The sequence below is a fragment of the Tenrec ecaudatus genome, chromosome 12 (assembly GCF_050624435.1).
Source record: "Tenrec ecaudatus isolate mTenEca1 chromosome 12, mTenEca1.hap1, whole genome shotgun sequence".
NCBI classification, from domain to species: domain Eukaryota; kingdom Metazoa; phylum Chordata; class Mammalia; order Afrosoricida; family Tenrecidae; genus Tenrec; species Tenrec ecaudatus.
This window is the reverse complement of record NC_134541.1, coordinates 79,962,216-80,250,573: the sequence shown is the minus strand read 5'-3', so window position 1 is coordinate 80,250,573 and position 288,358 is coordinate 79,962,216. Positions and strand designations below refer to the sequence as shown.

The 288,358-nt window shown below is 41.6% G+C and overlaps 2 protein-coding genes, 1 long non-coding RNA gene, 1 other non-coding gene and 2 pseudogenes across 9 annotated transcripts; 3 read left to right on the top strand and 3 right to left on the bottom strand.

The window, feature by feature from the left end:
* Nucleotides 1-5,915: 5,915 nt before the first annotated feature.
* LOC142462383 (cystatin-C-like) lies at nucleotides 5,916-10,678 on the top strand. Its single transcript, XM_075564194.1, has 3 exons — nucleotides 5,916-6,258; nucleotides 9,365-9,478; nucleotides 10,325-10,678. Exons 1-3 carry the CDS (start codon nucleotides 6,016-6,018, stop codon nucleotides 10,406-10,408), a joined length of 441 nt encoding a protein of 146 aa, XP_075420309.1. The 5' UTR covers nucleotides 5,916-6,015; the 3' UTR covers nucleotides 10,409-10,678.
* Nucleotides 10,679-53,370: 42,692 nt separating this feature from the next.
* Nucleotides 53,371-240,843, top strand: NINL (ninein like). Of its 5 annotated transcripts, none has more exons than XM_075564189.1 (21): nucleotides 53,375-53,497; nucleotides 76,903-77,093; nucleotides 91,659-91,758; nucleotides 111,841-112,001; nucleotides 113,742-113,808; nucleotides 129,917-130,089; nucleotides 130,874-131,026; nucleotides 140,204-140,371; nucleotides 142,211-142,347; nucleotides 143,446-143,586; nucleotides 145,398-145,572; nucleotides 150,181-150,291; nucleotides 150,875-150,952; nucleotides 177,363-177,492; nucleotides 181,550-181,659; nucleotides 182,392-182,675; nucleotides 190,402-190,506; nucleotides 192,519-192,588; nucleotides 200,349-200,507; nucleotides 204,252-204,365; nucleotides 240,587-240,843. In XM_075564189.1, exons 2-21 carry the CDS (start codon nucleotides 76,914-76,916, stop codon nucleotides 240,761-240,763), a joined length of 2,793 nt encoding a protein of 930 aa, XP_075420304.1. In that variant the 5' UTR covers nucleotides 53,375-53,497; nucleotides 76,903-76,913; the 3' UTR covers nucleotides 240,764-240,843. The 5 variants fall into 5 exon arrangements, with proteins under 5 accessions (XP_075420308.1, XP_075420304.1, XP_075420303.1 ...); XM_075564188.1 differs by lacking the exon at nucleotides 240,587-240,843 and adding an exon at nucleotides 212,992-214,860; XM_075564193.1 differs by lacking the exons at nucleotides 76,903-77,093; nucleotides 111,841-112,001; nucleotides 240,587-240,843 and adding an exon at nucleotides 212,992-214,860 and having other exon boundaries at nucleotides 53,371-53,497.
* Nucleotides 56,728-57,293, bottom strand: LOC142422727 (cell division cycle-associated protein 3 pseudogene; annotated as a pseudogene).
* LOC142422554 (RNA-binding protein PNO1 pseudogene) lies at nucleotides 97,872-98,875 on the bottom strand (annotated as a pseudogene).
* Nucleotides 138,033-138,164, top strand: LOC142423717 (small nucleolar RNA SNORA84). The gene has a single exon (XR_012779318.1). It is a non-coding gene; the product is annotated as a small nucleolar RNA SNORA84 (small nucleolar RNA).
* Nucleotides 240,844-257,820: 16,977 nt separating the features above from the next.
* On the bottom strand, nucleotides 257,821-288,133 carry LOC142422553 (uncharacterized). 2 transcript variants are annotated; one of them, XR_012779091.1, is made up of 6 exons: nucleotides 287,925-288,133; nucleotides 285,663-285,727; nucleotides 276,299-276,397; nucleotides 275,202-275,292; nucleotides 266,509-266,625; nucleotides 257,821-258,163 (listed from the first exon to the last, which is right to left on the bottom strand). It is a non-coding gene; the product is annotated as an uncharacterized LOC142422553 (long non-coding RNA). The 2 variants fall into 2 exon arrangements; XR_012779092.1 differs by lacking the exon at nucleotides 266,509-266,625 and having other exon boundaries at nucleotides 257,823-258,163.
* Between the last annotated feature and the right edge of the window lie 225 nt (nucleotides 288,134-288,358).

Below are 288,358 nucleotides of genomic sequence, written 5' to 3'. Positions count from 1 at the left end.
ACAATTTTTCCTGCTGCTTCTAGCATTCTAGCCACAAAATCTGAAAATGGCTCCGTAGGGCCTTGTATTATTTTTGTAAGGTTCCCTCTTACTTCTCCCCTATTGGGCAGCGCTTTCCAGCGGCTAAATTAATTTGTTGGTATACATCTATAGGGTAACCTGTCTGATTGTTTACCCATTGACCATTTCCTGTTAGCATCTCATATGTCCAAGCCTGCTGAGGCATGCCCCTGGCTGCATTTTGTCTTGCTTGGGTCATGCTGTTTTCTATCCACATAGACTTCCACTCTAGGTACTGTCCTGTGGTTAGGACCGCCTTGGTGACTGAACACCAGTCAGTAGGAGTCATACAATGCGCACAGACACGATCTATTAAAGATTGTGTGTAATTAGCATTGACTCCGTAAGATCTTACTGCCTCGGCCAATTCCTTGACAATTTTATAATCTAAAGGTGCATGATATTGCTGTTGGTTGGCATTTTCAAAAACCGGGAACATCTGACTAAGCATCCGTTGGCTCTTCGGCGTCAAAAGAGAATAATTTTGTCCCCCTGAGCTATAGGGGGGAGGTATCTGAGGTGCCAGAGGTATAGACTTAATAGCAGCAAACTCATCGTACCTCCCTCTGTCATATGCAGTCGCCGCCTCCTCCAATTCCTCCTCATCACTTTCGGTAAGGCCTAAAGCCCCTAATTCCTTCCAGGGATAAATACTTCCTGGCACTTTGGATTTGTCTTTAAGCTTAATCTCAGTAGGGGCTTCCTGCCGTGCCCGCGCGGCAGCCCCCCTCTCTCTTGTGGTCCCTCCTGTTTTTGGCTGTTTTGTCTCCGTTTCCTCTCCGGTCTCTGATTCCGAGCTGGTCACGGAGGTTTCCTCTGACTCCGTATTTGTCTCCAATTTTGAGCTCCTGTGTTTTTTCCTTTTAGATCGATCTATTCCCGGATCGTCCTTTTCGGACGTCCCGTTTCCTCGGGTGTGTTCCTGTCCTGCTTCTGACATGCTGTCTTGAAAGTCAATCCACTCACGCTGCCCCTGACGTATCACTTCTGCACAAGCTTCTTCCACTAAGCAACTTCTAACTAGTTTCCAGACCGGTCTCGTGCCCGGTCTTATCTGTCCCTCTTCTTTTGCTCGATCAATGTCTCTTCCCAACTTGTCCCAACATGGGACAGTCAGAGAGCCCGTTGTTAGAAACCATGGTGCAATCTGGTCTATTTCCCTCACAAATTTGCTAAGCGTGCCTTCTGATATCTTCAGTTTACGAGCTAGCAAGATTTGCTGCAAAGTTTTAACCATCTGTTTTATTGGAACATTTCCCATGTCGCCCGTTTATCTACACGGGACTTAAGCACAGGATTTTCTTCTCGGTCTAAACCGAAAGCAGAAGCAGCACTCTCTCTCACACTCAGCCAAGGCCGCCGCAGCCGTAGCGGATAAACATTCACACAGCAGTGGCCTTGCAGAACTCACCCTCTCCGCAGCGCTGATCAGTTCTGAATCCTCCCTTTCGGGGGTCTCCACTCAACCGTCTCGTCGCCTTGTTAAGGACTCGAAATCCCGGGTTTTCGGCACCAGCTGTTACGCGCGACCCTCCCACGGCGGAAGATAAGAGGATGAACGCGACACACGACAAGACAAATTGACCAGGATCCTTCTGATAGCGTGATAAGCGGAGTTTATTGAGAGCTGCCTCTAGATCCGAGGTCAGCTATGGAAGACCCCGGGCAGGCTAAAAACCCTGGCTTATATATGCTTCGGGGTGACGGGGCTCTCTCAGATAGGCGCAAAGCTCTCCTGCGTCAAAGTCCAGACTGAGCGCATGCGTGGCATAACTTGTTATCACTAACCCTGAAGATAAGGGCGCGGTCCAGCGCCATCTTGTAATGGCGTCCACATACAGGCAACTGATCTTAGATAAAGGCCCCAAAATTGTGAAATTGGCACCAGATGCCCTCGTCAATAAATGGTGCTGAAAAAATGGATATCTACCTGCAGAAAAAAGGAAGCATGATCGTTATCTCACTCAATGCACAAGAATAAACTCAAGGTGGATCACAGACCTTGAGGTAACCCCACCCCCCCCAAACAATTAGGGCCATCATTGAGGGAATTGGGACAAACCTGAGAACCTATGAACAGGGAATACATAGGCTATCGGAAATAGGGAAGGATACAAATACGGAGGAGTCACAAATAGACAAATGGGATATACTGAAGAGAAGTCATCTGTACATTGAAAGAATTCATCAAGAGAGTAATAAGAGAGTGCACTGATTGGGAAGACATCTTTAGCAATAATACATCAGACAAAGGCCTTATTGCTAAAATCTACAATATTTTGCAAGCTTACAATAAGAGGAAAACTAACTGCCCATTGAGGAGGTGGGCAAAGGACCTGAACAGAGGTTTCACAAAGGCCGAAATCTGAATGGTCAATAAACATGAGAAAATGTTCCCAATCTTTAGCCATGAGAAATGCAAATTAAAACAACTGTGAGATACTACTTAATACCCTAAAAGACAGCCCAATTCAAAAAATCAGAAAGCAACAATATTTGGAGGGGCTGTGGTGACATAGGAACTCTCATCCACTGCTGGTGGACCTGTAGATATGTAGACTGCTGGTGGATTTGTAGATATGGAAATTGATTTGGCGATTTCTGAAACAGATGAAAATCGAGGTACCATTATGACTCAGCAATCCCCCTACTGGGTATATACCCAGAAAAGACAAGAAACTAACCACAACCAAACATCTGTGCCCCAGTGTTCATCGTGGCACAGTTCACAATTGTAAGGAGATGGAAACAACCCAAATTTCTATCACAAGATGAATGGATTAACTGTGGTACATACAATGGAGTACTAAGCATCGTTAAAAGCATGAAGCATATTGCCTCCTGCGAAGAACTGAGGGAAATTATGCTAAGTGAAGTAGGCCAAGTTCAAAAGGGCAAGCACAAAATGAGTCCGCTGAGGTAAGTTAAAAAAAAAATACAAAAGGGGAACAGGGGAAAAGCTACTGTATAAAAACATTCCAGGACTAAGGTCCAGGAGTATGGCAGGGGCCAGACCAAATCCCGGGGTACATATGGCAGCCAATTAAAAAGGGACTGAGGAAGGAAAGGGGGAAAAATGATACAAATGTGTAGGGGGGAATAGGGCACTAACCCACCCAAGGGGAGAATAGTGTTTGGGTCTCCACAGTGAAAGAGGAACCAGACTTAAATCCCGAGTTCCGGGATGTGAATGCAGCGTGAGGGCTCGGCCTAAATCCCAGCTACATGGACAACCACCCCTCTCCCTAAGAAGAATTCACTTCAGGGACAGCACTGAAGCTGCAGCTCAGGGAGAAGGACATGTCTGATCAGAGCACATGGGAGCAAATGAAGGGGAGGAAGAGAGAGTGGAGCACATCCTGGCTCACCAAGCAAAGAGAAGGATATCCCTGCTCTGAACAGCCAATCCACAGAATAGACCATATAGCTGATCCCACTGTGAGACATGGCCCTACGGGACACAACACTGGAGACTCGGGGTCAGGATTGGCCCAGTCTGACCCCACCACACTGGGGCAAAACACTAACTGTGTGTGGCAGATCAATGGGGAGAGCAGAGCAGGGAGGTCCCGAGGGAGTACGAAGGAGCATGGCACCCTATCAGACTCAACTGGAGGACACTCCTAGAGGTCAACAAACAGACCTTAAATGATTTACAGGTTTTTCCTTTCTACATTTTTCTTTTTATTTATTTATTTGTCATTGGTTCTCTTTGTTGTCTCTTTTTTCTTGTTATGCCTTGTTTGTTTATGCATAGTATTATCTCTGCAGGTCAACCTAGATAAAATAGGCTGGGTGAATGGTCTGGAGGAGAAAACAATAGGACCGATTGTTCTGGGGGGACATGGGATAAGGGGAGGTGGGGGAAAGGAGGTGGTGTTGACCAATCCAGGGACAAGGGAGCAATAAGTGATCCAAAATTAGTGGCAAGGAGGGTGTGAGATGCCTGGTAGGGATTCAGCAAGGAATTTCACCGAGAGAAATTACTGAAACCCAAATGAAGGCTGAGCATGATAGTGGGACAAGAGGAAAGTAAAAGGAAATATAGGAAAGAACTAGGAGGCAAAGGGCATTCATAGAGGTCTAAATACAGGCATGTACATATGTAAACATATTTATGCAGGATGATGGGGAAACAGATCTATGGGCATATATTTATAAGTTTAGTATTAAGGCAGCAGATGGACACTGGACCTCCACTCAAGTGTTTCCTCAATGTCAGAACACTTTGTTCTATTAAAGTGGCACTCGGTGATGCACACCTTCCTGACGCAATCACTGAAGACAAATGGATTCATAAGCAAATGTGGTGAAGAAAGCTGATGGTGCCTGGCTATCAAAAGATATAGTGTCTAGGTTCTTAAAGGCTTGCAGGTAAACAAGCAGCCATCTAGCTCAGAAGCAACCAAGACCACATAGAAGAAGCACACTAGCCTGTGTGACCATGAGGTGTAGACGGGATCAGGCATCAAAGAACAAAAAATCTTATCATTGTGAATGAGTGGGGGTGGAGAGTCGAGCCCAAAAGCCCATCTGTAGGCAACTGTACACCCCCTTACAGAAGGGTTGCAGGGAGATGAGCCAGTCAGCATGCAGGGTAGCAACGACGAAACATACAACTTTCCGCTAGTTCTTAAATGCTTCCCCCCCACACACATACTATTATGGTCCCAATTCTACCTTACAAATATGGCTAGACTAGAGGATGTGCACTGGTACAGATAGGAACTGGAAACACAGGGAATCAGGGCAGATGATTCCTTCAGGACCAGTGGTGAGTGTGGTGATACCAGAGGGTGGAGGGAAGGTGGGTTCGAAAGGGGAAACCACTTATAAGGACCTACATATAACCTCCTATCTGGGGGGCAGATAACAGAAAAGAGGGCAAAGGGAGACGTCGGACAGTGTAACACAAGACAAAATAATTATAATTTATAAATTATCAAGGCTTCATGAGGGGGGGAGGGGAGAAATGAGGAGTTGATACCAATGGCTTAAGTGGAGAGCAAATGCTTTGACAATGATGAGGGTAATGAATGTACAAATGTGCTTGATACAATTGATGTATGTATGGATTGTGATGAGTTGTATGAACCCCCAATAAAATGATTTTAAAAGTTATTATCACTTTTTGTTTGTTTTGTGTTTATAACATGGCTACTGGAAAATTTTTCATTACAAATGAGGTATGTTTTACACTCCTATTTGGGCACGGCTACTGTACAGCTCCATAACATCAAATCTGCATCTCACTCACACACCTCTCTCCCCAAAGACATCATCTATCCCAGAAAAGCCCGAGCAATGTCACTAGAACTCGGTGACCTTTCCCAAACAAAGGTTAATTCAAAGCAGGGCATGGGGCCTTCCCTAGATTCTAAAACCACACTCCTGCTTCCGGGCATCACCAGACAGTGACCAAGTGCTTACTCCACACTGGGGGACATGGACACTGACCTCCAAAAACCTCTGAACAGCGGGGCCAAGAGAGCTGTGTTTCCCTTTTCAGCGAAGGCAAAAGTTCCGAAGTCACTCCGCTTTGGCAAACACATGGGAGGTGTAACCCCGGGTGAGTCCGGCCTGGGCGAGAGGCCGAGAAAGAGGAGCCGGGAGGAAGGAGGCGACGAGAAATGGAGACAAGGCGGACGGAGGCGTGAGAGGAGGCGAAGGGGAGACAAGGAGCGGGAGAAAGGGGGTCCGGAGCAGAGGAGGGGGCAGAGCGGCCGCGCAGGAGAGAGGATGGGGCGGAGAGGGACGAGCAGCACGCGGGAGGAGGAGCTCCGAAAGGCGCCGGCGGGGCGGGGCGGGGCGGGGGCTGCGCAGAAAGAGGCGGGCCGAGGGCGGGCCGCCCGGCGACCGGATAAAGGCCGCGTCGGGGGGCGAAGTCTTCAGTCTCTGCTGCCGGTGTTCTCAGCAAGTTCGCAGCCTCCGAGCGTGTCCCCGACCGAACGCGCCATGGCCGCGCTTCTGCGGGCTTCGCTGTTTGTGCTGGCGGCTCTGGCCCTGGCCGGGCTGCTGGGCTCGGCGGGCGCCGTGAGCCCGGACCGGCCCCCGCGCCTGCTGGGCGGCCTCATGGAGGCCAACGCGAACGAGGATGGCGTCCAGCAGGCGCTGGATTTCGCCGTTAGCGAGTACAACAAGGCGAGCAACGACAAGTTTCACCACCGCGTGGTGCGCCTGAAGGGCGCTCAGAAACAGGTGAGCGCTTGCTGGGCTGGCCTGGCAGGACGACTGGGCCCCGGGCCACTGACTGGGTCCGGTCCGGGTCCGGTCCGGCCAGCTTCTCCCGAGGCCCGCCCTGGGCCGCTTCCCCTAATCCCCTATCGTCCCCTACTTCCCCCTTCCCAAGGCCCGGGGCCACAGCCCCTCCTGAGTTCCACCCCACTCCCAGCCTGCCTGCTCCCCGGCCCTCCCCCTGGAAAGACCTCTTCACGGCCAGCAGATTTCCGGCCTCTGGATTTCCGAGACTGGAACTCGCTACCCGAAAAGAAAGCCCAACCTTGCTCCCGAGAAGCTGGTTTCGAGTGACCTTGCGTTTAGTCGCGCAACATGTAACTAACTACAGCACCAGGGCTTTGTATCCTGCATTATTGCCCTCGCCGGCCTTTGCATCTCCCTGCGCCCTCTGGGGCCTGAGCCCCTCCACCTCCTTAGCACTCAGGCCCTCTCAATGCCTTGCTCTAGGACTCTGGGGCTGCCTCCGTGCTGAACAAACCTCCAAACGGCAACCTGCACCCGTGGGTTGGTGCGATAGGTCCTGACCATTCCATTCGGGGGCATGCCCACAGCTTCTAATCCACTTTTGTTTTCCCTGCGGACCCACAATTGATAGCCGAGAATCACCAGGCCTGGTGGCCTGACTAGCGCCCTTCCTGGAAACTGTGGAGCACCTTAATTTCTATTTTAGATATTAGCTCTGATGAGCCAAGCCAGGCCTCTTGTGAAATGGGAGAGAAGCAAAGCCAGACCTAGACACTTGGCTACTCAGTGTAGTTCTGCCACTAAATGTTTTCTTAAAACAACTTTTTAAAAACTTAGTTTTTTTTTTTATCATTTGGGCCTTTCATTACCATTGCAAAAATAGTGCAAAGAATTTCTCTAATTCTTTCATCTGAGTTCCTCAACTCTTGATATATTATCATACTTATTTCACTCAACATACATGTGTGCAGGGGTGTGTATTTCTGTAAAAATCTATTTTTTCAGAAAGACTTGAAAGGAAACTGTTCAGTGTATGCGTCCTAAACACAAGTGCCTTCTCTCACATAACCTCAATACAATTTTGAAAACCAGTATTTCAAACTCATATATAAGATTACCCAATGTGGAGACCTTATTCATAGATTCTTAATTTCCCTAAAGTCACCTTTATAGTTAAAGGCATTCTTCATCATTAATGCACTGAGCCATTTGCTTGTATTTTCTGCCTCTTTTAATGGAAACAATCCCCTCAGTCTTTGCCTTGTGATCTTGGTGCTTGTGAGAAATCATTGCCAGTTGTTTTGAGAACGATTGCTCAATTTAGGCTAGTCTGACCTTTTCTCAAAATGAGATTCAGGCCATCATGTACGCAGAAGAGGTGTCTGTCCACTTGGGTGTGTCCTTTCAACTGTGCCACCAAGACAAACCTCCATTTTCTCATGTGTGCAGTGGGGAATGGTTTAAGCTGAGCTCTCAGGGCACCTGACCGCCTTTAACAATCATGTCGCTTGAGGTTCAGCCTCCTCGCTCTGGAGTTCCTAGCAAACGCCATTGAATTGACTTCAGAACCTTAGGACTTACATAAGAATCCAAATTTGCTCTGTAGATTTCAGAAGAAAAGCCTCTGAAAGGCGCTTCCGTTTGCCAGCAGCCTTTGGAGTTCAGGGCCACAGGGTCAAATAGCATTGACTCCTGCTTGGTTTATAGTAAAGCCTGTGACCAGATCAAGGGAGTTGATGAAAGGATCAGAGAGGAAGGACTGGGATTAGAGCTTGCCCTTAAAGGAAGGCTAGAATCCAGGCTCAAAGGCCGGTACCCCATTTGTAGAACGGGACACAGCAGCCCAGGAGCAAATATATGAAGGTCAAAATCGGACTCTGCAACAATGGGCTGGCACTAGATTAAATGGTCTCTCTGACCTCCGTGCATATGGCAGTAACTTGAAGGAAGCTAGAGCTCTATCGCTCATCAGTGCTCTATTTGTGCTTCTTTTAAAGATGGGAAAGTTGACACGGGTGTCAGGGGGGGCAGTATATCAAAGTAACCAGTATTTAGAATCCTGAGCCCACTGGATTCCTCAGCCCCTGTTTTTCTACAGTTTTGACCTTGCTTGCCTGGCTGTAGGGAAACTCTTTATGAGGAGAGAGTTCAGTTGTATACTGGAATCTAATATAAAGGCAGGTATGTAAATACTTTAGAAAGACTTCCAGGAAGGACAGTGTTTACCAACCTAAAAACTTCATGTATCAGAAGCATCTCATTTCATGTTAGGTGAGGGAGTAAGTAAATCTGTGTTAAACAGTCGGAAGAATGAGACTGGGCTAAGTGCCAATATTGGATGTTAGCTACAAAGTTCATCTTTCTCCCTGAAAGCAGCTGATGATTTTGAACTCCTGACTGTATGCTTAGCAGCCCAACACATAACTACTACACCACAAGGGCTCCTTCCCTAAATGACAGTCTTCCTAAAATAGACCCCAGTGATTCTGCCTTCTTTTGCTGTGTTAGCAGAACTTAACTATACCTTTGCTGGTGACACAAAGTTACTTTGTACGTTCTCCCTTGCCCTACAGGCTCCTCAGACACAAAAACCCACTGCCATCCAGTTGATTCTAACTCCTAGTGACTGGGTAGAGCCGAGTAGAACTGCCTCTGTGGCTTTCCAAGACTGACTTTTTACAGGAGTAGAAACCCGCATCTTTTCCCCTTGGAGGAGCTCCTAGTTTTCAGTTGCTGGCATCGTGGTTAGCATTCAACATAGACCCCACTAGACCACCAGGCCTACTAGGGCAGTGTGTTTACCTGCCTTCTGCTGGGCTCTGAGGGCAGTGCCTTCCATTATTGAATCCAGTTAATGAGCTCTTAGTCCCTGGCTTCTGCCTCTCCCATGCTTCAGTTTGACTGCATGAGACAGCTTGGTGAAGCCTTCTTTGTTGTTCTATAAATTACCTGGAGGACAGAGGTGGCAGTAGGAGCATTAGGAGGATAACGAATGTACTTTGTGGTTTCAATGCTGGCAGACTCTGAATGCTGGCCCAAAGGCCTTAAGGAATAAGAGTGACATGCAGTGTTAGAAACAGACCCTTCTCTCCCATGTGCACAGATCGTGTCTGGAGTGAAATACTACTTAGATGTGGAGCTTGGACGAACCACATGTACCAAATCCCAGGCAAATTTGGATAACTGCCCCTTCCATGACGAGCCACACCTGAAGAAGGTATGTGCCTAATATACAAGGGACAAGTAATGCACAGAAGAGGGGTGGGGTTGTGGAATAGCAATGCAGGTGTATACACATGTGGGTACATACAGGGGAGTATGTGTCTATTAGGTTTTCACATGTAGGTTGCATGTGCAGGTGAGGAGAGGCATGCATATATGGAGGGGGAACAGTACTTGTGAGCATCTGATTAGCTTGGGAGGAACCAATGTGAGACCATTTGTGGTAATGTCTACTTGAAAGGACATAGCAGCTGCTGAGCAGCTTCTGTAGGAGAAAGAGCAGTCCTTAATTCAACTCTTGGCTCATAGTGCCTACAGCCACACTGAGCAGATCTGTGGATATTGAATTCCTGCGAGCCGCCTAAGCCATGTGACTCGGCCTTGGCTCCCTGGATAAATGGTCTTCTCTTTCCTGAATTGTGGGTGGTGTATGTGGGGTCACCGCTATGCTTCCTTCTTGTCAGCCTTTCTCGTGTCCTTCCTTTTGCAGAGGCCTTTTTCTAGACGCAAATCCCCATCCCTTGGGTTCTTCCAACTAGACCTGTATAGAACTGATCCAAGTGTTGGAAGTGCCTTGCACCCCCGGGTTGTGGAAACATTCCACCTGTGGACTCCCTGACTGAAAGGGCTGTGCTGGGGCAAGACAGACGGAAGTCTTCAAACACATAGGAGTGGCTCCTGCCCTTAGAGCGGTGGGGATATTCCAGAGTGTTACGAGACCAGAAGGGAAGAGGACCAAGTGTCCCCATTATTCCTTATCCTGAACTTCTAGATCTATTGGTTGAGACTTTTTACATTTAATCAGAATGTTACTGACTGCCCCTTTCTATTCTCTTTGCAGAGAGTCCTCTGCTCTTTTCAGGTGTATACTGTTCCTTGGATAAATTCAACCTCCTTGACAAAATCCAGCTGCCGGGATGCCTAGCTGACTCCGGTGCTGACTGCCTCTCGCCATGCCCCTCGGGAGTGCGGTGACCTCCGTGCACCTTAGCCTGTAGAGTAGTGATGCTGCCGTTGCGAGGCTTGAAGTCTCTTTAGTGTTCTAGCACTAGAAGAAAAGTGAAGGTTTCCTGGGTGTTCTAAGAAGAGCTAAGAGTTCAAACCCAACTCCTTCTTTTTCGTTGCTTTTTAAATGCGCCAGCCTCATGCTATACCTGTTCTGCTCACTTTATTCAATAAAAAATAACATCAGCTACTTTCTAGTTGTTTACTGTCTTTGGGAAGGAGACTTAAGAAGGAATGGAGACTTACAAGGCACTTCCTGCCCCACTGATGTCTAGAATGCAATGAGGAGGCAAAACAACTGCTGTGACCAGGTGTGCATCAAGGATGCTTTGCTGGCATCGTCCTAGAGATCAGAGCCTAGAAAAGTTAGATAACTGAGCAGTCACACTAGCAGGGCACACTGGTCCCAGGGAGAGCAGCTGCAGTGACGCTGGGCAAAAAGATGAAGTGCAGAGGATATAGAGCTGATCGTGAAAACTTTAGGAAAAGTTGTTATCAGGGTGGAGGGGCCTGGAGGATGCCCCTCAGTTGTTGGCCAAGTGTTAGATTTTATCCATGAATTTAAATTGTTCAGACTCAAGATTGACTAATCAAGTCTCCCAAACACCAAATAGTCTTTTACTTGTACTGTGCTACTTTCCACAAAAGACTAGGTATCTGGGGTCAAAAACAAAGACTAAAATTAACATTTATATATATGTATTATGCACCTGCTTGAGGAAGATAGCAATTGGAATCCGGGTCTGGAATCTACAACTAAAAGCATGTTTTTTGAGATGTCCACTACCACCAGCCCTGTCTCTGCCTGGAGTGCCAATATCAAATGCATTATGTGATACATAGAATTTTAAAACATTAGATCTGACATGCAGTGTGGTTTTTTTCTGAGAATTTTCCTAATAAAGAATATTACATCTGAGTGTCAACATCATGCCATAGAATAGTGGATTTTCTAATAACCCAGATATAGCAAAAACATTCTAAATCAGACACACATCCATGACCTTTTATGTAATACCCCTATATTTATGATTTTACTCCCAAATCAGAAACTTCTGGACAGTTATACAGGTGCGGTTCCTTCCCCTCAGCACCAATGGCAAAGCGTTCAGTGTAGCTACAATAAGCATTGTAGGCAGAAGACCAAAAGAGGATCCAAATTGCTGCTGGGAACCAGGCACCAAGATGCACTGAGTGTGCTGCTGTTTGACTCCAGCATCCTGGGTGGGAGAGCAAAGAGGGATGCCTGGGCATGTGTCTCCTCCAGGAACCTGGGATCTGGGTTTTTTCCTCTGTTAATCTCACAACCAACCTTTAGGTGGAGCTCTCTTAGCCGAGACTATTTAACCAAAGGATTTAGGGATGAGAGAACAGTACTCATAAGGTGCCTTGGTGTTCATCTTGAGGTGTGACCCTGAATACACACCCTCTGTCGGCTCCTTCAACTACTCCACTACCTGTATCTTGCTTTGGGTTTGTTGCTGTTTTGCTTTTTGTTTTTAATGGTTTGAGGTTAAAAGTTCCACCAAGGGTCTCATATGGGACATTTTGTATTATCTCAATCAGTTTCATATGCCAAAGGTGGTAGGCCTGCTGGAAAATGATTAAAGTAAAATTCTCACTTATGTGGAAAGTCATCTCAACCATCAAGAACTACTAGGGGGAAAAGATAATATTGGGAAAGTCCTGGACAGAATGGAGGGAAAATAAGGGATGAAAGTCAAAATCATAAAGATAAAAATCAGTCCCTGGTAGGATTAAAACAGATGGAATCAATACTTGTAGTGACCCTTCAGTTCACCCCCATGGCTCAATTTTTAACCAAACGGGTTTATAAAGAAGACATTATCACTGGTGAGGTATACACACCTTACAGTAATCAACCATTGGAGATTAAAAAAAAAAAAGCATTTACCTGAAGACAAATTTCAGGAGGATTATTCCCTTGCAGGGGATTACAATAAGTGAACTTAAAATGTGTATGGGATATTGAATGGAAAATGTGGTGCTTTGAAAACCCAAATTATAGGTAAAGGAAGAAGGAAAATAAGGTAATTCAGAAATTTGGTGACCCAGCCTGGGCTCCTCTTAAGAAAAGAAGTCCTGGTGGCGTGGCAGGTGACATGTCGGATTGCCAACCACAAGGTCTGCAATTCAGAACCAACAGCCGCCTTGCGATAAACATGAGGGTTTCCAGTCCTTTAAAGAGTTAAGTCTCAGAAACTAAGAGTCACTAATAGACTTAGCATTCAACGGCAGTTGGTTTTCCAGTTTTTCTTAAGGAAGACCCTGGATTCTGGTCTAGGCTAGATAAGAGCCTAGTGTTCTCGCTCAAGGGCTCATAGATACGATTGCTGTATCCTCGGAAGTTATTCCACGAAGCCATTGTCACTTCACCTTCTGCATCCGTAAGTTTTAAGATGATGCCACTTTTCACGCCCATGAACCTTCTGATCCTGAAAGAAAGTGAAAAGGGGAAGGACAGTGTTAGACTTCCCGTTAGAAAAGGTCTAGAATCATTTTTTATTTTTGTTTTTCCAATCCTGTGGCACAAATGAAAGAGGAAACTGCAGGCCCGCCCTCTACCTATGGTGCTAGACATGAGGAACTGAAGAAACCCCTTGTGGCGTGGTCCCCTCAGTGGAAGCCGCGGCCTCGTGACTGCTTCTCTGAGTCCAATCAGCCCTGGCGGTGACTTCCATGAGCGGGGCAGCATGACCATTTGTTGCATATTTGTATTGATGAGTATTTATAGACTGAAGCAGAGAAGAAATGAAAGACTGTGTCTTGACACCGTGTTAGGAAAGGGCTCTGTGCTTAGCCAATTCCAAGCAGATTCCTGAGCCATGCTCTGTGTTTCAGTTCCTATCACCATGCCAGGAAGGTTTTTTCATGGCTTCTTCAGCATGGGCTCAAGTGAAGCAGCAATGCTGATCATGCCTCTGAGTCTTACGAATAGGAGAATTGACTGACAGTATAGTCTTCGTTCTATTCCCTCTGCTCTTGCATGGAAAATTTGAGATTCTGGTTTTATTCAGGTCAGTTAAAAAGTAATATTAAAATTCAGACTCCTTAAGAAATCTGTTTTAGAACAGCCAGTGGTAGAGGCAAATGCTAACAATACTGTAAAAGAACTGGAACAAGAGAAAAATAACTAGCTTGAACAACTTGGTCACATTCTTGCAGATTAACTTAACACACTTTCATTCTAAGGTTTACATCTGGAAGTATTTCAGATAGACATTTTACTTTGGTTGCAGGAAGTTTCTCTTACAATAAAGCCTAAAAAACAGATCCAGAATGGCAGCCTTGTTAATTTATCACCTAAAACTACTTATCTCCTTTACAGCATGGCCAACTTGTTGGGGTTAGCTTGTTTGTTTTTTCCAGTTAAAGCAATAACAAATCTGTTACCTCATGAATGAATGAAAGATTATGTGCTTCCTTAAACATAACTTCAAGGGATTGCATAGCTAGAAAAAGGTAAATATCCAGATATTATGGGTTGAATTATGTCCTCCCAAAATTGTGGGTTGTAAATCCTCACTCATATACTTATTGATAGAATTACATATTGGAACAGGATCATGTTGGTATAGGGACTCTCTTAGACAAATCCCTTAAAAATATGAGTAGTTGAGAGAGGCTGTGTATTGGCTGTGAAATTTATCTTGTCAGTTTCTTAGGACTACCATAACAAAGTACCTTTTGTCATCTATAGTATATATATTGTTGTTTGGTGACATCCAAACAACTCCAATTCATAAGGGACTTTACATAAGACAGAATGAAAACACTTCCTCTCCTGCTCTATCTTCATAATCATTGGTTTTGTTGGGTTTTTTTGCTTTTTAAAAATCATTTTATTGGGGGGCTTGTAAAATTCCTATCAAAATCCATACATACATCCATTGTGTCAAGCACATATGTACATTTGTTGCCATCATCATTCTCAAAATATTTGCCTTCTACTTGAGCCCTTAATATCGTCTGCTCATTTTCCCCCTCCCTTCCCTCCCCTCCCTCATGAACACTTCATAAATTATTATTTTGTCATATGTTACACTGTCCAATGTCCACCACCCCCCGCCCTCTTCTCTGCTGTCCATCCACCAGGGAGGAGGCTATATGGAGACTCTTGTAATAGGTTCCCCCTTTCTACCCCACATTCCCTCCACCCTCCAGGCATCGCCACTCTCACCACTGGTCCTGAAGGGTTCATTTGTCCTGGATTCCCTGTGTTTCCAGTTGCTATCTGTACCAATGTACATCCTCTGGTCTAGCCAGATTTGTAAGGTAGACTTGGGATCATGATAGTGGGCAGAGGAAGCATTTAGGAACTAGAGGAAAGTTATATGTTTCACCACTGCTACCCTGCACCCTGACTGGCTCATCTCCTCCCCATAACCTTCAGTAAGGGGGTGTCCAGTTGCCTACCAATGGGCTTTGAGTCTCCATTCTGCACTCACCTTCATTTACAATTATGATTTTTTTGTTCTTTGATGCTTGATACCTGATCCCTTCGACAGCTCGTGGTCACACAGGCTGGTGTGCGTCTTCCATATGGACTTCGTTGCTCTTGAGCTAGATGGCCACTGTTTATCTTCAAGCTGTTAAGACCCAATATGCTATATCTTTTGATAGCTGGGCACCATCAGCCTTCTTCACCACATTTGCTTATGCACACATTTGTCTTCAGTGATCGTGTCAGGGAGGTGGGCATCCACTGATATGATTTTTAGTTCTTTGATGTCTGATAAGTGGTCCCTTCTACACCTCGTGGTCAGACAGGCAGTTGTGCTTCTTCCATGTGGGCTTCGATGCTTCTCAGATAGATGGTTACTTGTTTATCTTCAAGCCTTTAAAGCCCCAGACGCTATATCTTTTGATAGCAGGGCACCACCTGCTTTCTTCACCACCTTTGCTTATGCACACATTTTTCTTCAGCAATCGTGTCGGGAAGGTATGTATCCTGGAATACCAATTTAATAGAACAATGTGTTCTTGCATTGAGTAAATGCTAGAGTGGAGGCCCAATGTCCATCTACTGCCTTAATACTAAACCTATAAATATATGCACATAGATCCGTTTCCCCACACTCATGTAAATATATTTACATATATACATACCAGTCTTTAGACCTCTCTAAATACCCCTTGTCACCTAGTTCTTTCCTCTATTTCCTTTTACTTACCTCTTGTCCCACTATCATGCTCAGCCTTCATTTGGGTTTCAGTAAGTTCTCTCAGTTACATTACCCTTGCTGAATCCCTACCAGGTCTCTCACACCCTCCTTGCCACTGATTTTGCATCACTTGTTGCTCTGCTGTCCCTGGGTTGGTCAGCACCACCTCCTTACCCCTGCCTCCCCCTCTCCCATTTCCTCCCGGAACTATAAGGACATGTCAGGTCAGAGCAAATGGGAGCAAATTAAGGGGGAGGAAGAGCGAGTGGAGCATATTCTGGCCCACCAGGCTAGAGGATGATATCCCCACTCTAAACAGCCAATGCAGAGTGGACAATATGGCGGAACCCACTACGAGACACGCCGTCCCTTGCTGGCCCAGGGCCCTATGGGGGACAACATGGGAGACTCGGTGTCGGGACTGACCCAGACTGACCCTGTGACACCAAGTCAAACCACTAAAAGCATGTGGCAGATCAACCGTGGGAGCAGAGCAGGGAGCCTCTGAGGGAGTACAAAGGACAGACTCTGAGGCCAGAGCATGGTACCCCATCGGACCTGACTGAAGGACACGCATAGAGATCAAAAATCAGATCTTCATCTATTTACAGGTTTTTCTTTCTTTTAAAATTTTTTTCTTTTAATTAATTTATTCTACTATGGGTAATTGGTTTTCTTTTTTGTTATCATAGCTCTGTTCTCATTAATTGCCTATCTTGCTATGGCTTTATTTTTGGTGCATATTATTATCTCAACAGATCTATCTAGATAAGATAGACTGGATGAATAGTCTGGAAGAGAAAACAACGGGACCAATGGTTTCGGGGGGACACGGGAGAGGGGGAGATGGGGTAAGGAAGTGGTGCTGACCAACCTAGGGACAGGGGAGCAACAAGTGATTCACATTCATTGTATGTTTGAACCCATTGTTGCAATCACCATATCAATCTAGCTCCACCAAGTTTGATGTCCTTTTCAGGAACTAGTCTCTGTTAATAATATATCCAAAGTATGCAGGTGTGTTAGTCCAGGTAGACTAGAGAAACAAATCCACGGAGACGCATATATGTATAAGAAAGAACTTGATATAGAAGAGCAATTGAATATTGAGAAAACATCCCAGCCCGGTCCAGATCAAGTCCATAAGTCTAATATTAGCCCTTATGTCCAATAGCAGTCTATAAATTCCTCTTCAGACTCACACAACACATGCAATGATACTGAATGCAGGAAGATCACAGGCCAGTGGGTGGAAAGTCTTGTGGCTCCAGTGGCAGTGGAAGCATCTCATTTCAGGGTTGGTGTGGGTCTCCACATGGCGCCTCCAGCTCCAGGGCTCTGGCTCCATCAGGTTAGCTCGATGTGTCTTGTCAACAGGAATGTCTCGCAGACAGTGTGTCTATCTGGCCTCCAGGGAGCTTTTTATCTCCATCCCATGTCCAAATGAGGTCATCAAACTGTGGTTGACAGGCTAGACTCCACCCCTTATTCAAGTTCACAGAAGATGGTGTAACTGCCACAGAGGGAGTACCCCCACCCCCAAAAATTTTAAAAAGCTCCAGTGGGCAGAGCTTTCATAGTACACATTTTTCCTGCTAGGCAAGTGTCAATCAAGTCTCTCTGAGTAACGCACGCATTGGCATCACCTGGGAAGGTTTTCTCTTGTCACAGTGAATATTTTGTAAAAGCAGTTTCATTGAACCTCATTTTTGTGTGATGGCCAATTTAAGAGAACAAAATTCAGTGGTGAAATTTTGTTTCCTGCTCAGGAAAAATGCCACAGAAACTTGTGATGTTGAACACAGTTTAAAAGGGCAGCACTATGGGAAAATCTCAAGTGTACAAGTGGTTTTCTCATTTCAAAAGAAGAAGAAATGTCAGTTGATGACAAACATCATTCTGGACATCTGTCAACTTCCCAAACAGATGAAAACATCAACTTTTAGTGCATTTGGAGATTTTTTTCCACCGGGTCAGACTGTTAAATAAGCTTTCTATTTAGAGGTTCTAAAAATATTGCGTAACAATGTGCAACAACAAAAGGCCCGATTTTATATGAGGATGGGGAAATAGATCTATGTGTCTATATTTATAGGTTAAGTATTAAGGTGGCGGAAGGACCTTGGGCCTCTACTCAAACACTCCCTCAATGCATGAATACTTTCTTTTATTAAATTGGAACACTATGATGCTCACTCTCCCGACACAACTGCTGAAGTCAAAGTGGGTGAACAAGTAAATGTGGTGAAGAAAGCTGATGGTGCCCGGCTATCAAAAGTGATGGTGACTGGGGTCTTAAAGGCTTGAAGATAAACAAGCGGCCATCTAGCTCAGAAGCGACAAAGTCCACATGGAAGAACAGACCAGCCTGTGTGATCGAGTGGTCCTGAAGGGATCAGTTATCAGGCATCAAAGAACAAAAAATCATATCATTGGCTACACACCTCCATGATAGGATCGCTGAAGACAAATGGGTGCATAAGCAAATGTGGTGAAGAAAGCTGATGGTGCCCGGCTATCAAAAGAGATAGTGTCTGGGGTCTTAAAGGCTTGAAGGTGAACAAGCGGCCATCTAGCTCAGAAGCAAAAAAGCCCACATGGAAGAAGCACACCAGCCAGTGCGATCATGAGGTGCCAAAGGGACAAGGTATAAGGCATCATGCAAAAAAATAGATATATATGTATATATATGTGTGTGTATGTATATATGTGTGTGTGTATATATATATATACCATATTGAATTAAGAGGGAAGTGCAGAGTGGAGACCCAAGGCCCAAGTGTCGGCTACTGGAGATCCCCTCATAGAGGGGTTTAGGAGAGGAGACGGGTCAGTCAGGGTGCGAGGTAGTACAGATGAAGAACACAGCTTTCCCCCAGATCCTGGATGCTTCTTCCCCCCAACTACCACGATCCGAATTCTACCTTGCAGGGCTGGATAGGGCAGAGGTTGTACACTGGTACATATGGGGGCTGGAGGCACAGGGAATCCAGGGTGGATGATACCTTCAGGACCAAGGGTGTGAGAGGCGATGCTGGGAGAGTGTAGGGTGAGTGGGTTGGAAAGGGGGAACTGATTACAAGGATCCACATGTGACCTCCTCCCTGGGAGAGGGACGGCAGAGAAGGGGGGGAAGGGAGACTCTGGATAGGGCAAGATATGACAAAATAATGATGTATAAATTACGAAGGGCACATGAGGGAGGGGGGATCTGGTAGGGAGGGGAAAAAAAGAGGACCTGATGCAAAGGGCTTAAGTGAAGAGCAAATGCTTTGAGAATGATTGGGGCAGGGAATGTATGGATGTGCTTTATACAATTGATGTATGTATATGTATGGATTGTGATAAGAGTTGTATGAGCCCCTAATAAAATGTTTTTTAAAAAGGCCTGATTTGTAGCAGACATGAGATTGGTTTTGTCACCACAACAATGTACCTGCTCACACAGCTATTGCAGTGTGTCAGTTTTGGGCAAAATCAACATATCTCTCTTGCTCCATACACCTTATTCACCTGACCGCTCTCTGTGCAACTTCTTTTTGCTTCTGCGAATGAAGAGGGATGTGTTAGTCCAAGTTTACCAGAGAAGCATTCATAGACACTCATATGTTTATAAGTGAGAGCATTATATAAAACAGCACTTGAATATTGAGGAAACATCCCAACCCAGTCCAGGTCAAGTCTCTAAGTTTGATATTAGCCCATATGTCCAATAGTAGTCCATAAATTCCTCTTTAGACTCATGCAGCACAAAGCCCACATGGAAGAAGTACACCAGCCTGTGTGATCATGAGGTGTCAATAGGAACAGGCATCAGAAGGTAAAAAATAAACAACCCCATCGAGATGAAGGAGAGGGATCAAAGTAGAGACCCAGAACCCATCTTTGAATAATTGCACATTCCTACACAGAGGGGCCATAAGTGAGAGAAGATATATCCATGATCTCAGTCCTACCTCACAAATCCTGCTAGACTGGTGTATGTACATCAGTACAAATGAAAGATTTTGATATGTGGAATTCAGGATAGACAAACCTCTCAGAAACAGTATTGGGAGCATTGATTCCAGGAGGGTAGAGGAAGGAAACTGGAGAAGGAGGAGTGGATAGCAATGGTGGAATATCCCCCCTCGAAGGGAACAAGCATAGTAGGTGTAGGGATTGCCTAGGCAGTATGAGAGATGTATAAATAATAATAACTGTATATAGTATATTAATGGTTCACAAAGATGACAGGGTGGGCAAGGGAGGGAATAAAGAGAACCTAATAGCAAAGGGTTCAAGAAGAAAGATAATGTTTTGAAGTTGTTGATGGCAACACTTGTACATGTCTGCTTGATATAATAGATTGTTATATGTAGGAGCCCAATAAAGTTATTTAATTATATGTGTATTTACATATATATGAGATATTTCCTCACCTCAACTCACTTCCATCAGTCTATGCTGACTCATAGTGACCCCGCAGGGCAGGGTTATACTGCCCTTAAGAGTTTCTGAAACTGTGACTCTTAATGCAAGTAGAAAGCCCCATCTTTCTCCTGAGGAGCAGATGGTGATTTTGAACTGCTGACTTTGCAGATCATAGTCTACACTACACCACCAGGGCTCCAGATAATTACTGTGCATATAAAATTAGTACCTTACCCTAGCGCAAGCCCTTGTCATTTCTCCTTAATTATATCTTTCTCTTACACCCATCATTCATTTCTTCATCCTCTTACAAAAGCTCCCCTTTTCCCAATCTCCTCCTCCAAGGTCTTATTTGGTTCTAATAAATCAATGAATAAGCCCTTTTCACATCTCTTGATCAAACACCACTCCCATTCTTTTATTGGGAAGTCTACCGTGCGCTTTCGGTGGGAAAATTCCGATTTTTAACTATTTTTCCCATGTCCCGTAGCCTTTTTAAAAAGTCCCGATTTTTGGAAAGAATGCAAAACAAGCTAGAGTATACAGTTTTGGGCTGCCATGTGGCTATTTCTCCAGGATATGAGTTTTATCAATGGTGTCCCGCTTTACAATGTTAAAATCTGATCACCTTAGTATAGTAAGAAGAATCAGATGATGACTAACATCCCAATTCCACTAGCACACCTAGGCACTTTGAGGGAGGTGACGCAAATACATATTCTAGGTTTAAGGCTCCACAACAAGAATGAGGTAATAATGTACTATCGATCACATTAGCTGTGTTGGCCCATCCAGTGTGACTGTACAATGAGGAACCTGTGTTGTGGGTGCGCTTGCTAATGTGACAGCCACCAGCCACACATAGTAACTGGGCACAGGACCTGTGACTAGTGCTGCAGAGACAGAGCTTATAATTTACTTAATTTTAATTAAAATTAAAAACTGAATCATTGTAATTTTGTTGTTGTTGTTGTTAAGCCACCAAACCTTTTTTGCTTTGGTAAGAGTATATTTCACTTTAAACACTGTAAATTTAGTGTCTGGACTAAGACATGCTATGAGTGTTAATTACATAATAGATTTCAGAGACTTGATGAACAAAAACTGTGTCTTATTAATAATTTTGCAGTGTATACATAGGGAATAATATTTTGATTGAGTAGGTTAAATTAAAATATTAAATTATTTTAATTGTTTACATTTAATACTTTAGCTCCTAGAAAATTCAAAATCATGAGTGTGGTTTTTGTTATACTTCTAGTGGATAGCATTGGACAACATAGTAACACACTTGAAATACTTCATCATTAACAACATGTATATACACACAAACTCTCCAAATTTAAGGGTAGATGTGAGAGCTCAGAGCTTCTGTATCACGAATCTGCACATAAGGGGATTTCATTGGTATAAAAAGTCCCTCATTAGGACGTGTCAGATGAACTGTTTTATACCTGCCATTATAGAAATCCACCTCTCGTATGTCAGTTTGTCAGACTGTGGTGGCTTGTGTTGCTGGAATGCTGGAAGCTTTGACACTGGTAAAGTCAAAAATACGTGAAGTCCTTCAACTCCCGTGAGCTGCTGTGTCCAAGGTCTAGGAAGCAGAAGCAGAGTCCTCCCTCATGCAAGGACTCTGCAAGGCAGAGTCTGCCCAAAGGGAGCAAACGGTAAGGTGGGTCACCAACACTCAGTAGCTTGGGAGCTTAGCAAAGCAGACCAGGATGAGATATCAAATGCAAGCAATGTAAGGCAACAAGATCCACCAGCCTCAAGTTCAAGTGATGTACGCACAAGCAGTGTGCTAAAGCAGGTCCAAAGGAGCCTCAAGCTCTAGTGACACGAACCATGGGTTGGCTTGGCCCAGGGGTGGTGTTGCTCACAGGCTGAAGCAGAGAACTAACTAAAGCAGCAGCATGCTCCAATCACCTGAGAGCAAGACAGAGAAGGTCGGGCCTTCCAGAGCCATTTATCTCTTTGTCCCCCACCCCCTTCAAACTGCTACCTGATTAATCCCACATGTTCCTATTGTCCAGGTTGCCTCAATAAACCTAACTATCACAGTTCACCACTTGACAACTCGGCACCTATACACAATTGTTTAGCCACATATAATTTCCAGATATTAATGAACTCACACTTAGACCTAACATCATACATCTGTCATACATTTAAATGAAAACACACTGAATTTAATTTTATCTGGTACATCATACATGAACAAAGAAAAGACATTCAATAAGCACATATAAAGAAGAAATACTGACGATTACAAACCTTGCTTTTGCAATTGAGCACGTAGTTATAACTGATAGATAGAGCTACCTTCTTCTACTACCCATTCTGCATTACCTTTACCCTCACCTAGCACCTCAGTTGGCCATAGTTCTTTGCCTGGTGGGTTGACCCAGACCTTCATTCCTGAGGGGTCTGGGTCATTAAACCTTCTGTCGAGATTGGGTTGCTGTAGTTTACCATTTATTTTTAATCATGGGGCAAGTTTCAGAACTGAATCAACAGAGACAGGGTGGGCATGTTTATCGTACTAGACAGCAAGGTTAATCAGAACCTTGTGGTAATCAGAACAACCTGTCTCGTGTGGACTTATGGTATTGGCTACTTAGCCACAGTGTCCCTAGGAGTGAAATTCATGGGAAACCTACTAAATATTTATGAGATCTATACAGGCAGAATGCTAGATCAGGTGAACAGCAGAATAGAGTGTCACAAACCCTCAATCAATTCCCAAGCCTGAGCTAGTTTTACAGACCCACAACCCCTTGAATGAGGGGAAAGCCAGGTCCCTTTGAAGAAGGACCCTGTTACATCACTGAAGGTTTATACTGTTAGTCTTTCTTCTAGCCTTCCCCAAAGAGGCCTGCAGCCTTTCACAAGTATGACTGTTCATTGGGGGAAATGAAATAATCAAACTTTTCGGGAATTACTAGACACTGGCTCTGAACTGACACTAATTCCAGGAGACCCAAAATGTTCAAAGGTCCACCAGTCAGAGTGGGGTATATGGAGGTCAAGTTTTCAATGGAGTTTTAGCACAGGTACACCTCACTGTGGGTCCAGTGGGCCCCCAAACCCATCCTGTCTTTACTTCCCCAGTTCCAAAATGTATCGTTGGAGTAGACATACTTAGTAAATGGCAGAACCCCCATATTGGATACCTTAAATGTGGTATAAGGGCCATTATGGTAGGAAAGGTCAAGTAGACACCATTAGAAGTGCCATAGTCTAGGAAAATAGTAAACCAAAAGCAATACTGCATTCCTGGAAGGATTGCAGATATTAGTGCCACCATGAAAGACTTGAAGGATGCAGGGGTGGTGATTCCTACCACATCCCCATTTACCTCACTTATTTGACCTGTTCAACAACAACAAAAAGATGGATTTTGGAGAATGACCATGGATTATTGTAAATTTAACCAGGTGGTGACTCCAATTGCAACTGCCATTCCAGCTGTGAATTCATTGCTTGAGAAAATTAATACTTCTCCTGGTACTTGGTATACAACTATTAATCTTGCCAAAGCCTTCTCAATGCCAGTCTCGAAGGACCACCAGAGAAGTTTGCCTTCAGCAGGCAGGGGCAACTATACACTTTTCACAACTCTCCCCCAGGGGTGCATCAACTCTTCTTCCCTGTGCCATAATTTAGCCTGAAGGGAACCTGATTACCTGTCTCTTCTGCAAAATGTCACACTAGTCCATTATATTGATGACATTATGCAGATTTGACCCATTCAGGAGGATGTATCAAAGATCCTAGATTCATTGGTACAACATCTGCATGCAAGAGGTTGAGAAATCAATCCAATAAAAATTCAGGCACCCTCCATTTCAGTTATATTTCTAGGGGTCCAGTGTGTGGGACATGTAGAGACATTCCTGTGGAGTCACATGGAGCTACACTGATGGATCCAGAGCCCTGGAGCTAGAGGAGCCAAATGAGACCCACCGCAGTGCTGAAATGCTTCCACCGCCACTGACTCCACAAGATTTTCCACCCACTGGCCTGTGATCTTCCTGCATTCAGCATCATTGTATGTGTGGTGTGAGTCTAAAAAGGAATGTATAGACTGGTATCAGACATATGGGCTAGTATCGGACTTATGGACTTTATCTGGACTGGGCTGGGATGTTTTCTTAATATACAATTACTCTTTAATATAAAGTTCTTTCCTTTATATATATGTGAATCTCCTTGGATGTGTTTCTCTAGTCTACCCAGACTAACACAAACACCAAGGAATTTTTCATTTCAAATACCTTTTTCCAACAATACAAAAGGTGCTTGTAGACATCTCCAGATCAAATATACAGCAATCAAATTAACTTCAATGGTACATCAGTGGGAAGAGATGATGGAGAAGCTAAATATCAGCAGCTAAAACCAGATCAAGGGTTAATTGTGGAAAAGATCATCAATTGCTCATATGTAGATTCAGGTTAAAGCTGAAGAAAATTAAAGCAAGCTCATGAGAGCCAAAAATTCAATCTACAGTATATCCCACCTCAAGAACATCTCAAAATAAATTTGACATGTTAAACACTGTGGTAGTTACATAATGTCAATTTGAGACTTATGAGTGAAGGGGTGGAGGTTAGTCTGTCAATCAGGTCACGGCTTGATGGCATCATTTGGAGATGCTAATGAGATGAATAGCTCATTGGAGGTGGGACACACACTCAAACCCTGAGAGACATTCTTGTTGACAAGCCACATGGAGCCTCAGAGCTGGAGAAGCCACATGGAGACCCCAGCCAGTGCTGAGATGCTTACACCACCACTGTATCCACAAGGCTTTCCACTCAGTGGTCTGTGATCGTCCTGCATTCAGTATCATTGTATGTGTTGCATGAGTCTGAAGAGGAATTTATAGATTGGTATGAGACATATGGGCTAATACCGGACTCATGGACTTGATCTGGACTGGGCTAGGATATTTTCTCAATATTCAATTGCTCTTGTACATAAACCTCTTTCTAATACACATATGAGTCTCCCTGGATTTGTTTCTCAAGTCTACCTGGACTAACACAAACACTAATGAGAAAAGACCTGAAAGCTGTGGATGATATCAGGAACATCCTCCATGAAGAAAGCAAAGGGACATTTAAAAGACAGGAAGAAAATAAAAGACCAAAGTGAATGCCAGAAGAGACTCTGAAACTTGCTGTTAATAGGAGAAAAGTTAACGTGCATGGGAGAAGTGATGAAATCAAAGATCTGAACAGATAATTTCAAAGGACAGCTCGAGAAGACAAAGTATAATATTATAATGCAGTGTGCAAAGACCTAGGAGAAAGCACATCCCATGAGTTATAAGATTAAAAGAGTCCAGTCACAAAATATTGAATGATGCAGGAAGCATGAAAAGAAGATGGAAAGAAAACACAGAGCCACAGTACCAAAAATAACTTGTCAGCATCCCCCATTTCAGAAGACAGCATATGAGCAATAGCCAAGGGTTTGGAAAGAAGAAGTCATAGACTTTGTCTTGCCTGGATCCACAAACAATGTTTATGGAAGTAGCAGGCAAGAAATCAAACAACACATTGCATTGGTTAAGCCTCCTGCACTGGACCTCTTTAAAGTATGGAAAAGCAGGGCTGCTACTTTGAGGACTAATGTGTGCCTGACCCTAGCCATGTTAATTTCAATTGCCTCATATGCATGTGAAAGTTGAGCATTGAATAAGGAGAACTGAAGAAGAATACATGCATTTAAATTATTGTACTGGTGAAGAATATTGAAAGTACTTAGACAGCCAAGAAAACAAACAAATCTCTCTTGGAAGAAGTACATCCAGAATTCTCTTTAGAAGCAGGGATGCCGAGACCTTGTCTCATGTACTTTGGACATAACGTCATGAGAAATTGGTCCCTGGAGAAGGACATAGCACTTGGTAAAATACAGGGGTGGCTAAAAGGAGACCTTCAACCAGATGGATTGACGCAGTGGCTGCATCGATGATCTCAAACATAAGAGCAACTATGAAGATAGCACAAGACTGGACATTTAGGTTAATTATGTTGTATATAGAGTCACTATGGCTCAAAATTGACTGACAGCACCTAACAATATTATGAGTATCTATACCTGAAAGTATAATCAGTATAATAGATAATGTAATCAATTTAGGGGTTTGAAATTGAGTTGGCAAAATGCTGCATTGATTTATCACCCTTGAATGCATGATGTTTCATATCTGGCAAGTCCAAAGTTTGGGACACATGGAACCCCATCTACCTGGACACTCAGGGTAGCCAGGGAGTAGTGGTCCTATAACATTCTCCTTAGAGGCCCCCATTCCTGATCTAGTCTCATGGTCGGAATGTCTTGTCCACAGAACATCTTTGCTCTCACTCTGGAGGAAGCCTTTTCTTCAAATCATGAGTTGAAAACAGATATCAAGTGACAAGGAAGGCTGCAAGATGGGTTTTCACTTGCTTACCAGGACATAAGTGCATATGCAGAAGAACATCTGCTGACACTAGGGTTTGATGGAGAGGTTGGAGAGCAGGGATCACATAGCCCTTAGAGGTTTACATGTCAGAGATTACTAATTCTGCCCCAAAGAACTTCACTTTTGAAGAACTGATGTACTGATGAATGAATCTTGAAACACTCAGGTGGGGGAAGTCAGTCACAAACAACAAAAACAGTGTGTTTTCGCTTATATGAACCATATGTATGATGTTCTTTTTGTTACTTACTGTTGAGTTCATTCCAATTCATGACAACCCCACATGGACAGTGCAGAACTGCTCCATAGGGTTATTCAGGAGTGTGACTTTCCAGATCGCCAGATCTGTCTTCCAGCAGACTCTGGGTGTGTTCAAACTGCCAGTCTTTTGGCTGGTAGTGACACACTTAGCCATTTGCATCACATGGTGAGTCCTAAGCAAATATATAGAAGCTAAAAATTATAAGCTACCCAGCACTTGACTGCTAACCAAAAGCTTGGTGGTTTGATCTCACCCAGTGTCTGTGTGGGAGAAAAACCTGGAGATCTTGAGTAGGAAAACACATGATGGCACCTAGCAACAATCAGATGTTGCAGGAAGAGGGAAAGATGTTAATGCTGAGGAGGGATTGTGTTTATGTCAATGGAGATGGAATAATCTTGAGTAGGATAGCAAGAATAACTATGCAACTTGAAGAATATCACTGAATTATGCATGTACAAATTGTTGAATTGGTATCTGCTTCATTGTGTATATTTTAACACAATAAAGATGGAAGGAAGAAAAGAAGGAAGGAAGGAAGGAAGGAAGGAAGGAAGGAAGGAAGGAAGGAAGGAAGGAAGGAAGATGTGCTTTACTTTTCTTAGTGACCCAATTAGTTTAGATTAAATTATTGTTAGATTAAATTGGGTTAGATTTTATTATATTAAGTTTGGGTAGGTTAGAGTAAATTATATTCTTTTATCAGACTGAGTTACTCTTAATTATTTTTTATTTCTTACAGGGACATGTTATACCCCATCATCTCTCACTCCCTCTCTCCTAGTTTACTTTCTTTTCTATAACAAACCTCCGTCTTCCCATAACTTTCCTATATTTGTTAATGAAACACCACCTTTATTTATTACCCAAAGTTAAGATTATTTTCACGTCTCTGTCTCTTTTCCGTTTTCATTTTCTCATATAAAACAGTCTTCAATTTCAATTGAATTCTTGCCCCACTCCCAGTATTCTAGGCACTGAATTCTCATGTTTGTGCCAGAAACTATTGTGTAAAGGAGTCATGTCATTCCAGTCACCAGGGTGGAAACTGTGAACGCATTTATTTAGAAACCAGCAGGATGAAGGCATGCATTTCAAAGAGCTGTTTTTTATTGCCACAAAGTCTCTTGGCCAGGGCCCAAAGGGATCACAGTAAGAGGCAGAGTTCTTTCCTTTTCTCTCCCCTTGAGTGCATCTTTCACCTCTCAAGTACAATCACAGTTTTGAAAGGGGGTCCAGATGAAATGTCCATTGAAAATGGGTGTGTGGAAATTGTGGTGAAGAAAACTGATGGTGCCCGGCTATCAAAAGATATAGCGTCTGGGGTCTTAAAGGCTTGAAGTTAAACAAGTGACGATCTAGCTCAGAAGCACATCAGCCTGTGTGATCATGAGGTGTCAAAGGGATGAGGTTTCAAGCATCAAAGAACAAAAAATCATATCATTGTGAATGAGGAGAAGTGCAGAATGGAGACCCAAAGCCCATCTCTAGGCAATTGGACATCCCCTTATGGAAGGGTGGAGGGGAGGAGATGAGCCAGTCAGGGTGCAGTGTAGCAATGATGAAACATACAACTTTCCTCTAGTTCCTAAAAGCTTCCTTCCTCCCCACCCCCCACCCACTATCATGATCCCAATTCTACTTTAAATCTAGCTAGACCAGAGGATGTACACTGGTACAGATATGAACTGGAAACACAGGGAGTCCAGGACAGATGAACCACTCAGGACCAGTGGTGAGAGTGATGATACCAAGAGGGTGGAGGGAGGGTGAGGTGGAAAACGGGAACTGATTACAAGGATCTACATATAACCTCCTCCCTGAGGGACAGACAACATAAATGTGGGTGGAGGGAGACGTTGGACAGTGTTAGATATGACAAAATAATAATTTATAAATTATCAAGGGTTCATGAGGGTGGGGGAGCAGGGAGGGAGGGAAAAATGAGGAGCTGATGCCAGGGGCTTAAGTGGTGAGCAAATGTTTTGAGAATGATGAGGGCAATGAATGTACAAATGTGCTCAACACAATTGATATATGTATGGATTGTGATAAGAGTTGTATGAGCTCCTAATAAAATGATTTAAAAAAAAAAGAAAATGGGGGTGTGTGCAGTAAGCTGCTGAGTAGATGCTGAGAGCTTTAGTGAAGCCCCCTTAAGACCTAATTCCCACTGATTCATTGTCCTGTGCTCATTATGCATACGTTAAACCCAATTATCACAGGCCAAAGAGCTCAAAGGGCCCTTGACATGATTTAACCTCATGATTTCTAAAGGCTTACCGGAAGTCTTTACCTCGCTGGCTTCGCCAGAATCACCTGGAGGTTCCTAGGCTCTAAGACCAGAGGTTACAAGTCTATCAGATCAATTCCAGAAGCCTTGTGATTTTGATAAGACAAAACGTGCTAAGAGTGTCAAAGAAAGATGAGTAAAGTCACTGAAAATGATGGAAATTTTGAAGTAGGAAGATCTGAGTTTGAATCCTGGGTCTCAAAGTTTTCCTATTTCAAAGGAGAATTGAACTTTGTGGTCCTTCCTAGAGCCCAAGCAGATGATTGTTGAGTCTCACGCCAAGATTCAGATATCCTTCAAAGGCAGCAGTTCTCAACCTGTGGGTCACGACCCCTTTGGGGGGTACAAATGAGCCTTTCACAGGGGTCACCCAATTCATAATAGTAGCATAATTACAATTATGAAGTAGCAACGAAAATAATTTTACGGTTGGGGTAGTCACCACAACATGAGGAACTGTGTTAAAGGGTCACAGCATTAGGAAGGTTGAGAACCACTGTTCTAAGGATATATCAAAAGGAGGTCCTGCATTTCATTTTAGTGTCTGAGCTTGCACTAAGGAATTATTTTACTTACGTATTAGCTTGTTTGTTTTAAGATTAGGATGGGTGAACACTTGTGTGTTAGACAGGGTTCTCTAGAGAAACAAAACCATAATACTAATAATTATATATATATATATTTATACAGCTAGATAAATAGATGTATAACAAGAAATAAACAGTTAATGAAATTATAAAGCAGTACAAATGGCTCAGTGCAACTCACTCCCGTGAGACCGTTGTGAAACACTGGCAGTCCTTCAAGTCTTGAGGGCCGCCAGGCAGTCCTCTGTAGAGAGATTCAGGTTATCTGGGCACAGGCCAGCAAACAGCAAGGGAGGTTACCAACAGTCAGCCAGATGACAGGGTCTGACAGTCCCCACCTCAAGAGATGTAAATTCCAATGATTTGATGAAGTAGGTCTTGAAGGAACCTCAAATTACAGTGACACAGTCCACAGATTAGGTGTCCCACAGGTAGTGTAGCTTGCAAATTGAAGCACAGAACAAGCAAGGCAGCCGCGTACTGGTCCAATGACCAAAGAGCGAAAGACAAGAAAGGCAAGGCTAACCGAGCCATTTATCTCTTTGCCCTTCAATTAATTCCACATGTGTTTATCGGCCAGTTTGGCACAATAAACTAAATACCTCAATCCACCCCTTGTCAACTTGACACCTGTACACAATTCTTTAGCCATACATAATTATATAATTTCCAGACATTGATGAAATCACACTTATACTTGTCATCAAACATCTATAATACATATAAATGAAAACACACTGAGTCCAATTTTATATGATATATCATACATGAACAAAGGAAAGATATCCAATAAGCACATTAAAAGAAAATACACTGACAATTACAAACCTCACTTTTGCGATTGATCACGTGGTCATAATTGATAGGTAGAACTACCTTCTACTATTACCCGTTCTGTATTACCTTTGCCCTCAACAAGCACCTCAGCTGGCTGTGGTTTTTAGCCTGGCGGGGTGACCCAGACCTTCATTCCTGAGGGGTCTGGGTTATTATAAGTCCTGTCAGGATTGGGATGCTGTAATTTACCATTTATTTTAATCACAGGGCATGGTAGCACTAAGAGTCCGCCCATGGGATCTCCTGGATTCCAGACATGTTCTTCTTTACCTCCATTAAGTAGTACCAGTCCAATTTCTCCTTGGTAATCAGAATCAATCACACCACTCAGTACAGTGATACCCTTCCTGACCTGTTGATCCAAAGACATGAGAAGCCCAAAGTGACCAGCGGGCATTCTCAGATGTCAGTTCAGTGGAATCCGTGCTGTGTTTCCAGGTGGGAGAGTTCCTTCCTTCGGGACCAGGACCTCCAGGCCTGAGGAACTCAGGATTGCTGGGACAGGAAGCAAAAATGATGCAAGTGGATCACTAGGAGTAATAGTGAGTGGTGCCCCTCCAGCTTCCACCCTTTGGCTCCTGGACCCATGAATTCTGGCTATTGGAGACACAGCACCATATATTGGCCGCTGGTTTAGAGCGTATACAACTTCCTGGAGCCCCAGCCCCATAAGTTTTTGCCACCTAGTTGACAGCGTAATTTTGTCTTTAGAAGCCCATTCCATCGTTCTATCAAGCCAGTAGCTTCAAAATGATGAGGAACATGATATGACCAGTGGATTCCATGGGAATGGGCCCATAGCCACACAGCATTTTCTGTGAAGTGAGTTCCTTGATCTGAAGCAATGCTATGTGGGATGTCATGCCGGTGGATGAGGCATTCTGTAAGTCCACGAACAGTAGTTTTGGCAGAAGCATTGCGTGCAGGGAAGGCAAACCCATATCCAGAGTAGGTGTCTATTCCAGTAAGAACAAAATGCTGCTCCCTCCATGATGGAAGTGGTCCTATGTAATCAACCTGCCACCAAGTTGCTGGTTAATCTCCCTGAGGAATGGTTCCATGTCTTGGACTTAATGTTGGTTTCTGCTGCTGGCAAATGGGGCACTCCGCAGTGGCCAAGTCAGCCTTGGTGAGTGGAAGTCCATGTTGCTGTGCCCATGCATAACCTCCATCCTTGCCGCCATGTCCACTTTGTTCATGTGCCCATTGGGCGATAACAGAAGTGGCAGAGGAAAGAGAAGGATCAGTCTACACAGTGCGCGTGTCATCTTATCCACTTGATTATTAAAGTCCTCCTCTTCAGAGGTAACCCTTTGGTGAGTGTTCACGTGAGATACAATTACCTTTACCTTCTTGGTCTATTCAGAGAGGTCTATCCACATACCTCTTCCCCACACCTCTTTTTCACTAATTTTCCAATCATGGTCCTTCCAATTCCCTGACCATCCAGCCAAGCCATTAGCCACAGCCCATGAATCAGTACACAGTCTCACATCTGACCATTTTTCATTATATGCAAATTGAATGGCCAGGTGCACTGCTCGAAGTTCTGCCCATTGGGAAGATTTCCCTTCACCACTGTCCTTTAGGGAGATCCCAGAAAGGGGCCGTAGTGCTGCTGCTGTCCACTCACGAGTGGCACCTGCATATCATGCAGAGCCATCCGTAATTGTTTCCCAAAGTAATCTGCACTCTCATGAGATAGGAGGATTTGCAAACTATGTGAAAGGACATACTGCAAGAGAAGGATCAGTGGGCCTTCAGCTGGGGAAGTCTACAGACAAACTCTATAATACTCCAGCTTTACAATGATGATTTTAGATTGTGGTAGGTTATGACACATTCCCCAGGATTATTTTAGACCAGAAAAGGTAACATGCCACAAAGTTTCTCCCGGCATGACTCAGTCGGTTTTCCAGAACCTTTCCTGTCCTCTATTTGGTCTTCTTATGGGTGCTTAGGGTGGAACAACCCTGCCTACTCCTTCCCCAGGTCTTCAACTGCATCTTCCTCTTAGCTCTGACAGCTTCCCTTTGTATTCAGGATGTGAAAATACTGAGAATCGTCGTTGTACTTTTGTCAAATAAAGAGGATTAAAAGTACAAGTAATCTTAACAACAGTCTTCACCTGCTTCAGTTCTCTGTTCTAGTCAATTCCCAAGAACAGACCGGTGGTGCTCAGTTCTCTCTTTCCTTACAATAGACCTAAGTCGCCAAAACTCATTTATCAATTTTGGATAATATTAGTGTGACCCCTGATATGAAAGATGATTGGTTGACTTACTCAAGCATATCCCTACTTCTAATATTTAATAATTGCATTTTAGTATTTCTGTGAGTTGTCATTTAATATGAACTACAGTGAATTGATATTATTGAAATATATTTCAATCTAATCCTTTAGCCTTAATTCACACATATTGTGGCCACACTTTAAAAACTCTTAGCTTAGTAAAGAGTGACTGATATTCCCAGAAAATTAAATAGATTTAATAAGATTTTGTTCTGGAAAAAAAGAGTTTTATCTCAGCAAAGGGCTAATTGGTATTTCCAAAAATAAGTACCAACGTTGGACATTTGAGATTGATCTCTAAATAACACTGAGTAGATGGAAATTTGCCTGAGTCAATGAAAACTACTATAGGAGATTCTAAAATGGGGACATTTCTAGGAGAAAGCTCCAATTGTCCATGACTCAACAGCCATTGAGTCTGTGGGTGATTCGTATTCATAGTTGCCACTTGAGGAAGGGACAAAGGACACATTTGTCAAGTAAGCCAAGTCTAAAAAGTTCATTTTGAAAGAAACAGCTAGAAGCATTGCCAGAGCTGTCTAACTAAGGATTATCGCAATACTGCACATTGTGTATGACATAGTCTAAGGCAGGACATGCCCAAATGTTCTGCACAGAAGGGGTTTGTTCTGGTAAATAGCCTCTGTGGAATACATGGAGTTGATGGAATGAAAGACTCTAAGCATCTTAGCTGATTTTATGGCTTAAATGAAACTTGCTGCCAATAGGGAGCATGAAGAAACCAGAAAGTATTATACATTAGAATTAGGATAGCATGTATTAAGTATCAGCTAACATTTAAAAATCCCTGTGACCGCTCCTATACCTTTTTGCATATAACCTCACATTTAAACTTGACACATCACCCTATGACAGGAGAGATAGAAGGGGCCTAGGAAGACTGAATATTAAATAGAAGTTTTACTACTATAAAGTCATAATGCATGATCTGAGTCCAAACATCTCAATATTTTGAATTGAAATCCAGGAGGGTGAGGCCTTACAAGAGAAAACCATAATATTCAATTCTCAAGAATGAATTTTCTCAGTCTGAATCACACCAAATATCTAAAGTCAAAACCAAATAATTTGTTAACCAATTCTTGCACTTATGTCACCTCTTCCCTGGGAGTCTGGTGAATAGCTACCGAACTATGAAGACCTCTGCTCCCTGCTCTCCGTAACACGCATCAAATCTGCAGCAGAGCGCTGAGTGCTGCCTGCACTCACTGAGCGCTCCCTTAGCTCAGACTGCCTGACCGGTGATGAGGACCAGTATAACCATGCCTGGCTCACAAGGGATACTTTGCTAGTAACCAGTAGGCAACACAAATACCATTTTAATGAGCACTTAGTTTTATCAGGCATCAGACCAATACATACAGTATTTCATGAATTTTCATAACAAATCCATGAGGAAGATGCCAAATAATTCCAATTCCATGGTTGTATAAACAGAAGACAACATAAAGTAATCTAACAAGAAGTAAACTAAAGTATCATAAAGTAAACTAACAAGAAGTACAGACTCAGATGAGTCCAACTCAAAAGAGATACCCAAACCAGTGGTTTTTATAAACTACTGTATATGGCTCACAATTATTTTTAAAACACGTCTTTATAAATGACTATTATGATGATATAGTTCTTCACAATTGGCCAAGATCTCCTTCTGCTCATCACAAACAAATGATGCCAGGCCATGATCCCAATTCTTTACCCCTTGGCTCACTCTGTGATAATCAACACCCCACCCTACCCCTCACCCAACCAGTTTCTCCTTCCCTATACACATCAGGACAAGTGCTTGCCTATATCAAGAAAGTATTTCTGAGAGATGGGCAAAGATAACTGTCAGAAAACAAGCACAGAATGATGGCCTTAGAAAGTACTGGAGATGTTCCCCTCGCAGGGATTCCTCTCAATTCCTTACAGTGAAAAACAAAACCCAAAAGCTAAGTGAATCCAAGTTTCTTAAAGTGGGAGAGCAGCAACACCTGCTGACAGACGTCCACTTATCATCAAGTAGCAGCATGCATCACTTCTGTGAATCCTGCTCCTCCCAGCACAGCCCTGAGGCAATCCAGTCAGCCAAATCTCTTACCTTGCTGGCATCTGGAGGATCTGTGGGTATAGCAGACCACAGAGGCAACTTGCTTCAGACATTGTCAGTTTATCATTTTCCCCGACCTCTTTTTTTGTGCTTTGTTCTCCAGTCCCTAACCCCATATGCTCTACACCCCCACACAACACGTGAGTACATACAATAACACTACCAAGTGAACAGGAATCCCCACTGGCAAGTTATGTTTGTTTGTTTTTACTTTATTTTCTTCAGCTTTCCTACTTTTGTTCTATTAAAAATTTTAAAATAGATCTCTTTCACTTTTTCTTCTAGTATCTTTTTCTGGTGGGACCCCATCTTTTTCAGAATACACATTTCCCAACAGGCTAAAACAAGCAGCCTGAGATTCTGGCACACTTACCCAAACAAGGGATTCCCCAACCCATTTTTTCCTCTGAATGCACAGACCTGCCTGCATTCATGCTACCATAGCAACAGAATTACAGGCCCCATACCTAAACCACACTTGAGTATTTGTCCCTCCTTTAACCTGCATATCCACACATTATCCCTTTTTGCTCCCTTTTTTTACCGTGGTAAATACTTTTCCATGAAATTTTTAATTCTGATTACCTCTCTAAAGATACATTTTCCATTAGCTTTACAAATGCGTTGACTTATCCAGACAGCTGCTTATTATTACTATCATTACTTTTAATTTATTCTCTCTCTCCTTTCTTCAACTTTCCCCACTAATCCATATCTCTTCCCTTTTCTCCATTTTAGTACATATGTTTCCTGACTCTTAAAAGACCTCTCCCACATCACTAGACCAACTACCTCTACACAGCACAGAAATTCACGTACAACAAATAGTTGTACCACAACTCTAAGCTAACAAGAGTCAACTACTGTAAACCCCCAAAATAAAGAAAAAAAACAATACCAAAAAACCTCCCAATGAACACCCAAACCCAATGGAGTACTGAGAAGAAGAGGCACTGGAACTTCCAAAAACAAAATTCAGAAGAATAGCATTTAGTTCCTTTTGAGAGATGTGGGTTATTAGTGACAAAGTTCCTGGGCAGAGCTTAGAGTCCAAACAAACACTAAGATCTCTGCCATTTCTTTTAAAATGTGTTTCTCTTTACTTTTTCTTCTCTTCTTTCTACTTCATAACAAAAGCTTGTCCTGGTCTTTTTCAATAAGTATTATCCTTCCTTTTGTATTTACAAAATAAGGACATTCCCTCCCTCCCTGTTTTTCTTAAAAATATAATTCCCCAATGAGCACTACCTGAGCCCTAATTTTCCTTATTCCTCTTAATATTTTCACTTCAATTATTTGAAAATCTCCCTATCCACTTACTCTGCTGCTCTCTCCACGATACATGTTCTGAAGTGCCTACTATTCCTCAACTACACCTGCCAAAATAACCCAACCTTGTGCATCCACCTGCCTGCCACCACTAACAGCTACACCAAGATGTCAAGGAAACAGCAGAAAATATTAGTACATGTAAAAGAGAAAGAGAAATGAACACAAACAGAAAATGGCTGAAATTTAACAGGTCATGGAACTAACAGAAAAATAATCCAGAAGAATAATAATTGCATAGGTACAGTAAATGAAGAGTCTAAGAGAAAAATGGGAAGCATAGGAAAGTTAGAAACCTAACTACGAGCTTTACAAGAGAAACTAAGAAGTTGAAGAGTATGATAACAGAATTGCACAACACTATTTTTAAAAAGAGAGAAAATTATAATTGAAGAGATGGAAAATCAAATTAGTGAACTTGAAGACAAATCTTAAGACTCCAAACTAAGAGAACAAACAACAAAAAAATGCAAAGGGGATTGAAGAAAGCCTAAAAAATATGTGAGGTACAATCGACACGGAGGAAGAAACAATGGACTAAATGTACCAATAAAGAGACAGCGTAGACGCGAAGGCCCGCGGTGGGTGTTGACGCGGTGTGATTTCTGCCCAGTGCTCTGAATGTCAAAGTGAAGAAATTCAATGAAGCACGGGTAAACGTTGGGAGTAACTATGACCCTCTTAAGGTAGCCAAATGCCTCGTCATCTAATTAGTGACACGCATGAATGGATGAACGAGATTCCCACTGTCCCTACCTACTATCCAGCGAAACCACAGCCAAGGGAACAGGCTTGGTGGAATCAGCGGGGAAAGAAGACCCTGTTGAGCATGACTCTAGTCTGGCACGGTGAAGAAAAAAAAAAAGAGAGACAGAGTAGAATGGATAAAAAAACAAAACCGGAGAGAACTGGGACCATGGAGGCTAGTTAAGACTCACCTGCCTGGAGCTGTTAGGTAGCTTAGCCTAGGGAATTGGGAAGTCCATTTACGCATGCCCAGGAGAGCCAGCAAAGGACAAAAGCTGGTTTTTCCAGCCGGTGGGCCCAGATGGGCGTTACACCTGGAGCAGCCCACCTGGGCCAGGTGACTGCAATTCAGCCAATGGGATCGACCTGGGGTCGTTCACCACGCCTCCCCTGGGAACCCTTGAAAAGGCAGGGACCAGAAGGGAGAGGGGCTTTTTGGTCTGGTCTTTGTGAGAGGAGAGTGATCCTTGCGTGGCTGCATGGTCAAAGGAATCCTAATGGGTGCCGCGTAAAACTTGATGCTTCTTTGAACTTTCATTTAATTCACTTGGATCAGGAGCCCGGCTTCGGCGTGAAATCTTTCTCACGCGGAGCCAAGGACTGAGGTTGGAATTTAGGCCGGAGAGAGAAACCTAACAGAGCGCCGGTTGCCGGACTAGAAAATGGGAAGTAAGGTGACGCAGACTAGGAGGCAGAGTCCTGAAATTAAAACTAGGGTACTAACTAGGGTCTGTCCTGAGCCCTGCTTTTTTGTGATTCCCACTCACAAAGCGAACCAAGCATGCACTAAATTGCTCTAGTTGCTGCGGGCTGGGCTCCTGGGCTCCAGCTGAAGCCCTTTCGCAATGAATAGCGATTTCCCCAGGCTGATGCCCTAAAGCTGGGTCATAATCCCAGACAGGAGGAGAACCTTTGAGACCTACTCACAGAACCCCACACCAGAGCTCCCTGCCCAGTTAGCTGCCTTGAGCTCATAGCTTGGGGAGTGGGGTCAGCAGATAGCCATAAATTTGGGGGAAAGGGATGCAGGAATATACCTGAGCCAGGTGGCGTGTGGCAGAAAATAAGCGGATAGTCACAGTCCAGGGGGCGAATTCAGTTCCAGTTGGCCGAGAAGAAAACAACCTCCCTGCTAAGCTGCATCTTCCCCTCTGGGGGTCAGTGTGACAACCCCCAAATCAGGGCACCTCATAACCCCAATATAAAAAAGAGAAAATATATACTTTCTTGATAAAAACTACAACTCCCAGGCCCATTGTTCAACTCCAAGGAAACTCATAGAAGTCTATTAACATACATTAACATAAGAAGGGAACCCATGCTAAAGATTGCCAGAATTTAGCTACAATGTCTGGAGGCTTTCAACATAACAAAGACCCTCTGGAACAAGTCTAACTTTCTAACTGAGCACAGAGCCTGAGCACAGAGCAAGGGAGTCAATTTAATTTAATTCTATTCTAGCTGGCTAAGGGGAAAGAAGAAAGAAAAAAAACAACCCGCTGAGCTATTAGGCATCAGCAGTCTAGATAGGACAATAAGCCCAGCTCCGTCTCAGAGATTCTACACACAGCGGGGGAGGTCCTGCCTGTCCTGGGGCCCTGCGCAGGGCTGAGGGAACACCCCGCCTCCCCCACTGCTGCAGTGCTGCACACAGCACAAGGCAGGTAAACCAGTGAACTCCAGCGCTCAATACCACTGTGGGAACGGATGCCTGCCCGCTGCTGTGATCTTGCCTTCAAGGGTAATCCCACCCTGCATCTGTGGAACCCTACATCAAGCGGGCACACCATCCTGCTACCTTGAAGCAGAGTTGGAACTCCTCCAGGCCCACGGTCAGGCAATCAAACCTCAGTTATCTCCTTGCTTTCCACTCTATTTCGTCTTTATTCTCTTGCCCTTCGATCTTTCCCACTGCATCAGTTTCAAGGGGCTCAGGCTTGTTTTGGTTTTTGCTCTTTTTCTTTCTTCTTTTTTCCTCTTTTCCCTCTTCCCTCCCTCTCTTTCCTATCACCCTCTGCCTAGGGCACCTCTGCCCACCCAGTAGGGAGAGCTCCAGCCTGCCCCCTAAGACAGTGCTGCACATGCCATGAGACAGTACTACACGTGACACATCACAGGGCTCAGCTCTTTTCATCTTTTCTTCTTCACGTTTTTTCTCTATCTTTTGTACTACTTTCACATTTTCTTCTTTTCTCCTCTTATTCTATCTGTTCTCTCGTTCCTGCCACAGTCTCAGCAGATTCAGTTTCCGTTTTTTGTTTTCTTTTTTTACTGTTTTCACTTTTGTTTTTAGTCTTTGCATTTTTGTGTGTGCGTGGGTTTTAGTTTGCTTGGTATTTTTCCTCCTGTCTTTGTTTTCTTCTTTCTCTTTTTCTTCTCTTCTCCCTCTTTCCTTTCACAAACCACTATGACCCTCCAAGCCACTCCCTTCATCCTAGGACAACTCTGAAGACCCATGTGGGAGAGCTACCACCTGCATATTTTGACTTTCCACGCAGCTAGGGAAATCACAGCAGTCCAATGAGAATGAAAATGCGACGTACCAACACCTTGGGGATACAGCAAAGGCATTTATCAGAGGAAGGGTGATAGCAATAAATGCACACATGAAAAAACAAGAGAGAATTATGGTGAATATGCTAGCACAAAACTTACACCAATTAGAGCAGAGTCAACAGAACAATCCTACTGATAACTAAAGAATAGAAATAATAAAACTCAGAGTTGACATACAAGAGAGAGAGAAAAAAGAAAACTATGGGAAAAATTAATGCAGCTAAAAGTTGGTTCTTTTAAAGGAGTAGCAAAAAATGATAGGCTGCTGGCAAACCTAACCAAAGAAAGGAAGGAACAAATGTCAATTGCAAGTATAAGAGTTGAAACAGGGGACATTACAACGGACCCTAATGAAATAAAAAAGATAACTACAAAGTATTATGAAGGCCTGTACTCTACCAAACTCAACAACTTGGAAGACATTGAAAAATACTTGGAAACACAATCCCTCCCTAGACTATCCCAGATGGATGTCAAGAAGCTGAACAGACACATAGCAATGGAAGAAATAGACAAGGTAATTAAGGGATTACCAACAAAATATTCCCCAAGCCAGATGGTTTAACAGGAGAATTCTACCAAGCATTCAGGGAATAACTGACACCAATCCTATACAAACTCTTCCAGAACATAGGAAAAGATGGAAACCTCCCAAACCTTTCCTATGAAGCTAGTATAACTCTGATACCTAAATCATGCAAGGATCCCACAAGAAATGAGAACTACAGACCAATATCCCTAATGAACATCAATGTAAAAATCCTTAACAAAATACTGGCCAATAGAACACAAAAGCATATAAAAAATTATTCACCATGACCAAGTGGGATTCATATCAGGGATGAAGGGATGGTTCAACATATGAAAGACGATTAGTATTATTTGCAACATTGGCAGGAAAAATGATAAAGAACACATGATATATATTGATAGATGAGGAAAATGCACCCATTCCTGTATAAGACACTCAAGAAGATAGGAATAGAAGGAAAATTCTTCAATATTATACAAGCTATATATGAAAAAACAACAGCCAAAGTGGGGGTTAATGGGGAAAGATGAAGACAATTCCACTGAAAAAGGAGACAAGACAAGGATGCCCTTTTTCCCCACTCTTATTTAACATCGTACTGGAGGTCCTAGCTAACAACATAAGACAAAGAAAAGACATCAGAGGTATTCATCTGGAAAAAGGAAAAGACAAAATTATCATTATTCGCAGACAATATGACTCTATACATGGAAAATCCCCTAAAGTCCACAAGTGGAATGTTGGAAGCAATAGAGGAATATGGCAGAGTGGCAGGATACAAGATCAACAAACACATCAGACAAGATCTGCTATACACATCAGACAAGATCACAGAAGAGACGATTAAAATTTACAATAGCCAAGCACAAATTGAAATATCTAGGGATATACCTGACAAAAATGAAAGATTTGTATGAGGAAAATTATAAAACACTACTATAAGAAACCAAGAGGACCTCAACAAACAGAAGAACTTGCTCGTGGCTTGCAAGTCTTAATATAGAAAAGATGTCGGTTCTGCCCAAGGAACTATAAAACTTCAATACAACATATACATTGTATATTATATTCAAAACAATAATACATTGTTTAATGGTATTTTTAAACATTATATGCCATCTATGTAAGAAAAAAAGAAAGAAAATGTTTTGAAACCAACTGGGTAGTAATTGTACAATGCTGTTTTATGTGATCGATGGAATGTTATGACATATGTAAGAGCTCCCAATTTAAAAAAAATCCAAAAAAAAAGATACTGAAAAAGTAATTTATAGCTTAATAAATGCACACATAGGAAAAGAAGAAACCAAATGTAACACCTTAACTCAACATCTTCAACAATTATATAAGGGCAGTAAAATTAGCCTTCAGCCATCATTAGGAAAGAAATAATAAAGATTAGAGCAGAAATAAATGAATCAAAAAACAGGAAAAGTAATTAGGAGAAAACAAAGCAAGCAGTTTGTTCTTTGAAGAGGGAAGAAGCAAATATCATGAATAAGACATGAAAGCTGCAATATCACAATAGAATCAACTGAAATAAAAAGGATAACACAATACTATAAAGGACTGTACTCCCACAAATTTGAAAATCTAGATGCAATGGTAATCTGCTGCACAAACCTCTTAAGAGTATCACAAAGCAAGGGTGTTACTTTGAGGATTATGATGTGCCTGACTCAAAGCATGGTATTTTCTATTGCTCCATATGCATGTGAAAGTTGGACATTGAACAAAGAAGACCAAGAAGAATCTGTGCATTTGAATTATGGTTCTAGGGAAGAATTTTGGCAATACCAAGGACTGCTAAAAGGACAAAGTGATCTGTCTTGGTCAGAGTGCTCCTTAGAGGGAAGGATGGCAAGACTTCATCTTACATAGTACTTTGGACATAACGCCTGGTAAAGTAGTGGGGACATTTTACTTGGTAAAACAATAAAAAGAGGAAGACCCTCAAGAAAATGGATTGACATAATGGCTGCAACAATGGGATAGAGCATCGGAACAATTGTGAGAATGGCCCAGGAGCTGGCAATATTTAGTTCTGTTGTGTATAGGGTGGCTATGGGTTGGAGCTGACCTGATAACATTTAAAAACAGATGGAATGGGCAGATTTATAGAAACACACGACCTATGTAATTGACATGGACTAAAGTAGAAAAACTCAACAGACCTAAAGCTAAAGAAAAATAGATCAGCTCATTAGAAATTTCAACCAGAACAATGAAAATCCAGGAGTAGATTGCTTCACTGGGGGAGTCTACCAAGCATTCAGAGAAGAGTTGACACCAATTATAAAAATTATTCCAGAATACAGAAAAAGATAACAAATTATTTAATACATTGTATGAAGGTAGATTACTATCATACAAAAACCAGGCAAAAACATGCTCACATAGAAAGCTGCAAGACAAAAGCCTTTAGATGCAAAAATTCTCAGCAAAATCCTAACTAACTGAATTCAACAAACAAAATATATCATGATCAAGTGGGATTCATACTAGGTATGTAAGAAAGTTCAACATTAGAAAAACCATCAGTGTATCCACCATAAAAAAATACAGGGAAAGAACTACCTGATCATTTCAGTTGCTGCAGAAGACACATGTGACAATATATGACACCCATTCCTGATAATAAAAAAACTCTCAGTAAAATAGGAATGGAGGGTAGACAGGTGAAAGGCATGCAATATTCTACAAAAAGGAAAAAGGGAAAGCTATCGGGAGGTTTGATAAGTGGAAATATGAAATGTAAATATAAAATCCCACTTAACACACAATAAAAAGTTTTTAAGAAACAAAAATAAATATTGCAGTAGTTCAATTGAATTCCTTAGTTATGCAATCATTACTGCAATCAACTCCAGTACATTTCTTCTACCTTGTACTCATTGTTAGCTCCCCATTTCCTGATGGCATTCATTGTGAAGTCCCTTTGAATCTATGGATTTAGTTGTTGTCCCTATAGGTTTGCCTAATCTGGATTTCATGCACAGAAAATCATACAATATCAAGCAGAATACAAACATCCCAACAATGACACAATGAAACACAGAAAACTTCAGTAGATAACAAAGTATAAAATATTACAAACTGGAGCAATTATGCATTGGATCAAGAAGGAGATGACTGACAAGTGTTACATTTTGACTTAACAACAGCTGCAGTAATCCACCATGCAATGTGCTCTGTCTGGTAACAAGACCTTTCCCATTTCTGGTCCATAGTTAGAGGGGATTCAACAGTGATTACTCCACTTGGGGACCCTGCTTTCACTCTCACACAGAGCCTTCCGCAAATCAACTGTTCAGAATTTAAGCTCTAATACCATTCTCTCCTCCAGGTTTTGATATTCTTGTTTAAAATTCCTGAACCACACATGCTTGTGTACTTCTTCTATGTGAATTTATCTGATGCCTCATTTAGATCTCTGCCTGTTTTGAAGCAAGTCTTTAAGATCTCAGATGAAATTATTTTAATAGTCTGGCACCAACTGCTTTCTTCACCACATCTTGCTACAGCACCCATTTCTTCAGTAATCACTTTATGGGAGGCTGGTATTGTGCAGGACCCTGTCATAAGATCTAAGTGTCCTTAAATTGGGGCTACAATTAAGGGTAAGCTCAAAATCCATTCAAATATCTATCGTTTATATATGTTCCTAGTTCACATTAATGACATCATATTATTTTATTGAAGAACATTATTAATTATCTTCATGGGGCATATGGCAGTTCTATTAATATCACCACAAATTTATCCACTGTTATAGAATTTAAACCCCTGTCAAGAGTAAGAGAGTATACATGTATAGGACAGGCTTTTAGACCATAATACATGAATTGTTGATTTGTACAGATTAAGAATTTAGGTGACTAGATACCATTTACATTTACATTGAGGGTTTGGAGATAGGGGAAACTTTCATGATTGCTCTTTCACAAAGGCAAAAAGAACCATTTCAAGATTAGGCACATGGGAGTATTGCAATCTCTTAAATTTGCTACCAATATGTTTAAGATAAAGTCCAGTTCACTTAGTGGGAGTTCCAAATTGAATTCTGTTGTAGTGTTCAAGGGATGCTGTGTTCCTCTAAAGGACAGAGTATAAAGTCTTGGTGGTCTATAGTATATTGTCTGGGTCAACGAAGGGGTGAATATGAACTGATCACAAGTGTCCAATTAGCAACATGATACTGAGCTTGTTCTCACATGTGCTCCATATAGTTAATGTTAAGCATTTTTCCCAATGACATGTTGCCCCACCAGTTTATCCATCAACTGGAGTACTGTATATACTCGAACATAAGCCGACCCGAGTATAAGCCGAGGTACCTAATTATTACCTGGGAAACCAGAAAAACTGATTGACTTGAGTATAAGCCAAGGGTGGAAAATGCAGAAGCTATTGGTGAGTTTCAATAATCAAAACAAATGAAAATAAAGTTATTAAAAATTGAGACATCAGTGGGGTAATGTATTTAAATATTTATTTAAAATAAAAACATCATTAAAGGACAAGTCATTTAACATTAGTATACCAGCACAGTAAGTGGAAAATAGGTTCAACAAAAACAATAAGGTATCAACAATGATACCTTAAGAGTACTATTCCCTGAGCTCAATCCACAACCAAGCTAAAATGTAAAGAGTTAAAAATCCTTCAAAACTGGATTCCTCATCATCATCAGTATCCCAATGCAGAGCTTCAGCTGGTGTGAGGTCATCATAGACACTGTCCTCACTGAGATCGCCGTCGTCACCATCACTGCTGTCATTTTCATACAAAGCGCAGTCTTCACTGCCATCCATAGCATTACTAATACTACATTTCTGGAAGGTATGTCGCACCATGTCTTCTGGAATGTCTTCCCATGCATCTCAAACCCACTTTGCTATTAACTCTACGTCAGGCTTCATGAGATTTCCTCCTTTGGTTAGTTGGGCTTGACCAGATGACATCCATTCATGCCACATCCTTCGCACATGGTCTTTAAAAGGCTTAGTCAAAGGTACATCCAGAGGCTGCAGTACAGATGTAAGCCCACCTGGAATAACGGTGAAAGTAACTTTACTAGATTTTGCCAATTTTTTTATGTCATCCGATAGGTGGACCCTGAACATATCTCAAACAAGTAACGATGACTTTTTCTTTAAGGCTGCTCCTAGTCGTCGGTTCCAAATTCTTCCATCCATTTTTTTGTTCCGTCTTCATCCATCCAGCCTTTAACATGTGCACACACAGTAATTCTTGGTGGGAAATTGATCTTTTTAGGCAAGATCTTCCTTTTACAAATAATGACAGGACGCAGGTTAGTTCCATTAGCCAAACATGATGGAACAACTGTAAAGAGTTGTTTTTTTTTTTCATTTCCTGTGGTTTTGAGAAAAATGTTTTTTTCTCCTAAACTTGCCACAGTTCTGTTGCTTGGAAGATGAAAAGTCATAGCAGTTTCATCCATATTCCCAATATCTGCCAGGTCATAATTTTAAATCCTTCTTTGTTTTATAATAAATGACTGGAATAACATAATTTTTTTTCAAGGTTTTGTGGCAATTTCTGGGAAATCTTTGTTCTTTGTCTCAAACATAGTAGGCCAAACCTATTCATGAAGCGAGTACACCATCCTGCTGACACAGCAAATTTTTCAATGCCTGGTGCTTTATATTTGTCATCCTTAGCCATTTGTAGAGCACATATGCAGATTCCCATGCATGTTACGCAGTAACCATTTTGAGGACACTCCCTAACCCATTTATGCAACTCACTCTCTAGAGCCCCATAAAAAGACGATAAACCATGACGAGCTTTTTTAGTTTTTGGAATCTTTTCCAAGTCAGCCTTCAACTCGGCTCATACACTAGTAGTCACCTTCTCAAGGACTGACATGCTCTCTTGACCTGCGTTTCCAGTAAGGTCCACCAATCACTGTTGTAGGAGTGTCCACTAATTTGGGGTAACCATAGAGTAATGTTATATGGCAGAGGCGGATTGGTCTTTTCTCTCTCTCCACATCATGGGAAACTAAACCGGTTTAGTTGAGATCTCCCCTGACAGAGTGGTTTTTAAGAAGGGCAAGTAAGAGGGTGTTATATGATACGTCACTGTAGGCAAGCATACCTACAATTGCTAAGGAGGCTGGAACCAAAGATTAGATGACTTGAGAGCAGGGGTTTGCCTTTCTCTTGTTGCTCACTTTCGTTTTGCAGTGATCTCATGCAATATTTGTCCTTTTGTGATGGACTCACTTCGCTCAGCATAATGGTTCCCAGGTCTACCCATGTCATGAGATGTTGCAGCTTCATCACTGTTGTTTTAGCAACGCATAATATTTTATTGTGTAAAAAACTGCTTTACTCGTACTTCTACTAAGGGTATTTGGGCTGTTCTCAGCTTCTTGCTATTGTGAACTATGTTGCAATAAGCACTTACACCTGTTCATGCTTTGTCTCTTACATCTTGGGGTTATGTGTGCAGTTGTGTTACTACGGGATTGTATAGGACTTCCCTTTACAGTTGCTTTAGAGCACACCATATCACATTCCGTAGAGTTTATTTATACATACTCACAAGTTTACAAGTCCACAAGCAGTGTATAAGAGTTCCACTTTCTCCACATCCTCTCCAGTATTTGTTATTTTATGTTTTTTTAAAAATTGGCCAATCATTGTGAGTGTAAGGCGGTATTGCAACATTGTTTTGATTTGAATCTCCTAGATAGCTAATGGTCATGAGAAATTTTTATGTGTTTGTTAGCCAACTGAGTGTGAACTGTCTGATCGTGTCTTTTCCCCACTTTTTAGTTGGATCATTTGTTAATCTCTTATTAAAGTGTTGTAGAATTCTGTTGATTTGGGTAATTAGACTTTTGTCCATTGGGTCATTTCTAAAAAACCTTTCCCAATCTCTGGACTCTCATTTTACTCTTCTGGTGAAGTCCTTTAATGTGCAAACCTGTTTTCTTTTTAGCAGATCTCAGTCACCTAGTTTGCCTTCCACGGTGTGTGCTTCCTTTATTATACGTGGAGGTCTGTGTGTGGCTTGAGTATTGCCCTTAAGTTTGTCCCAATTTTTTTCACTGATGATCCTTAGACATATGGGGTTTCTGCTTGGCTCTTTAATCCATGTTGAGTTTGTTTTTGGGCACGGGGAGAGAGGTGAGTTCTGTTTAATTCTTCTCAAGATGGAGACTCAATTTTTCAAACACCATTTTTGGAGGAGAGTCTGGTCCTTTGTAAAAGATCCATTGCCTGCTGATTGATACATTTACTTCTGGGTTTTCTATTCTGTTCCATTGATTTATATATCAATTATTGGACCAGGACAAGGCTATTTTGAATACTGTGGCTACTTAGTAGGTTCTGAAGTGAGGTAATGATAGGCCTCCTACTTTGTTTTTTCTTTTAAGAAGTTCTTTGCTTATCCTGGTCTTTTCCCTCTGAAGTTGGTAATTAGTTTTTCCATTTCTTTAAAGAATTAAATTGGAATTTGGATTGGAATTGCATTATATCTATATATTGCTTTACTTTGCTTTGTTAGGTACCAATGAGTTTGTGCCAACCCATTGCAACTTTGTGAATAACAGACACACACAAAAAAACACTGCACAGTCCTGGGCCATCTTTACAATTGTTCCTATGCCTGAGCCCATTGTTGGAGCCACTGTGTAAATCCATATTCTTGATGACTTTCTTTTTCACTGCCCCTCCATTTTATCAAGTATACTGTCCTCCTGGCAATATGTTCAAAGCATGTGATGCAAAATCTTGCCATCCTTCCTTATAAGGAGCACTCTGGCCAGACTTCTTCCAAGACAGATTGGTTTTTCCAATTAGCAGCCCATGGTTCTTTCAGTGTTCTCCTTGAGCACCACAGTTCAAATGCGTCAATTCTCCTTCAATATCCAACTTTCACAAGCATATGAGACAAATGAAAATACCACGGTTTGGATCAGACCGACTTTAGTCCTCAAAGTAACATTCTTGCTTTTCAGTACTCTAGAGAGATGGTGTGCAGCAGATTTACCCAATACAACACATCTTTTGATCTCTTGACTGTTCCTTTTATGGGCATTGATTATAGGTCCAAACAAGACAAAATCCTTGACAACTTCAACCTTTTCTCCATTTATCGTGATGTTACCTATTTGTCCACTTGTGAAGAATTTGGTCTTCCTTACATTGACTTGCAATTCATACTGAAGGCTACAATGTTTGATCTACATCGGCAAGAACTTCAATTCCTCCTCATTTTCAGCAAATAGGGTTGTGTCATTTGCATATCACAGGTTGTTAATAAGCCTTCCTCCAGTCCTGAAGCCACACTCTTCTTCATATAATCCAGCTTCTCTGATGATTTTCACAGAATATAAATTGAACAAATATAGTGATAGGATACAACCCTGACGCACACCTCTCCTGATTTTAAACCGTGTGATAGTCCCTCATTCTCTTTACACAACTGCCACTTGATCCATACACAAGTTCCAAATGAGTACAGTGAAGTGTTCTGGAACTCCCATCCTTCTCAAGGTTATCCACAGTCTATTATGGTCCACACAGTCAAATGCATTTGCACAGTCAATGAAACACAAGGAAACCTCTTTCCAGTATACTCTGCTTTGGGCCAAGATCCATCTGACATCAGCAATGATATCCTTTGTTCCATGTCTTCTTCTGAATCCAGCCTGAATTTCTGGCAGTTCCCTATCAATATACTGCTGCAATGATTATTGGATGATTTTAAGCAAAATTTTACTTGGATCCATGTCAATGATATCATTCTATAGTCTGAACCTTCTGTTTGGGTCATCTTTCTTTGGAATGAGCACAAATATGGATCTCTTCCAGTCAGTTGGCCAGGTAACTACCTTCCAAATTTCCTGGCATAGATGAATGAGTACTTCCAGTGCTTCTATAGCTTTCTGAAACATTTCATTGGGTATTTGTCAATTTTGGACCCTTGTTTTTGGGTAATGCATTCAGTACCATTTTAACTTTTCCCTTCAGTATCATTGCTTCTTGATCCTATGCTACCTCTTGAAATGGTGGCATGCCGACTAGTTCTTTGAGGTGCAGTAACTACATTCTTTGCATTGTCTCTTGATGCTTCCTGAAACATTCAACATTTTTCCTATAGAATCTTTCAAAATTTCATTTTGAGGGTTGAATTTTTTCTTAATTCTTTCAGATTTGGATAGGCTAATTCTAGAACCTTGTACATTTCATTATACTATTTGACTTTGTCTTCTTGAGCTGCTCTTTGAATTTTTCTATTCAAACTCCTTCACTTCATCCTTTTTTCAATTTGCTTTAGCAAATGATTAATACCAAGTTTCAAAATCTCTTCTGACATTGACTTTAATCTTTTCTTTTTTTCCTATCTTTTTAATGATATTTTCTTCATGAATGATAGTCTTGATGTCCTCCCATGGCTCATCATTTCCCCTGTCATTAGTGTTCAATGTGTCAAATCTGTTCTTGAGATGTTCTCAAAATCCAGGTGGGATAGACTCAAGGTCATATTTTGCTCTTGTGGACTTATTTTCATTTTCTTCACCTTTATCCTGAACTTACATATGATCAACTTATAGTCTGTTCCACAGTCGGCACCTGATCTAGTTTTAGCTGCTGATATTGAGCTTCTCCAGTCTCTTCCCACAGATATTGTCAATTCCATTTCTGTGTATTCTATATGAGGAAGTTATGTGTATAGTCACTTTTGTATTATTGAAAAAGATATTTGTTATGAACGAGTTATTAGTCTTGCAAAATTCTATCAGCTTCCTTTCTATCACGAAGTCCATATTTTCCCACTATTGTTCCTTCCTGTTTGTTTCCAGCTTTAGCATTCCACTCACCAATAACAATTAATGCATCTGGGTTACATGTTTGATCAATTTTCAACTGAAGTTGTTGGTAGATTCTTCAATGTCTTCATCGTTAGTTTTATGGTTGGTGCATAAAGTTAAATAATAGTTGTATTGATTGGATTTCCTTGAAACTTGATAGATATAATCCAATCACAGACAACATTGCATTTCGTGATGGACTTAACAAGATCCTTTCTGACAATGAATGCCAAGCCATTTCTCCAGATTGTGTTATTCCCAGCTTAGTAAATCATAATGTTTTTCTGATTCAAAATGGCCAGTATCAGTCCATTTCAACTCAAATGCCTAGGATATTGATTTCATGCTTTCATTTCATTTCTGACCACTTCCAACTTTCCTAAATTCATCCTTTGAATATTCCAAGTTCCAATTATTAGAAGATTTTCGCAGCTGTTTCTCTTTATCCTGAGTCATGCCCTATCAGCAATTGAACATCCCTAAGTCTCCTCTCCCACAGACTATTGGACTCTCATCACCATGGTTGACTCCCTCCAAAAACTCAGCTCCTCTTCAGTCACATTTCAGATGGACTAAGGAGGTCCATCTGCTGGCAGTATTTCCAATAATGTATTGCTTTCTTGACTTAGGCTTTCAGTATTTGAAAATGCTTTGAAGCTCTGCATAAGGTTTTCAGCGGCTTTCCCCTCAGGAGTGGAGAATCAAGTCCTTCTACCATGTCTGGTCTTAGTCTGGAAGCTCTACTGAAACCAGTCGCTTTGGTGATTCTGCTGGCATTTGAAATACCAGTGACATAGCTTCCAGCATCACAGCAACACACAAGTCAGCACGGTATGACAAACTGACAAACAAGTGGTGGAAATGGAAATGTAGCACGTAGCTGTTAATACATTTTATCCTATGTTGGCAGAGGACATTTGAAGATGTGTTTGTTTTTAAGTGTTTTCAAGTTGGCTCCACCACATAACTTCACGAGCAACGGAATGAAACCCTGTGGGTCTTCCACCATCCTCAACCTTTCTTTATGCTTGAGTCCATATTACAGGAATGGTGTCAAAGCATTGCCTTGAGAGTTTTCTTCTTTTGCAGATCCTCTACTCTACCAAGCAGGATGCCCTTTTTAAAGGACTGATCTTTCCATATAACATGTTCAAAGTACCAGAGATGAAGTCTTAACATCCCAATTTTAAGAAGCATTCTGAGAATACTACTTCCAAAACAGATTTGTTTGTTCTTCTGGAAGCCAATGGTACTTTAAATATTCTTTGCCAACGCCATATTTGAAACACATCCATGTCCTATGGTTTTCCTCACTCATTGTCCAGCTTTCCTATGCATGTGAGGTCATTGAAAATATCATGACTTGGATCAGGTGTGTCTTACAGACATCTATACTCTTGGGTAGCCAATTTGCCCAATGAAATACATCCTTTGATTTCTTAACTACTGTTTATATGAGCATTGATTGTGGATCCAAGACAAATTAAATCCTCAACAGTTTCAATCTTTTCTTTGTTTATCATGATTTTGTCTCTTGGTTCAGTTGTGATGATTTTTGTTTTATTAACATTGAGTTGTAATCTGCAGTTTTTATTTCATCATAAGGGCTTCAATTCCTCTTCACACTTCAAAAAAAAAAGAACTGGTTGATGCGCACTCATTATAGGAAGTTTCAGATGATGAAGACTAATTGTACTGAAGGAAGAATTCTAAGTTGCTGCATTGGCAGCATTTTTGAAAAATGAGACTCACAACTTTATGGAATATCAATTGATTTCAACAGATTGACGCAACAATGAATGCGCTCACTCATTTATGCCAAGAAATTTGGAAGACAACCTCCTGAGCTACTGGATAACTCAATAGAAGAGATCTTTATTCTCATTCTAAAGGAAGATGAACCAATAGATTATGAAAATTATAGAACATTATCATTATCACTAACATCACAGGCAAGTACATTTTTGCTGAAGGTAATTTAAAAAATGGTTCCAACAGTACATCTAGACAGGGAGCTGGCAGAGTTTCTAGGCAAATTTAACCCTATAATTCCAAGTGCAATGTTTTCGCGACATTTAATTAAATGTTTATATTAATATATATTGAAAACTATGAAAGTAAAGAATAAAAACAAAAAAATTCCTGAAATAAAAATATCAGGCGTTATAGGGTTAAAAGAGGATGAGAAGCAAGCAAAATCATGACTATGTCAGAGGAGTCTAGACTCAAAGCAGAGAATACCAGTAAGATGTTTACCAATTTTTTAACCATGCAAAGGATTTCAACTTTAGATTATAACAAATGAGTGATATTCTTTGGAATGAGAAATCTAGCACAATTGCTTGTGTGCATTTTTGGAATGAGAAATCTAGAACAATTGCTTGTGTGCATCTTTTTTCCCAACTGTTTATGTTAATTAAGTGAAGGTTTACAGAGCAGATCATAGTTTTATATTCGACATTCTGATTCAGCTTGTCCATTGCAGTCCCCTCAATGGGCCATCCACTTACCCACGTCCTCCTTATGTTTCTGGTGCCCAGTCCTCCTTCTCTCTTAACTCTCTGAACTGTGCCCTTGGGTAAATGCTGCCCTTTTGGTTTTAAATGCTTGATTGTCCTAATGCAGAGGTGAATTCAGTTCCAAACCTGAAGGGTAAGGATTGAAGTCTTGAGGGTCCCAGCAAGCCTAGTCTATTTCATGATGTTCACTTCTGTGCCCCATTTCCCCTCCACTCTCTCCAAGGAATGTGACCCTTTTCAAAGCAGTTGGTAGCCGTAGTTGGGTATCATTTAGTTTCTCTGGTATCTGTTTTGTGGAAACTGATATTGGCATGGTTCATGAGTTCATTGGACAATTATGTTTCCCAGTGTCTTTTGATTTCCTCACTCTTCTTCCCTCAGAAAGGGGAGAGACCAGTAGGTGTACCTTCGATGACTGACTGCCCAGGAGCATTTAAGACTTCAGTTTCCACTCACCAAATTCTGATGTAGAACATTGTCTTTGTAAACTATGTTATGCCAATTGACATGGGTGTCCCCAAGACTAGGTCCTCATGCCACAGCACTGGTGCTTGGTGGATCTGAACAGCCACCCTTGCAGGTAGCGGGCCAGTGTCTGTCTCACAGCACCATCAGGGCTCCTTTCACCAGGTAACTTGGGAACAAAATACACTTCAAAGAACCAAAAGACCAAACTCACAACCATCAGGAGCACCGTAAATAAGCCGGCTTTCTTGCTCAGTGGCAAGTTGGGTACACGCGCCTACAAGCAGGCGCGTCTAGCCAAGCCTGACTTTGCCATTGGGAGACCTGGCTCGCTCCACCCAACCCCGCCCCCAGGTCCACCCCGCCCCGCGTGCCAGTCCCTCCCGACGCGCACCGCGGCGTGCTGCGCGGGGCGGTTTCAGGAAGCCAGTGGCCAAGCACAAAGGACCGCCGCCGGCGCTGGGGTGGAGCGCGGGGCGCACCCTGACGCCCACACCTGCGCCCTGGTGGGCGCGCGACGAGCGGGAGAGGTCGCCTCCACAGGTACCCTGGGGCGGGGCTGGGATGCCAGGGGCGCGGGGCTGGGATCCCAGGGGCGCGGGCAGCCCTCCTGTGGCCGCTAGTGTAGGCCCGCGGCGTGCGCATCTCCTTGGGGGGGCGCCCAGGGCGTGGGCGCCCCGGAGGGAAGCGCGCGCCCCGGGTCCGCGGAGTGGGCAGGTAGGCTGCGAAGGGTTGAGCGCCCAGGCCTCTTCACCGAGCCGCCCGGGGCCCGGACGCCGCCTGGCATCTTCGCCCGCCTTCGCGCACAGCTAGCGTGACTTGCCCCGGGAGGGGGGCCAAGTAAGTTAGGCTTACTTTGTGCGGTAAGCCTACCACGGTGCCCTGTGCCACCCCCCTCCCCCGACATTCTGGAGGCCAGAAGGCTAGGGTGTCATTGAAAAATAACCTTGCTGAGGCTACTTTGTGGCTTGCCGTGGGTAGTGTTTAAAACTTACCTGATCCCCAGGATTCTCTGCTGCTTGATCAGATCGTGAAGAAAATAGGCCTTAAAAGACCGTCCGAGTTAGAAGTGGCTGTGCTGTTGGATATAAGAGTTCGTAATTCCAAGACAGTGTTGGGAAGCTGACTTCTCCATAAAAGCACTGCCAGGGCCCCTAGATAAATTGGCTAGCGGGATCTTTTATCCTTCATGGAGGCGGCTGGAGTGCTTTTCTAGGTGTCCTGCTGTACGGCTGCCAGTTCTTTAGTTTTTGTCCCCACGCGTCCAGTCTCTTCACTCTCCCCCGTCACCTGGAAAAGGTAACTGAGCCTCTGAGAATGAGCGTTCAATTCCACAGACTGAACGCCCTATAAATAACGATTGCACTACACATGGGAAACGTTTTCAGACTAACTGGATGTGTTGTATTAAGATTCTGCACTTCAGGATATTATTTGAAATAAGGGAGGAGAGTATCTTTGTTGTTCGTTTTCTCCGCTCTGCTCCTTATTTACAGAGGTTCTCTGCCCTTTAAATGTGCTCGGTCGCAAATCCCAAGTAGGGAAACCAGTGTTGACATCTTCCAGAGTCAAATAATGACAAAGAGCACAGAATTCTTCTGGGAAGGGCTAGCGAGATGGAAACACTGCCCTCAGAAGTAGATGGAAGATGTGTCAAGAAAGAATAGCTTCACATTTTGATGCTTGTGTTTACTTACCCTCATAAACCCATGCATATGTGAGCTAGAAGCCTCTAACAATACTTTTTGCTTAACCCACTGTCGTGAAGTCAGTTGTGATTCCTAGTGACCCTATATATAGGACTTCCGAGACTGCACACCTTTATGGAAACTTGAAGGTGCAGCAGTGGATTTGAACCACTGGCCTGTGTGTTACCAGCCCTATTCCTAACTCACAGCGAAATTAGAGCGCTTTTACCCACTGATGCACTAGCATCAGTAAATTCCAACTCACAGTAATACTATAGGGGAGAGTAAATTCTTGGAGGTTTAGGAAGCCATAAATCTTCATGGGAACAAAGGGCCTCTTCCTTCACAGAACAGCTCATGGATTACTGGGAATCACTGAGATTTTTGTTAGCAATCCCAAGAATTATACCCTCAGGGCTGCGTTTACTCACATGTGCTTCTTCTAGAGTTTTCTCCCAGTCTCTTGCTTATCTTTTTATTTTGGTGACAGATTCCTTCTGTTAACTCACTACTGTCGAGGTAATTCTGACTCATAGCGCCCCTTTAATTTTGAGGTGATTCCATTTACCTGTTTTCCTTTTTGTTGCCTTTCAAGAATTTTTTACTGAGCACTAAATCTTGAAGCAGCACCCCACAGTTCATGGTTTTAAGTCATACACTGAGGGCTTTGACCCATTTTGAGATTTTGTACATGGTGTGAGGTAAGAATCTATCTTTATTCTTTACATGTGTAAATACAATTGTTCCAGTTCTATTTATTAAAGAGACTGAGACTGAGCAACACCCCCCCCCCCACTGGATTTAGCAATGTTGTTAATTAGTTGATGGTAGATGTGTACATTTAACTGGGCTTTCCCTTGTATTCCACTAGTCTTTATGTCTGTCTGATATTGGTGACAAGCTGCTTTCAACACTGTAGCGTTCTTGTATGTTTTTGTATCAGGAAACAAGAGCCCTCTGCACTATTCTTCTTTTGCAAGTTTGCTTTTGCTATTTGCATTCTGTCAGTCCTTTACAGTTCCATATACATTTGAGGATTGATTTTTTTTTTTGAAAAGGCCATTGGAATTTTATGGTGGTTATATTGACTATCTAAATTGCTTTAGGTAATATTGACATTATTAAGTCTACTGAATCCATGGGCATGAAATGGTCTTTCATCTATTTAGGTCATCTGTAGTACCTCCTGGTAATCTCTTACTGTGTTCATGTCCTGCACCATTATCTGCATGTATTGGAAAAGCAGGCTCATAATAAACCTCTTTCACAATCTCCAGTAGTGTTTCATGTGTGCACTGTAACGGAGTAGCCTCTAGGTTTAAGAATTTTTATTTTGTCAAACTAGTACACTCAATCATTTAAAAATCAAATGTTCAAGAGGTACAGGTAATCTCCAACTTTAAAATATTCAAATTATGGTGAACTACACTTAATGGATGTCTGGTGTTGGTTTTGTTTGTGGTACCTGTTATTGTTAGGATTGTGTACCACATAAAATGCTGCAGGATATTTAGCTGATGTTTTTCTTTGCAGATATTCCTTCACAGATGCTCAGTATATTGGTTTACTGTTCAAAACACTGATGTATAGCAGGCTATGGCAATGATCATGAAAGCTACAAAAAACTGAGGTATTTGACTTGTATCAGAAGCCACTTATGTTAGATTTTGGGGAGAGAAACCCGTTATAAGTTAGGGATTACCTGCATATTGAAAATAGCAAGCCTCTGTTTCTGTTGCTTTTAGTTGCATCCCACCTTGATTCTGATGAACTTTTCCTCTTAATCCCTTTATAGAAAAGAGACACTAAGCAATCAATATTTTAAAAACACTTAAAAACAATTAAAAATAATTTCCTTGTGTATATACAGAATATACACAACACAAAAAAAGTCCAATCAAGTTCTCACTTTCAGAGACAACGAAGGCGCATTCAAGGTTTAGGGGAGAGTAAACAAACAAACAAACAAACAAACCAATAAACCAACCAGTTGTTTCTTAGTACTTAGGGAAAGGTGTGAGGTTACAAAAGGACACAGAGCATTATTAGGCCCTGGTTGATTTTAGTACTGGGATCAAGCAGGGCCTAGTTCTTCCCCAAGGGAAAGTGCTGGTTTTCCCTGTCATGCTCCTGACTTTGCTCCCACGCTCACCCTCCATTTTTCAGAGGTCATCCAGTTCTGAGGAGGGGCCCCTCTTGTCCTAGCTGTGGCTGCCATGTCAGGGTCCCAGAGGAGTTGTCATTCTGCAGGATAGTTAGTGTGGGTCTTCCTAGGACCTTGCCATTTGGTTTCTACGTGTTATATTTGAAACCTGAAGATTGGGGAGTCTCGGGGCCTCTCCAGGGCTTGTCTGAGCCCTGTGGGCTGTTCTGCTTCCACTGTGGAAAACACCTGTTTGGAGGGGAGCACAGTGGCTCAGAGATGGTATCCAATCTCCAGGAGATAATTGGGTGCCCAGAGGCAAGTCTAATTTAGGAGCTGAAGTTGTGTCCAGGGCCAGAGCAGACTCTGTGGAAAGATTTTATTTGGGGACTGGCATCACTCAGCTGCTTCACATGTGGGCCTGGAAGTTCACTGGTGCTGGTCTTACATAGGTGTCTGTCTGCACAAGGCCAAGTGCAGGAGAGCTGGCAGTGGAGGCCTGCCTCATGAGGCCCTCCAGCTGTATTCATAATGGAAGGCCTGGCGGTGGAGAGCTCTCTGCTGTTAGGGCCAGCAGCTAGGACATCTTTGGGCTCTAACTCTGTCCTGTCTCCAGGCCCCTGGCCTCAGGCATACATTCCTGGGAGGAAGTTACAAAGTCCTTAGACCTTCAGCCTACCCTACAAAAACAGAATGTGGAAAATCAAGTCTCAAAGTAGGGATGGTAGAGAGCATGAGCGCTCACTCTGGGCCAAGTGAGGCTGAGGCCCAGCAATTCATTACTCTACTCCTCCACCCCTGACCCAGAGTACACAGGATAACGGCACAAGGGTCCACTACTTGAGCCTGATGTTTTTTGTGCAGTGGAGGCCATACAAGTGACTGGGATGTCCTTGGCTAAGGTCATCTCCACCAGGAAAAGAGGGCTGGGATTGGGCCTAACTCATAGTGAGGTTGCCTGCAAGAAGCGACTCAGGTCCTATCCCCTGCAGTGACCATGTCTGAATTTAACCCCAGATCACCCAACTTTCCTGGTTTCCAGTTCAGGAATCTCCCAGCCTTTGTACTAGAGGCCTCTGCAGACATAATGACTAGTGGAGCTGACAAGGAGAAACCTCCTGGAACTTCTAATTATTGAAATCACTTTTAAGAAAGTGACCATATCAAAATATGTACTTCTATATCTTATTTAAATATGATTTCATTTTTCCTTGTAGTAACTTTATTACAGTTAAAGATGTTACTGTTAGGTGCCATCAAATCAATTCTGACCTATAGAAAACCTGTGAATAACAGAACAAAACACTGCCTGGTCTTGTGTTATTCTTATGCTTCAGTCCATTGTTGCAACCACTATGTCAATCTATCTCCTTCCTCTTTTTCTCTGCCCTCCACTTTACCAAGCATAATGTCCTTCTCCAGGGACAGGTCTCTTCTGAAAAGATGTCCAAAGTATGTGAGACAAAGGCTTGCCATCTTTGCCTCTAAAGAGCACTTTGGCCATATTTCTTCCCAGACAAATCAGTTTGTCCTTTTGGTAGCCCATAGTATTTTCAATATTTATCTCTAGCCCCAGAATTCCAATGCATCATTTTTCAATTAAAAAGATAGTTATAATTTTACATCTGACCTGAGGTTAAGAAATGAGTTTATAAGATATCTTGCTATAAATCAGAAGAGCACAAAAGATTTGGAAATTATTTATAAATATTGTATCATTATTATTTTTAAGAATAGTTTCCTGGTGTAAATGGCTAGCAGAAAAGGCTGAAATCGACTTATCAAATAAATATTACCATGTGCTATGTTAAAACCAAACACCAGTGACTGAGACAATTCCAACTCATGGTGATCCCATATGTTTCTGAGTAGAACTGTGCTCCATCAACTTCTTAAGGCTTTTAATTTTGGAAGTAAATTACAAGGCCTTAGAAGATGTCTCTGGGTGGATCCACCTTCCAAACTTTTGGTGAGCAACCAAGCATATTAGCTATCTGCACCATCCATGTACTTGTAGAAGTTTAAAGACGAGTAAGTCAAACTCCCAGCCATCGGGTGTGGAGGGGAGGGCGGAACAGTCAAAATAATTATGGCAAACTATGGTAAGAACAATACGAAAGGCACATAATCAGGACTCCAGGAAAGAAGGATCAGAGCAGGCTTTTAATTTGATAGGTGAAGGTTAAGCAAACTCAGAAGGGAATTCCAGATTGGGAATCAACTTGGATATAAGAAACACATTGGAGAGAGCAAAGTGTCTTAGGTCTTATACATACTACTTTATGATTGGGTTGGGGAGAAAGGAGTGGGCCACGATGAGACTGAAAGGTTGAGAGGAGCTAGATTTCCAAAGGCCTTACAAGTCATACTAAGAAGTTAGCCATTGTCATCTAGATCAGAACCCCAAACCCATTGTCATAAAGTTGATTCTAACTCATATTGGCCTTATAGGGCAGAGTAGAGCTCCTCTACAGGGTACCTTTCATTGCTCCCGTTTTCGTTATAAATTAGGTAGGGGTTTACATTTCAGATCATCAGCTTTGTATTCAACACTTTAAGCTACTCACCAAATCCTCCAATAGTTTATGCCTCCCCCAGTCCTTGCTTTCTTGAGGACAGCTGTCTTCCATTTCACACAAGTTAACACGTACCAATAGTCTAGCCCATTGCTTTTTCTTCCAAATTCCTTGTCCTCCCTCTACTTGGCAAATTCCTCTGATATGAAAGTTTTCAACTTTTATTCCCTCTTTAACAGTGGTCTAATAATATTTTTCTTTTTGTGAGTCCCTCCAGGCCCATCTATACCATGAAGTGCTTCATAGCTTTGTCATTGTTTTTTAGCCATATGTAATATTCCACTGTGTGTCTGTACTAAAGTTTCTTTATTCATTGCTCTACTGGTGGGAATTTAAGTTGTTTCCATTTTCTTTCTATTGAGAACAGTGCAGGATTCTTTCCTTGTCCCTGGTATTGGAGAGTATAAGTACAGTGTGTCATGGCGTTTTTCTTTTGGTGTCTACCTTGTGAGCCTCTCTCGGCTTTCTGGATAGTTGTTTTCTTTTATGTTTTGGGGGAAGTTTTCTTCTAGAATTTCTTGTATTATTTTCCTTGTGGATGTTTTTTGCTTTCTCCTCTTCTGGCACAGTCTACCACATAAATCTTAGGCTTTCTTCAGACTCCTCTGCTCTTTCGTTGATTGTTCCTTTCATATATTGAAGCTGAGAGATTTGTCTTCATACTCAGTGTTTCAGCTTTCTGTTTCCACAATTAAATTACTCTGGTCTTTTATATTTTTTTCTAATTCATGTATCTTATTTTTCATCTTATGAATATCTGTTTGGAGTATGGTTTCTTATTATTCTGTTGTTCTTTTGAACTCGTTCTCCATCCATTGGAAATATCTGAACTTCATTCTTTTGAATTCTTTTTTATGGTAGTTCCAGGACGTTTTGATCATCAAAAAATCTTTTGGGGTATGGGTGTTGTTCACTTGTTTATGCCTAATTTTTGTGTTTGTCATTGCTTGGGGTTTTGTTTTTTTCTTATGGACCAGGATTGACTGCTGTCTCCATAGCATCTTGATACAGCTTATAGATTTGGTCTGGTTACAGGGCTGGGTAAGGGTAGTTGATGCTGTCAAATGGTGCTCAAAAGGAATAATAGAAACCAAAACAGAAGGAGAAATAAAGGAGCCTAATGAGGAAAGGAGAGAGAGAGAGAGAGAATATAGGAAAAGGTAGAAATAGAAAGGACAAGGCAAGACAAAAAGAAAGAGAAAATGGAGAGTGGTAAGTGGGAGAGTTTTCTTGAATAAAAAATGAAGAAAGGAGATAGGAACGCATTGACAGTCTTTCTGAGTCACAAGGATGCCCAGAGCCTTTATTTCTGGGATGTATAGTTAGCCAGGGCCTTTCCTGCGGGGCACAAGGACAGCTGGGATGGCTGGGGTCTTCCTTGCTGGGTCTCTGGGGTGGCTAGGGTTTTCCTTGCTGGGGCACAACTCATTGTAGACTTTTAATTCTACTGATTTTTATGTCCATATTTCTAAGTAGTGATATTTATGTTCTTTTACCTTGTAATCTTTGGGCATCATGTTGCAAGTGTTCAGCCCTCTTTGAACTCTTTCCTTGTTCTCCCATTATATTTTGTTTTACATTTAAAAGTCAGTGTGTAAGACTTACTGGTCTGATAGGCACTAGTGGAACCTCCAAAACTGTGGGCCTCCCACATCCTCCAAACCTGAAACTGAACCTGCCCCTGAGATCACCTTTCAGGCAGATAACAGACAGGTTTATAAAGTGAACAAAAACCCTCATGAGCGCCATGCTCTTCAGGACCATTAGTCATGTATGTTAGAAAGAGCAGAATGCTCAGAAACAAAGCTCAGAAGGCAGGAAAAAAATAAAACGATAAATGTAAACAGGGGGTCAAGGAAGAAAATGAGGAGAGTGGTATTACATTGAGGCTAATGTTACGCAACAAAATCTACATGAATTATTTGTGGGAAAAGGAATTTGCGCTGTAAACTTTCACTCAAACCACAAACCACAAACCTCCCAATATCAGGAGGGTGGAGGGAGGTGGCGTAGAAAGGGGGAACCAATTACAAGGATCTACATATGCCCTCCTCCCTGGGGGACAGACAGCAGAAAAATGGGTGAAGGGAGATGTCGGACAGTGTAAGATATGACAAAATAATAATTTATAAATTATCAAGGGCTCATGAGGGAGGGGTGAGCGGGAAGGGAGGGGGAAAATGAGGAGCTGATATCAAGGGCTTAAGTAGAAAGCAAATGTTTGGAGAATGGTGATGGCAACAAATGTACAAATGTGCTTGACACAATGGATGGATGTATGGATTGTGATAAGAATTGTATGAGCCCCCAATAAAATGATTTTTTAAGAAAATAAAGGGAAAATGGGGGAAAATCAGTGTATATAGTGTGTATTTTTACTATTATAGTTGTGTAAAAGTGGGCTTCAAAAATTCATGGAAAAATTCTATCATCTTCCAGTTCCATTTTCCACAAGCGTTTTGAAGCCCCTTGTAAGATATTACCCATTGAAAAGGTGTGCGATCATATTTGTATTGAAGTTAATGTTTTCTTTTTTTTTAATGATTTACTTACTAATATTCATATCCTTATTTTTTCTCAGATGCTCTGTCAGCTATGTAAAATATGCATGGTTGTTTTCTAAATGGTCAAATGTATACAGTGATCTATTGGTTCTAACTTCCTCTACTTTGGGCAATTACTCATAAGCCCTGCCCCAAGGTTGCCCTTGTACAGAAAATTCTCCAATTCTTAAATGTGATCTCCACATCCTAGATTCTGTGTCTTTCGGGTCTTTCTTGGTCAATTACTCATTTTGCTGAAGTGTGTTACAGAATCTTCTCCTTTACTTTGACAGGTACTGTTTCTCAGCATTTTGAAGGTCTTGTTTCAGTTTTCCTCTTCCTATTAAGAATATGATACCATTCTGTTACTTAATTCTTGGAGTTTGTGACCTCTCTTTTTTTCTCTGGAAGGTTTTGGATGAGTTTGTTTTAATTGCTGGTGTTGTGAAATTTCTTTCTTTTGGAGGGGTGGAAGAAATAGCTTATATACAAGACCAGTTGCATATTGAGAAAACATCCCAACCCAGTCCAGATCAAGTCCATAAGTCCGATGTTAGCCCATGTGTCTGATGCCAATCTATAAAGTCCTCTTCAGACTCACGCAGCACATGCAGTTACCAAATGCAGGACGATCACAGGCCAGTGGGTGGAAGGTCTTGTGGATCTCGTGGTGGTAGAGGCACCTCGGCTCTGGCAGGGTCTCCATGTGGCTCTTCTGGCTCCAGAACTCTAGTGCAGTTCCATGTGTCTTATCAACGGAGATGTCTCCAAGGAAGTGAGCCTGTGTCCCACCTCCAACAAGCTTTTCATCTATTTAGTGCCTCCCAATTAGGTCATCAAGCTGCGATCTGATTGACAGACTCACCTCCACCCTTTCACTCTTTTTTTTTTCTCTTTTAATCGTTTTATTAGGGGCGCATACAACTCTTTATCACCATACATCAGTTGCATAAAGCACATTTGTACATTCATTGCCCTCATCATTCTTAAAACATTTTCTCTTTACTTAAGCCCCTGGCATCAGCTCCTCCTTTTTTTCTCTTCCCTCCCCTCTCCCTCACGAACCCTTGATAATTTATAAATTATTATTTTGTCATATCTTGCCCTGCCCGATGTCTCCCTTCACCCACTTTTCTGTTGTCCGTCCCCCAGGGAGGAGGTCACATGTAGATCCTTGTAATCGGTTCCCCCTTTCCAGCCCACTCTCCCTCTACCCTCCCAGCATCGCCACTCACACCACTGGCCCTGAAGGGATCATTCACCCTGGATTCCCTGTGTTTCCAGTTCTTATCTGTACCAGTGTACATCATCTGGTCTAGCCAGACCTGCAAGGTATAATTGGGGGTGTTGTGAAATTTCATGTACTTCTGATGAATGTTTTTTATCTGTTGTCCTCCTTGAAGGAAAGGAGAATACAAGTAAACCTTTTTCTGGGCTTCTCTGCTTTCAGCTGAGATCCATCTGAAATCAGCAAGAACACCTCTTATTCCATACCCTTTTCTGAATCCATCCTGAATCTATGGCAGCTCGCTGTCAATGTACTGCTGCATCCACTGTTGGATGATCTTAAGCAAAAATTTACTTGTATGGGACATCAGTGATATTGCCCTATAATTTTAGAATTCTATTGGGTCACTTGGTAGTTACATAATCTGATGTCAGGTTGGGACTTGAAAAGAAAAGGAGGGGAAGGGAGGAAAGACAAAAAAAAAGATAGAAATGTGTAGCGGGGGGAATAGGGCACTAACCCAACTAAGGGGAGGGTATTGTTTATATCTCCACAAGAAAAGAGGGATCAGACTTAAATCCAGTGTTCCAGGATGTGAATGCAGCATGCTGTCGTGAAGAGAGGAGCCAGTGGAGGGGCCTGAGGGCTTGGTCACAATCCCAGATATGTGGACAATTGCCCCTCCTGCCAGAAGAACTTACTTTAGATGATGACACTGAAGCTGCAGCTCAGGGAGAGGGACATGTCTGATCAGAGCACATGGGAGCAAATAAATGCAGAGGAAAAGAGAGTGGAGCGCATCCTGGCCCACCAAGCCTGAAGGACGATATCCCCACTCAGAACAGCCAATGCACAGAGTGGACCATATGGCTGATCCCACTATAAGACACGACATCCCTCGCTTACCCATGGCTCTATGGAGGACAACACTGGAGACACAGTGTTGGGGTTGACCCAGTCTGAACCCACCAAACCCAGGCAAAACACTAAGGGCATATTGCAGAGCAGGGAGCTCCTGAGGGGAGTGCAAAGGATAGACTTTGTGGTAGAGTGTGGCACCCCACCAGACTCTACTGGAGGATACTCCTAGAGGTCAACAAACAGATCTTGATCTGTTTACAGGTTTTTCTTTTAAATTTTTATTTATTTAAATTTTTAGATCATTGGTTTTCTTTGTTGCTGTCATCATTGTATTCTCTTTTGTCGCTTTGTCTTGTGATGACTTTTTTTGTGTGCATATTATTGTCTCTGCAGGTCTATTTAGATAAGATAAACTGGATGAACAGTCTGGAGGAGAAAACAACAGGACTGATGGTTCCAGGGGGGCATGGGAGAGGGGAAGGTGGGGTAAAGGAGGTGGTGTTGACCAACCCAGGGACAAGGGAACAACAAGTGATACAAAATTAGTGACAAGGAGTGTGTGAGAGGTCTGGTAGGGATTCAGCAAGGGCAGTGTAACCGAGAGAAATTACTGAAATCTAAATAAGCATGATAGTGGGACAAGAGGAAAGAAAGGAAAGAACTAGGAGGCAAAAGGCATTTATAGGGGTCTAAATACAAGCATCTACATATGTAAAATATAAGGAGAAATATATCTACGTGCATAAATGTATAGGTTTAGTGTTAAGGCAGCAGACAGGCATTGGACCTCTACTCAAGTACTTCCTCAATGCAAGAATGCTTTGTTCTATTAAATTGGCATTCCATGATGCACACCTTCCCAACACGATCACTGAAGACAAATGAGTGCATAAGCAAATGTGGTGAAGAAAGCTGATGGTGCCCAGCTATCCAAAGATTTAATGTCTGGGGTCCTAAAGGCATGCAGGTTAACAAGCAGCCATCTAGCTCAGAAGCAACAAAGCCCACATGGAAGAAGCACACCAGCCTGTGTGACTACGAGGTATCGAAGGGAGCAGGTATCAGACATCAAATAACAAAATATCCTATCATGTTGTGCCCACCTTCCCAAAATGATCGCTGAAGACAAATGTGTGCATAAGCAAATGTGGTGAGGAAAGCTGATGGTGCCCGGCTATCAAAAGATGTAGCCTTTGGGGTCTTAAAGACTTAAAGATAAACAAGCAGCCAGCTAGCTCAGAAGCAACAAAGCTTACATGGAAGATGTACACCAGCCTGTGTGACCACAGGTGTCGAAGGGATCAGGTATCAGGTATCAAGGAACAAAAAAATCATATCATTGTAAATGAGGGGGAGTGCAGAGTGGAAACCCAAAGCCCATCTGTAGGTTGTGGGACACCCCTTTACAGAAAGGTCATAGGGAGGAGACGAGCCAGTCAGCGTGAAGTGTAGCAACAATGAAACATACAACTTTCCTGTAATTCTAACATGCTTCCTCCCCCCACCCCCCACCATCATGATCCAAATTTTACCTTACAAATCCGGCTAAACCAGAGGATGTACACTGATACAGATAGGTACCAGAAACACAAGGAATCCAGGACAGATGATCCCTTCAGGACCAGTCATGAGAGTGGCGATACCAGAGGGTGGAGGGAGGCTGGGGTAGAAAGGTGGAACCGACTATAAGGACCTACATATTACCTCCTCTCTGGGGGATGGACAACAAAAGTGGGTAAAGGAAGATGTCAGACAGGGCAATTTATGACAAAATAATAATTTATAAGTTATCAAGGGTTCATGAGGGAGGGGTGTGGGGAGGGAGGGGAGGAAATGAGCTGATATCAAGGGCTTAAGTGGAATGTATAGTGGAGTGTTCTATGTATATATATATCTGAAGTTAAGTTTTTTATTGTGTCACTACAATGTTTAGACTGTGTAGTAGGCTTTGAAGTGAGAGGTCTCCCACTATTCTTTTGTAATTGTGCTTTTCTTATCCATGTGAGTATCCTTTCCCTATAGACTTAGTAAATACTTTTTCCATCTCTTTAAAAAATGATGTTGGAATCTGAATTGGGATAGAATGTAATTGTAGATGGCTGTTGGTACTATTTACATTTCCACAATGTGACATTTTGCTATCCATGAGCATGGTATATTTTTCCCATTTATATAGTCCTCATTGGTTTCATGTAATAGTAGTGTTTTATAGTTTTCTTAGTATATGTATTCTGTTTCTCTGGTTACATTTATTCCTAAGCATTTAATCTTTAGATTCACTATTGCAGTTGGCCTCCATTTGTGTGTCTGTTTCTTTGACTGTAGTAGCTTGCATGTTATTTTCATGCTGGAAGCTATGTCACTGGTGTTTCAAATACCAGTAGGATCACTATAGAAAAAAACATGTTTCACTGGAGCTTACAGACTATGAATGAAAAAGGAATAGACTGTTCACTTCTGAAGGGTTTGCCACTGATAGTCACATCAGCAACACTGGAATATGGACAGATATAGGGTCAAAAGATGAACCTGTGGCTTGGAATTCACTCAACATACTACTGAGGAGGAACTGCCTTCTCAAAGTAGTGCCAACACAATGATGTGGGTGGAGTCTAGCTTTGGAGCTCTTCGTTTACTAATGGATATGACTCAAAATAAGAAACAGCTGCACGCATTATTAGTAAACTTAATGTAGAGTGTATGAGGTATTAATCAATGAAATTGGAACTCATCAAAAATTAAATGAATTGCCTAAAATAAATATCCTAAGCAATTAATGAGCTGAAATGGACTGGTACTGGTCATTTTTGCATCAGGAAATCAGGAGTTAGTGTGCCGGGAAAGGCAAATTTAAGAATGGCGTCACCTTTATTATGCACTCACTGTAGGCGTTAGCCAAAAACTGGCTCCGGGAATTGATAGAGTAACACTAGAACTGTTTTGACAAATTCATCAGGCCCTGGAGGCACTCACTGATCTATACCAAGTGTTTTTTTTAATTGGGGGCTCTTATAGCTCTTATAACAATGCACACATCAGTTGTATCAAGCGTATTTGTACATATATTGCTATCATTATTTTCTAAACATTTTATTTGAGACCTTGGTATTACTGCCTTTTTACACTCCTTTTTCCCCTTTCCCACCCTTGTGACTTCTTGATAAATTATAAATTATTATTAATTTCATATCTTACACCAGCCGCTATCTCCCTGCCCCCACGGTTTCTCCTTTCCCTTCTATCCCCACCTTTCCCCTACCTTCTGGTATTGCTATTCCCATTTCTGTTCCTTAGGGGTTTATCTGACCTGGATTTTTATCTGTACCTATGTAGATGCTCTAGCCTCGCAGTGAAAGGCAGGATTAGGGTCATGATAGTGGGGGGTGTGTGTGTGTGTGTGTGTGTGAGGAAGCCGCAAGGAAACAAAGGAAAATTCTGTGTTTCATCTGTGCTATATTTCACCCTGGTTGACTCATGGGTTTGGGGTCTCTGCTCCAACTACCTTGTTCTCAACATTGTGTTTTTTGTTTGTTTGTGGTCTTTTGATGCCTGTTACCTCATCCCATCAGCACTTCATGATCACACTTCTCTGCTAGATGGCTGCTTGTTTATCTTCAAGTCTTTAAGACCCCAAATGCTATATCTTTTGATAGCCAAACACCATCAGTTTTTTTCACTACATTTGCTTATACACCCATTTTGTCTTCAGGATCATGCCAAGAATTTTGAATGCAGCTACTTTGCCAAGTAACAAGAAGAGATGCATATTTTTACCCATTCCAAGAAAAGTGACCCAGAAGAATGTGGAAGTGATTGAACAGTATTATTAGTATCACATGCAAGTAAACTTTTGCTGAAGATTATTTTAAAATAGTTGCAGCAGAACATGACTGCTAGTATCAGATAGAGTTTGGCTGCATACAGAGTTCCAGAAAGACATTTTGTTGTGATTTTTTTGACTATGCATAGGCATTGGACTGTGTGGGTCATAACAAACTATGGGTAACATTGAGAAGAATACTAATTCCAGAACACATTATTGTGCTCATGTGGAGCCTGTATAGACCAAGAGGCAGTCACCCAACAGAACAAGGAAATACTTTGTGGTTTAAAATCTGGAACGATGTGCATGAGAGTTGCATCCTTGCACCATATTGACTGGATCCGTATATTGGGTAAATAAATCAAGAAGCTGGAGTGTATGGAGAATCATACATGAAGAAAGTGAAGCATCACTAAAAAGACAAGAAAGAAAGAAAAGATTTAAAGTGGATGTCAGAATAGATTCAGAAACGTGCTCTTAAATTCACAGCATCATGATTGGAGGAAGTCTTATGCCTGCAGTATGCAGGGGACACAATCTTCCTTGCTGGAAGTGAGGAAGATTTGAAGCATTTTCTGATGAAGATTGAGGCCTGCACCCTTCAATATGAATTATAAGTCAGTGGAAAGAAAACACAAATCCTTACCAGAGAAAAAGTTGATAAGGATTTTGTCTTGCTTGGATGCATAATCAATGCTTATGGAAGCTCAGTGCAGAAATGAAATGATAACTTTCATTGGACAAATCTGCTATACAAGACCTCTTTAACATATCAAGAGCAAGGATGTTACTTTTGAGGACTATGGTGCACCTGACCTAAGCCGTAGTATTTTCATTGTATTTGTGAAAATTGAACAATGAATAAGGAACATTAAAGACTGTTTTATGCATTTGGTGTTCCTGAAGAATATTGAAAGTACTATGGACTTCCAGAAGAACAAACAAATCTCTTTTTAAAGAAGTGGAGCCCAAATGCTCCTTAGAATTAAGGATGGTTAAGACCTGTGTCATTTCCTTAGGACACGTTACCAGCGACACCAGACCCTAGGAAAGGACCCATGTGTGGGAAAAGTAGGACAACAACAACAAAAGGAACCTCTTCAATGAAATGGCTTGACACAGTGACTGCAACAGGGGGCTCACGCATGACAGCAATTGTGAAGGTGGTTTAGGACTGAGCACTGCACATATTGTCCACTTGTATGTAGGGTCACTGTGTTTTCCTTGTTTCATGAGGATAGAGGATTTGTTTTCACTGCTATGTGGTTTAAATACCTTGAGGTTTGCATTGTGGCTTAAGTTGGTCTGTTCTGGAGAGTGTTCCAGTGTGCTGAAACCGACTGTATTCTGTTGTTGTAGTGGAGTGTTCTCTATGTCTATGATTTCAAATTAGTTGTGTTCACTTATCTTTTTGTCTTTGTTGAATTTGTTTCTACTTCAGTCCTTCATCAAATATGGTGTTTTTAAGTGTTTTTCTATTACTGTAAAGCTATTTCTCAGAGCTTTATATGTGTATTAGATAATTATGATTATGTCTTTCTTGTTGATTTATAAAACTTCCTTGTCTGTTAATCTGGATATTGTCCTTAATGTCTATTTCATTATGAATTAGTATGGCCACTCTTGCCCTGTTCTTGATAGCCATGATTAGATTGAACTCTGCCCCTGCCCCCAGCCCCAATCCTGTTAATTTTGCTGTAGTGGTAGAGTGGGCTGCAATCTCATGGTCATCTGCTTTCTGTCTATTAGAGGTGGTGTATTTAATCCATTTAAATCTATTGTAATTATTGATTGATATGAATGTATTGCTCTCATTCGAGATTTTCCCCCCAATTTTTTTAGGACCTAATCCAGACATGAAACCATTCTATGGCTCAGTTATATCAAGCAGTGCTGTACATTTGCTACCACAATTAGTTTCCAAACATTTTCTTCCTTGTAATCTTTGATATCAGCTTCCCATTACTCACCTACACCCCACCCCCCTGCACCCCCCTGGAGCCTTATTCTACTTATTGTCTCTACAGATTTATTTTCCTGGGTTTCATACGTTGAAAAACATAGACAAATATATAATAGTTAAGAAAGGTACCAACGATGACAAAATACAAGAGATAAACCCCTATGTGGAAAAAAATACAGCAAATAATAAATACTAGATCAAGCACAAAGTATCAAAAGGCACATTGGATGATAAGGTTTTAACCATTCCAGTTAGAGTTATCATTTTCATCTATTATAGTTGCCCCAACAATTCTCTCTCTCTGAAAACCAGGTTATTCCCATCCCTCAATTCTGGTTAGAGGGAAATCACTAGAGGCTTATTATTCCTTGTGTAGATCCTTCAAATGTATTCGGGCTATTCGTTCTGATAAACAGGCAGCATCTAATTTCTTCACCACACTTTGCTAAAGCACCATAGCTTCCATATCTCCATGAGGACAGGTATTGAGCAGGACTGTGTCATAAGAACTAATTGTTCTTAGACCGGAGTTAGGATTAAGTTCTAGCCCCAGATCGATTCCTGAATCTGTTTTTTGTCTGCCTCTGGTTCACCTTAGAGACATGGAGTATAAGGACCTTTTGTTGATAGTGTCATGGAGTAGTCCATGGTAATAATTTTAAACACTATTGGTAATTTTGACAGCTTTGGGTTTTACATTTAGGTCTCTGATCAACCTGAGTTCATTTTTGTGTATGGGATGAGGTATGGGTTCTGTTTCATTCTTCTGTAGATGAATATCAGTTTTGCCAGCACCATTTGTTGAAGAAGGCATCTTCTTCCGATTTAGTGTTTATTGGGTTTCTGCCCTGTTCCATTGGTTTGTGTATCTACCGTTATATCAGTATCAGGCTGTTTTGACAACACTGGCTGTACAGTGGGTTTTGAGGTCAGGGAGTGCAAAATCCCCCTTCATTTTGAGAAGGTCTATTTTGTCTTCCACTGTGGGTGCTTCCTTTGTTAGATTTACTAGTCCTGCATGTATGCCCTGTACTAGGGTCCTTAGATTTGTCCCCGCTTTCTCTGCTAATCTTGGGTATCTTCCCCTCTCCATGTGATTTGGTCATTAATTTTTCCATTTCTTTAATGAATGATGTTGGGATTTTGTAGAATTCTCCTGTGAAGCCATCTAGTCCTGGATTTTTTTTTAGTTGGGAATTTCTTGATGACTGTTTTTTTTCCCTTCTTCTCAGCTTTTACCCATGGAATTGTTGGTTGTTTTTTTTCGGGGGGGGGGGATAGGTTTGCATTTTAACACCTACTCAAGTTTTTTTCCACAGAGTTTTCTGTGCTTAGTTCATCTACTTGTAGGATTTCGCATAGTGTTCTGCATTGTTGTTGATTTTGTGTTCATTAGATCTTTATGATTTTTCTTTTTTGTTTTGATGAGGTTCATTCATTTTCTTTGAAGTGAGCATATGTTTTCTAAATTTCCTCCCTACTTTAAAACAGTTGGTACTATCTTAAAATCTCCTTTAATTGTCTTTCTTTCAAGTTGATATCTCAAATTTCCTGTCTTTAGTTTCATGTGTTAATTTCTGGATATGTTGACATCTGTGTGGTGTTGTCATGTATGTTAGTCTCATATTGTTTTCTATTGTTGCTTCCCTGTCTATACCACCAACCTTAGTATTTCTTGTAATGTTAGTATGATTTTTTTAAATTCTAGTTCCTTTATGTTTATCTGGAAAAGTCCTAATTTCACTGTTGTATTAAAAAATACACTTCGGCAAGGTATATTATTCTTTCAGAGTTTATATATGTCACCCCATTGCTTTCTTGTGTGTATGTGTTTGCTGAGAAATCAGAACTGGGTCTTACTGACTCTAGGCAACTTTTTGCTTTTCCTAAGTTACACTCAGCCTGGTTTTCCTTGTCTTTGGTTGTAGAAAGTTTATTGTTTATTTATGGAATCTTTATAGTATTTTTTCTCTATTAACTATTGTACATATTTTAGTTTTTTTATTTTGTCATTTTGTTATAGTGTTTTCGATATTTCTATGGGTTTTCCGTGCTCTCATCTACAACTTTCTTAATCTTTCTCTCGTTCCAATGAAGGAATCTAAATATGCTTCTTTAGAATTCTTTCCCAGATATTTCCAATTCCAGTTTTTTTGTCTCAAGCTCTGTATTTTGGTCATTTTTTTTGAGCCACTCTATCTTGTTTCTGTATGCAAACTAAATTTTTCTATTTTCCTAGAAACATTGTAATATAATTGTATTTATATTTCATTGATGGTTGTATATGATTTGCTCTTAGGCCCTCATAATGTGCCTCCTGGTGGGTGAGATGGAGAATGTGTGCAGTTCCTTGTGCACAGTTCTCTTACTTTGGTAGCACAATGGAGGAGTTGACTACTGCCTTTCAATCACTGTAGGTACAGGAGTGGAAAGTATCCCTCTCCCAGTAAATAGGGCTTCAAGAGTATGGATATGATGGTACTGCATGGGCACTGTTGCTATTTCACATTGGGAAAGACAAGAAAAAACCCAAAACAATAAAGGGGAAAATGAAAAATAAGCAGGGAAAGGAAGCACACAACAAGAAAAAAAGAAATAATACATGGAAATACTCCCAAAGAGGCAGGACCGGAGAGGTGGTGGGGGGAGGGCGGACAGGCGGCGAGGGAGAAAGAAAACATATATAAAAATAATGAGGGTAGAAAAGGCCAAAAATTATAGTAAAGCTAAAAACTAAGATGATGAATGGAAATAGAGAGAAGCAGAAGAAACAAAAAGAAGAAAGCAGAGAAAGGATAAAAAAGAAAGGAAAGAATCTTTTAAAGAAAAGGATAATGGGCAGGACCATGAGAGGAGAAGAGAATGAAGGGCAGGCTACCAAGTACATGTCTGCACCTTGTCCCAGCCAAGAAGCTCACGGGGTAGTGGAAGGGGGCACGGTGGGGGTGGGAACATCTATCATCAATGGAGTTCCTGCTGGCCTAATAAAGAGCAACTCAGTATCAGGTCTGATATTGAAACCTGATTCCAAAGTAGTTTGCGTAGTCTCAGGTGATAATCTAAGTTGCTTCTTCTTGGAAAGAACTATCTTGGGCCAGAAAGATAGCTGTGGGCAAGACAGATGGCTAGGAAAGGAGCTGTTACCCGCACACGGTGGCTGATAATGCGCCATTTCTTTGAGACTGTGCTTTCTGTTCTTCTGATGACGTGGAGTCATGTGCCTCCAGACTTCGGGTGGTGCACCAGGAGCCTGAACTAACGAGGCCAAACTCTTCTGTCAGTCTGATCTGGGGTTGTGCATGGGGTGTAAGACCTGCTGGGAGGGTGAAGGCTCTCCCCCCTCTCATGACCAGGTTGGCGTAGAGCAGTAGATCTAAACTTTTTTGTCACCAGTGACACCTGTCCTCTATTATAGAATGGCAATGGTGTCTCCAAGGTGAACCAGAGACATAGAGATAGGGCAGGGGAAGATGAGGGGAAATGGGGGAGCAAGCAACAATGAGTATAAGAAAGGAGAAAGTGTTCTGAAATTCATTGTGGTAGTGATTGCATATTTTTTCAATATGATTGAACTATGAAATTGTAATATGTGAATTATATGCCAATAAAACTATTTTTTAAAAACCCTGTCAAGAACTACTTTGAAAAACATGTGTCACCACAGTAGCTTTTGTCTTCAAAGAGCCAGAGGTAGAAAGTGAAGCTTACTTCAAATGAGAAGATTAATACATATATACTTAGGAAGATAATTTTCCTACTTATCATATCCAATTTTTTGTTGTTAATTTGTCATTCTTGATGCTTTTTCAGATTTTGACCAAACAGTATAAAGAGGTATAGATATTTGTAGCACCCAAATGAATAAATAATTTGATTACCAAGTGAGTATCAAAAATAGACTTTGGGGCTAGGGTATGGCACTCCATCAGACTCGACTGGAAAACACTCCTAAAGGTCAACAAACAGACCTTCAACTATTTACAGGTTTTTCTTTTTTGTCATTGTTTTTTGAGGATGTTGTTTTCATTTGTTGCTTTGTTTTGTTCGGTCTTCTTTTTGTGCATATTATTATCTATGCAGGTCTATCTAGGTAAGACAGACTGGATAAACAATCCAGAGGAGAAAACAACAGGACTGAAAGTTCTAGGGGCGGGGGACATGAGAGAAGGGGAGGTGGGGGAAAGGAAGTGGTGTTAACAAACCCAGGGACAAGGGAAAATCAAGTGATCCGAAATAAGTGGTAAGGAGGGTTTAAGAGGCCTGATCAAGGACAATGTAACTGAGAGGAATTACTGAAACTCAAATGAAGACTGAGCATGATAGTGGGACAAGAGAATAGTAAAAGGAAATAGAGAAAAGAACTAGGAGGCAAAGGGCATTTATAGAGGTCTGATTACAGGTATGTATATATGTAAATATATTTATATATGATGAGGGGGAAATAGATCTATGTGTATATATTTATAGGTTTAGTATTAAGGTTGCAAATGGACATTGGGCCTCCACTCAAATACTCCCTCAATGCAAGAACACTTTGTTCTCTTAAACTGGTATTCCATGATGCTCACCTTCCAGAGACAATTGCTGAAGGCAAATGGGTGCATAAGCAAATGTGATGAAGAAAGGCGATAGAGCCTGGCTGTCAAAAGATATAGCGTCTGGGGTCTTCAAGGCTTGGAGGTAAAGAAGCAGCCAAAGCTGAGAAGCAACAAAGCCCACATGGAAGAAGCACACCAGCCTGTGTGATCATGAAGTGTTGTCAGGATTAGGTGTTAGGCATCAAAGAACAAAAAATCAAATCATTGTGAATGAGGGAGGAGTACAGACTGGGGACCCAAGACCGATCTGTAGGCAAGTGGATATCCCCTTATAGAAGGGTCATGGAGAGGAGATGAGCCAGTCAGGTATAGTGTAGCAACGATGAAACATACAACTTTCCTCTGTTTTTTAAATGCTTCCTTCCCCACACTACCACCCTCCACTATCATGATCCCAATCCTACCTTACAAATCCGGCTAGACCAGAGAATGTACACGGGTACAGATAGGAACTGGGTAAACAGAGAATCCAGGACAGATGATCCCTTCAGGACCACTGGTGAGGGTAGCAATACTGGGAGGGTGAGATAGAAAGGGGGAACCAACTACAAGGATCTACGCACAACCTCCTCCGTAGGGGATGGACAACAGAAAAGCGGGTGAAGGGAGACTTTGGACAGTGTAAGAAATAACAAAATAATAATAATTTATAAATTATCAAGGGTTCATGAGGGAGGGGGAGCAGGGAAGGAGGGGAAAAATGAGCGATGCCAAGGACTCAAGTAAAAAGCAAATGTTTTGAGAATGATGAAGGCAACAAATGTACAAATGTGCTTTATACAGTGGATGGATATATGGATTGTGATGAATTGTATGAGCCCCCAATAAAATGATTTTAATGATAATTTATTAATAAATAGAGGAACCCTACATAAATTGTTTAGCAAGATTATTTTACACCGACATGAAATCTGAGACCATGAATCATTTGTTCAATTTCAGTTGTAGGCACTGTTTTAGAGGTGACACCTTCTTTGATTGCAGTGAAAGATTACTATTAAGAGTCTACCAAATGTCAACATTTTTTAAATGGCATTGAATTCCTCTAGTATAAGCTGGTAAGCATTTTGATTTTCCACTAGGGGTTGATCTAAAAATATTTTCTGGTACAGTCATTATTCTGATGCACTCTACCTGTGTGATCATCCGTTCAGTGAACACGGTCACAGTGCAAGGCTTTTCATCATTTCATGGTAATGATTTGATTTGTGTGAGTTCGACCAACTACCTATGACTGATTACTTATAAGATTTCCTGTTTTTTTCCCAATTGTATCACATAATAATCTGAACCATATGGAAATACCATTTTTGTATGTCAGCCTGACCACATATTAGTAGTTTCATTCAGTTATCCTGCTTCCTTTAGGATTCTAATGCTTTCTAAGTTGAATAACCCTTTTTCCTAGATACAAAAATACCCTAATAGTTGTAAAATTTTGAAAATTGAAAAAATTATAGAACAGGGGATATAAATGCTTAACACCAAGCAAGCGTCTTACCATTTTTGATGCATTTAAAAAGCAAAATACATAGAAAGTTGTAGAATCATATTGATAAAATTGTTGAAAGCCTAAATGAATGGTAATTGCTAAGTACTCACTCTTATTAGTGTAATGTGTTTATCCTCTCAGTATTTTGTCAACTATACTTGCCACTCTATTAAATGTTTTCAGAAATGTGATAGAAAGGTTTTGACATTTTGTTATAGAAATATACCATAATTTAGTGAATCAATCTTTTGTTAACTATTTTAGGTTATTTTCTTTTCTGCCTTTATATCAGAAATACTCTGATGAATTCCCATCTTTGTCTATGGCTCTGTTTCCTTAAATATACTTCTGAAGTTGAAGTAACTAAGTAAAATAATAAAAATACTGTTAAGTATCTGGATATGTGGACAAAGTGCCCTCCAGAAATGTTTGCTGACATACCCTCCAGCCAAGTATAAGATACCACTTCTTACAATAAATAGGTCAGTTGTCATCAGAAGGTGAACTTGATAATTTAGCGGTCATAAATAGTATGCTAGTTTTCATTTGAACATTTTAGATAGTTGTTAATTAACTAGATATGTCTTTGTCCTTTTGTATTTTGTTTTGATATTCTCTATATATTTTTATTGGTGATTTAATTTTTTATTATAAGATCTTTTCTCCTTAGTAGAACTTTTAATATTTACTTAAAATATAGAGGAAAAGTACTTGCTGGAAATTTTAAGAAAGAAAATGTACAGACATAGCCAGAGAGAAAAGTAAATACATTCACCAACTTTTTTACATGCGGAATATAGGATAATTTTAATTTTCCTTATATTTATGTTTTCATTCCAAGTATTCTACAAAAGAAAAAATAAAACAAGTAAAATTCTGCCTCCTATTAAGGATGAATGAAGAACCAAACTTTCTAACCTAGCGTTCTAGTAATGTATTTCCTGCCTTGTCTGGCCCAGCATCTTGGCCAGTGGTGAAGAGGTGTGGCTGTAAAAGTGAACTCCTATTCTTCTCTTACCCTCGGTGTGTCTAGCCTGCGATGGGATGGGAGAAGAAGAGAGCCCGTATGTGTTGCAACTGAAGGATGTCTACAACAGCTGTGACACCACTGGAACTGGCTACCTGGACCGACTGGAACTCACTCAGCTCTGCCATAAGCTTCACCTGGAAAAGCAGCTGCCTTCCCTTCTGCAAACACTTCTTGGAGGTGACCACTTTGCCAGGGTGGGTATTCGATTCATTATAAAAAAGGAAAGCACTCAGGGCTATAATGGACTAATAGTGAGCATTTGATACATGAAACACACTTGTAAAAGAAAAAATATAAAGAAAAAGAATAGCATTTTTTTATTGGGCATCTTATGTTGTAGAAAGTCCTTAAAGATTTCTTTATTTAGTATAGTCACTTGCAGAGATTTTTGTTTTGCTTTTGCAGGGGAAAAAAAGGTTCTAATGATTTTTCTGGAGGTAAGGGTGATTGTTATAAGATAAGATTTGTATGACCATAAGGAAGCCCAGCTACTAAAATTATTAAACTATTATACAAATTTACACACTAACCACTAAAACCCCCCCAAATTACACTCACTGCCATCAAGTCAATTCCAACTCATAGATATCCTATAGGATAAAGTAATCTCATGTGGATTTCCAAGGCTGTAAATCTTTATGAGAGTAGAAAGCCTCATCTTCTTCCCAAGGAGTGGCTAATGATTTCAAACTGTTAACCCTACAGTTAATAGCTCAATAGGTAACTCACTACACCATCAGGGTTCCACCACTAAAATTAGTAATAAATTAAATTGAATAATTCTAGCAACTTCTTTAGTCTGAAATGGATCACAAATGCAGTTGAGGTGCATGTATAATTACTGGTGATTAGAATGTGAAAGGTGGAAACAATGAGAAGGAGCAGTTGGTGAAAGAAATGAAGCTGGCTATTGCATGATAGAATTTTGTAAGATTTCTTCCTTGCAAATACCATTTTTCAGCAACACGAGTGGTGAGTATACACACGGACTTTACCACATGGAAGACACAGGAATCAAAGAATACCTGAAGGAATCAGAACACCTGAAGAATAGATTTGACACATTGAACACTAATGACAAAAAATTGATGAGCTTTGGTATGACATCAACAATAGCATATATGAAAAGCAAAAAGTCACCAAAAAGACCTCAAAAAAAGAAAAGATCAAAGTGGATGTCCTTAGGTCTCAGCAGTCCTTGAGCCCCAGCAAGGAAGGTCTCAGGCGACCATGCACTTCTGGACCAATGGACGAACCCTTCCAAACAGCTTTCTGCTTTGTAAAGAATATCCCATCCTCCCCTTTTTTTGAGAATGCTGTTCTCCCCCCACTTCTATCATCTTTTTTCAAACTACATTTTTCTTTTTTCTCTTCATTTCTCTTTATCTTCTTTTTTTTCTTTCCTTATCATTCTACCTAAGTCTTTTTTATGTTTGTGGTCTCCATAACTTAATTTTGGCACCCCTTGATAGAATCAACTACCTACATCCAGCAGCTCAACCTAAAAGCTGAACCAAGATGCCATGGAAACAGCAGCAAATCTTGGTCCACACAATAAAACAAGAAAATCAGTCATAGACAAGTGAATAACACCCATACCTACAGGAGGTTTGTTGTTGTTTTTCCTGAAGAAAAGCTCCTGAACTACCAGCAAAAGAATTCAGATATTTTCAATAAAGAATTTAAGAGAACAATGGGAAAAACTAGAAATCGTACACCAAATTGAATCTATTAGATGAATAATGTGATAACAGAATTACACAACACTGTAAAAGACTAAAGCTATTGAGGAAGTAACAGAATTAGTGAGCTTGAAGACAAATCTCTCAATTAAATATATGAGAGGAACAATCAACAAAAAGAGCAAAGGAGTCAGAAAAGGCTTTAAAATAATGTAGGATACTCTCAAGGTGAGGAGGGACGGGAATCTACAAAGAAAAGAGTATAACAGATTCTGGGGGAAATCTTTCTCAGCAGCATACAAGAAGAGAAAGTAACTGTCCAGGGACTGAGAGAAGCCCACAGGAGAGACCCTGAAAGAAAATCATCATGACATATCCAGTTAATTGTGCCAATATCAAGGACAAGGAAAGTGTTGTAAGAGCAGCTAGGGGAAAACAGAAAAGTCACTTACAAAGGAAAACTAAAATGTATAAGCTGTTTTCCAGCAGAAATCATGCAGGCAAGAAAACAATTGAATGGCATGTATAAAAACACTGAAAGAAAAACCTGCCAAGCAAGAATCTAATATCTAGCAAAATTATCCCTTAGATATAAGGGACAAATAGGGTATTTCTAGACAAGAAAAAATTAAAGCAATGTATTAAAACAAGACCAGCATTATAAAAAATACTAAAGGTAGTGTTTTGGAGAAATGATCTACAATCACAGGCAAACATAGAGATAACATCATCTAAAAATCAATACACTTAAAACAGTTCTCAAAACATCACATAAATAAAAGAACAAAGCACAAAGAAAATACCACACACACAAGAAGAAAAACACTTGTCAAAATTATAGCAACAAACACATATATCAATAACATTATTGAATGTTAAGGGACTATCAGTTAAGAGACAGACTGTCAGACTGGATAACCAAAGACCCATCAATGTACTGCTTACAAGAAACAGCTTAAACATAAAGACAAAAAATTAAGTACATCCACCTACAAAAAATATATTTGACAAAGGGTCAAAAAGCATTAAATGAAATAGATGTAGTCTCTTAACAAATTATACTGGCAAAATTGGATTTCCATGTATAGAAGAATGAAGCAGAGCTCATACCTCATCCCTGTGTACAAAAACAAACACAATGAATCAGTGATCTAAATATGAACCACAGAACTATAAAGATTTTCAAGGAGGAAATAGAGACTAACTTAAGGGCTCTATTCCAGGTTATAGACACGCTATCAAATATAACTAAGAAACCTAATACAGTAGATGACAAAATAGATGATTGGGAAAGACATTTATGTGCATCAAAACACTTTATCAAGAGTAAAACAGGCACCCATGGAAGTGTTGAAATTTTTTGATAATGACACAACCAACAAGGGACTAATCTCTCAAATTTGTAGAAAACTAACATCTCAATAAGAAAAAGACAAATAACCCAGTTTAAAAGTGGACAAAGGACATGAACAAGCTGTTCACCAAAGATTACATCCTAATAGCTACAAACACGTGAAGAAGTAATCGTGATCACTAGCCATCTGAGAAATGAAAAAGCAATTATGAGATACTGCTTTACACTGAAACTGACTGCCATGTTAAAATCAGAGCAAAATAAAATTTAACATATGCTGTAGAGGCTGTAGAGAGATTAAACTCTTTGCACACTGCTGGTAGGACTGTAAAATTTTAAAACCACTGTGGAAAGTGATATCGCTGTCCCTAAAACTAGGAATAGAAATTTCATACAATTCAGCAGTTCCTCTGCTGAGTATATACCCTAGTAAGAGCCATAGTATGAACAAATACATGTACCCCCATGTCCATCACAGCACATTCACAACAGCAAGAAGGTGGAAAGAAACCAAAAGCCCATCCTCCAAGACTGGGAAAAGATACTGTAGTACAAACACACAATGGAATAGAATGTATAGCCAAAAAAAGAAAAAGAAAACACTTGAATCAGGAAGCATTGCACGACATGGGTGAACCTAGAGAACATTATGCTGAATAAAAGTCGCCAGTCACAAATAGACAAATAATAGACTACTGCTATAAGGGGGAAAAAACAAGATGAAATCATTCCTAACAAAGGGAAGAGACTTTGGAGATGGCCAGGGGGCATGGGGAGGGCAAGCAAAGAAAGACAAAGCAATTGGCTAGGTTTTGGACAAACCTTAACTTTGATGAAAGGGGAAATAGTAGTTGACAAGAGGGAGCAGAACAATCAAGGAGCAGGTAAAGAGTAAAGTACAAGCAAGAGTGGCCTGTGATCTTCCTGCGTTCTGCATCATTGCATGTGCTTGCCTGAGTCTGAAGATGTACTTATGGACCAGTATTGGACTAATGGATTTGAGTTGGACTGAACTGGGATGCTTTCTTGATATATAATCACTTCTTGATATAAAGCTCTTTCTTATACATATATGAGTGTTAACTGGAGTTGTTTTTCTGCTTATCTAGGCCTAACACAGACAGTTGATTAGTAATTTAAACAGTTGAATACAAAGCCAATTATCTGAAAGGTAAACCTAATTTACAATCTAAAAATTTTTTTCAGTTTTTAAAATCATTTTACTAGGGACTCATACAACTCTTATCACAATCCATATATACATCCATTGTGTCAAGCACATTTATACATTTGTTGTCATCATCATTCTCAAAACATTTGCTTTCTGCTTCAGCCCTTGGTATCAGCTCCTCATTTTTCCCCTCCCTCCCCACACCCCCTCCTTCATGAGCCCATGATACATTATACATTATTATTATTTTGTCATGTCTTACACTTTCCAACGTCTCCCTTCACCCGTTTTTTTGTTGTCCATCCCCCAGGAAAGGGATTATATGTAGATCCTTTTAATCGGTTCCCCCTTTCTATCCCACCCTCTCTCTACCCTCCCGGTATTGCCCCTCTCACTACTGATCCTGAAGGGATCATCTGTCCTGGATTCCCTGTGTTTCCAGCTCCTATCTGTACCAGTGTGCATCCTCTAATCTAGCCGGATTTGTAAGGTAGAATTGGGATCATGACAGTGGTGGGGAGGAAGCATTTTAGAACTAGAGTGAAGTTGTATGTTTCATTGTTGCTACACTGCACCTTAACTGGCTCATCGCCTCCCCGTGATGCCTCCATTCCCTATGATGGGCTTTGTGTCCCCACTCCACATTTCTCCTCATTCACAATGGTATCATTTTTGTTCTTTGATATCTGCTACCTGATCCCTTCTACACCTCGTGGTCACACAGACTGGTATGCTTCTTCCATGTGGGCTTTGTTGCTTCTGAGCTAGATGGCTGCTTGTTTGTCTTCAAGCCTTTAAGACCCCAGATGCTATATCTTTTGATAGCCGGGCACCATCAGCTTTCTTCACCACATTTGCTTACACACCCATTTGTCTTCAGCGATTGTGTTGGGATGGTGAGCATCATGGAATGTCAATTTAATAGAACAAAGTGTTCTTGCACTAAGAGAGTACTTGAGTGGAGGCCCACCCAATGTCCATCTGCTACCTTAATACTAAACCAAAAATATATATGCACATAGATCTATTTCCCCATCCTCATATATAAATATATTTACATATGTACATGCCTGCATTTAAACCTCAATAAATGCCCTTTGCCTCCTAGTTCTTTCCTCTATCTTCTTTTACTTTTCTTTTGTCCCACTATCATGCTCAGCCTTCATTTGGGTTTCAGGAATTCCTCTCAGTTACATTGCCCTTGATCAAGCCCTACCAGGCCTCTTACACCCTCCTCACCACTGATTTTGGATCACTTGTTCCCTTATCTTTGGGTTTGTTAACACCACTTCCTTTCTCCAACATCCCCCTCTCCCATGTTTCCACAAAACTGTTGGTTCCATTCTTCTCCTTGAGATTGTTTATCCATCCTATCCTATCTAGATAGACCTGCAGTGATATTATGCACAAAAACAAGACAGAGCAAAACAAAGGAACAAAAGAAAACAAAGCAACAACAAAACAATAACCAAAAAAGCCTGTAAATAGTTCAAGGTCTATTTGTTGACCTTTAGGAATGTGTTCCAGTCCAGTCTGATGGAATGGGACACCCTGGACCCAATGTCTATTTTTGCTACTCCCTCCAGACTTCTTGTTCTGCTGCCCTTGCGGTTCTGTTGTACCCCTTTAGTGTTTTGCCTCGGTGTAGTGGAGTCATATCGGACACAATTCCCACACTGTGTCTCTAGTGTTGCCCCCTGTAGGGCTATGGGTTAGTGAGGGATGTTGTGTTTCATAGTGGGGTTGGCCACATAGTCCTCTTGGTGCATTGGCTGCTCTGAGTGGGGATATTGTCCTCTAAGCTTGGTGGGCCAGGGTGTGCGCCATTCTCTCTTCCTCCCCCTTCATTTGCTCCCATGTGCTCTGATCAGACATGTCCCTCTCCCTGAGCTGTAGCTTCAGTGTTGTCCTATGAAGGGAATTTTTCTGCGGGGAGAGATGGCTGTCCACAGAGTTGGGATTGGGGCCAACCTCTCAGCCCTCTCTACTAGTTCCCTGTTTCATGCCAGTATGTTGCATTCACATCTTGGAGCACCAGGTTAAAGTCTGGTCCCTCCTTCCCTGTGGAGATATAAACAATACACTCCCCTTGGGTGGGTTAGTGAAACTTGTTCTTGAGCACTGAGTAGCCAAAGCATATGGAAGGAATGATGAAGAAAAATGGCTGACTAAGGAAACTTCAAAATGTTGCCAGAAAGACAAAGTCTTGAAATGTGTGATGACCTGGAATTAGAAGGACAAAAACAGAGAACATACTTAGCATCTCAAGCTGAAAGAACTAAAGGAAAAAGGCAAGCCTTCAGTTTCAATGTGGTACTTTCATAATCTCCTGTGGACTTGCAAAGGGGTGGTGTGTTGCCTGTCAATCAGGTCACAGCTCGATGGCCTCATTTGGAGACTCAAAGGAGATAAATGGCTCACTGGAGGGCAGACACACTCTCTCTGCTTGTCTTCCTGCTAACAAGCCACATGGAGCTACACTGATAGACCCCAAGCCCTTGAGGTGGAGTAACCACATGGAGACCCACGCCAGTGCCGAAATGCTTCCACCACCACTGGATCCACAAGACTTTCCACTCACTGGCCTGTGGTATTCCTGCATTCAGCATCATTGCTTGGCTGTGTGAGTCTAAAAAGGAATTTATGGACTAGTATTGACATACGGGGTAATATTGGATATATGGACTTGGCACGGATGTTTTCTTAATGTACAATTGCTATTTTATATAAAAATCTTTCTTATACACATGAGTCTCCCTGGATTTATTTCTCCTGTTTACCTGGACTAACACCTTCAGTATTAAAGAATTCCATGAGAAAGAAGATAGAGAAAGACAGTCATTTTGTAACAGAAACACCTGGTAGGCCATACAATCATTTCAAGAGCTAGCATCTGATCAAGAACCAATGATACTGAAGGAAAAGTCCAAGATGTACTGAATGTTTTAACAAAAAACAAGATTCCAGGAACCAACAGAATAATAATGGAAATTTCCCACAAGCTCATCACAAGCTTCACTCACTTCTATGACAAGAAATTTGGAAGATGGCTGCTTTGCCAACTGACTAGAAGAGATCCTTATTTGGATCCATTCCAAAGAAAAGTGACCCAGCAGAATGTGGAAATTACTGAATGGTATTATTAGTATCACATGCAAGCAAATCTTATGGTTGTAGCAGAATACCAGGGAGCTTCCAGAAATTCAAGCTACATTCAAAGAGGAAGCGAAACAAGGGCTGTCCTTGCTGGCATTGGATGGAGCATGGCTGGAAGCAGAACGTCAGAAAGATGATTTGTTGTGTTTTATTGACTGTGCAAAGGCATCAGACTGAGTGGATAAGAACAAACTATGGATCACACTGATAAGAGTGGGAATCCAGGACACTTAATTGTGCTCAGGTGGAGCCTGTATATGGGCCAAGAGAGAGTCGTTGGGACAGGACAAGGAGCTATTTCATGGTTTAAAATCTGGAAAGGTGTGCATCAGGGCGGATCATTTCGCCATACTTATGAATCAGTTTGCTGAGCACGTAATCTAAGAAGCTGGGCTATGTGAAGAAGAAGGTGGCATCAGGATTGGAAGAAGACTTTAATAAACACCTGTACTTGCAGGTGAAACAACTTTGCTTGCACCAAGTGAGGATTATTTGAAGCACTTGATGTAGATCAAGGATTATAGTCTTCTGCATGGATTACAACTCACTGTAAAGGAAACAAACAAACAAAATATCTTCACAACTGGACCAATAGACAACACCTTGATAAACAGAGAAGATATTGAAGTTGTCTAGTATTTTATCCCTACTCCTAATCCCAAGCCTAAATGTATCCATATCTACACAGGCACCCTGAGTTTCTTTTCTCTAGAGAACCCGGCTTACGAAAACATATCTTTTAAAGTTGAAATTGAGTAATCCTGGCTTTGGACAGGAGAGAAAAGAATTGTAATGTAAGATGAAAGAAAAGCTGCTGACAGATTAATTTAAGTGTGTAATGTGGTTTGGGGTCAATGAAATCCAAAAATGAAACCAATATACAAGGTGCCCCCCAAAAAAATGTGATGTGAGGGGGATAGTGCATTTGGAATTCGTTCTACCAGGTCAGACTGTTAATCAAGCTTTCTATTTAGAGGTTCTGAAAAGATTGCGTAATGTGTGCAGCCAAAATGGCCTGAATTATGGCAGGCAGAGGACTGGTTTTGCCACCATGACAATGCACCTGCTCACACAGCCATCTCAGTGCACCAATTTTTGGCCAAGAAAGCATGCCTCTTTTATCCACGCACTTCACTCACCTGACTTCACTCTGGGTGACTTTTTTTGTTTCTGTACAGCAGAGGGACATGTAAGGGCAGTGAAGAGGGGTAGGGGGTCGGGGAACAAGGGTGGTGCTGTCAGCCATCCAAACAGCGGAGTTTGAAAAGTGTTTCCAAGAAAGGAATTGCAGATTTGGCAAATGTATTAAGTGTAATGTGATATGGTGGTTTAGTTAAAAAATTTAAGTACATATGTTGGCAGGGGGGAATCCATTTTTTTGAGGGTGCCCCCTCATAGGTATCAATTTATGTTTTTGACATCAACATACATTCAGTGAGAAGGAGACACAAACAGAACAGCTGAGATACCTTTAATAGAGGCAGACCCACAAAGATGTGAGATGTTGAAATTATTTGGCATAAAATATAAGACTGTATTAGGGAGATAGAAGATAAACTTGAAAATACCGACCAGAAAGAGGGAGCTCTAAATTAAAATGATATAACAAATGAGCAAATAATCAAAACTTAAGAGAACTAAAAAATATGGAAGCCAAAATTAAACATCAAATGAAAAAGCTTAGCAGTGAATTATTTAAAAGTAAAGATAGTATTCATATGCTGGATTTATCCAGGTTGCAACATGATGATAAAAAAATAAGCAAAAGTAAAGAGCAAGAAGGTTCAACATTCCTTTAGTCACAGTGCCTGTAAGCAAAGACTGCATGAGACCCAGACATTGGCATACAGATAATCACTGATTTTTCCCCCTGAACTGTGTAAACATTATTTATTCTTGGAATTCCACATATCTTTGGAAGTCCAAGCAGGATAGATGAAGAAAATCCATTCGTGGCTACTTTTCTTGATGCTGCAGAAAAACAAAGACTTAGAGAACATATTAAAAGTAGCCAGAAATGGACGTACATGGTTTCTGTATTTTTTAAACAAAATCATTAAAAGTAAATCTGTAGTTAACTCATAATAAAATGTCCAATATTTAAAAAGGCAAAATATAGCCAGTATAAATATTTATCGCACAAATGAATCATAGTTTGACAGCTGGCTTCTGAAATATAGCAATCTAAACCAGAAAACAATGGATTATCTTCAATTGGACTAGAAGAAAATAAGTGCCACCCTGAATTGCATACTAACAGAAAACAAAACTCAAACCATTGAGCTGATTCCAACTCACAGCTGCTCTACAGGACTGCACTGTAGATGTCTCAGGCTGTAAATCTTTACATGTGCAGAAAACCTCATCTTTCTCCAATATAACAACAGATAGGGGTTTTGAGTTGCTGACTGTGTGCTAAGCAGCCAAATTCATAGCCCACAGTGCTACTATAAATTCCATACCAAGAAAAATTATCTGTAAAAAATAAATTAAATCAAAACATGTAATATAAGCTAAAATAGTGTACTATCAGAATATTCAAGAGGTAAGGAAATTCTAAAGCATATACTTTAAATAGGAGGGATGGGGAATCCAGAATGAAATCAGAAATAGAAGAAAGTGGATAATTCTCAATGAACACTGACTAAGATATAATATAGTAGTTAAAAATATATAACTCTATGTCAATAGTAACATCACTATAGTCAGTGGTAAGGCACTGTTAAGCAAAGGATTTTATAAATGCGTGGTATGTCTTATTAGACTCCAATACATGTATTGTTAACTTATATATCTCCAAAATGATGTTCTTGATGTCCGCCAACAGCCCATCGGGTGTTTTGTCTTTTTTTTAGTGACCAATCTGCCAAATTGGTTCTTAATATCTATTCCAAATTCAGGTGGGATAGACTTAAGATTGTATTTTGGCTTTTGTGGTCTTGCTTTAATTTTCTTTAGCTTTAACCTGAACTTATAAATGAGAATTTGATTATCTGCTCCACAGTCAGCCGCTGGCCTGGGTTTAGCTGCTGATATTGAGCTTCTCCATTGTTTCCTCCCGCAGTTGAAGTCATTTTGATTTCTGTGTATTCTATCTGGGGAAGTCCATGTGTATAGTCAGTCACCTTTTGTGTTGTTGAAAATGATATTTACTATGAACAGTTGTTGGTCTTCCAAATTCTATCTTGTGATCTCTAGTTTCTATCACAAGTCCATATTCTATTACATGTCAAACTACTGCTTTTTCCTCTTTGTTTTCAATTTTTGCATTCTAATCACTAATAATTGTCAATGAATCTTGATTGAACACTTGATCAATTTCTGACTGAAGATATTCTTTGATTTCTTCAACTGGTCTCGTGCAACACCAGTGTTTGAGGTTGTTGCATACATTTGAATAATAGTTATATTCATTGGATTGCCTTAAAGAGAGTTAGATATAATTTTATCACAGACAGCATTGTACTTCCAGATTGCCATTTTGCAATGTCTTCTTTGAAAATTCCATTCCTCTTGATTGTGTCAATACCAGCAGAGTAAACCATATGATTCTGTAATTCACAATGGCCAGTACCAAAACATTTCCGCTCACTAGTGCATAGGATATTGATCCTTATGCATTCCACGTTATTTTTGCTGACTTCCAGCTTTCTTAGATTCATACTTTGCACATTCCACATACTGACCATTAGCAGATTTTTGCAGTTCTTTCTTCTTATTTTGGGTTGTGCCCTGTCAACCAATGAAGATCCTGGAGGTTCCACTCTCACTGGCATTACCCCACTCAAGTCACCATGGTTGCTCCATTCTGAGAAAGCAGCTCCAACTCAGTAACATTTCAAGTGCCCTCTGCCCCGGGGTGCCCCTCATCTGACACTGTCTTCAACATTGTTCTACTTCCCTTCATTAGGCCTTCAGTGTTTGACAGTGTTTTAAACTATGCGCATAAGGTTTTCAGCTGCTGCTTTCTCCAATGTGGCCAGCCACTGATTCCTTCTTTGTTGTATGTCCTTAGTTTGGAAGTTCCCCTGAAACCTGTTCACTTTGGGCAAACCTGCTGGCATTTGAAATACCAACGATGTAGCTTCCAGCATCACAGCAACACATAAGCCACTACAGTAGGACAAACTGACAGACAAGTTTCAAGGATTTTGTCTTGCTTTTATCCACAATCTGTGCTCATAGTATGAGATCAAAAGACAAGTTGCGTTGGGTAAATCTGCTGCACAAGACCTCTTGTGTATTAAAAAGCAGGATGTAATTTTGAGGACTAAGGTGTACCTGACCCAAACCCTGGGATTTTCATCTGCCTCATCTGCATGTGAAAGTTTGACATTGAATGAGGGAAACAGAAGAAGAATCAATGCGTTTTAATTGTGCTGGAGAATAATGAAAGTGCCACAAACTGCTAAGTGGACAAACTTAGGTGTCTTAGAAGAAGTGCCTCCAGGGTGCTACCTAGAAGCAAGGATGGTGAGACTTAGTCTTACGTCCCTGGGAAAGGACATTATGCTTGGTAAAGTGGAGGGTAATGAAAATGAGGAAGGTCCTCAAGGAAGTGAATTGACACAGTGGCTGTATCAGTAGACTCAGGCATAGGGATAATTGTGGGAATGTCTTAGGACCAGGCAGTGTTTCATTCTGTTGTGTATAGGTTTGCTATGGGTTGGAACTGACCCAATGGCACCTAACAACAGCAGCAGCAACAAAAGATTGTTAAATTAGAAATAAAATACTGTCATAAAAGGCACATCTACAGTATAAGCATTAGAAAATTTGAAACTGACCATTTACTTATATATAATATAGATATAGATAGATATGGAATATTAATGAAAAGAAAGATGAAATGTTATTTTAATCATTTTATTGGGGATCATATAATTATTATCACAATCCATACACACATTAATTGTGTAAAGCACACTTATACATTCATTGCCCTCATCATTCTCAAAATTCGCCTTCCACTTGGGTTCCTGGAATCAGCTTCTCATTTCCTCTTTTCCCTCCCCCTCCCCCCTCCCTCATGAACCCTTAATAATTTATAAATTATTATTTTATCTTATCTTACACTGCTGGTGACTCCCTTCATCCACTTTCCTGTTGCCCATCCCCCAGAGAAGAGGTTATATGTAGCTCCCCAAGATTGGTTCCCCCTTTCTACACCCCCTTCCCTCCTGGTATCGCCACTCTCACCGTTGGTCCTGAGGGGTTCATCTGTACTGAATTCCCTGTGTTTCCAGATCCCAACTGTACCGCTGTGTATCCTCTGGTCTAACAAGGCTTGCAAGGTAGAATTGTGATCATGATAGTTGGGGGGGGGAGGAAGCCTTTAAGGACTAGAAGAAGATTGTGAGTTTCAGTATTGCTATACTGAACCCTGAGTGACTCATCTTCTCCCCACTACCCTTCTGCAAGGGATGTCCAGTTGTCTACAGATGGGCATTGGGTCCCCTTCATGCACTCCCCTCATTCATGATGATATGATTCCCCACCCCCGCTTTTGGTGCTTGAAACCTGGTCCCCACGGCCCTTCATGATCACATATGTTGGTGTGCTGCTTTCATGTGGGCTTTGTTGCTTCTGAGCTAGATGGCCACTTGTTTACTTTCAAGCCTTTAAGTCCCCAGATGCTGTATCTCTCAATAGCTGGGCACCACCAGCCTTCTTCACCACACTTACTTGTGCACAAATTTGTCTTCAGCATTTATGTGGGGAAGGTGATGACACAATGATCGTTTTCGTTCTTTGGTGTCTCCTACATGGTCCATTCAACACCTTGTGTTCACTTAGGCTTGTGTGCTTCTTCTCTGTGGGCTTTGTTGCTTCTGAGCTAGATGGCTGCTTGTTTGCCTTCAAGACTTTAAGACCCCAGACGCTATATCTTTTGATAGCCGGGAATTTTTTAAAGAAGAGAATATAAATTCTAAGGTTAGAAAACATTACTGGAGGAACAAGTCATCGTTTCTTAATGATAAATGGCTCCGTTTACCAAGAGGTGTGTCCCAACGATTACACACTTAGGTGTGTAGCCTAGAGAAGCACATTAAGGACAAGCTCTTCAAAGTAAAATTGTTTCAATAGCCAAATAGTGGGAGCAATTTCAATCTTAGCAGGAGATTCAGCTAATGTATTGTTGCACAGTTACTCTGGAACACTGTACAGCAAAGAAAAGGAATGCATTACATGTGTGCACAGCGACTTAGATGGATATGGCAAAAATAATATCAAGAATAATATTGAACCAAAGAAGCAAAGCCTAAAAGAACATATACATATGATTCCATGTAGATCAAATCTTTAAGAAGACAAAACCACACTATATTGTTTAGGGGTGGACAAAATGAGGTATAAAAAGGCATAAACGTGAAAGTAGGAACCAAGGGATTTAATCAGGAAGAGCAATATAGCAGATTCCTTCTGAGGTATTGGAAATGGTCTGTTTTTTAGGGTGACCATGGATATTTTCTTCATATAAACTTTTTTGTGACCAACTCTTTTCCACACTGTTTATTCCCTAATTATGTTATTTTGTTTTCTTTTTTAAATTGCTGTACATTTTGCAGTGGGGAGGATTATGGCTCACTCCTATTTTCATTACTATACTCTTAAAAATTTGAAAACATGAAATGTTCTAAGTGAGAGAAATAACAATAAAATGTTTTCATCTGGAAAAGAAGCAAGACACTAATTATTAAATATATGAGCCCTCCAAGCAGAAAGAAAATGTTTTTAAAATGATGATGTACAAATATGTTTGATACATTTGCTGTATGGATTGTTATAAGAGCAGTAAGAGCCCCAAGAAGATGATTTATTTTATATATATTGTTTTAGTCTGGGTACTTTAAAGAACAAATCCACAGAAACTCATGTATAAGAGAGAGTTTTATATAAAGGTTAAGTGTGCATCAAGAAAACATTCCAACCCAGTGCTGCCCAAGCCCACAAGTCCAACATTAACCCATATGTCCAACACCAGTCCACAAAGTTCTCCTCCATCTCACAAAACACACACAATGATGCCGACTGCAGAAGGAAAGCTGAGTCAGTGAACGTGTAAGCATCTCAGCGCTGGCAGGGGTCTCCACATGGGTGCTCCAGCACCCAGGGCTGAACCGGGGTAGGTCCATGTGGCTTCTCTTCAGGGATGTATTGCAGGAAGTGAGCCTTGCCAGCTAAAGCAGGGAACTGGCTAAGGCAGCTGCACCCTGGTCTGACCATCACAAAGCAAGGGACCTGAGAACTAGAAAGATGAGGCTCACTGAGCCATTTAACCCCACATGTGTTTATTGGTTAGGTTGGCATAATAAACTAACACACACACACACACACACACACACACCCTTACCCTCAAAGTAGCATTAACCTGTTTTTACTTCAATTCACTCAGGTGAACTTTGAGGAATTTAAGGAAGGTTTTGTGGCAGTATTGTCATCAAATCCTGGTGATGATCCCTCTGAGGATTCAGACAGTAATTCTTTGGAAGCAGGTAAGCAGATTTCTCATCAACTACAGCTTATTTTCATTGTTGATTTGTTATTTGGGAACTATAATATTCTAGTTGAAAAATGTAAACGTTCTGTAAATGAAATTCTAAACTCTACTTTCTACTCTATCATTACCAAGCTGTGTGGTCTTGGGTTGTTGTCTTCTTGTCTGCATTCATTTATAAATTAGTGTCAAATATGGGTTATATCTGCATCATAGGGTTGTTGCCAAAATAAAATAAACTAATGTGGAAGAATTAAAGATTTTAAGAATTAAAGGTGCAATGCAAATATGTTCTTGTGTCCTCCCAAGGTTGACAAAACAAGCAAGATTGCTACAGCCCATGAACAGATTTAAGTACATGTTTAGTCTCAGATAAACATGACCTATAAGAGTCTTGTCACTGTATGGGCTTGATGGGACAAAGAATACACTTTTAAACAGAAGTGATGATCTCAAGAGAAGAACTAGCTGAAGGAGTGGGGTAAACCACCAGGCTCTGGGTCAGGTCAGAAGATGGAGAGTGAGTGGGAAGTTCAGTGGAAGAGTTTTAAGGGAAGGATCCAAAGCAGGGAGCATCAGGTCAAGAATATAGATACTCTTAAGGGATGAGATTTGGAAGATGATGACTAAAGTACCCATTGGCTGTCACTACTTGTGTTAGTCCGGGTCACTAGGAAACAAATCCAGACACTTTCATATGTATATAAGTGAGAACTTTAGCCGTATAGCACCGACAAAACACACATCATTCCTCTAGCTTCTGAATGCTTCCTCCCCAAATACTATGAGGCAATTCTACCATACAAATCTGACTAGACCAGAGTACACACATTGGTACAGATAAGAGCTCTCCACAAATGGAATTCAGGACAGATAACCCTCAGGAATAGTAGTGGGAGCAGCAATATCAGGAGGGCAGGGGGGTTGAGGGGAGAGAGAACCCTCACAAGGTTGGATATATAGCCCGCTCCCCAGGGGCATGAATAACAGATATGTTGTTAAAGGGAAACAACGGACAGTGTAAGACACAAAATAACAATAATATATCATTGATCAAGGATTCACAAGTGGGAGGATGGAGGAGTGAAAAAAAAGAGCTGATACTAAGGGCTCAAGTACATAGAAGATATTTTGGAAATGTTGATGGCAACATAAGACAAATTGGCTTAATACAATTGAATGATGGATTGTCATAAGATTTGTAAGGGCAGGCTAATAAAATGATTAATAAAAATAAAATAAGAGTTGTGCAAAAATAAAAAGTATAAAATCTGGATGTATAAAAATCAGATAGCTTTATATCAAAGAGTAATTATATATTAAGGAAATATCCCAGCCCAGTCCAGATCAAGTCCGTAAGTCCGACATTAGCCCATATATCTGATACCAATCTATAAATTCCTCTTGACATTCACACAGCATGTACAATGATGTGCTGGGAGATCACCGGCCAGTGGATGGAAAGTTGTGTGGGTCCTGTGGCACTGGAAGCATCTCAGTACTGGCATGGGTCTCCACGTGGCTCTCCCAGCTCCAGGGCTCTAACTACCATCAGCATAGCTCCATGTGGCTTTTCAACAGGAATGTACAGAAGAGAGAGTGTGTCCTGCCTCCAGGAAGGAAGCAGTTCTCCCAGAATCCCATGTGAAGGCCATGCCTACAAGGAGGCATCAATCAAGCTGTGACCTGATTGACAGGCTAGACTTCACTCCTTCACCCAAGTTGACAGGATATTATGTAGCTGCCACCCACCTCCATTGGGCTCAGTCTGTGAGAAAATAGTCATTTGATTTGCTTAGTAACCGGAGCTGAGGTGCCTGTGTTAAGAATGGCTGAAATGTCCATGGGTACATTCCCTTGTGAATGAGAGCAGGTGTATCTGAACATGGTGAAGGTGGTGTTGATTATCATAGGGCAGAGGCAGGAAGAGCACTTTCCTCCTTTACTCCCTCCTCAGTAGAAAGGAGTATTGACTGTGGGATGGCACTTTTGGGAAGGACCTGGGAAAGAGGAAAGAAAAAAAAATAGAGAAAGCAGTGTCCTCTATATTCCTGGCCTTGAATTTTAAGTATATATCATATATGTATTGTATCTAACCCTCAGACATTCTGAGGCATTAGTGTACATGGTATTCATGAAAAGAAATTGATCAAGAGGTATGAAGGAATTTTTCCAAGATACCATGATGGCCAGAAATATGGGTCCAGGCTTTCCAGCTTTCAGCTCTGGGAATTTGCACAGGCACCATTACTGGAAGCCTGCACTAACAGTGGCTACTCATATTGGCTCTTCCCCGTCCTGCTGATTGCAAAAATACCTGCATATGGTGAAAAGCACCCTGTACTTTTAGGACAGGGGCTGGAGTCTGCATGATACTGGATGAGGCATTAATTGCTTGGTTTTCCTTTTTTAAATGTGAGGAAGGCCCTTGCCTTTTCAAACTCGCAGGATTTAAAATTTTGATTGCATGATCCCGTATGTGAAAGTCCCTTAAAATAATGAATGCCTATTGAGTTAGTTTATTGTGCCAACCTGGTCGATAAACACATGTGGGGTTAATTGAAGGGTGGATGGATAAATGGCTCGGTGAGCATCACCTTTCTAGTTCTCAGGTCTCTTGCTTTATGATTGTCAGACCAGGGTACAGCTGCCTTAGCCAATTCCCTGCTTCAGCTGGCAAGGCTGACTTCCTGTAATACATCCCTGAGGAGAAGCCTCATGGACCTACCCTGATGCAGCCCTGGGTGCTGAAGCAGCTGTGTAGAGACCTCTGCCAGCACTGAGATGCTGACACATTCACTGGCTCAGCTTTCCTTCTGCAGTCAGCATCATTGTGTCTATTTTGTGAGATGGAGGAGAACTTTGTGGATTGGTGTTGAACATATGGATTAATGGGTTAATGTTGGACTTGTGGGCTTGGGCAGCACTGGGTTGGGATGTTTTCTTGATGTGCACTGGGTACTTTGTGTTAGTACCCAGACTAACACATCTGTGTCATTGAGACAGAAAGTACTGTTCTCAGTGCTAGAGAACACAAAGTATTTTTCCCAGATATACAGAAGTTCTAGCTTAAGATTCGCGACCTGTGAGACATATGTTTTGTTCCTCCAAAGAAACAAAAAGCTGTTTCAGGACTTAGGCTTTTTCTTACTGATATCAATTGTTTGTTTTTTCTTTCAGAATACAATCTGTAAGCTTCCCTCAATTAAATGGCTCATATACCTGACCGGAAACACCACCCCTTGTGCCAGTTAATGGAGTAAAGATTCCATTACTTGAATTTCTGACTCTATACTGTTAATTCTACCAAACCCACCCAAACTCACTGCCATGGAGTTGATTCCAATGCATGGTGACCCTAGGTCAGGGTAGAACTTTCCTTGTGGGTTTCTAAGACTTTGAGCCTTTAAGGAAGTAGAAAGTCACATCTTTCTCTAGTGGAGCAGCTCATGATTTCGAACTGCTAACCTCTTGGTTGGCAGACTAGCATTTAACCACTACTCCACCCAGGCACCCATTGGTCTTACAGACACTGGAATTTTATGAGTCTGGTAAACCCAGCCTGTTGTTTGAAACTAAAACTTATCTTTCAGTTTTTCATACTATGGAGTTACTATGTTACTGGAAGTTAGCCGGAGGTTCACCCAAAGTGAACAGATTTGAGCAAAGCTTGCAGACTAAGATTAGGAACAAAATTGTCTAATAAAGTCCTATGAGTATATAGTGATGGTTGGAAGGTACTCACAACAATGGAATTGATCATACCAACAACCATAAAGATTGCCCAGGACTAGTCAAGATTTTGTACTTTTCGTGTGGTGTCGCTATGAAACAGCAGCTAATGACAGCAACACCATTCTTTTATAGGAGTGCTTCTTTTCTGCTTATCGATTTCATCCTATCTTGTCAAGCCAAATGCCTCAGCCCACTTGGGTACCCATGCTTCCTTTCCTCCTGTGTCCCTGAATTCCATGTTCCTTTAGGGCTTCGTCTCACTTCCTGTGCTCTCTATGTGACATTCTGTTCTTCCTGATTTCTAATCAGATTGCTAATGATTCCTACCATTCCCTGCCCCGCCCCACCCTGGACTCAGAAAAATGTCTGCCCTCCAGGGATTAATTACATTTTTTAAAATCACTTTATTGGGGGCTCATAAATTCTTATCACAATCCATACATACATCCATTGTGTCAAGCACATATGTACATTTGCTGCCATCATCATTCTCAAAACATTTGCTTTCTACTTGAACCCTTAATATCGGCTGCTCATTTTCCCCCTCCCTCCCCACTGCCCCCTACCTCATGAACCCTTCATCATTCATAAATTATTATTTTGTCATATGTTTCACTTTCCGAGATCTCCTCCCGCCCTCTTCTCTGCTGTCCATCCCCTAGGGAGGAGACTATACAGATTCTTGTAATCAGTTCCCCCTTTCTACCCCACATTCCCTCCACCCTCCAGGCATCGCCACTCTCACCACTGGTCCTGAATGAGTCATCTGTCTTGGATGACTGTGTTTCCAGTTCCTATCTGTACCAGTGTACATCCTCTGGCCTTGCCAGATTTGTAAGGTAGACTTGGGATCATGAGACTGGGAGGAGGAAGCATTTAAGAACTAGAGGAAAGTTATATGTTTCATCATTGCTACCCTGCACCCTAACTGGCTCATCTCCTCCCCATACCCTTTAGTAAGGGGTGTCCGGTTGGCTACCAATGGGCTTTGAGTCTCCACTCTGCACTCACCCACCTTTACCATGATATGATTTTTTTGTTCCTTGATGCTTGATACCTGATCCCTTCAACAGCTCGTGGTCACACAGGCTCATGTGCTTTTTCCATGTGGGCTTTGTTGCTTCTGAACTAAGTGACCACTTATTTATCTTCAAGCCTTTAATACCCCAGATGCTATATCTTTTGATAGCTGGGCACCATCAGCTTTCTACACATATTCTTATGCACACGTTTGTCTTCAGTGATCGTATCAGGAAGGTGGGCACCCACTGATATGATTTTTAGTTCTTTGATATCTGATAACTGGTCCCTTCTACACCTTGTGGTTAGACAGGCTGGTGTGCTTCTTCCATGTGGGTTTTGATGCTTCTCAGCTAGATGGTCGCTTGTTTATCCTCAAGCCTTTAAGGCCTCAGATGCTAGATCTTTTGATAGCCGGGCACCGTCAGCTTTCTTCACCACATTTGCTTATGTACACAGTTTCCTTCAGCTATCGTGTCGGGAAGGTGTGCATCCTGGAATGCCAATTTAATAGAACAACATGGTCATGCATTGAGTAAGTGCTTGAGTGGAGGCCCAATGTCCATCTCCTGCCTTATTACTAAACTTATAAATATATGCACATAGATTTCCCCACACTCATATAAATATGTTTACATACGTATATTCCAGTCTTTAGACCTCTATAAATACTCTTTGTCACCTAGTTCTTTCCTCTATTTCTTTTTACTTTCCTCTTGTCCCACTATCATGCTCAGCTTTCATTTGGGTTTCAGTAATATCTCTTGGTTTCATTGCCCTTGCTGAATCCCTACCAAACCTCTCACAAACTCCTTGCCACTGATTTGGATCACTTGTTGCTCCGCTTTCCCTGGGTTGGTCAGCACCACCTCCTTACCCCCACCACTCCCTCTCCCATGTCCCGTGGAACCATTGGTCCCATTGTTTTCTCCTCCAGACTATTAATCCAGTCTATCTTATCTAGATAGATCTGTAGAAATAATAATATATACGGAAAATCAAGCCATATCAAGACAGGCGATGAGTGAGAAAACAGCAATGACAACAAAAATGGAAACTAATTACCCATAGAAGAATAAATTAATTGGAAGAAAAAAATTTTTTTTTTGTGACAGAAGGCTTTAATTTTAAAGACCTCAAAGCAGGAACAGAGTAGCCTTTCCTGATTTATACAGAAGAGCCAACACTGCTGATGGCTTGATTATAACAGTCACATACCGCTTTTTGTGTCATGGGTCATTTATCACTCATAAGATTTTCTAAGAAGTCTAAAACCCATGAAGAATATTTATAAACTTACAAACTCACAAATTTATACTGAAGAGCAATTTAAGTTAAAGCATTCCCCTCTAATGAGAGAATTAAAGACTGCACATCTGCCTTGTGCTTTACAAGGACAATTTACATCCTGTTGATGTAGAATGGTATTAATGTCTGATAGTTACGATGACCCGAAAGGCTGCAGGGTGAGCACCATCCCACTTTGCCTTGGACATGCTTCTGGCTGAGAGTGAGCAGAGCTGACTGAAGAATTCTCCACATGGTTCCACCTGTCAGTGTGTGGTCTTAAGAGAGTCAAAACACGAGTCTCACACGGGAAGTCAGAATCGATCTGCTGCTCTGCTGGCCATCGCACGGATGTTGCCATAAACCTTTGATGGAGGATTTCCCAGAATGAGGTTGCAAATGGCCGTTCTTGCCATCTTGATGTTTTGGAAAGAGCCAAGAATGTGAACTTTCACATCGGCCAGGACAATCCGTGTCCGGGTCACGTTCTCAATGGTGAATTTGGTTTTCCCTCCTTTGCCAGCGATCCGTCCGATTGCTCTCGAGAGGTGGTCTCCCTTTAACAGCTTAACGTCTGTAACTTCAAAGGACTCGAGGAAGAGGTCGTCCAGCCTGATGAGGGCGAGGGCGTCCTCGACCTGAAACCCCAGAATAAAGGCTTTCACGAAGTCAGCGGCTTTTGTCAGGGCACTGACATCCTGGGTTTCTTTACAAGTCCTGATTTCCACATTCCGCGATTTCAAGTTAAAGCGGATCTGAAGTCCCAGGTGCTCTACAACAGGCGTGAAGATCTTCATCCAGTTCTCTTTCAGTGGTGTGTATCTGTTCGCTGGCACGGGGACTTTCCTCGTTTCTTCTTTTCCGCCCAAGAGCCCATCCCCGGAGAGGGGCGGGAAGACGGGCCTCTTCGCGGGCCAGGCCTCCTCAGTGCCCATGCGGTCCCCGTCTTTGCTCTCCTCAGTCACCGACAGCTGCTTAGCCTGCCGTTTCCTCGTCCGCCGGCTTCCCTTGCGAGTGATGTGAACGAAACCGTCCGCGGCCCCGGCGCTCTGCGCCTCCATCTCGCCTTCCATCCCCGGGACTCGGAAGAAAAATTTTTAAAAGGAAGTAAAAACCTGTAAATAGATGAATGTCTGATTTTTTTAATCTCTAGGCGTGTCCTACAGTCAGGTCCAATGGGGTGCCATGCTCTGGCCCCAGAGTCTGCCCTTTGTACTCCCTCAGGGCTCCCTGCTCTGCTCCCACAGTTGCTCTGCCACTCACTTTTAGTGGTTTGCCTCCCTGTCGTAGGGTCAGTCTGGGCCAGTCCCAACGCTGAGTCTCCAGTGTTGTCCTCCTTAGTGCCCTGGGCCAGCAAGGGACAGCATGTCTCGTAGTGGGATCATCCATGTTGTCCACTCTGCCCATTGGCTGTTTAGAGCGGGTGTATCGTCTTCCAGGCCTGATGGGCCAGGATGTGCTCCACTCTCTCTTCCTCCCCCGTCATTTGCTCCCATTTGCTCTTATCAGACGTGCCCCTCTCTCCTAGCTGCAGCTTCAGTGCCATCCTCTCAAGTAAATTCTTCTGGAGGAGGGGCAGTTGTCCACATAGCTGGTATGGGGGCTGAGCCCTAAGGCCCCTCCACTGGCTCCCCACTCCTTACCAGCACACTGTATTTGTCTGGCACTGGCTTTGTAACTGGTCCCTCTTTCCCTGTGGAGACATAAACAATACCTTCCCCTTGGGTGGGTCAGTACCTTATTCCCCCATCACACATTTTTTTTTTTTTTTTGCTTTCCCCTTTCCTCCTTCCATCCTCTTTTATTTGGCTACCATATATACCTATGGAATTGGTCTGGCCCCTGCCATACTACCTGGACCTCACCCCTGGAGTGTTTATATACAGTAGCTTTTTCCCTGGGCTACTTTTGCAGTTACCTTTCTGGTCTTTATATATATATAAAACCTCAGCGCACTTATGTTATACTTGTCCTTTTGTGCTTGGCTTACTTCACTTAGTATAATTTCCTCCAGTTCTTCCCATGTGGCGTTATGCTTCATGCGTTCATCACTGCTTTTTAGCGATGCATAGTACTCCATTTTATGTATGCACCACAGTTTTTTAATCCATTCGTCTGCTGATGAAAATTTGGATTGATTGCAACTCCTTGCGATTGTGAACTGTGTCGTAATGAAAATTGGACCACAGATGTCTGGCCGTGTTTTGTTTCTTGCCTCTTCTGGGTATATGCCCAGTAGGGAGATTGCTGGGTTGTATGGAAACCCAATTTCCATCTTTTTCAGAAATTGCCAAATCGATATCCATCGGGGTTGTACATACCTACAGGTCCACCAGCAGTGGATGAGAGTTCCTATTTCACCACAGCCCCTCCAACACTTATTCCTTTCTGATTTTTTGAATTGGGCTATCTTTGAGGGTGTTAGGTGGTATCTCAGAGTTGTTTTGATTTGCATTTCTCTTATGGCTAATGATCAGGACCATTTTCTCATATGTTTATTGGCCATTCGGATTTCAGACTCTGAAACTTCTGTTCAGGTCCTTTGCCCACCTCCTCAGTGGGTAATTAGTTTCTCTCTCTCTCTCTCTTTTTTTTTTTTTTTTTTTAACATTTTATCAGGGGCTCATACAACTCCTGTCACAATCCATACATATACATACATCAATTGTATAAAGCACATCTGTACATTCCCTGCCCTAATCATTCTCAAAGCATTTGCTCTCCACTTAAGCCCCCTGAATCAGGTCCTCTTTTTTTCCCCCTCCCTCCCCGCTACCCCCTCCCTCATGAGCCCTCGACAATCCACAGATCATTATTTTGTCATATCTTGCCCTATCCGGCATCTCCCTTCACTCCCTTCTCTGTTGTCCGTCCCCCAGGGAGGAGGTCACATGTAGATCCTTGTAATCAGTTCCCCCTTTCCAAACCACTCACCCTCTACTCTCCCACTATCGCCCCTCACCCCCTGGTTCTGAAGGTATCATCCACCCTGGATTCCCTGTGCCTCCAGCTCCTATATGCACCAGTGTACAACCTCTGGTCTACCCAGACTTGTGAGGTAGAATTCGGATCATGGTAGTTGGTGGAGAGGAAGCATCCAGGATCTGGGGGAAAGCTGTATTCTTCATCGGTGCTACATTGCACCCTGACTGACTCATCTCCTCCCGTAGACCCCTCTGTGAGGAGATCTCCAGTGGCCGACAAATGGGCTTTGGGTCTCCAATCTGCACTTCCCCTTTCATTCACTATGGTAAGATTTATTTTTTTGATGATGCCTTATCCCTGATCCCTTTGGCACCTCGCAATCGCACAGGCTGGTGTGCTTCTTCCATGTGGGCTTTGTTGCTTCTGAGCAAGATGGCCGCTTGTTCACCTTCAAGCCTTTAAGACCCCAGACACTATGTCTTTTGATGGCCGGGCACCATCAGCTTTCTTCGCCACATTTGCTTATGCACCCATTTGTCCTCTGCGATCATATCATGGAGATGTGTAGCCAATATATGATTTTTTTTTCTTTGATGCCTGATAATGGGTCAATTCTTCCCTGAATACTTGGTAGAATTCTCTTGTGAAGCCACCAGGCCCAGGGGATTTTTCGTTGGTAACCCTTGATTGCCTTGTCTATTTCTTCCATTGCTATGGGTCTGTTGAGGTTCTTGTCATCCAGCTGCGATAGTCTGGGAGGGATTGTCTTTGAAAATATTTGTCCAGGTCTTCCAAATTTTTGAATTCGTTAAAGTATAGACCTTAATAGTATTGTGTAATTATCCTTTTGATTTCATTAAGGTCTGTTGTAATGTCCCCGGTTGCATCCCTCAGCCTTGCAAATGTCATTTGTTCCTTCCTTTCTTTGGTTAGGTTTGCCAGAGGTCTATCAATTCTTTTAATTCTTTCAAAGAACCAACTTTTAGTAGCATTAATTTTTTCGATACTTTTCTTCTTTTCCCTCTACTGTATCTTGGCTCTGATTTTTATTATATCTATCCTCTTTCTATTAGTAGGGTTTTTCTGTTGACTCTACTCTAATTGGTGTAAGTTTTGTGTCAGCATATCATCGACAAGTCTCTCTTCCTTTTTAATGTGTGTGTTTATTGCTATCAGCCTATCTCTGATAAATGCCTTTGCTGTATCCCACAGTTTTGGTACATCATATTTTCATTCTCATTGGTTTCTAGAAACTTCCTGATTTCATCTCTGACCTGGGTCAATACCCACTCCTTTTGCAATTGGAAATTGTTCATCCTCCAATTTTTGTATTTGTTTTCTTCACCGTCCTTCTGTTAATTTCCAGCTTTATGGCACAATAATCGGAGAGAGATGTATGTATAACCTCTATGTGCTTGAATTTACTCAAGTTCAACTTGTATCCCAGCATGTAGTCTATTTTCGAATATGTACCATGTGAGCTTGAAAGGAATGTGAATTTGTTTGCATGTGGGTAAAAAGCTCTGAAAAACATCAAGTCAATTCGTCCAATTGTGTTATTTAGATTTGTAGTCTTCTTGTTGAGTTTCTTTCCTAATGATCTGTCTTTTTCAGAGAGTGGTGTATTAAAGTCACCAACTATAATTGTTGAGCCTGTGATCTCTTTGTTCATCTTTTGGAATTTTTGATTCCCGAATTTCACAGGTCTCTCGTTAGGTGCATATATGTTTATTATACTCACTGTTCTTGGTTTTTTGTTCCCTTGAGCATTATATAGTGCCCCTCCTTGTCTCTTGTTATGGCCTGTGTCTTGAGGTCAATTTGGTCAGATATTAAGATTGCTACCCCTGCTTTTTTTACATTACCATTTCCTTGGTATATTTTTCTCCAGCCTTTAATTCTCAACCTGTTTTTCTCTGCAAGCTTGAGATGAGTCTCCTGGAGGCAGCAAATAGATGAGTTATGTTTCCTGATCCAATCTATTAGTGTCTGCCTGTAATGCCTGCGTTCAGGCCATTGTTATTGAGCGTTATTATATCCATCTGTGGACTCTGTGATATCATCTTGTACCTTTTGTTTTGGACATTTTCCTGTCTACCTATCTTATCTGCTTGTGTTGTGTGTGTGTTTTATGTTTGCCTTCTTTCCACTATTGAGCTGACGCTATCCTGGGGGCTGTTTTCTCTTTGTCGCCCTATGGGTGGAGTTGTCCTATGTGATGGTCTCTTTTTTGTCCTCAGTGAGTGTTGATCTGCATATACTGGATAGGCAAGGATCTTTTGTAGGCCTGGGTTTCTTTTTATATATTCTTTGAGGTTGTCCTTGTCTGGGAAGACTCTTACTTCTCCATCTATCGTAATAGATAATTTGGCTGGGTAAAGTATTCTTGGGTTTGCGTTGTTTACCTTCAATTATTGGAATATGTTACTCCATTCCCTCCTCTTCTTCATTGTTTCTGCTGATAGAGCTGAACATACTCTTATTGGGGTACCTTTATACGTGACTGCTTGCGTTTCCCTAGCTGCTTTTATGATCATCTCCTTTTCCTCATAGTTGGAATATTTGACAATTATGTGTCTTGGTGACTTCTTCGTGGGATTCAGTCTGGCTTGTGTTATTTCAGTCTCTTGAATGGTCGCCTGAGTTCCATTTATTAAGCTGGGAGAGTTTTCCTCTAAGAATTTTCTTGCTATTTTCGCTGTTGACTTCTGTATTGTGTCTTATTCTGGTAGTCCAATCATTCTAATATTGTTTCTTTTTAAAATATCATTTTATTAGGGGCTCATACAACTCTTTTTACAATCTGTACATACATCATTTGTGTCCAGCACATTCATACATATGTTGCCATCATCATTCTCAAAACACCTGCTTTCTACTTGAGCCCTTGGTATCGGCTTCCCCTTTCCTCCTCCCCCAAACCGTTGATAATTTATAAATGATTACTATTTTATATCTTACACCATCCAATGTCTCCCTCACCCAGTTCTCAGCTGTCCGTCCTCCAGGGAGGAGATTACATGTAGACCTAATGAATATCAATGCAAAAATACTTAACAAAATACTAGCCAAGAGAATACAAAAATATATAAAACAAATAATTCACCATGACCAAGTGGCCTTCATACCAGGGATGCAGGGATTGTTCAAACAAAAGAAAGACCATTAGTATTATTTGTCACATTGAAACAAAGAAACATGAGAACCACATGATAATAGCAATAATATTCTTTCTTTGCATAGAATCAGACATGGCTCTCAAGTTTTCTTCAGCTATTTTGATTGTCTTATTTGACTACTTTTTCTATTTGCTGAGGTCTGCTTGGTTATCCACTAGGTCAGTGGTGCGATTCTCTGCCTCCTCAAGCCTATTGGCAAGATCTGTCAATTTTTCACTGGATTCTGTTATTTCATCCCTTAACTCTTGTCTTTCCCGTTGGTGTGCTGCCTTTATCTCCGCTATCATTTCATCTTTTTTCTGCATTTCTTCCGTCATATCCTTTATGATTTCAGGCAGCATTTTGAAAATTTCTTTTTGTGGCAGGTCAATATCTGCTTCTTCTATGCCCATCGTTAGGTTCATGACTTCTTCTGGCATTGTCTTCTGTTTCTCCTGCTTTTTTGTTGTTGAGCTGTTAGAACTGGTTGTTGTTTACATATTGTTTTAGAAGAGCCTGGAGCCATCTTCCTGAGTCGAAGAGCCCTGGGCTCTCTCTTTGGGGATTCATGTGAGTACTTCTATGAACTACCTACTGGTAGCTGTACTTAGGGGTCAGATTATTGCTATATCTTCCGGTGGTTTCACGCTTATCCTAGCCGTCCAGTATTCTGTTACTTGGAAAGTGTGTTGGATATTCCTCTTATGTGACACTGGTCAGGTTGTTGTGGGCCAACAAGGGCGTCACTTCCCTGGACGATATTTAAGTAGGCTTCACGGTTCTCGGAGCACCTCAGCTGTCCTGTGGTGTTTTCCTCTGCAACTGTAGTGCTGAGGAGGGCATGTGGGTATTCCCGCCTTGGTGTAGAGCTCTGTAGCTGGCAGGGGGATTACCATTGACAGAGAGATCACCTTTGAGGTTGGGTGGATGTTCCCGCAGTAGTGTGGAGCCCCACCAGTGGTGGTCAGGCGATTTCCTCAATCACTTGTAGGGCCTCCTGGTTGGGATGTAGGGAGAACCCCCTGCTGCTTGGTGTCTAAAGAGGACGAGCGTGAATTCCCAGCTGCTTGCCAAGCCAATAAATGCAGTTGGAGCTCCCCAGTTGGGCCTTCAGAGTTTCCCTAAGCAGAGGGAGTGGCCTGAAGGCCGCCAGTGGCTTGTGACAGAAAGAGTGAAAGGAGAGGAGAAAGAGGAAGACACAGACTGGAGCAACAATGCCAAGCAAACTGACACCCACTCTCACATACACAACTAAAATGCACAGAGTAAACAAATGTGAAAACGGTTTTTAAAAAAAAGGAAAGAAAGAAAGAAAAGACAACAACGAAAAAAGAGAACTGAATCTGCTGAGGCTGGGGTAGGAAAAAGAAGAGCTAGAAGAGGAGAAAAGAAGAAAACATGAAAGAAGAACATAAAGAAAGAAAAAAGGAGCGAAAAGGAAGGCAAAGGAGTGAGAATTTTAAAAATAGATAAAGAAATAGCTGACCCCGTGCTGTGCTGTGATCTGCACTGTCTTAGGGGTTAGGCTGCCCACTGGGAGGACAGGGTTCCCCTAGGTAGGGGTCTGTGAACCAGCAGTGAAAGGAGTGAGAGGGCGAAGAGAGAACCATACAAGCAGAGAGAGAAGTGAAGAGAACAAAGAAAGAAAGAGGAAAAAGAGAATATAGAGAGAAGGGGGGAAAACCCCAATTGTGTTCACTAATATTGGCAGTGATGGTAAAGAGGGAGGAGAGAGAGAAGGAGGAGACCGAGAATAAATAGATAGCTGATCCCTAATTGCTTGAATGTGTGTCCAGAGGGGCTTAGACCCTGCGCCACAATGGCAGGTTGGTGTTACTTTCAATGCTGGGACCCAGTGGTGCTGAGCAGAATTGCTCTAGTTGACAAGATCACCTTAGAGCCCCAACTGAGTTTTCCTCAGCAGCGTGTTGTAGATGTTTGTCCCAGATGCCCTGTGTGATGTACAGCACTCCCACGGTGGGCAGGCTGGAGTTCCTCCTGCTATTTGGGTTGATTTGCCCTAAGTGGAGGATAGTGACCTGGAAGCCAGTAGGGATATATGATAGGAGAGAGTGGGAGAGAAGAGGAGAAAGAGGGAAAAGGAAGAAAGGAAAAACCCAACACAAACCTGAGCTCTTTGAGACTGACTGCAGTGGCAAATATGGGATAGTGAATAGAGAGAGAAGAAATAGAGTAGTAGGTAAGGAGGTAACTGGGACTTGATCACCTGTCCTTGAGGCTGGAGGAGTTCCAACTCTTCCTCAAGGTAGCGGGGTGGTGTACTTGTTTGATGTAGGGTTCCACAGATGCTGTGTGGGTTTACTTCAAAGACAAGATCGCACCCGTGGCCAGGCGTCAGTTGAGTGCTGGAGTTCACTGGTGTACCTGCCTTGTGCTGTGTGTAGCACTGCAGCAGGGCTGAGGGCTGGAGTGTTCCACAGCCCTGGCAAGGGCCCCAGGACAGGCAGGGCCTCCCCAGCTATGTGTAGAATCACTAAGAGGGAAGTTGGGCTTATTGTCCTATCTAGTCTACTGGTGCCTACTAGATCAATGGATTTTATTTTTTCTGTTATTTTATTTTATTACCCTGGCCAGCTAGAATAAAATCAAATTGAATTGTCTCCCAAAGTCTCTGGGCTGTACTTATGTGCTGTTTGAAGCTGACACTTGCTACAGCATGTCTTTGATATGCAAAAAGCCATCCGGCTCTTAGCTGAGTTCTGGCATTCCTTAGCTAGGTTTCTTCTTATGCTGATTTATGTTAAGCCCCCCAATCCCCCACTGCCCATGTGCTCCTTGGAGCTGAGCAACCAGACTTAGGTTTGAGTTTTAAACCAAAAATATATATTTGACTCTTTTGTTATTATTATGCTTGTGATGTACTCCGATTTGGGGGCTGTCAGGCTGACCCCCAGACGGGGAGATCCAGCTTATCAGGGGGGTTGTTTCCTTCTCTGCCAATTGGAACTAAATTTGCTCCCTGGACTCCGACTATCTGCCTATTTTCTTCCACACCGCAATCTATCTACCTGGGGTAAATACCTGTTTTTTCTTCTACTTTAAATTCTGGCTACCTGCCATTGCCGCTCCTGCATGGGGTTCTCGTGTTTGGGATTCTGTCCCCTTTAGGACTCAGCCCTGGAGAAATCGCTGCTCCCAGCAAGGGCGCAGCTGGTACCCGTGGGCTCGCCAAAGCTAGAGCACTTTAAAGCATCCTTGGTTTGCTTTGTGAGTGGAAATCACATGCAAAAAAAGGGGTTTAGGAGAGACCCTAGTGCCCTGGTTTTAATTTCAGGATTCCACCTGCCCATTTCCTTCACCTTACCTCCCAATTTTCTGGTCTGGCAGCAGGAGCTCTAGCTGAATGAGTCCTGTCGGGTCAACATTATTTTACTTCTCTCTTGGGGTTAATTACTTTCATTAAGTGCCCAGATGTCCTGAATTTTTAAGAACAACCCTGATCCCCTGCCTTTTTCTCTTTCCATTAAAGACCATTATTAAATACATAATGTCAATATATTTTTATCTTTACCCTTGGTAAATCTTTTCCTGTCAAACCAAGCCAGTAGACCGTGCGTTTCCAAAATGGCAGCAGTGATGGATGTGGATACCCGAGCAGCACCACCGGTGGTGCGAGCAAGAACCGCTTCGAAGTAAAAAAGTGGAATGCAGTAGCCCTCTGGGTCTGGGATATTGTGATTGATAACTGTGCCATCTGTAGGAACCACATGATAGATCTCTTTAGAGAATGACAAGATAACCAGGCATTTGCCACGTCAGAAGAGTGTACTGTTATCTGGGAGTCTAAGCATGTTTTTCATTTCCACTGCCTCTCTCTCTGACTCAAAACATGGCAGGTGTGTCCATTGAACAACAGAGTGGGAATTCCAAAAGTATGATGTGTTAGTCTGGGTAGACTAGAGAAACACATCCAAGGAGACTCATATGTGTGTAAGAGAGAACTTTATATCAAAGAGCAATTGTACATTAAGAAAACATCCCAGCCCAGTCCAGATCAAGTTCATCAGTCCAATGTTACCCCATACGTCAATACTAGCCCATAAATTCCTCTTTAGATTCACACAGCCATGCAATGATGCTGAATAATGGGAGATCACAGGCCAGTGGTGGTAAGTCTTGTGGATCCAATAGTGGTGGAAGCATTAAGTGCTGGCATGGGCTCCACGTGCCTCCTCCAGCTCTGGGGCTCTGTCTCCTTTAGTGTAGCTCCATGTGGCTTGTCAGCAGTAAGATGAAGCAGAAAGAATGTGTCTGGCCTCCAGTGCACTATTTATTTCCTTCGGGCCTCTGAATGAGGTCATCAGGCTGTGACCTGGTTGACAGTATAGACTCCATCTCTTCACAAGTTGACAGGAAGTTATGTAACTGCCACATATGGGCATTAGAAAAAATGAATTCTTCTATCAAGCTTAAATGTTTTATTATTCATTAAAAGACTTGCTAGAACCACGTCTTTGTTCCTTTGGCTTTTCAGTTTGTTGTGCTCATGCAACTGTATTATGTTCTGTATCAAATAAAAGTCCAGTTGTGTTCTGAACAACAACAACAAAAAGAAAGCAAACCAGTGTCTCAATGTCAAAGCACCATTACCTGAACTCTTGGTATTCTCGTGTGTGTAGCAAAAGGAAAGCCACTGCTCAGACTCAAAAAAAAAAGTACTTGGTGCAATAGCTTATGGTCCTTCCAAACCTGAGAGTTTGAGTCTCATAATATCACATACTGGGAAGCTGACACATTTATTTGTGTTTTGATCACTCGTTTGCTACTCTTGTTTCTTCCTGGCCTGTGTGGATATTATTTTTGTATTTCTTCTTCTTGGAGGTGGTAAGTTCCTAGGATGTTCATTTTCTTTTTAGTTGGCATTTAATACATATATCATTCCAAATTTCAATCACATTAAGTAGAATTGTACAATTGTTACCACAATCAGTTTCCAAGCATTCTTTTTCTATGGACTCCTTGACATCATCTCTTTTTTACCCCATATCTACCACTGTACTCCCTCCCCCCAAACCCCTTATCCTACATGCTCTCCCTCTAGGTTCATTGATCCTAGGTTTCAAGTACTGAAAAACAGAAACGCATATAACACAGCTTCAAGAAGGTGACCTCCATTGAATAACTCCTCTGAGATATACTCTAATATGAGCAAACAAAAACTGAAGAAAACAATATAAACTGAAAATTTTGGGAATCAGATCAGGTCCAGCCTGCATCAAAAGGGGTGGGGGTGGGGGGGCAGAGAACCTACTAACGAAGTTTTAACTGTTGAGGTCAGATTTATGCCTTTGGTTTTCTATCTCCTCTCTTCAAGCACCTTGTTTAGTGACCACTCTCCTCTCTTCCCTCAATTTTAGATAGGGGAGGTCTCTGGAGGCTTACTTCCTACGGAGTTCCACCAGTGGATCTTGGATTTCCACTATCTCCCATTGCCTGCTACACACAGGATTCTCGCAATTTAGGCTCTGATGCTTATCCCACCGTCAAGTTCGGATTATATGGATTCCATCCTAGGATGTTCTTCTGAGAACATTAGAAAGGCTTGTGAAAAAAGCATGTTTTTCTGGACAGCTTACTATTCTAAGGAAAATGCTGGCTGGCAGCAACTATAAAGGAAGGAATGATGTTGTGGAGCCAGCACTGAAGGAGCAAATGGGAATTCTCACAGGCAGGCGGTGCAGCAGTGGGCTGGGCTCTCGGAGCAGGATGTTGGCAGATGGTCTGTTCCGGTGGTGGGTTTGATGAGTCCAGGGAGAAATGAATTTTCTGTCACCAGCTTTCTTTTTCCCTCCCTGACAATGCCCTTCTTCTTACACACCCTGAAGGGGTCCTTGAATTAAAGAAGTCCTGTTTGTTTCATGACAGTCTTTTTGCTCTAGCTTATTTTAATATTGCCGGTAGACTTTTCTTTCTTCCCTTTTTAATGTGCACTGTTTTATTCTTGGGGTTTTTTTTTAAGTATGTGTCCCAGTTATGAAGCCCAGAAGGGGCAGATGTATAGAGACAACAAATGATGTAATCGTTAAAGGGGATACAGGTGTGTTGAGGGGAATTGGGAAGCAAATCATGAATATGGGAGTGGGGAGATTGCACCAGAACTGATTGTGCTGATGTGTATACAACTCTTCTTTTAAACTATGACTGAACTATGAAAGTGTGTGCTAAGTGAATTATATCTCAATAAAACTATTGTGGGGGGGAGCCAGTTGCTGTCTATTGGATTGTGAGTCACGGTGGCCCACGGGTGTCAGACTGGACTGCGGTCCACAGGATCTCCGGTGGCAGGGGTTTCTGTTTGCATAGTCACTAAACTTTTCTTCTGAAACTCCTCTGGGTGGACTCAAATCTCCAGCCTTTTGGTAAATAGCCACGCACATAAATGATTTGTACCACCAAGGGATCCCTGTCTGGATACTGGAAAAAATCGATGCTTCCCCACTCACACAAACCCACTTTAGAGCCCTTCATAGGGAGTCAGACGTGTTCTATCACGCACCCTTTGGGCAGCGCTTTACTCGTGGTCTCTCTCTCGGAAGGTATGGTTCTCCTGTCTACTTCTCCTTGAAGGGAGCTACTGACTTGGAAACTTTTCTCTCTTGCTTGGTATTTCCTATAAGCTGTAGTCACATTTCCTTAGAATTTCCCAAGCCATTCCTTATTGATACCTGTCATCCAATCATGCTTATTAACAATATCTTTTTACTTCAAAAGTCTCTTGTGGTGTGATAGGTTATATCACCACCACACACAGTGTCGGAAGCCCTGGATGTCACACGCACTCACTGCCATCGAGTGGATTTCAACTCATAGCGGCCCCATAAGACAGAGGAGAACGGCCCCTGTGGGTTTCCGAGAATGGAGTCGAAAGCCCCATCTTTGTCCTGTGTAGTTGTGCAAGTGTTTCTTACTGCTGTTTGCAGTCCAATTCATAACTCACCACACCAGCATAGTGCCATGCCTAATACGTTCACACATGAGAACTCGAACGTAACACCTTACTCCTATCTGCTGTGGTATCACTATTCTACCAGCAGTCAGATTTAACCAGCTTCCTGCTCTGCATAACCCCAAGGTCAATGTCCGCAGAAAACAAGTGAGGTGGCGCATGACCCTACGAAGCAAGACTTCTGTGTAGGGAGACAAAAGACACATGTGCACCGAAATATGCATCTGGTTTTGTTGCCCCGTCCCTACCTCATGAAAGTCTCTTTGCCTTCTCTTCAACTGGCTCTGCTCTGAAGCCATGGCCTGTTCGATCAGGCTTCCATGCCACCCGTCCCCATTTCTTTTTCCTAGCTTCCACTTTCAATTTTCATGAGAATTCAGCATCAATTTCTTCTCTGGCTGAGAGGTCCCAGCTACTCTTTGTAGATATAGAGAAGAAAGGATTTCAAAAGGAAGCAGAGAGCTGTTGAAAGCCTCTTTCTGTCCCAGACTCACCAGACATGCTCTGACTTTCAGAGGTACCTGCCTGCCTGTATCCTGACCCCACATCCACAGATCCCACGCACCACTCTCTCTTCCTCTGTTGGTGGCTAAGATGTACTCCGAGGACATTTAGGTTTGGAAGATGATCTTCAGCTTCCAGAGCCCTAGATTGTTAGACTACTGGAGAACCTACTGTTTGCATAAAAAGTTAGGGCTTCAGGTTTAGAGGGTTTGGGGGTGTTTTTCCCCCCCCTCAGCCTTTTATTGCATAAACAAAAGCAAAATAGACTCTGAAAACTTCAAGCAGTGCATAAAGTTGAGCCACTATTACTAGCCTTCAGACCCAATTCACACCTAACAGAGAAGCAGCTTCTCGTGTTCTTTTTAATGCTTTCTGTTGGGTAAAAATGTTCATCCATGATAACGTAGACACATTCAAATCTCAGAGAGCTCATTTAAAGGGCTCCTCACCAAATTTCCCTCTTCCTTTCTCTCTCTCTCACAAGCTGTCCTACCGAAGTATGTGAGTGGTCCTAAGTGGTATGGTCGTCGGACCCGGCCTGAGTTGTGCTCACTGGAGACTGAAGTCAGGCATGCAGCAGATAAGCAAGGACAGAGCAGCCTGAGCAGCCAGCTCCACCGAGCAACATCTCTGCAAAGTGTGGAGGTGGGTCAGAATTTCCTTCTCCAACTTGAGTGCCTAATATCAGGTAAATATCTTAGTTCACATGGTTGTGAGAGAATGTAAGCAGAGAGAGTCTCATTCCCTGGAATTTTAAGTAGACAGGTGCTAGGGTTACCATTGGGGAATAAGATCTCATTTAAAATAAGATCTGGGTCTAGTTGTCTCCATGTGACCCTGGACACAGAGTGCTCTCCTTCAGACATTGCAACAGCAGAAATGTTTTCATTTGTTTCTCACTCCTTTCTGACGCTAGTACTGTAGTGCTTCGAAACTGTAAGACAGGAAATACTTACTACTCCCCTGTCGCTTTGGGGGCTAGCTTCAGCTCCCTTCTCCCAGTTCATTAAGTTACTCACTTCAAGTACCTGGAGTGAATCCCAGACACCTGCTAAGGGCCAGGTCTTCACTGTACTCCATGTCAAGAAGCATATTCATGATGATGCATCACATGTCCTAAGTAAATCACATACTTGTTAGATCTGTATTCAAGGATTCCAGAATGTTACTGGTTCCTCCTTTATGTGCTGTCAGATTGAAAGACGAGACCATATCAAGAACCTATCTTTAGTAAGGTAACTTGGAGTCCTGAATTGATTTTAATCTTAAACATTTGTAAGGCAGGGGGAAACAAATAAGCACACGTTTAAATCCTAAATTTTCTTTCATGGATGCATGTGCTACGTTGGGCTACGTTTGCTTTCTGTTCTCTTTACATTTGGATCTGAAGTATGGCGTGGGTTGAATTATCATTTCCTGGGCTAATGAGACTCTGTCTTCATCGGGGCTCTTCTGATTTTTGAGGCCTTTTTGGTACTCAAAACTGGGTATGGAAAGGGTATTTTTAGTTTTTCAGTGAGTGGAAGGCATTAGGGAAGTGGGACTGAATTTACTGGTGTTGCTCTGACTTGTCATTTAAATTCAAGGGTGTGAGAGCACTGGAGGGTCGGCCCTAGACCTCTGGTAGACAAGACACCTAAGCACTGTAGACCTCAGTTACCCCAGAGAGACAGTGGACAGGGTCTGAGCTGAAGGCGCTACCTTGTCCCTTTGTCGCATGCTGGACTCCATCGGTAGCACGATGCTTCTTTCTTTCATCGCTTCCGTAGACTCTTCCTGTTGTCTGCTCTCAGCTTTCAGTCCTCAAGATTGCTCCTGCTTAGAATGCTGAGTCTTGGTCCAACCCAAACCCAAACCCACTACCATTTAACCTACTTGGGTTCTTAGCAACCCCATCGTCCTTAGTAGAACAGCTTCAAAGGGTCTCCAAGGCTGGTGCGTTCAAACCAACTGACTTCCAGTTAGTAGCCTTGTGCTCAAGCACTATGTCACCAGGACTCCACCGATTCCATTTGTGGGTATTCACTTGGTCACTACATACACCATAAGATTTTGACAGAATCAGATGCTTCTGGGTGTCCTCGTCTTTTCTCTTGGTGTAAGGTAACCAAGACAGTTGACTGCATGTGCCCACTTAAAGTGCTGATGACTTAGGGGGTAGGAACACCAAGTATGATTTCACAAAGTACGACATGCTCCCTATTGCCACTTCTGGCATTCTCACTTTCAATAAGGAATTTATGATCCACGTGCTGCTGGTGTACAGATAGCATGTCCACTTCAGTTACACAAAAGAGCTTTCCAGTGCTACATGTTTGTTTGGTGTTCTGCAAGTGCTTTTGATATTCTCCAAGGGATTTATGTATCCTTTCCATTTTTCCACAGAGTTTCAAGTCAGATGAAGAACCTGATGGTGCCAAAGAGCCTCAGAATGAGTTATTTGAGGCACAAGGTAAAACCATGACCTCATGCTTGGTACTTTGAAAGATCCAGGACCTGGATTGTCAGCAGTGTTGCTGTGACAAGAATAGTTTCCTGGAGAGTGCAGTGTGGGTAATCTCCCTGGACAGCCTGTTCTCCGGATATACTTATATAGAGAGCGTCGCATCAAGAAAATAGCTCACACAGATGTAGAAGAAGGCAAATTCCAAGTTGAGCAAGTTCTAGGCCCATGATGCTGATGTTAGGGTGCAGGGTTTTCATGACTGTCATAGCTTTGGGAGTTGATGGGCCCAAAAGGAGCTGAAAGACAAAGGTCTATGGCTACAGAGGGAAATGAATTCAAGGTTGGCAGATCAAGCCTGTGGCTAAAGAGACGAATAAGTCCAAGCTTGGTAAGTCAGGTGACAAGCTACTGATAACTCCCAAGGACAGCAAGCAATACAGGAGACCACTGATTCAAGTCTTAACCTGTGTACAACTGAATCTGGGCTAACCCCATTTACATATTTATTATTTTAAAATAGTTTTATTGGAAGATAGAAGGAGTTACCAAAAATGGATTTTTTTCAAAGTTATGTATTTAAATTTTTTTACAAAACAACCATGTCACCGTCAAAGTACTCTCCATTACACTTCATACATCTGTCACACCTGTGATTCCATTCTTGGAAACATTTTTCAAACTCATCTGTTTGGAAGGCTGACAGTACCTCTTCCATTTTTTTCTTCATCTCTGCTTTTGTCTTCAAATCTCTGTTCTTTCATTTCCCTCTTCATTCAAAGAAACAAAAAGAAGTCACACAAAGTGAGGTCAGGTGAATAAGGTGTGTGGGGCAAAAGAGGCATGCTGGTTTTTACCAAAAACTGGCACACTGAGATGACTGTGTGAGCAGGGGCATTGTCGTGGTGGCAGAACCAGTCCCCTGTCTGCCACAAATCAGACCATTTTCATCACACACTATTATGCAATCTTTTCGGATCCTCTAAATAGAAAGCTTGATTAACAGTCTTGCCTGGTGGAGCAAACTCCAAATGCATGATGAGTTGACGTTTTCGTTCATTCAGGAAGTTGACAAACATCCAGAATGAGGTTTGTCATCAATCAATATTTTACCTTTTTTGAAATGAGAAAAACACTTGAGTTTTTTCCCATAGCACTGCCCTTGTAAGCTGTTTTCAACATCACAACAGTTTCTGCAGTGTTTTTCCTTGAGTAGGAAACAAAATTTCACCACTGCACACTGTTTTCTTAAATTGGCCATCTCAAAAAGCAAGGTTTCAAGCAAAACTGCTTTTATGAAAAAATTCACCGTGACCAGAGAAAACCTTCCCAGTGCCATGGGGTGCACTAACTCAGAGCAAGTTTCTCGATGCATACTTAGCAGGAAACATGGGTACTATGAAAGCTCCACTCTGCCCAGCGCAATTCTGGTCTGGGGTTGGTGTGGGGGGGGTACTCCCTCATATTTCACCTATCATACAATTCAATTGTTCTATCCTATTAAGAACGTTTCTGCAGTTATCACCACAATGAATTTCAGCGCATTTTCTCATGAACTCGTTGTTAGTTCCTAATTTGCCACCAATCACTCCTACCATGCTCTACACAATTATCAAGCCGGTTACTACCTCTGTGAATCTACATAGCCTGGACTTTACATACAGAAAATCATTGAAAAGACAAACTGGAAAACAATGATTAGAACACAGAGAAAAACTTCATAGGAAAAAAAGCAAAATATTAAAAACTGAAACAACTTTAAAATGAGTCAAAAGGGAGATCAAATAGCAAGATATTAAAATGTAACCTAAGTACAACGAACTTAATCAACTTTGCAGTGTTCTGTCTCTAACAAGGCTCTTAATATCCCAGGACTTTGGTCCAAGAAGATTCCCCAGAGGCTTAATCCATCCAAGCGACCCTGCAATTGGATTTTTGGCTTTCACTGTCTTCCATAGCCTTCTGTAAACCACATGTCCAGAATTCAAGCTCTGATACTATTTTCTCCTCAGATTTGGATGTTATTTACAATCCTTGGATTATAAAGGCAGGTGTGTTTCCTCATGTGGACTTAGTTGATGCTTCACTCATATAGCTACCTGTTTGAAGACGAGCTTTTAAAACCTCAGCCACTATTCTGTCTGATAGTCGGGCACCAACTGGTTTTTTTTATCACATGCTGCTACAGCCCTCATATTAGCAGTGCCCTCTTCATGAGGGCAAGCATTGAGCGGGGCCAGGCTAGGATGCATTGGGCTACAATTAAGTGCGAACCCCAAATCCATTCATATATCTATAGTTTATATGTCTCTGGCTAACTTCAGAGATTATTATGATTTTATGATAGAGAACTTTATAAATCATCCCCCTAGGGCATAAGGTAATGTCTTTTATTTAGCCAATTATATAGCATTTTAAAATGCTGAAGAAAAATTATTTAAGTATAGATAGGCTTCAGACTGTAAAATATGAATTAATGACATGTACACAACAAGACACTATTTATAAACAAGCAGTGGGATCAGTGATAAGACAAAATTTGCAGTAATTCGCAGAAGCAGAATCATCCCTATCAGATGAATACATTTCATAAGAAAAAAGAAGGGCATTAAGTAGTAAATATATGGTAATCCCGGGCCACATTGAATGGGCATCATTAATAGAGCACCCTGAGAGCAAGAGAGCTGAACCACAGTCCAAAGACCACCAATTCCATAACCTTGGGATAGCAGTCATCTGCTTCTTCTCACACTAAGTCATATAAATATTAAGTCCAAGAAAGTCTGTCTGTTCCTTAAAACGGCTACAGGTGAGTGTGAACAGTTCGAGCAGTAGGACAGATGTGTGCCTTGAAAACACAGTTCAAGGTCCCAGTAGTCTACAGCGCATAGCCTGGTTCACCAAGGTCTGGATGGAAACTAGATGAAAAGAAACCAAGTAGGAACATAATACCGGGCATTTTCTCCCATTGGATTCTTTACGAGTATTTTTCATTGTTTTTCTCCAGCCAGTTTAACCATTGATAGAAATGTAGTCGCCTTCTTCAAGACATACATTCCCCTGACCCCACCTCCCATCTTTTTTCTGTAACTGCCCTCAGGATTCTATCCTTTTTTTTCAAATTGGAGAATTTGGCTCTGATATTTCATGGTGGTTTTCTTTTAGCTTCTATCTCATTTTGGTTTTCTTAACTTTTTGAATAATTATGTACTCCTGTGTTGTTGGTCCAATTTTCTTTTATAGTTTGTCAAAACTATTTTCTTTGTATGTATTTTTGTTACTTCTTTTTCAGGGTTTTTAATGAGACATAGATTATTTCTCTTGATTCTTTTGTTGTTTTTTGGTGGTGGTTTTTCTTGTCAGTTATAGTCAGAGTGATCGTCTTTGAGCTCACTGATTTGATTTTCCTTTTCAGAAGGAAAATCTATTCCTCAAGTCATTTACTGTGTTGCCTAATTCTGTTATCTCATTGTTTATATTCTTAGATTCCCTTTGATTTAAGATTTCTTCTATTGTTTTCCTGAGTATTCCCTACATGTCTAAATCATTCTTCGGAATCCTGTTTCTTATAGTTCCAGGGCCTCTTTTTCAGAATTCTCTATTGGATCTGGGCAATTTCCATTTGTTTACATTTGTTTTTCTTGATGTTTTGGGTTTTCTGTGGTTGATTGCTGTTTCCTCAGAATCCTAGTAGTAGTGCCAGTGATATGAACACTTAGTTGGCTTTGTCTAGTGATGTGGGAGAGGTCTAATAGAAGGTGGAAAATATGGTGAAATGAAGGAAAGGGGAGAGAGATGAGTAAGTGGTGAAAGTGTGGGGGAAGATACAATATTGTTTTTAGCTTACCATTTTCCTAGACAGTTTAAATGGCGTCTTCTTGGCATTTGGTTTTTCCTACCATTTTAGCCTTATTCCCCACCTCAGGGACCCAATGTGGATGTTCTGCTAGCTGCTGAGTATTCCAGTTACGTAAATCTGACTTACACAAAATGGATTCTGGAACTGGTTCATTTGCTATAGGGTGGGTTTGGAGAGCCACCAGCCCACCTGAAGATGAACTTGAAGTAAGAGACTCCGTTACAATATTGACCTCCATGTGCCCCCACACCAAAGGTGGGTCACAGTGATGTTTTAGGCCTTCTAGAATTGGTCTCAGTTAGAGCCAGTGTCCAATAATCCCTAAAAAAATCTAATTATTTCTTTTCCCACAGTGAACACTCACTCTTGTAAAATGCTGATGATCCATTTGAGGAAGGCTGACAAAAAAAATAACAGAAAATTTTGTCATTATAGTGGGGGTCCTTCCACAGGGAAACATAGCCCCTGCTCTTTTTAATGGGTTATGGGTCTGTAAACTATCTCACCTCAGGGAATGATTGAACAATTATGACTCTTCTAATCATTTGAGTTTCACTGCTGTTCACTTGACCCAGATTTTTTTTTCTGCTTAGACAGATCAAGTAAATATTCATTAGGTTTCCTATGTTTTTCACTCCCAAGGACTTCCTGCCTAAGTAGACAATACCATGAGTCCATGACAGTCAAGCTGTTCTGATTCCTACTTTGACTCAGCTGTCCATTACAGTAGCCACATCCACCTGTCTCTGTCAATTAAGTGCTGCCATTTGGCCCCTACTTCCCTGCAACCCGATCAGCCCAAGTGTAGTTAGGTGTCACTATTCCAATAAGTCCATTTCCACAGTGAAATGTGACTTACATAAAATAGCAATCTTCAGAGATGCTGGGACTACATTTGCAATTGGGCTCCCTCCTCTTGCAGTAAAGGTGTGAGTTCTACTCCATGTGCGTCTGTAGACCCATCCTGATTAATCCATTATAGCATGCCCAACTACTTAATCTTGTGGATACCTTCTGCTACAATATACTTTGACTGGACTTGTCATTGAGCATGATTTATTTATGCCATCATACAACCCACGAATCAGCTTCACTGAATCAACCAAAAAGTGTCTTAGATTGAAACATTAAATTAATATTCTGCACTTAGTGGGCCCATATCAGTAAACTAAGACTGATCCAACTTTATGTTCTACACACCATTATTAGCCATTCTTATATCTATATTCTCTACGTTTCTGGAAATTCTTTTGGAGTATAGTGTACCTCTGCCTGGGTCACCATGTATATGTCATCTTTTAGAGCTTGCTGGAACATAAGTCTAGTCTTAGGTCTAGAAGCAATAATGGGTGGTGAATTCATTAACTGGAAACATTTATCAGTATCTTTTAAAGCATCTCTTCAAGCAAGGCTCCAGTAAATGCCCAGGATTCATATCAGCATGCACTATTGAGTTAATCTTTTCATGTGGTGAGAAGGGATAATAGTTTTTTTTACTGATCATGAATTACGATGGAGCAATCTCTTCAGATGGAAACAATCTGCTGTTAGCTAAAGTAACATTATAGAAATTGGGGGCTCAATCCACCCGTCTTCTTAATTATCTGCCTGTATCTCCCCATCCCAAGGCGTAAGAGTCCGTTTTGTTCCCAATCAATATTCTCAATTTAACAGCATTTGAGGTTGAGAATTCAGTTGGCACTATAATTCATCATTCTTAGGATATTACTCTTGAGTTTATTTTTTCAGTAATATCACCTCTGTTACCACAAAAAGAAAACCTTTTTTTTAAAGAATAAATGTAAACTTTGAAGTCTTTTATGCATTTTTTGATCTTTGACTCTGAAGTCCTGAGTTCATGTCTTTCCTTCTACCAATTTATCTTTTGTAAGTAGGATAAATAATCAGCTTCCCCATACTGCTTACCCCGAAACAATTGCAGAAGAATATCAAACATGCTATCACTTAGAGCATCAATTTCCACCAATTCCTGATGTGCGGGTGGTGATACACTGCGTGCATCGAGTAGTGACTGTCAGACAGGGTAGAACTACCCTCTGTGGATTTCTGAGACTAGTTATGGGAGTAGAAAGCTTCATCTTTCTCTTCCTGGTGGTTTTGAACTGCTGACACTGAGGTGAGCCCAATGCGTAACCACTACAGCACACCGCACACCACGATTTCACAGTGCCCTTTATACGCATGGGGGCAGTTATTAGTACCTTCAAACCTGATCAGATTTGGGAACCAATTGAGAAAATTGATCTGTACAACTTTGTTTCTCTAGAATCACTCTTGGAACCAAATGTTTTACACCGGGTTCTCCAGAGAAGCAAAAATTGTGGGGTGTGTGTGTGTGTGTGTGTGTGTGTGTGTGTGTGTGTGTGTGTACTGCTATACTGAACCCAGATCTGGATTCTCCTCTGGAACACCAGGTTTCCTGTGAGCTCTTTTCCTATAGTTACACCAGAGTAGGGTTTTTGTGCTTGGTGAAGTATAGGGTAAACAGAAAAGATGACTCGCATTGAGATTAATTGACACAGTGGCTGTAAAATGAGTTTTAGGATGGTGCAGGACCAGGCAGTGTTTCCTTATGTTGTACGAAGTGTCACTATGAGTCAAAACTGACTTGATGACATTTAGCAATGTAATCTATATGTGTTTTTTATTTATTTTCTTTTTTAATGTCAGTGATTGTTTATTTATTTACTTATTTGTTTTAAAAGATTATTTTATTAGGGGCTCATACAACTCCAATCACAATCCATACATACATCAATTGTGTAAAGCACATTTGTACATTCAATGCCCTCATCATTTTCAAAACATTTGCTCTCCACCCAAGCCCCTGGCATCAGGTCCTCATTTTTAACCCTCTCTCCCCCCTCCCCCCTCCCTCATGAACCTTTGATAATTTATAAGTTATTATTTTCTCATATCTTGGTCTGTCCCACATCTCCCTACCCCCACTTTTCTGTTGTATGTCCCCCAGGGAGGAGGTCACATGTAGATCCTTGAAATCAGTTCCCCCTTTCTAACCCACTCTCTCTCTATGCTCCCAGCAGCGCCACTCACACCACTGGTCCTGAGGGGATCATCTGCCCTGGATTCCCTGTGTTTCCAGTTCCCATCTGTACCAGTGTACCTCCTCTGGTCTAGTCAGGCTTGCAAGGTAGGATTCAGATCTTGACAGTGGGGTGGGGGGAGGAAGCCTTTAGGAACTAGAGGAAAGTTGTATTTTTTCACGTTGCTACATCGCACCCTGACTGTTTCGTCTCCTCCCCAAGACCCTTCTGTAAGGGTATGTCCAGTGACCTACAAATGGGCTTTGGGTCTCCACTCCGCACTCCCCTGCTCATTCACTATGGTAAGATTTTTGTTCTGATAATGCCTTAAACCTGATCCCTTGACACTTTGTAATCGCACAGGCTGGTGTGCTTCTTCCATGTGGGCTTTATTGCTTCTGAATCAGATGGCCGCTTGTTTACCTTCAAACCTTTTAGACCCCAGATGCTATATTTTTTGATAGCCAGGCACCATCAGCTTTCTTCACCACATTTGGTTGTTCACCCTTTTTGTCTTCAACGGTTGTGTCGGGAAGGTGAGCATCATAAAATGCCAATTTAAAAGAAGAAAGTATTCTTACATTGAGGGAGTACTTGAGTGGAGTCCCAATGTCCTTCTGCTACCTTAATACTAAACCTATAAATACATGCACATAGATCTATTTCCTTAGTCTCATGTACAAATATATTTGCATATGTACATGTCTTTATCTAGACCTCTATGAAAACCCTTTGCCTCCCAGCTCTTTCCTCTATTTCCTTTGACTTCCCTCCTGTCCCACTCTCATGCTCAGTCCCCACCAGTGTTTTGGCAATTCCTCTTAGTCACATTACCCTTGATCATGCCCAACCAGGCCTCCTACACCCTCCTCACCAGCAATTTGTATCCCTTGTTGTTCCCTTGTCCCTGGGTTTGTTAACACCACTTCCTTACCTCCCCCTCTCCCATGTCCCCACGGAACTATTGGTCCCGTTGTTTTCTCCTATTGTTCATCCAGCCTATCTTATTTAGACAGACCTGTGGAGATAATAACATGCACAAAAACAAGACAGAGCAAAACCAAGCAACAATATACAACAAAATAACAACATACTAATGAGAGAAAACAAAACACAACAAGAAAGAAAACTTGTAATTAGTTCAAGGATTGTTTGTTGGTCTTTAAAAGTGTTTTGCAGTCCAGTCTGTTGGGGCATCATGCCCTGGCCCCAAAGTCTACCTTCAGCATTCACTGGGGACCTCGCCGCTCTATTCCCTTGCTGTTCTGTTACACCCCTTAATTATTTTGCCTCGATGTGGTGGGATCCGATTGGGTGCAATACCCACACTGTGTCTCTGGTGTTGTCCTCTGTAGAGATATGGGTCAGTGAGGGACGTCTTGTCTCATAGTGGGGCTGGCCATGTGATCCTCTCTGTCGACTGACTGCTCTAATTGGGAATATCAACCTCATGGCCTGGTGGTCCATGATGTGCTCTACTCTCTCCTCCTCCCCCTTCATATGCTCCCATATGCTCTGATCACATATGTCCCTTTTCCAGAGCTGTAGATTCAGTGCTGTCCGTTGAAATAAATTCTTCTGAGGGGAGGGGCAGGTGTCCATTTGGTTGGTGTTGGGGCCAGCCCCCCAGACCTCTCCACTGATTCACTACTCCGCACCGGCATGTTGCATTCACATCTTGGAGCACCGGGTTGAAATCTGGTCCCTCTTTCCCTATGGAGACAAAAATAGTACCCTCCCATTGGGTGGGTTAGTGTCCTGTGCCCCCGCTACCCTTTTCTTTATTATTATTTTTCTTACCCCACCTCCGTTTTAGTTGTGTACCATGTGTACCCCTGTGTTTGGTCTGGTCCCTGCCATATTACGTGGTCCTTGCCCCAGGAATGTTTGTATACCGTAGCTTTTTCCCTATGCCTCTTTTGCCTTTTTTTTAAAGATTACCTCAGCAGCCTTTGAAGTCTTTCCATATTTAAGTCAGTGCTATCTGAGGTCTGTTTTCTTTTTGCCCTCTGGGTGAGGTTGTTCTATGTGGTGGGCTCTTATTTATGCTTGGTGGGTGTTGTTCTTCTGCCCATACTGGGTTTGCAAGGATCTTTTGTAGGCTGGATTTCTTCTAACGTATTCTTTGAGTTTTTCCTTGTCTGGGAAGACTCTTACTTCTCCATCTATATTGATAGATAATTTGACTGGGTAAAGTATTCTTGAGTTTGCATTGTTTTCCTTCAATTTTGGGAATATGTTATTCCACTCTCTCCTCTTCTTCATAGATTCTGCTGATAGGTCTGAGCATATTCTTATTTGGGAACCATTGTATGTGATTGCTTGCTTGTTTTTCCCTAGCCCCACTCATGATTTTCTACTTTTCCTCTAAATTGGATAATTTAATTCTTTTGTGCCTTGGTAACTTCTTCTTGTGATACAGTCTTGCTGGGGTTCTTTCAGCCTCCTAAATGGTTGCCTGGTTTTCATTCACTAAGCTGGGGAAGCTTTCCTCCAAGAATTCTCTCACTATTGTTGCATATGACTTCTTTGTTGTCTTCCTCCGGTAAGCCAATAGTTCTCATGTTGTTCCGCTTCATAACATCAGACATCACTCTTAAGTTTTCTTCAACTTCTCTGATGATCTTATTAGATTTTTGTTTGCATTTGTTAAAGTCTGCCTGGCTGCCCTCCAAGTCACTGATGCAGTTCTCTGATTCCTCCAGTCGATTCTTGAGTTACGTGAGTCTGCTACTGGTTTTTGTTATCTCCTCCCTAAGCTCCTGTATTTCTCTTTTATTTATGGCTTTTACCTCTTCTATCATTTCATCCTTTTTCTGTATTGTTGCCCCATATCCTCTATGAATCCAAGTAGCATTCTGAAAATTCCTTTCTGTGACTGTTCAATGTCTCCTTCCTCTATGCATGTCATTATGTTCAGGCCATCTTCAGGCATTGCCTTTTGTTTCTCCCGTTGTTTCGTTGAGGTCGTTTGGGCTGATGGCTGTTTGCCTTGTGTTGGTTTAGATGAGCCAGGTGCCATTTTCCTGGGAGTTGTATAGCACTGGCTCTCTCTGGGAGACTTGTAGGAGAACTTCTTCGAACTGCCTATAGCTTATTTCACTATGGAATTAACCTACCACTTTATCCTCCTATAGCTTTCCTCTCAGGGAAGTGACCCAGAAGGCTGGTGGGTTGCCTGCTTTGGTGTTGCTGAGGTTGGGCAGAGGTTCCTACAGCAGCTTGAAAGGTTGAGGAGTGTTGGCTGAGCTACCTTAGGACTCCAGGCACACATGTAGGAATTCCCCTGTTAGATGTTTTAGCAGAGTATCCCCTGGTGGAGGTTGGCAGGCCCTTTCCCAGCCTCCCTAGCTACACAGGGTGGAGTTCACCTAGCTGGGTGTGGCCCAGGCATACATGCCCTAGGCTAAGGGGAGTGGTCTGGAGAGACCAAGAAAGAGAAAGAGGAGGGAAAAAAATCAAGCCCGCTGAGCCTGTGGGGGGCAGGGGAGGGGAGGATATAGTGAAGACATGGAAACAAAGTAACACATGTAGCTGAGTCCCGATCCCCCGCCAGTGGAGCTGCAAGGGTTTAGTCCCTGCTCTGAGGCGGTAGCAGCAAGCTGTGGCTGTGTTGAGAAAAGGCCCCTGTGCAGCCCTCCAAGACTGAGGGGGCACAGAGAGGAGCTGCAAGGGTCCAGTCCTTGCCCCGAGGTGGGTGGTGGCAAACTGTGGCTGTGTTGAGACCAAGCCGCTGTACAGGCTCCAAATGGTCCCAGGCTCCAGCAGACAGTGGCAGGGCCAAGGTCAAATCTAGCTGTCCTCCACTGAGGTAAGCCAAAAGCCCCCAGCCCCTCAAAACCATGTGGGTCTGAGCCTACTTATCATTATGATGCTCCTCCTGCATTCCAGCAGTGTTGAAATTCCCTCTAAGCAACTCTCCTGGGCTGAAATCTGCAGAGTTCCTCTGGTATGTATTACTCCATCGCCATCTTGCCGGAAATCTCTGTTGTTGCTTTTTTTTTTTAATCTCCCCCCCTCCCCAATCTTCTCTTAGGAGCTAATACAGACATCATACCATTTCATAGTTCAATCTCATTAAACAGCATTGTGGTATTGTGACCAAAATCCACTTCAGAGTCTTTTCTTCCTCCTTGATATCAGTTCCCCCTACTAATGCACCCCACCCACCACTTCCCCCACTGCACCCCCAGGAACCCTTATTCTAATTGTTGTTTCCCTAGCTTCATTTATCCTGTGTTTCATATACCAAAAAACATTGAAAAACACATAAAAAGCGTCAAGAAGGCTACCCACAATGACAAAATACAACAGAGATAAAACCCAATATTAAAAAAAACACAGAAAATATTAAAAACCAAATCAAGGTCAAATGTATCAAGTGGCAAAGTTTTAACCAATCAGGTCAGGTTTATCATTTTAATCTACAACAGTCATCTCTCCAATATTCTCTGTCTGATAACCAGCTTATTCTCATCTCTCAATTATGGTCAGAAGGAAATCACTAAAGGCTTATTTCCTATGTAGATCCTGCAAATATATTTTGGCCTTCTGATGTCATCCATTGCCTTCTACACACCAGAATCTCACAATATAAGCTCTGATAGTATTCCATCCTTAATATCTGGATTATATAATTTATAATCCTTAGGTCATAGATGTTGGTGTGCTTCTTCCATGTGGGCTTAGTTGACATATCACTTAAATTGCTGCTTATTTGAAAACAACCCTTTAAGAACCAGATGATGATAGCCTGGCACTATCTAATTTCTTCCCTGCACTTTGCTATGCAACCGTATCTTCTGTGTTTCATTTGTGAAGGTGAGTAATGAGTACGGCCATGTCATCAGAAATAATTGTTCTTAGCCTGGAGCTAAAATTAAGTGCGAGCCCCAAATCCATTCCCAGATCTATGTTTTTAATTTGCCTCTGGCTCACCTTAGAGATATCCTTGTTAGTTTATGGTAGCAAATGATATCAATCTTCTCCATGGATCATAGGACCTTTTGTTTATAGTGTCATTAATTAAGCTATGGTACTAATTTTTTGAACACTAGTGAGAGAGGGAGATTAAATAAGGGTAGGCTAACTATATCTCAATATCTAGATTATTCATTTTTATAGAATAAATCCTTACTTGACTGGATGCTATTTACTTAAAGAATTAGAGTTGGTTATCAGGCAAAACTTGCAATAATATTCACTGATAATGCCACTCAGGTCTGCCAGAATAAAACATATCTTAATACAGCAAGTAAGGCATTAAAGTATTAAGTCAATGTTGGTCTACCTACTGAGCTAGGTGTTTATATAAATGCATGTATGTGATCATGAGGTGTCAATAGGATCAGGTATCAGGCATCAAAGAACAAAATATCATATTGTGAATGAGGAGGAGTGAGGAGTGGAGACCCAAAGCCCATATGTAGGCAACTGAACATCCCCTTACAGAATGGCCACAGGGAGGAGATGAGTCAGTCAGGGTGCAGTATAGCAATGATGAAACATGCAACTTTCCTCTAGTTCTTTAGGCTTCCCTCCCCCACCCCCATCATGATCCCTTGTACAAATCCAGCTAGACCAGAGGATGTACACTGGTACAGATAGAAACTGGAAACACTGGGAATCTAGGACAGATGAACTCCACAGGACCAATAATGAGAGTAGTGATACCAGGAGGGTAAGTGGAAGGTAGGGTAGAAAGGGGGAACTGATCTCAAGGTACATATAACCCCGTCCCTGGGGAGTGAACAACAGAAAAGTGGGTGGAGGAGACATTGGACAGTGTAACACATGACAAAATAATAATAATTTATAAATTATGAAGAGTTCTTGAGGGAGGATGGGTGGGGAGGGAGGGGAAAAAATAAGCTGACACCAAGGGCTCAAGTAGAAAGCAAATGCTTTGAGAATAATGATGGCAACAAATGTATAAATGTGCATGACACAATGGATGCATGTATGGATTGTGATAAGAGTTGTACGAACCCCCAGTAAAATTATTTTTAAAAATTAAAATAAATGCAAGTATTTGATTGTATGTGTGTAATAAAACACATAGACACAAGTATGGATATTTCTTATATATAACCCAATAACTCATTATTAAGATTTGGGGTTTTCAGGGACAAGGGAATAACACATGATCTAAAATCGATGGTAAGGAGGCTGTAGAATGCCTGGTGGGTTGATCAAGTGCAATGTAGTCAAGAAGAATTACTGAAATCCAAATGAAGGTCAAACATGATAGTGGGACAAGAGGAAAGTAAAAGGAAATAGAGGAAATAACTGAGGCAAAAGATATTTTAGATGCATAAATACAGGCATGTACATGTGTAAATATATTTATATATAACAATAGGGACATAGATCTATGTACATATATTTATATGTTAAATAATAAGGTAGCATACGGACATTACTCAACATGGCTCAAGTCCTCCCTCAATGCAAGAACACTTTGTTCTAATAACCTGGCATTCTGTGATGCTCACCATCCCGACAACAATCGCTGAAGACAAAATGGGTGCATATGCTAATGTGATGAAGAAAGCTGATGGTGCCCAGCTATTAAAATATATTAGTGCCTAGAGTCTTAAAGACTTGAAGATTAAAAAGCGGCCATCTAGCTGGGAAGCGAAAAAAGTCCACATGGAAGAAGCACACCAGCCTGTGTGATCATGAGATGTAGACAGTATCAGGTATCCAGCATCAGAAAGGCCCAAACAAACAATCATATTGATTCAAACACTGGGGTAGGGAGGGGAGACCCAAAGCCCATCTGTAGACAATTGGACATTCCCTCACCATAGATTCACAAGGAAGGAACAAGCCAGCAAGGGTGCAGTATAGCACTGATAAAACATGCAACATTCCTGTAGTTCTTTAATGCTTCCCTCCCCCCGCCCCACTATCATGACCCCAGTTCTACCTACAAATCTGGCTAGACCAATAATGAGAGTAGCGATACCAGGAGGGTTGGGGACAGTAGAGGGAGAAAGGGGGAACTGATCCAAATGATCAATGTAACCACACACACACACACACACACACACACACACACACCCTAGGGTGAGGAACAACAGAAATTAGTGAAGGGAGACAGCAGACAGTGTAAGATATGAAAATAGCAATAATTTATCATTTGTCAAGGGTTTATGAGGATAGGAGGGTGGAAGAGGGAGGGGGAAAAAAAAGGAGGATCTGATACCGAGGGCTCAAGTAGAAAGAAACTGTTTTGAAAAGGATGAAGACAACATATGTGCTAAAATGTGCTTGAACTAATGGTTGTATGGATTGTTGCAAGAGTTGTAAAAGCCCCCAATAGAATGATAAATAAATTTTAGATTTGAAGGATTAAAGCCATAGTCTTTTGGGACATCTCATTCATTCAGTATAATTTAGTTTATGAAGTTATGTTCTACTTTTTAGTTTGTTGAATTTTTTCTGGAGTTTCAAAAGCTTATGACTGGTCACCTAAGGTACAACTTAGAGTTCTACTTAAAGTGAACCAAAGAGTAAGATGGAAACTAAAGACCCGAAGAAGAATCCAATCCAAAAATCACATCCACATTTACCTGAGACCAGAAGAACTAGATGGCTACCATTACCTAATTAGTACCATTGTAGATGGCTCCTGATAATAAAACCATAAATTCCTATTATATAAAAACAATAAAAGATAGATCTTATCTGGAAGACATAACATTATTGATATGAAATAATCTTTAAACCTTGAACCAAAACTCACCCTGAAGTCTCTTTATAGCTAAATAACACATTAGCCCCCAAACTAATAAATACCACCCATAAGTACTGTGTCTTTTTAAAGAGATCACCCATATGTGACCCTGCTAGACATTGAAGCCAGATTTAGATGAGGATGTGGAACAAGGGATACCGTTGCTGATGTCAGTGGATCTTGGCTGAAAGCAGAGTACACCAGAGGTTGCTTGTGTTTTATTCACTAGGCTAAACTATCTCATGTGTGAATCATAACAGTTTGGATAGCCATGAGAAGAATGGGAATTCCAGACCACTTCATTGTGCTCATGTAAAACTTGTGCATGGACCATGAGACAGTTGTGGGTACAAACAAGGTTATCCTACTCAGTTTAAAATCAGGAAAGGTGTGCATCAGGCCTGTGTCCTCTCACCACACTTCTTCACTCTGTGTGCTGAGCACATCATCAGAAAAGCTGCATTTCATGAAGAAGAATGGCAATGATTAGAAAAACATAATAACAATTTGTGATGTGCAGATGACATGATCTTACTTGATGAAAATCAGGAGGACTTGAAGTAATTTCTGATGAAGATCGAGGATTAAAGCCTTTAGTATAGATTACATCCCAATATAAAATAGATCAAAATCCCCACAACTGGACCAATAGGTAACTTGATAAATCGAGTAGAGATTGAAGTTATCAAGGATTTCGCCTTGCTTGGATCTGCAATCAGTGCTCATGAAAGCAGCAGTCAGGAGATTAAATGATGCGATACATTAGATAAATATGCACAAGATCTCTTTAAACTGTTAAAAAGCAAGGATGTTACTTTGAGGACTAATGTGTGCCTGACCCAAGCCATGATACCATTTTGACTGTATCATTTCAGTTCCCTCATGAACCTTTTCACTTCCCTTGCGTACACATGGAAATTGGATATTGAATAAGGAAGACTGAAGAATAATTTATGCATTTGAGCTATGGTGCTAGCAAAGGATATTGAAAGTACCACAAACTACAAAAAACAAATCTGTCTTGGAAGAAGTAGAGCAGGGAAGCTCATTAGAGGCAAGGATGCCAAGACTTCATCTTCTTTCCCTGTGCATGTTATCACGAGAGACCAGTAACTATGAAAAGAGGAAGCCCTCGGAAAGATGAATTGACACAGTGGCTGCAACAAGGGCCTTGAACATATGAACAATTGTGAGCATGGCACAGGGCCAGGCAGTGTTTCGTTGTGTTGTACTTAGGGTCACTGTGAGTTGGAAATGACTCAGTAGCACTGAACAACAACTAAAATAAGTTTAGAGTCTTTCTACCTAATATATATATATATCCATCATGTGTATCTATCCATCCCTCTATCCAGTTGTTCCTCCTTAATTTAGAAAACCTTACTGGTGTTGGTACACTTCTCCTAAATTCTTCAACTGGTACCACGTTTAACTATCTTCCCTTTGTTTCAGGCCAACTTCAAGTCTGGAGCCCTCTGGAGCTCAGCAGCCCCTCCTTTCATACCCCTGAGATCCAAGCCCAGATAATCTGGGAAGAGCTTGGCGTTGGCAGCAGTGGTTTCCTCAGTATGCAAGAGCTGACTCTGGTCTGTCAAACCATTGGGCTACAAGACCTTGAGAAAGAGGTGAGAGAAAGCCTGAGACTGACCTGTCTCAACCACTTTTCTTTGAAATGTTTGGTCTGAAAACTCTCACCCTCTTTTAGACTATGATTCAGACATATCAATTTCTCATTAAAACTCTTGACTGGCTTCAAAACTCCTGTTAAAGAATATATCTCAGACCCCCCCCCCCCCCCCATTGTGATAAACTCTCACCACTGTAGGGCAGTTGTGCCAGGCACTCTTAGACACAGTCACTCAAGATCACCGTTCCCTGCCTGCCAGGCTGATTGTACTACGGCCAAGTAAGGCCTCTTTAGAACCTGTCTGTAGTCTCATCAGATGGGAATAGAGGTGGAGTGTTATATTGCAGTCCTCACTCTTCATTAAAGCGCTCTTGGCCTAGCTGCTGTTATCCTGTGACCCACTGGAGCCAGGCTGGTTTTTGTGGGTATATCTTCCACCAACATACTGCAAGTTCCCAGCCACAGCAGATAGGAAATAAGTTATTTATGGAGTTCAGGCAGTTTGAATGACTCAGCTACTGATTATGGAACTAAAACAGACATGGTAGTATAGATTTCCCTTGAGACTGATAAGGAAAAATATTTTGGAAATACAGCCAGTTGGGACCTAGACAATTTTGAATGTGGATGAAGATGAGCAAGCTGCCCTTTTTGGATGCTTGATCCAAAAGTTTGGAGAAGCAGGAGGCCCAATGGTGACATCTGGGTTGAGCTGCCTGTTTGTGGAACCTCTGCATCAAGCAAAACATGTGTTCTGATCCAGGTGTATGACTTTTGTTTAGGAAATGGAAGATTTGTTTAACAAATTGGATCAAGATGGAGATGGCAGAGTAAGTCTTGAGGAATTCCAGCTTAGCCTGTTCAGTCATAGACCCAATTCACTTCCGAAATCTTCTACTCCCATCGAACTGAGTGATCCTTGGACTCATTACCAGGTAAAATAGGACAAATAAATTATGAACCACATTAAGTATTATCTTTCTGATGACTGCAACCATAACCGTCAGCATCTTTCATAAACCTGGCCTCTCTGAGTCACCTGACTGTTGTCCAGGAGTTCAAGAGGGATAAGTAACAGAGATATGTGTTTGAGATTCTGGGGTCACACAGACCTCCATAACTGTATGTCCCTGGATGGCATGCTCATCTCTGAGCCTCATGCTCCTCATCTATAAAATGGGGCAATTGTGATGCCTGCCTCCCAGGTGTTGTTCTATAAGACCAAGTAGTGTCTGACATGACAGCTTCAGCCATTCTTAATTGTGGGATAGAGAACATTTCAGTAGGGAAATCCCTTTTCCCTCATACCATGATGCAGCAGGAGAGCAATGTCAAAGAGCATTCTGCAACATCTCCCTCGGGCAGCCCTTTTGATTTAGGTCCTGAGTCTGGATTCCTCCCTCCTATCCCTGGGTTTTATGTCTTGCAGAAGTACCAGGTCTCCGTACAGCTTTAAACAGAACAGATTTAGGCAGTTTCCTTAAATCATAGCATTGCTCAGTGACTGCTGGGTTAGCACTTTCCGAACAGAAGAAATTCCTTCTCCCACCACAGAGCAGACTGCTCTAAGGAATTCTTGCTTTCCGCACAAGGATGTGGCTGACTCCCATGTTGTGTGGGAGGCAGAGTAAAACCAGTGTGATATTCTTCACCACTGAGTAGGTACTTCTGAGAGCATAAGTTTTTCATTCTAAAATCAACAAGAATGCAGGAAGAAGATATTCAAGAGCATTAAGGAGAGATTTCAGGCCATATAAGGTAAAAAAAAAAATCAGAGTATGGCCCTTATATGTCACTGATTGGGTTAATTGGCAGATATGACTTCCTTGAAGCAGAAGCAGCCCCATGTTCCCTTTGTATTCATTTGAAGTATAGACTAATGTGGACACTGAACTAGGGATGGATGTGCACATAGTTGGCATTAAAGAATCAAGATAGTGGCTATAGAGCCGTACCGCTTCTTGTGCCATGCACACCTTCCTGAACAGATGCTCTCTGGCCAGAGGTGTGAGTTTGTAAGGAGGAGTCTTGGGGAAATGGCCTAGGCAGGCAGGTATGTCTTCCAGGAGACACCCACATCAAGTGAAGTGTGATCCCTGTTTGTGGATTAAGATTTGAACATGGAAATGGGTTTCTCTTCTTTGTCAAGGATTTTCTCCAGGGTAAGTTGCACTGAGGCTAAGAACTAGCGAAGATACAGAAACAAGGGTAACTCATGTCCAAATGTGGAGACCTAGGTGTTGCTGGAAGCTAGTGTAGGATAAGGATCTCAAAGTGGCACCCCTGAGCCTGCAAGGGCAGGATCCCTAAGAGTTCTGTAACCTCGAATACCACTGAAGTATGGGTCCTATGGTAGTTACACAATCTGGTGTCAACTTGTGGAGGGGTAGAGTCTAGCCTATCAATCAGGTCATAGCTTGATGACCTCATTTGGACCCACCACGAAGATAAATAGCTCACTGGAGGCCAGATAAACACACAGTCTCTGCATCGTCTTCCTTCGGACAAGTCACATGGAGCTAGGCTGATGAAAGCCAGAACCTTAGAGCTGGAGGAGCCTCGTGGAGACCCACACCAGCACTGAGATGCTTAGACTGCCGCTGGATCCACAAGATATTTTACTCTCTGATCTTCCTGCATTCAGTATCATTGCATATGTTTTGTGAGTCTGAAGAGGACTTTATAGATTGATGTCAGACATATGTGCTAATATCAGACTTACGGACTTGATTTGAACTAGGGTGGGATGTTTTTGTGATATTCAACTGCTCTTGTATATAGAGCTCTTTCTACACACAGATGGGTGTCTATGAATTTGTTTCTCTAGTGTACTCAGACTAATACATTATGGTCCCTTGGGAGTGGAGTACTAGATAAACGAATCATAAAGATGGAGAGTAGATGTTTGTTTGATCTCTGCTTCATGATAGTGCTTCTTTGGCTAGCCAGAAGTCAGACATGGCCATGCAGTTTACTGGATAGTTTTCTGGAAAGAACATGGGAAGTTAAAGTTTGGATTCTTTTCATTGGTTGTAGTCTTTGGTTATTCTTGTGTGAAATGGTGAAAATGTGATTAATGTATATTTTGAGCTCAGGGGACAAAATCACCCCTTGAATTTCTCAGAGTTGCTTAGTGAAAATGGCTGACAGAAGGTCAAAATGGCTGAGAGAAAGCTGGCTGGAGGGGCAGGGAGCACTTCAGGCAAGACGGCAACTGAGTAACACATAGCAGAGGGACTCTGCAGAAATTAGCGCAGGAGAGTCACTAAGGGGGATGTTGTGCACTGCCGGTTGCAGGAGGAGCGTCATAAAGATAAACAGGCAAATATCCACTCGGTTTTGAGGAGCTGGGGGCTTTGTCTTACCACAGTGAAGGCTGGCTAAGGTCTAACCTTAGCCCCACCACTGTCTCAGCCAGAGAGGGGATCATCTGGAGCTGGCACAAAGGCTTTATCTTAACACAGCCACACTTTAACTCCGAATTGTGGAAGGGTTTAAACCCCTCCAGCCCCAGGGTCAGGGAAGGGGTTAAGCTATATTGTTACTTTTGTTTCTCACTCTTCCTTCTTTCCCACTACAGTTTCAACAGGCTCTTCTTTTTTTTTTCCTCTCTCTTTCTCTTCCTTTTAATCTCACACACCACTGCCAACCTCCAGGCATCTCCTCTTATCCTAGGGCTTTTACTCAACAAAGAGGCTAGAGATCTTAATATTACAATTAGACAATTTGACCTGATAGATGTGCACAAAGCTATTCACCCAAATACAAAAGAATTTACATTTTTTTCAAGCCCACATGACACATATTCAAAGATAGAGGTGCTGGGGCATTAGATGAATCTGCATAAGTTTAAGCACATTGATATATGTACCTCTCTCTCTGACCACTGTGCCATAAGACTGGAAAACCAACAAAAGGAAGATGAAGAAAACAAGGACAAACAATTGGAAGATGATAACTCTCTTGCAAAAGGAGTGTGTGCTGGCCCAGATCAGAGATGAAATTAGGGAATTTCTGGAAATCAACAAGAATGAGCACATGATGTACCAAAACTTATGGGACACAGCAAAGGCAGTTATCAGAGGAAGTCTCATAGCAATACATGAACACATGAAAGAGGAAGAGAGACTTATGATTGATATGCTGGCACAAAATTTACAGCAACTAAAGCTGAGTCAACAGGACAAACCTATTAATAGATTAAGAAAATAAATAATAAAAATCATGGCTGAGATTCAGAAGAGGGAAAATAAGAAAACTGTGGAAAAATTAGTGCTGCTAAAAGTTGTTTCTTTGAACAGATAAATAATTGACAGGTTTTTCTTTTCTAATTTGTCATTTTTTGTTGTTGTTGTTTTCTTTTGTTGCTTTGTTTTGGTCCGTCATGTTTTTGGTGCATATTATTATCTCTGTAGGTCTATCTAGATAAGATAGGCAGGATAAACCATCTGGAAGACAAAACGGGACTGACAGTATTGCAGGGACATGGGTGAGGGACAGGTGGGGGAAAGGACATGTGTGTTAAAAGCCCAGGGACAAGTGAACAACAAGTGATCCAAAAATGATGGCAACGAATATGTAGGAGGCCTGGTAGGGCTTGATCAAGGGCAATGTAACCAAGAGGAATTACTGAAACCCAAATGAAGACTGAACATGATAGTGGGACAAGAGGGAAGGCAGAAATGATCACAATGATCTGCATATAACCCCCTACCTGGGGGACGTACAATAGACATGTGGGGGATGGGAGACATTGAACAGTGTAAGATATGAGAAAATAATAATAATTTATAAATAATACTTTATAAATTATCGTGAAGGCAGGAGTGTGGGGGAGGAAGGGAGAAAATGCTTAGCTGATACCAAGGGTTCAAGTAGAAAGAAAATATCTTGAGAATGATGATGATGGCAACAAATGTACAAATGTGCCCGACACAATGGATGTATGAATGGATTGTGATAAGAGTTGTATGAGCCCCAATGAAATTATTTTAAAAAATAAAAATAAATAATGAACCCTGGCTCTGGCTTGATGCTGTCAGAGGCCTAATGCCATATTTTCTATCAATAGAAGCGTTTAGATAATGAGTAAGATAACTAAATAAGCATCAAATTTGACTGTTTTACGAATAGAGCTTAGGATCTGATGCTACTCTGTTTATACTGATTTTTTTTCTGTTTATTATTATTGATATATGATTGATAGAAATGATTATTGGGAAATTTGAAAATAGAGAGCTTGTAAGCCCACTTGTTTCTAGTCATTAAAACTGGATTGTTAGATGGGTTTAGGACACACCCGCAAAGAAGGCTTTGAAAAAATAAGCTCTGAAAAGAAAAGTGTCTTCAGTGTTGAGGACATTTAAGGGTGAAGAGACTTGCCAAGGGCTGTTGACAGATTGACAGGGGGAAAAAAGGGAACTCTTTGGATATTTAAATTTTGAACTCGTGGTTTTGTCAGAAGCTGGGAAAAAATCTGGAACCATGAAGAAAACTACTCTCTGGGGCTGAATATTACAGGGAGCCTGTGGGCAGGCTGAACTGCTTGCTAGGCGACCACCCAGATCCACTTGTTGAGTGGAAGTGGGCGAAATGCAGCAATAAAGAGACAGATTGAGTCTGGCCACTGACACTCATGGACCTTGTTTCAGGAACGTGAAGAGAAAACGAGAGTGGGTTGACTGGTCTGAAATTCATGATCTAGCGCAAGGGGGCTAGGCTTGTTGAAAATTTGTGACAGTGCCCATGGTCTAGAAGCGAGGTGACCAATGGGCACCATGTGGACGCTGAGTGAAGCAGCCCACATTGAGTTGACCAGAACCCGACCAGATGAAGAGATGTTTGAGCCTGTGAAGTAGAGATATTGCTGCAGACTTCATGGATAGCCTGTCCTGATTTGACTTTACTATGGATGGGGAGTTCACAAGGTTCTAACTGGGATGAAGGTTCCTCAGAACACGGCTGATGTAAGTGGGCAGTATAGAAATTTTATACCTAAAATGGAGATGATAAAGGCATGAAGTGGTTGGCTACAAACTTTCATAGGTGCTGGAATATGTACATAGGATTATAGGTTTAAGTGTGTGTTCCTTAACTGCGATGCTTAGGCATAGAATATTGTTTTGTCACTTATATAATATGTTTAAATGAGGATGGCACATACTGAATGGTACGCTTATTAGTTTTATCTTGTTAGTTACAGATATGATTTTATTATTTTTTTGTTAAGAATTATGTATGAGTAAAAAGTTGTGTAAAAGTGTCAACTTGACAAAGGTTGGTCTGTGGTAGTTACATATTCTGGTGTCAACTTGTTGAGGGGTGTTGTCTAGCATGTCAATCAGGTCACAGCTTGATAACCTCATTTAGGCGTGCCACTGAGATAAATAGCTTACTGGAGGCCAGATAGATACAGAGGCCAGATAGATACAGATAGGTGCTTCATCCTCCTCCGGACAAGCCACATGAAGCTAGACTGATGGCAGATAGAGCCATGGAGCCACATGGAGACTCATGCCAGCCCTGAGATGTTTATAATGCCACTGCATCCACAAGACTTTCCATCCACTGGCCTGTGATCTTCCTGCATTTGGCATATTGCATGTGTTTCGTGAGTCTGAGGAGGATTTTATAGATTGGGATTGGACATATGTGCTAATATTGGATTTATGGACTTAATCTGGACTTGGGGTGAAATTTTTTCTCAATATTCAATTGCTCTTGTGTATAAAGCTTTCTCTTAACACCTATGAGTGTCTATGAATTTGTTTTTCTAATCTACCCAGACTAACAGGTCTTTCAGTACAGCAACTTGACCCATTATCCTGCTGTCATAGCCATCTACTCTTCCTGTCACGTGTATTTCTACATACAGCACACACTTGTACACATATCCACACAGTTTGGACCCATCCACTGTATACATGTACACCCACTATATATACACACCTGATACATGTAGTCAATGCTACATGTATACACCCAAACTATAGATGCGTCTGTCATACACACACACACACACACACACACACACACACACTTAACTATACACACACACTATATATGCACATGATACAAGGTGGTACCCTCCCAGAACTGGAATTGTGCTGGGCAGAGTAGACCTTTCATAATATGACTTTTTCTCCCTCTTTGAGAACTCCGAGTTCCAGCGCCACCTGAGAAGGTTCTCTCTGGTCACAGTGAATTTTTTGTAAAAGCGGTTTCACTGGAACCTTGTTTTTCGTGATGGCGAATTTAAGAGAACAGCATGCAGCTATGAAACTTTGTTTCCTCCTCAGGAAGGAAAAATGCCAAAGCAACTGTTGTGATGTTGAATACAGCTTAGAAAGACAGTGCTATGGGAAAAACTCTAAGTGTATGAGTAGTTTTCTCATTTCAAAAGAGGTGAAATGTTGATTGATGGCAAACCTCATTCTGGACGTCCATCATCTTATCGAACAGATAAAAATGTCGATTTGTAGTGCATTTGGAATTCGTTCCACCAGGTTAGACTGTTAGTCAAGCTTTCTATTAGAGGATCTGAAAAGATTTCGTAACAGTGTGCGGCAAAAACAGGCCTGATTTATGGCAGACAGGGGACTGGTTTTGCCACCATGATAATGCACCTGCTCACACAGCCATCTCAGTGTGCCAGGTTCTGGCAAAAAGCAGAATGTCTCTCTTGCCCCATGCACCTTACTCACCTGACCTTGCATTGTGTGACTTCTTTTTGTTTCCTCGAAGAAGAGGGACATGGAAGGATAACTATTTGAGGACATAGAAGAGTGAAGAAAAACACTAGGGAGGTGCTATCAGCCATCCAAACAGATGAGATTGAAAAATGTTTCCAAGAATTAAATTGCAGATTTTACAAATGTATCAAGTGTAATTGAGAGTACTTTGTAGGTGACAAGTTTGTTTTGTAAAAGAATTTAAATGCATGCCCCATGGTTGCTGGGCACTGTTGGGCAGGTACAGCTTTCCAGCGATGGCAATGGGCCAGAGCGATCCTGGGATGCATGCATGGGGCTGTTCCTTTTCAGCTGCCTCCATAGCCCGGTCACTGGTACATGGAAAAAAATTAAATACATAGCTTTGAAAAAAATTCCAGGGTTTTTTTTTGGGGGGTACCACCTACTATATGCACACAAATTGTAAGGCACACAAACTCATGCCCACCACACACACTGCTAGTGTACGTAAACATCATAAATACAGTGCCTACACATCCCTTCACTATACATTCTGTATGCATTCATGCACAGTATAGTCATATACATGCACTCTCTACACACCCACACTAAATTCACTGCAGAGATATGAGTGTATACACAGTATATAATACCTTTGGGGCATAGAATGTCAAACTGAGGAGTGGGCGGATTCGGTCTTTCGTTTGTGGAGCACAAAGTCCTACCCCTCTCTTGATACCTCTCACCTGAGAATTGCCCATTTGCACTGTCATTTTAGGGCAGAAACTGGAAGGAGGCCAGGGTGGTAGAGTCTCCTGCATTATTTCAAAGTAGAGTGTGCCATATCTTGTGTGTGTCTCCACAGTTTGGCTATAGAGTGTGATTTTTGACCATGTCATGTGGTATACCTGTTAGATAGATAGATAGATAGATAGATAGATAACCTACTTACTAACGGGTATACTAGCTCTGTACTGATGTCATGTATATATATGACAGCAGGAGAATCAGGTGGACATGGTATAGGGGAAACCCATTCTGAGCCTCATCTTTTCTAGAGTAAGTGGCTAGAGGGTTCATAGCAGTTCCAGATGCATTTGAGTGTCTGGGACTCTCCATTGATAGCCATGGTGCCCTCTTCCACCTGCAAACAGAGTAAAATACCTGCTCTAGAGTGTTGTCCAGTTGGCACGCAGAGCACCCAGCGTAGCTTAGTAAGCTCGGTGAACAAGCTCCTTCATTAGAGAATTGGTGACTCAGTGAGTATAGGCAGAGGAGGTTTCTGCTCCCTTGAGCCTGACTCAGGAAGTGTACTGCTGGGAGAAGATGAGGGATGAAGGGTGGAGAGTATAGCCAGGACAAGCCTGGTGGTCATCAGAGAAGGGACCGGAAAGAGTCCAGGATGAGCCAGAAAGAGCAAGAGGAGCATGATTTAAGCTGTGGGGCTGGACTTGAAAGGGCTAAAAAATAGCTAGGTATCCTTCTATCTGGAGGCCAGCGAGCCGGTGTGTCAGAAAAGAGGAGTTAAGGGTGATTGAGCAAGGTATTGAGGGTCCCAGATCCAGATCCCAGCCAGCAAGGCAGTGAGGAGAGGGTAGCTGAAGAGCCATGAGCAGGTTGGAGCAAGGTGGTTTTTACTCTGAGGGAGGCAGGAGCGCTGGATGCCTGGAGCAGAAATGTGATGACCTGAAGGCGTGGAGAACACTCATTCTTACTCCCAGGGATTCCTGACAACACATATTTACTGGAAAGGGCTCTGAGGTAGAAAAAATTTAAGGGAAATATTTCTTGCCCTTGTGGATTCATAGAATATCTGAACGTAGCAGGTCAGCTTTCCGCTTAAGAGACTTTACCATCATCGTAAGACTCCCCTAGCTTGCTTAGCTGAAAGCTGCTTGCTTCTGTATTCCCAGTAATGTGCAGTTTCACACACAGGGAAGCCCACTCTGCTTTTGGAGCCTCTTAGGAATTTCTCCATGATGGCAAGCCCCTCTTTAGGCTCTTCCTTTGTGAGGCCCTGTGTACCTTGTTCGTCATGCCAGAGAGATGCGGATAGTTCACGGGCTGCACTTACACACCCAACTCACACTCATCCTCACTGCCATTGACTCAGTGTGGACTCATAGCGACCATACAGGACACAGTAGGCCTGCCCTGGCAGTTTGCAAGCCTGTAGCTCTCTGTGGGAGTAGAAAGCCCTGTCTGCTGCCTTCTGGCTCCAGAGCAGTCATGGCTGCTTTGATGAATCACGTCGCTGTGCCCAGCCCTCTCACCTTTGCTAGAAAGTGAAGAGAGCGATAACTGGTGAGGTTGTTCTTGCTAGGCAGCGTGCAGGTTTGTGCAGTGGGGGACACGAGAAACAAGAGATTGGGCTGAACAGACGTGCGTGCTCACAGCACTTTCTTGGTCCCTGGTGTACAGGCCACAGAGGAGAGCAGCTGCCACACGACCACTTCGTCCCTCGTGTCCATCTGCTCAGACCGGCACCTCTTCTCCAGCATCGATGACGGCACTGGGTTTGCATGCCCTGAGCAGGTGGTGGCTCTGTGGGCCCAGGAGGGCATTCAAAATGGCAAGGAGATTTTGCAGGTTTGGAAATGGATGGCCACAGCTGCCCCGCTGAGAATGGGCTGAGGGTGGGGTGGGAGCCCGAGAGGGTTACTGTGCTTGGCCTCTGCTCTCTGGCTTCCTTCCTCCTGCTGCAGCAGAGAATCCCAGACAGGGAAATTCTCGGGAAACTTTTCTTTTTGGCTATTAATATATAAAAATTTTAATTTTGAAAGAGCATAAATAAAATACAGAGAAAACAACAGTGATAAAAACACCCTGAAGGTAGGTTTTCATGTATTAGATACTTCCCCCTTTGCCATGCTAACCTTTCAGGCTTGTTGCTTGGACAAGGCAGCACTCCGACGGGCGTTGGAACAAGCACACTTTTGTGGTGACATCAGAGTCAGAGAAGGTGCATGTGTATAGCCAGCACTGACCACTACATAAGGGCATGCATTCTGCCAAGTCCTTTGATCAAAAAAGACCTAGGTGGGAACTGTGCCACTTGGCTCCACAGGCCAGCCTCGCATTCCTGGAAGCCATGGGGGTTTCCTGCCCATGCTCCTCCATTTCTTCTGCAACTGGCCCAGGAGACTAGCCTGGTGTAGCTCTTGCTCTTGGACTTAGTGTCACACTGTGCAGTAGTCAATTTAAAATAAATATAGCAAAGATTCATTTTTAAACATTCATTGTTTCATTCTGTATATGTGGGTGGTAAGATGCACATAACATCTCTTTTTAAGTTTATTTTTCAAAATTCTGAGAGAGAAGGAAGATTTCATTTTCTGTAATACTTTTGACCATGGCTCATGTCCTCTGATACATAATTTTTCTACCAATACAAATCATCAGTGTGTGTGTGTGTGTAGATAGATAAATAGATAGATAGATAGATAGATATTATGGAGATATGAAATATGTGTCAGGATTCTTTACATATATTACGTTAGGAGTCTCTCCCAGAATTCTTTTAGTTTGAAATGGTAAAAACTCAACTCCAAGTGGCATAAGAAAAAAGGAGAATGTAAAATAAAATAATAATTTATAAATTATTAAGGGTTCATGAGGAAGGGGGCAATGGGGAGGGAGGGGGAGGGAAAAAAGAAAAATGAGCTGATTCCAGGAACCCAAGCTGAAGGCGAATTTTGAGAATGACGAGGGCAACGAATGTATAAGGGTGCTTTACTCAATTGATGTATGTATGGATTGTGATAAGAGTTGTATGAGCCCAATAAAATGATTTTTTTTAAGAAAGAATGTTAGTGGCTTACAGTGGTGGGCAGTTGGCAGAGTTAATTTAGCCACTGCTCTCTGTAAGTGCCTGTATCAGTACCCTTTCATCTCTAACTGCTTCCAAATTTTCCTTTGCTATCAAGTTAATTTCAGCTCATCATGATGCTAGGGGGCAGAATGGACTTACCCCTTTGGGTTTCCAAGAATTTAAATCTTTATGGGAATAGATAGCCTCTACTTTATTCCTCAGGGAAATGGGGTGGTTCAAACTGTTGACCTTGAAGTTAACATCTTATTGCATTACCCACCACACCACCAGAGCTCCTTCCAGTGCCCTTAGCCTTGGGCAAAGTCTCCTCTCTATAGCTCCATACAGCTTTTATAATTATTTGGTTTAGGTGGGGGGAAGGGCCCCTCTCTTGCTATTAATCCCCATGAAGTACTATGCATGGAGTCATATTCTTCCTCATGTGTCCCTGGCTCAGGCACAGTGGGATCTCCTATTGACAGCCTAGGAGTTGGAGTGGGGGCGGCCCCAAGAGGAAAAGTCTCAGGCAAATGGGAGAGCCAAGGAAAATGGAGTCTGGAGTCAAATTGTTGAGAGAATTAAACTCATCTTGAATGTCCCTTGGGATTTATTTCTAGAGCCTCGAATTCAGTGTGGATGAGAAGGTGAACCTTCTGGATCTGGCCTGGGCTATCGACAACAAGCTCCTGATGGTCACTGGTGTCATTCAGCAAGCGGCCCTGGCCTCCTACCACCAGGAGCTGAGCTACCTCCAGTAAGAGGGTGGGAGAGGTTGTTTCAAGGCTACGGATGTGGTCTGTTCTCAGGGGTCCGGGACTGGCAAGGGTCTGGGCTGCTGCCTTGCCTGCCCCCACCACCCTCTATAGGCAACTTGTGATGGGACAAGGAAAAGGGTCTCTGGTGTAGGGAGAGACGCTTTGCTTCTTCCTAATAGGGCCTAACGAGCAAGGGGCCGCCTATGGTTATTCTTGCCACAGGTCTTGCATACTTGGTGAGAGGCTTAGAAAGCCAGATCTCAAAATCCTAACCTAATCCCCTTAATAATATCCCAAGCAGCTGAATCCAACTTAAAACTTATGTGACTGACATTTTTCTTGCTATTATGGAGGTGCAAATGTTCTCCAGACCAGCCCACGGGGCCCCCAGGCTTAAGCCAATTGACTGAAAGCACACACAAAAAAATTGCTTCTTAGACCTTTTCACTGAGCACAACGTGGCAGTTGGCACCGTGTTCCATTACAACAGAGCTCTGCTTTCACTCAACGGGTTATTCATGCTGTTCTGCTAAATAGATTCACAGGGACAAAAGTTGATAGTATTTTATAGAAAGATAACTTTTCCAACAGTTTTGTTGGCATATAAGTCATATATCATACAATTCAGTGGTTTAGACATATTTTAAAAGAATTGTGTAGGCGTCACCACAATGAGTTTTAGAATATTTTCTTCATTCTGGTACCCGTTATTATTAACTCCCCATAGCCCCCAGTCTCCCCTGCCACAACCGGAAGGAGCTATTAATCTAATTGCTGTTTCTATAGATCACCTATCCTGGATTTCATATACAGAAAATCCTACAAAACAAAATAAACACCAAAAAACCTCAATTCAAAAGCAAGTCGACAATAATAGAAACTAAAACGAATAAAGTCATTTAATGTCAGGATACACCATTAGAGAACCATTCTTCAAAGACTCAAAGACAAGGCTAGCCCGCACTCAACACCATCATGTTGGCTGTTTTTGTCGTTTATGCAGACCCAGAGTTTGAGGGCCCTGCAACGGTATGTGCTTCTGTGGGAAGCTGACAGAGTAGTAGCTACATTTGACAGTGTCTCCTTCCTGTGGGCAGGGGGCAAATGAAGCAAATGGTGCAGGAGCGAGACAAGGCAAGACAGGACCTGGAGAAGGCTGAGAAGAGGAACCTGGAGTTTGTGACAGAGATGGATGACTGCCACTCTGCCATGGAACAGCTCACGGAACGCAGGATCAAGTAGGTGCCACCGAGACAGCTTCTGGGTCAGAGCCTGGCACAGTAGCCCTCTAGAATCACAGCAGCTGTCCCCAATCTGGTCCCTACACCCTGGCCAGAGGGTGGGTGAAGGACAAATAGCTGCTACCCAAGTGGCAGTGCTATAGTTCTGGTTCGTTGAAGGCCTTACTTGAGCCAGTAGAAACCAGAAAATGTGACTTTTTGTTTTGTACCATCAGTCAGGGGCCTCCAGAGTAACACGGTCAGTACGATAGATGGGTGTTCATATGGGTGGAAACATGGAGGGATACACGTGATTCATTTATTTTAGAAAACTGCCTCCTGGTTGTGAGGCTTGGCAATTCTAAAATCCATCGGTCAGATGGCAGGTTGGAGACTGTCTGCAGGATGGCTACGGTCTTAAAACATCCTTCTCCTTCCAGAAACCTTAACGTCTGCTCGGAAAACCTTCAACTTATTGCATACTCCGCCCCCCCCCCCCCCCCACACACACACACACATCATGGATCATGACCTGTTTTACTGAGGACTGACAGGCTTAAATGCTAATCATATGTAATGCCCTCATAGCAATACTAAGCCAATATGTTAATAAGCAGTGGGGCCCCATGGCCTACCCAACGGCACACATGAAATTAGCTATCACAAGACTCTTTCCTTGAAAGATGAGGGTACAATAGAAGCATCAACTGAACTCTGGGTGGGGCTGGTGCAGTATGCACTGGCTTCTCATTCTATATGCCTATGGGCTGCAGACATTCGTCTCTACCCTACCTCTACTCTCTTTGCTCAATCCGTTGGACCTCCCCTCAGCTCAAGGAAGATCTTTAACTATTGTTTGTGCTTGTGATGGGTGTTATGTAAGATATTTTTGCAAACAGCTTCAGGAGTTCAGCAGGTAGCACTCAACACAGCGAAGGTACCCCAACACCTCAGTCTTACCTCTCATCACCCTTCATACTGAACAGTCTTAGGGGGAACTCTGTATGGTATGTTTGGCGATGGCTTCAAGGCCAGAGAAAAGGATGTAAGAAAACCTAGCCACATATATATCCACACTGCATCAGGGAGAAGGTTTTTTTCACCCCTATTGAGAGAAAAGTCTTGGCCAGAGGTGGCTAAACTCAGCTAGTGATTCACCTTCCTGAATCCTTTGTTTACTGAAGGTGCTCTGCTGGAAACAGCTGAGGCTACATGAAATGATCTTCTACATTTCTCTTTCTCTCATACTGGCTCATGCCAGAAGTCAGAACACTGGCTGCCTGCTCCCTGGTCTGTCTTCCTTCACTGGTGGGCAAGATGTCTCTGGGGCATGCCCTTTTAGAATCCTGCTTCCTTGCCCCTAGCCCCTTGCCCTTTGGGTAAGCTGAGTCCTTTGGTCTCCTCATCTCTAACCTGAGAATGGTAATGAGCCCTGTCTAGCATGGAGGGATGACCAACACAATATGTCGAGCTTCCTAATTCTGATGACTGTGCATAGGTCCAATCATGTGCCTCAGGAAACAGAGAGAGTGAGAGAGACGTCACAAATGATGCAGAGTCCTGGCGTGGTGAAAAGGTTGGCCCCTTGGCACCTTGCCTCTGTGTGGGGTCATGTTCTCCTGGAAGGACCAGCAGTGAATGTGGTGTCCAGTGTCTGGTCCCTGCCTGCCTTCAGAACACTCATACTTTCTATCAAACAGGTGGCTATAAAGTCTAAAACTGTCAGTAGATATACAATCTTCCAGAAGGCCAGGCCATGTGTGACACTGGGTTAGTTTAAGGAGGTGTCCCAAAAGGTACCCTCAGTCTCTCCTTTGTGGGTATTGTAGACACCTGGAGCAGGGATACTGTGGACAATTGGCCCTGCTTCGCTCAGAGTTGGAGATGGAACAAGAGCTGCTCTGGCAGCAGACCAGCATGCAGAGGGCTAGGCTGGAGGAGGACCTTGAAGCCCTGCGCAGGGAGGAAGCCTGCTTGCAAGAGAGGCTATCATTGGTGCTAAAGGTATGAGGGTACTATACAAAGAAAATGCATGTGCACAAAGCTGGGAGTACATAAAGCTTGATTTTCTCCTCACAACTGTGTTCCCTGACAATTGCCCCAGCCAGCTCTAGGGTAGTATAGCTACTTCGTGGCTATTGCCTGCAGCTCTGAGCTGGTAGATAGGGGCAAGGGAAGGTCTGCAACAGCATCTGGCACCCCTGCATCCCCAGAGACCAGGAACATATTGTGGCTTTAGCAAAAAAAAAAAAAAGCCAGGACCTGAAGCTCACCTAGCAGGAGCCCCACTGTATTTCCAGGAGCTGAGAGGTTCATGGGTGTGTGCCACCCAGTCCTTACCACAGCCGGCACTTGATCCCCAGGGATTACTTCTCAGGAGAGACAGGAAGGCCCTGGATCCCTGTCTTAGTTGTGAGGCCTCTGGGGAGAGGACGGCATAGCAGGCGAGAGGCAGAAGTAGCTGAGCTGACTGTCTCGGTGGACTTTCTTCCCAGTCCTTTTTGCACTCCAGCCTGCCTGCCTTCTCCGTTTTCATCTTGGCTCCTTTTTTCTCTCCCTTTCTACCTGTCCTCCCTCCCTTGATGTCTGTCTCCCTTACTCCAGCTCCTGGCTTTTCAACCCTGCGGAGCACTCAACAGAGCCTTACCTTTTAGTTATACACTGTGTCTCAGAAGTAATTCCACATCCTTCTGATTCGTCATTGCAGCTTTCAAGTGTCTATAAACACTGGACTTTTCCCTGACTGGATATATGGACTGCATTGATGTTATTTCAGATCTCTTATTTAGAAGTACACCCTGAAATCATTTGTCTCTAATCTTCTTTCCTAGCTTATTGCTGTTGAGCTCTTGAAGTGGGAGAAGTAGCGGCAGTGGGAAAGCACTGAGCACTTCAGTGTCTGCATGTCTGGCTTAGGAGCTGGTCTACTAAAGAAATGTTATGGGGGCCACCACGCACCTCCTCTGGCTACACACAGAAGAGGAGACTCCAACACCAACCCAATGCCAATTGGCACAGGGCAGAAGTTAAAGATGCCTCCCCCCACCATCTTTATGCTATTCTAACGCCAACCATCCCTAACCTTCCCATAACACTCTTCTTAGCTAGATTCGGTCATTTATTTCAGTGACCACATACAATTCACAGACAATATTCACAATTATCAAGTTAATCAGGGAAATGTTAATGATACAGGTCTTTTGTCTACAATACCATGCTGATAACCACCTCTTTCTCTGGTCCCAGGCCTCTCAGTTGCATAGTCCCTTGGCTTCTGCTTTGTTCCATGGGCCAGGAAGCCTAGCACTCTGCCTCGTGGTCTCAGTGTTGCTCCTTGCTCTGTCTCATGTGCTCAGTGCCAGGGCTTCTGCTGCCTTCACAACTTAACGGCATGGATCTCACATGTGCCCCACTGATGGCTCTTATTTCTTGATGGACACAGGATTCTCTCTCTGCTACTGAGATGCCGTGCAAGGGCATCACTGTCCGACCCATCTATGAGTGTTTCACATACCCGATTTGCCTAGTCCCACCCAATTATTTGATGAGTGTTACAAAGATATGGATAGAAGAGCCCTTTGGATCATTTCACTTCACCCCGGGCTACCTTTTGGCTCTTCTAGACATTGCTCCTTTAATACATGAAGAATTGCCTCCTGCCCACTGACATCTAGGATTTGTTTTCACAGTCGTGGTGACCCTGTTAACAGTCACTCGTACTTCAGTCATATCATCAAACCAGCATCTTCCCCTCGCCTCCTTTTACCTGAGCCCATGGTGAAAAGAGGACACTCTTCAATGGGGACTTTCCCTTGACTTGTTCTTTTTCTTTTCCTTTTCATATTGATACTAATACACCCACAAAAACTGGTAAACCAGCTACTTCATTACCACTCCCTATTTTAGATATCCCATTGCTAAATTGTCAATCCCTAACAACCAGTCCTCTGAGGAGACAAGCAAATTTTTGATCAGAAGAATCTTTATTTATGATTTAAACTTTGAGCATCTGTTTCCATAAATATAATCCAATCCAGGGAAAGCCATCAAATTAGAGCAATGTATGCCAGATCATAGTGTCAACATTTATCTTGTCATTCATTTGGGTTCTGGTCAACTCAGCCCTAGAATCCAAGGTAGATCAAATAGGTACCAGTATCAAGCTTGGGAGTTCACACACACCTCCCTGTACTTTAGATTAACTGGCCAATTCATATATTCTCATCAACCCTAACTCCCCATGGCCTAGGTCCTGATCATCAGCTTTATAATTCACAACTCATGAAATCTCCCAATGTCTTCCCCTCTTCACTCACATTTTCAAACTTCAGACCAGCCAGCCCCTCTCTCTCATCTCTAGCTTCTGGGGCCAGATCAGCAGGTGCCAATAGAACATGCCAAAATGCAGGCTGTGTCATCAGTGCGGCAGTTCCACCACTCCCACCCAAGTGGACCCAAGTGTCAGCACAGTGAGCGTACTAGGCTGCCGCCAGCTCCCTTAACTTCAGTCTGTCAGGAGCCATTCTCTGAGAGGAACACACTTCTCCCTGCTAAGATGACTCTAAAGGCAGGCAGCTCAAAATTCAAAAGGCCAAACCGATTTTTCTCCTACTCATTCTTTCAGTTGTTCTGGGTGGATCTGCATGTCTTTGCAAATAAGTGCAAAAGTACTGGTAGCAAAGGTTCTGGGTGAGGCTTCCATCCACACTGGTGAGAGCTTTCACTGCTCTCCAAACCAAACCAAACTCACTGCAGTTAAGTCAATTCTGACTCCCATTCAGCCTATAGGGCAGGGGGTAGAGCTGCCCTTGTGGGTTTCTAAGATTGTAACTCTTTACAGGAATAGAAAGCCACATCTTTCTCCCATGAAGTGTCTTGTGGTTTGAACTGCTGAACTTGCAGTTAGAAGCCCAGTGCGTAACTACTACACCAACAGGCCTCCAATACTCTACTTGGACTTAAAACAAAAACCTATTTCTTCAGGGAAAATTCCTAACTCCCCTTTTAACAAATCCAATAAGAATAGGCTGAATGTGAACATACAAGCTCTCTGTAATCATAAAACTGAGCATTTGTTTCTATCGCACATGATACCTATTTATAACACTAGTCAGGAGAAACCTCTATCCAACAGTCAGCTAAACACATAAACCCAAATACATCATCCTTTTAAAAACACTCAGTTCAATGTTCTTTTCTCCACCCAGATTATCCCATTCGTATGTCTACGGACTTGGGCCTCTGTTAGGGTACATCCAGGAAACCCTGGCCTTCTTATTAACTGTTTTGTTTAACCAGCCTGGTATTTCCTTCAGGCCACTCCAGAGCACTTTCACGCCCTTGACATCTCTTACATTTCTTTCAAGCACTGCCATTGTTTTAGGTAGGTACCATCATGTAGGTTTCGACCTTATGCATCTATGCCAGGTTCTGCAATATCCTCACAGTTTTTCCCGTTGAGCCTCCTGTTGCAGCCATGGTACCAATCGATCGCATCGAGAGCCTTCCTCTTTTTCACTGTCCCTTTGCTTTATCAGACATAATGTGTTCCCCAGGGGCTGGTCTTTCCTGACATGTCCAAAGTGTGCCCATCTTAGACTCTTAAGGTGCACTATAGCTGTATTTCTTCCAAGACAGATCATTTTGTCCTTTCAGCAGTCCATAGTAAGAATAACCAAAGGAATAATCTAAGAATCAAAATTTTCACTTCCCTTACCCTGACCTTTCTTTTGTAAAACCCCATGCTTTCATGAGCCTGGAGCCATTGCAGTTAATTCCACTCTTGACACCAACTGATGAAATGCCGTACGTCTGACCTCCTAGCTACACAAAGGGGGAGATTCCAATGCCACACCAGCCCAAGCTAATTGCCACAAGGCAGAATGCCTTGACCCTCTATCCTTTTTTTACCCTTATCTGATACCAACATCCCTCAGTTGGCACGCTACCTCTCTGTTGGGTTCAATAATGTATTGCAACGTCTTCAAAAAAAACTTACAGGCAATGTTCATGGTTATAGAATTGCTTAAGGAAGCTAACCAGTTACAGAACGTTAAGGAAACAGGCTTTTTGGTCTGCATTGCCTCTTCTCACCCACGATGGTAGGCATCTCTTTCTTAGTGTTGCACCTCTGCCCTCTACCTCATGAGCTTAGCACTGCTCCTTTGCTTTGTCTTCTGTTCTCAGTGCCTTGGCCTCTGATACTTCTGGTGCCTCCACTACTTCAGGCAAGGATCTTACATGTGCTCACTCCTGGTGTTTCCATCTTGATTAACATGGAATGTTTCTGTCTGCAACTGTTATCATTCACTCTTATATACACAGTGCAATGGGAAAACCAACAAATTCCCTCAGTTAGCATTTCACATACCCTATTTGCTTGATATGGCCCCAAAATTTGGTGGGAGTTACAAAGACATGAATAGAAAAGCCATTCCAAGTAATTTCACTTCAACACAGCTGCCCTCACACCCTCCACCACTACAGGAACTCTTTCAAGGAAAAGCAGCTTGCCTCCCTGTAATACCTCTCCCTTATGGAAAGGTGAGAAAGTTACCATTGCGTCATTGCTTGCGTTATATAGCTATTAAACCACTGGCCTGAATCTTTTAGGAAAACAGTCGATTGCAGAAGGAGATCTTTGAAGTTGTGGAAAAGTACTCAGATTCAGAGAAGCTGGTGCTGAAACTGCAGAATGACCTTGAGTTTGTGCTGAAGGACAAGGCAAGTGCTTCTGCTTATTCTGAGTCTTTCAACTAGAATCATGGTCAGTAGTGTGGGCCATGTCTTGAAAATGATACTTGGGTGATAGAACTTTGGTTTTTTTTCCTTACAAAAATCCTGTAATGGAGAGAAATCTATATAATATCTTTTTCTTTCCCCTTTTCATGACAAGTCACTGTGACCTAGTGCTACCCCGCGTAGTATGGCCTCTGTACTGATAAAGCCAGGACCCACTAATGGTACTTGGGATTAGCCAGAGAGGCCAAAGGAGCACTTAGAGCGTGGTGCCATCATATGTCACCTACCCTAAGGACGTTGCTGGGAAGGGAGAAGTTGCACCAGAGACAAGGCAGAAGTGCATCCCAGCCACCACAGGCTCCGGGTCCTAAGAAAACGCTGTTGGTGGCAAGACCTTTTAAACAAGTTTGAAAGTAGGTAGACTGGATGCTTTTTTCTAGAGCTACTGGAAAGTAGAAGTTAGATTCCCAGAAGGAAAGTGAGGAGGTGGCCCCAGGAACCTGGCCCAAGAGGACCTGCCTTACCATTCTCTGTATTGTTGCTTTCTTTCTGGGTCTGACATCAGCTGGAACCAGATGGCACTGCACTCTTCTCTCAAGAACAGTTCATGGCGATCCTGAAGGAGTATGAATTCAAGTGCAGGGTATGTGCCAGGGAAGTTTGGGGGGCTGGGCTGGGGGGGTTCCCTCACCACCCTCAGCTCTACTGTACTCACCCTTTTGACTGCTGTGAGCAGTCACATATTAATCTTGTATTGGGTCTTACATGCCAGCATTTTGGTTGTTGGTACCCAAACCTTCACCTTTGCTCATTCCCATCCTCTTCCCCAACCATTTCTACACTGGGGCAGGGTCAAAGCTTATGGGGAACTTAGGGCTTTCTCTAAAAGCGTGACCTCTGGCTGCATCAGCAGGTCTCTAGACCTCTTGTGCAAAAAAGTCCAAAAAACTCTACTTCTTGTCTCATTGTACCTGCTAAGAGGGTGGTGTTCAACCATTAGAATGGACAGAACTGTAGGTGACCAGTGTCTGTGTAGCTCAACCTAGCTGATGGCTATGAGAGTGGCTGAGGTTTGAGCAGGCCATGTTCAGGCCCTCCTTTTGGAGGTTGAAAGAGGAGACCACTGAGAGTATCTTCTTGAAGAGACCGGGCTTCTACGTTTAGCCTTGATTCTGCTGAAAAGCCTCAAATTTGATGACGTCTACTTGCTGCGTGTGGAAGGTCAACTTGATATCTAAAAGTGGCCTCATGTTATAGCCACAAGAATGTCCCAAGAAACCAGGCCCAGTGCTCCAGACTTGACGGCTGCTATTCTTCTACTGTATATCTTTCTTTAAAAACAAAGTTGTTGTGTGGGTGTTTTTTAATCATTTTATTGGGGGCTCTTACAACTCTTGTTACAATCTATACATCAATTGTATCTGACATATCCGTACATATATTCTGTCTTTCTTTTATAGACATTTACTTTCCATGGAGCCCTTGGGATCAGCTCCTCTTTTTTTCTCTCCCTTCTCCTCCCCCAACCCCAACCCTCGTGGCCCCTTGATACATTGTAGATTGTTAATTATTTTCAAATCTTACTCCGACCGCCATCTCCCTTCCCTTCTAGTTTCTGTTGTTCTCCCCCCTGACTGGGGGTGTGGGGTTATATGCTATTCATTGCTATTGGTGTCCCCTCTCTCCCCACTTCGCCCCCCTTCCCCCTACCCTTTTGTTGTCTCTATTCCCATTCCTATTCCTGGTTCCATGTGTCGTGAGTTTTATCTCTTGCCTATGCCTATGCGCATGCTCCCGTCTAGTCTAGATTGGGAAGCGGCACTGAGGTCGTGATAGCGGGGAGTGAGAAGCTGTTGAACTCATTGGAGTACAGTCCTTCATAGTACTGTGCAATTACCCTTTTGATTTTATTAGGGTTCATTGTAATGTCCCTTGTTTCATTCCTCATCCTTGCTATTGAAATTTGTTCCTTCCTTTCTTTGGTTAGGTTTTCCATGGTCTTTTGATTCTGTTAATCCTTTCAAAGAACCAGCTTTTAGCTGCATTTATTTTTTCCATAATTTTCTTGTTTTCCCTTTCATGAATCTCAGCCCTTTTTATTTTTCTTTTGCAATTTGTAGGATTATTCTGCTGACTGCTCTAATTGGTGTAAGTTTTGTGTCAGCACATCAATCATACGTCTCTTTCTTTTTCATGTGCTTACATATTACTATCAGACTTTCTCTGATAGCGGCCTTTGCTGTCTCAAAGGTTTTGGTAACTGTATTCTCATTGGTTTCTAGAAATTTTCTAATTTCATATCTTTCTGAGCCAGTAACCACTCCTTTTGCAATAGAGAATTATTTTTCTTACAATTTTTTCCCTTGTTTTCTTCATCATCCTTTTGTCAATTTTCAGCCTTATGTTATAGTTGTCGGAGAGAGAAGTCGGTATGATCTCTTTATGTTTGAATTTACACAGATTCGACTTATGTCACAGCATGTGGTCTATCTTTGAGTATGTGCCATGGGGGCTTAAAAAGAATATGAGGGTGTTTTTGCATTTTGGTGGAGAGTTCTGAAAATATCTATCAGGTCAAGTCATTTAATCATAATGTTTAGATCTGTTGCCTCCTTGTTAAGCTTCTTTCCTTGTGATCTTTCTCAGAGAATGGTGTATTAAGGTCACCTACTATAATTGTTAGCCTGTGATTTCTTTTATCATCTTTTGGAGTGTTTGATAAATTTTGTGGACGTCGCGTTGAACATGAATATATTTATTATGTTCACTGGTTCTTCATCTACTGTTCCCTTGAACATTATATAGTGCCCCTACCCCTTATGTCTTGTTATGGCTTGTACCTTGGGAACTATTTTTACAATCTGAGGTTAGGATTGCAACCTTTGCTTTTTTTGAATGGCCGTTTTCTTGGTATATTTTTCTCCAGCCTTTGATTCTCAGCCTATTTTTGTCTGTAATCATAAGATGTGTATCCTATAGGTAGCAGCCCAAGGGGTTGTGTTTTCTAAGTCAGGCTGCTAACCTCTGCCTTTTATTGGCTGAGTTCTGTCCATTGTTATTCAGGGTTATTATATCCAGCTGTGGACTCTGTGATGTCATCTTGTACCTTTTGTGTTGAATGTTTTCCTACCTCCCTTTCTTATCAGTGTGTTGTGCATTTGTGTGTGGTTCATTCTGCCCTTCTTTGCCACTGTTATCTTGGGGGCTGTTTACTCTTTGTTTACATCTGGGTGGAGTTGTTTTATGTGGCAGTCTCTTGTTTTTGTTTGGTGAGTGATGTTTTTCTGCCCATACCGGTTAGATAAGGATCTTTTGTAGGGCTAGTTTCTTTTATCGTAGTCTTTGAGTTTTTCCTGTCTGGGAAGACTCTAACTTCTCCATCTATCTTGATAATTTGGCTGGATAGAGTATTCTTGGGTTTGTGTTATTTTCTTCAATTTCTCCTCTTCACAGTGTCCGCTGATTGGTCTCAACAGACTCTTGTTTGAGTTCCTTTATAGGTAACTGTTTCTATTTTCCCTAGCTGCTCTTATGAGTCTGTCCTTTTCCTCTAAGTTGGATAGAATAGCTGTTATATGCCTTGGTGATTTCTTCTTGGGAATTCAGTCCAGCTGGTGTTATTTTGGCCTCCTGAATAGTTGCCTAGTTTTCATTTATTAATTTGGAGAAGTTTTCCCCTAAGAATTTCTACACTATTTATTATGCCATTGACTCCTTTGTTGTGCCTTGTTCAGGTAGTTCAATTATTCAGATGTTGTTCTTCATAGCATCAAACATGGCTCTCAGCTTTTCTTCAGTTTCTTTGATTATCTTGGCTAACTGCCTTTCCCATTTGCTGAAGTCTGCCTGTTTATCCTCTAGGCCACTGGTGCAATTCTCTGCCTCATCAAGTCTTTTGGAGAAGTCTGTGAATTCACTACTGGATTTGGTTATCTTGTCCCTGAGGTCTTTTATTTCCCTTTGGTGCATGGCCTTTATCTCCTCTATCATTTCATCCTTTTTTTATATTGCTTCCCTCATATTCTGTATAACTCCAAGCAGAAATCCTGAAGATTGCTTTCTGTTTGCAGATCAATGTCTGCTTCTACTATACATGTCATTATGTTCAGGACTTCTGGCATTGCCTTTTGTTTCTCCTGTTTTTTCATTGAGGTTTTTGTGGCTGGTTGCTGTTTGTGTTGTGTTGTTTTAGAAGAGCCTGGTGCCATTTTTCAGAAAGTCAACAAGCACTGGTCTCCTACTTTGGAAAACTCATTGGAGTGCGTCATTGAACTGCCTGCAGCTAAATGTACTAGGTCAGGCTACCACTTTTTCCTCCTGTGGTTTTACTCCTTACCTAGCCAACCCGTATCCTGTTATTTAGAGGTTACGTTGGATGGTCCTCTCATGGGACTCTGGTTGGGTGATTGTGGACTGGGGAGGATGACACTGCACTGGATGATCTTACAGGAAGCCATGGTGGTGTGGCCCACAGCGGCTTGGAACACCTCAGGGGAAGTGCGGGAGTGCTTCCTGCTGCGGGATTGCCACATAGGGTTGATAGGTGTGCCCACTTTAGTGTAGAGCACTGCAGATAACAGGCGGAATTGTTCTAGTAGCAAGATCTCCCATATAGGTCACACAGATGTTCCCACAGCAGTATGGCACACTGGAGAGGGCTCACAGAGCTGTCTTAAGTTGTGTAAAGCACGGCAGCAGGTAGGAGGAAGTTCCCTCGGCCATGTGGGACCACAGAGGACGGGGAGGGGCCCAGGGGCCCTTCCAGCCACATGGTGCACCGTGGAGGGTGGTTGGGATTTCCATCATCTGCTTACAGGGCTTTGGAGGGTTGATGGGAGTTCTCCTAGATGTTTTAAGGGGAGATTCCCCCATTTGAGGTGTGGCAGAAGACAGGCAAGATTTCCCCAGCTGCTTGTAAGGCTACAGAGGGCAAGTGGGCAGGAGCTGCCCCAGCTGAGTGGAGGATGGATGCAGTTGCTCTAGGCAAAGAGCAGTGACCTGGAGCCCAGCAGTGACATGTGAAAGGAAAGACAAGAAAGAAAAAAGACCAGGTGGTGGGTACCGAGGCCAATTAGACTGTGGAAGAAGGGAGAGAGAAATAACAGCCCCAGTCACCTGACTGTGGGGCTGGAGGGGTTTAAACCCTGCTGAAAGGCAGCAGTAAGCTGTGGTTGTGTTGAAGTTAAGCCTTTGTGCTGGCCAAGAGAGCTCAGATCCAGCCGAGACTGTGGCAGGGGAAAGGCTAAGCCATAGCCAACCTCTACAGTAGTAGCCCAAACCCCACAGCTCCTCAAGACCTAGTGTCTGCTCATCTTTAAGATGCTCTGCCTGTGACCCAGAAGAGTGATATTTCCCTCTCAGTGACTCTCCTCCACTGATTTCTGCAGAGTCCCTCTGGAATGCTACTCCATCACCATCTTGCCACACAGACCTATTCATCTTTTTCTTATTGAAGTGTTTCAATTACGTATATCATTGCCAAAATCTTTTTCCTAATCTGTAGATAACATTTTTACTTTTTTGATGAAGTTTTTGTTTTACTTTTCTTAAGTCCCAGACTTCAATTTTGTCTTCTGTTACGTGTGTATCCTTCATTAATATTTGACATTTTGTGTATCCCCTGCAATAGGACTCTTAAGTTTGTCCATGTTTTCTCATTGATTTTCTGGTATTTATTTTTAGATATTTGATCCATATTATATGTTTTTGTGGGGGTGTGGGGCATTAGTCTTATTTAATTATTCTGCAAGTCGAAATCCAATTTTTCCTGCACCATTTGTTAAAGAGACTCATCTTTATGTGGTTATTGTAAATGGTATTGATTCCTTGTTTTCTTTTCCGGAGTTATCTTCGTTAGTATGCAAGAATCCTGTTGATTATTATATGTCAATTTTGTTTCCTGCCATGTTGCCAAATCTTTTTATATTTTCTAGCAATATTTTTGTTGAGCCTTTGGTGCCTTCTATGTATAGAATCAGATCATCTGCAAATAGTGACAGTTTTACTTCTTTGCCCATTTGGATTTTTAAAACTTCTTTTTGTGTCCTGATAGCTCTGGCTAACTTCCAGTACAATGTTGAATAAGAGTGTTAATAAGGAGCATTGTTGTGTATTTCCATCTGAAAGAGGAATGAGTGCTTTCAGTTTCTCCCTATTGAGTAAGATGCTGGCAGTTGGTTTTTCATATATGTCCCTGATTTCATTGAGAATTTCCCTTCGATTCCTATTTTTTAGTATTTGTATCTAGAATGGCTGTTAGATATTATCAAATACCTTTTCTGAATCAATTGAAATGCTCATGTGGTTGTTTTTCTTTTTTATATGGTAGATCACATTCATTATTTTTCTCATTTCAAACCATCTTTGCATCCCTGGAACCAATCTCACCTGCTGTGGTTCTTTTGCTTAGCTTTTTGATAGATTGTTGGATTCTGTTGGCCAGGATTTTGAGATTTTGCCCCTATATTCATAAGGGATATTGGTTTACAGTTTTGTTTTGTTTGAAATATTTATTTCTGTTGACAAATAAATGAAATTTTGTCTTAAAGCATGGTGCAGCATGGGTAACAGTGTTCACTCACGGTACTCACATGTGGGTGTATCTGCATGTGGGCGGACCCACCTAGAGACAGATAGAGGAGCGGTGTCTTGGTTCCTAAGAACATTGGTAACACAGAAAAATATGAGAAAAAAGACAAAAAGGATGGTAATAGAAATAAATTAATAAAAATATCTATTAAAGGCAACAAAAGAGAGACAATGGGAAGAAAACATAAAAATTTAAATTTACAAGACATATTTTTGTTTTAAATTCTATACCATTGGCTAAATTAATTACACTATCAATAAAATTGCCTTATGCCCAAGGGGATGATTGATAATGTTCTCTAACAGAAAATAACAATTATATCTCTGAGGTGAACCAGAGCCAGATGAACCATAAATATGTGAATGGATTTTGAGCTTGCACTTAATTCTAGCCTCAATCTAAGTACAATTAGTTCTTATGAAATGGCCCTATTTGATGCTCGTCCTCATGAAGAAATCACTCAAGACATGAATGCTATAGGAAAGTGTAATGAAGAAACTAGATGGTGCCCACCTATCAGAAAAAAATAGCCTCTAGGGTCTTAAAAGCTGGTCTTAAACAGCCATCTAAGTGAGGGATCAACTAAGTCCATGTGGAAGAAGCACACCAACCTGTAAGATCCTAGGATTTTAACTCATGAAATTCAAATCTGAAGGAGGGAATGATATCAGCTTCTATTATGAACACCTGGTTTTAAGGTTGTGGATAACATTTGCAAGCTCTGGGGAATCCTCTCTGACCAGAGCCATGGGATGTGAACAGCCCTGTTTTCAGACAGATAGCATTGTAAAATTGGTTATTGCAGATGTATTTAAGTTAAAATTTATACATCTCCCTTTTGACTCATTTTAAATATATTCCAGTTCTTTTAACCTCTGCTTTCTTTTCTAGAGCTTTTTTTAATCTGTTTTCTTTGTTATTGTTGTTAGGCTTTTAAAAATACATTTTTCTGTATATGAAATCCAGGATAACTAAATCTATATAGACAATGGTTTTGGGGCTATGGCAGGGGAGGTTGGGGGAAATAACATGAATATAATAAAGAAAAAATGTTCTAAAATTGATTGTGGTGATAATGATTATTACAATTTATCTTAATATAATTGAGCTATTGTATGACATGTGAGTCATATGCCAATAAAAGTGTTTTTGTAAATGAATTAAAACACTTTTTCCAAGCTGTTCTCAGCCTGCTAATTGTTTCTGTCTTGGAAATTTCAACGACAATATGTTCCAGTGTTTTCTTTTGGGATCTGTGGTGTTTTGGGTTCTCTCTGCTTCCTGGAGAATTATTTTCTCCTCCTCTGTTCTGTTAAGGAAGTATTATTCCGGAATTTCTTATATGGATAGAATCCCACTTCATTCTTATGTTTTCTTCAGATTCTTTTGTTCTTTTAGCTGATTGTATCTCTCATAAATTGGAGTTAAGAGATATGCCTTCAAACTCACCAGTTCAGCTTTCCATTTCTTTAATTCTCTTACTCTGTTCTTCTAAATTGTTGCCTAATTCTCTTATCTTAATATTTTCTGCATTTCTTTTTAGAGGTTTTTGTTGAAGATATCTAGCTTTTCTATTCTGACCATTGTTCTCGCAAACTCTTTGTTGAAAGTACATGACAACATTTTTCTGAATTCAATTTATGATAGTTTCAGAGCCTGTTCTTTTTAAGAAAATTCCTTGAGATCTGAGTGTTGTTCATTTGTTAATCCTTCTTCTGATGAATCAGGAGTGACTGCTGCCACTGCAGCATCGTGGCCGGGTATTACGGTTGGGAGGGCTGCTAGATTTTGTGGGAGTCGATGACTTTGTTGAGTAGTGCCAGAAATGAATAATAGAAGAGGGACGGGGGAGGGAAAAAAGGCTTTGGGCAGTAAAAGGCTGTACTAAGAAAAGTTGGGAGGGGGAGGAACACTGTACTTGAGTGTATTCTTCCCTAAGGCCAAGAGCTTCTTAACATAGTCCGTCAAAGCACAGGCAATCTTCAGGAAAACCATCATGGTGCCAAGTTTGTCCTTGGGATAGCCTAGGCTGGTCCTTTGGGACCTATGCTCCGGGAACTGTGCAGGCCAGCTTGCTTGGAGAGCTGGAAGCCACATGGGACCTGCGTGCTTATTACACGTGAAGCTTTGGACCCTGCTCACAATGATAGTCTTTGAGGAGTGGAGCTGGGTTGCTGTAGCCAGCAGTGCAGAATGGAGCTACAGATGGGTAGCAGGAGACCACTGGGCACCTCTTCAGTGGACCTGCTCTTTCCTTCCCTTCTCTGCTTGCTCCCACAGTCTCTGATATGTGGAAGCCTCCTTTTACTTCACTTTCAAGCCATTGTCTGAGATCACAGGCCACCTGTCTTTTCTTAGGGCCTAGTCTATCCTGGTTGTTACATAAGGATCTACCTGTGTGTATGTGTTCAGTTGGACATGTTCTAGTCCCCTTTCTTTAATGTTTTTAAAAGTTTCTATAGAACTGGTGTCAGCACTTCTGAATTTTTTATGAAATATCCCAGTGAAGCCATCTTGCCATTGACTTTTCTTTTTATATATATTTTTGGTCTTTTTTGAAGGGGTGGAGCAGGGTGTTAATCACATTCTGAATTGCTTATTTCATAATTACTCTGCTTAAACCTATTTCTATTCATATTAGTTTAGGTATGTCGTATATTTTCAGGAATTTGTCCCATTCATCTGCACTTTCAAATCTGTTGCAGTTCTTTTTCATAGTGTTATGATTCTTTATTCAATGAATATGTTGTGTTGTCTTTAGATTCATTTCTTTTGATTATTTGCCCTTTCCCCCCCCCCCCCCCCCCCCAGTATATCCAGTAGTTTGTTTCAGTGATTCTTTTCAAAGAACCAACTTCTGGTTTGATTGATTTTTTTCTGCTGTTTAACTGTATTCTATTTCATTTCTTTCTCACTGGTATTTATTATTCATTTCAGCTAGTATCTTTGGCCTCTTGCTCTTCCTTTCCTTTTTGTTCAAGTTTTCATTTAAACAATTGATTTTCATCCATCTTTTTAAATGTGGGCATGTATTGCTATGAATTTCCCTCTGAGAATGGTTTGTGCTGGGTCCCAAAGGATTTGGTATGTTGTGCTTTCCTTTATATTTGATACCAAGTATATTTTTATTTCACTTTTAATTTCTTACATAGAGAAATTGTTTTCTAGTCGTACAATATTTAATTTTGGTATAATAATAATTATTCATTTTTATTCTTCCTGTGATTGATTTCTTACTTCATACCATTATGGTCAGAAAGTATGCTTTGTATGATTTTAATCTTTTAAAACTTGTTGAGATTTGTGGCCTAATCTGTAGTTGGTTCTGGAAAAATTATCCTGTGAAAATGTCTGCTGATGATGGATGGAGTGTTCTAAGTATGTCTTCTAAGTCAAATTGGCTTATGATTTTCTTTATGTTCTTAATGTCCTTATTGATTAACTTTTTAAATGTTCTGTCGAGAACTGAAATTGAAGGTTTCAAATCTACAAATATTAATAGCGGCACTGTAATTTTTTTCTTTGATATTAGTGTTTGTGTAATGTTTTTGGACAGGTTAGGTGAATATATGCTAATAATTGTTGTATCTTCTTGAAGTATTAGCCCTTTTATTATGTAATAGCCTTTATCAGTATGACCACACTCCTTTTTTTGGGTGCTGGTTGCACGGAACATTTTTTCCATCCTTTATTTTCAGTCAGTTTGTGTCCTAATGTGAATGTGTGTTTTGTGTAGGTAACAAAAGATGAATCATGTTTTTTATCCAGTCTATCACTCTGCCTTTTGTGTAAAGATTTTGGCTATTTACATTTTCTTCATTCTTTTAGCTAATTGGGTTTTGAGTTTCTTTTATCTGGTTTCTCTTTTTATCAATTTTCCTGTTATTTTTTGTATTTAGCATCTTTTGTTATGAGCTTTAATTCCTCTTTACATATTCTCTTAGTGGTTACTACAAATATTATACTATACAACATGCAATTACAGTAACATTTAGCATGCAATCAACAATGAATGTGAAACATTAAGTATTCCTGGTTTACTGTTCCCTCTCCTTTTTCTGTTGGTGAATCTCCAGTGACAGTAATGTACACCCTACATCCAGTAGTCGTAATATGTACTTATTTTTTAAGTACTTGATGTTTTATTACTTGTGCAACTAGCTGTTGAGTTTACCACCTGAAAATGTATTCCAGATCCTTTCAATTGCCCACATCTTCTTTCTGTCTTTCTTTTTTTCTGAGATCTCTGTCTGACTCCTTCCTCCCCCTTTGTGTACATTTGAGTGTTTGATTAATGTTCTTTCCTTTCCATTTAGAAAACTTCCTTAAGTACATGTAGGGCTGGTCTGGTATTGCCAAATTCCCAAGGCTTCTGGTTATTTGGGACTCTTCTTCCCTGTTTCAAAGAAATGCCTTGACTTAGTGCTTTTCTGTTGTTTCCTTTTTAATTAAAGTAGGGCGATGCCATCTATCTATCTGCCCTGGTGGTGCAGATTGGTGTGATACTGCTAACCACAAAGTCAGAAATTCACATCCATCTTTCTCTGTATCAAGCTATTGCTCCTGTAAACATGTACGCTCTCAGAACTCTAGGGTAAAAAAAGAAACCTTGGGGAGCAGTTTTACTCTTCCCATAGGGACATGAACAGTCAGAATCAACTTGAAGGCAGTGTGTTTTTATCTGTTGTTATGGAATTAAAGAATTTCCAATTTATTACCAAAGGTTTATAATTCATTACTGTGCTTAGATTTCTGGTGTTCAAATTGTGCCAGACAGGTCAACCTATCTGCTAAGTTTTTGCACTGCACCATCATTGTTTTGGTTGTTTTATTACGTGGTTCCTGAGATACTCCAGATTTACCTTGTACATTGCTGCCATTTACCCCAGAATCTGCCGTTTCTCCAATGACTGCTGGTTCATTTGACAAGAGAATGATTCTTGAGGTCAATTAGGTTACCAGGTAGGCTCATTGCTACAGGGATATCCTTGCTTGTTGGCTGAACTCAGTGTCTTACACTCATTCTACAGAAGGAGAAATAGCATGACCTTTCCCACTGTGTAGCGCCCATTGTTTCCCAAATTTTACCTTAAAGTTTCACTGTGATTTACAATGCATATTGCAAAGCACATCAACCATGCTTTTTCCCTTTGTCGCTGAATTTTCCTCCAATTTAACTATCATTTTAACTTTCTTTCTCTTTCTCTCAGCTGTTAATCTTTGTTTTCTCGCTGAGGCTGCCCTTGGCAAATATAAGATTTTAGTCAGATCGCTTTCAGTGGCAGTTTTCACTGCTATCGTGGACACTGTAGCAGTAGTGGACACTACAATGGATTTTTCGAATGTTCTTTCTCTTTAAGCATCATTTCAGCCTTTTCTTTTCTTCCCAACTGTCCATCTTGATTTTCCTGGTGAGGCTGCCTTTGATAAAAGGAAATATAAGATGGTAACCCACTATCTTTGGTTTGATACTTTTTTCTGCTGTGTATTTTGCTGGACACCATAATGGATTTCTGTGGCCTCTGTAAGAAACCCAGAGTCCTTTGTTCTTAATGCTGTGATAGACCTTAGTGGACTTGCTACTTCACAAGACTTTCCCCAGATTCCTTATCGCCTTCAACATCGACAGCCATCCACTTAAGCAAGTGATAACTTAAAAACAGTAGTCTGCCTTCCATCCTTCCAGAGAGCCACCATGTAGATGTGCTAAGGCCCTGCTGCTCCAGTTCAGGCTCCACACATCTCTACCAGTTGTAATGGACTATGCTCCTAGGTTCTGTGTTGCTAAATTTCAAGACAGAGAGACTTCGACTCGTTGTATAACAGGCATCAGCTTTCTCACACTGCTGAGTGGTAGGGATGTGTCTAAAGGAGTCCTAGTGGTACTTAGTGGCTATGTTTGGGTGCTGTTAAAATCGAGGTCAGTCGTTCAAACCCATCAGCCAGTCTGGGAGCGAGATGAAGCCGTCTGTTCTTGTAAAGATTTTCCGCCTCAAAAACCGAAAGAAGTAGTTCTCCTCTACCCTATATGGTCGTTGTGAGTCAGAATCAACTTGTTGACAGCAGTGGACATTTTCAGAATACCTATTTGGGATAAAAGAAGAACCACACAAGAAACAGGCCACCAGATAAATATGACTGTAGATGTTGCCTCCAAGATCCTTGCTGTCCAGTGGAAAGGGAAATGAGCTGTAAGTGCACACAGTTGACACATCCCACTGCCGACTGCGAGGTTGGCAGATTGAGTCCACCCATATTGAAAGGGATATTGAAAGAAAGACCTGGTGATCTACTTCTGAAAAATCACCATTGAAAACCCTGTGAAGCACAGTTCTACCCTGACACCTATGGGATTGGCAGTACTACTCAACCGGGTGCCTAGCAAGACACCATTCTTTGGGGGATTTTTTCTATTTTAATTACCATCCATTGCTTTTAATTTTTTTAATCATTTTACTGAGGGCTCGTACAACAATTATCACAATCCATACGTACATCCATTGTGTCAAGCACATTTGTACATTTCTTGCCATCATCATTCTCAAAATATTTCTTTCTGCTTGAGCCCTTGGTATCAGCTCCTCATTTTTCCCTTCCCTCCTAACCCTTCTTCTTTATGAATCCTTGATAATTTATAAATTATTATTATTTTGCCATGTCTTACACTGTCCAGCATCTTCCTTCACCCACATTTCTGTTGTCCGTCCCCCAGGGGGTGGTTATATATAGATCCTTGTGATCAGTTCCCGCTTTCTACCCCACCGTCCCTCCACCCTCCTGGTATTGCCGCTCTCACCACTGGTCCTGAGAGGGTCATCTGTCCTGGATTGCCTGTTTCCAGTTCCTGTGTGTACCAGTATACATCCTTTGGTCTAGACTGGATTTGTATGGTAGAATTGGGATGATGATAGTGGGGAGAAGGAAGCATTGAAACTAGAGTAAAGTTGTATGTTTCATCATTGCTACACGGCACCTTGACTTGCTCATCTCCTCCCTGCAACCCTTCTGTGAGGGGATCTCCACTTGCCTACAGATGGGTTTTGGATCCCCACTCTGCACTGCCCCTCATTCACAGTGATAATAATATTTTTGTTCTTTGATGCCTGATACCTGAACCCATCAACATCTCATGATCACACAGGGTGGTGTGCTTCTTCCATGTGGGATTTATTGCTTCTCAGCTAATTGGCCTCTTTATTTTCAAGCCAATAAGACCCTAGGTGCTATATATTTTGATAGCCAGGCACTACCAGCTTTCTTCACCACATTTGCTTATGCACCTGTGCTGTCTTCAGCGATCGTGTTGGGAAGGTGAGCCTCATGGAATGCCAGTTTAATAGACAAAGTGTTCTTGCATTGAGGGAGTACTTGAGTAGAGGCCCAATGTCCATCTGCTACGTTAATACTATAAATATATGCACATAGATAGATTATTTTCCCATTGTCATATATAAATATGTTTGCATATGTACATGCCTGTATTTAAACCTCTGTAAATGTCCTTTGCCTTCTAGTTCTTTCCTCTATTTCCTTTTACTTTTATCTTGTCCCACTATCATGCTCAGCCTTCATTTGGGTTTCAGGAATTCCTCTCGGTTACATTACCCTTGAACAAGCCCTACCAGGCCTTTTACACCCTCCTCATCACTGATTTTGGATCACTTGTTATTCCATTGTCCCTGGAATTTATTAACACCACTTCCTTTCCCCCACCTCTCCCTCTACTATGTCCCCTGGAACCTTCGGTCCCTCGGTCCCTTTGTTTTCTCTTCCAGATTGTTTATCCAGCCTCTTTTATCTAGACAGACCTGCAGAGATAATACTATGCACAAACCAAGACAGAGCAAAACAAAGCAACAAAAGAGAAAATAGTTCAAGGTCTATTGACATTTAGGAGTGTTTTCTGGTGGAGTCTGATGGAGTGCCACACCATGGCCCCAAAGTCTATTTTTGGTATTCCCTTGAGACTTCCTTGCTCTGCTCCCCTTGCTGTTCTGTTGCGCGCCTTTAGTGTTTTGCCTCGGTATGGTGGGGTCTGATCAGGCATAATTCCCTCACTGTGTATCCAGTGTTGTCCCCTATAGGGCTATGGGCCAGTGAGGGATGTCATGTCTCATAGTGGAGTTGACCATATGGTCCTCTCTAGCTATTGGCTGCTCTGAGCAGGGATATCATCTTCAAGTCTTGGTGGGCCGGGATGTGCTCCACTCTCTCTTCCTACCCCCTCATTTGCTCCTGTGTGCTCTGATCAGACATGTAGCTTCAGTGCTGCCCCTGAAGTAAATTCTTCAGGGGGCAGGGATGGTTGTCCACATAGTTGGGATTGGGGCCTGTCTCTCAGACCCCTCTACTGGTTCCCTGCTTCATGCCAGTATGTTGCATTCACATCTTGGAGCACCGCTTTGTAGTCTGGTCCCTCTTTCCCTGAGAAGATATGAACAATACACTCCCCTTGGGGGGGTTAGTGCCCTGTTCCCAAACTACTCGTTTGTTTTTGTTTTTTTCTCTCTTTCCCCTTCCTTTTTAGTTGTCTACCATATATATTCCTGGATTTGGTCTGGTCTCTGTCATACTTCCTAAACCTGAACCCAGGAATGTTTGTATACAATAGCTTTTTCCCTATGCCCGTTTTTCACTTTTTTTTTAAGCTTTCCTCATCGGACTCATATAGTACTTCTCCTTTTCTGCTTGGCTTACTTCGCTTAGTATAATTTCCTCCAATTCTTTCCATGCAGCAGTGTGCTTCATGCATTCATCACTACTTTTTTTCTTATTTTTTTAATCATTGTGTCAAGAACATATGTACATTTTTTGCCATCATCATCCTCAAAACATTTGCCTTCTACTTGAGCCCTTAATATCTGCTGCTTATTTTCCCCTTCCCTCCCCACTGTCCCCTACTTCATGAACCCTTCATCATTCATAAATATTGATTATTTTTTCATATACTACAATGTCCAATGTCTCCCCCCGCCTTCTTCTCTGCTTTCCCTCCACAAGGGAGGAGACTATATGTAGATTCTTGTAATCAGTTCCCCCTTTCCACCCCACATTCTCTCCACCCTCCAGGCAGCGCCACTCTCACCACTGGTCCTGAATGAGTCATCTGTCCTGGATTCCCTGTGTTTCCAGTTGCTACCTGTACCAATGTACATCCTCTGGTCTAGCCAGATTTGTAAGGTAGAATTGGGATCATGATAGTGGAGGGGAGGAAGTATTTAAGAACTAGAGGAAAGTTATATGTTTCATCGCTGCTACCCTGCACTCTGACTAGTTCATCTCTTCCCCACAACCCTTCAGTAAGGGGTGTCTGATTGGCTACCAATGGGCTTTGAGTCTCCACTCTGCACTCACCACATTTTCAGTGATATGATCTTTTGTTCCATGATGCCTGATACCTGATCCCTTCGACAGCTCGTGGTCACACAGGCTGGTCTGTTTCTTCCATGTGGGCTTTGTTGCTTTTGAGCTAGATGGCCACTTGTTTATCTTCGAACCTTTAAGAACACAGACACTATATCTTTTGATAGCTGGGCACCATCACTTTTGTTCACCACATTTGCTTACACACACGTTTGTCTTCATTGATCGTATCAGGGAGGTGGGCACCCGTTGATATGATTTTTAGTTCTTTCATGTCTGATAACCGGTCCCTTCTGCACCTTGTGTTCAGACAGGCTGTGTGCTTCTTCCATGTTGGCTTTGATGCTTCTCAGCTAGATGGCCGCTTGTTTATCTTCTAGGCTTTAAGATCCCAGACACTTTGATAGCCACGTACTGTCAGCTTTCTTCACCACATTTGCTTATGCACACATTTTTCTTCAGCAACCATGTCGGGAAGGTATGCATCTTGGAATGCCAATTTAATAGAACAAAGTGTTCTTGCACTGAGTAATTGCTTGAGTGGAGACCTAATCGTTTTATTAGGGGTTCACACAACTCTTATCACAATTCATACATACATCAATTGTGTAGAGCACATTTGTACATTCATTGCCCTCATCATTCTCAAAACATTTCCTCTCCACTTAAGCCCCTGGCATGAGGTCCTCATTTTGTCCCCTCCATCCCCGCTTCCCCCTCCCTCATGAACCCTTGATAATTTATAAATTATTATTTTGTCATATCTTGCCCTGTCCGACATCTCCCTTCACCCACTTTTCTGTTGTCCAACCCCCAGAGATGAGGTCACATGCAGATCCTTGAAATTGATTCCTCCTTTCCAACCCACTCTCCCTCTACGCTTCTAGTAGTGCCACTCGCACCACTGGTCCTGAAGAGATCATCCACCCTGGATTCCCTATGTTTCTGGTTCCTATCTGCACCAGTGTACATGCTCTGGTCTAGCCAGACTTGGAAGGTAGAATTCAGATCATGATAGTGCAGGAGGATGAAGCATTTAGAAACTAGAGGAAAGTTGTATTTTTCATTGTTGCTACATCACACCTTGACTGGCTCGTCTCCTCCCCTACACTCCTCTGCAAGAAGATTCCGGTGGCCGACAAATGGGCTTTGGATCTCCAATCAGCACCCCGCCCCCCCCCCTACCTCATTCACTATGGTAAGATTTTTTGTTCTGATGATGCCTGATACCTGATCCCTTCAACACCTTGTGATCGCACAGACTGGTGTAGTTCTTCCATGTGGGTTTTGTTGCTTCTGAGCTAGATGGCTGCTTGTTTGCTTTTAAGACGCCAGACACTATACCTTTTGATATCTGGGCACCATCAACTTTCTTTGCCACATTTGCTTATGCACCCATTTGTCTTCAGCGATCATATCATGGAGGCAAGCACAAAATGTTATGAATTTTTGTTCTTTGATGCCCGATAACTGATCCCTTCGGCACCTTGTGATCACACAGGCTGGTGTGCGTCTTCCATGTGGGCTTTGTTGCTTCAGAGCTAGATTACCACTTGTTTATCTTCAATCCTTTAAGACCCCAGACGCTATATCTTTTGATAGCCGGGCACCATCAGCTTTGTTCACCACATTTGCTTATGCACCCGCTTTGTCTTCAGCAGTTGCGTTGAGAAGGTCAGCATCACAGAATGTCAATTTAATAGAAGAAAGTATTCTTGCATTAAGGGAGTACTTGAGTGGAGGCCAAATGTCCTTCTGCCACCTTAATACTAAAAGTACAAATATGTGCACATAGATCTATTTACCCATCCTCATATATAAATATATTTGCATATATACATGTCTTTATCTAAACCTCTATAAATGCTCTTTGTCTCCCAGCTCTTTCCTCTATTTCCCTTGACTTTCCTCCTGTCCCACTATCATGCTCAGTCCCGCCCAGGGTTTCAGCAAATCCTCTTTGTTACATTACCCTTGATCATGCCCTACCAGGCCTCCCAGTTCCCTCCTCACCACCGATTTGGATCACTTGTTCCCTTGTCCCTGCATTTGTTAACACCACTACCTTTCCCCCCACCTTTCCTATGTCCCTCCTGAACTGTCAGTCCCTTTGTTTTATCCTCCAGATTGTTCATCCAGCCTATCTTATTTAGAAAGACCTGCGGAGATAGTAACACGCACAAAAACAAGACAGAGCAAAACCAAGGAACAATATACAACCAACCAACAACAATACATCAATGACAAAAAAAACACAAGAAAGAAAGTTTGTACTTAGTTCAAGGATTGTTTGTTGGCCTTTAGGAGTGTTTTCCAGTTCAATCAATTGGGGTACCACACCCTAGCCCCAAAGTCCTCCTTCAGCATTCCCTGAGGACCTCGCCGTTCCATTCCCTTGCTATTCTGTTGCACCCCCTTAGTGTTTTGCCTCGGTGTGGCGGGATCAGATCAGGCGTAGTTCCCATACTGTGTCTCCGGTGTTGTCCCCTGTAGGGCTATGGGTCAGTGAGGTGTGTCATGTCTCATAGTGGGGCTGGCCATGTGGTCCTCTCTGAACTGGCTGCTCTAATCGGGATAATCGTCCTCAAGGCCTGGTGGGCCAGGATGTTCTCCACTCTCTCCTCCTCCCCCTTCATCATCACCCATGTGCTCCAATCAGATATGTCCCTCTCCTGGAGCTGCAGATTCAATGCTATCTTTTGAAATAAATTCTTCTGGTGGGAGGGGCAGGCGTCCTCTTAGTATTTGTCATCACTGCTTTTTAGTGATGTGTAGTACTCCATTATATGTATATACCACTGTTTTTTAATCCGATCATTTGTTGGTGGAAATTTGGGTTGCTTCCAACTCCTTGCATTCGGATTTGTACCCTTGTGGAACTTCTGTTCAGGTCCTTTGCCCACCTCCTCAGTGGGCAATAATTTTTTTTCTTTTTGGAAACTAGCAGAGTATTGTAGATTTTAGTAATAAGGCCTTTGTCTGATGTGTCATGCTAATGATGTTTTCCCAGTCTGTGGGCTCTCTTATTACTCTCTTGGTGAATTATTTTGATGTACACAGATGTTTTATCTTCAGTGTATCCCACATGTCAATTTGTGACTTATGTGTATTTGTGTCCTTCCCTGTTTCTGCTATCCTATGTATTCCCTGTGCCAAAATTCTCAGATTGGTCCCAGTTCCCTAATTGATGGACCTAATAGTTTGGAGTTTTACCTCAAGGTCTGTGATTTACCTTGAGTTTATTCTTGTGCATGGAGACAGATAAGGGTCATGCTTCATTTTTCTGCAGGTAGATATCCATTTTTTCCAACACCGCTTGTTAAAGAGGGCACCCGCTTTTGATATTTTGGGGGTTTTATCAAAAGTGAGTTGTCTGTATGCTGATGATTTTATTTCTGGGTTTTCAGTTCTTTTCCAGTAGTCTAAGTATCTGTCATTATACCAATACCTCCCAGTTTTGACCATGATGGCATTATAATATGTGCTAAAGTCAGGTAAAGCAAGCCCTCCCACTGTGTCCTTCTTGGGGAGTTCTCTGCTAATTCTGGGCTTCTTCCCTCTCCATATGAATTTGGTAATCAGTTTTTCCATTTCTTTCAAGAAAGATGAGGGTAATTCTCTCAGGATTGCATTAAAGTTATATAGTGCCTAGGAGAGAACTGACATCTTTACTATATTGAGTCTTCCAATCGACAAAAATGGGATATCTCCCATTTGTTGAATCACTCTTGGTTTCTTGTAATAGTGTTTTATAGTTTTCCTCATAGAAATCTTTTGTTCTTTTGGTCAGCTATTTCCCTAGATATTTTAATTTGTGCTTGGCTATTGTGATGGGTACCACCTTTTTTATCTTCTCTTCTGTTATTTTAGCTGATATGTATAGCAGTCCAGTGGACTTCTGTTTGTTGATCTTGTATCCTGCCACTCTGCCCCTTTTGGATCTTTTGGGATTTTCCATTTATAAAATCATGTTATCTACATATAACGATAGTTTTACCTCTGCCTTCCCCAGACGAATACCTTTGATGTCTTTTCTTTGCCTTATGCTGCGAGCTAAAACCTCCAGTACCATGTTAAATAAGAGTGAGGACAAGGGGCATCCTTGTCTGGTCCCTTTTTCTGTGGAATTGTGTTCCTCGTTTCTGCATTGACCACCATGTTGGCTGTTGGTTCTTCATATATAGCTTGTATTGTCTTGAGGAATTGTCCTTCCATTCTTATCTCCTGACGTGTCTTAAAAAGGAATTGGTGTTGGATGTTGTCGAATGCTTTTTCCACATCTATCGATCTTATCATGTGGTTCTTCCACTTTTTCATGTCAATGTGGCACATGATACTAATGGTCTTTCGTATGTTGAACCATCCCTGCATCCCTGGTATGAATCTTGCTTGGTCATGGTGAATTACCATATATACTCGTGTATAAGCTGAATTTTTCAGCACAAAAAATGTGCTGAAAAACTGGGGTTCAGCTTATACGAGGTGTAATATCTCACAGGTGATTGTCGTTCCTCCGCTGTTCATTCAAAGCCCCGCTGATACTGCAGGGCTTTGAATGTGTGTTACTCACATCTAACCAATCAGAGCCATCCTATGACATGGACGGCTCCAATTTGCAGAAGCACCCATAGTGATTCACTTACGCTGGCAGCTGAACTTGTAAAAATGTGTCTGTGGCTGTGCTCCATCTCTTCCCTCTGGTCTCTGTGTTAATTCACATCCTGCATTTCCAACCCTAGGCTTATACTCGAGTCATCAGTTTTTCTAGTTTCCCAGGTAATAGGTACCTCGACTTATACTCGGATTGGCTTATATTCAAGTATATATGGTATTTGTTTTATATACATTTGTATTCTATTGGCCAGTATTTTGTTAACAATTTTTGCATCAGTGTTCATTAAGAATATTGGTCTGTAGTTCTCAATTCTTGTAGGACTCCTGCCCTGTTTGGGTATCATATTTATACTTGCTTCAAGAGGTTGCCGTCTTTTTCTGTGTTCTGGAAGATTTTGTGTAGGATTGGTGTCATTTCTTCCCTAAATGCTTGGTAGAATTGTCCTGTGAAGCCATCTGGTCCAGGGAATTTGGGGTTGGTAATCCCTTGATATCCTTGTCTATTTCTTCTATTGCTATGGGTCTGTTGACATTCTTGATGTTCCTCTGGGAAATTGGAGGGAGGGGTTGTTGTTCAAAATTTGACCATGTCTTCCAAGTTGTTGAATTCATTGGAGTACAGTCCTTTGTAATACTCTTTAATTATCCTTTTGAATTCATTAGAGTCTGTTGTAATGTCCCCTCTTTCATCCCTCATTCTTGCTATTGAAATTCGTTCCCTCCTTTATTTGGTTAGGTTTACCCACGATCCGTTGATTCTGTTTATCTTTTCAAAGAACCAACTTTTAGCAGCATTAATTTTTTCTATAGTTTTCTTATTTTCCCTCTCCTAAATCTCAGCCCTGATTTTTATTATTTCTTTTCTTTTGCTATTAGCACGATTGTGCTGTTGACTCAGCTCTGGTTGCTGTAAATTTTGTGCCAGCATATCAATCATATGGCTTTCTTCCTTTCTCAGGTGTGTATGTATTGCTATGAAACTTCCTCTGGTAACTGCCTTTGCTGTGTCCCATAAGTTTTGGTACGTCTTATTCTCATTCTCATTGGTTTCTAGAAATTTCCTAATTTCATTTATGATCTGAGCCAGTACACACTCCTTTTTCAGTAGAGAGTTACTCATCCTCCAATTGTTTGCCTTGTTTTATTCATCTTCCTTTTGCTGATTTCCAGCCTTATGGCACAGTGGTCAGTGAGAGAAGTCTATATGATATCAATGTGCTTAAATTTATGCAGATTTAACTTATGCCCCAGCATGTGGTCTATCTTTGAATATGTACCATGTGGAATTGAAAAGAATGTGAATTATTTTGTATTTTCATGAAAAGCTCTGTAAATATATATCAGGTCAAATTGACTAATTGTAGTGTTTAGATCTCTGGCCTCCTTGTTGAGTTTCTTTCCCTGTGATATTTCTTTCTCAGAGAGTGGTGTATTAAAGTCACCTACTATAATTGTTGAGGCTGTGATTTCTTTTTTTCATATTTTGGAGCATTTATTTGACGTATTCAGCAGGTCTGTCATTTATGGTTTGCACTTTGAGGTCAGTTTTATCCAAGATTATGATTGCAACCCTTGGGTTTTTTTTTTTTAATTGCTGTTTCTTTGGTATGTTTTTCTCCAGCATTTGATTCTCAGCCTAGTTTTGTTTGTAGTCTTGACACGTGTCTCCTGTTGGCAGCAGATTGATTAGTTGTATTTTCTAAACTAGTCTGCTAGCCTCAGTCTTTTAATGCCTGAGTTTAGTTCATTGATATTCAGGGTTATTATTTCCATCCGTGGACTCTGTGATGTCATCATACACCTTTTGTGTTGGGTGTTTTCCCACCTCCCTTTCTTTTTAATGTATTTTGTGTGTGTGTGTGTGTGTGTGTGTGTGTGTTTCGTTCTTGACTTCTTTTCGCCCTTAATCCAGTGCTATCTTAGGGGCTGTTTTCTCTTTGTTTCCCTCTGGGTGAGGTTGTTCTCTGTGGCGGTCTCTTACTTATGCTTGGTGAGTGCCTATACTGGATCGACAAGGATCCGGGCTGGGTTTCTTCTAATGTATTCTTTGAGTTTTTCCTTCTCTGACAAGACAATTACTTCTTCATCTATCTTGATCAATAATTTGGCTGTGTAGAGTATTCTTGGGTTTGCATTATTTTCCTTCAATTTTTGCAATGTAACTCAACTGTCTCCTCTTCTTCATAGTGTTCTCTGATTCCCTGTTTCCCAAAAAATAAGACAGTGTCTTATATTAACTTTTGCTCCCAAAGATGCACTAGGTCTTATTTTCAGGGTATATCTTATTTTTCCATGGAGAAGAATGTGGTACATGTTTATTGTTTATTGTTTTATTAAAAGAGGCCTTGTACTATCTGTCTGCTCTGACTGTGCTGCAGCCAATAGTGAGCTGCGTGGTGGTGCCCACCACTATGATCCAGAGTCCAGAGTTATGGTAGCTTCGGGGGGGCTTATTTTGGGGGAGGTCTTATTTTCAGGAGATGCCTTATATTTCAGCCCAATGCAAAACTGTAAGTAGGTCTTATTTTGGGGGGATGTCTGACTTTTGGGGAAACATGATAGGTCTGAGCATATTCTTATTTGGGAAACTATGTGATTGCTTGTTTTTCCCTAGCTCTTCTCATGATTTTCTCCATTTCCTCAAAGTTGGATAGTAAGTATGATGTGCCTTGATTTCTTCTTGGGCTTCAGTCTGACTGGTGTTCTTTCAGCCTCCTTGGGAAGTTTTCCTCCAAGAATTTCCTCTCCGTTGCAGTTGACTTCTTTGTGGTGTCTTCCTCTGGTAATACAATAATTCTAATGTTGTTCCGCTTCATAGCATCAGACCTAGCTTTTAGGTTCTCTTCAGCTTCACTGATGATCTTATTAGATTTTTGTTCGCATTTTTTTAAAGTCTCCTTGACTGTCCTCTAGGTCACTGGTGCAGTTATCTGCCTCCTCCAGTCGATTCTCAAGGTCTGTGTGTCTGCTACTGGTTTTTGTTATCTCCTCCCTAATCTCTTGTATTTCCCTTTGGTGTATGGACTTAATCTCCTCTTTCATTTCATCCTTTTTCTGTATTGTTTTTCTCATATCCTGTATTACTGCAAGAAGTATTCTGAAAAATTCTTTATGTGGCAGATAAATATCTGCTTCTTCTATGCATGTCGTTTGGTTCAGGACATCCTCTGCCACTGAAGTTTGTTTCTTATGTTTTTTTTGTTGAGGTCATTGGGCCTGACTGCTGTTTGTTTTAGAGGAGCCAGGTGCCATTTTTCAGGGAGTCAAAGAGCACTGGCACTCTCTGGGAGACTCGTAGGAAAGCTTCTTCAAACTGTTGCAGCTAATTTCACTATGGAATTAGCCAACCACTTTATCCTCCTGTGGCTTCACTCTTTCCCTAGTCAACAAGTTGGATGGGCCTCTCCGGAGATGCTGGTTGGGTTGTTGTGGATCCACGAGGATGGTGCTTTACTGGGTGATCTCACAAGAATCCATGATGGTGTGGCCCATGACGGCTTGGGTTGCCACAGGTGGCATGCAGGGGTGCCCGCTGCAACAGGAGTGTCACAGAAGTCTGGTTGGTTGCCTGCTTTGGTATAGAGCACCATGAATGGTGGGCGGAATTTCCCTGATCAGGTAGATCACTGCATAGGTTAGGCAGAGGTTCCCGCTGCTCCGTGGAAAGTTGGCGAGTGTTTGATAAGCTTTCTTAGTCTGTGAGGCACTACAGCAGGTGGAAGGAAGCTCCCTCAGTAATGTGGGACCACAGAGGATGGATAGAGCTCCCCAAGGCACACAGGCAGGATTTCCCCCAAAGAAGGGGTGCCGGATTTCTCCAGCCATGTCTTAAGCACTGCAGAGGATGGGCAGGTGGGCTTTTCCAGGGAAGAAATTTGGCAGGATATCCCCAGTTGGAGTGTGGGTGGGCTTTCCCAGCTTCCGGTTATGCTGCAGAGGGAGGAGCTCACCCAGCAGGGTTGAGTGCAGGCATTAATGCCCTAGGCTAAGGGTAGTGGTCAGGATGTTGGCAGTGCTGTGTGAGAGAAAGGGGAAGAGAAAATGAGAAGGAAAAAAACAGCCTACTGAGACAGGGGGATAGGGGGGAATAGAGAGAAGAGAGGGAAACTGAAGCATCAATATAAATGAACCTGATCCTTGACCATGGGGCTGGAGGGGTTTAATCCCTGCCCTGAGATGGTGTCAAACTGTGGCTGTGTTGAGATAAAGCCCCTGTGTTGGCTACAAATGATCCTGGCTCCAGCCAAGACAGTGGCCGGGCCAAGGTAAGGTGACCAGATTTTAACATTGGTATAGCGGGACACCATTGATAAAACTCATATCCTGGTGAAATTGCCACATGGCAGCCGAAAACCGTATATACCCTCACTTGTTGTGCATTCTTTCCAAAAATTGGGACTTTTTAAAAACACCATAGACACGAGAAAAAATGTTTAAAAAGCGGTACATCTGGTCACCTTAGGCTAAGGTCAAACCCTAGCTGGCCTCCATTGTGGTAAGCCAAAAGACCCAGCTCCTTAAAACCTATTGGATCTCTGCCTACTTATCTTTCTGATGCTCCTTCTGCGACCTGGCGGTGTGGAATTTCCCTCTTGGTGACTCTCCTGCACAGATTTCTGTGGAGTTCCTCTGCTATGTGTTACTCAGCTGCCATCTTCCTGGAAGTCTCTACCATCCATTTCTTAACAGATTTTTGTGAGAACTTTTTTTCTCTCCCACTTAAAATTAATATACTCCCCCCCCCCAAGAGAATATAATTTACCTTTGTAAATTACAGAAAAGGGGCTTCAAAAATTCATGGAAAAATTCCTTTACCTTTTTATCCTATTTCCATGCGCTATTTGTGGCTCAGTCATACATGTTATTCCAGTTACTATGGCTCCATAAGAAATTATCCCCAACACTTAATGGCCTAAAATAGCAATTAAATATGCTCATAGATTTTAGATTTTGTGGGAAGGAACTCAGACATGGCATAACAAACATGTTTCTTCTCTGCCCTATGATGCCGGGGCCTCAGCTACACACCTTACTGGCTAGACCAGAAATGTCTGAAAGTTCGCTTACCATGTGGCTGCCTGATAGGCCAGTTTGGGCTTCTTCACAGTTCAATGTCTAGTGTCCCTCCAGAGTACATTTCCTAAAGGAGAAACCAGGTAGAATCGTACTCCTATAGTCCCTGGGAGCAATGCTGCCGTATTCATTAGGTCTGAAGAGTCCCAAGTCCCCCATCCCCAGGTGCACAAAAGGGACAGTGACCACACACCTCACATTCCTTCACGAAGGGATCTAGGGTCCCTGAGTAAACCGCATGGAGTGCATAGCTGACCTCCTACATCAAGGAGAAGAATCCTACCTAGCTCCATCAATCAAGGCCAATTGCCACAAAATAGAGATCAGGCATGCCTCCACCCTCCATCATTCTTTACCCTTTTCTGATACTGTTTCTTCCACATTATTCTACTTTTGTGCTGTGTCCCACAGAGCTCACAGGCAATACTTACAAGTAAGGGAGTTTTTTAGAGAACTTAATGGGTTACTACAAGCCAAGATCAGAAAACACTAAGGATACAGTCATTGGTCCACAGTATCATCTCGCCTCAGCCAGTAGTTAAGTCTTTCTCTAGTCCTTAGTCTCTGTGTTGCCCTTCAATTCTGTCTCGTGTCTCCTTGCCTCAGCCTCTGACTTTGCCTTTTTCTTTCAGTCTGTCCAGTAATTTCTGTTTCACAGCCTCTGGTTCCTCTGGTCTTTAGACAGATCTCCTTTGTTCTCCACTGGTAGTTCTTCATCCCTTAAGTTCATGGGATTCTTCTCTGTTCCTGTTCTAAGATAGCACATCCCTATGGCCAGGGAAGTGGCAACGAAAATGAACCAGTCCACTCTGTTTTGTGTTAGACATGCCCTATTTGCAAAGTCCCACCTAATCATCAATGGGAATCACAAAGACCTAGACAGAAGAGCCATGCCAACAGACTTCACACCACGATAGTCCCACAGACAGGCGCTTCTTGCCTTCTTACCCTTAAATCTACAAGTGAGAGCTGTGTCTTGGGAGATTCGCCTGTAAACCCTGGCAACCAAGTGTGCTTTTTACAGTGCCTTTCCTCAACTCCTGTGCAGACAGACCACTGCAGCCAGGTGCAGATTCAGGGCAGCCTCCCAGCATTGCCTGTCTGTCCTGCAGCCCCCACTCTATGTGCCTCATTGGGCCTCAGCCATCCATGTGGCCTTTCTGCTCTGCTGGGTGGCATTTTGTTTTAAGATGATGTGATAGAAGGCGATGTAGGGTTTAAGAAAGCTGAATTATCCCTGTCATGTTTAACTCACTGCATAGTTGGAAACTTATAGTTTGAATGTTACATGTTTGCTGTCAGGAATTGAATTTCCTTTCCACTGGGCATCCTGCAGACCCTGCGGTGCTGCATTGCTCCTTGGGCCTTGCTGTGTAGCATGGGGATTGCAGGGCCATCTCTACTCTGCTTATAGGACCTGCAGGACCGCAATGATGAGTTGCAGGCTGCGCTGGAAGGCCTACAGACATGGATGCACAAGACACAGAGTAGCCCATCTAGTTTCCGGCCAGATGGATGCCTGCCCCCAGCAGATGGCTCCGAAGGTAGAGGCTCTTCTTGGGGAAAGGGTGGAGTCCTTTTTCCAGCTAACTGGGCTATCTCTCAGACCTACACGTAGTTTGTGTCATGGGCCACTTCCAAGCATCATAGGGTATATTGAGGCACAAACACATGCCCCAGACACACTGGCACCACCCGGCTGAGTTCCTTGTAGCTGGGGATTTATGGAAGGGGATGGGGGCTTTATCAACTGTAATGAAATGGCAGCGGTTATGTGATCTCACAATGACCTCATGAGAGGCATGTCCATCACTCGTAGCTGTTCCAAAGCCACCTCCAGAGTTGTGATTAAGATGAAGGGGCTTGGTGGTGAGGTTTCAGCATAGGCTAGAGACAGAGAGAGTGAGGGTATGAGACAGTAAATAAAGGAGCTATATTTCCTTTGCCCAGGTCACAGACCAGTCTCTATACAGATTGTCCTCTGAGCTGTAAGCTGGTTGATGTGAAAACTCTTTTAATAAAAGAGCTAAATTATATCTAAAACATATTAATGACTCCCTGATGTTCAGAGAGAGCTTGAGATTTGTCCCCTTGAGTGTCAGAATTCGTCAGAATAGACCTGTGCCAGCGGCGCCTGCGCAGGACACAGGTCAAGCACTGGAAGCAGTTGGGACCTGTGTGCATAGGTGTGCATATCTGCTTAAAAGTAGATATCTCTGGCTTCAGGATCCTCTTAGTGCTGAGGTTTATGACAAATTCCACCTACAGTGTAGACTGTGTTTGATTAATCTCAGCTCCTTCAAAAGACAAGAACAAGGAGGTAACACAGCTGCCCTAGAGTTTTGTCATAGTCCTGTATAGCCAGGGGTTTGTTCTTGGATCAGTGCCCCCAACTGTGCATCAGCAGACACCGTGGCAAGTCTCTCAGCCCTGCTGCCAAAGCTCTGATACACAGTGGTTTTGTGTGCTAAGTTTTGGCCACTCCCTCACCCCAGGGAGATCTGTGGACACTGACAGCCCACTCCCTCACCCCAGGAAGATCTGTGGACACTGACAGGCCACTCCCTTACCCCAGGGAGATCTGTGGACACTGACAGGCCACTCCCTTACCCCAGGGAGATCTGTGGACACTGACCTGTGGATCTTTGGCAGTCGAGCATTTTGCATCCTCCTCCCTCCCAGTTTTGTAGTGCTCTAAAGCTATTTATTTAATAAAATGTAAATGAATTATAGCTAAAAGAGCCAACCTGGGAACCTTAAGTTTTCTCTGAATGTGGGTACAGCGTCTTTGGACCCCAACATAACCTGCTCACCTGCAAATGGCAGATTGGTGTCTTGAAATCCTGTGAGTCAACAGCCAAAGGCCATTAGACTCATTTGGGAAATGTGGGATGGAGCCTGACACAGCCAGCTGTACCACATCAAGAGATGCCAAGGGTGCTATGACATCCATTTAAGGCATCCTACGTATTCTTCCACACAACAAACAGGTCAGCCATCCCCAGGGAAATGGACACTGTGTCCCCTCAACTACACAGAATTTGTGGCCCTCAGCACGAACCACTGACCCAAAACCTGGGAGACAAGGCCCTGAAGTCTTGGGTCTGCTCGAGACTGGGGACTGCGGCACCAGATCACAGACCTAGGCTTCATGCCATCGCTAATGAAACCTAGCAGTTTCACAATGTGGCCTTTTTATGTACTGTCCTCCCATCCCTCTGATGGAAACCATTTTAGAAGCAGCACCAAGGCTCAGTTGACCCTTCCGATGTTTGTCTGCTGCAGAGAGAATAGTAAGAAGCTGGGTTGCAGTAAGCCTAGTGATGTGGACTGTCCAGCCTCACGGACCTCCTGTCAGCCCAGGTGACTGCACAAGTTGACAGTTCTCAGTTTCCAAGGCAAAGTAATTCTTTCCAGAGGTTCTCATTCAGGTTTTTGTCTTGTCCCTTATGTCAAAGTTTATCACCATTTTCAGGGTGACAATGAGAGTAGAGGATGACTTTGCCACTTCCCATCCTTGACACCGCAAAATGAAGACTGAGTCATGGCATAAATGCAATTCTGAGTCTCAGACCAGCTCTCTTCCAAGCCCTAGCAACACACGTAGTTCAAAGATGTGCCTTGTGTGCCTGGTGTGCGGAGTGGTGATTCAGGTTGGAAAGCGAGTCCTTGCAGTGCTCTCAAGCACCATTCCTCATTCCACACGTATGGAATGTGCCTGACTGCTTTATTTATTTATTATTATTATTATTGTATTTTAAAATCATTTTGTTGGGAGATCTTACAAGTATAACATTCCTTAGTTAAATCACATCAAACAGTGTTGTACAGTTGCTACCACAATCGGTTTCAAAACATTTTCTTTTTCTTGAACTCCTTGATATCTGCTCCCCATTTATTCCCTCCTTTGCCCACCATACCCCGCCCCAGGAAACCTTACTTTATTTTTTTCCATATCTTGCACATCCAATATATCCATTCACATACAATTCTGTTGTTCGATCCCATTGAGTGGGGTTATTCAGTCATCAGTGCTCTCAGCTCCCTGTTATCTCCTCCCCCCTTCCCGTACCCTCAGGGAACCATTACTCCATTTATTGTTTCTGAAGGGTTATCTATCTTAGCTTTCATGTATCAAATGATTATAAATATACGATGAACCTACATCAAATCTGATATGATTAAAGAGGCAAAACAAATAAAAACCATAATCATAAGGGGAGGGAATATTAAGGAACTAGAGGATAATTATGTAGTTCATCAGTGCTATACCACACCCTGGATTTATCATCCCTTCCTGTGTCCCTTCTGAGCGTGACTGTCCAATTACCAGAGGGGCTGTGATTTCTGGGTCTCTACTACATCCATGCCCCTTCACATCAATTTGGTTGCTTATCTTTTGAACTTCTGATACCATTTCTCCTCAACACCTCATGATCACACAGGCTGGTGTGCTTCCTTGTGGGCTGTTTCTTACCTGCTAGTTGGGCACTTATTTAACTGCAAAGCATCTAAGACCCCATATGCTATTAATAACCAGGCACCATCAGCTTTTTTCAACCACATTTGCTTATGCACCCATTTTGGCTTCAGCAATCATCTGACCAGTTTATCGAGCAACACACAGACTTACTGCCATCAAGTTGATGCCAACTCATAATGACCCTATAGGACATGGGAGACCTGCCCCTGTGGGTTTCTGAGACTGTAACTCTTTATGGTGGTTTCAAACTGCTGATATTTCAGATCACAGTCCAATGCATAAACACCATGCCACCAGAGCGCCTCCATATCCTGAAACCCAGCATTATTGTGTGATATAATAAATAATGTGTAGGAGGAGGAGGCCAATTTGAAGTCTTTAGCTAATAAATAGGCCATGAGGTGTGTCTGGCCACCTTCACACACAGTGAGGCTCATTCCCAGGCATCACACTGCCCAGAGGCATGTGTCACCAGGTCACCCCACTTCTTCCATCTCCCCACCTCCTCTATGATCCTGGCATCACCAGGGAATAAACTTGAAGTGAAGTACAAGGGGGCCTTACATTCATGGACAATTCCATTATCTTTTTCTTCCGTGTTCTGGAGGTTTTTTGAAGTCCCTTCACACGGTATCACTGCCACTTTGTAGGAACTTGAAGGGTGTGATGGGCTGCAGGAGCCTCCTGAGCAATCTGTTCTGGGAAAGTGTGAAATGGTCCTAAATGAGTGTTTCCTAACGTGGGCAATGCTGCCCCCTGGGGGGCACTGGAATAATCCATGGGAGCTGCCAAAGCAAATAACCTACACCCTATCCTGGATTAGGGATGGGCTATTGTATCAAAGTTAATTGCCAGAGGGTTGCTGGGTAACTATTTTTCTGAAAATTGGACAGCTGACCAAATAAGTTTGAGATCCTTTATTCTACATGGATACAACATAGCAGATCACCAGTGATGCGTGCTGTCGTACGCCAGTGCAGCAGGACTCCACCATCACTGCCTTTCCCTTGAAAAAGCACATGTAGAATCTGTGCATTGTTGTCCCTTGGGAATAGGAAAGCTGTAAGAAACCTGTAATGTCCTCACTGAGCTAAGCTGAGATTTCCTCTTCTTCGCAGGCTTTTTCACATGCGTTACAGCTCCTACTCCAGTGAGCCTCGAAACGGAACTCATGATGGAGCAGGTGAAAGAACGTTACCAAGACGTCAAGAGCCAGCTGGAGACGAAGGTAGGTGTGAGGGGTGCCCGAGGGGGAGCCTGGGGCTTCCTTTTGTGCACAGAGAGCCGTGCTTAGTGCTGACCCTTCTCCAGGCAGCTGCCTTGGATTTCTCTGGTTGGTGAGCGGGGGCACTAAGAAGACAGTTTGAGGGAAATACAAGCAGAAATGACTGTCAGTGCCTGGCCCAAAGTCGCTGGGGGCTGGCATGCTGAGTGCAGCCCTGCCAACTGCTGTGCGGGAATTCACACCACCTACCTCATTCTTAGCATAACTTATCCTTGGCTTTGCCTCTCGTGGGATGCTGCATAGTTTCTCAGCCAGGATTACACTGGCTGACAAGGTCTTCTCAGATGAAGTTAGCTCCTGCCTCTCCTTAGATGGTGACTAAGAGAATGTCCGCACACAGTTGCCATGTGCCGCGTTCTTTCTACTTTCAGGACTCAGAGAGCCAGCCACCCTGTTTCCACCGGGACCTCTGAGCTCCTGGGTGCAAGTTACTTACCTAAACGGAGCTTGCCAGCCAACGGCCAGACAATATCTTCTCCCACGGGAGGTTATCCAACTGGTCCAGACAAGGCTGTGCCCTCTCTACAGAAAGCACCTACATCTTGAGCACTGAGTCTTGGGGATGTCACCGCTGCCTTTGCATCCCTGACTTCTGCAGGCCTCAGCTCCTTGGCATGCCCGACAACCTTGCTGTTTCCATGTCATATTGTCAGGGGCTAATGTTTCTCTTTCCAGGTAAACTACTACAAGCAGGAAATCGAACTAATGAAGAAAAACTTTGAGAAGGAGAAAAGGGAAATGGAGCTTATGTTCAAAAGTGAAGTCAGCATGCTAGAGAGCCAGAGAGCAGACCTGGAGGCGCTCCATGCACAGTCTCAGGATGCCCTTTGCAGCCTGCAGGGGCAGCTGTGGGAGATGAGGAGTGGGGGCCCACATTGCCCCAAGGAGTTGGCCACCTTAGCTCAGTGGCCAGACGAGAAGCTACGCCTGAGACACCAGCACGGACTACCACAAATCAGGTCTGCTGCCCTGTTTTCTTCTGGGTCCTCCTTCAGTCTGAAGTTCTTCCCCAAAACCCACATTAGATATTTAATTCAGGAAATGACTCAACTGCAGTGCATGCTAAGTGGGTAGTTTTTCTCTGGCCACAGAGAGGAAGGTAGGAAAAAATAGGGCTTTGTATGAGTTGTTTTAACTTAAATTAGAAATATATATATTAAAACTTAAGTTATGAAGTAATTTAGTTTGTAGACTACTTTTAACACATTCATATTTATTTTCTGCCTCAGACTTCTCTGTAGCAAAGGAACAAAGTAGCAAAGCATCTTCCTTATTTAATGTCATGTTCTAATTTTCCAGTGCACGCGGTAGCATGTGGGCAAATGGAGAAAAAGGCTAAAAGCTCCTTTGCAATTGGGAGGCCAGTTATCTGTGAAGGTAGCTTTTCGAAGCTGTCCTAAGCGAAAGGAGCCCTGCTGGGGCTTTGGGTTAGCATCAGGCTGCTAACTACAAGATTGGTGATTCCAACCTCCCAACTGCTTTGTGAGATAAAAACAGACTTGCTCCTCCAAGAAGAGGGACCATCTGAGAGCCTCGGCAGCAGTTTGTTCCATCCTGCAGAGCATAGGAGTTAGAATCGGTTTCATGGCAGCGAGTTGCTATGTCATCACAAAGAAAAGCAATGAAAGATTTCTTTGGAAAACTGAGCATATCAAGTAGGTTTCACTTAGTGGAATGATAACTGGTTGCTGCCAGCCCATGCCTATTTATCATGACCTCACTCTCCCACAGAGAATCTTGGTCCTCGCCAACTTGGACACCAAGCGGGCTAGAGCCCTGCTGACCAGACCTGCAAAGCCTCCTTGGGAAGCATTCTTAGCTGGGAACATGGCTCGGGTTAGAAGTGGCACTATGATGACCACAGTGGACCAAGCCATCTCCTGTGTCCTGTGACCTGGGGAGGTTGATGATCCCAGAGCCAGTCTGCCTTTCTGTCATGGTGCAAGGAAATTGAGGCAGCTTGAGTATGGGTGGTAAAGAAAATCCTGGACTACTGAATTGTACCCTCTTCTGTACCCTGCCTTTCTGTCCCCCAAAAGATGGCCACACAGTGGCCTCAGACCTGGGCGTTGCAATAACACATACTGCCCGCTAGGATGATCCAGAGCTTCCTCCTGAGAATTTTGCTTCATAGTATCTGAACCTGTGAACTGTCTGGTAAAGGGCGGGCTACTGTCCAGAACACCTTATAGACCATTGCCACTATTCCCAAGCCCTCTCAGGCTCTAAGAAGCAGCAAAGGGACATGTCTGGTCCCAGGAGTTTCCTTAACTGGCTGGAAGGCTGCTCCCACCCCCATTCCCACCCCATGTCATGATTGTGAGTCGAGCCATATTGCATGACTCTGATGAGCTGAGTTACTCTTGTTCTCCCAGGCTGACTGCTCTCAGCTGGGCCTCACTCCACCTCAGTGTTATTTTCCTGGGGCTTCTAAAGGCCTCTTTCCTAGATGTTTAAAATACTTTTTTAGAGTAATTTCGACTAAAGGTACATTTTTTTTTTTCACTAAACTTTAGGCCAGTACTGCCCAATACAGCTTTCTGTAGTGATAGACATATCTTGTGTTTGCCTGCCCATTACAGGAGCCACTGGCCACATGGGGTCACTGAAAGTGACTGATGTGACCAAGAATCTGAGCTTTGATTTTATTCCATTTTAATCTGTCTAAATGTAAATTTAGTCCCATTTGACAAGTCGTGTCTGCTGCATTATCAACTAGATCCTGTGCATGCACTCTCTGAGCGCAGCTGGCACGAGTAGCGAGGAGTTGTTCACTTAGAACGTGCGCTTGGGCAGGCCTTTCTAACCCTGTGATACATGTGACATTCATGTTTCTGAGCCAGGTCCATGTGAAAGTTTCTGTAGAAAGGGGGCAAAGGCTGAACTGAGCCAGAAACTCCTGTGGATGGAAGCAGCGCACTTGTTACAGCAATGGGACTGTAAAAAGAAAAAGATGCTTCAGAGGCAACTGCAGCTAGTGACAGACATGGGAGCCCAGCTGGACTTGGACAAGGGATAGAGAAGAGAGGCAGAAGTAGATGCTAGCCCAGTGCAAGAAGCAGCAACGCAAGTTGGGTGGGGGGTGGAGGGTGGCAGGGAGGGCTGATGAGTAAAGAGCAAGCTAAAATTTGCTAAGTGTTTGCACTTGAAAAGTTAGAAACCACATATAGGAAGCAATTAAAAGGGCTTTCCCTGGAGGCAGAGGGGCTGAAAGCCTTCTTGAAGGAGGGAAAGGCAACTGCCTCCAGGCCTGCTGAGGTCCACAGAAGTCAGAAAGGAGACGGGACCAGCAGGGTCAGAACGTGGAGAGGCTGAGTTCCTGCGTATGCCAGGGAGGCATCTCACTGCAGATCCTGTCCAGAGCCCGGTCCCGAGAGCAGCCCCACAGCCCAGAGGACCCTCTGCATAGCTCACTATCAGGGCCATCCCAGCTTGGTGAATGATATAGAGGTGGCTCCTGCTCCTTTAGAGACATGGGTGATCTATGCTATCCCCTAGAGGGGCAAGGCCCGTGTTCCTGGAGAAACCCGTACCTTTGGCTAGCAGCCTTGCTGGTCAGAAGCAAAGATCATCTGAGCAGCAGGAGTCCAAAGCCACAGAGCAGCCCTTACTGGACATGGCTGGACACAAGCTGCCCCTCTAGGAGCCTCTGTGTCTTGGAAGGTGAGCATGGGGTAGGGACCACTAGGACAGGACAGCAGAAATTAGAAGATGCTGTACCGATAACAGAAGGTAGAAACTGTGCTGGAGAGAGAAAAGAATGACATGAAAACCAGGCTCCTACAGCTGGAAGATAAGCTTCTGGCTAGGGAGAAAGAAGCAGACTCGAGAGAGAATAACAGGTTTGCCCTCTATCCATTCTTAAACAAGTGGAACTGAGTCATCTCAGTCCCTGATGACTTGATTGCATAACCCCCTTTCCTCCTAGCAGGCTGGTAGACTCGGCCCCAGGAGAATACCACATAGCCCAGGTGTGCCCAAGCTTACAAGCCCAGTCTGGCCTGTACTCGGGCCGTGGTGTTGCTAGGTGCTGTGTGAATGCGAAAAGAGAAATTTTCCATACAGAAACCCCCAGAACTTCACCAAGAGGACTGCTGTGACTTAGACTCAGGTTTTCACTATCTCTGTCGGCAGGAAATCTGTGCTTGTCTCACGGGGCCCACGAAAGACTGCCCTGAACCCCATTTCATTCCTTTGGGGTCTCTGAAGGTCTCTGCCTGCCAGCTCCAAGCACCTTCCTTTAGTCCCACTGTGTGTATTTATTGAAAGTGTCCTTGGCGCAGATCTACTGCTTCATGAATTCTGTGAGAGCCCCAAGAACTGACTGGGACACTCGGATGTTGGCCGCAGAAGCCAATGCCTTCTAGAGAAAGCTGAGCTGAGAGGGAGTTCTTAATTCCACCAGCTGGGCAGGCTGCTTGAAAGGCCACAGGTGGAACTGGCCTTCTCGCTTGAGGACTTTGGCTGGCAAATGCTCTATCTCAAAAGCCTGGGATATAGGAAGGCCTTTCCCAATATTTTCCATAGATGGACCCATGTCCCTGAGTGGCTTAAAACAACACAGATTTAATATCTTACAGTTCTAGACGCTACAGGTCAGAAATAGGTTAAAATTTAGCTAATTTCTTGACAGCTTAGTTGCATGTTAGCTAGAACTGAGAGCTAAATTGTACTCTAATCGAGGTGTCATCAGGGTTGTGCCCCTTCCAAGGGGTTCTAAGGAGAACCCATGTACTTACTTTTTCCACCTTCTAGAAGCCACTCACATTTCTTGACTCGTGGCCTCTTCCACTTTTCAAAGCGTCCAATGGCTGGCTGAATCTAAGGCTGTGCCTCTTCTGCCTCTTTCATTTAAAAGGACCCTAGTCTGTACAATAGGCCCACTAGAATAGTCCAGAATAATCTCATTATCTCACAGTCAGCTGATCAGCAGACTTAATTTCATCTTCAACTGTAATTCCCCTTAGCCATGTAACATAATATTCACAACCGGGAATTAGAACATGAATAATGTTTTACCAACTGCCATCGAGTTAATTCTGACTCATATCCACCCCAAAGGGCAGAGTAAAACTGATCCCTAGGGTTTGTGAGGCTATAAATCTTGATAGAAGCAGAAAGCCCCATCGTTCTCCTTTAGAGCAGTGAGTGGGTGGGTCTTTTAGCTGCTGGCTTTCCAGTTAGCAACCTAGAGTGAAATGCAGATGAATACAATACCAACTGCACCACCATGGCTTCCCAGAACAGTCTTTAGGAGGTCATTAATCTGCCAACCACAGTAGTGATCTGGATGTTTTTTATCTCTGATACATCCATGATGACATATCTTTGGTGTATTTAGGTGTGTATTTTTTAAAATATTCTAATGTTATATGCAATAAAAAAGTGTACTGCTATGATTTTATAAGAAATTGATCAGATCGTTTTACCAGCACCCAAAACAAGAAATAGAACCCTCCTGGATTCCCCACACATAGCCAGTATCCTGACTTCTAACTCCTTAATTTTGCCTGTTTTTGCACTTTATATAAAGGAAGCATACCATCCGTCCTTTCTTACCATATGTTGTTTGTGAGATTCTTCCATATTGTTGCTTAGAGCTATAGTTATTTCATTTGCACTTTATTTTTCATTCTCTTGCCTGCATTTTTCTACTGCTATGAAAGTTCTTTTACATGTCTTCTGGGTCAATGCAATATGTTTGTATGGAATGGAATTTTTTAGATTTTAAGATATAATCATGTTTACCTTTTTATTGACATAAGAAACAATGTGTCTTGTGCAAAACTCAACTACAACTCTTTTTTTAATGAAGTTTTTATTGTGAATTAAGGTTTACAGAGCAGATCATACTTTAACACTCTGCAATTCATACATATTTTGATGCCATTCATTCATTCATTCATTCCAGTCCCCTTAATGTGCCCTCCCTTAGTCCACGACTTCCCTGTTTTCTATGTCCTTTTCTCCTCCTTTCCTAGCCTTCTGTCTTTCGGTGAATGCTCCCATCTCATTTTAACGGTTGACTTTTCTAACACAGTAGTGAGTTGAAGTCCAGACCCAAGGGAGCACGGTCTTAGGGGCCCCACCAGACGCTGTCTGACCAGTAAGCCTGGTTTCTTTTAGGATTTTGATTGACAGGTTCTTCTTCTCTTTCCAGGACTCTCTAGTGTGATTTTATGCAGAGCTGGTGGTGGTGGTGCCAGGTATCACCCCGTTCTTCTGGGCCCAGGATTGTGGAGACCGGTGTTCTCACTGTCCCTTCGACTAAGTGTTTTCCCTGTGTCTGTTTAACTGCCACCCCGCTGCTCTGCTCTGGACAGGGAGAGATCAGTCCTTGCACCCTAGACGGCTGCTCAGAGACCTTTAAGACCGCTGCTACTTACCAGATTAGAATGTAGAGCACTGTCTTTGTGAACTATGATATGCTAATGGATCATTTTGTCCCCTGCAACTATTGTGATACCACTCCCCCAAAGCCCAGTACCTTATTCCTTCAGAGTATCTGCTTATATTTAAGAAGTTGTCATAATTTTGTCCTCTGTTCGCCCCACCACATTCATGGATATATTTGCAGTAAAAGTAAATATACAAATACTCTCTTTTAAACATATATATATATATATATGTTTGTAAAAGTCTCCTATCTGTTCAGCCTGTGTGTATGTCCAAGTACTCACTTGTAGATTCCCCAATCCCCCACTGTTGTAGGACTTTGAATCTAACAGTGTTTGCGTCTGTAGTTTCTCACTCTTGCAAACTACCGGTGTACGCGCCTGCCTGCCTCCATCGTTTCTCCTGTGTGTTGCATTCCCCTCCGCCCAGGCTATCACTTGCCTGTGTTCTAGCCGCACCTCCCCCCCCCCTCCTTTCCATCCTCTGCAACCATCAAAGAATGTTTTTATTTCCATAAGAAAACTTACTGTTGATTTTTATAGTGGTGGTCTCATACGATATCTGTCCTTTTTGTTTTTGACTAATTCCACTCGGCGTACTGTCCTCCGTGTCCATCCCTCTGTGAGGGCTTTGCAGGTGCATCGTTATTCTTCGACGTTGCATAGCATTTCATTGTGTGTTTATTGCACCCAAGTTTGTTCATCCATTCTTCCACTGCAGGGCATTTAGATTGTTCCTGTTTTTTGCTATTGTGAATAATGCTATGATGAACATGGGTCTGTATCTATTTATTTGTGTCATAGTTTTTATTTCTCGAAGACACATACCAAGTAGAGGGATTGATGTGTCATGGTATTTCTCTTCCCAACTTTCTCAGGGTGCACCATACTGCCTGCCACAGTGGCTGCACCATTTCCCAGTTCCTCCGGCAGTGTATGAAAGTGCCAGTCTTTCCACACCCTCACCATCATTTGTTGTTATCTGTTGTTGTTTTTTTAACCTTCCAGTTAATTTGGGGGGTGAGGTCGTATCTCATTTTGATGTGTATTTCTCTAATGGCTAATGATTAAGAGCATTTCTTCATATATTTTTGCCCCCCTGAATGTCTTCTTTGGTGAAGGATCTGTTCACATCCTTTGACCATTTTTTACATTAGATTGCCTATCTCTTTCTGTTGAGATACTCAATTTTCTGTAAATTTTAGAGATGAGTCTCTTGTCCAGTATGTCATTGTCCAATATGAAATTCCACAGCCTTTGGCTTCTCTTTTGACTCTTGGTGGAATCTCTTGACACACACAATTGTCTACGTTTTCGGAGCCCCTAGTCATCCATTGTCTTCTGCTCTGAGTGTGTTCTCCATTACTTCTGTGAGGTCAGTTACATACTTGGCTTCACATAGTCTCTTAATTGTTCAGCAGATAGGATGAGCAATCTTCAGTGTATCTGCGCTCCAAGCAGCCAAAAGTAGAATTCCACCTCCACCTAACACAGTGTACACACCTAGAATCAGTCTGTTTCCCATACTAGAGCCAGAGTGACCATTTCAAATTTCATGTCCCATTTATTTGACAGCCCTACTCTAAACCCTTTGCTGCTTTTAAAGTTCCCATGACTTCTTTTTCTCTATTTTTCCCTTAGTGCCCCATGAGATCAAATGAAGTCAGATGAGACATACTTGTGTTTGATACTAGAACATAATGCATAAGATAAGCATGGCAAGGTTATATAGTACCTTGATTACTTAGATTGGGAAAATTAGAATCTAACAAGATGCCAGACAAAGACGTAGTTGGGGGGATAAATATCGACATGTGTTCAGGACAGAAAGTATGGGTTCAAAGCTCAATAGGGATTTTTTTGTTGGTAAAAATACTTGCCTGTCATAAATCACTTGTGTTGTCTTGGCAGAGATTCTTTAAGAATTGTTTGTCAGGAAATAATGTGGCCCAGGGTAGCCTTGGTCATGGAGTAGATAGTGACACCTGCCTTTCTCTGCTGAGGTATTCACTGTGCATCAGGCCGCTCCATAAATCAATATGTGTTTCTTCCTCAGTTTTTCCTTCCAGTGATGACCTTGGAGTATAGCAGGTGACAGTCTCACTAAAGAGGAAAATGTGTGCAAATATTTTAAGCTCTGGTCATTCTTGTTTCTTAGATCCCTGCCGGGATTCACTAGCAGGGAATAGCTTTTGGAATGCCCCAAGGTCTCACATTCAGTATTACGCATTGATACCAACCATGGGCACATGGTTCCCAACTTACTTCTGATTGTCAATTGTGCTTGCAGAGCCGAGCTACAGAGGCTTTCTGAAGAAAACACATCGTTGACAAATGAATTGGGAAGGATTCAGCAAGAACTTAAAGTTGCAGAAAGAACAAATGATGTACAGAGGTAAAGGCTTGTCCAGGTTCAACTTAGGACCTTTGAGCTTGTGACCCAGTTTTCACATAGCAGAATGAGTGGTTTCCTCTCAGTAAAGTGAGTGTAGAAGTTACTGAGATAGAAAGTGGGGCGTATTCTCAAATCAACCTCACTTTCCAGAAAGCCAAGAGTGGATGAACCTAATTGGTCTCTGACCATGACATGACACATATGTAAAGGGCCCTGGCCTACCTCCACATGCAGGCAGCCCCTCTCATACCTGAATGCCTGGTCTCAGACATAAAAGGTAGAACACGTATGTATGTGGCAGCATTGCCCACCCCACAGTGAGCAGCTGCTACACCCATCCTTCTTACCTCTGCCATCGTGGCATACCACCTTATTACCTGTATGAAAGTACTCTGCATCACACCTGATGGTGAGGACAGGTGGACATAGTTTAGTACAGTGAAATGATCCTAGGGCCTTCCTAGACAAATACAATATCTATGTTCATGACTCAGTAATAATTTCAGGTGGACTTTTCACCACGGTTTATATTTGTATGTAGATATCGGCATTAGGGGTAGGTCTGGGCCCTAGGACACTGAGGCAGGAACAAGGGACAGGGAGTGGAGTGCTAACACTGGTCAGTGAGTTTTCACTGCTGTAGCCATATCCAAGGGCAGTCTGCCTTTTGATTTTTCTTCCAAATAAGAAGTTCAAGATAAAGTCAACTCTGACCTGCTGCGAGCATAGAGCATAGTTGATGGAGTAGCCATGACGGTCAGAATATGGATGGCAGGGGAAGGGACCAGCGGGGATTTGCATCATTACAGTTCTGAAATCCAGGAGGTCTTCCCTTGAAACCATTTTCTCCTAAGTTTACTACCAGACTCCATTCCCAGCAGATCGCAGTGAGGGTAAGATGGTTTGTGTTTGTGTTGCTGGGTGGCTAGTTCCATACTTTGCTAAATCCGTAGTAATTTGCTTGACTAAGGATTGCCACGGAGAATGCTCCTTTTGTACAATCTGGCAAAATCTTGCAAGCGAAAACTAAACCCACTCTCATTGAGTCTGTAGAGGGTTTCTAAGACTGAATCGTTAAGGGGTGTGGGAGGCTATACCATTGACCTTGGCAGTTACCAGCACAAACCAAGGTGACACCTGGCTTTGGTTTCACCCTCCCTGCTGAAAATTTTCATTTCCGCCTCAAAAAGAGTCACCTGATGAATCCCATCTGACCCTAGACCAAGGATGGGACCAGCCTTGTTCTCATGTAAAATGCATTGGAAAGGGGATTATTGGAGATGCAGTTAGTTTAAAATTTGGCACCTTGTCTTTTGATCTCTCTTAAGATCCATTTTTAATTTGTTCCAGTTTTTAATACTTTCTGCTTTCTTTTCTAAAGGTTCTTGTCTGTTTTACTTTGTTATTGTTAGTTGTTTCTGTTGTTTTTAAAGTATGTTTTCCTATAGATGAAGTCCAGAATAGGTGCATCTATACAGACCCTAACTGGATTAATGGTTCTTTGGGAGTATCACACAGTTGGTTAGAAGGAAATGGGAAGCTAATAATGACGAGTACAAGAATGAAGAAAATGTTCCAAAACTGATTGTGGTGATGATTATACAATCTTGATATGATTGAACTATTGAATTGTATATATGTGAATTATGTATCAATAGAACTTTTTTAAAAATTAAAGAATCGCCTGAGAACTTTGCTAAAATGTTGATTGTGATTCAGTATATTTAGGTCAAAAATTCAAATTATCAGCAGGGGTTGGAACTGGAATAAATCGGTTTGAAGTCCTAAGGGTAAACTTTCCTAAATTCTTCTGGCTTTAGGAGCTTGGAATCAAGATTGAACCATCACCACTATTATCAATCATAGCAGTAGCAGTAGTGTAGAGGGATCTGGGCCGTAGAATATGAGGGGAGGTAGGGGTGGGCCTTTTTGTCCAAGCCATGGTGGACTGTTACTAGAAGAAGAAAACTCATTAATTGGCAATGATATTGTTAATTTTGCTTTTTCAACAGGAAAGAAATTGATATTTTAAAGAAAGAGAAATATCAGGCCTGCCTTGAAATGGAAATGATCAACAGTCAGGTTTAGTATTACCACCTGATGCGAAGCTAATGAACTTTTCTTTCTCTTTCTTTCTTTCTTTAAAAACTATTTTCGAATACTATAGAGGACTTTGTTCCTCAACGATTTCAGAATGCAGTAACTACCTCCCTTGTCAAAAATCAGAAAGTTCGTGTGGATACATTACTGCCATCAGGGACACCCCATTTTGGTGCTGCCAGCCATCCTGATAATTCTTAGAATCACATGTGGCATTTATATCATGTCTTCTTGTCTCTTTCTCTCGGTCTATTCTTTATTTTGGAGACCATGGCACTTTTGAATATTACATGCAATTGTTTTGTTCCGTGTCTTGAAGTTTGGGTTTGTCTAGTCATTGATAATAATTAGATTGAGATGAGGCTTCTTTGGCAGAAGTACAAGAGTAAGAGTTGTGCAGTCATCAGCACCATCAATGTCAGAACTCTTCCTTCTTCCACTCATTGTTAGCTTCCCACTTCCCGCATCCTCCCTGCCATGCCCCTAGCCAACTATCACTCCAGTTACTGTCTCTAGAGATTTACATAGCCTGGATTTCATACACAGAAAATCACACAAAGCACAAACAATGACAAAGCAAAACAGAGAAAAACCTCAGCCAAAAGAAAATATAAAATGTTAGAAACTGCCACCAGTTAGAACCTCCTTGGGAATTCAGCCAGTCTCAGCCAGAATCTTAACAGTGAGACACACTTTCACATAAACTAACAAGTACTAGCAGACCCCTTAAAATCCCCTTTTTTAATTTATCAGAAAACCACTATAACCAGAACACCACTTATGATTATTTCTGTCACCTAAATCCCACTCATGTATTCCTATTCCTTCTACCCAGTCAGCTCTATCATTTCTTCCTCATCTCAACAGAATACAATTTCCAGCCCCTATCTGAACTTTCTCCACTAACCCAAAGAGCAAGTCCTGTCCCTCCCTCCTCCACCTACTCACACACAATCCAGAACCTTACATACCATCTACAGTTGGATCACTATGCCATGCAAACAACAGTCAGCAGTAGTAACCACAAAAAATCAAGATAAACAAAAGTCAACAACTGAAGATTACGCAACTTCATTGGAATACACAGAAAGTGAAGACCTTAAATTACCAGAAAGAGAATACAGGTGAATGATGTTTGTGACCATACAAGAGATTTGGGGATCAATTCTGAAAAAAGGAAGAAAGTGTGATACTAAAAACCTCACACCCCAAAGAAACCGAGAAACAAAACAATGAGATAACAGAATTAAAAAACATTGTATGAGAACTGAGCAATACCGGTGTTCATCGCAGCACAGTTTACAATTGCAAGGAGTTGGAAACAACCCAAATTTCCATCAACAGATGAATGGATTAAAAACCTATGGTACAGATGTGCTTTACATAATTGATGTATGTATGGATTGTGCTAAGAGTTGTATGAGCCTCTAATAAAATTATTTAAATAAAAACTATGGTACATACATACACTGGAGTACTACACATCACTAAAAAGCAGTGATGAATGCATGAAGCACCTTGCCACATGGGAAAAACTGGAGAAAATGATGCTAAACAAAGTAAGCCAAGCACAAAACACAAATACAACATGAGTCCGCTGAGGTAAACTTAAAAAAAAATGCAAAAGGGACATAAGGAAAAAGCTACTGTATACAAACATTCCTGCGGTGAGGTCCAGGTAGTATGGCAGGGGCCAGACCAAATCCAGGGATACATATGGTAGACAATTAAAAAGGTTGGGGGGGGGGAAGAAAATGAAATAAATGGGTAGCTGGGGAACAGGGAACTAACCCATCCAAGGGGAGGGTCTTGTTCATATCGTCGCCGGGAAAGAAGGACCAGACTTCTACCCCATGCTCCAAGATGTGAATGCAACATACTGGCATGAAGCAAGGAACCAGTAGAGAGGTCTGAGGGGTTGGCCCCAATCCCAACTACATGGACAGCAGCCCTTGCCCCCAGAAGAAAGTACTTCAGAGGATAGCATTGAAGCTACAGCTCCGAGAGAGGGACATGTCTGATCAGAGCAAATCAAAGCAAATGAAGGGGGAGGAAGAGAGACTGGAGCACATCCTGGCCCACCAAGCCTTAAGGACAATATCCTCACTAAGAACAGCCAATGCACAGAGAGGACCATATGGCTGGTCCCACTATGAGACAGGACATCCCCCACTGACCCATAGCCCTATAGGGGACAACACTGGAGACACAGTGTGGGAATTAGACCGATCTGACCCCACCACACTGAGGCAAAACATGAAGGGCATGCAACAGAACAGCAAGGGGAGCAGAGCAAGGAAGTCCCGAGGCATTATCAAAAATAGACTTTGGGTTCAGAGCATGGCACCCCATCAGGCTCAATCAGCAAACACTCGCAAATGTCAACAAACAGACCTTGAACTATTGACAGGCTTTTCTTTTTTTTGTCATTTGTTTTTTGGTGGTGTTGTTTTGTTTTCTTTTGTTGCTTTGTTTTGTTCTGTCTTGTTTTTGTGTATATTATTATCTCTGCAGGTCTATCTAGATAAAATAGGTGGGATAAACAATCTGGAGGAGAAAACAATGGGACTGACAGTTCCAGGGGGACATGAGAGAGGGGAAGGTTGGGGAAAAGAAGTGGTTAACAAACCAAGGGACAAGAGAACAACAAGTGATCCAAAATCAGTGGTGAGGAGCGTGTAAGAGGCCTGCTAGGGCTTGATCATGGGTAATGTAACCGAGAGGAATTACTGAAACCCTAATGAAGGCTGAACATGAACAAGAGCAAAGTAAAAGGAAATAGAGGAAAGAACTGCAAGGCACATAGCATTTATAGAGCTCTAAATATAGGCATGTACATATGTAAATATATTTATATATGATGATGGAGAAATAGAACTATGCATATATTTATAGGTTTAGTATTAAAGTAGCAGATGGACATTTGGCTCCTACTCAAGTACTCTCTCAATGTAAGAACACTTGTTCTATTAAACTGGCATTCCATGATGCTCACCTTCCAGACACAATCACTGAAGGCAAATGTGGTGAAGAAAGTCAATGGTGTCGGCTATCAAAAGATATAGCATCTAGAGTCTTAAAGGTTTGAAGGTAAACAAGTGGCCTTCTAGGCCAACCAAAGCCCACATGGAAGAAGCACACCAGCCTGTGTGATCATGAAGTGTCAAAGGGATCAGGCATCAAAGAACAAAAAATAATATTGTGAATGAGGGGAGTGCAGATTGGGGACCCAAAGCCCATCTGTAGGCAACTGGACACCCCCTTACAGAAGGGTCACGGGGAGGAGATGGGCCAGTCAGGGTGCAGTGTAGCAATGATGAACATACAACTTTCCTCTATTTCTTAAATGTTTCCTCCCCACCACTATCATGATCCCAATTCTATCTTACAAATCTGGCTAGACCGGAGGATGTACACTGGTACAGATAGGAACTGAAAACACAGGGAATCCAGGATAGATGAACCCTTCAGGACCAGTGGTGGGAGTGGCAATACTGGGAGGGTGGAGGGAAGGTGGGGGTAGAAAGAGAGAACCAATTACAAGGATCTACATATAACCCCCTCCCTGGGGGATGTACAACTGAAAAGTGGGTGAAGAGAGACGTTGAACAGTGACTAATAATAATTTATAAATTATTAAGTGTTCATGAGAAAGGGGGGCAGGGAGGGAGGGTAAAAAATGAGCTCATACCAAGGACTCAAGTAGAAAGCAATGTTTTGAGAATGATGAGGGCAACAAATGTACAAATGTGCTGACACAATGGATGTATGAATGGATTGTGATAAAAGTAGTATGAGCCCCCAATAAAATAATTACCCCCAAAAAAGAACTGAACAATAGAATGGAAGAAAATGAAAATTGAATCTATGAACTTGAAGACAACCATGCAGACTTCAGCAAATGAGAGAAACAAACAAAAAAGTAAAATAATCTGAAGTAAACCTGAGGATGATGTGAGAAACCATGAACAGAAGTAATGAATGTCTTGTTTGGAATACTGGAACAGGAAGAAACAAACAAATCTACATATAAATTAGTAAGAGAATTTGTGGAGGAAATTTTCCCCAGTACTATAAAGGAGGAGATAATAACCATTCAGGAGACAGAGAGAACTCCAAGGAGGTTAGACCCGGGGGGTGGGGGTAGGAGACATGTATAGGAGGGCATCAGGACATATGATAGTCAAAATATTCAACTTCAAGGAAAAGGAGAGAATCTTGAGAGCAACTAGAGAGGGAAAAAGTCACCTTCAGAGGTAATCAGATTGGAATAAGCTCAGAGCTCTCAGCAGAAAATATGCAGGAAATAAGAAAATGGAGCAACATAGATCAAACTTTCAAAGTAAAAACCTGCCAACCAAAATCCTGTATCCAGCAAAGCGATATATCACATATAAAGAAGAAATAAAGGTATTCCCAAACAAGGAAATAGTTAGAGAATTCATAAAAACAAAACCAGCATTGCCGAAAACACTAACCATATCTCTATGGTCAGAAAATCAACAGCACAAAAACATTATGAGATCGCCACAGTCCGTGCTTCTTTCCAGAAGTCAACACACTAAAACAACACCCAAAACAGTAGATCTAGACGGGAAACAAGGACATGAATAGATTCCTCCCTCCCAAACACAGATAATACAATATGATAGTAACTCACCTGCATTTGGAATTAATACCAATGAAAATCAATGGGCTAAATACCCCAGTCAAAAGACAGAGTAGCAGACTGGATTAGGAAACAAGATCCATCAATCTGCTGCCTTCAAGAAACACACCTCAAACTCACAGACAAAAACAGACTGAGAGTCAAAAGATGGAGAAAAATTTACTAAACCAATGACAATGAAAGGAAGACCTCACACAAATAGAAAACTACAAGCCAATATCTCGCATGAACATAGATTCTCAACAAAATCCTGGCCAGTAGAATTCAACAACATATCAAAATAATAATAATACTTCATGCCCAAATGGGATTCATACCACCATATAAACAAAATATAGAAGAACCAGATGATCATATTGATGGATGTAGAAAAAGCATTTGACAATATCCAACACCCATTCCTAATAAAAACAATAATTAAATATAAGGAAATTCTTCAATATACTAAAGTCCATATCTTAATATCCAACAGCCAGTATCATACTGGATGGAGAAAAGCTGAAATCATTGCAATTGAAAATGGAAACCAGACAAAGATGCCCATTATCCCCACTTTTATTCAGCATTGTGCTAGATCCTAGCCAGAATCAAAAGGCAACAAGAGATTAAGGGAGTGCAATTGGGCAAAGAGAAATTAAGCTCTAGTTATTTGCAGATGGTATGATTTTATATATAGAGAAAAACCCAAGGTCTCCACAAAACCCTGTTGGAAATAATTGGAGCTTGTTTCAAATAAGCACCCATCTAAGTGAGATGTCAGTAAACTCACCTGGAAGAAGCACACGATCATCGATGATCCAAGGATTATCAATTACATAAACCAGATCTGAAGAAGGGAGTGCTGTCAGAGCTGAAATTTGTGAAATTCTGGTGTTCACAAAGCTATGGCTGACAGTGGGAGCCCAAAATACATGTTCAGGTTCTCCACAGGGAATAAGCCTCCAGTGGCCCCCCTCTGACTATCACTGAGAGATAGGAATAACCTGGTTATCAGGCAGCTGGTATTGGAAAGACGATTATAGTAAATTAAAATGATAAATAGGGCTTGAATGGTTAAAATCTTGTTATTTGAGCTCCCTTTAGATACACTTTGACTTTTATCTAGTTTTTAATATTTTCTGGGTTTTGCTGTTGTTTTCTAGATTAGGTCTTATCTCTGCTGTATTTTGTTATTTTGGTACCTTTCTTGATTCTCTGTTATGTATCTTTCTGTGTTTGGGGGTTTATCAAACCCAGATTGGGTGAATCTGTAGAGGTAATAACTGGAGTAAGAGTTCTTGGGGTGTATTGATGGGGAGGAAAGAGGTAATGGGGAGCTGACATCACGTAGTATGAAAAGGAAGAAATTGATTATATGCAGTAATTGCACAACGCTGCTTGATCTGATAGAGCTATTGGTATGATGTCTGGATTATGCCCTAATAAAATGATCTGGGAAAAACATAAATTTTAAAAAATCAATTTTCATTTACATCAGGGCTATCACATTTTTAACAAAACTCAAGTGAATATTCCCAAATTAATTAAGTTTTCCCACAAGTTTACAGGAATGCTGCTGCTCCACATAACACAATACTTTTTAGCGTTTTAATGAAGGTCGGGAAGACCTCAAAGATGAATTCAAGGCAAGTCACCTCAGAAGGCTTTGGAGACTCTCTTTCTGGGTTTCAAAGGAATCCTCTTTATATTTTCTCAAGGATGATCACAGAGACTTCTCAGGAAGACATCTGAAGAGAATGGAAAGCTGCGCTGGGGAGGAGGAAGAAGGACAGGAAAATGTACCACGGCGTGTGTTCTGTTACGGCGCCATACCTGCTCCTCCTGGAGGGTAGCAAGGACTGTCTGACGAGCTCCTCATTGGGAACGACCCATCCACCTGATGCAGCCTTATCTGCCCTCCACACAGCTCTGTGTTCCCAAGCTCAGAGGACATTTAAAACGAACATGATTTGCATCCCTTGAACATGACAAAACTCCCATTTGACATGACATAAATTGAAGAGTGAGAATTCTTTGGGAAATGAATAGAAAGATGAAAACACTTCAGAAGCATATAGGCATAGATAAAGATATGACATGAAACAGTAGCTTCATATTTTGATAGTTTTGTTTAATTAAGGTTTCTTTTTTTAATCATTTTATTGGGGGCTCATACAACTTATCACATTCCATACATACATTCATTGTGTCAAGCACATTCATACATATGTTTCCATAATCATTTTTAACAAGTTTCTATTATACAATGCTTTTATACTTACCCTTGTGTGTGCGTATTAAACCTACAAGATAAAAATGATATGATTCTGCTCATTGCTGAACCATAGGTATTCACACCAACGTGGGAATACCTTGGAACTGTGGTTGATCTCTCCCCTGAAAACTAATTGTTGTGAGAAAAAAAGAAAGGCAATCCAACAAAAATGTAATTTGATTCTTTTAAATTGTAATTTATTGAAAGATGCTCCTGACCAGTGGTTGACAGTAACTGAAATCTCTATGGTGAAAAACTGAGAAATTTTCTAGCAACTGTTGGAACACACGGCCATTTGTGTACACACCAAGAGGACATCTGTCAGACACTCTAATTTCCTGGCCCAGTGGTACTGAGAATATCAACAACTTACTGCCAGATAGATTTGGATATCAGGGACAGGTCAGAGGTCCTTTTGAAGAGATTCATATGCTTTAAGTTTCTTCCTCCCCCCCCCTTAACACGATGTTTTAAATAACTTAGATAAAAGTGGGAGGCCTTCAGAACAGTGGTTTGAATGTTCTTAATGGTCTAGATGTATTCTCACTTCTTCTCAGGAATAAAGCAGAGTTCTCAACTTCAGCATCATTGCTGTGTGAGACTGGATAAGTCTGTATAGGGGCTGTCCTATACACTGTAGGATATTTAGTAGCATTTCTACATGTCAGTAGCCACCCCTACCTACCCCAATTATGACAATGAAAAATGCCTCCAGATGTTGCCACGTCCCACAGTGAGACAAAATTACCCCTCATTAACCACTGAAAGGATCTGCTGGGGCTTCGTTTTTAATCATTGTTTTACCCTTTTTTGCTCTAGAGTCAGAAATACAAGGATCAGTTATCTCAGCTCAACCATAGGATCCTTCACCTGGGTGAGGAGGCCTTTGTCCACAAGGCTCAAAATGAGAAAAATCAAGTACCCGTTCAGTTGCTGACACTGAAGATGGATCGGGCTGGTCACCAGGTGAAAGAGCAGGTGAGTGGGCAGTGCAGAGTGGGAATATGAGAGCAACAACTTAAAGATATGGAGACATACACTGCCCCACACATAGCCAGGAAGCCTGGGGGAAAAGAACATGGAATATCATAGTTTTTTTATAAATCTGCTTTATTTAGAAGAGTAGCATAAAGGAATTAAATCTTAAAAAGAGAGTAAATTCCTACAACCTTTCTGAAAAGACAAGTTGAAAATATAGATAGCAAGAGCCTCAAGAATCTCATTATAAGAAGTGAAACTTCACTGTTTGCAAATAATATGATTTTATATATTGAGAATCCTAAAGGGTCCACAAGAGACTAGCTGGAAGTCATAGAGGAGTTTAGTAGAGTAGCAGTATACAAGAGTAACAATTGACTTCTTCTATACCAGGGATGGGGGTACAGAAAAAGATACCAAGGAATCAGTATCCTTTGCAAAAGCTGAAATACCTGGGAATAAACTTAACCAAAAACCAAGACTTGTACGAAGAAAACTATAGAACATTACTATAAGAAGCCAACCGGGATCTACACAAATGGAAGCATATTCCGTGTTTGTGGATCAGAAGACTCAGTATTGTGAGAATGTTGATACTATCTAAAACAATCTACAAATTCAATGCATTGCCGATCCAAATTCTAACATCATTCTTCAAAGAAATGGAAACACTGATTATTAACTCCATATAAAAAGGGAAGAAACCCAGGATAAGCAAAGAACTCCCCAAGAAAAAGAACAAAGCAGGTGATCTCACATTACTTGACCCCAAAACCTACTTATACAGCCACAGTTGTCAAACAGTCTGATACTGGTATACTGATACATGCTCCCTGTCACTAGCCACCCAGGAAATGCGAGTCAAAATGACCATAAGATCCCACCTAATGCCCATAACTAGCCCAATTTAAAAAAACAGAATGTGAAAGGGAGGATAGGGTGGAGGTAGGGGGAGGAATGAGGAGCTGATGCCAAGGGCTCAAGTAGAAAGAAAATGTTTTGAAAATGATGATGGCAACAAATGAACAAATGTGCTTGACACAATGGATGGATGGAAGGATTACAATAAGTTGTACAAGTCCCCAATAAAATGATTTTTCAAAAGAAACAGAACAACAAATGTTGGAGAGTGTGTGGTGAGACAGGAACTCTTATCCCCTGCTGGTGGACTGGTAAATATGTACAGGCACTCTGGAAGGCAGTATGGCGATACCTAAAATAGATGGCAACTGAACTACCATATGATCCAGCAATACCATTGCTGGTATGTACCCCAAAGAAATTAGAAGCAGATCACGGACAGATGTTTCCCTCCCCTATGGTCATCACAGCAGAGTTCATAGTAGCAAAAAGCTGGTGGGTGGGCAGGAAGAAGCTGGAAACAGCCTACATTACCATCAGTACAAGAGTGGATAAAAACTCTGGTACATACATACAATGGAATACATCCCTAAAAACAGCAATGAAACACCTCAAGTTGTAGAGGCATCTGGAAGATATTATGCTGAGTGAAGCTACTCAAGCACAGAAGGATAAACACTGTGTGAGTCCACGATAATAGGAACATGCAGCAGAACGGGCACAAGTTCAAGTGTGCAGGCCATCCAGTCGTCTGGCTGGGGACCAGGCAGGCCGCTAAAGAGCCACACATCATCTGCTCAAAGTAAGTATCATGTAGGTCACTTGGCCAAAGGTCACCTCATGAGAGCTGGAATCAGATGGATGGGGTGGGGTTGATGCTGGTCCCCGAGAGGTAGCCATGTGGATTTGGGGTGAGGTCTCCCAGAGAGGGAATCGGCCCTGTCAGAGGAATGGGGCTTACTGATGCGAGGGGCAGCACAGGAAAGAAGAAAGGCAATGGTCAAATTTGGGGGAACATAGGTGCATGCCTGTTGAGGGGAGAAGAGGGAGGGCTGACATTGTGGGGGGAGGGGTGTCCAGTGAGGTTGCTCTTGGGAGGACCTGATGCAGAGGGGTTAAGTGGAGAGCAAATGCTTTGAGAGTGATTAGGGCAAAGAATGTATGGATGTGCTTTATACAATTGATGTATGTATATGTATGGATTGTGATAAGAGTTGTATGAGCCCCTAATAAATTGTTTAAAAATAATAATAAATTTTTTTAAAGTTGTATGAGCCCCTAATAAAATGATTTTTTAAAATACTGTAAAAAAAGAAACCAAACTTGACCAACAGTTACCATGGGTGAAGGGGAAAGATCTGTTGCTTTGGGAGCATTGAGTTTCTGTCACTGGTCGATAGTTTGAAAAAGGATAACAATGATAGTTGTACAACATGAAGAATATTATTGAACCTCTTCTCGCTCTGAATTATACAACTAGAAGTTGTGCAATTGGAAAATATTTCTGTATATTTGTGCCACAGTTAGAAAAAAATAAGTACATGAATTACAATGAGTACAAGGAAGAAGAAAAAGGTTTTGAATTAAATATTGTAACAATTGGACAACTTTTCTTGATCTGATTGAATTGTATGACGTGGGTGAAGTGCTAATACAACTGTTTTAAAAGATGTGATGCAAAACAATAATATGGATTATTTGGGAGAACATGATGCTGAGTGAAATTAGTCAATCACAAGAGACAGATATTGTATGAGACCACTACTGCAAACAGTTTTCATATTGAAAAATAAATAACGAGATAGAAAGAAACTCCATGTGGTTACAGATCAGATCAGGTTTTCTGGGATGTTAGAATTACAGAGTCAGATCATGACCAAGAAAGCCCCATGGAGCACTTCGACTCTGACAAATACATGTGTTGCCGTGAGTTAGAACTAACTCCACAGCATCAGTTTTCGTTATTAACTGCTGTCTCTTGTTCCCATTCAGGATGACGCTTAGGGTTTCCCGTAGGCATGCCCTGTACCCAAGATTAAAGTTTCATGCAGAATAATTTCACTGCCCTTAAAATTCTCTGCTCCACCTGTTTGTTCCTCTATTGTTCCTTGAACTCCTGCTAGTCGCTGACCTTGTTTCTGTCTCTTTAATTTTGCTTTATAATTGGAATCATGCATTATGTAGCTTTTTCAGACTGGTTTCTTGTACTTAATAAGTACTTAAGTTTCCTCCATATTTTTTTCATGGCTTGATGGCTCATTTATTTTTTTTGCTAGATAATATTTCCATGATACAGATATGCTCGTTTGTTAAGCCATTGACCTGTTGAAGGACCTCTTGATTACTTCCAGTTTGGGGCAATAATGAATAAAATTATGATAAATATTTGTATGCAGGCTTTTATGTGGATACAGATTTTCAACTCATTTGAGTAAATACCTAGGAACACAACTGCTAAAACATATGACAGGCCTTTGGAATAGTGGTTACATTACCAGATAAGTATTGGACTGCTGACAGCGAGATTGACAGTTCAAATCCACCAGATGATCCGAGGGAAAAAGATAAGCCTATCTATTCCCATAAAGAAAACCTGTCAGAAACTCTATAGAGGGACGCTGTGAGTCAAATTGGCTTGATGGCATTGTTTTTGTTTTTTTGTAAGCCTATGTAAGAAACTGCCACTGTCGGATTCCTATGCAAAACACTACGCCCTGCGCCACACCTATACTCCTGACAGAGCTTGTTAGCATCCCATGTTCAGACAGAGGCTCGTAGCTAGTAACTTGTAGATGTGTACATTTCGCCCAAATACCATTTTAAATGTCTTGAAGTTAGTTCTTTTAAAACATAATTTTTTGATTGGTAACCTCCTTTTGTCAGGAAATACATGAAAAACAACTTAATACCACAGAAAAGCAAGTGGATAAAGTGGAAATGATCTTAAAGAATATGGAAATGCTTCTACAAGAAAACGTAGATGAGCAGAAGGACCAGGTGAGTGATAAGTTCTTGTCATTTCCTCACAAACATCTTATATCTGCACACTTCTACCTCCTGGGTATTCACACAGCTGGTGTAGTAAGAGACTGTCTGGTCACAGACTCCGAGAGGCCATGTTCATTAGTTACCCCTCAGACTGAGCCTCTGTCAACACCTCATACTTGAACATAAAGTAATTTTCCACAGGATTCATAATTAATAGCAGTCAATAAAAGATTCTATTATATATATAACTAGCTTGTTTATTGTACTTATTTTCTTTTGGGTATCATTTTAAGGTTTCTTTTTTGAGATGGCCACATAACCTCAGGAAGGTTATTGATTTATTCATGCATCCATCATTCAGCACATTGCCTACTGAGCACCTACTGTGTAGGAAAGCATTTTTCTAGGTAGACCTGAGATAAATAAGCCCTCATGGAACTTAAATTCTAGAGCTGATGAGAGCTAATAATAAGATTGTAGTTGGCCAAGGGCTTTGAAGAAAACACATTTTCCTGGACTGTAGAGTCAGGGTGTTAGGGGAGACTATACTGCACAGATAAGGTATCTGAGCAGCCCCTTAATCATGACCTAACATATATGAGTGGGTAAAAAAGAAAAACAGGAAAACTCCACTCTGTGGAGCTTTCATAGGATGCATTGTTCCTACTAGCTGAGCATCGAGCAACTTGTTCTGAGTTAGTGCACCCAGCGGCGTCGCCTGGGAAGGTTCTCTGGTCACAGTGAATTTTTTCATAAAAGCAGTTTTGCTCACACCTTGTTTTTTTGTGATGGCTCATTTAAGAGAACTGCGTGTGGCTGTGAAAGTTTGCTTTCTGCTCCAGAAAAATGTCACAGAAACTGTTGTGATGTTGAATACAACTTACAAGGATAGCACTCTGAAAAAAACTCAAGTGTACCAGTAGTTTTCTTATTTCCAAAAAGGTAAAATGTTGATCGATAACAAACCTTATTCTGGATGTCCATCAACTTTCCAAACAGACAAAAATGTCCAAAAAATTCATCCACTTTTGCTTGAAGACCAATGATGGACCATTAAAAAGATGGGGAAGTTATCTGGACTATCTTGGAGCTTAGTTCAGTGAAGTTTAACAGAAGATTTGTGACAGGCCACCAAGAAGGAGTGTCAACTGGAAACAAGTCATTCTTGGAAAGAACAACTCTGAAGTGATCCAGACTTTTCTCAAGGTCATTACTGGTGACAAGCAAAGTTCAGTCAAGCCAGGGGAAGACACCATCATCACCTTGCCCAAGAAAAACTCGTCAAGTGAAATTAAAGATCAAGATTATGCTCATTTGATTTTTTTGATGTCCATAATATAGTGCATTTAGAGTTCCTTCCACTAGGTCAGACTGTTAATCAAACTTTCTATGTAGAGGTTTTGAAAATATTGTGTAACAATGTGCAACAAAAAAGACCTGATTTGTGGCAGATGGGGGACTGGTTTTACCATCATGACAATGCAACTGCTCACATGCCATCTCAGTGTGCCAATTTTTGACAAGAAACAGCATGCCTCTCTTGTCCCATGCACCTTACCTGACTTCACTCCATGCAACTTCTTTGTGTTTCCACCAATGCAGAGGAACATGAAAGGACAGCTAGTTGATGATATAGAAGAGATGAAGCAAAAAAATGAGAGAGGTGCTGTCAGCCGTCCAAACAGCTGAATTTGAAAAAAAAAAAAATGTTTCCAAGAATGGAAGCGCAGAATTGACAAATGTATTAGGTGTAATGGAGAGTACTTTGAAGGTGATAAGGTTGTTTTGTAAAAAAATTTAAATACAAAGCTTTGAAACAAAATTCCAGGTTTTGGGGGTACCCCATCGCATACCTCAAGTAGAAAACAGATTAGCATTGGGGGAAGCATGTTGCTCACTGGTGGAATATCACATGTGTTGTACTTGAGAATCCTTCCTGACAGGTGCTAAATACCGGTAACATTTCCTGATCACCAGACAGCCATAAATAGGCACCCACACACTTACACTTCCCTGTTCGTGGTTGTGGGAAAATAGTCTCGGCCCTGTAAAAGGTTTTGCTCTACCGAGTGCCAGGCACCATGCCTGTCACTGTTCTACTGTTCCTTTACTTCCTCCTGTCCCTCCCCTACTCCTCTTAAGTCCCCTTTCTCCTCTTCTTTCCATCCTGCCTTGCTCTTTTTTATTCCCCCACTCACTGGGAGCCCTCCTTGCCATAAGTATGTAAGCCCATTGTAAAGAAGCCTGGCCCTCTGGCCTAGCCCTCAGCCCTCCTCTCTGCTCTTTAAATGCCCTTCAAAGACTCTGTGTTCACAACCCTGCTTCTCTCCCTTCCATGCTCCTCTCATGGCTCAGCCACTGTTCGTCCCCCCTGCCTGGGTCTACACCTAATTCGCAGCTCAGCTTTCAGAATGGATATAGACTCCAAGCACTCGTACCCCACTGATCTCACTCTGGTCCACACCCCCTCACTTTATGCCCTCTCTCTGGCTTTCCTGGTTCTGCCTTGCATACCGGCCTTGATTTCTTCTTAGCACAGGCGCTGCAATACCTCTGAGATCTCAGCTCGCCGCGCCTCACACCTTCCCATCTTCTTCAAAGTAAAAGTCAACCTTGTCACGGTGTCCTTTAAGGCTCTCTTAGATTTAGTGTCCACTCCTGCCCTGACTTCCTGTCTATGTTTCCTCAGGAGCACACACCTTCAGCTATGGTGGCTGCCTGCTGCTACCTAGTCACCCGAGGCCCTGACCAGCTGCAAGGTCTTTGTAATCTCTCTTCTTGCTACCTGGTGTTCACATAGCCCCTAGATTCCTAAACTTACTTGGCCTACCACCCCTTTTTACAGGAAAAAAAAATCACTCATTGTCCACCTGACCATTAAAATCTTTTGTACTATTGCCCCTAATTCAGGATATGGTTTGGGTGTCTGCTTGTGTAGTGCCCCTGGATGCTTTGAGGCCCAGACATCGTCACTGGACTGTTTCACTGCTACCCAACGGGCAGTACCGCCCCCTTTGGGAAAAACTGGGATAGTCTCTGGACTCTCATTTTACTCAGAACTCCGTTCACATGTCATCTTACAGGAACAGCCTCGGGGTTTCTGTAGACAAGCAAAACCAGTAAAACATGTATGTAAATATATAGAGAAAATTGTACTTCGTGACTCACACACATGGGGGGGTTAGCACGTCCCATATCCGTGGGTCCAGTGGCAACTTGGAGACCTCTGCTGGTTCATGGGGTAGCAGAGGAACAGATGTCTGCAGGTTTATGAACTAGAACTGCAGGCCAGGCGTTAAGCAAAAACATAACAAAGAATCGAGACGGCTAACCACGATGACAAAATACAACAGAAATAAACCCCCATAGTTTTAACTGTTCGAGATTTTAGCTATTCAAGTCAGAGTTATCATTTTAATTTCCTATAGTCATCTTCAGTACTCTCATCTGGTAACCAGGTTCTTCCCATTCCTCAGTTTCATCGGAAAATCACTGGAGACTTATTCGCTGAGTAGCTCCTGCAAATGTATTTTGGCCTTCCGCTCTCATCCATTCCCTTCTGAAAACCAGAATCTCGCCTGCTAAGCTTTGATACTATTCCCTTCTTCCGATTTGGATTATATAATTTACAATCCATGGATAACAGATGTTGGTGTGCTTCTTCCATGTGGATTAGTTGACATCTCACTTAGATGGCTGCTTGTTTGGAAACAAGCCTTTAAGATCCCAGATGCTGTTCTGTCTGATTAGTGGGGCACTATCTAATTTCTTCACCAATGCTACCCTTAAGGGACCTGATCTCATTCAAGAACTTTTTGAAGCCCCCTTGTATTCTTGACCTTGATAGCTAAAGGTATACTGCTTCTGACAGGTATCAAGAAAAAGACATTGATTAAAGCAATAGCTATGTGCTGTCTTCCAGGAAATGTACTAATGTGCTCAAGCAGATAGGTAAGTTGAATGAGATTGTGGTGGAAATCATCCCCCTCCATTCTTCAAGTCTTTATGGTGACATTAATCTCTGCAGTTTCTCCAGCAATGTAATACTGCTTTTGGTCTAATATTTCTTTGAGGAAAGTTCTAATGGCTTCCACTTGGCCTTTCTTACTGTAATAACCCTTTCTCCATGTGTCAGGGATCCAAAATTCTGCCAATTGCATATTCTGGACCTGGAGAGATTATTACAGGATTATTTCAGAGACCACTGTACCCACTGTTGGATAGGCATGAGCTGACATTTGGGCCTCCTAGAATGAGTGTCAGTTTAGTGCCATAGGGATCCTTTGAGAAATATTAACTATCTATATTCTGACAGTGTAGTGGATTTCTACCTCAGAGGATTCATAGGAGTTGTGGGCCTATACACTTGCTCATCTTGGAATTGATAGAGCCCTCTAAGCATCCCCTGCATGTGTGGGTATGTCCATCTTGATAAATCTACTCTAACATTCCAATTTACTTCAGCTTTTAGATCCCTTTTCCAGTATATAAAAGCAATTCAACTTCATTCAGTATAGGCCACTTCATAGTCCTCATTGTCGTCCCGCAACAATGTAACTACTAGGTACTTTTCTGACACCGTGAGCTGAAACATCGAATGAAGACTTGCCACTTGGCAGGCTCATAGCACTACACTCAGACTGACACAGTTCCCACACCTAATCCCGAGGCCTTTGTTTCTCCTTGTGTTCAGTAGGAAAAGCAAGCAGTCTCTGTCTGGAGTATGCCATACCTCCTCCTGGGCCACACTTTATGCCTCAAAGAAGTCGTGTCACGGGACAGTGGACTTCACACTAGTTATTGTTCTAAAAGCAAAAAGTGTATCTTGCAAAGCATTTGCCTCATACAAAGATTCCTGGGACACAGCTGTGGGACTATCGTCAGATGAGGATAAGAGGGCTGATTTTACTATCGAAGGTGATTCAGGCAAAGAAGGTGGGTTAATCCCTTTAGATGGGGGCAGGAGGCTGGTCCTTCTGAAAATAAAAAAAGGTAATTCAACAATAAGGGCTCCATGTCCCTAGCTTGATCCTTTTATTGTCCACATTTTCCCATCTCAATTTTCAGGATCTCACATCTTCCCAGTCAAACCTTTCAATGTAAGGGATTCAGTTGATGGTGTAATTAGCTGTTCTTCAGCTAGGACTCAGGAATGATGGTGGTGTGTGGTTTACAAACTGGACTGTTAGCTAAAGGTCAGCGATTTTAAAAGCACCAGCCACGCCCCAGGTAAAAGATGAAGTTTGTGCTCCGATAAATATTTATAGCCCCCAGAGCCCTCGAGGACATTCGATTTTGGCTTATGCAGTCACTGTGCATTGCAGCCAACTCAGTGGTAGTGAGGATAAGACTCTGGATGGGTTTTCAGCAATCTCAACACTGCTACAAGAAATAAGACTTTATTTCAAGACCCAAATAGCAACTTTCAGGTCCTTTATGTACTGCTTGAGCCAGGACTTTGAAGCTCTGGACTCATCATTTTCTCTTTCCGTGTTGTGTATCTGAAAGCTGAACCAGCCAGCTTCACTATGCTTGTGGGTGTAACAAAAATGTTAAAAGATAATAATGAAATAGTAGTCACTTACAGCATTGTCTCTCACAGATGTTTGATCTAATGGTGGTGATATTATGCTTGTCTTTATTGCCACCTCATGCCATGGATTACTATGCCTCTTTACTATTGGAAGTCGAGCAATTAGTACTTTTAAATCCAGACAGGCTTGAGAATAAGTTCAGAAAGCATGCTGTAGTGGAGTTAACAAACCCAGGGACAAGAGAACAACAAGTGCTCCAAAATCAGTGACGAGGATGGTGTAAGAGGCCTAGTAGGGCTTGATCAAGGACAATGTAACTGAGAGGAATTACTGAAACTCAAATGAAGGCTGAGCATGATAGTGGGACAAGAGAAAAGTAAATGGAAATAGAGGAAAGAACTACAAGGCAAAGGGCATTTATAGAGGTCTAAGTACAGGTATGTACATATGTAAATATATTTATATATGATGATGGGGAAATAGATCTATGTGCATATAGTTATAGATTTAGTATTAAGGTAGCAGATGGACATTGGGCCTCCACTCAAGTACTCCCTCAATGTCAGAACACTTTGTTCTATTAAGCTGGTATTCCATGAAGCTCACCTTCCTGACATGATCGCTGAAGACAAATGGGTACATAAGCAAATGTGGTGAAGAAAGCTGATGGTGCCCAGCTATCAAAAGATATAGCATCTGGGGTCTTAAAGGCTTGAAGGTAAACAATTGGCCATCTAGCTCAGAAGCAACAAAACCCACATAGAAAAAGCACAACAACCTGTGTGATCATGAGGTGTCGAAGGGATCAGATATCAGGCATCAAAGAACAAAAAAATCCTATCATGGTGAATGAGGGGAAGTGCAGAGTAGGGACACAAAGCTCATCTTTAGGCAACTGGAGATCCCCTCACAGAAGGATCATGGGGAGGAGACAAGCCAGTCAGGGTGCAGTGTAGCAATGATGAAACATACAACTTTCCTCTAGTTCTTAAATGCTTCCTCTCCCTCCCCCGCCATGATCCCAATGCTACCTTACAAATCTGGCCAGAGGATGTACACTGATACAGATAGGAAATGGAAACACAGGGAATCCAGGATGGATGAACTCCTCAGGACGAGTGGTGATACCGGGAGTGTCAAGGGAATATAGAATAGAAAGGGGGAACCAGTCACAAGGATTTACATAAAACCCCCTCCCTGGGGGACAGACAACAGAAAAGTGGGTGAAGGAAGATGTCGGACAGTGTAAGACATGACAAAATAACAATTTATAAATTATCAAAGGTTCATAAGAGAGGGACACTGGGGAGAGGGGGGAAACAAGGAACTGATGCCAAGGGCTCAAGTAGAAAGCAAATGTTTGAGAATGATGATGGCAACAGATGTACAAATGTGCTTGACACAATGGATGATTGTGTGGATTGTGATAAGAGATGTAAGAGTTCCCAAGGAAAGTATATAACTAAAAAAGAAAGAAAGCATTCTGTGTTGGGCCGGGTTGACTAGAGAAACAAATCCAGAGATACTCATATATGTATAAGAAAAAGTTTTATCTCAAGAAGTAATTATGGATCAATAAAACATTCCATCCCAGTCCAGCTCTTCAGTCTATAAGTCGCTCTTCAGACTCATTAAGTCACATGCAATGATGCAGAATGCAGGACAATCACAGGCCAGTGGGTGTAGTTATGTGGATCCAACTGACCGTATCGTAGTGCTTGCAGCAGCCAGGAAAGTGAAGGCACAGAGAGGGGGGGAGGTGCCCAGGACCCTGCTTATGAGAAAGTCTCGCCCACAGAGAGTTACCATCAGGGTGTGACCTGATTGACAGACTACACTCTACGCTTACACTTTCATATATCTTCAAGTTGACATGAAATGGTGTAACTACCACTTATTCTTTGAGTTTTGTTCTTCTAGAATCACTCTTGGTGCCAAATAGCTAAGTCTGAGTTCTCGAGAGGGGTGCATCAGTGAGATGCACACATACATACATATAAAGAGATTTGCTGCATGGTAGGGGTTTATGCAGTTGTAGAGGTTGGCAAGTCCCAAACCTACTGTATGTGTCCAGTGGAAGCTAAGGATTTCTGATGGCTTGTGGGGTTGTAGGACTGGTGAATCCACGACCTGCTGGTTAGGCTGGAGACTTCTTCAGGTTTATAACACAGGAACTGCAGATCAGGCAACTAGAGTGCAGGTCAAGAAAGAGAGCAAACTTTGCCACAACTTCCACTTCGATAAAGGAAGCTGGCCACACTCCTGAGGCAATTTCCCTTTCAACTGATTGGCTGTTCATATCAGATCACAAAAATGAAAGTTGATTCCATTATGAAATAGCACCTGTCAGACTGATGAGAATCATAGTCTAGTCAAATTGAGGTTTACATTAGTCGTTACAGTTCCCTCAACCAACTAGCTGCCCCCCTCTTGCTCCTTGCTTGGTTTTCTCAGCACTTCCCCCATATGGCATATTAAGTTTGGTTCTCATTAGCATATGTGGTGCACAGCCCAGAGACTACGTTCACCACTGCTTCGCTAGTGCTAGAGCAAGACCTGGCATATGGGCGCTTACTGACTATATGTTCTACAAGTGAAATTTGGTGTTGACTGAACCCCATGCTGGGATTCTTGTGCCCTTGTATTTTGAATGAGGTCATTGCTAGTGTTTCCTGTCATTCACATCTGTGAAACCGTATGGGTTTGGCAGAAAGCTCAGACCCAGGAAACAGCAGTGGGGGTCAGGGCCACAGTGATTCCTAGGGCAAGGGGCAGTAAAGAACCAAAAATTGTTGTCATTCTTTGCAATTCATTATTGTATCGTACAATAGCCTTTCTGAGAACTGTTGATTTGTGACTCTTGGGTCTTCCAGTTAAACTGATTCCCACAATTTCCCTTAAATTTTCTCCAGTACATAATTCATCACACCCTCAGTTGGAGGTCTCACTTCAGGGTAACAAGAAGTGTCATACACGCAATATTTTTGTTATATCCTTAAGAACCTAAAGTTATCATTTCAACGACCGTGGAATGAACAGGGTCGGGAGCATGTACCCCTTCCCTGCACTCACAGTAATGGGTGGCTCTCTTCCCTCTCTAGTTTGAAAACAGCGTGAAGTCCAATTTGCTGCTCAAGGAGCTTTATGTGGAGAACGCACACCTGCTGAAAGCCCTCCAGGTTACTGAAGAGAAACAAAGAGGAGCTGAGAAAAACAGCCTCATCTTGGAAGAAAAACTCAGAGCTCTCAACAAATTAATCAGTAAGATTGCTCCGGCATCCCTCTGTGTGTAAAGACTGCTTGCTTTCTTGGAATTCATTCTGAAAAGAAAATCTTAAAACCTGAGCCACTGTGATGCCTTAATCACTTGCAGCTTATTGGCCATGGTCCTCAGAAACAGGGCGACTGTGGTGTCTGGCTCGTTCCAGCAGCATCTGCTCTGTGCCAGATCCTGGGAACATACACGTGTTGGACAAGAGCACATTTTTATAAAACTCCCAATTTTACCACTGGGAAAACATGATGGAAACACTTGGTCAGGCCTGACAGAGAAAGTGGGTTAAGATAATGCAGTTCCAATACTGCATTTTCGACTTAAGCTCTCATTGCCATCGAGTCAATTACAATTCGTAGTGACTTTGGCTTCAAAGATTAAAATGTAAAGTAGGGCTCTAGACAGCTTTATCATATTTTTCCTTTTAAATTTCATTTATGTTTTCTTAAGCAGACACACAACAAAACATACATCACTTCAGCAGTTTTTAATGTATACAGTTTGCTGATACGGATTATATTCCTCCGGTCTGTAGCCATTTTCAGCTTTTTTGAGTTGTTGCTCATCTGTTAGCATAAATTCACTCCCCTTAGAGTTCCAGGGGAGTCCAGGTGGCATGGTGATGACAGCACTGGGCTGCTAGCCACAAAATCAGCACTTTAAATCCAACAGCCTTGGGAGAAAGACATGGCTGTCTGCTCCCATGAAGAGTTGCGGTCTCAGAAACGCACAGGGGCAGGTCTACTCGGTCCTGTAAGGTCATTGTGAATCAGAATTGATTTCATGGCAGTGTGGTTGGCTTTGTTTTTTGTTTAAAGTCCCAGGCAAATACTTCAAGTTGTTTTCCATTTTATTCCACATACATAGTTGTTAAAAGATCACCAAGCTCAAAGCAGACTTTTTTTTTACTAGTTAAGCCAAACTATTACTTGGTTTCAAGAAGACATTATGGTACATTTCTGGTTTAAGGCAATAGTTTTAGGAGTTCAGCCACCCTCCATGGCTCCAGAAAGTTGGGAATTATGAGAATTTTCTATTCTTGTCTGTATTTTTGCCCCATTTTGTTCAGGATCCTTCTCTGAACTCTTTGATCAAAATGCTCAGCAGTGGTAGCCAGGCACCATGCAGTTCATTTGGACTCGTGACAAAGGAGGGCATTGTTTATGGAGGCAGCTAATTAGCCATGCATTCCAGAATCCTACTCTATTCGATTCTGTTGTTCCACATGAATCGACACCAACTGTGCCTGACAACTGAAGGAGGAGGTAGAACAGAAGCACCAAACATGTTAATAAGCCAAATAATGGTATGTCCCATGAAACCATTACCCTGAACCTAAGAGCTTTACTGTCTGGTTATTCAGCTCTGTCCTCTGTTACACTTCCCAATGGCTGCTGATTGCAGACTTTCCAGAAGGGCTTCCCTCTGTAAGCAGAGTGTCCTCTAGACAATAAAGGGGAGGACTCTTGTTTGTTTGGAACCACTTTACCACATGTAAATATTGGTACTGTGGTTACACCTGTAGGCTTGTATTTATTGTACATTAATCTTTTTTTCATTGGAGTGTTTTTGCACTGGGAATTGAACTATATGTTAAAAAAAGATAAAAATATAGTTTTATACCAAAATTGATGGTCATTTGTTTATCTGAATGTACTACTGTAATGTGAAATGAGTCACTGTATTTGCAGTTTTTCAATTAAAAAATATCTATATTTCAATTTTGTCCTTTGTTCTTCAGTTATAAAATATCTCAAATAATTAGAAAATACAGTTTTAGGAGAAAACCCATATACCCATCAACTAGATACATTTAATATAATATTTTGAAATTTTTCTTTTTAAAAGATATAAAACATTTTAGATAGAGGTGAAGGTCGTATTCTATTGATTGCAACCTTTTACTCTTCCTAAAGGCACGCACTATCCCAAAGATGGTAAGTCTCCTGGTCTCTTTGTACATTTATTATATATGCATTATATAGTCTTGATTAGTGTCCACTCTTTTACTTTTGCATGTATCCATTGCAACGGCTACACAGAAACTCACAGACAAAATGCGTGATGAAAGAATTTAATAACTCAATAAGTTATAGTGCCAAGAGAAATGCTCAGGGTAGGTGTTTAACAGGACACATTACAGAGTTTCAGGTATGCTAATAAACACCCGAAGTGGCATACAACTCTGCTATGAGCCTCAACCCAAAGACATTCAGCTCAGGCTCTGGTCAAACCCAGGTCAGCAAACCCAGGTCTCCGAATTAAGTGCCCAGACTGAAGGACCAGGAAAACGTCAGTCTTCACAACCTAGAAATTGAAAACATTGTTCGGCACCCAGCTACCATGACCAAGTGTTATGAAAAGGATCACAACAGAAGGTTCTGTCTAGAGTGGGGGAGAAGTTAAGAACATAACCCTAAAGGATGCCAGGTTTACTGATCGAACAGAGATAGGCAGGACCTCCAAGATTTGCACTCTTCCCCTGCAGATCGGAAACTGAACTCAAATGGTACATTGACGGTATTGCTGCAATTATTGGGTTGAATCAGAATGCATATGAATTGTGGTAAATGATGTAAAAATATCACCTGATCTTTTGAGGGCAGGCCAGGTATGAGTGATAGGCTTTTTCACTGGGGTCAAGGAGGGGAGCCAAGCCCTTCTTTTAAAAGATATTTTTAATTAAAAGTTTCTTTTCTCATATAACACTGTTTAGGAATGAAGAAAATGTAACACAAAACCTTTCTCTTTCAGCCCTGCCATGTTCCCAAACATGCTCCGCAGTGTTCCCCTTGCTCATATGATAAATATGATTATATCTATCCATACTTGTTTTATGAAAAATGCTCACACTGTACAAGTTGTAAAGTGGTCCTTCAAAAATTAAGGACTGTAAAAATTGTCCTTCAAAAAAAAGTTAAGTATTCCAAGATAAAAGCTGAGCGTTCATAGCTATTAGACTCCCATACAAGAAAACTTAAAGCCAGTCCTCCAACGTAAGAAATGTGAAGGAATGATACTAGAAAGTCACTCAAAGTTGAACACAAAAGGGAAAATGATGAGAACAAATGTACAAATGTGCTTGAAAATTGATATATTTATGGATTGTGATAAGAGTTATACAAGCCCCCAATAAAACTATTTTTTAAGTTGTACGAGCCCCCCAAAAACTGATTTAATAAAAAAGAAAGAGCTAGATCTGGAAATGGTGGAATGTCACCTGGCTCATATTCTTTTCTTATTTTTTGCACAATGACTATATTCCTTTCTCTCTTTTTTAATCATTTTACCACAATCCATATCTACACCCATTGTGTCAAGCACATGTGTACATTTATTTCCATCATCATTCTCAAAATACTTTCTTTCTACTTGAGGCCTTGGTATCAGCTCCTCATTTTTCCCCTCCCTCCCCACCCCCTTCCCTCATGAACCCTTGACAATTTATAAATTACTATTATTTTGTTATGTCTTACACTGTCCAACATCTCCTTTCACCCACTTTTCTGTTGCCTGTTCCTCAGGGAGGGGCTTATATATTGTAGATCCTTGTAATCGGTTCCTCCATTCTATCCCACCTTTCTTCCACCCTTGAATTATCGCCACTCTCACCACTAGTCCTGAGGGGTTCATCTGTCCTGGATCCCCTGTGTTTCTTTCTGTACCCGTGTACATCCTCTGGTCTAGCCAGATTTTAAGATAGAATTGGGATCATGATAGTGGGGGGGAGGAAATATTTAAGAACTAGAGGAAAGTTGACTCATCCTTCCCTGTGGTCCCTCTGTGGGGAGATTGTTCCACTATCTACAGATGAGCTTTGGATCTCTGCTCCAGCCCTCTCGTTTTTGTTATGTGTCTGCTGATGCCCAGTTCCTATGACTCCTCATGATCGCACCAGCGATGTGCTTCTTCCATGTGGACTTGTTGCTTCACTGCTGAATGGCAGCTTGTGTGACATCACGCCTTTTAGACCCCAGACACTATATCTTTTAATAACCGGGCACCATTTGCCCTCTTCACCACATTTGTTTATGCACCTATTTGTCTTCAGCGATTGTGTCAGGAGGGTAAACATCTCATGCTGCTGACTGGTTAGAACAAAACTTTCTCTTTTTAAAAAAATTTATGTATTGGGGCTCATGCAATTCTTACCACAATCCACACATACATCAATTGTGTAAAGCACACTTATACATTCATTGCCCTCATCATTCTCAAACTTCGCATTCCGCTTTGGTTCCTGGAATAAGCTCCTCATTTTCCTTTTTTCTCTCCCTCTCCCTCCCCGCTCCCCTCTCCCTCATGAACCCTTGATAATTTATAAATTATTATTTTATCTTATCTTACACTGCCAGGCGTCTCCCTTCACCCACTTTCCTGTTGCCCATTCCCCAGAGAGGAGGTTATATATAGATCCCCGTGATTGGTTTCCCCTTTCTACCCCTCCTTCCCTCCTGGTATCGCCACTCTCACTGTTGGTCCTGAGGGGTTCATCTGTCCTAGATTCCCTGTTTCCAAATCCCAACTGTACCGCTGTGCATCCTCTGGTCTAACCAGGTTTGCAAGGTAGAAGTGGGATCATGATAGTTGGGGGGAGGAAGTGTTTAAGAACTAGAGGAAAGTTGTGAGTTTCGTTATTGCTACACTGAAGCCTGAGTGACTCATCTCCCCACTACCGCTCTGCAATGGATGTCCAGTTGTCTACAGATGGGCATTGGGTCCCCATAGAACAAAGTGTTCTTGAATTGAAGGAGGATATGAGTGGATGCCCAAAGTCCATCCCCTACCTCAGGGTATTGCCATATAAATATATGTACATGGGCCAATACCTCTATTTTTGTAGATTAATGTATTTACATATGCACACCACTATGTTTATACCTCTATCCATTGCTTTGCTTCCTTGGTCCTTCCTCTGTTGCCTTTTACCTTCCTCCTGTCCCACTGCCACTTTCCCCTTATTTCTGCCTCTTGGTAACCCCCTTAGCTAGTCTGCTGTTGCTCCAACATTACCACCACCCCCACCTTGGATCCCTATATCCTCATTACTGGCTCTGACACCCCAGTTGTTCCCCTGTCCATGGCGCAGCCTGCTCAGCACCCCCTTCCTCCACCACTCTGACCTCCCAGGTCTCCCTGGAACCGTTGGTCCCAATGCTCTTACCTCAAGCATGCCTCCCATACCTATCCTATATAGGTAGGTACACCGACTATGACATAGCCCAAACTGATTTTTTGAAATAAAAATAGTAAATCAATAAGAAAATTTTTTTTAAAAAGAGAAAAGAACTATACAAAAATCCTGGGTCTCTTCGCTGGCCTTCAAGACTGTCCAGGAGCTGCCTCTCCCAGCCTGGAGTGCATGTAGACCCTACTATGAAGCACCAAACCATGAGGACAGCATGGTTACATGGAAGGATGCATGAAGAGAGAGAGCTACAGGCTAGGGAGAGGAGCCAGCATGCCACACCCACACAGAGGCAGGCCAGGAGAGAGGAAGAGAAAGAGAGCGGGACTAGACCCCACGCTGGCACGCCAGGCTCGGAGGATGACGTCCCTGGGGGAAGCTAATGGGACACAGAGGGAACTGGACAACCGACAACAGCTGGTGGCATGCTGTCCCCTTGCTGGAGCAGACTGCGACAAAGTATATTTCTTGATCACAATTGAATGTAAACAGAATTTGGTAACACAATGAAACTGAAATACACAATTATATGGAAATTAAACCATTATACAAACAACCAGTGAATATTTAGAGTCAAATGAAAATGAAAATACAACACACGAAAACATTTGAGACTCTGAAACTGTTAGGGTGGGGGAAGGGAAGTATACTTATTGCCAATTAAGTGAAGGTTTACAGAGAAGTTCATCAGTTTTACATCGAAAAATTCATACACATTGATTTTGCACATCCACTCCAATACCTTCCATGTGCCATCCTACTTCCCCACTGGGCTTTCTCTTACCATCACTCCTTCTTTAGTAACCCTCTGGACTTTGTCATTGGGTAAATGCTGCCCTTTGGGTTTTAAGCTGTTGATGGTTTTAAAAAAGGTCATTTCAGTTCCACGCCTAGAGGACATTGGCTATATTCTTGGGGTATGCTACTAGACTCCATTCAACCAGTAAACCCAGTCTGTTTTATGATCATGAGTTCTGTTCCACATTTTACCCCCATTCCATTGAGGACCTTCTAATGTGATTGTGTTCAGAGTAATAGGTAGCGGTAGTCAGGCACCATCTAGGTTTTCCAAGCTCAAGATTATAGAGACTAATGTTTGGGTTGTTCATCATTCTATTGTAATAATTGTATTCAACATGTCTTTTGACTTCACTCTTGTTTCCTCCGAGTGCAGAGAGACCAATAGTTACTACTGGCTGCTCATGCACAGTTTTTCTTATTTAAGTCACTTTTTTAAAAAACAAAAATTTCAAAAGAGGACCTGATGCAAGGGGCTTAAGTGGAGAGCAAATGCCTTGAGAATGATTGGGGCAGGGAATGTATGGATGTGCTTTATACAATTGATGTATGTATATGTATGGATTGTGGTAAGAGTTGTTTGAGTCCCTAATAAAATGTAAAAGAAGAAAAGAGAAAAAAATGATTAGGGCAAAGACTGTACAGATGTGCTTTATACAATTGATATATGTATATGTATGAACTGTGAAAAGAATTGTATCAGCCCCAATAAATTGTTAAAAAATTTTTTTTTTAATTCCTTTTATTTTTTTTGTACTGTCCGACGTCTCCCTTCACCAACTTTTCTGTTCTGTTTTAATGTAATTTTTATCATTAAACTCTGAGTCTAATGGTAACAAAATAGAACGTGTGTGTGTCTGTGTTAAAATAGTCATTAAAGAATAGAATTCAGAGACAGAGAATTTTTTTAAGTTTTTAAAAATATTTTCTATTGTTACTTAGGTGAAGGTTTATAGAGCAGACATCAGTTTTACATTAAATAACTCGTTAAATCTACCATTGTCTTTTCATTTCCAATATTTTTTGCCAATCTCTTGTTTTATATTGTCTTCCCTTCACAAAAATAACACCTGTCTACCCTCTAGCTTCCACAGACAGACAACTTATTGTTGACAAAAGCCTAAAAAAACATTAAATGGGAAGCAGACACCTCTTCAATAAATGCTATTGGAAATACTGGCTATCCACTTGCAGAAGAACAAAAAAAGACCACTGCCTCACCCATGCACAGAAACAAACTCAAGATGGATCAAATTCCTAAATGTAAAACCCAAAGCTCTCAGGATCAGAAAACTGGGACAAAACTAGGAACCCTAGTGCAGTAGATGGGCTATCAGAAATAACAAAGCTGACACAATCCATAGAAAACAAAATAGTGGGACATATTAAAAAATTAAAAACTTGCATACATTAAAAGACTTCATTGAAAGAGTAAAAAGATCCATAGACTGGGAAAAGATATTTAGTAATGACATAACAAAGGACTAATTACTAAAATCTACAGAATTTACAAGGTGGCAAGAAAAACAAACTAGTAGCCCTATGAAAAAGTGGGCAAAGGACCGGAGCAGATGATTCACAAAGGATGATACGCGAATAACTAATACACATATGAGTAAGTTCTCTCAGTCATTAGCTATCCAGGAAATGCAAGTCAAAGCAACCATGAGATACCACCTAACACCCATAACTGTAGCCCAGTTAAAGTAAAAAAGCTGAGAACAGCAAATGTTGGAGAGTGTGTGGTGAGATAGGAACTCTTATCCTCTGCTGGTGGACTTGTAAATATGTACAGACACTCAGGAAGGCAGTATGGCGATACCTAAAACAGATGGCAACTGAACTACCATATGATCCAGCAATACCATTACTGAACATACACCCCAAAGAAATAAAAAACATCATAAGCAGACATTTGCTCCTCTATGTTCATCACAGCACAGCTCACAATTGCTAGAAGCGGCCTCCATTCCCAACAATGGATAAAAAACCTCTGGTACATAAACATGATGAGTACTGCGCATGCCTGAAGAACAGCAATGAGACCCCTCACGTCGTGGAGGGCTCTGGAAGACATGCTGAGGGAAGCGAGTGAAGCACGAAAGGACAAGCACTGTGTGAGTCCAGAGCAGCAGGAACAAGCAGCAGAAGGGGCGCAAGCTCAAGCGTGAAGGCCATGCAGTCGTCTGGCTGGGGTCAGACAGGCCGCTAACGAGCTGGACCAGTGCCAATGACCTACACATCATCTGCTCCTGGTGAGTATAGTGTAGGTCACTTGGCCGGAGGTCACCTCACGACAGCTGGGATGAAATGGAGGGTGCGAGGGGGTAGTGGCTGTTCGCTGAATAGTAGCCATTTAGATCTGTGGTGAGGTCTCCCAGAGAGGGAGGTAGCCCCGTCGGAGGAATGGGGTTTACTGATGAGAGGTGCCGCACAGGAGATGAAAGGGAATGGTCAAATTTGGGGGTACATAGGTGCATGCCTGTTGAAGGGAGGGGAGGGAGAGCTAACCTCCAGGTGGGGGACAAAAGACTGAGGATGCTCTTGGCAACAATAAATGGGAGGTGTCTTCAGTGGCATGCAATGGGTGGGCAGAACTGGTGTAGGGCATCTGGGGTGGGGGTATCCCAGGAAAGCAGACCAGGTGCCATAAAATGCTGGGACACCAAATCCTGGATCTTTGGGGTGCATACATGCTCCAGAGGCTACATCAGTGAGCCCCATATGGGAATCCCACTGGGTGAACTAGACTCTACCTCAGACACACTTGTAACATGAGGACTTAAGCTGGAAATACATGGTGCCTGAGGAAGCAGAAAACAGCTGTACCAAGAGTGGTGTACTGATGGTTGGTGGACAAATAAGGTCATGTTACATCAACCCCCTTTATGCTGGGTTAAGATATCTATTATTCTGGAAATCTTGTGACAGCCCCTCTACTGTGTGTTGCATGTGCTTGGGTATATTAAGGTGTGTCTCAGGGGTGCAGCACCATGGGGGTCACTTTCTTGAAGCTGTTATTTGTTTCTGCTTTTTAGTAAATGAGACCCAGAGACTTTGAGAAAGAAAATATAACAATAGTTTGTGGGGGGGGCGAGGATAAAGAGGGTCGGGGGAAGTAAGAGGGAGATGATGTCAAGTAGTCTAGGAGGGAAATGTATGTGTGGAGACTGATTGTGGCAGCAATTTTACAATTCTGTTTGATGTGATTGAACTATGAAATAATATGACATTTGTATTAACTCCTAAGTTAGCAAATTTTTTAAAAAGCATAGATTCAGGAATGGTTTGGGGGCTCACACTTAAAAAGAATTATCATGGCCCTGCTCAGTACTCACCTTCATGAAATGATCACTGAAGATAAAGGTACTACAGCGAAGTGTCGCAAAAAAGTAGATAGTAGCACTCCCTAAATGCATGAATACTTTCTTTTATTAAATTGGCACTCTGTGATGCTCACCCTCCCGACACAACTGCTGAAGCCAAAGCGGGTGAACAAGTAAATGTGAAGAAAGCTGATGGTGCCCGGCTATCAAAAGAGATAGTGTCTGGGGTCTTAAAGGCTTGAAGATATACAAGCGGCCATCTAGCTCAGAAGCAACAAAGCCCACATGGAAGAACACACCAGCCTGTGTGATTGCATGGTCCCGAAGGGAACAGATATCAAAGAATAAAAAATCATATCATTGGGTGCACACCTCCATGATACAATCACCGAAGACAAACAGGTGCATAAGCAAATGTGGCGAAGAAAGCTGATGGTGCCCGACTCGAAAGAGATAGTGTCTGGGGTCTTAAAGGCTTGAAGGTGAACAAGCGGCCATCTAGCTCAGAAGCAATAAAGGCCACATGGAAGAAGCACACCAGCCTGTGCAATCACGAGGTGCCAAAGGGACCAGGTATAAGGCATCATGCAATATATATATACACACACACACACACACACACACACACACACACACACACACCATAGTGAATGAAGGGGTAAGTGCAGCGTGGAGACTCAAAGCCCATTTGTCGGCCACTGGAGATCCCCTCATAGAGGGGTTTAGGAGAGGAGATGGGTCAGTCAGGGTGCGATGTAGTACCGATGAAGAACACAGCTTTCCCCCAGATCCTGGATGCTTCCTCCCGCCACCTACCATGATCCGAATTCTACCTTGCCGGACTGGATAAGGCAGAGGTTGTACACTGGTGCATATGGGAGCTGGAGGCACAGGGAATCCAGGGTGGATGATACCTTCAGGACCAGGGGTGTGAGGGCCGATGCTGGGAGAGTGGAGGGTGAGTGGGTTGGAAAGGGGGAACTGATTACAAGGATCCACATGTGACCTCCTCCCTGGGAGACGGACGGCAGAGAAGGGGGGGGGGGCGGTAGACTCTGGATAGGGCAAGATATGACAAAATAACAATCTATAAATTATCAAGGGCTCATGAGGGAGGGAGGAGCGGGGATGGAGGGGGAAAAAAAGAGGACCTGATGCAGAGGGCTTAAGTGGAGAGCAAATGCTTTGAAAATGATTAGGGCAAATAATGTATAGGTGTGCTTTATACAATTGATGTATGTATATGTATGGGTTGTGATAAGAGTTGTATGAACCCCTAATAAAATGTTTTTTTTAAAAGTACTAAATCTAAAAAAAAAAAAGAGTGGCTGAATTACAACACTAACTGAACCCTCTACTTAGAATGATTTCTGATGTTAACAGGAGAGCATGGATTGGGACTAAATGGGAACCTGAAAGTTACAGTGGAGAGGACTGTGCTACGCTGAGTTTTCTAGAGAAATAAATCAAACTACACTCAAATAACTTTATAGCAAAAATAAATTTACATCAGGAAGCCCAGCCCAGTTCCACTCAAGTCCATGGGTCAGATGCTAGATGAAGTCCCCTTTAGACTTACCCAGCTTCCAGCCAATGAAGCAAAGGCAAAGCAGGAATCGGGAAAATCACAGGCCAGTAGGGGCAAGAGCATCTGGATGTAAGGTCAGCAGGAAGAGGGCAGGGCACTGCAGCTCCTATGATCAGCAGGCCGGCTCGGCCATGAATCCTAGAGACGCAGAATCAAGGTAAGCAGGATGGAGGGAGAGGGAAGGAAAGTTGTCCATGGCATCTCTCTAAATTGGGCACCCCCTCCAAGGAGAGGGCCTTATTGAGATTGAACTCTACCCATACTTTCACACAGATGCATCAAACTGATATAAAATCGAACCATCATAGGGACACACGGAAAGATTATTCTCAGAAATATCAGAACATGGATCCTTGACATGCCATTGAGTTACTTCAGCCAACAACACTACCACTCACATCTGAAGAGTTTAATCCGTCATTAGTAAAGCCATTGTCCCCTCCACCTGCACTTGAGCTTAGCCCAACTTTCCCTGCTGATAGGGAACCTGGAGTTGTATCTGGAGCATTCCCTGCAGCAGATGCCTTGCAAGATAATGCTGACACTTGCTGGGAAACACCTTCGACACTCATGCCTGCTTCGACACTGCCTCTAAACTTGTCTCAGTAATCCCAAAGGTGACCTCCAAATATTGATCCAGAAAGAGCTGTGCTATCCTCTTAAAGGACTGCTAGCGTTTTCTAGTATGTACAGGCAGAGACCCGAGGAATGTGTGCGGGAGTGAGATGATGATGCAAGGAGCGAACGGTTGCATCAGTCTGAATGTGTTGACGTGGACCAACTAAGCACTGATCCTTCAGTCAGTGTTTCAGCACCAGACGTTAGGACAGAATCTAATAGTTTATCTGTTTGGTTTACTGAAGCAAAGCTTCTGCAGTGGCTTAGAGCAAGTTAAGTTGAAGTACCAGACCTAGCTTGGTATACTTTAGAGGATTAAGGAAATGGGCGTGTTTCAGGGCAGACCCATAGACTCACAAATGGAATGCACTGAGGACACACCTTTTCTCTCAGTGGGAAACAAATTTCTGAAGGGATCATAAGTATCTCTAAAGACTGCTGTGATTGATATTTTATTTTGAGCCAGTTTTGACAGTGGAAAATACCCTAATTAAGACGTTTGCACATAACATGGCTGATTGGGTCCCATGGTAGTAGGCGGTAAGCAGTAGCATTTAACAGAGACAAGGTGGGTGTGGTTGCCAAATGGTTAGCAGAGTCAAAGTAGTAACAGAATAGCCTGATTTGTATGGCATTGGATACCTAAGCAGAGTGTCCCTAGGAGTGAAATAAATGAGAAACCTACCAAATCTATCATTGATCTGTACAAGTTGAAAAATTCTAGGCCAGTTGAATAGCAGTCTAATTCAAATAGCCAGATATAGAGTCGCAAATGCTCGATCAATTCCCCAAAATTGAGCCAGTTCACAAACCCTTCATTTATGGGGAAGCCAGGTCCCTTTGAGGAAGGCACCCACTACACTAATAAAAAAATGCATAGTTAGCCTTTCTCCCAGGCCTGCCCAGTGGAAACTGTGCCTTTTATAAGTGACAATTCATTGGAGAAAGGAAATAATCAGACGTTGGGGATGGTTACTGGACATTGGCTCCAAACTGACATTAATCTAAGTGACCCTAAATTTTAAGGTCCCACAATCAGACTAGGAGCATATAAAGGTCAAGTTATAATGGAGTCTTAGCTCAGGTTGATCTCACAGGGGATCCAGTATGAGCCCAAACCTATCCTATAGTAATTTCCCAGTTCTAGAACACATAAATGGAATAGACAGACTCACTGACTGCCAGTACCCCATATGGCTACCTGACTCTAGAACATGGACTACTATGGCAGGGGCAGGAGTGGAAGCTAGTAAAGCTACCTCTACTTAGGAAAATGGTAAAGCCAACGCAATTATGTTTTTCTGGAGGGATTGCAAAGATCAGGGTGCAAAGATTGCACCATCAAGGAATTGAAGAATATAGGGCTGGAGACCATTACTTCCGAACTGAGCTGTTGTCTATGGGGGGACTAGCAAACTCTAGACCTATGTGGTTTGTAAGGGTCCAGGTATAAGCTGTGCTTACACACACACAAGCACCAGCAGCGGTTAAGCCAGTTTTTAGTGTGGGGTTTTTTAATCACTTTATTAGGGGCTCTTACATCTCTTTTATAACAATCCATACATCAGTGGAGTCAAGCATATTTGTACATATGTTGCCATCATCATTTTCAAAACATTTTCTTTCTACTTGAGCCCTTGATATCAGCTCCTTTTTTCCCTCCCTCACCCACCCTCCCACCCTCAAGACCCTTGATAAATTATTATCGTTTTCCTATCTTACACCATCTTCTGTCTCCCTTCACCCACATTGCTGTTGTTTGTCCCCCTCAGGGTGTGGGGGTTATGTCTACATCATCATTTTAATCAATTCTCTGTTTCTCCCCCTTCTCCCCCTACATTCCCCCTAAGTGGCCTATGCTGATAGTATTGCTACTCCCATTACTGTTCCTGATGTGTTTATCTGTCCTGGATCCCGTGTGACAAGAGCTCTTATCTGTACCATCTGGTCTAGCTAGATTTGTAAGCTAGAACTGGGATTTGTAAAGTAGAAGTGGGGTCATGATAGGTGGGTGGGGTGGGGTGCGGGAAGCACTAAAGAACTAAAGAAATGTGTGTCTCGTTGGTGCTGTACTGCACTCTGGCTGACTTGTCCCTCCTGTGAGGGATGTCCAATTGTCTACAGATGGGCTTTGAGTCTCCATCCGACTCCCTTCATTCACATCATATGATGGTTTGGGGTCTCCTGATGTCTGATACTGTTAGATTCCTCAGGTGGAAATACCTGGGTCATTGGCTTCCCATGAGAATGAATTCACACCGAAGCCTGGTTTGTGATCCAAGTGAATTTTTATAAAGGATAGAAGTGTAAAGGTGAAACTGAGGTACAGGGAGGAAGACAGACATAACTGACAGGACAAGGAAAGCAGAAACAGAAATAGCTTTATTAGGTGGGGCAGTAGGGCGGCTCCCTGCCGAGGTTTCGTGACCTAGGCGGACAGGTCAGGGAAGTCCCATTCAGCAGCTGGGGGCGAGGGTTTTTACAGGGGTAGTGAGGAATGTATGGCAATTAGCATATGGGGTCTGGAGACCTGGAGAATTGCTTGTCATCTCCTTGCAATTCTGACTTCAGGGCCCTCCACTGGGAGGCGTGGTTGACAGTACTGGTTGACTCCATTGACTCAATTAAGCTCACCTGGCCTAGATTGAGGTCCTCCCAAGAGTACTGGCTTCTTCTCAACTGCCTGAATTTATTCATGCCATCCAGCCTGGAGCAGCTTCCCACAGTCTGTAAGGGTGGAGGGAGGCCTTGGCAGGTAGAGGTAGAGGTTTCTGCCTCTAGCTCCCTAACACTTTCTGATCCCATCTACACCTTGTGATCACACAGGCTGGGCAACAATTTTATTAAAGCATAGATAGAATCATTTCCAAAGAAAGTATGTGAGTCCTTCTGGCATGGTGAAAAGGATATCTTAAGCATAGATAAAATATGCTTTGCTCCCGGAATGTAGTGGGGGCCCCTTTCACAAATTAAGAAGGGTCATTCATTGTCTAGGGGAAGACTCCTAGTTTCTAAAAGACAGTTTTAAAGGGGAGGAGTTTGCCACTCCACAGATGTACAATTAGCTTTCTAATTAGTTATTTAGACCACCCTTGAGGCTCTTTAAATTGCAATCTCAGCTTTTGTCTCTGGATCAGTGTGCTGTCAGATTTATCTCCAGCAGCACTGCTGTGTGAGGACATTCATTAGGGCCTAGCTTCAAGGTTGACCTGTTTACTAACCTGTTCTCACAAGGTCTTCTGTTAATTCCCATATTGCAGGCAGAAAATGCCTCTTCTGTCCCTGTCAATTTGGTCAGTGCAAAAAACAGATGGATCTTTGAGAATGGCAGGGGGTGCCTGGAAACTTATCCAGGTGGTGACTCCAATTGCAGCTGCTGTCCCAGAAATGGTTTTATTGCTTGAGTAGATTAATATCTCTTCTAGTATCTGATAGCAGCTACTAATTGGGCAAATGTGTTTTTCTCAATTCCAGTTTTAAAGGAGCAGCACAAGCAGTTTGTCTTTAGCTGTTGTGGCAGTTAGATGTTATGTCAACGTGACCCTGTGGGAAACTGTAGCACTAGTCCCACCTATCAAACAGGTTACAGCCTGATGACTCCTCCTAGGGGATATGAACTTTCAAATAAGAAAGACAATGAGAGCAGCAAGAGGAGATAAGCAGCACCTGAGAGGGGATTGAGGGGCAGCTGGGAGGAGGAGGATGACCAAGCAGCACACACTGCAGAGAACAGCGCAAAAGAGTTACTGAAAGGGATAGCACTTCCAGACCACAGGATTGTCACCATAAAGATAGGTAGACACAAATAGACTACAACGAGAGAGCAGAAACACCAGCCAATTAGAACCGCTTAGGGCATCTCCCCTCGGCCGCCTGAGGGGAGATTCCCGGGTCTTTGAATTGGGAAGCTAGCTGAGGGGGTGGGGGGTACGTGCCAGTGGGGTGTGATGGAGCAAAAGGATCATAATTCAAAGTGACCAGGGAAAATAAAAATATAAATTTCTTTGGCTTCCTGCCAAGACCAGAAGACTGCCAGTGGAGATCCCCCATCTAGGACTCACTCCTAGTAGTGGGTACTTCAGAGCTTACTGAGCCTCACAGGGCTGAGAACAGGGCAGCTGAAAGCAGGTGTTAAGTGATTAACACCAAGAGCTCCAGCCCCCTCCTGAGGTACCACTCAGCACAACCCCTGATCGGAAGACACCCCAAAGGCCTGGTACCTTAAATAATTGGGCCACTCTGAGGATTTATTTTCATATTACTTGTTACACATACCTGGATTGCATACACCTGACTCATTGACTAAGTATTTGCATCACAAAACAAGAAGCTGGAGCAGGTTTGGCAGGCAGAACAGGTTTTACAAGCCCAGGCAGGGAATTTATTTAAGGGAGTTTATATATATCATTTGTATATATTTGTATGATATATTACTTTACGTTTTTTCCTTCCGATCTCATTGGTTTATTTCCTAGACCCCTAACACCCCATCTACCTACTAGTTCGCACCCACAACAGAGACTAAGCTCTGTGTGAAGCTTAGTGTCCCGGACAAACATACATTAACAGCTCTCCTGCATCTTATGCTAGTATGATTTTTCCTATTACTATTATTAAAACTTTCATCTCTTACCCCTTTTCTTTAATTTTCCTTTCTTTAGTCTAAATATCCAAAGTTTTACTTCATAACATCATTAACCTGTCTTTTAGTTTCACTGTACTGATCATCAAAATTTTTCTTACATTTTCAGACTCATAAAACCAAAGACTAATACTACTATCACAATATTTAAAATTGTTTTTGCTCTAAAATACTAGTACCCATTGATCCATCGTTGCAAATGAGGCATTTCAGGGCCAAATACCCCTTCCTTTAACCTACTATATAACACTACCTGATCCTCCACCTTCTTTTTTAACCTACTGCTTCTTTCACTCTCCCAACACTCATAACACTTCCTCCCCAAATTTCATATGACTCCCTTAACACATAAATTAGCAACCTCCCTCAGACACTTAATACAAACTATCCATTAGCCCTCTACTGCACCACCTAATAGAGTTAACCAGTTCCAAATAACATCGCCTACATAACACTCCCAATAGACTCCAAGATGACAAGGAAACAACAGAAGATATTAGTCACACACACACACACACAAAACAAGAGAAACAGAAACAAATAACCAAATAGCAATCAGACTTAAATGTAATACCTAAAACTGTACAAGTTATGGATTTCCCAGAAAAAGAATGTAAAGAATGATGTTTGTGCTCATGCAACAGTTGAAAGAAGTCTAAAAGGAAAAATAAAACAATAGAAAAGCTATAACCTCATTAGAGAAACAAACAGAAACACAAAAATCAAACACTACAATAGCAGAATTACAAAGCAGGGGTGTCAAACTCAATTAAAAAGCGGGCCATTTGGTGCAACAGGCAAGATTCACATGGGCCACATCACATTTACAAATTTTGTTCAATTTCTATTTTGAAGTGAGGATTCAGGAATATGGATAGGATAATTAAAACACTATAATAGCTTTTATTTAAATATTTATTTTATTTAATGTATTTATAAAACTAAAATTATTGTTTTACCCTTAACTTGACAGTGTTTTCCTTCTACTAGTTTTCACTACGTCTTATGTTGTGACCGGAAAATATAACAAAGTAACTAATGAAAAACACCAAGATTTGGGCAGCTGACAAACGTGATGCACAATTGTAATGGCTTCCCTCTAAAAATGTTCACTAGCACTGCTGCTAGGTATGATCATAACAGCACAACCCAGAGTGCTCTTTTCACCTTTTCGCTATTGGGATCTCTTTACATTATGTGACACTGAGAGTGGCAGATAGATCGCTTCCAATCATCACTGGAACTAGGTCAGTGCATTTATACACATCCACAGGCCCCCCAAAAAGCACTGGGCCACATGTATACTCATCTTCAGATAAAGGGTTAACGAGGGAATTGTGTGTACGGTATTGCCTCGATCTCCCCTAAGTGTTATTTTCTTCATAACAATTTTTTCTATTTTCATTTTATTTCAGAGCATCGCAGGCCACAAAAAAAGCTCCTCAGGGGCTACATGCGGCCGACAGGGCCAGTTTGACACCCCTGCTATAAAGGAAAAGCGGGAGGCTGTAAAAAAAATACAGATACAGAATTGAAGAGATAGAAACCCAAATTAGTGAACTGAAAGACAAATCTATAGATTCCAATCTAAAGGAAGGACAAATAACCAAAAAATGCAAAAGAGACTGAGAAAAGCTTGATAATAATGTGGGACACCATTAAGAGGAACAACCTGCATCTTGTAGGAATTCCAGAAGAGGAAGAAACAAACAAAGTTACATCCACACAGAGAATAGTCCAAGAGCGCCAGCCAAAGAACTTTGCTCAATGTCTAAAAGAGAAAAAGACGATTATTTAGGAAGCCAAAAGAACCCCAGCCAGGAGAGATTCTAAAAGGCAAACTCCACGGCATATTGTAGTCAAGATGTCAAACATCAGAACGGAAACAACAAACAATCTAAAAGCACCTAGAGAAAAAGATCAATTACACACAAAGGTTCAGCAACTAAATATGGTGGTATAATACAATTATTTCAAGACAAGAAAAGCCAAAAGCAAGACCACCATTACAAAAAGTACTCAATGAAGTACTGTGGCCAAAAAAAAACAACAGCAACAACACACAAACCTGAAACCAACATTCAAGACAATTCCTCACAAAAACCAGCACACACGGAACAACACCCAGAGCAAGGGAACGACACAGGAAGAACAAAGAAACTGAACACAATACACATCCAAACACACAACACACGCATATATAAACCAAAATGGTGGAAACAAATACACATACATGTCAATAATTTCACTGAATGTTAATGTACTACATACACCAGTACAGAGACAGAGAGAAGCTGAATGGATAAGAAAGCAAGCCCCATCAATATGCTGCCTACAAGAAAAACACCTCACAAACAGAGACTTGAAGACATTAAAAATCAGAGGTGGAACAAAAGCATACCCAGCAAACAGCAACAAAACTCAGCAGGGGTAACAATATTAATCTCCAAGAAGATAAACTTCAAGGTAAACAACATAATGAGAAAAGATTGAATACTACATAATGATAAAGGGAAAAATAGCTCAGAAACCCATAACTATAATAGTCATCTATGCACTCAATGAAACACCTTTGAAATACATCAGATCCTCATAGAATTGAAAAAGGACCAAGACACATCGACAGTAAGAACAGAAGACTTCAATACACCACTCTCAAAGAAAAAGAAATGTCAAGAAAAAAGGCAATGAAGACCAAAAAAAGTTTAATAACACAATCAATAAAAACTATCTTGGATGTATGAGCCCCTAATAAAATGTTTTTTAAAAAAACTATCTTGGAGGGAAGATGGTGACTGAGTAACACATACCAGAGGGACTCCACAGAAATCAACCCAGGAGAGCTACTAAGAGGGAAATTCAACACTGCTGGGTCGCAGGAGGCGCATCATAAAGATAAGTAGGCACAGATCCACAAGGTTTGAAGGGACTGGGGGGGCCCTCAAAGTTTAGTATTAAGGTAGTAGATAGACATTGGGCCTCCATTCAAGTACTGCCTCAATGCAACACTGTGTTCTATTAAACTGGCATTCCATGATGCTCACCTTCCCAACACAATCGATGAAGACAAATGAGTGCATAAGCAAATGTGGTGAAGAAAACTGATGGTGGCAAAAGATATAGGGTCTAAGGTCTTAAAGACTCAAGGTAAACAAGCGACCATCTAGCTGAGGAGCAACAAAGCCCACATGGAAGAAGCACACCAGCCTGTGGGATTATGAGGTGTCAAAGGGATGAGGTAGGAGCCATCAAAGAACAAAAAATATTGTCATTGTGAACGAGGGGGGTGCAGATTAGGGAACCAAGAGAGACTCATTTGTAGACAACTGGACATCCCCTTACAGAAGGGTTGGGGGGTGGGGCGAGACAGCCAATCAGGGTGCATTGTAGCAACAATGAAACTTACAACTTTCTTCTAGTTCTTTAATGCTTCCTTCCCCACCACTATCATGATCCCAATTCTAATTTACAAATCTGGCTAGATGAGAGGATGTACACTGGTACAGATAGGAACTGGAAAAACAGGGAATCCAGGACAGATGCTCCCTTCAGGACCAGTGGTGAGAGTGGGGATACCAGGAGGGTGGAAGGAGGGGGGGGAGGGGAAACCGATTACAAGGATGTACATATAACCTCCTCCCTGGGGAATGGACAACAGAAAAGTTGGTGGAGGGCGATGTTGGACAGTGCAAGATATTACAAAATAATACATTGCCAAGGGTTAATGAGAGAGAGGGCAGCGACAGGGTGGGGGGGGAATGAGGAGCTGATGCCAAGGGCTTAAGTGGAGAGCAAATGTTTTGAGAATGATGTGGGCAACGAATGTACAAATGTGCTTGACACAATTGATGTGCTATGGATTGTGATAAGAGTTGTATGAGCCCCCAATAAAATGATTTAAAAAAATAAAAATAAAGATTTATTTGAACATAAAAAATAGATATAACTGATGGCATATATTCAATCTTGTTTTGTTAGGTGCCACCCAGTCAGTTCAGACTCGGTGACCCTATCGACAACATAAGGAAACAGTGCTTGTTTCTTGTGTCATCCTTACACACGTTTTCTCTTTGAGCCTATGATTTCAGTCATGTCAATCCATCTTTTTTGCTGTGCCTTTTCTGTAACAAGCATTCTTTCAGGGACTGGTCTCTCCTGAAAACCTGTCCAATGTCCAACATCTTGCCATCCTTGTATCTAAGGAGCATTCCGGCTGTACTTCTTCCAAGACAGATTTGTTGTTGTTTTTTGGCAGTCCAATTACTTCCAATATTTTTCACAAGCACCATAATTCAAATACATCGATTCTACATTGATCTTCCTTAATCAATGTCCAATTTTTACATGTGAATGAGATGATTAAAAATGCCATGGCCCCCAAAAGACTGGACTGGAAAACGCTCCTAAGGGCCAGCAAACGATCCCTGAACTAACTACAAGCTTTTCTCTTGTGAACTGTTTCGTTCTGTTCTTTGTCAGTGGTTTGTTTTTGTTGTTTTGTTGCCTGGTTGTATACTGTTGCTTTGTTTTCCTCTATCTTGTTTTCGTGCATGTTAGTGTCTCCACAGGTCTGTCTGAATAGGACAGGCTGGATAAACTATCTGGAGGAAAAACAACGGGACCGACAGTTCCGGGGGGACTTGGGGTGGGGGGGTAGAGGGGGTAAGGAAGTGGTGTTAACAAACCCAGGGACAAGGGAAAAACATGGGACCCCAAATGGTAGAGAAGGGGGAGTGGCAGGCCTGGTGGGAAATGATCAAGGGTAAGGTTGCTTAGAGAAGAGGTATACTCTAGCCCAGGTGGCGACGAAGCATGGTAGTAGGGCAGGAGGAAAGTCAAGGGAGATGGAGGAAAGAGCTAGGAGTCAAAGGGCATTCATGGAGGTCTAGATAAATACATGTACATGCAAATATATATAGGAGGATGGGGAAATAGATCTATGTGTCTATATTTATAAGTCAAGTATTAAGGTGGCGGAAGGACCTTGGGCCTCTACTCAAACACTCCCTCAATGCATGAATACCTTCTTTTATTAAATTGGAACTCTATGATGCTCACTCTCCCGACACAACGGCTGAAGTCAAAGTGGGTGAACAAGTAAATGTGGTGAAGAAAGCTGATGGTGCCCGGCTATCAAAAGAGGTAGTGACTGGGGTCTTAAAGGCTTGAAGATAAACAAGCGGCCATCTAGCTCAGAAGCAACAAAGTCCACATGGAAGAACACACCAGCCTGTGTGATCGAGGGGTCCCAAAGGGATCAGTTACCAGGCATCAAAGAATAAAAAATCATATCATTGATTGCACACCTCCATGATAGGATCGCTGAAGATAAATGGGTGCATAAGTAAATGTGGTGAAGAAAGCTGATGGTGCCCAGCTATCAAAAGAGATAGTGTCTGGGGTCTTAAAGGCTTGAAGGTGAACAAGCGGCCATCTCGCTCAGAAGCAAATAAGCCCACATGGAAGAAGCACACCGGCCAGTGCGATCACGAGGTGCCAAGGGACCAGGTATAATGCATCATGCAAAAAAAAAAGATATGTGTGTATGTATGTGTACATGTGTGTATATGTATATATGTATATATATACCATATTAAATGAAGGGGGAAGTGCAGAGTGGAGACCCAAGGCCCAAGTGTCGGCCAATGGAGATCCCCTCATAGAGGCGTTTAGGAGAGGAGATGGATTAATTAGGGTGCGAGGTAGTACCGATGAAGAACACAGCTTTCCCCCAGATCCTGGATGCTTCCCCCACCCCTCCAACTACCATGATCCGAATTCTACCTTGCGGGCCTGGATAGGACAGAGGCTGTACACTGGTACATATGAGGGCTGGAGGTTCAGGGAATCCAGGGTGGATGATACCTTCAGGACCAAGGGTGTGAGGGACGATGCTGGGAGAGTGGAGGGTGAGTGGGTTGGAAAGGGGGAACTGATTACAAGGATCCACATGTGACCTCTTCCCTGGGAGAGGGACAGCAGAGAAGGGGGGGGGGAAGGGAGACTCCAGATAGGGCAAGATATGACAAAATAACGATGTATAAATTACCAAGGGCACATGAGGGAGGGGGGAAAGGGGAGGGAGGGATAAAAAAAGAGGACCTGATGCAAGGGGCTTAAGTGGAGAGCAAATGCCTTGAGAATGATTGGGGCAGGGAATGTATGGATGTGCTTTATACAATTGATGTATGTATATGTATGGATGGTGATAAGAGTTGTATGAGTCCCTAATAAAATGTAAAAAAAGAAAAGAGGAGAAAAAATGATTAGGGCAAAGACTGTACAGATGTGCTTTATACAATTGATTTATGTATATGTATGAACTGTGATAAGAATTGTATGAGCCCCTAATAAATTGTTAAAATTAAAAAAAAACAAAAAACGTGGCTTACACTCAAGCATATATGGTAATTGGTGTTTTCAGCTATCTCTTCTCCTTTTGAGTCATGTCCCATCAGTAAATGAAGGTCCTGAAGGATTTACTCATGTAGGGTGTATTCCACCCACATCACAATAGACTCTACTTTGTGAAGGCAGTTCTCCTGGAGTCATACTGAGTGTCTTCTGGACTGAAGGCTCATCTTCTGGCACCATCTCTGACAATGTTGTTTCTACTCTTAAGGTTTTCTGTATCTTATTCACTCTGTTTGTCTCCCTGTGAGACATTCCTGTTGACAAGCCACTGGGAGCTACACTGATGGAGCCAGGGCCCTGGAGATGGAGGAGCCATATGGAGACCCATGACATCGCTCAGATGCTTCCACCACCACTGGATCCGGATTTTTCACCCACTGGCCTGTGATTTTCCTCATTCAACATCATTGCATGTGTTGCTTGAGTCTGAAGAGGAATTTATAGACTGGTATTGGACATATGGACTAATATCAGACTTATGGACTTGATCTGGACTGGGCAGGGATGTTTTCTCAATATACAGTTGCTCTTTTATATAAAGTTCTTTTTTATACACGAGTGTCTCCCTGGATCTCTCTACCTGGACTAACACACACAACCACCACAGTAAACCTGAGTCATGAATATCCCCGGGAGAAGCAGCTAGATTATGGGCCCCAAATGAACTCTAGCTCCAGCCCAAGAATAGTCAGTTCTGAAAACATGGCCCTGCTCAATACTCACTCACATGAAAAGATCACTGAAGAGTGTCCTACACATTGTGGTGAGAAAGCAGATGGTGCCTGGCTCTCAAGTGGAATCGTGTTTGTGGTTTTAAGGTGTGTATTCAAATAAAAAGCCATCTAAGTAAGGAGTCTACTAAGCCAACATGGAAGAAAACCAGCTCGTATGAGTCAAAGATGACAATAAACTCAAATATGATGAAAGAAGTAATATCAGACCTAAAATTATGAACACCCAATTTGTGGAAGGCTATGGAGGACAGTGGGAGCCCAAAATCCATCTGCAGAATATCAAGACAAATTAAGCCACTGGCAGATCTCTAGTTACAGGCAAAGGTCTGAAATACTTACTACCAAACAAAAATCATTGTCATCCTGATTATGCTGGATCAAACTTGGGATTTGATCAGTTGACCTTCTAGATCCATCCTGAATTTGTTCTAGGTGTAAGGATCTCTTGCTTACTCCATGATAAAAACTTCTTCACTGGCCTTTAAAATATTGATGGTGGTGGGTTAGGAAAAAAAAATGATGGTGGTGCTTTTTATTTGTCTTTATATAATATTGTCTTATCCATATCATTTTATTTTTTGCTATTATTTCTGTTGGATTTACCAGTTGAAGCACAGGAGTGGATGAATATAGTTAACTGATGAAAGGGTTTCTAGGAGATATAGGGGTGGGTGAGCAGGGATTGGGGAGGGTGAGGCTATTTCGGGAGTAAACAATGAAGGTGGGAGGGGGAGTGAGTACTAGGACTCAAGGTGATTACACAACTCAATTTAAAGATGATTTAACCATGGGAGTGGGGGGGTATAGAGAAAATATTCTGAAATTGTGGTAATGATTGTACAATTCTTCTTGATATGACTGAACTATTGAATTGTGTGAATGTGGATTAAAGAGAATTTCAAAACTTAAAGTACAATGCTTTCTGTAATATGAAAATATCTATATACCTACAAGGAAGCCCAATTAGTATGACTATTATTCTAATTTAAGAATAAAGAAATTGAATTCTACCAACTTCAGTTTGAACTGATCACAAATATAATCAAGATGCATTATTGATAATTGGAATGAGAGCTGGAACAAAGAGGGACAATAGTTTGAAACTATGCCTTCAGAGAAACAAAAGTTGCTGATTGCATGATAGAATTTTCTGAGATGGACTTAAATGCAATACCTTTTTCAACAACATAATGTGTACTTGGATAGACAGCATACAGAATGTATAGTGGATAGACAGCATACAGAATGTATAGATAGGTCTCATACTGACTACCTCCATGGGAAGAGATGACAGAGAAGCTCAGTAATAGCAGCCAAAAGGCTGACTGTGAAACAGAACATCAATTGCTCACATAAAAGTTCAGGTTGATGTTGAAAATTAAAACATGCCCACAAAAGCCCCAATATGACCTTGCATATATCCCACCTCAATTTTATAGACACATCAAGAACAGCATTAAATATTAACAACACTGATGACAACTGATATGCTGTGGGATGAAATAAATGACAAGGTTATATAATAAGAAAGCAATATGCCAATAAAAAGAAAATAAAGCAGATATCAGAAGAGACCCTAAAACTTGCAGTTGATCATAGATCAACTGTAATAAATTTAAGAAATGAAGTTCACAGAAAATCACAAAGGGCAGATTAATGAGACAAAGTATCAAATATGCAGACTTGAAGTTAGAAAACCAAAAAGGAAGAACACACTCAACATATCTCATGCTGAAGGACTGAAAAAAAAAATCCAAGCCTTGAGTTAAACATTAAGGATTCCTATGGGCAAAATATTGAACAAAGCAGGAAGTACCCAAAGATGATGGGAAGAACACTCACTGTACTGAAAAGTACATTCAGCTATTTTAAGAGGTAACTTCTGATCAAAAACCAATGGTATTGAAGGAAGAAGTCCAAGCCCTATCAAAGGCATTCGCAAAAAATAAAGTTCCTGCAATTGGTCAATGGAAATGTTTCTTCAGCGAAGTAATATACAGGCTCGTCTATGCCTAAGAAATTTGGCACAAGGTTACAAGGCCAACTGAAAATCTGTGCCTACGTCAAAGAAAGGTGACACAACAGACTGCAGAAGTTATCAAACTTCTTATATTAATATCTGTTAAATAAACTTTTGCTGAAAAAAATTCATCAATGGTTACAATCAACAGAGTGCTGCCAGAAATTCAAGTCAGATTCAGGAGAGGATGTGGAACAAAGGATTTATCATTGATTATATGAGATGGATCTTGGCTGAACAAAGATAACAACTGTTGCTACTTGCGTTGTAAAGGTAACAGGGTACATAGATCATAACTATTGATCACATTTGGAAAAATTGGAATTCCTCAACCCTTGATCATCCCTGTACAAACCAAGTGGTATTTGAGGCATTCATTGGAATAGAACAATATGGGGCTGTTTAAAAGCAGCTAATATTCATGTCAGAGCTGCTTTCTTTCGCCATATTTAATCAAAATATATGGTGAAATAATAATCTAAGAACATATGAAGACAGCCCCAGGATTGGAGTGTTTATTAACAACTTACAATATACAGATGACACCTCAACTGCTACAGGTGAGGACCTGAAACACTTGCTGATGAAGATCAAGGGTTGCAATCTTCAGTATGGAATACAACTCAATGCAAAGGAAACCAAAACCCTTATAATCAGTAGCCAACATTATGGTAAAGACTAATATTATCTAAAATGTCATTCTGCTTGGATTGACAAGCAATGCCCATGGAAGGAGCAGTCAAGAAAACAAACAGTATTGCACTGGACAAATCTGCTGCACAAGACATTTTAGTGTTGAAGAGCAAGGGAGTCACTTTGAGACTGAGACCTGTCTGACCCAAGAGAGTGTGGCATTTGGGCATTAAGACCAGAGAAGAATGGATACATTTGAATCATGGTATTGATGAAGAACAGTGAGAAGACCAGGGACAGGCAGAACAAGTATTCTAGAACAAATACAGCTAGAATGATCCTTAATGGTAAAGATGACAAGATTTCATTTCACATACTTTGAACATATTGTCTCAAGATGTTGGACATCAGACTTGTTAAAATAGGGTAGTAAAAAAGATTCTCACAATGGACTGATAAAATGGTTACAAGTTCAAACCTAATTGTGAAGAGGCACAGGACGGTAGTATTTTGCTCTTTTGTACACTGGGTTGCTATGAGGAACCAACTAAATAGCACCTAAAAATGATCAGCTTAATGAGCTTTGTCTTCTCTTGATGAATGTTTCTTCTTGATTACATTTCATTGACTTACCTTCAATGCTACCTACTTCTGTAATCTTTTGGATTTTAATTTGCTGTGTTGGGATAATTTCTAATGTTTCATTTATTTTGTTATTGTAGTCGTCCCTGAATTTTCCCAAAGTTTTGTTTGCCTTGCAATATTCTCTATGTAAAATGCCCAATTATTAACTATTAGGAAGTTCCCATGACATTTCTTCCTTAGAAAGGGTTTCTAGATCTTTATTTTGGTGAATTGTTTCTTTGGGTGAAATGAAATTGAATTCTTCAGTGTACTGTAATGGTACTATTTGTACTTAATTGGTGATTATATGTTGTTAGGTGCTAAGCACCTGTCTCCTTATGGGTGTGACACAGAACGGGAATGACTATAATTCTCTGTTCACTGCGGAGTGCAGTTGAGAACAGATTTAGAAGATGTTGGCCACTATCATTAGTCAAAAAGTGGCCCCCACCTGTAGGTAGAACTCCTATGGTAAATGGGTGGGGGGAGGGGGAGGGCTGGGCACCTGGGCTGCCAGCTATTGATATGGGGCAGTTGTCAGCTCATTGTTCTGATCAAACCCTGTTCACAAAACTTCATAATGTTCAACAGCAATGGGTACAAGAAGAAAATCTTCCAATGTTGATTATAGTGATGATTTCACATTAAACACAAATTTCATAATGGATGTGCTGTAATGTCAGTTGAGAATTTACTAGTCTCGTGTCTTCATATTTAGATTTTATTCAGCTTCTTGTAGTCAGCATTCAAATAATCTCTCTATCCTCTCCTCTAAAACTGAGGGTCCCTGGATTTTCATTCGTGTTTTATTTGGTCTTTCACATATTTCTTGTACAGGATCTTGGTAGTGTGTCTGTTTGGGCCAGGTCCGGACCAGGCAGCCCCTTGCACCAGCCTCTCAAGAAGACAAATGACCTGCTGAACTTCAAAGCAGCTGCCTCCAGCATGTCACAAAGCTTACCCCCGGGCAGAACACAGACTCCCCCACAGCGTGCCAGGAAGCAAGTTTGCTGAGAACAAGATGATTTATGGACAGGTCATCTCCTGCTCCGAAACTTGCAGTCGCAGTACAAAGAACCTCCCTTCCCCTTACCGGCCCATATGCCTTTAAGCTCATATAATATGTATATATCCTGCCACCCTAGCACCATGCGCGACTTCCTTAACCTATTCTTGTTGGGTTGCGGAATCCATCTGGGAGTTCTTTTCCCTCAATAAAATCTTTCTCTTTCACTCATTTTTGTCTGAACCCTGCCTCTGTTCTGTGACTCTGTCTCAATCTCTCGGTGTCTATTTAATCTTGGCAGAAGTCCTTCTTGATTATCTTTTAGTTCTATTTCCACATGACTTTTTGGAAAACTTTACTCACTTACTTAACATTTCATCATTTCATAATTTAAAATATAGTAGAGATGACCAAAACTACAGCCCCAACAAACACTTATGGGGTTGCTGAGTTGAAAATCTTAAACAGCACCCAACATGCACAGCAACAACAATCTAATACTAAGTTTTTATTTAATTAAAGAACACTTCATCATTGTACCTGTTTACAGAATTAGTTTCGCATTCAATAATTCTTAATTTGTTTCTTTTGTGACATTAGTTGTAATCCCTTAAACATCCTTTTTGGGTTCCCATTTCACCCTCTTCCTGCCTTCTGAACTTGGCTTTTAGCAACATTTCTTCTCATATGATTGTCAGTATACTTTGTTCTCATGAGTCCTCACAAGTGTTACTATTTTACAGGCCTGTCCAGTATGGCATAAAAATGATCTCTGGGAATAGGTTCATTTTCAGGTTTGACGGATGTTTAAGGGTTATAGTCTTAGGGGGAGAGGGGATTCTACCTGTCTTTATCAGACCAGTGAAGCTGGTCTTTTCTCTCCTACTCTGTTCAGGATCTTCGATTTTTACTAGAGTGGTAGCCAGGAACCTTCCAGTTCTCCTCGTCTTAAGGTTAGAGAGGTTGTGGGATACAGAAAGGTTTTCCCCAGGTTGTCACACCTTATTATGACACATGGTAAATGACTGTACACTTGGAGGTCAGCTGCTTAGAGGGTATCTTGTCACAGGTGTATCCCCAGTGTTTCCCCCTTCCTATTGTGTGTGCATTCCTAGCTCGTCCCCTTCCTGTCACGCATAAACTTATTGTACAGCCCCTTCCTGTCACGCATATGGTTACCTGTCACTAGGGGGCTTGAATGTCCTCAAAATGTATATACAGCATGATTAGAAATATGATACATTTTCTCTCTGTGTGTGGACCTGGCTGTTGAGATCATGGCCGTCCTGAAGGTGAGCAATTGTATACTTTATTTTGTCTGTTGTCTCTTTAATTTTACCCCTCAATTACACAACTGGACCCGTTTGATTGTGGGAGTTGGTACCCCCCAGGAGGTAGGAGTTCATGTGGTCCAATAGTTCTTTAACCTAATTGTTTGGGTCTTTGATTTCAACTCTTTTCCAAATGGAAAGAGACTAACAGTTGGAACTTAACTGGTCACCACGCAAGCTTATAAGACTCCCTGTAACTGCTACTCATCCAAATAAAATGCAAAACATTCGGTTTAAAGACTGTTACACCAATTGACCTAGACAGTCTCCAAACTATGGTCTTTACCCTTCCAGTCCAGTGCCTCAGAACTTGAAGGTGTTTTTGGATATGAATAAGTTTTCATAACTTTGTACCCTGTATGCTCTATCACATACGTGGACATATTGACATATTTACAGTACAAATAAGTATATCAAAATAGTCCCTGCCACACAGGTATACTCCCACAGACCACCGGTTCAACTCATATCTACCTATATATATACATATACTTATAAATTATTATTTGCTTTCACTGTTATTTCAAAATGGTGATTGGTATCTTTAAAAGGCATTTGAATCCAAAAACACAAGTAAATAGATAATGAATGATTGACTACAAGCTAAGCAACTCTAAGAATTGCTGGCAGTTCCCAAAAGCTGAGAAAAACAATATACGGACCTCCCTTATTTCAGAGAGAGAACAAGGTGCTGTCAACACTTGCCTTCAGATTTCTGGCCTCCAGAACCGAGAATAAACTTCCCTTTGTTTTAAGCTACCTTGCTTATGGCATTTAGTTGTTGCTGATGCACAAGTTTATTGATAGTCATGTGCCAGGCTAGCCATTACTGTCTGCCTTCGCAAATCAGATGATAAACAATTGTGGTTACACATTAAATATAGCAAGAGGTCTTACACATCATCGTAACTTGCTTGTGTGAAACATTAATAAATATTCAAGAATCTTGGGCTTCTTGGCTTCACCAGGAATGCTACAGCATCCCTGCCGAATGTAAGACCCATGAGGGTCTGCCTTCTTCTTGTACAGCCAAATGCAACTGTGTTTGGGGGGAAAAGAGGAAAAAGACTCAAAGGTAATTAACAAACCACTAATATAAAATGTTATATATATGGATAGAGATTACTGCAAGGATGAGAATTCTTAGGATTCTAATAAATTCTTAGAAATGAGCACTAAAACTATGTAGTCAAGTAATTCTGGTTTTACATAAAGAATGCCTGTAATTTTAACAATTAAACAGTGGTGTCAGGTAGATGGAAAGATGTACAGATGTCTCCAAGAGCTGGACTCTGTCTAAATGTGAAGCTATGACAGCACATGTTCCAGAATTCCTTGTCTGATTAACTGTTCACACTTCCAACGAGGTAAAAAATGCTGAGGGAAAAAAGGGACACAGAAAAGAAATTATTGGAAAATAACCTCTTGGATTATATTTTACATCAATAAAAAACAAACTAATAGCTTATTTTAAAATTCCAACAGTGATAGATCATAATCAACTCAACAGCAACAAGTAGTTAATAAGGAATTAAGTTAACTTTACTATATTTATTGCTTTATTCAAATTTTGTTAAAGCTATTGGTATTTTAATCAGAATTACTTAAATGAATTGTATAGTTTAAATTAAATTCAATAAGAAACTTGTAAACACAGAAGTGGTTTTTTGCCCAACTTTAATAAACCCTGAATTTTTCAGGAGTGTAACTAGTATATTTTTTTTTAAAAAAAAGAAGAACTTATGAATTAAGGACATCAGGTATAATGAATAACTATACAGACAACTTACAACAAAGATACAAGAGATCTAGTAAAACTAGGTAATCTTGGAACCTTGAGCTTCAGAAGAAATTATAGAAAAGTGGACTGAAAACTAACTAGAAGATGAAGGGAAACAAAAGTGGTGCAAGAACAGACAGGTGAATTGTCAGCTAGCCTGACGCATTCCATCCAGACAGAAGCCTGGCACATTGGTAGCTGGCACTAAGAAAGGATCCTCACTTGTTTCCCACACCCTCCTGATATCACAATTGCCAGCCCCTACCTTCACCCATACACCAGACAGAGATATCCTTGTAAGTCCATTTCTGCTTGAAGACAAAGCTATGCCCTCATGGTTTAACATCCCCATGCCTAGAGATGGTTTATCACCCCCATGCCCAGAAATGCTTGAGATTCTCCTCATAGCACTAGCAAAAAATACAATGCTGGATCCCTCGCTGCTCTTGGACACGTGGAAAGTTCCCCCATGATTAGCCATTCTGACCCAGCTGCTTCTCTACCAGAAAGATTCCCCTCAGCTATCACCTAAGCTGTAAAAACGCCCTACTGGATCAGGTGCGTGGACCACAGAAAACAGATAGGCCTGCCAAGCTCCATCTGGAATCAATATTCAACCCCCTAGAGGCTGTGACCTATACAAAAAGGTCCTCACCCCAAGTTTTCTCTTTGTTTTTCCTTTTCCTTCACTTCCTTTTATTTATTTTAATCACTTCTGCACTCTGCTTTCTTCTTTATTTCTGCTTCTACTTCTATTCTTTCCATTTTAATTTACTTTTCCAGTTCCCTTCCTTTCCTTTTTTATGTTTTGATTAGCTTCTCTTTTATTTTTCTCTACCTTGGTTTTGACACACACACACACACACACACACACACACACACACTTCTAGTTATTAAATTCCTTTCACTTGCTCTTGTTTGTCCGCTGTCTCTTGCTGGTTTCTTTTTCAAAAATTATTTCTTCGTTGGCAATTTTTTTTTGTCCCTTCCTGTTCTACCTGACAGTGGACAGCAATCGCAGGCCTAGCCACCTCTATGACTGTAGTCATACCTATACAGTGACAGACACTACATACTCCTGTACCACCTGATCATCTTTACGTAAGTGAGACCACCAAACAAACCATTGCTAACTGTGCTATAATAACAACAAACAGTACCACACACATTCTCAAATTATCCTTTACAACAACCAGTAGATAGGTGGAGTGTCTGCAGTCTCAAGATACTAAGATCAATTAAACACAAAAACACTAATACTACAACATCTCAGTGGCATTGATGTAGTAGATGGACGTTAGGTCTCTGCTCAGGGCCTGCCTTCAATACAAGAATACTTTGTTCTAAGAACCTGGCATGTTGTGATGCTCACCCTCCTGGCATGATCGGTGAAGACAAAATGGGTGCACAAGCAAATGTGGTAAAGAAAGCTGATGGATTGCCTGCAACAATGATGCAAAAATAGAGCGATACTGGGGATGGTTCAGGACTGGATGGGGTGTGCTCTCTTGTCTAGAGGGTCACTGTGAGGTGGAGCTGGTTCGACAGCACCCGACCACAACAACAACAGAAAACTAAGACTGGCTCTGACAAGTGTCAGATGCTGCTCACCCAGGCTTGGACATTAACTTTCCATCGCATTAAATGTAATCGCTTGGTGTCAGAGTTGGAGAAGCTGCTATTCATACTCTAGTGATCAAGTGTTATGTGAGAAAATTACTTGTACATTTACTAGTTTGCTATTCATATCTTATTTCAGTTTAGCTTAATAACCCATTCCCTTGTTTTCTTTATCTCTGGGGAAAATAAGTATCACTAATTGGAGCAGGATATGTGAAAGTACTGCAAAAATAAAACACACCATGCTAATATTAAAAAAAAAAGAAAGCTGATGGTACCTCTTCTATCAAAAGATATAGCATCTGAGATCTGAAAGGCTTGAAGTTAAACAAGCAGCTGTCTAGCTGATAAACAAACCCACATGGAAGAAGCACACCAGCCTGTGTGATCATGAGATGGGATCAGGTAACAGGCATCAGAAGACCCAAAACACACACACAGACACACACACACAAACACACACACCCAAATCCATCTGTAGATAATGGAACATCTCCTTGCAAAAGGGTCACAAGGGATGAGTCAACTAGGATGCAGTATAACACCAATGAAATATACAATATTCCTCTGGTTCCTTGAGGTTCCTCACCCCCCACTACCATGACTACAGTCCTGCCTTCCACTGCGGGCTAGACCAGAACATGTAGACAGATACAGATAAGAGCTCGAGACACACACTGAATCCAGGAATAACAATGGAAGTAGTGATACCAGGAGGGCAGGAGAAAGGTGACTCCAATGATTGACACATAACCACACCCCCACCCCAGGGGGACGATCAACAGAAACCATGGGTGACGGGAGACAGTGGTTGGTTACGATATGAAAATAATAATAATTTATAATTTATCAAGGGGTCAAGGTGGGGTGGGGAGGGAGGGGAAAAAGAGGGACTGATATTTTGACCCTGGCCTCTAAACCCCTGATAAGGCCTGACGATGGCAGCCTGCTCTCTGCTGGCTCCTCTAAGCCCCATGTCCATCACATGGCTGGTTCATTTTCTGTCAGCACCCACGTAACTGACATATCTCCCCCACTTGCCTGAAAAGACAGCCAGGAGATCATCTCGCTAGGGTTTGGGATCAACGGTGGCCCTCTCTCCTTTGGGGACTGCCTACACCAGCGGAGCTCTTAACACTGGTCTCACTTCATGCCCTGCCTTGCCCTAGGGGCTAACTGACCCTGGGGCACAGCAAGGCCAGTATCATCACAAGGGCATAAGGACTGCACCTCTTGGCCTCCTAGTACAATCCTGCCCCTTGAGAGTCCCTGGGGTCTAATAGTAAGGGCTCAAATAGAAAGTAAATGTTTAGAAAATAATCTTGGCAACATATGTACACATATACTTGATACAATTGATGTATTGATTGTTATAAGAGCTCTAAGAGCCCCTTTATTAGTCTAGGTACTTTGGAGAAGTAAATCTACAGCAACTTGTGTATAAGAGAGAGTTGTATGTAAAGGTTAAGTGCGCATCAAGAAAATATCCCAACCCAGTGCTGCCCAAGCCCACAAGTCCAACATTAACCCATTAGTCCAATAACAGTCCACAAAGTCCTGCTCCATCTCACAAAACAGACACAATGATGTCGACTGAAGAGGAAAGCTGAGTCAATGAATATGTAAGCATCTCAGCGCTGGCAGGGGTGTCCACGTGGGTGCTCCAGCACCCAGGGCTGCATCGGGGTACGTTCATGTGGCTTCTCCCTGGGGATGTCTTGCAGGAAGTCTGTCTTGCAAGCTGAAGCAGGGAACTGCGAAAGCAGTTGCACCCTGGTGTGACCACAAAGCAAGAGACCCGAGAACTAGAAAGGTGAGGCTCACTGAGCCATTTATCCCTCTGCCCTTCAATTAACCCCACATGTGTTTATCGGCCAGGTTGGCACAATAAACTAACTGAGTCCCCAGTAGTATGATCTTTTAATTTTAAAAAAGAGCAAATGGACTAGAATTGAATCAGAGAGAGTTCATCAGTGAGATTAAAGAATATCTCTCAACCTAATTTGGTAAAGGAATAATTTTTAAAATAGACAAGAAAATCTAGAGAAAATCACAGAATTCTGTGGGACAACATCAAGTACATTATGTGTGATTGGACAAAAAAACAGGAAGAAACAAACAAAACAATCAAAAGAGCAGAGAGAAGGAAACTTCCTTAATATATCATGACATGGTAACAAATGTACTCATGAAGCTAAACAAACCAAAAGCAGGGCTGACTGAAACAAAATAATCATGACATATCATGATGAAAGTTACAAATGACAGGAATCCTGACAGCAATTGAGGAAAAATAAGTTACTTAAAAAGAGGAACTGAAAACAAAAATTGTCTTAGAAAAAGTGCATCCAGAAGGCTCTGTAGCAGAAAATGACGAGACTTGGTTTAATGTACTTTGGACATGTTGTCCAGGGAGACAGACCTTGGAGACGTGTCCCACGCATGATAAAAGTACCCGGTTTTAGAACCGAGGAAAACCTTCAACAAGATGGATTGACACAGTAGCTGCATCACTGGGCTCAAAGATAAGAACAATAGTGAGGATTGCACAGTATGGGGCAGGGTTTTGCTCTATTGTCCATAGGAACACTGAGTTGGAATAACTCCACAGCACCTTCCAATAACAGCAACAACACCACCATCTATCATACACGAACACACTGAAGCAGGAAAAGTAAACATACATATTGAAAAGAGAAACGAGTCATGCAATTAAAAACTCCCAATACATTCAAAGAAGAGTTGACACCAATTTTATTCAAACCATTGTAGGACATAATAAAAATGGAAAGTCCCCAAATTCATTTTATGAAACTTGTAAAATCATTATACCCAAATCAGACAGAAACATAGCCAGGAAAGAAAATAATACAGCAATATCCCTTATGAACATAAATGTAAAAATATCTCAACAAAACCCTACCTAATAAAGCCAACAATAAATATCTCAGTAAAGTAAATCATCATGACCAACATGAATTCATAACAAGGGTGCAATGATGGTTACATATTAGAAAAACAATCAATGTTATCCACTATATAAACAAAACAACAGGAAAGAACTTTATAACCATATTAGAAAAATTCAAATCCTACAATCCTGAGAAGAAAATGGGACCAACGGTTCCAGGGGATAAGACAAAGGGAGAGCTAGAGAAGGGGGAGGGGAGCCACAGACCGACGGACAGGGAACAAGAGATCTAAAATTGATGGAGAGGAAGGTGTAGAATGCCTGGTGGGGTTAGATCAAGTGCAATGTAGCTGAAAGAGGAATTACTGAGCGCCAAATGAAGGTCAAACATGATAGTGGGACAGGAGGAAAGTAAAGGGAAATAGAGGAGGAAAGGAGGCAAAAGACATTTTTTTTTTACATTAGGGGCTCATACAACTCTTATCACAATCCATACAAATACATACATAAATTGTATAAAGCACACCCCTACATTCTTTGCCCTAATCATTTTCAAAGCATTTGCTCTCCACTTAAGCCCTTTGCATCAGGTCCTCTTTTTTTCCCCCTCCCTCCCCGGTCCCCCCTCCCTCATGAGCCTTTGATAATTTATAGATTGTTATTTTGTCATATCTTTCCCTATCCGGAGTCTCCCTTCCTCCCTTTCTCTGCCGTCCATCTCCCAGGGAGGAGGTCACATGTGGATCCTTGTAATCGGTTCCCCCTTTCCAACCCACTCACCCTCACTCTCCCAGTATCACCCCTCAGACCCCTGGTCCTGAAGGTATCATCCACCCTGGATTCCCTGTGTCTCCAGCTCCCATATGCACCAGTGTACATACAACCTCTGCCCTATCCAGTCCTGCAAGGTAGAATTCGGATCATGGTAGTTGGGGGGAGGAAGTATCCAGGATCTGTGGGAAAGCTGTGTTCTTCACCGGTACTACCTCGCACCCTAATTAACCCATCTCCTCTCCTAAACCCCTCTATGAGGGGATCTCCATTGGCCGACACTTGGGCCTTGTGTCTCCACTCTGCACTTCCCCCTTCATTCACTATGGTATATATATATATATATATATATATATATATTTTGCATGATGCCTTTGGCACCTCGTGATTGCACAGGCTGGTGTGCTTCTTCCATGTGGGCTTTATTGCTTCTGAGCTAGATGGCCGCTTGTTCACCTTCAAGCCTTTAAGACCCCAGACACTATCTCTTTTGATGGCCGGGTACCATCAGCTTTCTTCGCCACATTTGCTTATGCACCCGTTTGTCATTGGTGATCGTATCATGGAGGTGTGCACCCAATGATATGATTTTTTTGTTCTTTGATACCTGATAACTGATCCCTTCAGGACCACGCGATCACACAGGCTGGTGTGTTCTTCCATGTGGGCTTTGTGCCTTCTGAGTTAGATGGCCGCTTGTTTATCTTCAAGCCTTTAAGACCCCAGACACTATTTCGTTTGATAGCCGGGCACCATCAGCTTTCTTCACTACATTTACTTGTTCACCCACTTTGGCTTCAGCAGTTGTGTAGGGAGGGTGAGCATCGTAGAGTGCCAACTTAATAAAAGAAAGTATTCATGCATTGAGGGAGTGCTTGAGTAGAAGTCCAAGGTCCTTCTGCCACCTTAAAACTAAACCTATCAATACAGAAACATAGATCTATTTCCCCATCCTCATATATATATTTTCATGTACATGTCTTTGTCTAGACCTCTATAAATGCCCTTTGACTCCTAGCTCTTTCCTCCATCTCCCTTGACTTTCCTCCTGCCCTACTACCAAGCTCCATCCCCACCTGGGTTACAGCTATACCTCTTCTTTATGTAACCTTACCCTTGATCATTCCCTACCAGGCCTGCCACTCCCTCCTCACTACCATTTCGGGTCCCATGTTGTTCCCTTGTCCCTGGGTTTGTTAACACCACTTCCTTACCCCCCCACTTCCCCTATCCCAAGCCCCCCCGGAACTGTCGGTCCATTGTTTTTCCTCCAGATAGTTCATCCAGCCTGTCTTATTTAGACAGACCTGTGGAGACAATAACATGCACGAAAATAAGACAGAGGAAAACAAAGCAACAGTATACAACCAGACAACAAAACAACAACAAATCACTGACAAAGAACAAAACAAAACACATCAAGAAAGAAAACTTGTAGTTAGTTCAAGGATCGTTTGTTGGAGGCAAAAGACATTTATAGAGGTGTAAATATACACACATATAAAAAATATACTTATATAATGATAGGGATATGGGTCTATGTTCATATATTTATGTTTAATATCAAGGTTGCAGATGAATATTGGTTCTCTAGTCAAGTCCTCCCGCAACGCAAGAACACTTCCTTCTAATAACCTGGCATTCTGTGATGCTCACCTTCCTGACATGATAGCTAAAGTCAAATGGGTGCATTAGCAAATGTGGTGAAGAAAGCTGATGGTGCCTAGCTATGAAAAGATACAGTGTTTGGGGTCTTAAAGGCTTGAAGTTAAACAAGCGGCCATCTAGCAGGGAAGCAATAAAACCCACATGAAAGAAGCACACCAGCCTGTGTGATCACAAGGTGTCAACAGGATCAGGTATCAGATGACCCAAAACAAACCATCATATAGATATGAATTGGGGGGGGGGTTTGGAGTGGAGACCCAAGGCCCATTTGTAAACAATTGGACATCTCCTCACAGAAGGGTCAAGTCAGTCAGGGTGCAGTTTAGCACCAACAAAATACACACTACTCTAGCTCTTTAATTGACCTTGGCACCCCACTATCCTGACCCCAGTTCTAGCTTACAAATCTGGCTTGACAGGAACATGTACCCTAGTACATATCAGAGCTCTTGGTACACGGAATCCAGGACAGATAAATCCCTCAGGAACAGTAATGGGAGTAGCAATACCATGAGGGGAAGGGGAAGATGGGAGAGGAAGGGGAGAAAAGGAAAACCAGTCACAATGATCGACATATAAGCCACTCCCCACCTGCAGGGGACAAGCAACAGAGTAAAGGGAGACTGCAGATAGTGTAAAATATGAAAATAATAATAATTTATAATTTAACAAGGAGTCATGAGGGTGAGGGAGGGAGGGAGGGAAATAAAACAGGAGCTGATACCAAGGCCTCAATTAGAAAATGTTTCGAAAATAATGGTGACAACATATGTACAAATGTGCTTGATACAATTGATATATGGATTGCTATAAGAGGTGTAAGAGCCCCTAATAAAATGATATTAAAAAATACATCTACCTCTCCGTCTCTCTGCCACCCTGAGTGTGGTGGTGCTCCGACTTCACCATTTCATCTCATAAGACTTTCAGGATCAAGAGATTCCTGGCCAAGAAACAGAAGCAGAATCTGCCCATTCCCCAATGGATTCGAATGAAAACCGGTAATAAAATCAGGTACAACTCCAAGAGAAGACATTGGAGAGGAACCAAGCTGGGTCTGTAAGGAGCCCCCTGAAGGATGGCACGCATGGCCGTATTTTCCCAGGCTCAAATCATGAATTAAGATTTTTGTCCCCATCTGATGAATTGAACTTCAATCGGCAAATAATCTGGTTTATTCCTTGTTTTTTTGCTTCCTAATCAAGTTTAACAATAAATAATGTAAGGTTGTTGTTGTGAGAAAAAAATACATCTATACTACTATAATACCTCAAGTAGAAAAAGACAGAAAATGGAGTAAGATGGCCACCATATAACAAGCCCGGGAAGATGTGCTCAGCAACTACCAAAGAGTTTCCACTATGAGAGAGATTCTGCACTTCCTGGTAGCAAGAAATTCAACTTAAAAGCCAAGTTGACCCAAGTTTCTCAAAGTGGAAAGCAGCAAGGCCTGCTGACAGACTCCCCTTTACGGATGAGCAGCAACATGAGTTGCTTCTACAAGCATCGTGATTCTTCGTGGCCCCTGAGAAAAGACAGTCAGCCAGCCAACCCTCTACCTCCCTGGCCTCTAGGGACACAGATAGCTAGCAGATCACTTGGGCAGCTTGGTACACACATACTCAGTACCCAAGGTACACTTTGTACCATTTCCCCATCTTCCTCCTCTCTTCCTGCTTTGTTCTACAAGGCATTCCATCCCGTGTGCCAGCGCCGTGATACCGCATACATGTACACACAGACTACTAAAAGAGCAGGAATCTCCACCCACAAGGTAGCTTTATTATATATATTTTTGGATTTTGTACTTTTGTTCTATTTTAATACTCTCTCTCTCTCTCTTTTTTGATCTCCTACTTCCTCTTCTGGAGTGACTCCACCCTCCTGAGAATCCACATTCCTCCCAGGAAGAGACAGGTCTGTGTATCCCAGCATACCCATTCTAGCATGGGCTTTCCAGGACCTCCTAAGTGCACAGATATGCTCACATTCATTCACATTGCCACAATAGCAAAATCTGGTACCCACAACCATACCCAAGTCTTTTTCTTTTTTGATCCTTGTACTTCTATCAATTATCTTTCTATTTTCTTGCTGTTCTCTCATTAAATATCTTTCCATGAAACCTATTAATTGAGATTAACTCTCTGCCCGCAAGTGTCAACTCACAGTGATCCTATAGGACAGGGTAAAACTGTCCGGTGAGTTTCTGAGACTGTAACTGTTTATGGGAATAGAAAGTCTCCTTTTTTTGGCGGAGCAGCTGGTGGTTTTAAAATGTTGACCTTTCGGATTACAACTCAATACATAACCATTATATGACCAGAGCTCCTTATTGTGATTACCCCTCTGAAAATATTTTCCCATTATTTTTGCAAGTCTGTTGGCTTATTCACAGTCACTTATTACTATCATTACTTGATTCTTATCATTACTTTTATTTTATTCTATTTTTCCCAGCCACTATCCCCACTTAGGCACCTTTCCCCTTCTTTTCATTTCACCACTGTATGTTTTCCAGCTCCTATTAGAACTCACCTGTGTCACTAGACAAACTCTACCTCTGTATGACCAGCAGCTCACACACCACAATGCTGAAGAAACAGCAGTCAAGCACAGAAAGCTTCCAAATTCAAGAAAAACAAACATGAACAACCAAGTAGCACTCAAACCAATGGAATAGTCTGAAGATGTGATTGTGAACCACCAGTAACAGAATTCAGAAGAATGATGCTTAGGTCAAGAGATCTGGGGAATGTTCATGAGAAAAACAGAAGAAATTGAGAAACTAAAATCCTTAAACCAAAGGATTCTAGAAGACAAGCAATGAGATAACTGAATTAGGCAACATAGTAAAAGGCTAGAGGAATAAAATGGAAAAGGAAAATAAAATAAATGAGCTTGAAGACAATTACCCTCACGACAGTAGACAAGAGAAGCAATCAACAAAAAACCCGGAAGCATCCAAATAAATCCTGTAGGACACTATCATAAGAACCCATCTAAGAAAAGAAAAAAGAAAAGAAATGCTGGGAAAAGAACACCACCAAAAAAAAAAAAAATCTACAGAGAATAGTACAAGAAACCATGGAAGAAAATTTCAACACACTATTCAACAAGCTGAGAAGAATGGACAACCAAAGAGAAAACATCAAGACATAAAGAAAAGGAGAGAATCTGAGGGCAGCTAGAGAAAAAGGAAAAGTCATCTACAAAGGAAAGTTGATAAGGATAAATTCAGACTTCTCAGCAAAAGACCTGCAGGCAAGAAGACAATGGAATGACATATATACAATTGTGACGGGTGGAAGGGGGGGTGGGGCGGAAGGAAGCCAGCCAAGAATATTATACTGAACAAAAATATCCCTCAAATACAAGGGAGAAATAAAGGTTATTTCCTGAGGAGGAAAAAATAAAGGAATTTTGAATTCAACAATTCATTTTCTCAGATCACAATGTTATAAAACTGGAAATCTACAACAGAAAGAAAAGGAACAAAAAGACAAACACATGGAGACTGAACAACATACCATTTCAAAATGACTGGACACTAGAGTAAACGAAAATGAGAAATTAAGAAACTCCTTAAAACAAGCAAACCTATAACACATCATACCAAAAACTCGGATACAACAAATGCAGTTATCTGAAGTCAATTTATAGCAATCAATACACACACGAAATATGAGAGAAATCCAAAACCAATACTAATGAAACACTTCCAACAAGTAGAAAGAGGGAAACCACATAAGTCCTTCAACAATAAAGGGAAAGAACTAATAAAAATTGAAGCAGAAATAAATGAACTGAAAAATGGGGGGGAAATCAACAAGACAAAAAGTTGGTTATGAAAAGATTAACAAAATCGACAAACTGATAGAAAACTTAACAAAGGAAAAGAAAGATGCAAATATCTAGAATTTGAGATGAAAAGGGTACCATCACAAAAGATCCAAATGAAATAAAAAGATACATGTAGAGCAAAAGAAGAATTAGAGGTCACCAAGAGACTTCCAACCAAGAAAGGTTCTAAAGAAGTATGTATGTTGGCTTCACAGGAGAATGCTAGCAAGTATTCAGGGAAGAGCCATAACTAATTCTGTGCAGACTATTCCAAAATATAGAAACTGACAGCAAACTCCCACACGCATTCTATGAAATGAGCATAATCCTCAAAACCTGATCACGATCATTTAGAAAAAATGAAAACAGGAAGTAGATAAGAGTGTCCCTCATCAATATTCTTATTCAACATTGTACTACAATAAACATCTTAGCCAGACAGACAGCAAAAAAATTTTAAAATAAAAGGAATATAATTGGGCAAAAAATAGGTCAAGCTGTCACTATTTGCAGATAGTATGATTTTACATAGTGAGAGCCCCAAGGACTCCACAGAAAGATTGTTGGAAAGTACTAACGAATCTGTTAAAGTAATGGCATACAAGATTAATAAGCAGAAATCAATTTTAATATGCTATTGAAGAGAGCTCCAAAATAAAAACATCAAGAAAAAAATATAAAAAAAGAGAAAACAATATCATTTATAATATCCATACAAAAGATGAATACCTGGGAATAAACTTAACCAAAGAAACAAAAGACCTGTACAAAGGAAACTACAGAAAAATCAAAATGTGAATATTACTGAAAGCAATAAATCTATAGATAGAACACAATTCTGATCAAAATCATTTTCTTGGGGGCTCATACAGCTCTTATCACAATCTATGCATCCATCCATTGTGTCTAGCACATTTGTTCATTGTTGCCATCATCATTTTCAAAACAATTTCATTCTACTTGAGCCCTTGACATGGGCTCCTCATTTTTCCCTCTTCCCTTCTTCACGAACTCTTAATAATTCATAAATTGTTATTAATTTTTCATGTCTTACACTGTCCGAGGTTTCTCTTTACCCTCTTTTCTACTGCCCATGCCCAGGGAGAGGTTACATTGTGATCAGTGCCCCCTCTTGGTACCACTACTCTCACAGCTGTCTACAAATGGGTTTGGGGTCTCCAGTCCACCCTCCCCCTCAATCACATCAATAAGGCTTTTTGTTCTGGGTCTTTGATGCCAGATACCTGATCCCTTCGACACCTCTTTATCACACAAGCTGGTGTGCTTCTTCCATGTGGGCTTTGTTGCTTCTTAGAGAGAGTCACTTGTTCATCTTCAAGCCTGTAAGACCCCAGATGCTATATCTTTGCATTGCTGGACACCATCACCTTTCTTCATTACATTTGCTTATGCACCCATTTGTCTTCAGCAATTCTGGCGGGAAGGTTATCACAGAATGCCAGGTGACTAGAACAAAGTGTTCTTGCGTTGAGGGAGTACTTGAGTAGAGGCCCACCTAATTGGACCTTTTGGACCTACTTTCTATCCAGCTCTTGGTAATCCAGGGTGTGTGCTACAGACTAGTGGACTTAATATTGTTCTTTTGAGGCACACAATATCTTTCATAGGCCACACCAGAAAGAATCCATGTGGAAGCTACATTCACTGGAGTTTGTAAACTGGGCTTTCATTCAAACTCATCAGGAGCCCTTTGATTTAAGACTGAAATTCATCAGTGTGAGAAGATGATGACTGCTATCCCAAGTTATGGAATTGGCAGTTATTGGACTTTGGTTTGCTCTCTGGCCTTCAGGGTGCCTAATGAATGGTGATCCGGGAATACCAAATATTTACTACTTTAATGCTCTTCTTATTTTGTTATGACATGTATTAGTCAGGTATGCATGTTGCTACCTTTTGGAATGAATTTTGTTGAAAGTTTGGTTCCAACATCAACCCTAATTATTTGTGTAAATAGTGTCCAGTCCAGCCTGTGTGATCACGAGGTGTCAATGGGATCAGGTATCAGGCATCAAAAAACAAAAAGTCCTATCACTGTGATGAGTGGGAGTGCGAAATGGGGACACAAAACCCATCTATAGGCAACTGGACATACCCTTACAGAAGGGCCTTGGGGAGGAGACAAACCAGTCAGGGTATAGTATAGTAAAGATAAAACATACAGCTTTCCTCTAGTTCTTTAATGCTTCCTCCCTCCCACTATCATGATCCCAATTCTACCTTACAAATACGGGTAGACCAGAGGATGTACACTGGTACAGACAGGAACTAGAAACAGAGGCAATCCAGGACAGATGACCCTCTGAGGACTAGTAGTGAGAGTGGCGATACCGGGAGGGTGGAGGGAAGGTAGGGTAGAAAGGGGCAAGGGATTATAAAGATCTACATATAAACTCCTCCATGGGGGACAGACAACAGAAAAGTGGGTGAAGGGAGACGTTGGACAGTGTGAGATATGCCAAAATAGTAATAATTTATAAATAATCAAGGGTTCATGAGGGAGGGTGGGGGAAGGAGGGTGAAAACGAGGAGCTGATACCAAGGGCTCAAGTAGAAAGTAAATGTTTTGAAAATTATATGGCAACAAATGTACAAATGTGCTTGACACAATGTATGTATGGATGAATTGTAATAAGAGCTGTATGAGTCCCCCCAGAAAAGATTTTTTAATAAATTGTTCAGAAACTTGAATTTAATCTATATAAGTCAACAATTCAAGCATGAATTGATGTCTGAAACCAGCCTATACGTCTATATGCTTTTCTCAACCGTGTTTTAAATTCTGTATCATTAGCTAAATGAATAACACTATCGTTACCTTATGCCCCAGGAAGATGGTTTGAAAAGTTTTCGCTATCATAAAATGATAATGTTGTTTCTAAAGTGAACCAGAGACATATATAAACCACAGATATGTGAATGGATTTTGTGCTCCCATTTAAATCTAGCCCCAATCTAAGAACTATGAGTTCTTAGGATGTGGCCCTCTTTAATGCTTAAAGAAGTCACTAAAGATATAGGTGCTATAGAAAAAACAAAACAAAAGAGAATGAAAAAACAACAAACAAAGCCCAAGTAATATACTCATAAAAATTATATCTGTTTGTAATTAATAGATAAAAATTTTACTAGTACATTGCTTAGAACACATGGTAGACAAATGGAATCACAGAATGGAATTTTCCCACTTTTTGCAGTCCATTGTATATTCAATATTTGTAAGTCTTAACATTTACAAAAAGTACAAAACAAGGTGATCTATATTAAACATAATGCCTGTGCTATAAATTGTCATCACAAGGTAATTATTTTACTATTGATTCGAACATTTTCTTCATTCAATACTTTTAATGAAGTTCAAAGTATACATTCTTAAGACAATAAATACCTGGCTGTTTTTTCTTAGTATCACAGAGGTACCATCATCAACTTCAAATTCTCCATAGTCTCTTAGACACCGTACCTGAAAAGAAAATCAGATATTTTATCCAAATTACCTTTTAAAATATGCAGTGATCATAACATGAAGTGGGATTATATAAATGCCCGAACAGTAAAAGTACTGTATTTTCTGTGTCTGTTTCCTCCTCTGTGTACTTAGGACCCTTACTATTCCCAGATATTTACTGTGGTCCTAAACCTAAAGATCTCAATTTCCTACGTCACCGGGAAGGGAAAAATAAGCTTTGCAAATGTATACATGGATGGTATTACCAATAAGGAAACCAGGGATTTAGATAAAAGGAGACTACATAGTTGGACGTTTTCCTCTCAAACAATGCACTATATTAATCAGAAGGAATAAAAATGAGGGACATAACAGTGGCAAACAAGAAAGAAAAGAGCATTTTACCTCAACTAGATTGACCAGATCCTTCCCATAATCCATCAGGATAAAAGAACATAAATCTAAAAACAAACTGTTTCTCTTTTTAACAATTTATTGGGGCTCATACAATTCTTATCACAGTTCATACATATACATACATCAATTGTATAAAGCACATCTGTACAGTCTTTGCCCTAATCATATTTTTCTCTTTTCCTTTTTTACATTTTATTAGGGACTCATACAACTCTTATCACAATCCATACATATACATACATCAATTGTATAAAGCACATCCATACATTCCCTGCCCCAATCATTCTCAAGGCATTTGCTCTCCACTTAAACCCCTTGCATCAGGTCCTCTTTATTTTTTCCCCCTCCCTCCCCTTTCCCCCCTCCCTCGTGTGCACTTGGTAATTTATACATCGTTATTTTGTCATATCTTGCCCTATCCGGAGTCTCCCTTCCCCCCCTTCTCTGCTGTCCCTCTCCCAGGGAAGAGGTCACATGTGGATCCTTGTAATCAGTACCCCCTTTCCAACCCACTCACCCTCCACTCTCCCAGCATCGTCCCTCACACCCTTGGTCCTGAAGGTATCATCCACCTTGGATTCCCTGTACCTCCAGCCCTCATATGTACCAGTGTACAGCCTCTGCCCTATCCAGCCCTGCAAGGTAGAATTCGGATAATGGTAGTTGGGGGGAGGAAGCATCCAGGATCTGGAGGAAAGTTGTGTTCTTCATCGGTACTACCTCGCACCCTAATTAACCCATCTCCTCTCCTAAACCCTCTATGAGGGGATCTCCATTGGCCGACACTTGGGCCTTGGGTCTCCACTCTGCACTTCCCCCTTCATTTAATATGGTATATATATACATATATACATATACATATATACATATACACACATGTACACATACATACACACATATCTTTTTTTTTTTGCATGATGCCTTATACCTGGTCCCTTGGCACCTCGTGATCGCACTGGCCGGTGTGCTTCTTCCATGTGGGCTTTTTTGCTTCTGAGCTAGATGGCCGCTTGTTCACCTTCAAGCCTTTAAGACCCCAGACACTATCTCTTTTGATAGCCAGGCACCATCAGCTTTCTTCACCACATTTGCTTATGCACCCATTTGTCTTCAGCGATCCTATCATGGAGGTGTGCAGTCAATGATATGATTTTTTGTTCTTTAATGCCTGGTAACTGATCCCTTCGGGACCACTCGATCACACAGGCTGGTGTGTTCTTCCATGTGGACTTTGTTGCTTCTGAGCTAGATGGCCGCTTGTTTATCTTCAAGCCTTTAAGACCCCAGTCACTATCTCTTTTGATAGCCGGGCACCATGAGCTTTCTTCACCACATTTACTTGTTCACCCACTTTGGCTCCAGCCGTTGTGTCGGGAGAGTGAGCATCATAGAGTTCCAATTTAATAAAAGAAGATATTCATGCATTGAGGGAGTGAACAAACTGTTTTTCAAAGGAAATCAAGTCTTCCAATCTCTTGTTTCTCACGAATACTTAAAAATACATTTAAAAGATTCAGTTTCATGCTCTTTCATTTTGCTTACACAGTAACTTAGCAATCAATTGATTTTCATTTAGTATTTTAAAAATAAAACAAAATTTATGGAAGATGGAATGTTAGATTACATTAAGATGCTTGAAATTAAAGTGCCAACATCCAATCATTTTTGACCTATAAAATGTAAGCTTAATATAGTTCAGCTCACACATCACTATTACCTTAAAACTGTGAATCAAAGTTTGTTGCAGAGAGGGCAGTATAAGCATTTCCATACTCCTGTCCCTCTATAGCAGTGTTTCCCAAAGTGGGGATACTGCAATGATCCAGGAGGAGTACAAAGCAGATAGCTACACTTTATCCTGGAGTATAGGCTATTGTATAAAAGTTTTTAATTTTACACACACACACACACACACACACACACACACCATAGTGAATGAAGGGGTAAGTGCAGCGTGGAGACTCAAAGCCCATTTGTCGGCCACTGGAGATCCCCTCATAGAGGGGTTTAGGAGAGGAGATGGGTCAGTCAGGGTGCGATGCAGTACCGATGAAGAACACAGCTTTCCCCCAGATCCTGGATGCTTCCTCCCCCAACTACCATGATCCGAATTCTACCTTGCAGGACTGGATAGGGCAGAGGTTGTACACTGGTGCATATGGGAGCTGGAGGCACAGGGAATCCAAGGTGGATGATAACTTCAGGACCAATGGTATGAGGGGCAATCCTGGGAGAGTGGAGGGTGAGTGGGTTGCAAAGGGGGAACTGATTACAAGGATCCACATGTGACCTCCTCCCTGGGAGACGGATGGCAGAGAAGGGGGGGGGGAAGGTAAGGGAGACTCCGGATAGGGCAAGATATGACAAAATAACAATGTATAAATTACCAAGGGCACATGAGGGAGGGGAGAAAAAAAAAAAGGACCTGATGCAAAGGTAAAGTGAAGAGCAAATGCTTTGAGAGTGATTAGGGCAAAGAATGTAGGGATGTGCTTTATACAATTGATGTATGTATATGTGTGGATTGTGATAAGAGTTGTATGAGCCACTAATAAAATGTAAAAAAAGAAAGAAAAAGAACACAGCTTTCCCCCGGATCCTGGATGCTTCCTCCCCCCAACTACCATGATCCTAATTCTACACTGGTGCATATGGGAGCTGAAAGCACAGGGAATCCAGGGTGGATGATACTTTCAGGACCAGGGGTGTGAGGGGTGATACTGAGAGAGTAGAGGGGGAGTGGGTTGGAAAGGGGGAACTGATTACAAGGATCTACATGCGACCTCCTCCCTGGGAGAAGGACGGCTGAGAAAGGGGGGAAGGGAGACTCCGGATAGGGAAAGATATGACAAAATAACAATCTATAAATTATCAAGGGCTCATGAGGGAGGGAGGGTAAGGGAGGGAGGGGGGAAAAAAAAGAGGACCTGATGCAAAGGGCTTAAGTGGAGAGCAAATGCTTTCAAAATGATTAGGGCAAAGAATGTAGGAATGTGCTTTATACAACTGATGTATGTATATGTATGGATTGTGATAAGAATTGTATGAGCCCCTAATAAAATGTAAAAAAAATGATTAGGGCAAAGAATGTACAGATGTGCTTTATACAATTGATGTATGTATATATATGGATTGTGATAAGAGTTCGATGAGCCCCTAATAAAACAATTAGGAAAAAAAACAGGCCCAAAGAACAAAAGAAAACTGGGTTAGCAATATATATACATAAATTAAAATATCTATAAAGAGATTCTATCACTGCCCTCTAGTTGATTCTAACTCACAATGACCCTATATTGGTTTTCCAAGGCTGTAAATCCTTACAGAAACTAATAGTCTCATCTTTCTCCTGAGCAACAATTGGTAAATTTGAACCTTAAGAACCTCAGAACCCTGGTGGTACAGCAGTTAATCACTGGGTTGCAATCTGCATGGTCGACAGTTCAAAACTACCAGTACCAGTAGGAGAAAGCCTGGGCTTTCTACTCAGAAACCCACAGGGGATCCCTAGGAATCAGCATTGACTCAATACCAGAGAGTTTGGTTCTGGAACCTTATGGTTAGCAGTCCAATGCCTATCCTACAATGCCAGCAGGGATCCTAAGAAAGAGATGAAGAGATGTAGTCAATGAATAAGGCCCATCTAGCCATAATCTCTTATGCATTGTATTATCAATTCTAGCCTATATGGCTATGGTTAAAAATCCCATTTTGGAGGGATGGTTATGTGGAAAAGCCATCTCAGAAGCAGGAACACAGAGAAATGCTGGACCATCAAGGTGTAAGAGGCCCTAGTGGGACATACTTGAGATCTTTGTCTGAAGTGGTAGAGACTGAGATGGAGGCATCAAAGGCTGCAGCACAGAGACCATGGGACAGAACAGAGGAACTAAGCCAAGACCAGAGGCTGAGGCAAGGCGTCCATGACATAGAACAGAGGAGCAATACTGAGACTATGATACTTTGAGGCAGAGCAGTGGGCTGCCTTTCTGGCCCAAAGAGGCAAAGGGACTATGTGACTGAGAGGCTAAGGACTAAAGACTGACATGACTGCTGGATGACAGGAGAGGTACACTTACTGTTTCCTGATGCTGACTTGTGGTAACTAGTTACCTTCCTTAATAAGCCCACTAAATTATGAATATTGTCTGTGAGTTCTGTGAGGCCAACTGGGACCGATAATTGAACCCGACAGAAAGGCAGTGTGTGAGGGAGGAGTGGGTGGTGTCAGAATAGATATTGAAGGATGAAGGATGGAGGCATGTCTGAACTCTGCCTCATGGAAACAGTGCAGCCAGAGAAAGTCAAATACGGCCCTCTGATATGTCTTCCTACATTTAAAGAAGCCAATCCAATTACTAGCACTAACAAATAAGAGAAACAACGTTACTGGATAACTCAACAGGATATTTGAGTTGGCAGAAGAACAGAACAGCTTATTGAGTCTGAGGAACAAAAGTAAAGAAACATGATCCCAAGGAACACCATCAAGCAAATCAATGCAAATATTATGGAAGTCCCAGAAGAGGGCAAAGGGTAACTAAATAAAACTTAATAGACAACAGCAGAACATTACCAAAACTCGACAAAGGACAAGAATGTACATATCAATGACACTTAAGAATTTCCAAATCAGAAGAAAGCCTGAGAGATCCACACCAAAATATCTTATAATCAAACTCTTTAAAAAAAAGATAAAATCTTGACAATATCAAATAAAATGAAGTACCAATTTACATATATAGAAACCCTGGAAACCAGGAGGTAATAGAGTCACATATTTAAAATAATGAAAGAAATGAACAGCCATCCAAGATTCCTATAGCCAGCAAAACTTTCCTTTATAAATGAGGATAAAATTCAAGAAAACAAATAAAACCTGAGGGAATGTTGAGACATTCCTTTAGATTGAAATACAAGGATAGTAGATTGCAAGATGAAGCAATATAGAGAAAAAGGTGTTAGGTTCCTGGATTCAGGTACCTGAAAGAATTCACACAGCAGAAGCAGGTTTGTAATCCAAGTGATTTTATGGGGAAAAGGGAAGTTTCAGGTATTACAGCCTCAAAAAATACACATTGTTTTAAGAAAGCATACAAGGATCCGCAGAACTGCACATGGGTTCGCCGCTGAATGGGGAAAAAACACATAGAAAGAACAGGAACACATAACCCAGCACGTGGAACCAGGAAATCCCAGGGGCCAAAAGGGCTCCCACCCCCCACTTGTGGAGAATGCTGGAATGGAAGGAAGTCAAGGCAGGGTCTTTATTCCCTCCTCTCCACAACGGCTGGGGGAAGCATGGTTGAAGGTATTGGTTGGTTCCACTGGCTTGAGTTTAGGCCCACCTGTGTGAGGTAATGTAACTGAGCCTAATCTGTGTGCCCTGGTGGACCTCCCCTCGGGGCGGAGGGAGCTCTTGTCTGAGCATGCTCAGTTTGATTGTTCTAAAATTTAATGGATGCCTGATTTCTTCCAATCCTTTTGCTTTAGCCTTATGCAGTTACTGCGGAGACAACCCCCTTGTGGTGCTTATGTAATCTGATGTCAATTTGGGACTTGAGAGGATTAAGAGTGAAGTGGTGGAGTCTAGTTGGTCAATCAGGATAGCCAGTGAGGCCTCTGTGTGGGCATTGCCTTCGCCTGAGAATTCTGGGAACTCCGGTATTTCCTCCTTAAACAGGAGACGCTTCTCTCTCTCAGCTCACTTCCTTGGAGATGCTCTACTGGCAAGACACATGGCACTACGTCCTGGTAGCTGGGAAAGCCACACGGACCTACCCTGATGCAACAGACCTCTGGAGCCAGAGAAGCCACATAGAGAACCCTGCCAGCGCTGAGATGTTTACAATGCTACTGGATCCAAAAACTTTCTACTCGCTGGTTCAAGATCGTCCTGCAATCGGAGTCATTGCATGTTTCGTGAGTCTGACGAGGCCTTTACAGATTGGTATCAGACATATGGGCTAATATTGGGCTCACGGACTTGACCTGGACTGGGCTGGGACGTTTTCACAATATTCAGTTGTTCTTCTATATAAACCTCTTTCTTATAAACATGAGTTTCTATGAATTTGTTTCTCTTGTCTACCCAGACTAACACTCCCCCTTTATGGCCCCTATTCTGGCTACCTAACATATTTAGCCAACACCTAAGTTGAATGCATCCATTTTTCTTTGGTCTTCTTTATTCAATATTCAAAAGTATACAAAAGAGGATAATAATGATGGTTCAAAATCCAAAAATTAACTAAGCGCCAAAGTACGTGGTACTACTGGAAGAAATGAGGAGCAAAGAGAGGATAACCCACTTAACAAGTAACAAAATGACAACTATATGACAGGGACTTCAAATGTGTGCAAATATGGAATTTAAAAACTGAAAAAAGTCCCAGAAACATTTGAAGCTCCTTGGTAAGTACTTCCTTAGTGGTAGTAACTTTCAATATGAAAGTATTAAAATGTCCAGTGTAAAAGCAGAGACCTTGTGATATGCATATGATACAACTTTGCTTATGGAAAGCTAAGAGGATTCAACACATTAATGAAGAACTGAGACTAAAGCTTTCTGTAGGGATTATGGCTCGATGAAAAAAAAAGCCTCATGCTCGGGCCAATAAACACAATGATAAAAAGAGAAAAAAATAAATTGACACGGATTTCATTTATTTCAATGCATAATCAACATTCATGGAATTAGTGAAGAAATCAAGCCATGAGATAAATGCTGCAAAAGACTTCTTTAAAGTGTTAAAGAGCAGCAGAGTCAGCAAAATGACTGTCAGACAACAAACTCGGACAACTCTCAGCAATTATAGAGAAGGTCCACTAGGAGCGATATCCTAAACTTCCTGGAAGAGAATCTCAATATGAAGTACATCCAAGCTTCTTAAACTGAGAGAGCAGTAGCAACTACTAACAGATTCCCCTCTTTGTTATAGGCTGTCCACACGCTGGGGAAGCTTCCCTCCTGCCTGGCATAGCCAATTTTTTCTGGTCCCTGAGCTAACCCAGCTGATCAAGCCTCTTGGCTTGCTGGCCTCTGGTGAAGAACAGCTTTGCAGAGTCAGCTTGGTGCAGACAGTCACTGGCCAAGCTTAACTTTTGCTTTGTTCTACAGTTCCACCAGCCCTTGCTCAACATTCCTCACCCTGCCACCCCCAAGCAGGAAATGTGTTAGCAAAACAACACAATTAGGGGGCAAGGGGGAAAGAGAAGCCTAGCACTTCCTGCATCAATCTCAAAGTAGACTTGAGAGGTTTAATTTAACCCCCCCATTGGGTGAGAAATCCACACACCTGGCCTCTAGACCTGGCAGGAACCCCATCTTATCCCTCAAGGGGTGGAGTCAAGGGACAGAGTTTTTGTGGGTTTTGAACTGCGGACCATGCTGATCGCAACCCAATGTGTAACCACTGTACCACCAGGGGTCCTTTTATCTCAGTAAAACTATGAAAACTAGTCCTCGGTTTATCTGACCCCAGCCATGCTATTTTTTAATCACCTAATATGTATATGAAAGGTGAACAATGAATAAGACAGAGGTGAATTGATAACTATGAATTATGATATCGCAGAAAAGCACTGACAAAACATCAACAGCCAGAAGAGCAAACAAAGCTATGCTGGAAGAGCTACAGCGGGAGTGCCCCTTAAAGAGGCCGACTCCGTGTATATGTCATCTGGATGGCAAGTCCCTGGATGGTCAAAAAGAGGAAGCCTCTCAGTGGTACACATTGACACCATGACTGCAATAATGGGCTCAAACAGCAATGTTTGAGAAGAGGGTGCGGGGCAAGGCAGTGTTTCATTCTGTTGTACATCTAGTTACTATGAATAGGACTTGGTGGCACCTAACAAAACTATATTCATATCTCCTTCTTACATAATAGGAGCATAATCCACACATTCAATAAAATCCATTCTCAAGAGGTAAAACTTACTTCAATATATAAGCTTTTGGGAGGCTTCATATCCTGTGTTATGTCCAAACCTTCATTTCCTCCCAATGACCTCATGTAAGTAGCAAGGGACTTCTTATAACAATTGAACCATTCTATCTGAAAACAGAAAAATGGTCTTTTTACCAAGTGACAAAGAAAACAAGCTTGCCAACATTGTGTAATCCTGACTTCAAACGGCACATACGCCCATGTAGATCATGAGTGTGGCCTTCCTGTATTTATATAGCGAACATTAATGGTTGTCTTCTACGAGTCAGGAACTGTCTGTGCACTTAGGATGGAGCATTCAACCAAAACAGACAAAATTCTTGTTACCACATAGCTTACAAACCAGTAGACCTAAGCACAGATCTAAAAAAACCATTCAACCAGAAACAACACTATGAAAAACACATGATTCAGTTATGGTCTCTTTAAATACTGCACGGACTCTTTTTATAAGAATGGAACAACATGCTTGAGCAGACAATGCAAATGTCCCCAAAGAGAAGGAAGGACAAGCAAAATGAGGAGTGCACACAATAGAAGATAGTGAGGCTTACTTTGGAATTCAGTTCTAAGTTGTATCTGACAAGGGTAAACCTTTATCACATGTAAAGTGGCGCAAGAGGTCACATTATTTTACGACTGCATTTGTAGGAAAGTCAGTCATCGGAATTCTATAAATGTAAAAAAGTAGATTAAGAGTTGCCAAGGGCTGGGGGAAGGAAATAATAATAAAAGGCATTTGTTATTTTTTAAAGTCTATTATGGTTAGGGTGAAAGTTTACAGAGAAAACTCATGTTTTATACAATAATTTATATATATTTTGTTTTGTGACATTAGTTGCAATCTCCTCAGAATCTTATTTATGTATAATTACAGAAAGGTAGGCAAAACAAAGATGTACAGGTTAATGACATTATTAAGAAACAGCCTGGTCAAGGAGTAACACATCCTCAGCCCCAAAATGGAGACTTATCATTTTGTTCCATTCTGAAAATTTTACATTATCACCCAAGAATGCATCCCTAAAACACTAGTTTAGTGCTGTTCATTATTTGTACTTTAAATAGATCCACACAGTATTTATTATTTTGTGACAAATTTCTTTCACTAAACATATTTTGGATTTCTGAAATTCTACTTTAAAGTGATGAAGAGCAAGGATGTCACACTTTGAGGACTGAGCAATGCCATGGGATTTTCCATTGACCTTAGCCATGGGATTTTTCCATTGCCTCATAAGCATATGAAAGTTGGACAACAATTAATAAAGACCAAAGAATAGATGCCTTTGAATTAGCATGTTGGCAAAGAACACCGAAAGTACCATGGACTGCTAACTGAACAAACAAATCTGTCTCGGAAGATTACAGCCAGACTGATCCTTAGAGATGAGTATGGCAAGACTTGTCTCACAAGTTTTGGGCATGTTTTCAGGAGACCAGTCCTTAGAAAACGACACAATACTTGGTACAGTGCAAAGTAAGTGGGAAAAACAAAAACAACTCAAGGAGATGAATTGATATGGTAACTCAACAATGGGTTCAAACATAACAATTGTGAGGATGCAGAGTCCAGTAGTACTTCATCCTGATCTAGACAGGGCCACTATGAGGCGGAACTGACGAGAAGGCACCCACCACTACTATGTTGGTTAGTATTGGGTTATGTGTTGGCTAAAGCCAAGGTCAACAGTTTGACTCAACCAGTTACACCTAGGGAGAAAGGGGATTTCTGCTCCTATAAAGAAATACAGCTTCAGAAACCTAAAGAGCCAGTTCTACTTTGCTCATCCTTAAGGATTGTTAAAAGTCAATGGCAGTGGGTGTTTTACACAATTAATGTATGTATGTATGGATTGTGATAATAGTTGTATGAGCCCCAATAAAATGATTTTTAAAAAAGAAATTATGACATAAGATTATCTCTCTCTAAAGTGTCTTGGAGTCTCTAACTTGTAAACTACTATTTGTCTACCTTCATGGAAAAAAATAATACACTAATCTTTGTTAAAGATGGCATCACCTATCCCTTACAGTGAGTTCAAAGTGAAATGTTCACATATAGAAACTGAATTTCGGTTTATGCTCTGAGAAGGAAAAGGCAGAGGCAGTGATTCTCTCCATAGACTAGACCTTGTAGAGACTCTATTAACACCGAATTTGGACCCCAGCTACAAGGGATTTCCATTGAACTCAAGGTCAAAATGAAGTCTAAAGTATGGAAATCTAATCTCAAGACTAACATTATAATAGTTAATTATAATTTTCTGGTTCTAAAATCAGCATCTTGAAGTCTTACTTGTGTGCCTTGTCATGACTACCTTGTACTAAACTAAAAATGTTTATGCACGACAAGTTCATGTATTTATGTTTAAAATAAAATCCTCATCTATTGGTTACTTAAATTTTAAGATAAAATCCTACAAGAACTATTACTCTTAAACACTATATGTTTTTAAAAAAATACTATAGCTATTGTTATTAGAGAAAGAACATGTTCTGTTCATTTCACCATAATAGAGAGGCACCCCTCAAGTCCACTTAATGTAAGATTCCGGCACAAAGACCATGGAAAAAGAACCTGAAAAATTAACTGGTAACGTAATTATTTAGTAGTTCCCTCAAGAAGCTGAGGTACTTTGTTTCTTTCTCCAGAACATGAACAGAATAAAAATAAAGCATGGAAATGTACTTAGCAATCCAAGATCAGAGGAGGCAATGGTATTAGAGATTAAAACCTGAGCAGACTGCGGATGACAGTGGAAGCCCAAACTCCATTTGCACAGTTCCCACACAGATTAAGCCTCCAGTGAATCTCCTTAGACCATGAACAAAGAATGGAAATAGTCTTGTTATACACTGAGTGCATTGGAAAGTAGATTAACACAGATAATTTTTAACGTTATTGTTTTTCTCTCTTTTGGTCCCTTTTAAATTTGTTCTAGTTTTTATATTTTCTTTTGGATTGAGGGCTGTTTTTTTGCATATGATTTTCTTTCTTTTTTTTTGGAGTTTTCAGTGGTTTATTGAGAATTCAATATTTTGCCATGATGACTTAGGATAGTTAGGTGTTTTTTTTTATTTTGTGTTTTACATTTTATTAGGGGCTCATACAACTCTTATCACAATCCATACGCATATGATTTTCTTTAAATAAAATCTAGGATAGGACTTAGTTACTGTGAAGACTATAAATGGATTAAGTTTCTTTGGGTTAGGACAGGGCAGGCTGGGGCAAATGGTGAGTTTAAGACTGAAGAAAATGTTCTAAAATTGATGGGGATCATAACTGCACAGCTCTTTTTAATATATTTAAACCACTGGGTTGTGTGGTATATGAATTATGTCAATTAAACTCAAGTTAAATTTTTTAAATGCAGTTAGCAAGTAAATTGTTTATAAAACTCATGGCAAATTTACTGAATACATGCCGTGGCAATTACATTATATCCTGTCAGCCTGTCAATAAAATTGCAGCTTGATTACCTCATTTTGAGGCATGACAGAAATAAGTAGCTCAATGGAGATCAAACCCAGTCTCTCTGCCTTCCTTTTCTGCGCTGAGACAGTCAGAGAGCTGGAGGAGACCCGTGCCAACACTGAAATGCATACACTGCCACTGGATCCACAAGACCTTCTACCCACTGGCCTGCGATATTCCTGCATTTGGCATCATTACATATACTGTGAATCTAAAGAGGAATTTATCGACTAGTACCGAACATATAGGCTAATATCGGACTTATGAACTTGATCTGAACTGGGCTGAGATGTTTTCTCAATATATAATTGCTCTTTTATATAAAGTTCTTATACACATGAGTGTATGACTGTTCCTCTAGTCAACCCAGACTAACACTTTCTTTCATAAATGATATACTATACCAAACTCACACAATAACAGCATTGATCACATTCCGTTCTATGCTATGTTCCAAATGGGCAGCCTTAATCATCCTGTAACAACCCTGTTAATACAGCAGTTCTCAACCTGTGGGTTACGACCTCTTTTGGGGTCAAAGGACCCTTTCACAGGAGTCACTTAAGACCATTGGAAAACATGTATTTCCAATGGTCTTAGGAACCAAGTCACTGCTCCTCTATCCATCTCCAGGAGGGTCTGCCCACATACGAGTACGCAGCGTAATGACATAATCAGACAACCTCATCACATTCAACTTGTACAAATAAAGGTGGATGTGACAGGGTTGGCACCACAATGTGTTTATGTGGACAAGTCACACATGTGTAGAGAGCAGCTGCTGTGTTAAAAGCAGCTACTGTGTTAAAAGCAGCGACAGTGTTAAAAGCAGCAGTATTGGAGGTAAATGACACTTCATGAATTATTATTTCTGGGTAAAATCATAAACTACTGCAAAAAATCGATATCTGTACCATGGGAACTTTATCTGGATGCTGATTGGTCTTTTTATATTCAGCTGTGGTTGATGTGAATACTGCTCCTTGTGATAGTAACAGGTATGTAAAAACACAACATAGAGAATGTTAAATCATAGGAAATTTTAATAAACTGTATTGACTAAATTGTGCCATGTATCATCTTTAGTACTTTTTTTTTTAAATAAGAAATTTAAACAAGACGCTTGACTTGAAGGGAAAACTATCTAGGTTTCATTGAGAGTAATTTACGCCTACTTAAAGACAGATTGCCCTACATGTAATAGCTACATACAAAAATGTTATAAAACTGTCCTTGGTTTTACAATGATAAATGAAAAACATAAAAATTCTTCAATCGAACAAGGCATGCAAGGATTTTTTTCATGTCATTTTTTTTGTTTTTGTTAAACAGTGAGAGCAAAATAACCTACTGAAATACAAAGAGAGAAGCTGAATGAGCAAGCCACTGATGGAGAAGGGGAGCTTTCACAGAGCCAGTGTTTTCCCCATCCCATCTCCACCTGATGTCGATCAAAACATACCATTGGTGATTTAGTAAACGAATAAATAAACAAAGGGAAAAATTTAATATGCTTGTGCACATGCACCAGTTACTTTGTGTACAATAAAGGAATGAGGAAGGGGAAATGAAATAAAGAGAAAACTATACTGTAGTTGTCAGGAGGTGGTGGAATCAAACTGTGGTTTTCTAATCGAGAATGGATTCTTGGTCGGCTGGAAGAGAGTTCTGGAGGAAAGGAGCAGGCTCCCTTAGAAGATGCCTCCTGTCTGCTGCTGGAACACATCAATTGTATCTTCATCCTCCATTTCCAACTGTGCAGGTGTGTCTGTTTCATTGATTGGCTGTCTGTCGAATCAAATCAGATCTGACTCATTGACAAACCCTGTTCACAATAGGCTTCCATTAGCTTACTAAGTGGGTGTGCCTCTGAATCTTAAAGTGCACCACAGAACCATCCTGCCCTACCACCTTCAAGTTAATCTGATCATTGTTCTCAGTCTTGACTCCTCCCTTGAGTTTTTTGTTGGCCAGGGTGAATGCTGAAGTCTTCTCAAAAGAGGTACCAGGTCCGCACCAAACGAGCACACAGGCAGCTGCAGGAACAGCAGGAGGAGGTGGCAGTGGTGGAGGAGGGAGAGCCATCTTTTGTATTATTAAAGCTATGGTTATATATTATTTTCATTAGCCAACCATCCCATGACAATGGATCATGTAGAAGAACGTTAAGAAAAGATAGTGAGGATTTTTTATGGTATGGTTTTACTTCAATGACAGCAGGAACTGAGAAACTACAATGTCTTACTTGTTGTGAAGTTCTATTAGTTGAATCTATGAAGCTGAACAAACTAATATGCCATTTTGATAGCAAATATCTGAGCTTTGCTGGCAAAGATACCAACTATTTTAAAAGCAAAGCTGGTGATGAACTCAAGAAAGCCAGACTTGACACTGGTGGCAAGTACCACAAACAAAACGTAGCAGTCATTGAAGTTTCATATTTGGTGGCACTCAGAATCACCAGCGCTATGAAACCCTACACCATTGCTGAGGATTCACTGTTGCCAGGGGCCAGTAAATTGTTCGAGTTATGATCAGAGATGAATTTGTTACAAAATTGAGCACAATTTTCTTATCAAATGACACTGCCTGCAGAAGAATAGCAGACAAGGCTGCTGATATTCTTGATCAGATAATCCAGGAAAGTAAATCTGCTCCACTTCCAATATTTAGCATCCAGCGTGATGAATCTACAGACGTTGCAAACTGTTCACAGTTACTGTTTACCTGAGGCATATTAATGATGGCGACTTTAAATATGAGTTTCTTTTTTTGCAAACCTCTTAAAATGGCAACTACTACACGTGATGTATTTGATAGTTGGTTCATTCTGAAAGAGCATAAGATCTCTTGGGAAAAGGTTAGTGGTGTTTGCAGATGATGCTCCACTATGCTAGGATGTCAATCTGAATTTCAATGTTTGGTACTGAGTCACCGAAAGTCACCGGAACTCACTGTATAACTCATCAGAAAATATTAGCAACAAATACACGGCCAAAAGAGTTACAAGAAGTAATGAGAAGCATCATAAATTCTGTCAATTTTGTAAAGGCGAGCACTTTAAATAGTCTACTGCTTTCGCAACTGAAGTGAGACGGTTGTCCAGAGGAAAAGTTTTAAAAGGTGTTTTTGAGCATGGTGATGAACTCAAAACGTTTTTTATCAGAAAACATGACCGCAGTTCAAAGCATTTTGCAGCGATAAAAGTGAAATACAGAAAATAGTTTGATTGCCATCTTTGCCATCTTGAATGAGTTACAATTTATTACTGCAAGGACAAAATGCAACATGCCTTGATTTGTCTGAAAATATCTGATCATTCCAAAGGAAACATCAGCTTTGGGGGAAAAAATTGAATGAAAATAAAATTTACCAAAAAAATAATAAAAAGAAAATAAAATTTACATGCCTACCCTATCTGTTTTCTTTGAAGAACATGACACTGAACCAGACAAAAGGATTACAATTTCTGTGAAAGAACACTTGCATATGCTTGCAGATGAAATTTCATCGTACTTTCCAAATCTACCCGACACCTCATTTGCACTTGCCAGAAGCCCATTTACAGTCAAAGTTGAAGATGTTCCTGAGATAGCACGAGACGTTTATTGAACTAACAGCGATGCAGCGAGAACTGATTTCTCTACAATGCCAGTTACAAAATTCTGGATCAAGTGTTTGCAGTCAGGTCCTGTTCTGTCTGAGACTGTGTTGCACCTTTTTCTTCCATTTCCAACAACTTATCTTTGTGAAACAGGGTTTTCCAGCTTGTTTGTTATCAAGTCTAAATAAAGAAGTAGATTTGTTGTGGAAGATGATCTTGTGCTCTTGCAAAGACTGTCTGGAGAATTTCTGATCTAGTGAGAAAGAAACTATCTCAACCCTCTGGCTTTTTACGCACACTGTCGCAAAATGTAGCAATGTAGTTCACTATTGTTATATTAAGACTGTTACTCATGCTACACCATGCTTCAAGACAAAATTTCATTTATTTATAATTAGAAATCAGTATTTCTCAAGATATAATTACCTATTTTTGTGATTAATCACTATGCTTTAAATATGTTCAATTTGTAAACTAAAAATATATCCTACATATCAGATGTTTACATTATAATTCACAACAGTAGCAAAATTACAGTTATGAAGTAGCAACAAAAATGATTTTAAGATTGGGGATCACCACAACATGAGGAACTCTATTCAAGGGTCATGGCATTAGGAAGGTTGAGAACCAAGGCTGTAGTAGGACACACTATGACCCCATTTTGTAAATAAAGGAGTGAACACAGAGCAATGAGGTTACTTGCCCAAGATTAGAAAGCAGTGTCAGGAGTTGAAACCAAGTGTTCTGACTCTAATGTTCTATCTTGAAATACTGGTCTAGCACCCTACCTTCAGTGACAAATACTCATCTTATTCTGAATATTTATTCATGCTGACTAGAAAACTACATATCTCCTAAGAATAATGTCGGCTTTTCAACTCCACTGATGATTCACTAATAAATAAAAGAAACTCCTTTTTTTATTGTTTGTCAGTTTTCCCTGTAGCACTAGAATTACTTACTACTACTCCCTTCCAGAAGGGTACCCCAGTGGCAGTTGCTACATTTGTCACTATTAATGGAAAGGTTGGCAATTTGAATCCACTTAGCTACTCTGTAAGAGAAAAATATGGCAGTTGGTTTCCATAAAGATTGATAGTGTATATGGATTATGTGCCAAATAAGACAGTTCAAAACAAAAATAATGTATAGCCTTATAAACCTCTGAGGCAGTTTTAGTCACAATCGACTTGAGAGTAATGAGTTTGGTTTTATACTTCCCATGCCTATCGCAGTAAGTACTAACTGCTTAAAAAACGCTGAAAACTTATTGCTGAAAAGGTGATCAAATCATGGATCAAATGATAGCAACTCAAAAGATTAGCTAGGAATCTTGGAGTAGTAAGCTTATGCTAGTGAGGAATAACTCAGAAAAGTATGGTAAGAATGGTTGCTTAATTCAAAAAGTATGTGTCAATAAATTATATATACAAACTGCTGAGTTAGTAGTTTATATTTACCTCTACACATTCTCACAAACAAAATATAGAAAATTTACAGAAAACAGAGAAATACCAGTAAACATCATTGTAGAAAAAAAAAGCCAGGATCTCAGTATTTTCCCAAAATCATTAACTTGAAAAAGTGCTAACTTACTTCTTCAGCAGACATGTGAAATCGTAAAGCATTAGGCAACACACTGCCATATTCCCACCTAAGTGCACGAATCCGCAGTAACCGGTCATACCTAGGACATTGAGAGAGTATTAGCATACAAACAAGCAGGAAATCAGACATTGTTCTATCAGTAAGGACTCAAGGATCTTATCAACTAAACTGTCATTTGTGGATTTTTTTTTTTTTTTAAGATTCTGATGCAAATAGATCTACTCTAAGAAGACATCTTTGGGACTACCAGAAATTGGGAATAGGAACTGGGCTGATGCCCCTAGCACTGTTCATTGTCGTAACTGTGATGGTGACACAGCAGTAATGTGGAAAAAGATCAGAAAGGCCCTTATTTCTTAGAGATGTATCCTAAAGTATATAGTGGTAAAATGTTATCTGATGTTTAGTACTTAGTTTTAAGTAGCCTAACATACATATGTCATAAATTATGGAAAATGTATTGTTAAATTTATGACAACTCCAGGAGCTTCACTATATTATTCTCTCTGCTTTCAAGAATAGTGCAATCTTTTACAATACAAATTTTAAACTGGAAAAACGAAATTAAAATGCTTACATTAAATCAAACTTAAAAGAAATAACTCACTGCCACATGGAATTGTTTGACTCATACTGACACTGTAAGGACAGGATAGAAGCGCACCAGTGAGTTTCCGAGATTGTAACTCTTTTTTAAGAGTAGAAAGCCTCATCTTTTCCCCGCAGAACAGCTGGTGGTTTTGAAATGCTGTTTCTGGTTAACAGTCCAGCGCATAAACACTGAAAACACTCTCACTTCCATCAAGCCAATGCTGACTCATAGCAAACCCCTGTGGGTTTCCGAGATTTTAATTATTTACAGGAATAGAAACACGGCCTTTTCCCCTCGGAACTACTAGTGGTTTTGAACTGTGGACCATGTAGATCACAGCCCAACAAGTAACCATGCTACCAGGGCTCCATGCATAACCACAGAGATAAATAAATCTGAGATCTGTTGCTATCAACCAGAAACTTAATTGAGAAACCCCATGGAAAACTCTTCTTTGTTTCCTGCTACTACAAGTAAAATCACAGCAGCTTACAAGTATGCAATAGTGCAGCGTCGATTTCTTAACAAAGAACAGTGCCGAAATTTGATGGTTGGTATCAAATTGCTTCTTCCGTCTGATTTTGCTTCATTACTAGGAAGAGAATTAAAGAGAAAATGGAGAAATACACTGCAGAACAACAAAAATTTTAAGTTTTATTGACATGTAACAATTCACATCAAACAATTCAATAGTTATTAAGAATTGTACAAAAAACTGTACAATTACCACTACAATCAATTTTAGAACATTTTCTTATTTCTTGTACTCATTGTTATTAGCTTCCTGTTTCCCACCAACCACCCCTACAATCCCCACAAGAAACCATTAAATCCAGTTCCTGGCACTACAGAACCAAAAAAATTAATTTTTCCATGATATTTTTCAAAGGACTGATACACGTACACATTTTTACCTATTTGTACGTAACAGTTTACCTAAGCAAATTGTGCTGCTTCTACTTCAGAACTTTTATTTACACATTACAAGGTTAAAGTAAGAAAAAGCCAAGTTAACTAACTTGTCAATGCAATGATACTATAATAATTTAATCTCCTTTAACCATTTGGTATTGTACAGTTTTGCACACTGATTGCTTTCTATTATTTCAAAAGACAAGTGTCCTATTTGTTCACTGAGGTAAGAGAAAACCTGACATCATGGCCCGAAGAAGGTGGTCTTACATGATGTTTCTATTGTATGAGCACTCCGCTTCTAGGAGCACTTCCGAATCCTCACCACACTACTGTAGCTGGACATGGAGTCAGCAGTTTATTCATTCAACAAATATTTGCTATTTCCCATCTATATTTTTTACTATACTTTAGGGTTTTTTCATATACAGAGGAAGTAGTTTCACCCTATAAAATGCACATCTTCTTAGACACTTGATATGGATCACATTTTAAAACCAGAAGAACAAAAGGAGTAAGTATCTACTTTAGCATTTTAAAGCAATTAGATGAATATAAAAAGGGTCCACCATGCTTTGTTCCACATAATGCACTAGGCCCTGAAAACAGGAAAAATGCACACCCTGTGCTGTTAGGTTTTTCTATCTGCTGTCACTCTATGGGTACCAGATTATGGTCTACATTGTACAAACTAAGCACAAATACACCTAATACCAAGTACTTAAAAACATACATCAAATGTCCTAAAAAAAAATCACATTTATAGGTGGGTAAATAAAAAGATTTCTTTTGATATATAATTTAACCAGACATTGCTTACAGTGATTGTTTTCTCAGAAGGACATCAGGAAGATGGGGGACAAAAATTTAAAACAAGAATTTACAAGTGTTATGAATACAAGAAAGTAGTTCAAAGTGGAACACATCCTGGCCCACCAAGCCCTGAGGACGATATTTCCACTCAGAGAAGTCAAAGCACAGAGAGGACCATATGGCCAGTCCACTATGAGACACGATGTACCTCACTGACCCATAGTGCTACCAGGGGACAACACTGGAAACACAGTGTGGGAACTGTGCCCAATCTGACCCCATCACACTGAGGCAAAACACTAAGAGCCATGCAACAGAACAGCAAAGGAAGCAGAGCAAAGAAGTCTTGAGGGAGTACAAAAAATAGACTTTGGGGCCAGAGTGTGCCACCCCATCAGACTCAACTGGAAAACACTCCTAAAGGTCAACAAACAGACCTTGAACTATTTACAGGCTTTTCTTTTTTTTGTCTTTTTTTGGTTTTCTTTTGTTGCTTTGTTTTGCTCTGTCTTGTTTTTTGTGCATATTATTATCTCTGCAATTCCATCTAGAAAAAATAGGCGGGATAAACAATCTGAAGGAGAAAACAACGGACTGCTGGTTCTGGGGAGATATGGGAGCAGGGGAGGCGGGGGTGGGGGGAAAGGAAGTGGGTGTTAACAAACCTAGGGACAAGGGAACAATAAGTGATTCAAAATCAATGGCCAGGAGGGTGCAGGAGGCCTGGTAGGGCTTGATCAAGAGCAGTATAACCTAGAGGAATTACTGAAATCCAAATGAAGACTGAGCATGATAGTGGGACAAGAAGAAAGCAAAAGGAAATAGAGGAAAGAATTAGGAGTCAAAGAGTATTTAAAGGTCTAAATACAGGTGTGTACATGCCAATATTTATATATGATGATGGAGAAGTAGATCTAATGTGCATGTATTTATAGGTTTAGTATTAAAGGACATTGGGACTCTACTCAAATACTCCCTCAATGCAAGAACACTTTGTTCTATTAAACTGGCATTCCATGATGCTCACCTTCCCTACATGATTGCTGAAGACAAAACAGGTGCATAAGCAAATGTGAAAAAGAAAGCTGATGGTACCAGCTATCAAAAGATATGGCCTCTGGGATCTTAAAGGCTTGAAGATAGAGACCCACATGGATGAAGCACACTAGCCTGTGTGATCACGAGGTATCTATAGGAACAGGTACCAGTCATCAAAGAACAAAAAAAATCATCATTGTGAATGAGGGGGAGTGCGGAGTGGAGACTCAAAGTCCATCTGTAGGCAAGTAGACATCCCTTTACAGCAGGGTCACAGGGAGGAGACGAGCCAGTCAGTGTGCAGTATAACACTGATGAAACACGCAACTTTCCTCTAGTTCTTTAATGCTTCCTCCCCCAATTATCATGATCTCAATTCTACCTTACAAATCCGGGTAGACCAGAGGCTGTACACTGATACAGATAAGAGCCGGAAACACAGGGAATCCAGGGCAGATAAACCCCTCAGGATCAATGAGTGCAGCAATACCAGGAGGGTAAGGGGAAGGTGGGGGAGAAAAGAGGAACCAATGATCCACATATAACCCCCTCCCTGGGGGTGGAAAACAGAAAAGTGGGTGAAGGGAGATATTGGACAGTGTAAGACATGAAAAAAATTTTATAAATTATCAAAGTTTTGTGAGGTAGGGAGGGAGGGAGAAGAAGGGTAAAAAATGAGCGGATACCAAAGACTCAAGAAGAAAGAAAATGTTTTGAGAATGATGATGGCAACAAATGTGCTTGACATAATAGATGGATTTATGGATTGTGCAAAGAGTTAGTTATACAAGTCCCCAATAAAATGATTTAATAAAATAAATAAACCTAACCAAACTCACTACCAAAAAAAAAATTTCTTGTATCCATTGCTGGTAGGAATGTAAAATGGTATCGCTAATGTAGGTAGTAGTGTCGCAGCTCAACAAAAATCTGGTCTACTACACCCAGATTTGAAAAGACATGCAAACAGACTTGTACACCAACATTCCTTGCTATACTATTTGCAATGGGTGAAGATAAGAACCACCTAATGCCCATGAATAGGAAAATGTGATATATATGTGTACACACTACTGCTGCTGCTGATGTTACTCAGCCAATCGGAGAAATGAAGAATTGGCACAATCTACAATATGGATGGGACTCGATGTCATTAAACTAGTGAAAGAAGTCAACCACAGCACGGGACTTGGTTTCAATCTCTTGCCACCAAGAACAGTGGCCCAGAACTACCAGTCTGTTTTAATGCTTCTTTGCTTTTATGGCAGGTGTGGCTCTGCTGTTGTAAATATTATTGGAACGTTTGCCCTATCACCAACTCCTGTTGTTTCTGTAAATAGTGCTCAGTCACTTAAAGGTTTAATTTACACAAGTCAACAATTCATGTATTGCAGTTCACAGCTGGCCCATACTTGTATAATTTCCCTTTCTCGACAATGTTCTAAATTCTGTAACATTGGCTAAACTAATGACACCATCAAAGTGTACCGGCTACACATTAGACTCCTAAGTGAAACATCAGCAGTTTAAAGTCACCAGCCAAGTCTGTGGGGGAAGGATGAGGCTTTTTACTCCTGTGATGATGTGCAGGCTGGGAGACTCACAGGACAGTTCTACCCTGCCCTATAAAGTTGTCATGAGTCAGCAAAGGGATGATAATTGATAATGTTCTGTAACATAAAATGACAATGATGTCTCTTAGGTGAACCAGAGTCATTTATAAACCATGAGTGGATTTTAGGCTTGTACTTAATTCTAGTCCCAATCTAAGAACAGCTAGTTCTTATGACACGGTCCTGCTTGGTGGTTGCCCTCATGAAGAAATCACTGAAGATATGAGTCTACAGCAAAATGTGGTGAAGAACCTAGATGGTGCCCAGCTATTAGAAAAAATAGTGTCGGGGATTTTAAAGGTTTGTTTTCAAACAAGCAGCCATCTAAGTGGGGTGTCACATGGAAGGAGCACATCAGCCTGTGTGAACATAATCCAAATCTAAAGGCTGGAATGATATCAAAGCTTAAATTGTGAACAATTGGTTTGTAGAAGGCTATGGTTGTCAGTGGAAGCCCAAAATCAATTTAGAGGGTCCACAAAGAGATCAAGCCTCTTGTGAATTCCCTCTCGTTATAGCTGAGGGATGTGAAGAGCTCTATTATCAGACACTGTAAATCAATATGTCAGACATAGATCAAAATGCAGTATATCTTATTTGATTTTCCTTTGGACCCACTTTAAAGCTGTTTCAATTTTAAAAAAAAGTGAAGGGAAAATACTCATGAAGCAAACCCATGGAGCCTCACTGTGACCATGGACGAGGGGTGGAGGGCCTCGCTAGTATGCAGAGCGCAGTGGATTCCTGCGGATGCGGTTAGGTTCAAACTCAGCACCCCACCATTTGCTCTCCCTTATGAGCCATCTAAATGTGTTCTAGTTCTTAAGATACTTGTAGCTTTCTTTTGACTGAGGCTTTTGTTTTACTTTCATAGTCTTGTTAGTGTTGTTTTTATTGTTTTCACTGTTTTTCTGTATATAAAATCCAAGATAGGTAAATCAGAGGCAGTAACTGGATTCATGGTTCCTTGGGGCAGGGCAGGGGAGGTGGGGAGGAAATGGGGAGCTAATAACAATGAGTCCAAGAATGAAGAAAATATCTAAACCTGATTATGGTGATGATTCTACAACGATATGTGAATTATATACCAATAAAACTGTTAAAAAGTCCATCACAAATTATATAATTAAATGGTTCAATCATATTAAGAAGAGTTGTACAATCATTACCACAATCGAATTTAGAACATTTTCTTCCTTCTTGTACTCACTGTTATTATTGTACTCACTTCCTTCAAATCGCCCCGGCCACAACTCAGGAACCATTAATCAAGATATTGTCTCAATAGATATACCTACCCTAGATTTCATATACACTAAAACATTTAAAAACAGCAAAAAACCTACTAAAAATAACAAAGTAAAACAAAAGTATCCCAACTGAAAAGATAGAAAATATAAAAAACTAAAATCAATTTAAAATGGGTCAAAAAGGAGATCAATGGATATGGTGCTAAATTTTAAAGGAATTGCATCTGCAATAATCCACTTTCCAATGCACTCTGCATAACAGCAAGGCTAACCACAACACTGGTCTATGCTCAGAGAGGACTCACAGAGCTTTATCCATACATATTTCCCCTGCACTTTGTTTTTACTGAAGTAAAATGGGTCAAAACAGAGGTCAAATGATATCATGCTTTATTGTAATCATCTCTATAACACTCTCTGTCTGATAGCAAGACTACTGACATCCTTCAACTGAGTCAGAGAGGATTCACCGGAATCTTAAACCACTTATGTGGAACTTGCAAATGATTTTGGATTTCCACTGTCATCCATATCCTTCTGCAAATCAGGTGTTCACAATTTAAGCTCTAATACTGTTCCCTCCTTCATATTTGAGTTTTAATTATTCACACTCCTCTGGTCACAAAGGCTGATGTGCTTCTTCCATGTGGACTTAGGTGACATTTCACTCAGAAGGCTGCTTGTTTAAAAATAAGACCCCCATGCGCCATTCTTTCTAAAAATCATACCATCTAAATTTCTTTACTACACTTTGCTATAGCATCCATATCTTCAGTGAGCATCAAAAAGGGCCAAGTCACAAGAACTAATTCTCATATTGGGCTAGAATTAAATGCAAGTCTAAATCCCATTCATGTTATCTATGGTTTACGTACATCTCTGGTTAATCTTAAGAGATATCATTGTAATTTTATATTAGAGAACATTATCAATCATCCCCTGGGGCACATGGCAATTCTATTGATAGTGTGAACTTTTTGATTAAAGAATCTATAAACGAATGCTGATCAAAAGGGAAAAATTCAAAATTGAATTTCAAATTACCAAGAACTCTAGACTTTCTAGAGCCACGTAAACTGGAAAAACCCAAGTCCTAAAATAATCCTTAAACCAAAAATATCCTCCAAAGTGGGTCACTCCACAAAGAGGTGGGATATGGGATAAGACCATCCACCTGAGGGTCTACACCAAGACAAGGCTGGGGCAAATCCCCACAGAAATGAAAGAACCTTGCCAGGAAATCAAGTTTAGGCCAGGGGAGAGGAACATCACTGATAGTTCTGTTGGCGAGCATGGTAGGTGATTGGGGAGAAATATCCTCACATTGGGAAGGGGTGCTAAACAATGATTGTAGGGAACCTATAGGGACAATGGTCCAGATTTTATGTTCCTGGGTAAACTCTACAAATATGTCTCTAGCCAAAGCTCAATAAAACATGCCATGGACTAAACACCAAGATGTCACTGGATGCTGACCTTGTGGTACGGTAAACCTTGTGGTCAGCATGGCATAACTCGGGCTACACAAGAGCTTAACACAGAGGCCCAGCAGAATGAACTGAGCCTGGCCTCAAAGGTGCCTGTACCCTTGGACTGAGGACTGGGGTGCTTAGATAGAAGAGGAAGCAGAGTGGCTGCCCTGGACCTGTGGAAATGATGGTCATTGGACCTTGGGGGGAACCCCATTTGGTTGGAGTCCATCAAAAGGGACTCAGAATCACCATATATTTAGTACCTTGATGCTCCCCTCTCAGTGATATGACTGGCTTTGATCTGTTGGGCAGAGATTTAAACTTGGAAAATTGATCCAGGATGTTTCCCCTGGCATCGATCCCCCCTGCTTAGGGTAAACAGAATTCAACTGAATATGAGATCTAACTGTGTGGAGCAACAACTCATGGGTTTCGGCTCAAGTTAGAACTGTACTTGCAGACTCCTCAAACCTACAGCAGAATGATGTGTCATCGGAAAACTTGATGGTGTTGCCAGTGCAATCATCTTATACTCCAGGGGGAATGATTGACAATGTGTTACTTTTCTGTTTCTATGGGGGTTTTTCCCTGCCTTTCATTTGCTGGTTTTGTTTGTGTTTGTCTTTAGTTGTCTGCTAGTTGTTTTGTTGCTGTTGGTGGGGTAGTTGGTCTTACAGGGTATTAATTTGTCATAGTATGGCTGTCAAAGTAAACCCGAGCTATGCATATCCCAGGGACAAGCAGATGGATTCTGGCCCCAATTTAACTTTAGTCCCAATCCAAAGACAGTTAGTTTGGATAACATGGCCTTGCCCACCTCATGTAATGATCACTGAAGATAAGGGTGCTACAGCTAAGTGTGGTGAAGAAAACAAATGGTGCTCACTATCAATCGGAATAGTGTGTGGAGTCTTAAATTCAAACAAGTAGTCATCTAAACGAGGAGTGAACTATGTCCACAAAGAAGAAGCACACCAGCTTGCGTGACCCAAAGGCACGCAAAACAAAATTCAAAAATGACAAAGGGAAAAGTATCAGAGCCCAAATTTCGAAGACCCAATTTATAGAATGCTATAGAAGATAGGGGGGGCCCAAACCCATCTGCAGAGTATCTAGTCAGATTAAGCCACCAGCAGATCCCCTCTAGTCACAGGAAAGTGTCTCGAACAGCTTTTCTATCAGATAGAGATCATTGTAAGTGTGATTATGCTGGAATGAACTGGATACATGGTCAGATGACCTCCCTTCTAACCTGAACTTGTTCTTGGTCAGTGGTTTTCAACCTTCCTAATATACATTTACTACAGTCCCTCATATTGTGGTGACCCCCCCAACCACAAAATTATTTTTGTTGCTACTTCATAACTGTAATTTTGCTACTGTTATGAATCGTCATGTAAAATCTGATAAGCAGGATGTATTTTCATTGTTACAATTTGAACATAATTAAAGCATAGTGATTAATCACAAAAACATTTTCTATTGTGAAAGACTAATTTCTAACTACAAATGAAATTAATTTTATTGTAAAGCATAGTGTAGCATGGGTAACAGTTTTCACGCCAGTTACTCGTATGTGGGCATATCTGCATATGGGCAGCCCTGCCTAGAGACAGCTAGAGGAACAGTGTCTTGGTTCCTAAGACCATTGGAAATGTGTTTTCAGGTCTTAGGTGACTCCTGTGAAAGGGTTGTTTGACCCCCAACGGGTCGTAACCAACAGGTTGACAACTGCTGTTTAGGTGAGAGCATTTCTTGCTTGTTCTAAGACAAGGTGGTCTTTTCTTTCTTACTCATTATTTGTAATTTTATCTCTAAAGAATTGATTGTGCTAATGATTATGTAAGTCTTCTTGATATGACTGAACTATTGAATTGTGTGATATATGTGGATTAAGTACCAATAAAACTGTTTTTAAAAAGGCTCAGAAACCCACACAGGCAGTCTATGTCTATCCTGTCCCATAGGGTCACTATGAGTCGGCATTGACTCAATGGCAGTGAGCTTGGTTTGTTTTTTGACCAAATCACAGGGCACTATTACTTTGTCTTACAGCTCAAATTCTTCACTGTGCCAAATCCCAGGCTTAACTTTTACTATCTGTAAATCTAGAAACCTTTTGAGCTTTCTGCAGCACTAGTTCTGTATAAACTCCACTCCAACTATGAATAATCTCTACTGCGCCGATACTCAAACCAAACTCTGCCAGTGAGTTGATTTCCACCCAAAGCAGTTCTACCCATAGGACAGGGTAGAACTGCCCCTCTGGATTTTTAAGACTGTCACTTTATAGGAGTAGAAAGCTTCATCTTTCCTCCTCAGAGTAGCTGATGGTTCCAAACAGCTGATCTTGCAGTCAGCAGCCCAACATGTAGCTATCATGTTGTCTATTGTCTATACTGCCTACTATATATTGTCTATTCTTTTTACTCAATGCATTAAAACATCTATTAATTTTTTTAAAAAGTAAAATGTATGTATTCCACTTTGTTAGTGCTTTTATTCACTTGTATCTCAATTTGGGTCTATCCTAATTCTGTCATATCAATCAACCAAAAAATATGCATTAAAGCACCCAAAATGCAGATATAACAATAAGCAATATTAAGTCCTTTAGAGCTGGGCTAAATTATATAGTTAGAATATAATCAGGTGCACAGAGATTAAAAAAAACCCAAATATGATGCAAAATCAACTAGCTAATATTTCTAATTAATTCTTACCTCTGATAACTTAAAAAAAATCTTATGAAAACTTACACATCGGATTGGTTTTGTTCATATAAAGCCTTCATCTCCTCCAGAATTTGTCTGAGTCCATCCTCCTGGAATATATAAACTGCTTTTGATATATATCCATGGATTCCCCAATGCATTCAATTAATCCCCTAAGTCTATCTGTACTACATTTATCCTCAATTTATATATATAATTTATTTAAAATCCATAGCCATTGCATAAATTCTGGCTATTTATGTACCTATATCAAAAATAAAGGCTTAATCGAGCATGAAAGTACACATTTTCACTGCAAAAACAACAAATACAAGTTTTAAAATATTTCTCCCAATTTTTTCCCCCAAAGACACAGTTTTGGTTTGTACTGCAAGAAAAGAAAGGCCAAAGGAATTTTTCCTACCATCTACCTTAAGATAGAAATTTTTCACTTAGACAAATAAAATGTTTTAATTCTAAAATTCATAAATGTTAATAAGATAGTTGACCATTTGAAAAGAAGTAACATCACATATTCTTTCAGCCAAAATACAGTCTTGGGTTCAACCAACCCTGTAGCCAATTATATGTTGAAAATATTTGATGATGATGAATAGCCTTGTTTACTCTTGATGTCATTTATTACCCATTTCATCTCCACAATTCTAAAAGTTACAAGTCCTGCTAGTCTTCAATCACTTAAAAAACTCATTTATCAATATCTTTAGAATTGAGTTTAAATCATCCACATTTCTCACCACTAGCTCATCTCTCTGCCTCCATTAGTTCTTCTCTTCTGATGCATTTTCCATATTGCCAATAACCAAAACCACTTCCATTAAGTACATTTTGATTAAATGACCCTATAGGACGGAGAAAATTGCTCCCTATGGTTTACACAGCTGTAAATCTTTACAGAAGCGGCTATCTTTCTCCCTTAGAATGGCTGGTGTGTTTGAATTGCTGACCATTAGGCTAGCAGCCCAATGCATAACTCCAGGCCTCATTTTACTGCCAATAAGTACTCCAAAATATAAAAACATCCCGCCACACCCCTACCTGAAAACCTCTACTTGATTCCAAATGCCTGTGGAATAATGCCGAAGTTTTTCTAATCCTAGAACCCACCACTGACATCTCCATACATAACCTTTCCAGTTGTGATCATGAGTCTTAAGCCATTGTTTATCACCTGCCTGTGTGAGGGCTAATACTTCATACAAGGCTCGAACACCCACTCCCAACCCCCCAGTAGCATTTCTCTTTATGCTCCCATCTACGCAACACCAGTTTCACTTACCACATTGCATTCTATTCACTTGTGTTTCTTGGTCTTCTCACTGACATCTACCTAGTTGCTGCCCTATGATTGTTTACTACGATGCTTAAACGTACAGGCTCTTGAGCCAGACTTCCAGGGTTCAAGCTCTAGCTCTGCTCTTTACTGGCTATATCACCACTGACAAATCTCCTAACTTCAATTCTCCATTCACATGTTTGAGGTGGGGGGAGACAGCTCAGATCTCACACAATTATGAGGAGAGACAATTGCAAGCTAAGTGCTGAACATCATTCCTACTTCCATGTTATTGTAGTGAACAAATAATCATAATAGTAACAATACGACTGTTAGCACTATTATTATTTCTTGTAGAAACAGCATACAGGGACTCAGCCCTGAGTGTGTCAGGTACAGTTCCTCACTACACCATGAGCTCTGTACCATCATCATGCCCATTTTTGTTGGTGAGAACACTGGATGCACAGAAAGCCTGAGTCCACAGTGATCGAACAGAGTATGAATCTCAGTCTGGCACCAGAGGCCTACTTCATCATCACATTTTGCTCACTGAGTGCGTGCGCGCACACTAACGCGCATAAAACGCTAGATCCAATAAAAACCACTGGTTCTGTGGGTTTCTGAGGCTGTGAATCTTTAAAAGAACAGAAAGCTTCCAGCTTTCTTCGGCAGAATGGAGGTGGATTCGAATTTACTTTAGTTCGTATTAGGCAACCTTTTACTTGGCTAAGCAAAGGAAAAGCAACAAAGCTAAAAATGAAGCAAAACGGAAGGAAGTAGACTTTGAGGAAGCGCAATTGCTGAGTTGTACAGTAACTTCCTTCTTTCTCCCACAGTAACCTTTTGTTATGCTGTTACTTTCCCTTCCGGAACTTGGCTCACACCCTCAGGGGATTCTGAAGCAAACCGCGAAAAGAGCAGCCCAGGGGAGATCCCGCTCACCCTCCATCCCCTTTCAGCCAAGCTCCCCGGACCTCCATCCCGCCCTCTGCCGTCCAGCCCCTCACATTAAAGGCGGGCAGCTGCCCTTCTGGCGTGTGGTGCAGTTCGCGGACCACCTCCGTCGCCTTTTCACAGAACATGGCGGGTAGACCTGGTACCGGGACCTCCTTGTCGGCCGCCCACTTGACCGAAGAGTCTGCGGGCTCCCTGCAGCCTAGTTCGCGCCGCGCTTATTAGCGCAGGTCTAGGAAATCGCCTGCGCTTTGGCGGTAAAAATCCCCAACCAATGGGAAGGCAAGGACGCAGGTTGCGTGGCTACGGTGGTTGCAAAGGGACAATTCCATACGCGGTACGGAAATATGACCGGAAGTGGGGAGGCGGTGACCGGTGCCTTCTTCCGTTGGAAGGCGGCCCTCCGGAAAGAGTCCTTGGGGTTCCATTTGACTTTATCCGTGAGGAGAGACGAATTTTCCAATACTAATCTGAGCACATAGTTTAG

What these genes read in the sequence shown, in the direction of transcription:
- LOC142462383 (XM_075564194.1), top strand. Translation starts at nt 6,016, where the DNA reads ATGGCCGCGCTTCTGCGGGCTTCGCTGTTTGTGCTGGCGGCTCTGGCC. An exon ending in TGAAGGGCGCTCAGAAACAG is followed by an intron (nt 6,259 to 9,364) that starts GTGAGCGCTTGC and finishes CCATGTGCACAG; the next exon opens with ATCGTGTCTGGAGTGAAATA. An exon ending in ACGAGCCACACCTGAAGAAG is followed by an intron (nt 9,479 to 10,324) that starts GTATGTGCCTAA and finishes TTCTCTTTGCAG; the next exon opens with AGAGTCCTCTGCTCTTTTCA.
- NINL (XM_075564188.1), top strand. Translation starts at nt 76,914, where the DNA reads ATGGGAGAAGAAGAGAGCCCGTATGTGTTGCAACTGAAGGATGTCTAC. An exon ending in GAGGTGACCACTTTGCCAGG is followed by an intron (nt 77,094 to 91,658) that starts GTGGGTATTCGA and finishes CAATTCACTCAG; the next exon opens with GTGAACTTTGAGGAATTTAA. An exon ending in TGAGTTATTTGAGGCACAAG is followed by an intron (nt 113,809 to 129,916) that starts GTAAAACCATGA and finishes CCTTTGTTTCAG; the next exon opens with GCCAACTTCAAGTCTGGAGC.